General features: G+C 43.9%; 3 protein-coding genes across 4 annotated transcripts; 2 read left to right on the top strand and 1 right to left on the bottom strand.

Annotated features, from left to right (window-relative positions):
• Positions 1–672: 672 nt before the first annotated feature.
• Positions 673–6,622, bottom strand: psenen (presenilin enhancer, gamma-secretase subunit). Its single transcript, XM_084336187.1, has 4 exons — positions 6,509–6,622; positions 5,646–5,740; positions 3,153–3,257; positions 673–1,452 (listed from the first exon to the last, which is right to left on the bottom strand). Exons 2-4 carry the CDS (start codon positions 5,704–5,706, stop codon positions 1,313–1,315), a joined length of 306 nt encoding a protein of 101 aa, XP_084192313.1. The 5' UTR covers positions 5,707–5,740; positions 6,509–6,622; the 3' UTR covers positions 673–1,312.
• Positions 6,623–9,714: 3,092 nt separating this feature from the next.
• Positions 9,715–14,087, top strand: LOC311246568 (uncharacterized protein; the record flags this gene model as incomplete). Its single annotated transcript, XM_084336718.1, has 4 exons — positions 9,715–10,095; positions 11,692–11,770; positions 11,922–13,288; positions 13,548–14,087. The coding sequence occupies exons 1-4, from the start codon at positions 9,784–9,786 to the stop codon at positions 14,085–14,087; spliced, it is 2,298 nt and encodes a 765-aa protein (XP_084192844.1). The 5' UTR covers positions 9,715–9,783.
• A 738-nt stretch (positions 14,088–14,825) lies between these two features.
• kmt2bb (lysine (K)-specific methyltransferase 2Bb) lies at positions 14,826–117,581 on the top strand. 2 transcript variants are annotated; one of them, XM_084336983.1, is made up of 35 exons: positions 14,826–15,932; positions 16,053–16,246; positions 16,416–16,529; positions 16,792–16,951; positions 18,046–18,271; positions 22,088–22,155; positions 23,379–23,648; positions 24,193–24,299; positions 28,947–29,057; positions 32,280–32,393; positions 39,043–39,189; positions 39,283–39,375; positions 39,474–39,591; positions 42,723–42,836; positions 45,365–45,549; positions 46,949–47,050; positions 49,997–50,107; positions 52,026–52,102; positions 54,205–54,446; positions 59,940–60,043; positions 60,135–60,272; positions 60,626–60,784; positions 60,891–61,008; positions 64,779–64,857; positions 65,456–65,616; positions 69,999–70,169; positions 70,862–73,892; positions 93,937–94,125; positions 97,528–97,631; positions 101,427–101,564; positions 101,686–101,938; positions 104,359–104,466; positions 105,225–105,308; positions 107,543–107,672; positions 115,603–117,581. In XM_084336983.1, the coding sequence occupies exons 1-35, from the start codon at positions 14,951–14,953 to the stop codon at positions 115,876–115,878; spliced, it is 8,778 nt and encodes a 2,925-aa protein (XP_084193109.1). In that variant the 5' UTR covers positions 14,826–14,950; the 3' UTR covers positions 115,879–117,581. The 2 variants fall into 2 exon arrangements, with proteins under 2 accessions (XP_084193109.1, XP_084193108.1); XM_084336982.1 differs by having other exon boundaries at positions 16,765–16,951.
• The last annotated feature ends 90,739 nt before the right edge of the window (positions 117,582–208,320 follow it).

Below are 208,320 nucleotides of genomic sequence, written 5' to 3'. Positions count from 1 at the left end.
CAGGTCTCTGACATCAAGGCCACCTAATCATCCCTTCCCCTTAATTGGCTGATCCCTGTCTCCTGAGCTGTTCAGCCATTGTGTAGTGTGATGTGTGCCGGGTGCCGGTGTATGGCAGCCATTGAGCCTGCATAGGTTGGGTGCTACCAGTGGTGGTGAAGGAGGCAATTTCCACCCTACATTGTAAAGCGCTTTGAGTGTCTAGAAAAGCGCTATATAAATGCAAGTAATTATTATTTAATAGTAACATGTACATCACAACTTTGTAAGAATTTACATTTTAACTAAGTTTGAACTCACACACAACTGGTGCAACATGTTGAGGACATGTGTCCGTTAGGTCATTTGGAGCCTGTCAGTCAAACTCGTGACCGACTAAAAATGGCACTATGACCCCCAGGGTGGGTGGCATTTAGATTGAGTTTCACAATAGGCGCCCAAGAGATTGGCCTGAAGCTTTTAGAAGTCTGTTGTTGCTATGGCAAGTATTATGAATAAATATGGATACAATGGCGTGTTATCTTGCTCTGAAAAAAGCTCTCACCCAACAAAAATCCACATTAGAGACAAATCCAATTGGGAGAGTGTTGTCATTCTGAAAACAAGTACACCTGCATGATGCACTTTTCAGTGATTTGTAAGCACACCTTGCATAAGCTCTAAATTACCATAGCAAATAAAGACATTGACGATATTATTCAGAAAGTGAATCAATGTTCCATTTATTTATCATTCATACACAAGTAAAAAATATTTTAAAGTGTACAACCGCGCAAACATATGAACTGTCACACTAAACAATATATTGAGGAGAAAGGTGCAGCGTTTCTAACCCATTTAAGCCAAGAAAAAAAACTAGAATTATTATTCATGTTATCTATTACTGATCTGTCCTGGAAAACCCTTAGGTTGTATTGTATATAGTGGTCAATATAATGCATTTAATTTTCTCATTGGTAAACATTTCCTGCCTGTCAGTCTTTAAAACAATTCAGGGATAACAATAGAAATGATGTTGTGATTTGTTGTCCTATTCTGATGGTTATAATGCTGTATAATTGGCATTTTATCACATTTTGAGTTTGATAAGTACCCGGTACTAAACAGTGTACTTTGAGGATCCAAGGATTTTCAGGACACAACCCTACGTCAAATCTGCCAATTCATTTTGCCATGGTTAGATCAATTTCCAAAGCCAGACACAGCCATCACAATTTATCATCTATAGTCCCAGTCGGGACTCGGGACATGCTCTGGTTTTATAGTGGACCACTGGTGATTCAGAGTAGAATTGCGTCGAGCTGTGAATGTCTTAGGGAATGCCAAGTGGAATAGTGAAGGAAAGATAGTCTGCCACCTCCCCCCACTCTGCTCTGAAGTGCTGGAATATGGTTATCCATGTGGTGAGCACTGCTACCCACAACAGCAGCCCCAGCGCCGATCGCTTTACATCTGAAAAAGAGATGTCATATAATTAGCCACGCCATTATCGTCACATTACACATATTTACAACCGCTTGTCTTGATTATGTAAATGAGGGCCAGCTAAAAGGACACAGATATGATTGCCTTAATTTTTTTTCTAAAGATAGCCAGTATTAATATTTTATTTGGTAAAAAAAAAAAAAAAAAGGCAACATTTTGGACAGGTAAATCTAAATGTATTAATATGAATAACTCTTTCCCCTAGACTAGGCGTAAGAGTGATGATTGATATGTGGTGTTATCACAAGACAAAACTCCACTTTACTGACAAGGAGACTGAATTTATGGACTGATAGAATATTTTCTTGAGCCGGTTACATACGTAGCTTTATTTCATAGTTGTGCAACTAACAGCTCTGAACCAGAACATATGCCCATATACACAGAAAACCACCAGGGATACATTCACACTTCACAGTATGTTTACATGCACAGAGAATAGGATAACCTCCTATTCGAATATTCGAAAAACCAATGCCCTGGGAGGTGAATATTAATAATTACCACATGTCTTTCCTATGCATTAGAAGTGACGTACTATTGCTCCGTCAAAAGGTCGAAGATAGCTTGCACCCTTGTTACCGGCGCAACTGTCACAACCTTGTTAGCGGCACAACTGTCACACCCTTGGTACGTGCACTATAGTCATCTGTGCATGAGCGGAATATTACAGGTGGACAGGAATATCATGTTGATTGGTTGGCGGTTGGTTTATTCATAGCGGGGCTATATGCAGGGGGCTGAGGATGCATGTAAACAGTCTCACCCAAATAAAACCTGAACTGGAATATGGCCAATCGTCGGATTACTCTGCTTGTAAACAACGCCACTGACTGCAAAAATAGCCTCCCATTCACTCACTGAAATAGCTCTAGAACATGCGGCGTCAGGATGTGACAGAGTCTTGTCTCTCTTATTTATGGCTCAGGGAGAGCTATCGGCATGTTCCAAGAACGATAGTTACGTAGTATAACTCTAGTTATATGAATGCAGGCAATGCATCTTGCAGACATCGGGTCTGCTCCCACATTGTCCACGCCTGCAGTGTGGAGAGTTCCGAGACAGCGCAGGTGGACTGAGGAGCATATCCACTGCTGTTCGATGCAGGAGGGGGGAGCGTACACCGCCCTATCTGTTTATATAGGCTGCAGAGGTTCGGCCGTCTGTCCTGACCAAGACGTGATGGCCCCTCAGTAGGCTGTGAAAAGTGTTTCAGCACTAGCAACACTGCTCTGAGCTCCGGCACATTGATGTGAGGGGCAGGGGTCTCTATCCACTTGCCCCCTATTGCATGAGACTGGGAGCTCAGGTAGGCGTCACGTGGGACGGGATGCTGCCCATGGGGACAGGAGGGTTTCATTCAAGTAGATTGGTCAAATTATTTCAGCTGGAGTGCAGGGAGAAGTCCAATAAGAAAAGCAAGATGCAAAGCCTGCATGAAATATAACTGTCAAAGATCATAGGAGTAACATGAGACATCCGTTTCAGGATCCACCAATCAGCCTATTGATAGTTAGACTACTTAGTAAAAGATAGAAAAGGCAATTGCTCCTAACAAAGACATGCTTTGGCTAACAAATGATTAAGGTACGTTCAGAGGGGGTGTGGGGGGCAACATGCAATTCAATATAATGTGTTTCACAATTTCACAACAAATTCTTACTCACATGTTTTAATCTGGAGTTGTTCAGTAAAGGCTGGCTTTACAAAACCCTCTCGGAAAAACCATACAACATTCACCAGCCAAAGGAAGGGAAGGAATGCAAAGCCCCCTGAGAGAAAAAAAGAGAACCATGATCAAAATGTATTTACAGTGGAAGAGAAGTAGTAGTGTGCACATTAGGGCTGCGGCAATAATTGAATAATTGCGATTATGAGATGATTGCAGTTATTTTGTATGATCGTGATCACTGCATTATTTTCCCCTTAAGAACTTTCAAGTTGATTGCAAATTGGTAAAAACTCAATCTAAAGCTATAATATGTTAGATGCTAATCTTCCCTCGCTCCAACGTTTTCATTGCAAAGTGACACTCATCATCTGATCATCACTGATCAGGGCACAATTTGGATTTAAGCAGAACGAGACAAATCAATAACCACAATTAGCCTATTTGTTTGCCATTAATACAAAATGTTGTGATTGCAGAAGCCCTAGTAATGCAACCTTTGCTACGCCATATGCTGGATAGAATATTTTAAGTAACAGTATAATCTAGTACAGGGGTGGGCAATTATTTTTCCCAGGGGGCCGAATGAGCAACTGAAAATATGTTGGGGGGCCGGGCCAAAATTCCAAACTCAATTATGCATAATATACATTTTATTTCTATATAAAAAGCAGTAAATGGCATTGTTTTGACCCCTGGTAAGAGTGTATGTTATTATTTGGCAATTAAAAGGTGAGGTTAGCTTTCAAAAATATCATTTATTCAAATAGAATTTATTTCCAAAATGATAAACAAAATGTGAAACATTAGTAACAAAGGGCATTTTGAGTTTCATATACTATTGAAACAATGATTTTCTTAGCTTTCTAAAGACATCACATCATCTTATAGCAAAAATAAACAAGACATGTCACTGAACTGTGTAAAGAAAAGTGTCCCAGTTTTGTAGCCTTTTTTACTTTACATGCCTATATTAAACATTTAATGTTTTCAGAACTGTGCAAAAAAAAGAAAAAAAATATCAAGTGTCCCATTTCACTTGTTATATTTCCACATTTTAGTGTTCTTCAGTTATTTTTTTTTCATTCAGTGTGATAAATCCAGTCTCTGTTGAGCTTTAACAAGTCCATCAAAGTCAGGTTGCATGTCTGAGGTGGAGATGCAAAGCACAGCTGCCAGATGTTCATCAGTGAGAGAGGATCTGTACCTGGACTTGGTAAACGTCATGACTGAGAATGTCTGTTCACATATGTAGGTGGATCCAAAGAGAACCAACATCTTCTGAGCATGTCTCCTAAGCGTATATTGTGCGTGTGAACGTTGACATGAAAAGAAACTACAGCAAACTGTAGTTGATCACCAGGTATGTTTTATTAACGTAGAATAATTCATATAAGAAAAACGATAGGGAAATCTCTTACCTTTCTCCACTGGTTAAAAATGCCAGGAACTGAAATTGAAACTTGCTGTGCGCCGTGGTGATATGTGTTTATTATGAAATGACAATTGCGTGTCGACACGCCCACTGCGCGAAGCCTCCTAAATAACTTTTTCCAGTTTGCACATATCTATTATCTATGACTAATTCTATCTATTTTTAGGGGCAAATGCGAGTGAAATAGTCGCGCTGTGGTTACATGACGTCATTGCTATTTTAAAAGGTAAGAGAAAGGTAAGAGATTTCCCTATCGTTTTTCTTATATGAATTATTCTACGTTAATAAAACATACCTGGTGATCAACTACAGTTTGCTGTGAACATTATGATATGTGTGTAGTGTTCTGATAACGACGGCTGGGCAGCGGGAGGTGGATGCTGGATTTTGCGAGAAGCATGCAGCTGCAAAGCCGCAGAGCTGGACAGCTGTGCCTGCACAGTGCAATACTCCAATTCAGCCATTGGCAATTCAGCCGTTGGGTGGGGGGCGCTGTTGAGCGGGCCTGTGACCGGACCTGAAAGCGCCCCTGCTCTGCGGCTCTGCAGTTGCATACTATTGGGATTCGTTGGGAGCAGCACGGAGTCTTGACTCTGGACTTATTTTATTTGGAATATAATGACTGTATACGCAAAAGTAGCCTAGTTTTAAGTTAAAATATTATAAATCTACATGCCTTGAGGATGTCATTCTTTACATTTTGCCTATCAGGCAAAAAAAAAACTGATACCGTGGTATATACCGTTACCGTCTATGCTTCAAATTATACTGTGATATAAATTTTAGACCATACCGTCCACCCCTAATGTAAACCTCCTCAAATTAAAGCTGACAGTCTGCACTTTAACCTCAGTCATTGTTCCATTTCAAATCCAAAGTTCTGGAGTACAGAGCCAACAAAAAAAACTGGACTCAAGACTTACTGACTGCAATGTATATGCAGTGTACTGCAGTGTAATATGGTATTTGTTGTGATTTCTTAAAGGGAGGTGGGAAAGTTTTAATTGTACATTTTATCCAAACTGACACTATTTGCTGCTGATTGAACCAACCTACCAAAATAATATTTTCTGCATAGGCCGAGTTTCTCCTCGTTGGGGAGTCGCTCCAGATTCATGGTGATTGGTCCTTTGTAATCTTCTCCAAAAGACCTGTTGGTGGTAAACAAAAAGAAAATGTCTTGATTGTTCTCTAGGCATAGAACTGACGTTACGATTCTAAACTTTGCCTGCGTAGGACGTTGGAAAAGCCAAATTACGTGCGATCAAACTACAAAGTCAGACACATTTATTTGATTTGTCGACCCACAAAGACAGTTTACAACCACATATAGCCAATATATACTTACACATGTTCTCTCAAAACAGCCAATAACAACAGTTTGCGACAAGGAACTTTATTTAAATTGCCATAGTAGGAAGTCGGAATTTCCAGCCTCTGGGTTTATAATCGAATGTAGAAAATTTACTTTACTGCCAATGTTCAGTTTAGAAGAAAACATTAAAATTTACACAACATGTTGTTAATAATTTCCGGTGAAAGGGGGCAGTGTCGCACCGTTAAATGGCTCCGGGCTGGTGCGACAATGCCCCGAAATGTTTAAACAAAATTAAATATTTTCTTCTAAACTGAAACATTGGCTGTAAAGTAGCAAAGACAACGACGTCGATGTTTCTAGCCGTTAAAATAACGGCAACATTAGTCTAATAACGCAACACAACATTTCGTGGCTGGCCAACAAAAACCGTGTCATATGATTCATCATATGAGTGCATTGGCTAAGTTAGCTAGCCAGCTAACAATTTGCTTGCACCGACTAGAATGCGTTCGACAGTAGGAGGGGTCGTTCTTAGTCATCTTTGTAACGAATTGTCTCATCAACAAGAGGGTTCAACTCATTTGACATAATATTATTTTACCTGGTAACCTCGAAGCTTTGGTTAACCGTCTAATATCGACGACAATAAACGCACAGATAGCTCAAGTCAAAACGTCAACACAAGAGACGCGAGTGTGTTTTCCCTGCTTCCGTGTTGGAAGTGAAGGGACGTGACGTCACGTTCGGGAGCAATAGGGGATATCTGCAGAGCCGCAAACCCAACGTCAAACCGAGTACAAGCCACGAAGCCCCGCCCAGACGTTGGGATTGCGGCTCTGCAGATATACCCTACTCTTCGGGAGCTTGCTTCTCCCACTTTACATAATTAGTCATTTTAGCCCTTGTCTAGATTTCTTGGACAAAGTTAACACTCTCCTAAACCGGTGCACAACATGTCACATTCTTAAATCAATCAGAAATAAATAACGCACGCACATCCTCCGTTCCTTTGGTGCCACTGCTGAGCCAAACTGTAGAAACAGTAGTACAAATAATGCTGCTATTATTTGTCACAATTAAAACACCTTGGAGCATCAAAAGTGAGTTGCGAGCCCCGCTTTTTTTTGTACATTCCTTAATTAAATCAACACATTTAGCAGAACATTTTGTGATCCGAAGAAAGATTACCTATGTTTTTTTACGAGTAAACTGGTGATGGATATGTTATCCTATATTATCCTACACTTTGCATTATGGCTCATTTGTTTGTGTGATATATTGTAATTTATAACCTCGCTTGATGTTTCCAAGATTCCAAATGCGTGTTTCACTAGTGGTGGGGTTTATTGCTACCATTCAACACCAGCCATTCAATGTGGGGTCATAATTCAAGGGGGATCAGTGTTCATTGTTTGCTCTGAGCATGTTAGATTATAATTGGATTTAGTTAATCATTTAATCCTCCCGAGTACCTGTAGTACCTGTTTGCATGGCTGAATTATTTGGGATCCAGCCAAGTATTATTTATTAAAGGTAAAGTTGCACATTTTACAATCTATCTGGGGGCCTCATAGACCAGCCAGATGCACTTAATAGTGACATAATCCTGTTTAAATGCAACAGAGGTATCTTGGATTCTTATGAGCATAAAATATTTTGAGCATTTCCTCCTATGTGACGCGCCCCTGAGTGTTGAGTGTTTCTCAACTGGTGGGTCGCGAGTCTCATTGTGTTTTTTTTTAGCCCTAGTTGCACTTTTGTTGCAACCCCAGTTATCCCATTAGTTCCCCCCAAACTTAGGTCTGTTATGTTAAGCTAAGAAATCTGCTAAGAAGCATATATTATTTATTATAATTTTATTTCATTGGGTTTTTAGCCCTAGTTGCACTTTTGTTGCACTTTGAGTTTATTTCATGTTTTTAACAATGCATGAAAGATTGTGTATTACTGCAAAAAATAAATAAAAAAAATCATAGTGGTTAAGAAATTTGGGTCGCGACTTAATGACTAAGGAAAATGTTGGGTCCCGAGGCTAGACCAGTTGAGAACCACTGTACAGTGATCAGCTTTCCCGTTTTACATCTGGCTTGTGAAAACATGTCTTGCAGTTCATACCCATTTGATGCACAGCAAGTTATTTTTCTGTATAGTATGTTCACTCATTCAGAAAGCATTGTGCCCACTGCACATTTTACAATCTATCTGGGGGCCTCATAGACCAGCCAGATGCACTTAATAGTGACATAATCCTGTTTAAATGCAACAGAGGTATCTTGGATTCTTATGAGCATAAAATATTTTGAGCATTTCCTCCTATGTGACGCGCCCCTGAGTGTTGAGTGTTTCTCAACTGGTGGGTCGCGAGTCTCATTGTGTTTTTTTTTAGCCCTAGTTGCACTTTTGTTGCAACCCCAGTTATCCCATTAGTTCCCCCCAAACTTAGGTCTGTTATGTTAAGCTAAGAAATCTGCTAAGAAGCATATATTATTTATAATAATTTTATTTCATTGGGTTTTTAGCCCTAGTTGCACTTTTGTTGCACTTTGAGTTTATTTCATGTTTTTAACAATGCATGAAAGATTGTGTATTACTGCAAAAAATAAATAAAAAAAATCATAGTGGTTAAGAAATTTGGGTCGCGACTTAATGACTAAGGAAAATGTTGGGTCCCGAGGCTAGACCAGTTGAGAACCACTGTACAGTGATCAGCTTTCCCGTTTTACATCTGGCTTGTGAAAACATGTCTTGCAGTTCATACCCATTTGATGCACAGCAAGTTATTTTTCTGTATAGTATGTTCACTCATTCAGAAAGCATTGTGCCCACTGCTCCGGAGTTGTACCAATGTGTGCAATGGTAGAGTCACGAGTGGGCTTGTTTGCACATTATATCAAAACCAGTTTGTTTTTGCTCAATACCACCATTGTGGTCAGCCATATGGAGATGCAGAGCTTTTTTTGCAACCTTTACAGTTGTGCAAGTACACAGTTACTTTACTTAAGTAAAAGTAGAAATACCCAGATAAATGAGTACTCTGGTAAAAGTAAAAGTCCTCCATTCAAATTCTACTTAAGTAAAAGTAGAGAAGTATTTGCTATTCAACGTACTTAATTATTTAAAGTAAAAGTATGGAATGCATTCTACATGATGTCTGTGTATTCTGGTGCGTGGGAGCATTCAACCCTTGATCCATTGACCTCTACAGGTTACGTTAAAGTGATGTGGTCCAGTTATGCTGCTCTGATTACGTCCTCTTGAAGTTGGCAGGGCTTCAAATGTGAAAGTATATAATCTTCATAAAAATGTTTGCCATGTTTTCTATGCAAACTATTAAATATTTTCCTTCAAAGTAACTAGTAACTGATGGGTTCAGAGATGAATGTAGTGGGAGTAAAAGTTCCCTAAAATGAACATACTCACGTAAAGTACAATTCGCTCGAAAATGTACTTAAGTTAAAAATACTTAGTTACTTTCAAGTACTATGGGTAACAGTACTGTATATTTGCATATCATATGTCACAAATGTAACAGTACTATATCCCTGTATGTCATGTAGGCTATGTCCCTATGCCATAAATGTCATGATGTCATATTGTGTATGTCATAAATGTCACTATGAATTGAAAATGGGGGACCCTGATGTAAACAAGACAAACGTCTTTCTCTGGTCTGCATCCTCTTGCCGTACTGTATTGTACCCATTCTGCAATCTGTTAAATAAAGTTTCCATTCATTCATTCTGCTTTCAAGTTTACCCTGGGGAAAAAACTCACTTTCCCAAGCGGCACCGCGGTCTCCCCTCCCATCTCGCGCCTTCCCTCTTGTCTCTCCTCAAGCTGCTGCCGCTACTAGCTATCGGTGTTGTTGTTGAAGCAATGATGGCGGCGGCGGGATGCGGATCACCAGCAACCGCGGCTGCCATGGGAGGCCAAGGTGGTACTGCTGCGGCCAGGGGTCGCTTCCCCGGTCGGCCGTGGTCGTCTCGCAGTCGTTTGCGCTCCGAGAAGCGATGGCAACTCGGTCGATCGGGGACAGAAGCGGACGACGTGAGCAACGGAGGCCCGAGGCCCACAAGCCTGGTGCTTTCGTTGAACGAAGACCCGTCTCATTTGCGCCTCCTCGGGATGGAGGCGAACCACAAGAGCCTCGGCCAGGTAGGATACAGCAGCTCGAGTGGGAGTGAAGAGGTGAGGTCCCAAACCAACCCAGGAGTTAGTATCTTTATATTCATCTTTACATGTTGCGTGTCTTGAGTTGTGTGTGTGTGTGTGTGTAGGTGTGTAGGTGTGATGGCTGTGAAATGATCGTTAGCACCCGTATAGAAATGTCAACAAGCTAACGTGCTAAGCTAACGTGTTTTAATGCAAAGCGTTAGCTAGCACGGGGGGGGGGGAGCGGAGGCTCGACTGTTACTGTTTAAAACCATGGCGTTTAATAATAAAACGTATAGCTAGCTATACGGGGGGAAACTAGTTCAGATAAAGTTGAGTAACAACAGTGCTTTTCTTGATTACTACTAGTCTGAAACGCAGTTGTGTTAAAAAACAATGGAATTAATCCGAGATCATACAAATAAGCCAGGCAAGTGGGGACGTCAGTTTGTAAACATGGTGATTCCATCCAGGCCCTTCGTTATCATTATTACTAGCTAACGTTAGTAGCAGCTGGCTAACACAAAGAAGGGAACAAGCTAACGTTAGCCAGCTGCTTTTGCTGCCCCGCCGTCCAGACGCGCAGATTGCACCGTAAAATATAACCGAGCTAACATAACCAGTGGCATTGGAAAACTGAATAGCGCAATAAACAACACTACCTAGTCTAAAGTGACCGGTGTAACGTTATAGCTAACGTTAGCCCGTCTCCGAATAGAAGTGGGGTTTGTTGAATCGATGCAGGAGGAGGAGGAGGGGGGGAAGGGCTCTAGCTCCTCCAGCTACCTTGCACCGCCAGGTTATTCAGACTGGTGCTGCACAAGTGTTCCCCCGATTCATTCGCATTTATTCTTGTTCTTGTTGTTCAAAATGAAAATGACACACGTGTTTGGTCGTTTTAAACGACCATGTTACATTATGCATCGCAGTTGTTAGTCTAGTTGTCATGTGCATTTCAGGCCGCATCATCTGCAGGCTAAAGTAACAACCAGGGTGTTCTTCTTGGAGGGAATCGCCCAGATGTGAGCAGTCTCTCTGAGTGCGACCTGCCTACCTTTCCTCGCTGCAGCACAAACGGGCACATGGCAGTTACATGGTAGTTAGTACCATATAGGCACTCAGCCTCCATCAACTAGCCAAGGACATACAATTTCCCTCCTTTTTATAGTGGAATAATGAATCATTATTATGATGATTTCCCTCTTTTGCCTATCGGATGGTAATAATGATCACATCTAATATGTATGATGATGAGAGAATGGAAACAATTGTGCATGTCTTGTTTGTGATGTTGTTTTTAATATCTGGGGTTGTATATATGCCACTTTTCTGTTTGATTGATCAGACCAATGCTTTGATAAAGTAGCTGATTCGACGAATGTGTTAAATGCTTATGTTTATGCTGTGTGCATTAAGACTGTCTCACATGCTTAATATTGTGATTAATTAATTTAATGTTTAGCGTTAATGGTTGGTCACTTTTGATTTATCCATTTGATCACAAATGGATGCCAGTGACTAAATGCTTTTTATTAAAAAAAAAGATATAAATCTTTGCTAAAAGAGTAGCCTCCACCACAGAAGGATGCAAAGTTGTGCTTCATGTTTTAATCACCTGCTCTTGTATTTTAGGGAGACAACTTCAGCGGATTCGAAGCTGAGCGAAAAGGCTACAAGGGGCCTTTGCGGTCCAGACAAAATCCTTCCAAAGGTAAAATGTTCCCGCACAACACATCCACATTAGTTGTGATTGTAGAACACGCAAGTTATGACTCAATGCCAGGAAGAGCACAGTCTCAATTCTGCATTCAGATGTTTTCTGAAATGTTGTATTCATTCATTTGTTGATTTGTGCTCTCTAGGTAATCCCGTCAATACAAAACCCAAACGACAACGGGAGAAGCCACTGATGGATACTACTCCAACAGCGGAGGCGGGCACCACCTCTCCGGGTCTGGAAAAGGAGGAAAAAGCCACGCAGGAGGTTCACAGCTCTTCCCCCGACGTGGAACCCGCAAAGGGCGGCAGGAAGTGTTCGAAAGGAAAGAGCGCTACCGTGAATAAGGAGAGGTGTTCTGCTAAAAGTGGAGCGTCTTCAACGACACCAAGGATTACTATTAAGTTGGTGGCCAAAAAGAAAGTAAAAAAGGAGAAGGAAGCTCAAAATAAATCTGTGAAGAAGCTAAAGATAAAAGGATTTCAGTATGAGCCGAAAGCCGAGGAGATCCAAGGCGACCAGATCACGAGTGCTCATGTGAAATTAAAGACTGAAACTAATGAGGATAAAGAGTGTCTAAACGGTACAGGGGATGACGGAGGGGGAGCTCCACCCTCGAGGAGGCGCGGAAGATCTGCCTCAAAGACAGCTGAACCTAGTCTCCAGACTAGCGGAAAAGTTGAGGTCGACGACCAAAAACCGGAGGAGCAATCGGAAAGCCAACCCGACATTGTGCCGGAGAGCGGAGACACGGAGCCAAAAACGAACGCAAAGAAATCAAAGCGGAAAGAAATCATCACAGAGAGTAACACTGAGGGGAATAAGCTGGTGATCCGTAGGAGAAGTAGAGCCACTAATCCACTCTCTGAAACGGTCAAAGACTGTGTAACACAACCAGAAAAAAAGAAAGTCAGTTTCTCAGAGTCAACGTTGGCGGTTTCAAGTTTGGAGGAGGCTACACCAGTGTCCAAGAAGGAGAGACGGAGGCAAAGCAAGAGGTTAAATAAGGACAATAAAGTGCTAGAAATCAATGTCCCGTCATCCACAGAACCCGACAAACCAGCTGCCGAATCCGTCGACAGTCTCCCCGTGAAAAACGAGGACACGAAGGTTCCTGGTTTAAAGTTGACTAGAATCAGAAACCCCAAATTTGATGAATCTAAAGCTGGCGGCAAAAGAAATTCTCGAAAGAAAAAACGGAGCAGGTTTTTGTGGACCCCCATGTTAGTGAAGGGAGAAAGCAAAGTGCAGGATACTGAAACCACTGTCAGAGTAACAGAGGCCCGGGAGAGCACCAGTGAAGTGGATCAGTCGTCTCTGTTGGACACCAGTGTCATTAAGTGCTTGGAAGGGATTGGGAAAACCACAGCAATTCATAATGCTGCCCCAAGACAGAACAAGGATGATAATGAGAAGTGTTCAAAAACCAAGACTGAGATGTCATCGTTTGAGGACAAGTCCACTTTACAGGTGGAAGTTGAAGTGGAAGAGGACACCGCTAAAACAGATGTTGTAAAAGTTGTTCCACCACTTCAGATTAAAAAGGTCTCCTCACCTGGTAAACATAAAAGCTCAAAGCCATCATTTTTAATTCAGCAAGTTAGCCCTTTGCCTGAAGAGAAAGAGGATATCATTAAAGATTTGAGTGAAGTTGATGATGATAAAACATCCAGTCTGGACACGCAAGCCTTGCCAGCCCCCAGGCTAAGGAGAAAAACGCCAGCCCCTGTTACACCACGAAAAAAACGCAGTGGTCATAAACCTTGGACAGCTCAAAAGCGGAAGCTTAGGTCAAGTGCAGATGCTGAAGATTCTCCAGAGGTGCCTGCTGAAGATTCTGCTCACGCTTCAACTGAGGATTCTCCCTCACGGGTTCTCCCTGAAGATTCCTCCTCACAGGTTCCTCCTGAAGATTCCTCCTCACCGGTTCCTCTCAAAGATTCTCCCTCACAGGTTCCTGTCGAAGATTCCTCCTCACAGGTTCCTCTCGAAGATTCCTCCTCACAGGTTCCTCTCGAAGATTCCTCCTCACGGGTTCCTCTCGAAGATTCCTCCTCACGGGTTCCTCTCGAAGATTCCTCCTCACGGGTTCCTCTCGAAGATTCCTCCCCACCGGTTCCTCTCGAAGATTCCTCCCCACCGGTTCCTCTCGAAGATTCCTTCTCACGGGTTCCTCTCGAAGATTCCTCCTCACAGGTTCCTCTCGAAGATTCCTCCCCACCGGTTCCTCTCGAAGATTCCTCTTTACAGGTTCCTCTTGAAGACCCCTCCTCTCAGGATCCTGAGGGTTCCTCCTCAGAGGTTCCTCTAGAAGATTCCTCCCCTCTGGTTCTCCCTGAAGATTCTCCTGCGCAGATTCTTCCTGAAGATTCTTCACTGGTTTCCCCTAAAACTTCATGTCAGGGTCTGACTGAAGATTCCTCACAGATTTCTGAAGATCCCCCGCTGGTGCCTGCAGAACCTCCCCAACAGATGTTGGACAATGAGGTGAAACCACAGATGAATGAGGCCAAACAATTGCCTGTGGCTTCCAAAACTAGGAGGCGGAAAAGTAGCTTTACAACACGAAAGAGATCTGTTAAAAGGAGGAAGTCATTGATCGTTCCTGACCTTACTCTGAAAACAGAGGTTGTTACATTGGAACCTACTGACACTGAGCCTGTAGTAAAAGAAGACACTCAACCAGCAGTGGAAGAGAGCAGCCAGCCAGAGGCGAACGAGGACACCGAATCAGCAGAAGAAGAAGAAGATGATGTAGTAGTAACTCAACCAGTTGTAAAAGAGGAAACTGACATTCAGTTAATAGATAGTCACGAGCCTTGTTTGGTGTCAGAACCCACAGCAACTGATCAGATAAAAACATGTCTGCGAAGGAGAGCATTAAAGCCATCAAAAAGAAGACGGAAAAATAATTGTATAGGACAGAGACCAAAACAAAGGACCAGACAAAGGAAAATTGTTCAGACTGAGTTGCCTGAAAGTGAGTTGACTGAAAGTATTGAGAAGGAGGAGGAAATTCCCATCCCAGTGGCTGCATCCACACCTGCCATAGAAGCTAAACTTATTGGAGTACATAAAAAGTACAAAAGAAAAAAGATTCCCAAATCAAATCTTAAGTTCCTTGGATCAAAAAGGCCAAGAGAATCATCCAAGTCCCTATCTAAGCAGGTAGAAATGAAACTTGCCAATGAGATTTTGAAGGAGGAAGTAACAGACACGTTAGTTGATGAATCCCACGCTGATGTGCTAGATGCTCAGCCCGGTAAATCAAAGTTCCTCAAAAACATCAAGCACTTCATCATGCCCGTTGTAAGTGCCAGGTCTTCACGGGTGATCAAGACTCCACAGAGGTTCATGGATGACGCTGGCATGTCAGTTTTGCCCAGGAGAAACTCTCCTAAAAAGGGTCTGCAACTTGGCCTGCACCTGCGTCCAGGAAAAAGGGGCGACGATGACACTGGCAGAGAAATGTCCCCAGATCTTCCAGCCGACGATGAGGACTTACTGAGTGAAGCCCAGTTGGATGTTAATCTATTTTCAGCCGAGGAACTGGAGGACACCGCCGATGTGACCGAAAGCTTATTCACAGAGAAGAAATCTGGAAAATCTGAAAAGAGGAGGTCTCTCCTGAGGAATCCCAGCTTCAAGTGGCACGAAGAGTCTGGCGAGGAGGTCTATACACTGGACAAAACTCTAGGGAACCAGTATGAGAATATACTTTTGTCTAATCCATTTGAACTGCCCGCCTTACCACCTCCCGAACCCCAGGTTGTCCAGAAGAAGAAAAGGCTCCCCAAGTTTAACAAACAAGCCGCTCAACTCAAAATTTACAAAAGATTGAAGAATATCAACCCAGGACTTCCCAGAAAGAGGAAGAATGTGGAGGTGGATAGTTTTAGTAAAACTCCAGAAGCTCCTATTGATTTAGCGGAAGGGCTCGACGACGAGGTCAAGAGCATAAGTCTTAGGCAGCGGAACACGAATACGGAGAAAGGCAAATCCAAGCTCAAGATCGAAGACCTCGACAGTCCTGGAGTGGTGAGGAAAGTCTCTGTGTGTGTCAGGACTACGAATTCCAAGTTCTTAACATTTCAATACGGCGAACAGGAAGACTTCACAGGGAAAGATGAGACAAAAGCAGACACATTTCTCTCAGGTAAGCAATATCCCCCCCCCCCACCACACACACAATTAAGCCATTTAATGTACTCTGTATAGTCTGCACGGCGTATAATGCTCAGCATCAGCAAAAGATTAAATTCATTACTTTTCTCAGCAAAAGGAGAGAAGCTGGAGCCCGAGCAGGAGTTTGGAGCAGACGGGGAAGGTGACGCTGCTGATTCTGAAGACAAGGGTGCTTCACAGAGAAGGCGCCTCACTGGTGCAAATAAGAGAATGTTCAATCTCCTCAAGAAAGCCAAGGTCCAGCTCATCAAAATTGACCAACAGAAACAACTCAAGACATCCGGGGTAAGGTCACACTCGATAGTTTCCAAGATTATTTTGTCTGTTGTAATTGCATGATAAGTATGTAATGTATGACCCGTATGTGATCGATCAGGACTAGGTTCTTAAAAATGTACAGCACGTTGCTCCTGAAGCACATAGTGATGGTACCTCTTGTCTGTGTTTCCTGTAGCGTTTAGCTGTCCCGCCGCCAAGTACAAGAGAAGCGACCTCTAAGAGGAGAAGGAAACCGAAGGAGCAGATTGAGCCTGATGTCACAGTTAAGACGGAACCTCCCCAAGGACAAGTAAGAGCCCCCCCCCCCCCCCAAAAAAGAAACAATAGTAGTAACTTTCACAATAGCAGTAGCTGTTACAGAAGTGTAAATAGTCTAGGCATTCAGCAAAAACTGATCACACAATAATCAAATTTAATTGTGAGCCCACTGTATTCCATATCTCAATCATTCCTTTATGGGTTTAATAATCGTTCTATTCGCACTGCCGGTAATAAATGTCAGTTTCCCGAATCCTCTCTTTCAGCCACAGCACCTCTCTCCCCTGTGTCAGGAGTTCCGGAGAGCAGGGGGCCCGCGTATCAAGCACGTGTGCCGCGCTGCAGCCGTGGTCCTCGGACAGCCTCGCGCCTTGGTACCCGACGACATCCCCCGACTCAGTGCCCTGCCTCTGCACGAAAGAACTGGCATTTCCCCCTCGGGTGTTTCGAAAGGTAGATGGTCCGGTGGTGATCTGTATTTCCTGTGTGACCTGGATGTCTTTCTTCAGGGTATCTGCGTGGTATTAAAAAGTCTAAATTCATAAAAAAAAATTAAGGACTTAAAGGGTGTTAAAAAGTCTTCCATTTAATCTGCACAGGTATTACATTTTTTGGGGGGCAGCCCGGCTGTCGGGGGTGGGGGGATGAAATTATATGATATTAAACATGAAATGTTTTTGTCGATATTTTTCGGGTATCTGCGTGGTATTAAAAAGTCTAAATTCATAATTTTTTTTAAGGGCTTAAAGGTTTTTATTTTTATTTTTTTATTATTATCTTTCTTCCTCCTTTTTCCCGATTTTCCCCCCTCCCACCCTTCCTGGTTGTTGCGTACTTTCCCCTACTGTTGGTCCGGGAGACCGGAGACTGTCACATGCTTTCCTCCGACGCATGTGCAGCCTGGGGCAGGCCAACCTGGCCGCGCAGGTTCTCACCGGGGAGAGTGTAGCGTGTGGGAGGCCACACTATCTCTCCTCAGATCCAACCCTCGCTGAGCAGGCGCCCCGACCGAACTGTAAGGGATCGCTGTACACAACGCCCAGGACCCACCCTTCAGCTTCCCACCCCCTGATACAGCCAATTGTATCAGCGTGAGAGGACAGCCAAGCTGATAGCAACGCCGGGAGCTGGATTCGAACAGGCGAATCCTAGTCCCTCCCGGTGTTGGTGACGAACGTAATCTCCGTTCGCCACCTGCCCCCCCTGCTTAAAGGGTGTTTTAGTCTTCCATTTAATCTGCACAGGTATTAAATTTTTTGGGGGGCAGCCCGGCTGTCGGGGGAGGGGGGGGTGGGGATGAAATGATATGATATTAAACATGAAATGTTTTTGTCGATATTTTTCGCGGGGCTACCACGAGCTTGGTGGGTCTGACGAGAGCTTGTATGGAATGTGCAAGAATTAAAATTGGCATGCCAGTTCAGTGTCGCTGTGTGTTCTTTTTTCTCTCTCGCTAATGCAGTCGTAAAGTTTGCTCCAAGTGTTATTAAATGTTTTTCTTAAAAGTCGTTGAAACCTGCTTGATACCCTGTTCTTTGTCTTTGCAGATGTCGGGTCTCTCTCTGAGCCAGATAGTCCCGTGCGGTCGGATCATAAGAGCAAGGCCAGAAAGACGGGTGGATTTGCTAAGAAGGGACTCGGGGCGTTCGGGTACCGTTCCAGGAGGTGTGGAGTATGCAAAGGCTGCAACCACGAGACTGACTGCGGCGAGTGCATGAACTGCCGTGACAAACCCAAGTTCGGGGGGCGCAATACCAAACGGCAGTGCTGTGTGTAAGTTCACTTTTGGATTTTCTGGCTCACTTATGCCTCATCTCCACTGGCCAGGGTTTTAGCCGTGCTGTGGCCTGTCTGGCAGACGGTGAGCGTCTCCATTGTCTTTAGAACCTGGCCACACCTGGCTGGACCCCCAGCTGAGACAGTCACCTTTCACAACCTGTCCAAAGCCGACTGGGACGCGTTATTTTTTTCGTAGCCGCAGTTTGCGGAGACGCTCTCTGATTGGCCACTGATGTTTCTGGTCATGTGACATGTGCGCCCAATCGTGTGACGCCTGTTTCTTTCACCGGTTAAGCTTAGGCACTCTTTCGAAGTTGGTTAGAGTTTGTCTTAGAGCAGGGCGATAGAACACCAGCCCTGATTCCAAACTCTAACCTTAACCAACTTCGAAAGAGTCGCCTAAGCTTAACCAGTGATAATCTAGGCGTTAGGTAGTTTGCATGCTGTTCGAGGCGGAAATGGGCAAAGACACAGCTCGTCACGCGATTGGGCGCACATGTCACATGACCAGAAACGTCAGTGGCCAATCAGAGAGCGTCTCCGCAAACTGCGGCTACGGAAAAAAATAACGCGACTGGGACGCGTGAATATTTTAGGCAACCAACTTGTGTTTAGCGTTTCTCTGATTGGCCAATATGCCCATGTGACCACGGCAGCGCGAGAGAGCTGCAGCGCGGAAATAGGCTGTCTATTGCCTCGCGCTGCAGCGCGGAAATAGGCTGTCTATTGCCATTCTCTAAGACAAACTCTAACCTTAACCAGCTCCTTAACAGCGCCTAAACTTAACCCTTCTAACCTTAAGCAACTCCGAAACAATGCCTAACCTTAACCAACTCCGAAACAATGCCTAAACTTAACCGGCGAAAGAATGCACGTTAAAAAATATTGCCATTCTCTAAGACAAACTCTAACCTTAACCAGCTCCTTAACAGCGCCTAAACTTAACCCTTCTAACTAGGGATGTCCGATATTATCGGCCGACCGATATTATCGGCCGATATCGGCAGTAAAATGTGATATCGGAAAATATCTGTATCGGTTTAAAAAAAATAAATAACAATATTTGTTATATATATATCCAGTGAAATTATTAGTTACCTGAAATTATTCAGTTTTTTGGACGGGGAAACCCTGCATATATCGGTATCGGTTGATATCGGTTGATATCGGTATCGGAAATTAAGAGTTGGACAATATCGGAATATCGGTATCGGTAAAAAAGCCAATATCGAGCATCCCTACTTCTAACCTTAAGCAACTCCGAAACAATGCCTAACCTTAACCAACTCCGAAACAATGCTTAAAGTTATGCCTAAACTTAACGGCGAAAGAATGCGAATGCACGTTTAAAAAAAAAAAATTGAAGGGAATCGAACTTGCCAGCAACGGGCCGTAGGATCCACAGCAATGCAGCGCTGCCAATTGAGCTAGTTCTGGATAGTAAAAAAGGGCGGATTACTGCTACATAATGCTGCCGCGACGGAGCTCTGCTGCTGCGTCGCCGCGGGGGCGTGGCTAGACGCAAGTTGGGCGTGGTTAGACACAAGTTGGTTGCCTTTAATATTCACGCGACTGGGACTGTTGTATCATCATGCTTTAGCTTGTGTGCCCCAGTTGTTGGTGTGAAATTTGAAAGGTTGAACAAATGTGTTTTATTCCCTTTTTTAACATAAAACGTTGAAATTTTAAAGGTTGCCTAGCAACTGCAGAGTTTACAAGAAACGCAATGGAGACTAGTGTTGTCACGATACTGGAATTTCGAACTTTGATACGATACCTTGAAAAGTATCGATATTCAATACCATTTTCGATACCACAGGGAAAAAGGTTCTATCTTAAAGGAAAACTCCAACATTTTGGGAAATTAGCTTATTTAACATCTTCCCTGGAGTTAGACAAGAAGATACATACCTTTATTGTCTCTGTGCGTGCATTTAGCTTAGGGAACAGTCGCTCTGTTAGCATAGCTTAGCTTCATCACTGGAAGTGAGGCAGATCCGGAGCCTTACAGTGTATAGTTTGATTGATTGATTGAAAAGTTTATTAACAGATTGCAGAATACACTCCAAATACAACTCCAAAACGTTCATGTAAACATGTTGTGGCCTGTGTATTCACCACGTGGAGAAATAAAAAATAATTGAATTAGACAATTACGTTTTATAAGCAAATATACTCGGAACTATTTTTTGGCCCAACCACTCCTCTCTGATCGCAGCCAGTGATCTCAACGTGACGCTGTGTTTGTTTACATTCTCATTCATTCAAAAGATCCGAACCGATTGAAGTTTATGGATACCATGACTTGAAATCCTCTTACCTTGACGATTAAAAGTCTCCCCAATTTAGAAAACAGTAATCCAATGGCTGGTATTGTTATATACATTATCTAACGTTAACACGAACCTAAACTAACTTTAGGTTAGTTGTAACGTTAGTTTAGGTTCGTGTTAACATTAGATAATGTACAAAATAAACGTTTTCCGCTGCTATAAACGTCGCACTTTTGACAACCCCAGAAAGGAAGTCATTATATATGCTTTACGATCCTGATCTGTGTTAGCTCCGGTTAGCTCAGAGCGTCCGGTATATAACAATACCAGCCATTGGATTACTGTTTTCTAAATTGGGGAGGCTTTTAATCGTCAAGGTAAGAGGATTTCAAGTCATGGTATCCATAAACTCGGTTCGGATCTTTTGAATGAATGAGAATGTAAACAAACACAGCGTCACGTTGAAATCACTGGCTGCGCTCAGAGAGGAGTGGTTGGGCCAAAAAATAGTTCAGAGTATATTTGCTTATAAAACATAATTGTCTAATTAAATTATTTTTTATTTCTCCACGTGGTGAATACACAGGTCACAACATGTTTACATGAACGTTTTGGAGTTGTATTTGGAGTGTATTCTGCAATCTGTTAATAAACTTTTCAATCAATCAATCAAACTATACACTGTAAGGCTCTGGATCTGCCTCACTTCCAGTGATTAAGCTAAGCTATGCTAACGGAGCGACTGTTCCCTAAGCTAAATGCACGCACAGAGACAAAAAGGGTATGTATCTTCTTGTCTAACTCCAGGGAAGATGTTAAATAAGCTAATTTCCCAAAATGTTGGAGTTTTCCTTTAAAATGTATACATTTATTATTATTTTTTTTTAAATTTTGCTTTTGTTGCTGGTTGATTCTCCTCAGCTTCTCTCTGGTACTATAAGAGAAGATAAATATAACACTTTTAAAACCATTTGTTTATCTTTAGATCACACATTTAAAAATAACTGTTCATCTCACTTCAATAATTTTTATTGCAGAACATGGTCATGGTATTTTCTCAAGCAGACCGATGTAAACACTGTAATCTGTGTTGCATGTACCTGACAAACTGAACTGTTTGTATTACAGTCATATTCCGACTTAACTGAATGCACATGTGTGTGTGTGTGTGTGGACTACTGTACTATTACAGGTATTGAAATGAACAATGCAACTTCCTTACACTTTATTTTTATTTTTTTTATGAATAATTAAATATCGATATTTCGGGAAATGAGTATTGAAACCGTTTGAAATATTCAGAATCGATATGTATCGATTTTTCGATATTTTTGACAACACTATTGGAGACGCACGCAAACCCAACCATACCATACCAAACCAAACCTGGCCATGGCAGTTTGAACATAGCTAATGCTCACCATAAGAATTCATGTTGATTTGATTAATTGTATATTTCACCATTGTAGTATATATTGGATTCAGATATGTTTTGTGGATTGTTGCATAATGAAATGATTTCTTCTTCTACCTGAAGGTATAAGAGATGTGATCAGATTGAAGAGAGGAAAGCTCGTCGTCTCAGTGTCAGGACAGTCCCCAAAGGTGATGATTCAGTTTACTGTATAACCTTGACATTACTGTTACTGTATAACTGTGACATTATTGTAACATTTGCTTAATATTAGGGATGGGCACGAGTAATGTTTTCCCAGATCGAGTACTCTCAAATCAGTTTTTAGAGTATTTAAGTGTTTAAAATCAAATCTGGTATTTCATATTTGATCTTTGATCTGAGTGCAAATACTTAGGAGCCAGGACAGTAGGGCTGCTCGATTATGGCAATAATCATAATCATGATTATTTTGATTGATATTGAAATCATTAAACACGATTACCTGTTGATTTGAGAACGTCATAAGTGTTTATTGATCTTTTGACACTGGTGTTTCTTGTGACTTTGAACTATAAATATAATTGAACTGAACAAATATAAATAAATAAAAATAATAATATATAAAAATAATAAATACAAATAAATATCACTAACTATGTTGTAGTGCACTCACTGCCACAACCTACTGCAGACTACTAAATAATAATTTAATCTCGATTGTCTTGTTTTTGTGATTGTGGCAAGCCAAGATCTTAATTTAAATTGAAAGTCGATTAACACATTGGACGCCAAAAACAGGTACACTCGTTATTGCCCGTCATGCGTTGTGCGCCAGAAACGAGTGGGATAAATATTAAATTTTTTCGCCATGGCATTCATAATTCATCCAGCCTCCCTCCGGGACTGCAGCTGGACCCTGTCTGATATTGCAACACCTCAATACCGCCGCCTGGTGGATGATCGGGCGAGTTACACTCCAAGCCAAACCGGAAGTGGCGCTGGTGCATCGAGGTTTTAACTTACCTTCTAAAGACGGTATTAACACGACAATGTATGAATGAAAAAATATAACATTCTCACAACCCGAACGATAGATACCCGATGTTGAATGGGCCATAGTAATGTCGATATAGCTATAATATTTAAAAAGTTATAGCCCTGCAAAGAAGGCAAACATCTTCATAGGGTTACATCACTGGCAGACTGGGCCCAAGGATGGGTACAATGCATAGCGGACAATGTGTTAAGAACTTTTCCTGTTCCATATGAACTTTCAAGTTGATTGCAAATTGGTAAAAACTCAATCTAAACTTAAATCTGCGTGGCAATCAAAGTGTTAATCGGCCAGCCCTACGGGATGGCGCCGGTCCCGGTACCACAGACGCTATCGGGGCACCTCTTATAAGCTGCATTCCCGCTCTCGTCTTCCCAGGTTCTTCTAAACGCAGACGATCATCCATCAGCGTGGGTCACTCGAGTAACGAAGAGGGGGACGAGGGCGGCGACGGGTCCCCGTCTGGTTGGAGACCAGAGGTTGGAGGTGACAGCCACAGCCCGTCTGTGAGAAAGCAGCCAAAGCGCGTCGTGAAGCCCCGCACCTACTTCGACCTGCTGGACTACGACTCCGACCTGGACGTCAAAGCCGTCGCCAGCTCGACCTCCCCGGCCAGGAGGAGGGGCCACGGATCCCGCTTCAGTGAAGGTGCGTTGAAACCCCCAGCTAAAGGGTCCATAAGGAGGCCCTCGCTCCTCGGTGGAAACCCCCGGCTAAAGGGTCCATAAGGAGGCCCTCATCGGCTTGTTTGTATTTTGCCGGTAGTTAGAACTGGCCAACGGGTTGGTACTGTATTTATCCTCGGGGGGAATTGAGGAAATGTGAATCTGAGATCAGCGCTGTCTGTATAAGTAAGTGCCGATGCAGATGTAAAAAGTTTCCCCTCCACCATTATTTTGGACTAAAGGAGAATTCTTTTTTTATGTCCACTGTTTCCTTGATAATGAAAGGAGTTCATTAACACGCATTGATCAAACTGTTGTAAAATAATAATAATAATAAGCTATTATTATAATCGCTGCACGCATATTTCCCCCGAAGCCTTTGTTACCCGTTTTCTGAGTGACTTCAGAATTCATTTGTTAATATATTTCTTGATTTTGAAGAGGGAAAAGAAACGCCATGCAAAATGCTTAATTGTGTGTTGCGCGTCTGGAAATCAAATAAATGACCCCTGCGTTTCCCCCTCAAGACTTTGTGTCCCTGGATGGATTCTTGGGAGAATCCGATGATGACGGCGTCCGGCACCGCAGGTCCAGTTCACACCGCGCGCCGTCCAGCCGGCGGAAAGCTGAGAAGGTGAGTGACTTTTCGCGACCACCGGGGCAACGTTTGTACTGCACGTCACGAACGTGTCGTTATCGGGACAGTTTCATTTGTCGGTGCAATACTCTGCTCAAGAGGGAGCCATTATTCTCGTATAGGCATGGAATCCCCTGGCCTTGACAAGAAAATAAACTTAATTCACTAAAGTTATTTTTATGTAATTGGGTGGTACATCTACCGGAGGTGGACAGGCCACATTGATTTCTTAATTATACCCCTTAGGCCTAAAACATTTATTCCCATGACTTAACATCTACAATGCTGAATTTGAATTGAAAATAGAGATAAGGTACCTAATGATGTGTCAAATATGACGTACTATCTCATGTCTCCATTTCTAATGGTGATGTAATGGGGCTGTCAAAACAATAGTATTTCAGAACATATATTTAGGGCTGTCTTAAATACTTCGAAGCTTCGTTCGATGGCACAAGCTTCGAACATTAAAAAAAAAAAACGAAATGAAACGAAAGTAAGCGGCGCCTCGACTCCACCTCTCTACAACAAGCATGTGGAGATTATCTGTGTTGAAAACAACAAGGACATGTGCAGCAGACATGTCGACGAAGAAGTCATCAGACGTGTGGTTCAGAGCATGTGAGCGGAGCGGAGCGGTGGATTTTGACGTGAGCGTGGAGTGGGTTTTAAAATGGGTCCGAGCGACTCCGGAGCGAGAGCTCTCCGAATCAAGCTAATTTACATCATGCTCCAAAAAAAAATTCTGCTGAGCGAGCTGTGGAGCAGGGAGCGCTTGATTCGTAAATGAAGGTGAGCGAGCGGCGAGCGACTTGGGGGGGCGGGCCAACATGAGCGAATGAGAGCGGAACCAGACGTCTAGAGCGGATTTCTCGAGCACTCCGCTCACATGCTCTGGTGTGGTTACACTTTAAAATATGCAAACACAATGCCCAAAAAGCCGAGTGCCAGATATGCCAGAAGAAAATGGCATATCACAACTCTACAACAAATTTGTCAAATCACCTAAAAAAACGTAGTATCGTTGTACACGACGGCGACACCACACAAAACATTAATAAGGCTATGCCTATGCTGCTATGACTAATGTGTTACCAAGTTGGCTAATTTAATTGTAATTAGGGCTGCAACTAATGACTATTTTGGTAGTCGACTAATCTGTCGATAATTTTTTCGATTAGTCGACTAATCGAAAAATAATTATATAAAAAATAATTATTTTTTATTTTTATTTTTTTGCACTACCTATCTTTGTGAAAGTGGCTTCTCAGCTCTGGTCCAGCTGAAGACAGAGCAGAGGAACAGATTGGACATTGAGCATGACCTCAGAGTTGCTTTGCATCCCCAGTTATCCCATTAGTTCCCCCAAACTTACTGTCGGTCTGTTATGTTAAGCTAAGAAGTCTTCAGCTGGCTGGACCACGTAATTATGTAAGGCAACCAACTTGCGTCGGGCGTGGCGGCGACGTGGCAGGGCGGCTAGCTCAACTGGTTCACCGCCTTGCTATGGATCCTGCGGTGCGTTGCTGGCAAGTTCGAATCCCTTCAATTTTTTTTTTTTTTTTTTAACTTGCTTTCTTTCGCCGGTTAAGTTTAGGCATTGTTTCAGAGTTGGTTAAGTTTAGGCATTGTTTCGGAGTTGGTTAAGGTTAGAACTTAAGGGTTAAGTTTAGGCGCTGTTTCGGAGTTGGTTAAGGTTAGAGTTAGTCTTAGAGCATGGCAATATTCTTTCGGAGTTGGTTAAGGTTATGGTTAAGTTTAGGCATTGTTTCGGAGTTGGTTATGGTTAGGGTTAAGTTTAGGCATTGTTTCGGAGTTGGTTATGGTTAGAAGGGTTAAGTTTAGGCACTGTTTCGGAGTTGGTTAAGGTTAGAGTTTGTCGCAGAGAATGGCAATAGAATGCAGCCTATTTCCGCACTGCCGCTCTCTCGCGCTGCCGTGGTCACATGGGCGTAGTGGCCAATCAGAGAAACGCAAAACACAAGTTGGTTGCCTAAAATATTCACGTGGCTGGACCAGAGCTGAGAAGCCACTTTCACAAAGATAGCTAGTGCTAAAAATAAAAATGTTTAATGACTAATCTACGCAACAATTCCTCGTCGTCTATTTTTTATAATCGACATCGTCGATTATGTCGACTAATCGTTGCAGCCCTAATTTTGTAATCATCTGCTTTTGTAGGTGCATTGTCTGATATAATTATAAATTAAATATAATATAATTGTTTGCTTGATAGACGAAGGTTGCAACATAATTATGTAATGTCATGTCGTTGGCTGTGAGAGCAGCCCCACTGCACCAAGGCAGCGCAGCCGAGTGAAACCTTGTTGGCTGCGTCGCAGTCACGAAAGGGGCTACTTAATTAATTAATCCAATCCACTTTATTTATAGAGCTTCGATTGCCAAAAAAAGCTTCGAAGGTCAGCCCTACATATATTGTTCTATATTGTTTGAGATAATATGCATGATGTTGACCAATGATTCAAATTTAAATAGTTTATCTTGATGTAAAAGCTAATTAGGGGAACGTAGGTAATTCAGTTAAGCGGAGTTTAAACAGATAAGACGTCTTGTGTTAATGGTAGAGTTTCATGAAGCTATGAGAACAGGTTAGAGGAGCTGAGATGAGGATAGGTTAGAGGAGATGAGGACAGGTTAGAGGAGATGAGATGAGGATAGGTTAGAGGAGATGAGGACAGGTTAGATGAGATGAGGACAGGTTAGAGGAGATGAGGACAGGTTAGAGGAGATGAGGACAGGTTAGAGGAGATGAGGACAGGTTAGAGGAGATGAGGACAGGTTAGAGGAGATGAGGACAGGTTAGAGGAGATGAGGACAGGTTAGAGGAGATGAGGACAGGTTAGAGGAGATGAGACGAGGACAGGTTAGAGGAGATGAGGACAGGTTAGAGGAGATGAGACGAGGACAGGTTAGAGGAGATGAGATGAGGACAGGTTAGAGGAGATGAGGACAGGTTAGAGGAGATGAGGACAGGTTAGAGGAGATGAGGACAGGTTAGAGGAGATGAGGACAGGTTAGAGGAGATGAGGACAGGTTAGAGGAGATGAGACGAGGACAGGTTAGAGGAGATGAGGACAGGTTAGAGGAGATGAGACAAGGACAGGTTAGAGGAGATGAGGACAGGTTAGAGGAGATGAGATGAGGACAGGTTAGAGGAGATGAGATGAGGACAGGTTAGAGGAGATGAGGACAGGTTAGAGGAGATGAGATGAGGACAGGTTAGAGGAGATGAGGACAGGTTAGAGGAGACGAGGACAGGTTAGAGGAGATGAGGACAGGTTAGAGGAGATGAGGACAGGTTAGAGGAGATGAGGACAGGTTAGAGGAGATGAGGACAGGTTAGAGGAGATGAGGACAGGTTAGAGGAGATGAGACGAGGACAGGTTAGAGGAGATGAGATGAGGACAGGTTAGAGGAGATGAGGACAGGTTAGAGGAGATGAGGACAGGTTAGAGGAGATGAGGACAGGTTAGAGGAGATGAGGACAGGTTAGAGGAGATGAGGACAGGTTAGAGGAGATGAGGACAGGTTAGAGGAGATGAGATGAGGACAGGTTAGAGGAGATGAGGACAGGTTAGAGGAGATGAGACGAGGACAGGTTAGAGGAGATGAGGACAGGTTAGAGGAGATGAGGACATGTTAGAGGAGCTGAGGACAGGTTAGAGGAGATGAGACCAGGTTAGAGGAGATGAGATGAGACCAGGTTAGAGGAGATGAGATGAGACCAGGTTAGAGGAGATGAGATGAGACCAGGTTAGATGAGACGAGATGAGACCAGGTTAGATGAGATGAGATGAGACCAGGTTAGAGGAGATGAGATGAGATGAACAGGTTAGAGGAGATGAGGACAGGTTAGAGAAGATGAGATGAGACGAGGTTAGAGGAGATGAGACCAGGTTAGAGGAGCTGAGATGAGACCAGGTTAGAGGAGCTGAGATGAGACCAGGCTAGAGGAGATGAGATGAGACCAGGTTAGAGGAGCTGAGATGAGACCAGGTTAGAGGAGATGAGATGAGACCAGTTTAGAGGAGCTGAGATGAGACCAGGTTAGAGGAGCTGAGATGAGACCAGGTTAGAGGAGATGAGATGAGACCAGGTTAGAGGAGATGAGATGAGACCAGGTTAGAGGAGATGAGATGAGACCAGGTTAGAGGAGATGAGATGAGACCAGGTTAGAGGAGATGAGATGAGACCAGTTTAGAGGAGCTGAGATGAGACCAGTTTAGAGGAGATGAGATGAGACCAGTTTAGAGGAGCTGAGATGAGACCAGTTTAGAGGAGATGAGATGAGACCAGGTTAGAGGAGATGAGATGAGACCAGGTTAGAGGAGATGAGATGAGACCAGGTTAGAGGAGATGAGATGAGACCAGGTTAGAGGAGATGAGATGAGACCAGGTTAGAGGAGATGAGATGAGACCAGGTTAGAGGAGATAAGATGAGACCAGTTTAGAGGAGCTGAGATGAGACCAGTTTAGAGGAGATGAGATGAGACCAGGTTAGAGGAGATGAGATGAGACCAGGTTAGAGGAGCTGAGATGAGACCAGGTTAGAGGAGCTGAGATGAGAACAAGCTAGAGAAGCTGAGAGATGCTCATTATCAGAATATTCTCTCCTTCTCTTAGGGTCCATTGGAAGAGACTCCTCCCAGTGTCCTGGCTGCATTGGCCCATGGCTTTGAGCAGAGAGATGTGGAGTCCTCTGAACCTACACACAAGATCAGAGTGGACTTCAAGGTAGTGTACCATAGTATTCCATTATTAATGTATAGTAGTAGTGTTGACACAACACCGGAATTGGTGCAAGCCTAGGTATAACCTTTTAAATTCGTAACTGTTTATTTATGTTCGTGTATTATTTTATTGAAACAAAGTAATGAACCAAAGTCATAATATAATACTTGAAATTATATGAAATTCTATCATCAAAACTATGTCATAGATATAGATTGAATACAATTTTAATTTAATTTTAAATATATATATACAGTATATTCTTTTCTTTTCTCTTCATATATATATATAATACATACACACAAAGAAAAATATGACCTATTCCAAAACAGTCGGGTTCTTATCATGGCGAACTTGGTGGAAGGCGACGCCTCTCCTGTTCCATGGCGTGGTTTCCTTCTTTGACCGGCACCTGTCCACTTCCCCTTCTTTCCCACGCAATTCCGCGGCACAGACCCATAGGAACGCAGTTAACCCTTTCAGTTCATCCAAATCACACCTTTCACACCCAGATATATTGCGCGTTTTAACAAACGGTGCAAAGTCCCTGATGCGCCTGGACATTACCAAGTCACATAGACAAATTATTTACCATCCAGTCTGCTAGTGATTTTTTTTTGCATATGGAGTTGGGCCTGCTGTCTGTCAGAGGGCATAGATAATCTAGGCCTTGATGAAGTTCCACCTGAGCTGACGTCATCGGGCTGTTTTCTACATAGAAAATAGTTATGTTCAATCAAAACATTTATAAATGTTGCTCCCCCCCCCCATTGATAAACTTTGGGTCAATCTGTAATATATGAAAAATCTCTTAGATTTACTTCTAAGATTTATTGTTTGTTGTTTGTATAGTTTTTTTTATTTAATTTGTATGGCCACTAGAGGTCAGTGTGTAGTTAGTTTACCTAAATTGTATAAAATAGTAATGCCTGGGCTTTGTGCCCTGCATTTATCCTGTAGATTCCATACACAAGATCCTAACTTGAGGGGGACAAAGTCAAATGTAAGCAAATATGGGCTGGGAGGTCTGGATTCACTCATGGTATTCTTACAAGCTATGCATTTTTACAACTCTTTCTTTAATATATATATATATATTAGTGCTGTCAATCGATTAAAATATTTAACTCTATTAATCGCATGATTGTCCATAGTTAACTCGTGATTAATCGCAAATTAATCTAATTTTTTTTCTTTTTTCTACCTTAAACAGATCTTTTTCAAGTTCCAAGTTTTAATACTCTTATCAACATGCGAGTCAACAAATGATTGCTTTATGCAGCCATTTAACACAAAAGGATGACCCTCATGCATTGCAAATTTGCATCAAATTCAAAATGGAGTGATGCTCAAAATAACGAAAATAATAATTTAAACAATGAATAAAGTGTGCATGGAATAATAGGGGAAAGAAAACGTTAGGAACTTGTTACATTCACCCACACAAGGGCTGATTAATCACACACCCCCCCTCTCTCTCACACACACACACTCTCCCAGCTCTCTTTCTCTCTTGCCCCTTCCTCATCTCTCTCACCCCCCTCTCTCTCTATATATCTCTCACACACACACACACACACTTCAGAAACAAACATAGTATCAATGAGAGCATCAATAATACACCTGAGTGACGTCTAGTAAAAATAAAAAGAATTTCTTAAAAGTTAATCGTGAGTTAAAAAAAATAGTGGCGTTAATAGAATCGGGCGATAACGCGTCAATACCGCGTTAACTTTGACAGCCTTAATATATATATATATAAATTATATGTTGCAGCAGTATTACAAAGAATGTCAGTCAAAGGCATACCACAAAAAAGTCAATGCACACGACAATATAATTTGTACTAGGAAATCCAATATTTTAGCCATATAATGGTAAATACGTGGACTGTTTATGTCTCACATTCACCTATTCATTCACACATTCACACACAAGATGCCAGAGGCAACCATGCAACCCGCTCGTCGGGAGCAGTTGGGGGGGTGTAAGGCCCTGTCCACACGAGCGTTTGGATTTAATATAACCGAAGTTTGAAAAAAATAAACTCCGTCCACACAGGTGAACACAGGTGAACAACCGTGTATAACTGCGTACCCACGGCACCAGCAACCGTTACATGTAGTACAATGCCAAAACAGTAGGCGGCGATGTTGTTCAGACATGAAGGCCATTTCAACCAATCAGAAAAGGCTGAACGCTCACTAAACTTCCTGTTTAGAAACACAGCTGGACCCTATTGATCATTTTGCCAACGGAACATATATTTTCAGCAAAGAAAGAAACTGCAATAAACAAACGGATACATTCACTGTGTGTTCTGCCTCTAATTTTGTTGATGAAACAAAACCATCAGCAACACAATTTACCACCAAGAGCGGATAGTTTAGTCTCACAAAAGACCGCCGGTGTTGTTAGCTATATGCTAATGTGAATGGCTATATCCATGTATAGTATATAGCTTAAATGCTAACGTAATGTGGTAACGTTACCGATATGAAATGGATGCAAACGTTATTTAACACATTGCAGAATGGGTACAATACGGCTCAATACAAACAATTGTTAAGGGGATGCAGTCTGGACTGGGTTCCTTATAACAATAACTTGACAACACATGAGTTTAGTTTAGCTGCAGCTACATGTTTTCTCTGAGCGTCAACAGACATCAGTCGATCACAACACTCTTCAACACAGACGGTACGTTTTGAACAAAAGTTTGTTACAATCATTTTCATATAACGCTACTTGGGACAGCTCTGCTGTAAACATTGGTGTAGCTGGCTCTGCTCTAATCTCTCTACCCCGCGGTCTGCCGTGAACATGGGAAATAATTGCGACAGCTCTGCTGTAAACACTGGGAATAACCTCGGTTGCTATGCCCACACGCAACTGCAAAACCGCAAAACTTCACCCTGGGCACCGGTTTCAAAGACCGCGGTTGCAGTGTAGCAAATCCCCGGTTGTGTGTGGCCGAACAGTGCAACTGCGCACATACAATCATGGTTATATTAAAACCAGCGCTCGTGTGGATGGGGCCTAAGTGTCTTTGCTCCAAGGACAGTTCGACATGCCTGGAATCGAACCAGGAACCTTCTCGTTAAACAGACGACCGCTCTACCTCCTGAGCCACTGTCGCTCCTCACAGTAAAGACTGGGCGATATGTCTTTTTTCCTGCAAGAAGCCCTTTCTAAGCCGCTGACCTGTGCTTCTGTCTGTCGCAGGAGGACTGTGCCTTGGAGAACGTGTGGATGATGGGTGGTCTGAGTATACTGACCTCGGTGCCCCTCATGCCCCCCTGTGTCTGCCTTCTCTGCGCCAGCAAAGGCCAGCAAGAGGTAAGTGGCAACATACGAATGGGACGAGTAAGCACTTAAAAGGCGCTGTGGTGTACTTTTTGTTTGTTAAAATAAGTGGTCTTAATGTGTTGTTTAATTTGAAACTCAACAGTTGGTAGGATTATAGCAGCACCAGGCCAAGTTTGACCCACACTCTCTTTTGTTTTGGTCCACCATGGCATTTGACAAGCACAGGCTTATTCTCCTTATTTTTAAAGTGCTGTAAGATCCTAACCGTAATAACTACAAAACGTACATTTTGCGACAGGTGTAGTCACCTGTAATGAACGTGAGACACTTCATCATGAACCCTGCATCGTTAAAAATTGGGGAATAAAACTGGGGTTAAATGTGTCGATACTAGTCCTACCAGTAAATCATATGAGCAAGAGTGTGAACCCTGTGAGTGTGTCATTATGACATCTGGCTCTACCTGTGGCTGCTGATGTTTCTGGGGAGAGATCGCTTTGGCGATCAGCCACACGGAGAGAATGAATCGGGTATGCCTCAATTGGGTAAATGGGTGTAATGTTGCTTTGCTGGCGAATTTCCCTTTTAACTAAGACTTGGCTGCTTGAGACAACTGCTGACTCATGTTTCAGAACCGAGGGATGGAACAGATGGAGCTATCCGGGGCATGAATCGGCAATCCCACCATTGGGGTTGCCGCTGTGATGTGGAATTTCCCATGACCAATGAACTCATGACAACACCGGCGTTATCAGTGACGCAGAACGTTTTACAAAATGGCGCTCAATATCTGTAGAGCGCTTACTTTGATCTTTAACATTATGTGGCTACATTGATCCACTGTGTCTGTCCGTCTACGTCTGTTTTTAATACATTTTCAATGAGGTCAGGTTCTGATTTAAAAACAAATCGACGGACGGTAATACCGTCCAAAAGTGAAACCTGCAAATAGCTGCTGTCCGCGCAGACGCATTCGGTTTATAATGTTGACTGATGTGTCGATATTTGTTCACTTGACCGAAAACCATAAATTCAAGGTCCACAACCAGAGAATCGAATGTTTTATTTTTGTTTGTGCGAAGGAAGGGGTTAATGCGCACAGCAAAACAGATCATGCACAGCAGGGTCCTCCTTCCAAAATGGATCATACACAGCAGGGTCCTGAGAAGTTAAGGGGTTAAGTGCCTTGCTCAAGGGCACTTCAACAGTGGGTATTGACATTCTGGGGGACTTGAAACAGCGACCCTTCCAGTCAAAGGTCTCTAACCTTTAACTGGACCAACTCCAGGAAGAGACACTTGATGACCTCACAGATTTGAGTCTCGATGCTCTGATTTCCAGTTCAGGGATTTCTTTTATGACTCAGATCTAAAACGACAATGGACACATTTCTGAGGCGCCTTGAAAAGACGAGAGCCTCAACCAACGCAGGAAGCTTGGCCCCGGAAACCGTTTATTGGAAGGTCGATACGTCACGAGTCACGACTTAACAACCGGATATAATACTCTCGGGTATAGTAAGGCCCACCTCCAGGAAGAGGATATAAACAATCTCTGTGCCTGTGGGAATAGTTTGAGAGACATGGGGTACACTCTTACAGAAATTAAACCTATCAAGATGGATCATTGGATCGTCCAAATGCTGTTTGTTTCACAGATACTGTATACGTTTCCTTGCGTATTCCCGTTAAATGTATATTTGCTGTAACATTACTGTTATACTCTCGTGAAGTCACAGGACTGTTTCTCTTCGGCAAGTGATAATCCTGAATCCGTGATCAACATTGCTTGCTTGTTGTCATCTAACCTACCTCTCCTCCTAGGTGTACTAACTAAGGAACGCTTCAGGCATCACATGTTTCTTTTTGTGCCAATAGCCATTTGCTATTGTAATGGATCCACCTGTGTTGATGACCACTCTCTCAGCCAACTGGGGGGCTGCTAGTTGCTTCTTCACTGCTGACTGCTGTCCGTGCATTGTCTGTTTCACATTATTCATTACATTTCTTTTTGCATATACCATAAAACTTCAATTAAAATCTGAGTTCCATATAGACGCCTGTCCCTTTTACTGGTTGGGTGTGGCTACACTTGTTTTCTATTTTTTTTTACTTATTAAAACGCCAGTAAAGTGTAATGCAGCACAGAGGGGGGGGGGGGGGGGGATGACCGGAAATTCTGGGTACTGTCCAGAGCTGACAGACCTGCCTCAGAGCATGCAAGGAGCAGCTGTGTGTTTGTGGCCTGGGCAGGGTTAAAAATTAACAGGGGCTTGGGGCAAAATGCCCTCGAAAATTGACCAAATGCCCTCAAATCAGTTTACTAATTATATATATCCTCTACAGTGCGAGCATTTCACTCGTATTTGCCCCTAATAATATGTGTGCGAACCGGAAAAATAATTTACTTGCAGTGTGCGAGTGAAGATTACAAACTTCAAAGTCATGCTTTATTCGCTCCGCTGTTAATAGTTCAGAAACTACAAGTCCCACATTCCACAAGGCGCATAAACGTCCAATCACAGTAGAGTTTCCTGCGGTGACATGGCTGGTTTCATGCGAGTGAAAAGAAATGAGAACACAGTACGCGCTGGAAAAGAAAGTCACGGTACAGGCATAGGCAAGTTATACATTCAGAATCAGACAACGCTAAAAATTCAGCCAGCCATGAAGCCCATTTTTATTTTGAGCAAAAGAGACGAGAAAGAGGAATCCGGCGAGGCAGCTAATGTTACTGAGGCGGATAACGTTAGCGAAGTTGGCACACGCACATACACACACACTGGGCCAGGCAGTGACTTTGGTGGTGTGTGCTATTGCACAGATGTGTGTCCCGTTCCCGTTTGCACACGCACATAGTAAGCCATCATTGGGAACACTCAGAGGAAAGGGGGGCTGAGAATATCTGTGTGGCTCGCTCTCTCTCCCTCTCCCTCTCTACATCTCTCTCTCCTGAACCTATTTCATTCAAAAGGAAGACATTGATGGACAGTAGCTATACGTATAAATTATAGCTCAGTTGTAGCTGTAAGGGCTGTCGCCATAACCGCATCACCGCAATGCTGCGGTGTGTCAAGTCACCCGCGGGATGAAGAACAGACAACCGCGGGTAAAATAAAAGGGGCATCATCAGGGCGGTTAGGTGGCCGAGCGGAGATTGCGTTCGTCACCAGCCCCGGAGCTGTGAGCTGGATTCGCCTGTTCGAATCCAGCTCACAGCTCCGGGGTTGTCACCAGCTTGGCTGGCCGTCTGCACTAATACAATTGGCTGTATTAGAGGGTGGGAGAAGCTGGCGGGGTGGGTCCGGGTCGTTGTAAACAGCGACTCCTACAGTTCGGTCGGGGCGCCTGCTAAGCGTGGATAGGACTCGAGGGGGATAGTGTGGTCCTCCCACACGCTACGCCCTCTCGATGAGAATCCGCGCTGCCAGGTGAAAAGAAGCGGTGATTGGCTGGACGTGTGTCGGAGGAAGCACGTGGTAGCCTCCACTCTCCCAGATGATCTGACTGTGGGGGGTAAGTGCGCAGCGACCAGGAAGGGACTGGGAATTGGCATACGACTAACATTGGGATGGGAGAAAATCGGAGGAAAATGGAGGGGGAAAAAGACAAAAAAAAAAAAAAAAAAAGGGCATCATCATTTTTAACTTCATTTAATGACGAGGCGTCCGTTTTCCAGTAGGATGAGCTAACTTCACGTTTTCATACAGTTTACAACTCACAGATGAAATCAGGATTTATTTTCATATCCCGGACTCGAGACCCCAATGTATACCTTTTCCTGTATTAATCTGAACCGCAGTAGAGTACACTCTAGGGGCGAAGTGCCGGTCATGTAACTTGCTTATTATAACTAGCCGGACTTCGGGGTAATTCCCTCTGTAAAGTGGTGACAGTAAACCAGGAAACCGTTCTCTCAAGGACTGGGTGTTTATTTCCGTTTGCAGCTCTATTCTTCATGTTAGTGACTAACGTTACATGCAGATTGGGTGCTGCCTCTCTGCCGTGGTCCTCGTTAGCTATGGGCTAGCTAGTTGGCGTGGTCCACGTTAGCTATGGGCTAGCTAGTTGGCGTGGTCCACGTTAGCTATGGGCTGGCTAGTTGGCGTGGTTCACGTTAGCTATGGGCTAGCTAGTTGGCGTGGTCCACGTTAGCTATGGGCTAGCTAGTTGGCGTGGTCCACGTTAGCTATGGGCTAGCTAGTTGGTGTGGTCCACGTTAGCTATGGGCTGGCTAGTTGGTGTGGTCCACGTTAGCTATGGGCTAGCTAGTTGGCGTGGTCCATGTTAGCTATGGGCTAGCTAGTTGGCGTGGTCCACGTTAGCTATGGGCTAGCTAGTTGGTGTGGTCCATGTTAGCTATGGGCTAGCTAGTTGGTGTGGTCCACGTTAGCTATGGGCTAGCTAGTTGGTGTGGTCCACGTTAGCTATGGGCTAGCTAGTTGGCGTGGTCCACGTTAGCTATGGGCTAGCTAGTTGGTGTGGTCCATGTTAGCTATTGGCTAGCTAGTTGGCGTGGTCCACGTTAGCTATGGGCTAGCTAGTTGGCGTGGTCCACGTTAGCTATGGGCTAGCTAGTTGGTGTGGTCCACGTTAGCTATGGGCTGGCTAGTTGGCGTGGTCCCGAGTGTAGCGGAGAGGCAGCACTTAGTTTCCCCCAATGATGAACAATGATGACACAAGTTGTGATTTAACTAGCTATGTATGTGCATTCAAATTCACTAACGTTAAAATAGTGTTATAATAACGTTAAATGTTCGCTCAAATAACATTAGTTTTAAGTTGGAGAAGGGCATATATCCCACAATGCATCACTCTTAAAGGAGCAGGCAACACCCTATTACTGTTATCACATTTCAGAACGTTGAGGGACAAATTGATAGATTATCAAACATGTTTAAAATAGTTTCGAGACTCCTACGACCTTAAAAAATGTTCTAATCACGATCGCTGGGTGCGCTGTTCAGTGCTGACAGACCTGCCTCAGAGAATGCAAGATGTTGCTTAGTGTGTGTGGGCTGGGTGCGCTGTCCAGTGCTGACAGACCTACCTCAGAGAATGCAAGATGCTGCTTAGTGTGTGTGTGGGCTGGGCGTGGACTGGGTACGCTGTCCAGTCTGAACTGGACAGGCAGCTGAAAACAAAGTCTCAATTCACTAGCTCTGTCTCTCGGAGCGAGATCAAATGAATGATTCGTAATTGATATGTTATCCGATTATCCTAAATTTAAAGTCATAAATAAACAATTTCATAGTATTTCCCCTAGGGCTGTCTTAAATACTTCGAAGCTTCGTTCGATGGCACAAGCTTCGAACATTAAAAAAAAATCGAAGTTTAAAAAAGAATTAAATAAAAATATTAATTTTTTCAAATCTTTTTTTACTTCGCTTTTTGTGTGTGTGTGGGTGCGCGCGAGTGTGTGTGTGCACCCATGGGGCCATTGGGTGGGGCCGGGGGACAAATACACTGGAGGAAAGTAACCCAGCTCAGCACTGCCCAAATTATATCATCACTATTGCCTGTTTGAAGGATATCATCCTCAAACACATATACACCTACATGCCTTGTAGAATTCCACACATAAGAAAGAAAGATACTGGGATGAATAAACAAAATAGGAAATAAAATGTAGAAATGCATGCACACATAAATAAATATGAATCTCCATATATGAAATAGAACATTTAGATAAGGTGCTACTGAGATGTTTTGGTGAGTTCTTTGTTTTTTTGTGGAAGTAGCCCTTCTTAAAAATGCATGAACATTCACTGATAATTGGTCTAGACTCTGTAGTGGAGTCTACATTGCCGGACCATGTAGAATCCGGACCTTGTAGACTTCTTACTTCATTGTAGACCTTGTAGAAAATCTTACTTCATTCATCTTAAACATTCTTGATTTGGGGGATTGGTAGTTCCCATGAAATCTGAAGTTGTTCAAACGACAACAGCGATCCACCTTGAATTAAATCACACAGCCGAGTGAAACCTTGTTGGCTGCGTCACAATCACGAAAGGGGCTACTTAATTCATTAATCCAATCCACTTTATTTATAGAGCACATTTAAAAACAACAAAGTTTACCAAGTGCTGTACAAGTCCCACAACATAAGATTAAAAAAGAAAAAAATAATAATAATAAAAAAATATATATATATATTTTTTTTCCCGAAGCTTCGAATTAAAATCGAAGCTCGGCCCGAAGCTTTGATTGCCAAAAAAGCTTTGAAGGTCAGCCCTAATTTCCCCATCTTTGCTGAGCAAGAGTTTTGGGCAAAAGGAATTCAAGGCCTGTCCCAAATATAGCCCGGTTAAGTTCAGTGATTGAAGCTAATAAAAGCCCAGCCTATTAATTGAAGATTTATGGTATTATCGGTTTTCCGTATATGTTATTAATAGGGTGTAACCTTTTGTATTGTGTTATTACTTACTGCTTTTCATATTTTATGCTGTGGGGTGAGCGCAGAGTTAGCATTCCGTTGTTACTTATAGCGGGGAAAATAGACCACCTTGATTTTGGCACACCCTTCTTTTAACGGTCCATTCTTAATGTGATGTGCACTAGGAACCTGCAACTAGTAGCCGTCTGTCTATTCGTTACTTGGGCAGGTGATGCTTGTGTACTACAGGGTTAGATAAAGGTCTGTTTTTAAAGGTGGATTTTGTGGTCCTCTTGTGCAGATGCTGTATTGCCAGGTGTGCTGTGAGCCCTTCCACCGGTTTTGCCTGGAGCCCGCGGAGCGCCCCTCTGAGGACAACAAGGAGAACTGGTGCTGTCGCCGCTGCAAGTTCTGCCACGTGTGTGGCAGGAAAAACAAGAACTCAAAGGTACCGCCCCGCCATTTCCGCGCTCCCTCAGATAACACCCTGCGGTGATGTAATTTCGGTCGATAAGCTGTATCTCTCTCGTTTTTTCCTTAGCCATTGTTGGAGTGCGAGCGTTGTCAGAACTGCTATCACACTTCCTGTCTGGGACCAAACTACCCCAAACATAACAAGAGGAGGAAGGCCTGGGTGAGTTGAGCTCGTCGAGATAGGTGAGGCGAGCGCCGAGCGTCTCTCTGGACATGTTGAGGTTGATTGCTGATGCTCTCATGTTGGTCTCCATGCAGGTGTGCATGACGTGCATCCGGTGTAAAAGCTGTGGGGTCACGCCGGGGAAGAGCTGGGACTCTGACTGGGACCACGAGAAGGGGCTCTGTCCTGACTGCACAGCCCTCTCTGACCAGGGTGAGACGAGTACTTATCCAGGTTGTCTGCGGGGTATTCACCTGTTAAGCCTTTCACTGCCACACGACAGCCGGTTAACCCTTTCACTGCCACACGGCAGAAGGTTAACCCTTTACTATCACGACAGAATGTTAGCCCTTTACTATCACACAACCGACGGCGATGCTCCATCATTAGCATCATTAGCTCTGCATCCGCGGAGCTAATGATGCTAATGATGGAGCATCGCCGTCGGTTGTGTGATAGTAAAGGGTTAACCGGCTGTCGTGTGGCAGTGAAAGGGTTAAGCCCTAGCCATATTTTCAGAAGATTCGCCTCAAAATACATACAAGTAAATGGAAGATTGCTCCACTTCTACAAGGTCCACATGCATGTTCTTGGTATCTAGGGACATCTATATGGACCTCAGGGAATGTATTCCCAGTGTCAAAAATATTGTGTCTGTTACTACAGTTGAGTAAATTGTAATGAACCAAAGGAGAATATAAATGATATAATTTTGTTCCCATCTTTGACTGTGAATAACACCATGCTAACATTGACCAAAGGTGAAAAAGGTATTAAAATGCTTTGATTTTCATTTGCACAGGTATAAAAATGGGGGGGGGGGCATGGCGTGCTTGTATGGCTGTGAAATTAGTATTCAATTTAGCTTTAAGTGCAGGGATGTGATTTTTCCGTTTTTAACCGGTTTTTCGGACCTAAAATCACAATAAAAAAATATTCTTAACATTTTTTTTGTTTCTTTTAATATGTTTTGATTATTTTCCCACCTGGTCTAAGTGAAACGCGAAAGCAACATTTATCAGACCTGCTATTATTGCATAACAGATTTTCATTGGCTATCGATAATGTTAGCAGTTTTGTTGAGTGGCGCAAGATGCTGTAAACACGTCAACACACTAGGAAACACACTAACACTGGATTGCTTTTGTAAAACTGACCAACCAGGAAAGGTTACTTGCAAGCAGTGCCGCAGTCTGCCACTCAACACTACTCAAGGGAGAGCAAGCATTGTCCAGTTAATGTGAAGCTCTGTAGAAACATCAAACTCTCAAGCATGAGGTACAGAAGCCAACCTAGACATAACCAAGAAGCTGAGATGGAGAAATGTCACCACCTTGAAGGTGGCACCTTCATTCTCAAAATCGACCTGAGAGCCAAAGAAAAGCAAAAGAGTCCATTAGTCCAACTGCAGCCCTTCGCAGTAGGCAAGACTTCGAGAGGAGGCAGTTACAGGTGTTGCACAATCTGGTTGCAAAGAAGAAAAGATAAGGTCCTAACGTTAGTGTTTGAGCCAGGATGACTTGGGAGGGGTCAAGATGACCCCCTTCAAATTTTTTAGGGGGGACACTGATATATTTTATTCATTTTATTTGACCCTTTCCTCTCCCACCTTCCTCTTCCCTGTGAACAGTTCAATATATACAAATAAAATGTGTTCATTCATTCAAATGGAGTGTTTATAAAAAAAAAAATTGTTTAGAAATGTTTCAACTGCCACGCAGTTTGCTCGTCTCATACCACTCTCTGCCACCACTCTAAGCCTATGGAGATGTTCACCTTCTTTGCAGGGCTATAACTTTTTAAATTGTATTGCTAAATTGACATTACTATGGCCCATTCAACATCGATTATCTATCGTTCAGGATGTAGGAACGTTATACTTTTTCATTCATAGATTCATACGAAAATACAGTCTAGAATATAAATGTTTTTATCGTTTTCTGCAGTAATTCCTAGAACGTGAGTTATAGGCATAAACGCATATATAGATTATCAACTGCCGTTTGTTGCCGATACACGTTATATAAAAAATGTCAACTGTACATGACCCTAAACGTTATGACTGATCATGCGCAGATGAACGGGGGGGGGGGGGGGGGTCGTTTATAATTCTGTGATCGTCAGTAAATGCTTTATGTAGTATGGGTGATATATTGATCAGAGCAGTTTGCATTATTAATAATAAACACGCTGAAAATGATGTCGGCGTCCTCTTACCGTTCGCCGATGAGACTGGAGGAAAAATATCCCACTTATTTGACGCTGATCTACTCGATCCATTTCCAGTTTGTATAATAATAATAAACGCCCAAATCATATCGATTATTGAGTTATGGCAGCGATCCATATACACGATGTGTGTCTAGAGTCCCGCAACAATATGTGAGTGCCGGACGCATTTGCCCGGTGCACCGAGATCACCAGAGATCCATTTCCGATTGTAACTCGCCGATCATCCACCAGGCGGCAGTATTGAAGCGTTGCAGAGTTGTGCAGGCTCCCACTGCATCAGACCAGGCTCCGTGAGGGCATTCTGAATACCATGGCGAAAAAATGAAATATGATCTCAATAACGTCATACGCAGTGGAATGGCAGAATTAGCATGACCTTGAAACACGTTGTACGACGTTTTTGGCGCAGGATGTGTTAAGGCGCAATCACATCCCTTTAAGTGGTATTAAATTGAACTTGATTTATTTCTGTAATCTCTGACCGTACCCTCGACTAGGGGCTGTCCTCAACTAAAGACATTCTGGGTTGACTGCTATTGTCACTATTGTCGAGTAATCGCATAGTCTTCAAGTCCCTAAGAAACGGCTAGCATAATGCTATTTGATTCCACATATTTATGCGTTTCCTGTAAAAACGGGAAGCTAGGGGAGGGACTTGTCGTGGATATTGATTGGCGTTTACAGTAGCCAATAGCGCTTCTATGTGCATTACGGTCAACCCATTTTCTAGCAAGCTAATGTTGGCAACGTTTTATCAATTTAGTTAAAGAGGCCGAGTGCTAGCTTAGTTACAATGTGCTGTAAATGTCATTCTAGAAAGCATTTCATTGGATGTTAAATTAGTATATGCCCCCGTGTGCGAGATGACTCAACATTTGTTTGAACATTCTCCAGGGAATAAGAAACTCTAAAATACCATTTAAGAATACCTACAAAACAACCTTTTTGTGATTGTTGGGACCGATACTGGCGTGTAAGTATATAATCAGTGCAAGACATATGTGATAAAAGAACATAAACATCTATTTAGATTTCATGGGGCTTTTAATTTAACATGAAAATTGGTCAAAGTTAAATGCTGAATTGTCTCTCTCTTCCTCCCTTCTCACAAGGCAACTACTGTCCAATCTGCTTCAAGTGTTACGAGGACAATGACTATGACAGTCAGATGATGCAGTGTGGAACGTGCAACCATTGGGTGCATGCAAAGTGCGAGGACCTAACAGGTAATTGTTTCTGATGACAATGCTTCCCCAAACAAGTAAAACCGGTGCAGAGGGGCATCTGGGAACGTTGAGGTAGAAGCACTCGCCTACCACCGCAGAGACACGGGTTCAATTCCCGTCAGCGGTACTTCCGCCTTGGTCAGGCGTTACAACGAGCGCAATTGTCAGTGTTGGCGGGTGGGAAGCCGGTGGGGTACGAGTCCTGGTCGTTGCATTAGCGACTCGTACTGACCTGTTCAGCAGGTAGGCGTCGGCGATAAGATATTCCTTTATTGATCCCCTTGGGGGAATTCGGTCATCATAGCAGCATGAGGGAGGGAGGGAGGGCGGAGGGGAGGTACATATATGGGCTGGGTAATAGTAGAAAGACATAAATACGAACAATACAATTTGATCTGAATATAAAAATATGAGGGGGGGGATAGTGACCCTCCGTGTGCATTTCGCTCTCCCAGTGAAACTCTTTGCGGTCGGGTGAAAAGAAGCGGATAAGGCCTAACAAAAATAATAGTTGGTTTCAGGTTGGTTGTCAGTTTGGCCATGGGTAGGTAGGGAATTTATTTTATTTTTTATTTTTTTTTATTCTTTCCCACGGCGACTATGGATAGGGAATTTCTTTATTTAATTAACCCTTTCACTGCCACACGACAGAAGGTTAGCCCTTTACTATCACACAACCGACGGCGATGCTCCATCATTAGCATCATTAGCTCCGCGGATGCGGAGCTAATGATGCTAATGATGGAGCATCGCCGTCGGTTGTGTGATAGTAAAGGGCTAACCTTCTGTATTGTCACAGTGAAAGGGTTAACCGGCTGTCGTGTGGCAGTGAAAGGGTTAAAATGTTCACAACAACATGGATGCATGTACTCTGCCAGCATGTTTAATATCCATAATACTAAATGTTTGACTAAGATTTCTATGAAACTTTATTCTAAAAAAAAAAAAAAAAAAATGATTTTTTTTTTTTTTTAATATATAATTTTTTTTTTAAACTCATAAAATATATTGGGTCGCACCTAAATCGGCAGGGTCGGTCGGCAACCTGAAACCAACCATTATTTTTGTTAGGCCTAGGCTTCAATAGAACTGGCACCAAGCACAGCATAGAACTGACGTGGTGACCCTTCCTTCTTTTTTAGTTTCCATGTCTGGACTAAGGAAGTAGCATCATTTATAACGAGAGGCATTCTTGAGTTCATAACAATGTATTGATTTTAAGAATTTACAGAAAAAGCAACAAACGAGTAACTTTAAAATAGATTAAAGACCAGTCACATCTCTGTAGGATAGCCAGACTGCAAGAGATGGGCAACAGACAACCAGTCATGAATGAAGAGAGAGAGAGTGTACAGCTTTTCCATTTCAAAGTGAACTCTCTAATCACACGCAGCCCTAAACATTCATGGCTTTAAGTTTGCAGAATAAGAATTTTTGATTTTCAGTTTCGGGACATGCGTCATCAGGCTATATTGGAAATTGGGATAGAATTAGTGGACTGGAAAAATATATTTCTATTAGTTGCCTAATTTTTTATTGTCACAGTGTGAGTCAGTGACTGTGAGTCAGCTTAATCTGCGGTTGTATACCCACGGCTGTGCTGCTTTCCCATGGGGAGGGAGAGGAGAAATAACTTATTGCCAGAGTATATAGTTTCCATTCCATAAACCATTTTAAAGGGGTTGTGATATGTGTAATTGGCATAAGTGATATTTAATTGACCCCTGGAATATGCATTTTTCTTGTGTTTGGCCACTCTTTTGGTGACATTTACGACACATTTTCAGATACAATGGAAGCCTCTGGCACTGGTGAATGCAACAAATAACTGTTTCAGTAACGGTAAATGAGTGTGAAAAAAGAGTACTGCCTTAATCTTTTTGTATCGAGGCAAGAATAACTTGTGACTCACATGTCAAAAAAGACTGATTAACGATGATGCACTAGATAGGGTGTCCTGCGGACTCACATTTCTGGCACGCCAAACCAGCCGGTTTAAATGGCGTTAATGGCATATTTTTGCATTCTTATCTACTTCTGTTTCCTGTCTGTGTCAAGATCTCTGGTATCTGCTTTTGAAATGCTAAAATACGCTGCAATTCCTACTCCTTGAAAAATGTGACGTATAATATGGAACTGTAGATATGCGAGACCCGGGCACACGCAATCTACTGAACGTCCTTTGTGCCGCCTGTCCTGGTGGATCACCAAGCTAACGGGTGCTTTCCCACCACGTGGTACCGGCTCGACGCACCTTTTTTGCTTTTCCATCGGGGCAAAAGTTGTGTATAGTTTTTTTTTGTAAACTGATGCTTAGAATCCCTGCCTTCTCCGAGAGAGAAATGTATATTAGAAGGCCTTGTCCACAGGAGCATGAGCCATAGATGAAGCTCGGAGCGATCTATTAATAGTCTATTCATTTTCCCATAGCTGCAGGAGACTCTGGAGCAGCCAGAAAGTACCCAGAACCCCCCCCCCCCCCCCCCCTCTTGGCTTTGTTCTGAGGCTCCTCTCTTGTCACCTTCCAGATGACCTTTATGAGATTCTGTCCAGCTTGCCCGAGAGTGTGGTGTACTCGTGTCGGCCGTGTAGTCTGACCCAGCCCAGCGCCTGGAGAGAGCTTCTCTACATAGAGCTCAGGGCTGGCGTGGAGAAAGTGTTGGCCTGCCTGCTCTCCTCCACCCTCACCCAGCACCTCGTCACCTGTTCACAGGTAGGAGACTCCATTCTTTAACGGCAGATGTTCATCATTCAGCTATATATATACGTACGTGGAATCATCAAATGAAGGAGTTTGTAGTTGAGTTGTAGAATCTGCCCATGGAATGATACAGACATGTTTTTAGGTTTTAATGACACATTCATTAACCTATTGAGCCCTAGCCATATTTTCTGAAAATCCGCCTAAAAATACATACCTAAGTAAATGGAAGATTCCTCTACTTCTACAAGGTCCATTAGCATGTTCTTGGTATCTAGGGACATCTTTGGATCTCAGGGAATGTATTCCCAGTGTCAGAAATATTGTTACTAGGCTTGAGTAAATTGTAATGAAACAAAGGAGAATATAAATAATGATTTTTCTTTGCATCTTTGTCGGTAATATCATGCTAAAAATGACCAGACATGAAAAACTGCCACTGCGCTCATTCAGCACCTTCTTGAAATCACATGTACAAAAAATCTAAGCAAATGAATAAAGGGAAGATGATTAAACAGCAGGTTTTATAGTACTGAATTCTGCCTTCCGGACACATGCAACTTGAAATATGATTATAGAATATAGAATATCAGGCCTATAAATTACCTTATTATAGCCAAGTCACACATCTATGGATCGGGCCAAATCTCCCCTTTCCAATGGCAGAGTTCAATCTGGATTTAGTATCACTAGGCGTGATTCACAAACCGTGAATGAAATATACTGTAAGTACAGTTACTTTTTTATTATGTACATTTCTCCGCCATTATTCATCAGATTGCAATGCCGTTTTTTTGCTAGACGTTCACAGAAAGGTAGAGAAACTAACTGCGTTATAATTTATGCCAATAACGTTCAGGTTTGTGGCAGATAATCCCGAAAAATAAGATAAATAAAAAAGGAAATCCACAAGTCATATGATTGACAGGAGCTGGCTTGAGCTGGGTAGTGTCGTTTTTTCGAAGTTCCAACGGCCATCGAAAGCCCTGGGTCTCCTCTCCTCATATGACTACAAACTAAATGGCGGCGCGCATCTTCTAACGTTGATATTCGCTACTTTCTGAATAGATTTCCAAAACTCATATTTCACTAATAATACATTAACCTATTGGTAAACAAACGTATTGCTGAAAATATACATGTTGACTGCTGTTTTGACAGGGTTAGGGTCTTTACTCTTGGCTACATTTGAAGAAGAAAAAACGCAACATTAATTCATACAGTCTGTAGAGATGGATTTATGGCGTGATGTCATCTACCGGACCCATCGGGCTTAAGAGGTTAATTGGTATTGTTTTAATTGCCCTATTCCATTAGATCTAGACCTTGGGCCCAGTTACTTGAAGAAAAAAAAGAAGAAAAAATAATGCTAATGCAAACTCATCAAATATGTTTCCTTTCTGTATTACAGTGTGAAAACCGGGTTGACCCCGACAGTGGAATCGAGGGCCAACCAGCCTGTGACCTCAGAGCTGTAGGCAAGAAGTTCGACAAAGGCCTTTACACCACTCTGGTCAGTCTAGAACCTCTGTTTTACACCACTCTGGTCTGTCTAGATAGAACCTCTGTTTTACACCACTCTGGTCAGTCTAGAACCTCTGTTTTACACCACTCTGGTCTGTCTAGATAGAACCTCTGTTTTACACCACTCTGGTCAGTCTAGAACCTCTGTTTTACACCACTCTGGTCAGTCCTAGAACCTCTGTTTTACACCACTCTGGTCAGTCTAGAACCTCTGTTTTACACCACTCTGGTCAGTCTACAACCTCTGTTTTACACCACTGGTCAGTCTACAACCTCTGTTTTACACCACTCTGGTCAGTCTAGATATAACCTCTGTTTTACACCACTCTGGTCAGTCTACAACCTCTGTTTTACACCACTCTGGTCAGTCTAGATAGAACCTCTGTTTTACACCACTCTGGTCAGTCTAGAACCTCTGTTTTACACCACTCTGGTCAGTCTAGAACCTCTGTTTTACACCACTCTGGTCAGTCCTAGAACCTCTGTTTTACACCACTCTGGTCAGTCTAGAACCTCTGTTTTACACCACTCTAGTCAGTCTAGAACAGGGGTGGGCAATTATTTTTCCCGGGGGGCCGAATGAGCAACTGAAAATATGTTGGAGGGCCGGGCCAAAATTCCAAACTCAATTATGCATAATATACATTTTATTTCTATATAAAAAGCAGTAAATGGCATTGTTTTGACCCCTGGTAAGAGTGTATGTTATTATTTGGCAATTAAAAGGTGAGGTTAGCTTTCAAAAATATCATTTATTCAAATAGAATTTATTTCCAAAATGATGTGAACAAAATGTGAAACATTAATAACAAAGGGCATGTATGAAAAAGTGCTATACAAATAAAGTTATTATTTTGAGTTTCATATACTATTGAAACAAGGATTTTCTTAGCTTTCTAAAGACATCACATCATCTTATAGCCAAAATAAACATGGATGTCACTGAACTGTGTAAAGAAAAGTGTCCCAGTAGCCTTTTTTACTTTACATGCCTATATTAAACATTTAATGTATTCAGAACTGTGCAAAAAAAGAGATCAAGTGTCCCATTTCACTTGTTATATTTCCACATTTTAGTGTTCTTCAGCTTTTTTTTTTTTTTATACAGTGTGATAAATCCAGTCTCTGTTGAGCTTTAACAAGTCCATCAAAGTCAGGTTGCATGTCTGAGGTGGAGATGCGAAGCACAGCTGCCAGATGTTCATCAGTGAGAGAGGATCTGTACCTGGACTTGGTAAACGTCATGACTGAGAATGTCTGTTCACATATAGGTGGATCCAAAGTGAACCAACATCTTCTGAGCATGTCTCCTCATGTTTGGAAAGTTCTCCTCCTTGAGAGCAGAGTAGAACTCTAGCAGTGATGCTGACTTAAAGTGCTCTTTCAGTAGTGAATCAGACTGCAGGTCAATGAGTTCAAGCTGAACATCAGTGGGTGCACTATCAACACTGCAGGTAAAGGGAGAGGAAACCAGCTGCATTTCATCCTCAACCTTTTTGAAATCTTGAAAACGCCTTGAAAATTCATCATGCAGTGCTCCCAACATGGATGAGTACCTGTGCCGGTGATCAGCTGATGGTTTGACTTCTTTCAGGGTTTTCATGTGTTTGAGATTGTTGCTGCCTAGTTGCCTTGAAATTAATTGCAACTTTGTCATGAAGGCTTTCACATGGCTATGCATTTCATGAGCAAAAATGCCCTTGCCCTGCAGTTGTGTGTTCAGTAGGATGGGTACCGTTCACATTTGAACCGATACGGTACCGGTACCTGTGAATCGATACCTTTTTTCTGTACTTTAGTCTCTAAAGATTTAATCTACCTACCTCAGTTGTGAAAAAAGAAATCCAAACTTCAAATAACCACACTTTCGACCGTTTTCGGCTTGCCCCGACTGCTTTGTTGTTGAATCAAGTCAAATCCTAGGTAAGCGTATATTGTGCGTGTGAACGTTGACATGAAAAAAAAATGTAAAAAATAATAATAATAATAATAATAACATTAAAATAAAATACATTTTAACTTTTTTTTAATTATCATGTAATCTTTTGCGGGCCGGTCAGAATCATCCCACGGGCCGTATTTGGCCCGCGGGCCGTACAATGCCCAGGTCTGGCGTAAAGGAACCCTTATTAATGATTTTCATGTGGATGTATGAAAATGGAAGAAGTATTTGGCTAAGAAATTAGACAAACTGTAAATCTTTATAAATAAACAAATATTGTGCCATTCAAATGGCATTCTGGATTGGATGCTGTAAAACGTGTAGGGCTGTCCCAGACCAAACTTACTTAGTTGACTAATGGCCATAGAATTTTATAAATTCATCAATTAGTTGATTTCATCGACAGATCTTGTTAAATTTGACTTTCTCACAGACAATAATGCAGAGGGAACTCTTTAAATCGAGTGCTTACCAGAGATGTGCTCAAGCATAAAAATCTTGGTTGACTTAAGATCAAACAGACCAGTTAACTGCCTATAAGGAGACAGTCCTAAAAACATAAAACCCCAGTAAGATATTCCTTTATTGATCCCCTTGGGGAAATTCAGGTATCATAGCAGCATGGGGGAGGGGCAGTACAGGTAGTAGAAGACCTACAGGTCACAGAATTATAGTACAGTGGAGAAGTACAAATTTAAATAGAATAAAAAGGCAGTGTAAACAATATAATTAACTCTGGACATGCGCATATCGGTAACAAGGTGCGAGATGAGGGTATTTATGCCCTCTCAGTTATTTTGCCCTACAATAAATATAGTTATAATATATAATCTAAATCTAATCTAATATATAATCTAAAAAAACGAAATTCTAAATATATGCAACATATAATCTAATAATCCAATAGTCTAAATCTAATCTAATATATAATCTAAAAAGGCTAAATGCTAAAATGCATCAAGAAATGACCGCCGTGGTTCTGTGTCTTTCTAGAAAACGTTCCATGAAGACGTGGTCCAGGTGGTCCGGAAGAGGCTGGAGCAAGAGGAGGTTCTCCCAGAGGAGGAGAGGCCCACTGCCCTGGCTCGCTCCTACTACTTAAAGGTATGACCCCTAAACAGTTTCATGTAAAGGACCCCCACGATAGATGCACTGGTGGCCACACCATCATTTGATATTATTCTGTCCCCGGAACACCTGTCCGAGATTATTTTACATGTTGGATACGATTCAGTACAGAACCGAGATGAGATCCATACATTCTTTCATTGTATTAAGTTCTAGTGAATGAAGGACTTTCTTTTTACTGTAATTTGTTCTGCTTCATGTCAGTTTTATTTGGTTGTTTCTAGGGATGCTCGATATTGGCTTTTTTACCTATACCGATATTGTCCAACTCTTAATTTCCGATACCGATATCAACCGATACCGATATATGCAGGGTTTCCCCCCCAAAAAACAGAATAATTTCAGGTAATTAACATTACATATCTCTTGTCGTGTAATTAACACAACATTATGCATACTTTGACAATAAATAAAATAATAATTTGTTCTTACTTGCTTGCCTGGGTAAATAAAGGTTAAATAAATGTAAAAAAAAAAAAAAAAAAATGTAACCGATATTTTCCGATATCACATTTTTATACCAATATCGGCCGATAATATCGGACATCCCTAGTTGTTTCTTTTGATGTCTGTTTTAATTATCTCCCTTGTGTCTGTGATGTATGTATTGTCTGTCTCTTTTCTATTTAATTAAATTGAATTAATTAAATGAATGTCCCCTCGTCGTTGCAAATAAGAATCTGTTCTTAATTTACCTGCCTGGTTAAATAAAACATTTCATCATGTTGCTGAGGACCCCCTGGAACTTCCCAGGACCCCTGGGGGCCTCCGGAGCCTACTCTGGGAATCCATAGAGAAACCATTACCGGGGCCTCCGGAGCCCACTCTGGGAATCCATAGAGAAACAGTTACCGGGGCCTCCGGAGCCCACTCTGGGAATCCTTAGAGAAACCGTTACCGGGGCCTCCGGAGCCCACTCTGGGAATCCTTAGAGAAACCGTTACCGGGGCCTCCGGAGCCCACTCTGGGAATCCTTAGAGAAACCGTTACCGGGGCCTCCGGAGCCCACTCTGGGAATATTTAGAGAAACCGTTACCGGGGCTTCCGGAGCCCACTCTGAGAATATTTAGAGAAACCGTTACCGGGGCCTAAGGAGCCCACTCTGAGAATCCTTAGAGAAACCGTTACCGGGGCCTCCGGAGCCCACTCTGGGAATCCTTAGAGAAACCGTTACCGGGGCCTCCGGAGCCCACTCTGGGAATCCTTAGAGAAACCGTTACCGGGGCCTCCGGAGCCCACTCTGGGAATCCTTAGAGAAACCGTTACCGGGGCCTCCGGAGCCCACTCTGGGAATCCTTAGAGAAACCGTTACCGGGGCCTCCGGAGCCCACTCTGGGAATCCTTAGAGAAACCGTTACCAAGGCCTCCGGAGCCCACTCTGGGAATCCTTAGAGAAACCGTTACCGCCGCTCAAACATCTGAGGAAACATGACCGTAGCAGTCACTGTTAGAGATAGTTTATCTAACAAGACAGAACCTGTAGGCCCGCCAGTTCAACCTGCAGGGGGCGCTGTGGCTATGTGCTCTGGAGTTAAAGGTGCTGTAAGTGCTGTGTTCTTTGTCAAAACAAGTGGTCTACATGTTAGAATAATAACTCTACAGCCATCACTGATATAATAGAATAACACGTTTAGTAGAATAACAGTTGCTCATTTTATAAAATGTTTGCCGTTTTAATGGCTTCAAACTGTTTGTAGTAAAGACCATGGGGAACTGCAAGGAGACGGTACCTAACATGAATAGAGTGCAGCTGACTAAAATGAGTCTTATAATAGAAAGCAGATGACTAAATATGAGTCGTATATTAGAATGCAGATGACTAAATATGAATTGTATATCAGAATGCAGATTACTTGAACATGAATCGTGTTTTCACGGCCATCTCTTCCTGTAGCTTCTGGAGGAGGTATTCAACTGGTTCCACAGCCAGGATCCAAAAGTGTGGGATCCTCGCACCAAAGACTTACCCATGTGAGTAATGGCGTCTCATCACCAAGTTTGGAAGATGTCTCTTAACCCCTCGCAATGAGCCCACTGTAGGGAGCGTTGACTCACTGTTCATGGAATGTGATGAAAACTTGAGCATGAACAGGTGGCGCTACATTAATGAGCATTAAAAACACTATTTTCAGGTCAGTGCTGTATGTAAACACTTAACAAGCACACGTAACTCACATTTAGTAGAATAACAGTTGCTCATTTTATTAATTTAATTCAATTTGTTCCGTTTTTTTTTGCACAATGATTCACCTGTGACACCTCTAGCATATACCAGATGCAGGAAACATTGGTCATTTAATTTTTATGGTCATCACGAAGATCTGATCAGAGAAAATTGTCCTTTGTGTTCTTAGTATAGTTAACTATTATTGACGCTGGAATGCCTGATTGAGAAATTTTTCATACGTATTTAATTGAGTTCATTTTGATTCAATTAATTTGCCTGACCGTTACAGATCTTTAGACCACGGTGGAAACACAGACAACAATGGGCTGAACGCACCTTTTAGTTCCATGAAAAGTAGTTCATGGGACTAAAAGTTCCAGTACTTTGGATCAAAACGCGGCTTATGACAACAGACAAGATGGTATTTACCTATTTATTTAAAAGCTATGTATAAACTGAAACCGAGAACCACCATAATAATACAGCAGAGGTCTAAATTACTTTCAGCATAGTCTTTAGTCTTACAAGTAGCCCAATACACTATTATGAAAAGTAGGCTTACAGGAGCCTTTGGCAAATTAACATCACTCTTAATTATAATGAATGATGTTTTGAGGCATCATTGTCTTCAAGGTCCCGAAGGGAGGGATCGTCAGCCCCCCTCCCGTTGGAACATGGTGTAAAGGAATCCCAACCTGAGCATGACACAGGAGCAAAATGGCCATATGGCTGGGCGATATGGCCAAAAATGATATCGCTATAACGATATCGATAACAGGCGGCTAGGTGGTGTAGTGGGCAAGGCGCTCGCCACCAATGCGGGAGATGCTGGGTTCGAGCCCAGCTCTCGGCATTGCTACCAGCTTGGCTGGTCGTTCATACTAACACAATTGGCAGTGTTAGGGGTGGGAAGCTGGTGGGTGGGGATCGGACGTTGTGGACAGCGACTCCTACAGGTCGGTTGGTGCGCCTGCGCAGCAGAATCAGGAAGCGACGGGGGCGGCGTGTCCCTCCCACGCAGACCCTCGCCGCTGAGAGATCGCGCTGTGCAGGTGAAAAGATGCGACGGCTGCCTCCTCGAGTACCGGAGGGGACACGTGATGCAAGGCTTCGTCCACATTGCAGCCGGCTTGTGGGAGGCATGGTCTAGCAACGTTCGAGACAGGGGAGGGTAGAATTGGACGATACGAAATTGGGATGGGAGAAAAATAGAAAATGGGAGAAAAAAGTAGATAAAAAAAAACGATATCGATAACAATATCATCACTCGATATTCAATATTATCTGTATTGTTATACGTATAATATATATTTGTTTCTTTTTTAAACAACAGATGCATGTTTATTTTGCAGCAATTCTTTGTCGTTGCCGCCATCTTTAGTGTTACAGCCCCTCACACGCCAGTTCTCAGGCTGCAGCTGGTTTGAAAGCGAAAGTAAACCGGCTTCTCTTCTGGCTGTGGCTCCAGGGGAGTTGAACAGTTCTGGCTCTGCTAGTTTCTTTTCTATCTTTTGGTGCTTTTTTGGTGGACAAACCACCACACATGAGTGAGTCGTGACTGGAGTCTAGCTCTGCTAGCACACATAGCCTACTGTGTACAGACGGTTTCAAACTGTATTTTAAATTAGAAAGCAAACAAAATAAATGGACAAGCGAAAAATAAATCTATTTGGTCAGTATTGGCAATTGGACAAGCAAAGCCATTCCAAGTCTGTCCACTGTCCCTGGTTTTAAAACGGCCCTGTTGCAGGTAAAAAATAAGAAGAAAAAAATCAATTATTTTTTTCCGATATCGATTATTCAAATATATAGCGATAATTATCGTTAACGTTATATCGCCCAGCCCTAAATGGCCATGGTGTGAATACGGTCCATTAAAGTAAACGGTACTAACTTTTGTTCACAGCAGTGGGATGCTATCTAACGCCGTCCAGCCCCCTACGAGCGAGCATGTCTACGCTCAGTGGCGGGAGAGGGACGAGCTACGGACCCGGGTACCGCTGGGGGTCCTGCAGGGGGTCCTGCAGGCGTACGGTGCACAGTCGCTGGAGGTAAAGCAGGAAGAGGTGGCCTCTCCGCTCTCCACCAGCGAGCCAACTAGCAGGAACAACTTCAAGAGCACCAGGGCCACAAGGCTCAAACTCAAAGGTAATGTAACCACGGTTTCTCTCAAGTGAAGCCATCTTGATATAACTGCAACTAACAGAACTAACCAGACCTGACACTCGAGACCTCACTCACTGCAAATATCGAGATATATTATAAAAAATATATATATAAAAATTGTTTTGTTGTTTGTTTTGTATTTTGTTTTTTTGTTATTTTTTAAACAAACATATATCCAATGGGGGGTCCGGGAGGGGGGGGTACGAGCTAGAGCATATGTGTGTAGGGTATTAGATAGCAGGTATTAGGGGTATATCCTGTATAATACATTTAACTAAATTGTGATTTCATTGGATGTGCACTGTTAACACTTTGGCTGCCAGGAAACGTGTTTAGACGTCATTGCCGGCCATGCTCAAGTTGCCGGGGGACGCTTTACAGCGTCCTTATATCAATATTTCAAAAATCTGCGATCGGATTCATATGTCCCCTCCGCTGGCCTGAGATCCACCAGGAGGACCCACTGAGCTCTCTGGCGGTTCAGGAGCGCCATCTGGTGGCCGATCGGCGCAATCGCTTACCAGGAAGCGGCATAGAGGTTGTGCTGGAAGTCCGTATTACTTCCGGGCACTCGCTATAGGTCCCGGCATTCTAGCTCGTCACAATACACTGATCGATTGCCAATAACTCGATAAACAACATGATTTGGACGTATATACCATTATACAAGCTGGAGATGGACCGGGTAAATCTACATCCCATAATGATAAGATTTCTACTCTACGATGATCGCCCAACGGCGCGCGGAGACTGGGGTGAGTTTTAGCGTGTAACGTTACCGTCTTCGATACTAACTGCTATTATCAACATTTGACCCACATTAGATGATTGGTATAACGCTGCCCACGGAATTATAAACGCCCCCTAGCCCATCCGGTCAACATCAGATGACGTGTAGTAACTTCTAGAAGTACGTCTAGTTGGAATTTTTTATATCGCGCTGATTGCCATAAAACTGTATTGCATCATCAATATAATGCATTTGGGGCTATAGATCACGTTCTGGAGAAAGCTGCAGAAAGAGATGAAAACATACTTATACATTAGACCATACTTTACTATGAATATGTGAATGAAAAAGTTTAACGTTGCTACACAATGAACAATACATATAGGACTTTGAATGGGCCCTAATAATGGCAATGTAGCAATAGAATTTAAAAAGTTATAGCCATGCAAAGAAGGGGTACTTCTCCATAGACAAATAGAGCCGGCAACCTATGGTATATCATGAATTTAACCCAAGGCAACCAAAGTGTTAATAATGCTTGTATATCTTATCGTGTGTTGTCATGTTTGTTTATATGTTTGTTTAAAAAAAATAATACAAAAAAAATACAAAAAAAATGGTTGTTGTAAAACTTGCATTTCACCTCAAAATGCAGTAGATTACCGGTAGCATTTTACTCAACATAAAATAGCATCACATTTATTTATTTTCTGTGAATGTTTGCTTTATAGCAAGTCGTTTCGTAGTTGCCACCATCATAGTAGAGGATTCTTATTGTATAAAAGTTGGAATTTCCTCGAACAAAATTCTCTTTTAGTTTGGATTCGTTCTAACCTGGTTCAGCGACAGCTCTGGTATAGACATAGTAGCAGTGTTAATTTTGTTGACTAAATTGATGACGAAAGATGTTCGTCAACGAAGGTGTTTTTCATGACGACAACGAGACGTCACATTATTGAAGACTAAATAGTTTATTAAATATCGTTGACCACAACTGAGGACACAAAAATGTAATTTACAAAAACCAGGACGAAATTTCTCTTCATGTATGTTGATATTATTGACTAAAACAAGACGAGACAAAATAATTATAACTTTTCTTAATGCCATCGTCCCGAGTGACAGGGAGCTCTGTTATTAGCATTAGCTGAAGAGCTATTTGTAAAGCTAGTTTTACCTTAACGTTACCTTGGCTAAAGTTGGGACTATTCATAATCCAGCTGCAGACCTGCAAGCAAAGTACAGCAAGTTGGCAAAGGAGTATTCCAAGGTAAATCACTTTTTCACCAGTAACGTTACATTGTTTGTATTTCCATCTAGCTCGCGTTAGCTAGTGGCTAAGCTAGCTCACGCTAATGTGGCTAACTGATCGACCTCTCGCACACAATTAATGACATGTTGCGGACAGCCATACCGGTGACAATGTTTAGCTTTTAGTGCCAAATGATAAGATTCTGAGGCGGAGTCTCAAAAGAGAATGTTGAATATTTATTTTGCATACAAAAATCACAACAGAGCCTCTGCTACTACAGTAGCTAACCTAAATGGAGCCTTCTGGATAGGAAGGAAGTGCGCAACAACGTGTAACGTCCGTGCGGAACCAATGTACCAACAACCATTCTGTGGGTGAACTCATTGAGCATAGTTGTCAATTAATGATACTAATACTAATCTATACAATCACCTGTTGTTGAATAAATACCATTACTTTCTAGTTATTACAAAAAAACAGTATATATAAAACAGTAGCTGTAAAAAAGAAAAGAAAAAAACGTTTTATAATTTATATAATATAATTTTTTTTTTTTTTTTAATGAATGCACTGGTATCGGATCAGTATAACCAGACCTAGACCACCTCTAACTCTAACCCCTAACCAGACCTAGACCACCTCTAACTTTAACCCCTAAGTTAGGGTTGTGACTTAGAGGTGGTCTAGGTCCGGATAGGGGTTAAGAGTTGGTCTAGCCCTTTACATCCATCTAAATAATAATAATAAATTATAATGATTGCTTAACTACCCCTAAGTTACCCTAACCAGACCTAGACCACCTCTAACCACTAACCAGACCTCTTCCATGTGGCACTTTAACACTGACCTCAGAATGTGATCTTATATAATGTTTTTATGCAAGCAGATTGCAATCAGTGTGTACTACTACTAGTACTACTGTGTGTTCTGTTTACTTAGTTTACAGTATCCTGTTATAGAATAAACCGCTGCCAGACACAGCAGAGAGAGAGAGGACAGACATGACAGAGAGGACAGACACAGCAGAGAGAGGACAGACATGGCAGAGAGAAAGGAAAGACACAGCAAACAGAAGACAGACAGAGTTCAGCGTCGTCTCTCTGGTCAGAAACAACGTCACCACATCCGTAATGCTCTCTTTGATGCATACATTGGACCATGTCTACACCAACATACTGTAGGAGCAACAATACATTGGACCATGTCTACACCAACATATACTGTAGGAGCAACAATACATTGGACCAGGTCTACACCAACATATACTGTAGGAGCAACAATACATTGGACCATGTCTACACCAACATATACTGTAGGAGCAACAATACATTGGACCATGTCTACACCAACATATATACTTCCTGTGTATCACTTGTTCCGCCAACTCAGATTCCCCTAGGTTAAAAAATAAATACGCAATTTAAATCAGAAAATGTTCCATGTTGACTATTTCTGACTTCTGACAAAAAGACAAAATTGAGACAAAAACTGACTAAGACTAAAATGCTCAGACTTTTAGTTGACTAAAACTGACTAAACGAAAAATAAATGAAGATGACTAAATATGATTAAAACGAAAAAGGAGCACTTGACACATGACTAAGACTAAAACTAAAATGAAAATAGCTGCCAAAATTAACACTAGTAGTAAGCATTTATTTTTTATTTTATTTTTATTTTTACTGATATTGATTGGTAAAGTTTTTAGTCAGTGGCAGAAGATCGAGCGGGTTTCAGCTGTCCTGATTGTGGTGGGAAGTTTGTTCCACCACGTCACAACCAGGCCAGACCACCAAACGTCACAAACGTGACATATTTTTGTCCTATAATAGCAAGGGGGCCTGTGAGGTCAACGTTTTGAGTCATTTGACCTTATGGTGCTGCTGTTCTCACAAAACTAAATGCATGAAGTACTCCTCAGCAGCTTGTGGGGCCATGATTATATTTGAAACTTGTTGTTACTTTGTGATATCCTAGCCAGGGTTTCCGTTGGAAAAAATTGTTGCCGGTCTCCGTGACCTGCAAGATTTCAATCTACCGGACAAATGAGATTAATTCCGGTCATACCGTAATTCCTCTAATAGTAACCCCGGCTTGTATTTGTTTCAACTGTAGCGGGTACCAGGCTTGTATTAGGAGGAGGCCTGTATAAGAGGGAGGCCTATATTTCAAATTTTCAAACGGATCATAATGAATAAATCAACATTTTGTGTCAGTTTGAACCCAGTAAAATGTACTGGGTTCATTTATTGAAACCAAGTACTGTATGAAATAGTAAACAGTGCAATTACAGGTGGTCACTGGTCATTTCAACGTTTTCAAAGTGAAATCAAGTAACTACGGTAGCTCAGTATGCAGCTCAGTATATTAGTAACCCGGCTTGTATTAGGAGGCCGGCTTATAATTGCTTAGCTCAAGAGAGCACCCGGCCATTAATAGAGACCCGGCTTGTATTTGAGACCCGGTTACTATTAGAGGAATTACGGTAGTTTATTGAGCTTTAAAACAATTGATAGGCAGGCTATATAAAGAATGTCATCCTCAAGGCATGTAGATTTATAATAGTATTACTTAAAACTAGGCTACTTTTGCGTATACAGTCATTAATATATTCCAAATAAAATAAGTCCCTCGATACTCCGTGCTGCTGCTGACTTGAAATAAAATAGACCGCGTATGTGGGCAGTCGGTCCGACACTAAACAGCAGTCTGTTATAATCACATTTTTATGAGCTAACGAATTCCGTTATATTGGACATTTGTATTAATTATATCAAGCGAAGAACTGAGAAAGCAGAGAGACGGCAACATTATCGTGGTTTGCGTGACGACTCTCTCCACCTCGCAACGACTTATTTGCAAAGAGTATGGCGCTGCAGAGCAGCTGATTCAGCTGTTATTGGCTCTTTTCTGGGAACCGCACAGCAGCGCCCCCCACCCAACATTGGCTGAAAATGGCTGAATTGGAGTACTGCTGGAATACTGCATTGTGCTGTTGTTGCTATGGCTCTGCAGCTTCACAAAAGTTCGCACACCCAGCACTAAGCTCTCGCTGACAACGTCGTTGTCATTATTAGAAGCAACGAGGAAACAAATGTAATGATCGTTTCGTTCATCGCATAGGCTATTTAATTTTAGCCTATTTTAATACAATTCAAATAATCAAATTGTGCTTAGACTCAGGGAATTATTTTCACCGGACATTAAGACCGGAGAGATTAAATATGTCGGACTTCAACAGATTTTGCCGGTCAAATACCGGTAATTACCGGCTAACGGAAACGCTGATCCTAGCGTTGTTGTTACCTATATGAAAGTGACACGTATTACACGCCATTTAGATATCTAAAAAATGTGATTTACACTAAAACTCCGGGGCATAATCAAAAACGTAGAAAATGTAGGATTCAGACCGTTTCAGGGATATACCCGGTGTCTGCCTCCGACGGTTGCCTAGTTTGTGTCCTTTTCTAAAATGTTTTTGTCTGTGCAGGGAAAAGAGGCAAGTTATCCGAGGCTGATTTAGACACTGGGTGGTCCAAGGAGGATGAGAGGCAGTGTTCTTTGTGCCAAAAGTATGGAGACGCCAAACCCAATGTAAGTCGCAGGACCGAGCCATTTCTCTTGGTTCCATTTCCCAGTTTTTTTAAAGGTGGCCACTCATGATATTATCTCTGTCTCTCCACAGGAAGCAGGCAGGTTGCTATACCTAGGACAGAACGAATGGGCCCACGTCAACTGCAGTATGTGGTCAGCAGAGGTCTTCCAAGAGGATAATGGCTCTCTGCTGCATGTGCATAGCGCTGTTGCAAGGGGCCGCTTCATGGTCAGTAGTTTTCTCAGCTCAGCTATAAGTTTAAACCTGAAGTAATCATATAATCAAGCTGTCGTCTGTTGGTTTAGAATCTTCTGTCAAATTCTTTATTTGTCAAATACACAACAATACAGGGGCATTGCAGGTAATGACATCTTTGTGTTTCGAGCTCAGACTCAACAGTGCACAATTAAGAAACAACAATTAATACAAGAATAGTAACAATAAGTAGTAGTAGTAAAATATAAAATGAACTCTTGAACTCCTGAACTTTTGTGTATGCGTTATTTCATTTTCATAAGGTATAATTGTCTACCCCCAAACCCCTCTGTTCTGGACTTGATGGTTTGTTTGTTTCCTCTCAGCGATGTGAACGTTGCAACCAGACAGGCGCCACGGTGGGTTGCTGCCTCACTTCCTGCCAGAGCAACTACCACTTCATGTGTGCCCGCTCTCGCCACTGCGTGTTCCAGGACGACAAGAAGGTTTATTGCCAAAAACACAGAGACCTCATCAGTGGCAAGGTAACTTACAGATGAAACGTGAAAACGAAACGTTTTAAATAAATGAAAATGTTCTTCTTATATCCCGATGGGTTGTTTCACTCGTGTTTGTTCTGCTCCACTCCAGACTGTATCTGGTCAGGGGTTCGAGGTGAACCGCAGGGTGTATGTCGACTTTGAGGGGATCAGTCTCCGCAGGAAGTTCTTGACTGGACTGGAACCAGAATCCATCAACTTGATGATCGGTGAGTATGTTGGCTAGTATATATTAAGGCTGTCAAAGTTAACGTGTTATTAACGCACAATTCTTTTAACGCCACTATTTTTTTACCGCAAGATCTTAAAAAAAAAAAAAAAAACAATAATAATAATAAAAAAAAAAGAAGAAACTAGACTTCACTCTGGTGTATTATTGATTTTTTTGCTCCCGATCCGATCCTGATCATGTGATTTTGAGTATCTACCGATACCGATCTTTCCCGATCCGATTTTTTCTTCTCACATTACATTCACCCTGAATGTTGACGTTATCCAGGTGAAAAGTTAACTTCATTCAAGCGAGGCATTGCAATCCTTGACATAAATCATTTGATGTATAATTAAATCAAAGGAAATGCATTTGGGTCTGAGAGTGTGGCTATTGTTAGGTTTTAGTGAGTTTTTCCTTACCTTCGCGTGGGGTACGTCTGGGAGTGCTTGCATTCTTTCATTTATTTGCATTTATTTTAAATTAGTTGGACCTTCTTCTTGACTTGTTTAAAGAAGATGTGTACGGCCCATGGGGACATTAACGGGCCTTACAAATAAATGTGATTTGATTTGGTCTGCCGTTCTGCAGCTGGATACTATTCGTTTGTTTTGGCAAATTTCTTCTGCTCTGTGTGACAATAAATTAATTAATGATGATATGCAATTTAAAACCAAAACTAAGGCCTCAGTATGAGTTTAAGATGTGAACATGGTCATGTTTGTTGAATAAAAAATTAAAAAGTTAAAAAAAAAAAAATAAAAGCCAGATTTTTTTTTTGATTTTTTTTTTGTCAATCCCGATCTTCGGAAAATCACGTGATTGGCCCCGATCACGTGATCGGATTGGGACATCCCTAATTGATACTCATTGATACTATGTTTGTTTCTGACTCGGTGTGTGTGTGTGTGTGTGAGAGAAAGGGGGGGGGGGGGGGTGAGAGATGAGGAAGGGGCAAGAGAGAAAGAGCTGGGAGAGTGTGCGAGAGCGGGGGTGTGAGTCCTCAGCCCTTGTGTGGGTGAATGTAACAAGTTCCTAATGTATTCTTACCCCTATTATTTCATGCACACTTTATTCATTGTTTTAAATTATTATTTTCTTTTAAGTAATTTTGTTGACTCATGTTGATAACTTGAAAAAGATCCGTTTAAGGTAGATTTAGAACAGATACAAAATATGCGATTAATCACAATTAACTATTTTAATAGATTGACAGCCTTAATATATATGTCTGAATATACCTGCATATAATCCTTCTATAATACCTACTTATACACCTTCATATAACCATATAACTGTATGATAGCATGTACAATAATGTTACCATATATATATATATGTGTGTATATTCATTCTTACCATATATGTATATACGTATATATATCCACATCCAGGGACCGAAACTAAAGCCCGCCGCCCGCCAGGGGCGGTCTGTTTTTACCTTTGGCGCATGACACTTAGAGGGCTGCCCGCCGTGTGGCGTGTAGACGTGTAGTTCATAACGATACTCTTGTGCGAGTACAGATTATAGCCGCTCGTCTTTTTTTTCTCCGCCGCGAGATCGTTAAAAAACTACAAGTCCCACATTGCACTCAAGTCAACGGTCCAATCACAGTAGAGTGATGTGACTGGTTTCACGAGAAAGAAAGCAAATGACTAATCGGAAGCTCTCATTTGGCTTGTTTACTTCCGTCTGCTCTAGTCTATATCGGACCTCCATGAGCTAACGTTACTGTTTAAACAATGACCCAGTCAACTATTCACTTTTAGTTTAATACATGACGAGGCATTGTCTAACGGTATCTAGCTGGCTAGCTACTGATAGCTGCTGATATCAACAAATGCTCCAGCAATAGTCGACTCGAGTGCTCCGTTCCCTCGTTAGCTAGCTTAGCTAGCTCACGTTAAATCCATCTGTCCCAGTAAACTAAATTGTCTTAACGTTATCTACCGGGCTAGCAGTAGCTACAGATAGCTCCTGATATCAATGTCTTATAACATTGATTGAATGCGTATTCTAGCTGAGGGCATGTTGAATGTGATTTGACAAAATAACCGTAACGTTAAATAGGGTCCAGCTGCATCGCCGGAGAATCCTTGCATGCTGAATGTAGGGTCTAGCTGAATATAGGGTCTAGCTGCAGGGCCGGAGAATCCTTGCTGGAGCTGGAGGCTACTCAAGTATACACACAGACAGTGGAGCTGTTTGCAGATAGCAAGCATTTTGACTTATTGTGTGGTGGCGATGTCTCGCAGATAATACAACTACAAGTATGATTATATAATATATATTTTATTAAAAAAATCTTTTTTTATATAAAATATATATATATATTTTTTTTTAATCAAAAAAATGTTGGCAGGTAAGAAATATGCTTGGCGGGTAGACTCTTCCCATCTACCCGCCACTGGCCGGTGAGTCAAAAAGTAAATTTCGCTCCCTGTCCACATCTGTCTGTACTAGGGGTGGAACGGTACCCATTCGAACCGTACACTGTTAAATTAGCCGCGAGCTAACCGTGTAAAACACAGCGAAGTGACTCCACGACACCAGTTCCATTGGTGGGGAAGGGGGGGTATATTGATGAGGCTTGACAACAGAGGTTCAAAGATCCTCAACTTCACATTTATTGGCTGTGCCTGTTGGTTTATATTATATCATCAGGGCTTCTCCTTCCAATGCAGTGTTACTGTTGACTATTTACTTCCTTGTGTGACGTCACTTCAAATACGGCATCCAAGACACTCAAAAAGCAAAAGCGAGTTGAGTCGATTAGGTACAATGCAGTGAAAAGCGGCATAAAAGAATACGTCATAATGTTTCATGCTATTAAAAAGTAAATATATATTTAGTACACATGATTTATTTATTTTAAATAACACAGTGGCTTTTCCTTTTTGATAAAGTCTAGTGCTGGTTGAGCATATGCATACAACTTTGTGTTGATGGGCTTTGTCTATAATGTGGCCACAAAAATAGAAAGGTTTAATTAAATTGTGTTTGCATTAAGTTAATACTTTGACAAATGTTGCCTATATTTTTCAGTCAGTTTGGTCTTTGTGTGCCAAACATTATTAAAGGTAAACCTTTTTTTACCAAATAAATGAGAAGCATGTTTAAATCAGCAATGCCTCCCCTCTCTCCTAGCTCTAACCGTCACTGTCAAAATAATGTGCCTGATGTCAAACTGCCTCATTCTTAAAATTTTTGCATGACTACGTCCTTGAGAATAACTGAAAAGTTGGATTATTTTTAGGCTATATATCTTATGCTGGTAATGGAGTGTTACATTAAAAAAAAAAAAACGTATAGCGAACCAAACCGAAAACCGTGACACCAAAACCGTGATACGAACTGAATCGTAGATTTTGTCAACCGTTCCACCCCTAGTCTGTACATACCTGCTATAATCCTATAATTCTCTGCTCTGATTAAAGGAAAATACCAATGTGATCAATACCATTTGCCCTTTCTCATCATGCTAGCCCCATTAGCTTCCTTAAATGGATCATGATGGATGTCAAAAATATACACTATAACTTATACAGACAAAATTGTACGTCTCTGGAGAGTCTTTTAGATGCAGTCTAGAGTACTTAGAGCTTCGAAGTATTACTTTTACATTTTAAATCTCTGCTAAGGCAAGGGAGCAATGGGAAGTAATTGTTAGCTATTGGAAATGGACAAAGTAATTCAGTTAATGTGGTATTTTCTTTTTAAACTGATTATTTGGTTAACACTAATGTTAATTTGTCTCCCTGTTCCAGGCTCCTTACAGATGGAGAAGCTAGGTGTGCTCACAGAGCTTTCAGCTAGCAAAGGGACACTGTTTCCTGTGGGGTTTCAGTAAGTTGAAATTTCACATTCACTTTGTCATCATTACAAACTCTTGAAATATTTGTTGGGCGTGTGGCGGCTGGGTAGCGCAGCGGACTAAGCGCCTGCCTACCACCGCAGAGACACTGGTATCGAATCCAGCTGTCAGCGGTACCTCCGGCTTGATCGGTCGTCCATACTAACACAATTGGCAGTTTTAGCGCGTGGGAAGCCGGTGGGGCATGTATCCTGGTCGTTGTAAACAGCGACTCCTACAGGTCGGTCGGGGCGCCTGCTCAGCGAGGAAGGGAACTGGGGGAAGTGTGATCCTCCCACACGTTACGCTCCTCCGGTGAGAGTCCTCGCTGTCGGGTGAAAAGAAGCGACTGGCTGACTCCACATGTATCGGAGGAGACATGTGATAGTATCTATCAACCCTCCCTAGACCGGCAAGTGGGGGTAAAATGCGTGCAACGACCAGGAAGGGAATTGGCATAACGACAAAAAATTGAGATGGGAGAAAAATACAGAAAAAAGGGGGAGAAAAAGTCGATGATAAATATATATATTTGTCGGGCGTGTTGAACGGGGAGCGCTGCTAAAACAACCCCTCCGTTTCCCCGCTCAGGTGTTCACGCTTGTACTGGAGCACTGTTAACCCGCTGCGTCGGTGCAAATACACATGCACGGTCCGGGAGGTACGACCCATTGTCCCTGAGAAACCCATCGAGGAGATGCCGGACCATGGAGAGAATCACACCATCGCTCACAGCCCCTGTCCGCCATCTGGTGAGTATTCCTTGGCTAGAGAAATACAGTATGTTAGTGTGATGGCAGTATATAAACTAGAATGTTACTCAAGTCATGTGTTCCTTTATTAATCCCCTTGGGGAAATTCAAGTGTCATAGCAGCATGGGGGGGGGGGGGGGGCTACTACAGGTAGGATAGGTAGTAATAATAATAAAACAAAGTGCAAAGTAATAATGATAACCGTAGTAGTGAGTTGCTGGATTCAATCAGACAGTAGTAATAGTGATGATGGTACACATGGTCCAAACCGCCGTGTGCCAGAGTCTGTGTTTATCATTAACTCATTGGACGCCAGACCCGATGATAGTCGGGTTAACTCGCCATCGCTTGAGTGCCAGACCAGAGTATAGGTGGGTTTTAATCGTTATTTCTTTTATTGGCGATATCCATTCATTTTCATCCATCCAACATCCATCCAACCTGATGTTATCGTTGGGAATGGGTCTGAGCTCGCAAAAGGGCAAATATCGTCTCCCGGATGGTATTGCACATCATTGGAATCCCTCTGGCTGGGGCTGTGCATCTAAAAAAAAAAAGTCCGGACCAGGTTTTCCTTCTCGGGCATGCAGTATCGCTATAACACATTGACTGGGGACACTCTGAGCAGCGTGGATTATGTGTTTTGGATATATAACGTTGGATCAATAAACACGATCAATATTTGGAATTGCGATCAGGAATTGGATTAATCTTTTTGCAGGACATCAGATGTGAGGTAAGGACTCTGTTACCACTCTTGGGTTAATCAGATGTTTCTTTCACAGCGATCACAACGTGTCTGTGTGTGTGCGTGCCGTTGGCGCCGACCAAGGCACGGATAAGCAATTTTTCAGCCCGCTTCTGTAACGTGCATGAGGACACATATAATATAGATAATCTAGCGTTTATTTGAAAACTATTCATAAATCAAGCGACAAATGGCACGATTTCTAACGAAATACATTGAAGCTCGATTTGCTGGAGTTTATTGAGATGAACCAGAACGCTCTAGGAATATATTGATATTCATCACGGTATAAAACGGAAATGTACAGATGAAAAAACAATCCGTTTTGTACATGGTGACTGCAAGCAACTCATTGATAAGCGACTGGTGTATTAGACCCATAGCCATAATTTAAGATATATTTTAAGCACTCGCAAATCTCCCCGTCCTCATTGATTAAAGCGGTGGCCATCTAAACCTATATCGGGCATATAGCTCCGGCGCTGAATGAGTTAACACTTTGAGTGCCAACGACGACAAATCTCGTTATTTCATGCCATGAGTTGTGTGCCAAAAACGAGAAATCTTGATATTTAATCTTTTTTTTTTTTTTTTGTCGATTTCCATAAATCTTTCATCAATCTAGCCTCACGTTACCAGTGGGAATCTGTCTGAGCTCGAACAGGGAAAATACCGCCCCCTATCGTCTCTCCGGATGGTACTGCACCCATTGGATTGGACTGAATGAAATGGATGGGGGAAAAAAGAGTCCGGATTTCACATTTTACTTGTCAGGCATGTAACCGGAGACGATCCCACTCATTGCCGACCATCAGAACAGCGTGGAATATGTGTTACCAGTACCCAGCGTTGGATCAATAAACGCGATCGATATTTGGAATGGCGATCAGGAATTGGAATAATCTTTTTGGAGAACATCTGATCTGAGGTAAGGAATCTATTTTACCAGTCTTGGGATAATCAGAGCTCTTTTCACCTATATCTCAGCGTGTACCATATGTGTGTGTGTGGCTGAGTGTGTGTGTGCTGATCAGGAAATAAGATAATCGATTTTTCAGCCCGCTTCTCTAGCGTGCATAAGTACACATATATATATATATTATATTTGAAAACGATTCATAAATAGGCAGAAAAATGACAACGTGTTTTGTGTATTCCAGTAAAGCGCGATTCCTGCAGAATAATTTTTTATTTTTATTTTTTTTGGAAGTTACAAAAAACAAGCGTTTTTCAAAATGGTATAAAACGGAAATGAACTGATTAAAAAAATATATATATCCGTTTCGACAATGTTGACTGGAAACAAGTCATTGATAAGTGACGGGCGTATTAGACACATAGCCATAATTTAAGATATAGTTTATGCGTTTGCAAATATGATCGCCCTCCATTGACTACAGCGCTGGCATTCAAGCGCCTATTTCTGGCTCCCCCTGCTGGCACTCAAAGTGTTAACACTTTGGATGCCACGCCTCCCCGTCTCAAAACCTTGTTGCGTGCCACCACCCACTTCAATGATGGCGCGCTCATATTTGCGAACGCATAAACTACATCTTAAATTATGGCTGTGTCTAATCTGGCCGTCGCTTATCAATGACTTGTTTGCAGTCAACATTGTCGAAACGGATTGTTTTTTAATCGGTTCATTTCCGTTTTATACCATTTTGAAAAACGCTCGTTTCTTGAAACTTGCAGAAGATTTCAGAAGATTCTGTGATAAACGCCCTTTACTGTAATACACAAAACACGTTTTTTTGGCCTATTTATGAATCATTTTCAAATAAACGCTAGATTATCGATAGTATATGTGTACTTATGCACACTATAGAAGTGGGCTGAAAAATCGAATCTCTTATTTCCTGATCGCACACACACACATAGGGCCCACGTTGATATCTCTGTGAAAAAAGCTCTGATTATCCTAAGACTGGTCAAATAGATTCCTTACCTCAGATCAGATGTTATCCAAAAAGATTATTCCGATTCCTGATCGCCATTCCAAATATCGATCGCGTTCAGGGACCGAAACTAGAGAGCGCCGCCCGCCATTTGCGGGCAGTTTTTACGTTTGGCGCCTCCCACTTAGAGGACTGACCGCCGTGTGGCGGCCAATCAAATGGTCATGTGAAAACCGAAAATCATGATCCAATTCTGAGCGGAGTTCTCACTCGCTGTCTGAGCACAGACACGCAGCGGCGGCGCATTGCTGCTCCTAAACCTCCCCTACCTGTTTCTGTATGCTGCATGTAAACACACAGTCACCGTGACTGATGTTAGTCTAGTCAGAGAGACCTCCGTGAGCTGATGTTAGCTACTGTTACAAATGACCCAGTCAACTATTCACTTTTAGTTTAATACATGAGGCATTGTGTAACGTTATCCAGCTGGCTAGCTTCTGATAGCTCCCGACATAAACAACTGCAAGTGTCCAGTTACATCGCATGAGGGCTGCAGCGCTGCTGACTAGGGTCCAGGTGCAGGGCAGGAGAATCCTTTCATGCTGAATGTAAGAGTTTAGGGTCCAGCTGTAGCGCCGGAGAATCCTTGCTGGAGCTGGAGGCCACTAGAGTATACACACAGACAGTGGAGCTGTTTGCAGACAGCGAGGTGGCGATGTCTCGCAGATAATACAACTACAAGTATGATTATATAATATATATATTTTATTAAAAGTAAATTATATAAAATAATTATTATTATTTTTTTATCAAAAAAAAGTTGGCATGTAAGAAATCTGCTTGGCGGGTAGATTCTTCCCATCTACCCGCCACTGGCCGGTGAGTCAAAAAGTTAATTTCGCTCCCTGATCGCGTTTATTGATCCAACGCTGGGTGGTCGAAACACCGATTCCACGCTGTTCTGATGGTCCAGAATGAATCCGATCGTCTCGGGTGACTTGTCTGAGAAGTAAAATGAGGAAGCAGGATTTTTTTCCCCCATGCTTTTCATTCAGTCTAATCCAATGGGGTGCAGTACCACAGGGAGAGACGATAGGGGGCGGTATTTTCCCAATGGAGCTCAGAGAGTTCCAGTGGTAACGGGAGGCTAGATTGATGAAATATGAATAGAAATCGCTAATAATAAAAAAAAATAAAAAAAACAAGATTTCTCGCTCCGTGGCACTCAACAGTCGGCATGAAATAACGAGAATTCTTGTCCATGGCACTCAAAGTGTTAAGAGTCAGTCAACATTTCTCAAGTTCACCCGCATGTTAGCTCTCCAGCAATTGGCAGCAATCCATGCCCACAGTTGTGGAGCCTGATGGCTACTGGCATAAAAGACTGGCCGTGGCGGTTTGTGGTGTGTCGTGGGGGGCGGGGGGGGGGGGTTACCTACCTTGTGTCCCCATTCAGCGTCTTTCAGTTGGAAATATTGTTGATTGCCATCTTGGTCCTTTACTATACAGGCTACATCAATAGCGAAATATTTTACCTTGATCAGTGACATCAATATTTGACAGATTTGAAATTGCAATAGTGCAGGCTATCAACATATCAACCAGGTTGGAGCCAAATGGTATGAGAAATATGGGAGTTGTCACACGCACACACACACACACACACAGGTATAATAAAGAAAAATGAATGTCATTGAAACTCATAGTTTCCTAAACTGTTACATTTCTTTGCTAGAATCTGAAGCCCAGGAAATTGACATGGCCCAGTCCCAACCTCCAACTGAGGTAACACCCAACAACCCAGCTCCACCCACCAAAGCTGAACCTGGGGCAAGGCCAAAGATTCCCAGTTATCCCCAAACCAGGAGACCGGCTGGAGGAATGTTCCGGCCATTGCCATCGCCAGGTAAATATCGGATGAATGCGATTCCAATTTTTTCAGTCAAGAAATGATTACAGTTCCTCAGGGTGATTTCACGCGGTTTTGTTTCTTTTGATTTAGTTAGTGTAGTTATGAAACCAAACCAAACTTCAGATTCGGACCACTTCAAACAAACGTGTGAAAGTGGTCGGCTGGGTGGCGTAGCGGAGATTGCGCTCGTCACCAATGCAAGAGACTCCGGTCTCGACTCCCCGAGTCAGCATTGCCTGTGGCTTGGACCAGTCGTCATACTATCTTAATTGGCAGAGGTAGCAGGTGGAAAGTCGATGGGTGGGGATTGGACGTTGTGGACAGCGACTCCTACAGGTCGGTTGGGTGACGCCTGTACAGCAGAGACAGGAAGTATCGGGCGCAGCGTGAGACTCCCATGCGTTACTCCTCGCCACTGAGAGTCCGCGCTGTCTGGTGAAAAGATGCGACAGGCTGCCTCCACGTGTACCAGAGGGGACACGTGATGCAAGGCTTCTATCCTCACTACAGCCGACCAGTGAGAGGCATAGTCTAGCAACGTTCAAGACAGGGGAGGGGAGAATTGGCGATACGAAATTGGGATGGGAGAAAAATAGAAAAACGAGGAGAAAAAGTGGATAAAAAAAAAAGATTGAGTGCAAAATTAACTCTGCTTCCTTTGTGTATGTTTTTTGTTTTGTTTTTAGGAGCCACTCAGTCCAAACCGCACCACATATTGACTATATCTGACTTGGAGGAAACTCGTAGGCCTCGTCGCCACAGCCCACACTCCCAGACACCAGGCCTCCGCACCCACATGCCCCCCCCTCCCTTGGGCCCTCTCACCGGACCAATGACCCTGCGTGCGGGAAAGTCCTCCCTGCCCGCCTCCCCGCTCTTCCCGCTCGGTGCTACTGAAAACATGCTAACCTCTCCCTCGCCCCGCCCTGTCAGAGGTCGAAGTGCTTCCTCCGCTCGATGCCCCGGAAATATAATGACCCACTCTACCTCAGGACTGTTTCCCCTTCATACCACGTGGCAAGACGGCGTGGGAAACTTTCCCTCTCCAAACCTGGCTTTCTCTCCAACCACACAACACTCCCCCAGACCACGACTGTCGTTTGACCTGAACCAGTCGGACTCCGTGGAGGTGCCACATAACTTCCTGGCATCGCCGGAGCCCGAGGACGTCTCCGCCGCAAACGGTACGTCACCCCTCAGGGACTCTGGCCAACAGAAGAACCAAGAGTTCCCCTTCCCGTTCAACAAAGATCCCGATGTGGCTATGGGCTCTGAGCCCAAGACCGAGTTGGAGATCGAAGAGACTCTCCTGAATGAGGGCGTGGCAATGAACTGCGGCGGACAGATAGTGGTGGAAGGTGACGACAACCAGGAGGAGTTTTGGGGCAGAGCACGAGAGGTACACCGGAGGAAGTCTCGCGTTGCGACCCTGCCCCGATCTGCAGGCTCTGCCAGAGACGACGTGGTGAGCACCTCCTCTGACGAGGACATGGAGCACTATTTTGACTTCTCCCGGACAATTGTCAGTTGTGCTGGCTCGAGAGATCAGCCCCAGTCTCCCTCCTCCCCTTCTTCCAGGCCCATTCCTCAGCTGGACGGTGTAGATGATGGTACAGAGAGCGATGCCAGTGTAGCAACCAATGATGGTACTCAGAAAGCTAAGGGTTCTAGTCAAGCTCAGGACCCTGCCCAAAAGGTTGAATCGCTGCCTGAATCGGACACCTCGAAGAATGGCCTTGTCGCTGACTCGGGGAGTCCTGCCTCTAAATCGTCATCCCTTGACAAGAAGACAGATTCTTCATCTATCGCTGCCTCTTCCGCCAGTCACGCTAATCTGGATGCTGATCTATTAAATGAGGCAGATGGCAGCTTTGGTCCTCCGCCCTTTCCCACCGTCTCTCCACTTGAACAGCCAAGCGCCATCACTCCTTTAGAGGTACAAATGTACCCCCAGGCGCCTGTGCTCCCTGCTCCCCTTCGAGAAGCTCTGCCAAACTTGACCAGTACAAAGGTGCCTGAAACCACATACCCAGAAGAGTTATTCCAGGGTTCCAGTTTAGAGTTCGCTTCTGGAAGACCCCTTGTCCTTGAAAGGTGTGAGCCTGCCTCTCCCAGTGCACGTTTCACTGAGATCGTTCCTCTGCTAGAAGGAGCACCCATGGAGACCCAGCAGTCTGAAGTCCCCAAAGCCCTCCTCTTGGAGCCTAACAGCAGCCACTTTGTGTCACCCACTGATGGGTCTACTATGTACATGAACAACTTAAGTGGCAATACAGAAGACTCCTCATTAGCAGATTCTGCTGACAATAGCCGGGGCTTCCTGTTGGATCTTCTTCAGCCCTCCTCTCTCATGTCCACGGACCCTACTCAAGTCCTCGTGGACCCTTTGCAGATGAATCCCTCCTTGCCTGGCTTTGACCAGCCTCCTCTGGCAAGTATTACCCTTCAGCCAGTAACAGCCTCACAAGACGCAACAACCTTGCCATCCATGGATTCCTTCTGTACTAAATTAACCATCAGTCCAGTCGGAGGCATAACGCAAATGCCGCTGAATGTAGCTCCTCAAAATGACCCTATGTTGTCCGCTACGTCGAGCACCAGTCATCCGGTTGGAGCTTTTGGAACCGTCTCTCTGCCTATGTTCTCCACACAAACACAGCCCTTAGGTTCCACGGCAATAACCATCGTCTCCTCCTCGTCCTCTATAACATCCCTGCCTGCCGGGTTGTCCGCCCAGTGCCCGTCTTTTCTCTCTTCGCTTCAGACCACATCGGCCCCGGTGATGATAAATGGCTACAGTTCCTCGGCGTTGCAGAAGGAAGCGTCGTCGGGTCACACAATCTCCATCAACTTTGCCACGCCCCGGCCGGCATTGGAGCCCCAACAGCCAATGGTATCCCAGGCTCTACCCGGCCACGCCATCCTCACTGTGAAGGAGGTGGGGGGTCCAAACGTGGATCCCACACCACATGTCCTGCTGGTCAACCGCCTTGGCCAGATCTTTGTGAAGAACCCGGAAAGCAACACGTTCCAGCTGCCCACTCCTAACTCTCCTTCCTACAACTGCGTCACTCAGATAGCCAGCCTCCTGCAGAGCAATGCCCTGTCGGCCACACTTGCAGCAGCTGGTAACATGACAACCCCGGCTCCAGGGGCTAATGTGACGACACCAATCCCTCGAATGGTAACTCCTGTTGTTCAGAATCAAGCCACAATTACTCAGCTGCTGACCCACAACAGCAATGGAACAATTGCATCGGTCAAGGACAAGAAGCCAAGGAAGAATGTAAAAGCATCAGCAGATGGGGCTATACCTGAGATGAAGAAACCAAGGAAGAAAAAGGAACCTTCCACATCCAGGAAAGCCAAGTCGACCAAAGCCTTTGAGCTTCCTAATTTGTGGAGTGAGAATCCCTCCATGACTACCGCTGAAAGTGCCCAGGCTATTATCAACCAAGCGATGGCCAGCAATTACACCCCCAAATGGAGTGGGCCTCGAGCGCTTAGTCCCTCCTCGCTCGTCCTGCCCCCAGGCCTACTCATTGAACCCGAGCTTCCGGCTACTCCGCCCACACCGACTCCAGCCTCCCGTTCTCGCAGCCATGTCCGCATGAAGAGGGTGTCCTCGCTTTCGGACCGCATCGTCCCCAAAAGGTCCAAGGTGGAGTTCCTGGAACCAGATCCTCCCTGTGATCCTGAGGACCGTCACAAACCAAGGTAATTAACCCTTTCACTACCACACTACCAAAGGGTTAACCTTTCACTGCGAAATACAGAAGGTTAACCCTTTCACTGCCACACGACATGGTTAACCCTTTCACAACCACACTACAAGTTCAAGTTCAAGTTCTTTAATAGTTGTCATACAGAAGTACAGAATACTTTCATACAAAATGCTTCTTACTGTTACGCTCCAGAGACTGTGCTAGACAAGATAGTATCTAATAACATAATATAGCATGAATTTAGAAGAAGAAAAATGAGGTCACAGTGTTCGGTATAGACATATGTACAATGTTCTGAGTTACCATATAATATACAATACACAATACTATGCAGTGTACTAATGTACAGTACTATCTAGTGCAAAGCAGAAATGGGATGAGGTACAATTTTAGGTACAATTTACAGTAAGGTGTACGAGTTGTAGTGCAATCCTTCATCCATAAATATAAAGTGTGGGGAGTGGGTGCTACAGTGTGTTTGTTTAAAGTGGGTGTGTGCTATAAAGTGTGTGGAGTGGGTGCTACAGTGTGTTTGTTTAAAGTGAGTGTGTGCGTGTGGATGTGTGTGCTATGTGCGTTTGGTGGTTGTTGTTGTGTAGTGTTCATTCATTGTTCGTTTAGCAGCCTGATGGCCTGGGGATAGAAGCTTCTTCTGAGTCTTTCTGTGCTCGCCTTGAGACTCCGGTATCGCTTGCCTGACCGCAGCAGTTCAAAGAGGCAGTTGTTCGGGTGACTGGAGTCTTTAATGATTCTCTTAGCCTTGCCCTTGCAACGCTTGTAGTAAATGTTCTGGAGGGTGGGGAGCCCCCCTCCAATTGTGCGTTCGGCTGAACGTGTCACTCTTTGTAGTCTGCTTCGGTCTTGTGCAGTGCTATTCCCAAACCAGGAGGTGATGTTGCCGGTCAAGATGCTCTCTATTGTACATGAGTAGAAGTTCTTAAGGATCTTCTGGCTGACTTGGAACTTCCTTAGGCGCCTGAGGAAGTAGAGGCGTTGTCATGCCTTCTTCACAACACTGTCAATGTGTGTGGTCCATGTCAAGTCCTCGGATATGTAGGCTCCGAGGTACTTAAAGCTGTTGACTCTCTCAACCGGTGCCCCGTCGATGCTGAGGGGGCTGTAGTCCTTGACCCCCGACCTCCTGAAGTCCACAATCATCTCCTTTGTTTTGCTGACGTTCAGGGAGAGGCTGTTTTCCTGGCACCATCCCGCCAGGCAGCGTTTCCGTTAGCCGGTAATTACCGGTATTTGACTGGCAAAATCTGTTGAAGTCCGACAAATTTAATCTCTCCGGTCATAGTGTCCGGTGAAAATAGTTCCCTCTGGGCACAGTTTGATTATTTGAATTGTATTTGGATGGGCTGGAGTTGGGTGGCCTATGCGATGAACGAAACAATCATTGCGTTTGTTGTCGTTGCATCGCCAAGCAGCCGGTCTGGTAATGACGACGCTGTGTCAGTGAGAGCTTGCTGCTGGATTTGCGGAAGGCATGCAGCTGCAGACCCACAGAACCCACCAGCTTTGCTGGCACAGTGCGGTCCCCAGACCTGGAAAGCTGCTCTGCGGGTCTGCAGCTGGATGCTTCTTGCAAACTAACTGCGGCCGGCTCGCGCTGATATTGTTGGACCGGCTGCTTGGTGGAGCAACGATGAAACGAATGTAATTAATCGTTCGTCGCATGGGCTATTTAATTTTGGCCTGTTTTGGTACGGTTCGGGTGGTCAAGTTGTGCTTGGAGGGAGTTGTTTTCACCGGACATTATGACCAGCACCAAGTCGTTGGGAGGTGGAGATATACATCACGCAAACCCACGATAATGTTGCCGTCTCTCTGCCAAATTTCTCAGTTCTTCGCTTGATATAATTAATACAAATGTCCAATATAACGGAATTTGTTAGCTCATAAAAATGTGATTATAACAGACTGCTGTTTAGTGTCGGACCGACTGCCCACATACACGGTCTATTTTATTTCAAGTCAGCAGCAGCACGGAGTATCGAGGGACTTATTTTATTTGGAATATATTAATGACTGTATACGCAAAAGTAGTCTAGTTTTAAGTAATAATATTATAAATCTACATGACATTCTTTATATAGCCTGCCTATCAATTGTTTTAAAGCTCAATAAACTATGACCGGAATTAATCTCATTTGTCCGGTAGATTGAAATCTTGCAGGTCACGGAGACCGGCAACAATTTTTTCTAACGGAAACCCTGCCGCCAGGACCTTGACCTCTTCCAGGTAGGCCCTCTCGTCGTTGGCAGAGATCAGGCCCACCACCACTGTGTCGTCAGCAAATTTGATGATTGTATTGCTACTCCGCTGAGCCACACAGTCGTGTGTGTACAGGGAGTAGAGGAGGGGACTCAGAACACAGCCCTGGGGGGCCCCTATGTTGAGGGTGATGGATGAGGAGGTGCAGAAGGTTAACCTTTCACTACCACACTACAGACCCTGTAGTGTGGTAGTGAAAGGTTAACCTGTAGTGTGGTAGTGAAAGGGTTAAAGGAAAAAAAAGAGGGCAGGGCTTGTTCTTTGCATTTATGGGAAAGATATCCTCTATGGGATGATAATCATGGTTGGAATTAATGGAAGTCGTATAATACACCCATATTTATCATCTTATCAATGTTATCGTACCATGGGATTTTTTGATATTGTGATTTTGTTAATCATGATACACAATGTTAAAGATACACTTCAATTCTGTGGAATAAGTATTTTGTCTCCACCAGGCAATGCCTGGGGGCAGGGTTATCTATTTATTTATTTTTACCCAGGGACAGTGCACATTAATCAACAACATCTTCAGTTTCCACATCAATGTAAATGTGCCAGAGTTAGCTAATGAGCTAGTTTCCATCTGTAGTCCCTGCCTAACATGCATGTCTTTATGGTGTGGGAGGAAACCAGAGTACCTGGAGGAAACCCACGGGAACACAGGAAGAACATGCAAACTCCACACAGAAAGGCCCCCTGCTGGGTTTAGAACCCAGGACCTTCTTGCTGTGAAGCTGCAGTGCTAACCACTGTGCCACCGTGCCGCCCTTATGCTTTTGGTTGCGCACCCGCGCGTGTGTGTGAAGGTGTGCATGTGTGGGTGGGGCTGGGTGGCGCAGCGGAGATAGCGCTCGTCACCAATGCAAGAGACTCCGGTCTCGAATCCGGGTGTCAGCATTGCCTCCGGCTTGGGCCGCCCGTCATACTAACTCATTGGCAGAGTTAGAGGGTGGAAGTCGATGGGTGGTAATCTGGACGTTGTGGACAGCGACTCCTACAGGTCGGTTGGGGGACGCCTGCACAGCAGAGACAGGAAATGACCAGGGTAGTGTGAGCCTCCCACACGTTATACCTCGCCAATGAGAGTCCGCGCTGGCACGTGAAAAGATGCGACAGGCTCCCTCCTCGTGTACCGGAGAGGACACGTGATTCAAGGCTTCTATCCTCCCTACAGCCGACCAATGGGAGGCATATGCGAGCAACGTTCAAGACAGCAGAGGGGAGAATTGGAAACACGAAATTGGGATGGGAGAAAAATAGAAAATAAGGAGAACTAGACAATTCCACGCAGGGGAAATTGTGAAAGTGTGGGTGATGCCTGTGCACCACCGGCCAACGGGAGAGGGTCTGTATTGTCTCTATGACAAACGGTTCAAAAGATACAAAACAGGTGGTTGCTAGGGTGTTATAGCTGGTTGCTAGGGTGTTTCGAGGTGGTTGCTAGGGTGTTATATCTGGTTGCTAGGTTGTTATAGGTGGTTGCTAGGGTGTTATAGCTGGTTGCTAGGGTGTTTCTAGGTGGTTGCTAGGGTGTTTCTGGGCGGTTGCTAGGGTGTTATAGGTGGTTGCTAGCGTGTTATAGCTGGTTGCTAGGGTGTTTCTAGGTGGTTGCTAGGGTGTTATAGGTGGTTGCTAGGGTGTTTCTAGGTGGTTGCTAGGGTGTTATAGGTGGTTGCTAGGTTGTTATAGGTGGTTGCTAGGGTGTTATAGCTGATTTTTCTGCGAGAGGGAGAGGAAAGCATTTAGCACTGCGCTTGTAAGTCATCTCAGCCGTGGCGGCCTCTAACGCGAGGGCAAACGTCACGATATCCACGATACGTTAAAAAAGTGTATCGTTAATGAACTGTACCCAATATTTAGGGTGTTATAGGTGGTTGCTAGGGTGTTATAGCTGGTTGCTAGGGTGTTTCTAGGTGGTTGCTAGGGTGTTATAGGTGGTTGCTAGGTTGTTATAGGTGGTTGCTAGGGTGTTTCTAGGTGGTTGCTAGGGTGTCATAGGTGGTTGCTAGCGTGTTATAGCTGGTTGCTAGGGTGTTTCTAGGTGGTTGCTAGGGTGTTATAGGTGGTTGCTAGGGTGTTATAGGTGGTTGCTAGGGTGTTATAGGTGGTTGCTAGGTTGTTATAGGTGGTTGCTAGGGTGTTATAGCTGATTGCTATGGTGTTTCTAGGTGGTTGCTAGGGTGTTATAGGTGGTTGCTAGGGTGTTATAGCTGGTTGCTAGGGTGTTTCTAGATAGTTGCTAGGGTGTTATAGGTGGTTTCTAGGTGGTTGCTAGGGTATTTCTAGGTGGTTGCTAGGGGGTGTGGTCTAAGGATTGGGGGAGTGGTCAACATCGACCAATGAAAGAGGATATCCCTACTGAGTACAATGGCACAACCCACAAGTCTCTACGACAAACTGTTCAAGAGATACACTAAGGGGGTGTGGCCTAAGGGGGTGTGGTCTAATGATAGGGGGAGTGGTCAACATCGACCAATGAAAGAGGATATCCCTACTGAGTACAATGGCACAACCCGCAAGTCTCTACGACAAACTGTTCAAGAGATACATAAAGGGGGTGTGGCCTAAGGGTGTGTGGTCTAATGATAGGGGGAGTGGTCAACATCGACCAATGTTAGGATTCGCCTGTTCGAATCCAGCTCCCGGCGTTGCTATCAGCTTGGCTGGCCTCTCACACTGATACAATTGGCTGTATCGGGGTGGGAAAGCTGAAGGGTGGGTCCTGGGCGTTGTGGACAGCGACCCCTACAGTTCGGTCGGGGTGCCTGCTCAGCGAGGGTTGGAACTGAGGAGAGATAGTGTGGCCTCCCACACGCTACACTCTCCCCGGTGAGAACCTGCGCGGCCAGGTTGGCCTGCCCCAGGCTGCACATGCGTCGGAGGAAAGCATGTGACAGTCTCCGGTCTCCCGGACCAACAGTAGGGGAAAGTACGCAACAACCAGGAAGGGTGGGATGGGAGAAAAATCGGGAAAAAGGATGGGAAGAAAGATAATAAAAAAAAACACCGACCAATGAAAGAGGATATCCCTACTGAGTACAATGGCACAACCCGCAAGTCTCTACGACAAACGGTTCAAGAGATACATAAAGGGGGTGTGGCCTAAGGGTGTGTGGTCTAAGGATCGGGGGAGTGGTCAACATCGACCAATGAAAGAGGACATCCCTACTGAGTACAATGACACAACCCACACAGGGCTGTACGTTAACTTTTTTTGCACATAGCACTGGTGCTACAGAGGTTGATAGTTTTGTAGCACAGGCCAAAATCTTGTAGCACAAGTATAAAACGTGTTATATTTGTAACAGTCACAAATGTGCCTATTGTATTTGTGTTATTTAGTTGCAGTGCCATGTTTGGCTGTCATTTAGTATATCGCCATGTGTTATTATTACTATGATACTCTCATATGCTATTTTAAATTAATATCATAAACAACATAAGGAATATTAGCATAATTTTGAGTGGACTGAAGGAATGAGTCAGTGTTAATAGTTTTAAATGCAAATAATTTATTGAAACATAGAAGTGGGGTCGGTTGGGACACACACACACACACACAATGGGGGACCCTGATGTAAACAAGACAAACGTCTTTCTCTGGTCTGCATCCCCTTAACAATTGTGTGTATTGAGCCGTACTGTACCCATTCTGCAATCTGTTAAATAAAGTTTTCATTCATTCACACACACTGTTTCAACTCACCACCCCCGCATCATATTGTAGTCTAGTCTGTCTTCAAACTTCCACTCCTCTCGAAACTTGTATTTGAATATCATCATTATCTGTCCATCCTCAGTTTACTATAATATACTCCTGTCCTGAGTCTTGACTAGTGACTTCATCGTCTTTCCAAACGCACGCACGCACACACACACAGGGAAGGGGAGAGAGTGCCCCCCCATTTCCCTTTCCACACTGTGTCTGCTGGCTCTGCCTGTGATCAGGATTAGCTTGTTAGCTTGCTAACGTTGTAGTGATTGTAATGGTACATAAACGTTAATTTCGGACGATGTGCGCATAAAGGAATGGCGACGGTGCAAAGCATGTAGATGCATTTGACCCGTTGCGAGAAAGAAAAAACACCACGGACTTATTTCGGGACGTGTAGGCGCACTGCTGTGTTAACGTGCACCAACCGACCAACGCGCTGCTCTGCTTGCAGAAGCAGTGGCACGGATAGGGCGGATACGACTCGTCGAGTTGTCACAAGAGTTTTTTCAAAATAAGAGTATCATATGCACCTGAACGTTGCTAGCTTTCGGAGCCTAGCTGGAGCTGCGCGTGGGCAGAAATGAGACCCGCTACAGGATTTTCAAAATAAGAGTATCTATATGAACCGAATCCCTATCGCACCAGTGCTACTGAAGTAAATCCATCCATCGCACAGACAGCTGTTGCTGTAGCACGTGCGAGATATATGTCGCACTGTACACCCCTGCCACAAGTCTCTACTACTCGGAGGGAGCTTGAAGGGTTAACGGCCAACTCGGTACTGCTAGCGTCTATGCTTTCTACAACGCAGTTGGGTTTCTGGGTTCCCGTGATTGGCCACTGACGCACACGCGTTGCACGCGTACGCCCCTCTCGCTATGAGTGACGCCCCTTGCTATGAGTGAACAGCGGAACGACTGCCGTCTTGTTGACTGAGTTCTCATATTTGCGAATGCATAAACTATATCTTAAATTATGGCTGTGTCTAATATGGCCGTTGCTTATCAATGACTTGTTTGCAGTCAACATTGTCGAAACGGATTGTTCATTTTTACGGATTGTTTTTTATGAATCACAGGACAATAACAGAAATAATAATAACAATAATGACAGTCCAGTAATTAAATCAGAATGAAAGTAGACTAAATGACATAAAAATAATAAATACAATACATGGGCTCGCGCTCGCTCTTCCCCCCCAACCCCATGTCAGAGACGAAGCCTCTTGACGTCTCCATTGTCATAAAATAATTTGTGAAACCTGTGGTGCTCAAGTGGAACATCTAATGGGACTCTGTGAGCCTTCAAAGCTGCTCTTATTTGTAAATAGAAGAAAAAAGTGGAACTGGTGAGGTCAAATTTGTTGGATATATCTCGAAGACTGCGGAGACCATAGTCATTGAAGATATCCCCCAATGTGTGTATGTCTTTCAAATGTTAAATGTTAAATGATAAATGATTAAATGATACACACTGAAATCTACGCTCGCTCATCCTGCTTTCCGCAACTCCTATACTTCCTGAGTAACTTGCCCAACACGGCTTAATGGTTGTTGACTGCAAACAAGTCATTGATAAGCGACGGCCATATTAGACACATAGCCATAATTTAAGATATAGTTTATGCATTCGCAAATATGAGAGCTCTGTCAACAAGACGGCAGTCGTTCCGCTGTTCACTCATAGCGAGGGGCGTCACTCATAGCGAGGGGCGGCGTACGCGTGCGACGCGTGTGCGTCACTCAGTGGCCAATCACAGGAACCCGGAAACCCAACTGCGTTGTAGAAAGCATAGACGCGTACTGCTACACAGAGGGGCCATGAAGGGTTAACAGCTCCCTCTGAGGCCCCGTCCACACGAGCGCTAGATTTAATGTAACCATGATTGTATGTGCGCAGTTGCACTGTTCAGGCACACACAACCGGGGTTTTGCTACACTGCAACCGCGGTCTTTGAAAACCGGTGTCCAGGGTGAAGTTTTGCGCACATCCCGGTTGCAGTGGGTGTGTGTGGGCATAGCAACCGAGGTTATTCCCAATGTTTACAGCAGAGCTGTCGCAATTATTTCCCATGTTCACGGCAGACTGTCGCAAACAATAGCAAGTTAGCAACAAACAATTGTTTGTATTGAGCCGTATTGTATTGTACCCATTCTGCAATGTGTTAAATAACGTTTGCATCCATTCATTATACTAGCGGTAACGTTACCACATTATTACGTTAGCATGTAAGCTATATACTATACTATACATAGAGAATGCCATTCACATTAGCATGTAGCTAACAACACCGGAGATCTTTTTGTGAGACTAAACTATCCGCTCTTGGTGGTAAATTGTGTTGCTGTTGGTTTTGTTTCATCAACAAATGAGAGGCAGAACACACAGTGAATGTATCCGTTTGTTTATTGCACTCTTTCTTTGCTGAAAAATATATGCTCCTGGCTAACGCAAGGTATTTAAAGATGGCGGCTTTGTTTTGTTTTTAAGCAGGAAGTGTAGTGAGCGTTCAACCTTTTCTGATTGGTTGAAATGGCCTTCATGTCTGAACAACATTGCCGCCTACTGCTTTGGCATTGTACTACATGTATCGGTTGCGCCGTGAGTATGCGGTTATACGTGGTTATTCACCTGTGTGGACAGGTTTATTTTTTTCAAAACTTCGGTGTCATTAATACCCGTGATCGTGTGGACATAGCCTGAGTCACGCACACCTGCCTACCACTAATTAGGCTGATGCAATCAGCAATGACTCTGCGCTTTGGACCCAATGTATTTCAATGAGGGCTGACGCATTCCTTCAGTCTCACGATGATTAAAAGAAAAGTATAAGAGATTAAGCTTATTCCTCTTAATGTGAGCGCTTGAAGGGTTATGTGAAGGGTTGTGTGCGATATTGTGTCATTCCGTCGACAATTGTGGCCTGGGTGGCGATCGGCAAACAAAGGGGGAAACTGTAAAAAATCAGCTTTTTGCTAGAGTGAAGAATGCATTGGTGTCTATGTGGAGCATAACTTTCAAACAAATGGTCATAAGTTGAGATAGAAATGTCCAATTCCATTTATTTTTCTTTTGTGAGCGAGGGGACAGCCGTGTCATCGTTTTGATGTGTTGTTTTTATATCTACGTCCAAAATTGAGATCATTACCCAAGGTGATGGTAAAAAAAATTATCCAGTACATTTTCCAGTTTAAAGTCGATTTGTAGCCAAACGGTGCGGTAAAACTTAATAGCAACTCAAGTTGGAGCAAGCCGGTCGTTTTGATACCTTTCACGTAGGGCTGGGCGATATAACGATAACGATAAATATCGCGATATATTTTAATAATCGATATCGAATCTCGAAATTAAAAAAAAATCGAAAAATCGAGACAGTGGACAGACTTGTCTTTCTTGCCTGCAACTTAAAGTAATGGCTTTGCTTGTCCAAATGACAATACTGACCAAATTGAGATTTATTTTTCTCTTGTCCATTTATTTTGTTTGCTTTCTAATTTAAAATACAGTTTGAAACCGTCTGTACACAGTAGGCTATGTGTGCTAGCAGAACTAGACTCCAGTCACGAGTCACGGTGCACATGTGCGGTGGTTTGTCCACCAAAAAAGCACCAAAAGATCGAAAATAAACTAGCAGAGCCAGAACTGTTCAACTCCCCTGGAGCCACAGCCAGCAGAGAAGCCGGTTTACTTTTGCTTTTAAACCAGCTGCAGCCTGAGAACTGGAGTGTGAGGGGATGTAACACTAAAAATGGCGGCAATGACAAAGAATTGCTGCAAAATAAACATAAATCTGTTGTTTAAAAAAAAAGAAAAAAAATTAATACTTATAACAATTTCGATAATTATCGATATCGAGAAATATGATAACATTATCATATCGTTATCGCGATATGATTTTTTTCCATATCGCCCAGCCCTACTTTAATGTGTATGTGGTGCGAACACTCTGGGAATAAATAAAGAATAATAAAAATTAGTGCTGTCAGGCGATTAAAAAAAGTAATCTAATTAATTACAGGATTTGTAATTAATTAATCTAATTAATCGCATTTTAATCGCATAACCATTTTATGCCTGATATTCTATATTCTATAATCATATTTCAAATGGCATGTGTCCGGATGGCAGAATTCAGTACTGTATCTACAAAACCTTCTGTTTAATCATCTTCCATCTATTAATTTGCTTAGATTTTTCAGGTCTGGTCAATTTGAGCATGGTGTTATTCACAGTCAAAGATAAAAAAAAATTTATTGATATTCTCATTTGGTTCATTACAATTTACTCAAAATAACATTTTCATTCAATCAATCACCGCACAGATTGATTGATTGAATGAAAATGTTATCAACAGATTGCAGAATGGGTACAATACAGTACGACTCAAGAAATATCTACAGCAAGAATTTTGGGTCTCAATGAATCCAAAATGACAATGTGGTTAGAAGTGGTGGAGAGACAGGCGGTTAGGTGGCCGAGCGGAGATTGCGTTCGTCACCAACCCCGGAGCTGTGAGCTGGATTCGCCTGTTCGAATCCAGCTCACAGCTCCGGGGTTGTCACCAGCTTGGCTGGCCGTCTGCACTAATACAATTGGCTGTATTAGAGGGTGGGAGAAGCTGGTGGGGTGGGTCCGGGTCGTTGTAAACAGCGACTCCTACAGTTCGGTCGGGGCGCCTGCTAAGCGCGGATAGGACGTGAGGGGGATAGTGTGGTCCTCCCACACGCTACGCCCTCTCGATGAGAATCCGCGCTGCCAGGTGAAAAGAAGCAGTGATTGGCTGGACGTGTGTCGGAGGAAGCGCGTGGTAGCCTCCACTCTCCCAGATGATCTGACTGTGGGGGGTAAGTGCGCAGCGACCAGGAAGGGACTGGGAATTGGCATACGACTAACATTGGGATGGGAGAAAATCGGAGGAAAATGGAGGGGGGAAAAGATAAAAAAAAAAAAAAAGTGGCGGAGAGAATAAAAGCTAGCATATAATGGTAGTGTATGGTTAGGAACAAGTTATAATGGTTGGATTATCCAATGGGGGGTCCGGGAGGGGGGGGTACGAGCTAGAGCATAATGTATAGGTTTTTAGATAACAGGTATTAGGGGTATATCCTGTATAAGACAATTAACTAAATGGTGATTTCATTGGATGTGCACTGTCAACTAATGCTTGTATATCTTATCGTGTGTTGTCATGTTTGTTTAAAAAATAATAAAAAAATTAAATACAAAAAAAATAAAATTATTTATAATTATTATTATAATTGCTTTTCTATCTCGAAGCTTCGAATTAAAATCGAATCTCGGCCCCGAAGCTTCGAATGCCAAAAAGAAATTCGAAGGTCAGCCCTAGTCACTACGCACGCACAAGGAGAACACCTGCTCTCATCTCAGACCTGCTGTTTGAGTGCTTTCACGTTTTAACCAACAGATGTCACTGGAGACTAGGGCTGGACGGTATGGTCTAAAATATATATCACGGTATAATTTGAACATAGACGGTAACGGTATATATCACGGTATATTAACTTATCTTAAAATGTCTATATAAATGCTTCTGAAGGGGTAAAACACTGGTATGGCAGCTATTACTGTACTCTTGTATTACTAGGACATATTTCACATAGTACAGAGGTATTTTAAGAACATTTATTGTGCAAAACTGCAATAGAAAAATGTTAAACCTTTTCTCAAGTGTCTGCAGGCAGGTAACGTAACACGTATCTTGGATCCAGTGCTTTGACCATGTCTTTAAAGCCCTTTCTATCGACAGTTTGAAAAGGAACCATGTCATTACACAAGTAAACAATGACAGCGTTTGTTATGTCGGTCCACCGCTGGCTTTTTTTGTCGTTTAACTTAACTTAAAACGTAAATCAAAAATAATAAAATGATTCTGTTACAGCTGCTGAGCTATAGCCTACTATAGCTAATGTCCATCAATATCTTCCTTTTTAATGAAATAGGTTTAAGAATCGAATCAGGATTGTTAGCAGAGAGAGAGAGAGAGGGATGGGGGAGACAGAGTGAGAGACAGAGAGAGAGAAGGAGGGAGGGAGGGAGGGAGGGAGGGAGGGAGGGAGGGAGGGAGAGATAGAGAGAGGGAGGGAGGGAGGGAGGGAGGGAGGGAGGGAGAGAGAGAGAGAGAGAGGGAGGGAGGGAGAGAGAGACTGCTGCTAGAGTGGAGCTAACGTTGGCTTGCTGAATCTACATCAACAGGCTGCTAGGAGTGGAGCTAACGTTAGTTTTCTGAGGCTACATCAACAGTTAACATTACATAAGGTTTTAGTGCGACGTGGGCATTCCAGAATGGCGAGGATGCAAAGCATGTTAGACGCTTGGACCTGTCGCAGAATTTACATTACACATAGAAACTGCGCGACTCGCGAGAGAAGACTTTGTCACACAGCTGTGTGCAGCGCAGGGCTGAAGAGCTAGTTCGCTTCTAGAATTGAAGGTCCGCTCTGTTCCGTGTCTATTATGAAAGGACAATTGCGCGTTGACACGCCCACTACGCAAAGCCTCTGTGCTCCTAAATAATTTTTCCAGTTTGCACATATCTATTTTGAGAGTGAAATAATCACACTGTAGAGCCCTGCTTCAGCAAGCTAACGTTAGCTACACTTAGCAGCCCCCTCCCTCCACACTGTGGTTACGTCATTGCCACTTTAGAGTTGCTCTACCGGTCACAAGGTATAGTCAAAATCCATACCGTAGCGCAAATTCATACCGTTTATACCGTATACCATTTATACCGTCCACCCCTACTGGAGACTATGAGATTTCCAACCGAGCTGTAACTGTAATTATATATTTAAAAAAAAAAGATAATAATAATGTCCCTGATGTTTAGGTCAGGCAGGGGTTCAACCTTTGCAATATACTGGGGGAAACCCTGACCCGCCAATCTGTCAATGACCGATGTTATTTGAATTCATCATCGAATCTGCTCTGACCCCTGTTTACAACATGGAAATGCTGTAGTGAATCTGTTGCTATACCTATGCTTCCTAACACCCTTCCTATGCTTCCTATCACCCTCAATATGCTTCCTAACATCCTTTCTAGGCTTTCTATCACATTTCCTATGCTTCCTAATATGCTTCCTATCACCCTTCCTATGCTTCATAATAGGGATGCACCGAATGGGAAATTCTTGGCCGAAACCGATACCGAAAATAGGAAACAGTTGGCCGAAAACCGAATGCCGAAAGGCCGAAAATGATTCATAGAAATATATATATAATGTCTTTATTTAATTTTTTTCAGCTACCTGATTATGACAAAACTTAACTTAAATAATATTAATAATCACTATTATGGAAAAGTGCTGAATCCCCCCCCATGTCTATGTGGCTTAGTGAAATCTCTTCGTACATGGCATCAGAGAAAATAATGGTCAATCTTAAGAAAAAACCACATCTCTTTGATAAATGCTGGGCTGGGTTTAGGCAATACTTAGAACAGATTACATAGTAGGTTGATGATGTAGGCTATTGTTGAAGCTCCCTTTTGTCTTTCTGATGGGTATATATTGCAATGAATGATACTGTAAATGTTATTAGTTGCTCTTTGAAGAGAAAAGATGTAACGTTAGATATTTATTTGTTTGGTATAGAAGTATGGGCACCTGTTAGACGGGTGTAACTGGGTTTACTAAATTCTCAAAATGTGTAAAAAAAAAAAAATGAATTTGTTGAGGTCCTAGTCTGGGGGAGGGGAGGGGGGGTCTGGCCTAGAGGTTTTCTTTTTGTTTATAATGATTTTTTCTTTTTCTTTTAGGGGGGGGGGTTATTTTGTATCTATTTTTCTGTAACTCGGGGAGGGGGGGCAGTTGGCAGCATTTCCTTTTGTATGGTTGTTGAACTGATGCTGTAAAACTTAAAAAAACTAAGAAAATACCAATAAACATATTGTTTAAAAAAAAATCACTATTATGGGTCCATAAAACATTTATTCAGCACTTTTGAATGCATACATTAATTCCAGACTGACTGCTGAAAGATTGTACAATTTAAACATTTTCTCTTTGCATACAACAAAATGTGCATTAAAGTCAAGTGCATTTTCTTTTCTCTGTAGGATAACTACCGTACAACAAAGAATTTCAGTCAGGATTCAGAAAATATCATAGCACTGAAACTGCCCTCACCAAAATAATCAGTGACCTCAGACTAAACTCTGACGAGAATAAGATCTCCATCCTTATCCTGTTAGATCTCAGTGCAGCATTTGATACAATCGATCACGATATTCTAATCGATCGTCTTGAAAACCATGTCGGTTTCTCAGACCATGTGCTGGGCTGGTTTAAAACATACATCAGAGGGAGGAAATTCTATGTTAAACTAGGAGATCACATGTCTGATATATACGACAACAACTATGGAGTTGCACAAGGGAGTTGCTTAGGTCCTTTACTCTTCTCCCTTTACATGTTACCGCTGGGTGATATCATCAGAGAACATAATGTAGATTTCCATAGCTATGCGGATGATACACAACTGTACATATCTGCTGAACCAAATGATACAGCGATTAGCTCCATTACAGACTGCTTACTGGCAATAAATAAATGGATGAGTAAGAACTTCCTGAAACTAAACGAGAACAAAACTGAAATTCTAATTATCGGCTCCAAAACTAAAAAAGAAACATTAATAAAGAACCTGGGGGGACTAACCCCTTGGATCAAATCTGAGGTCACTAGTCTTGGGGTTATCATAGATTCAGAACTGAACTTCAATTCTCATATTAGCAAAGTGACGAAAACATCGTTCTTCCATCTCAGAAATATAGCAAAAGTACGACCATTTATTAATCAGAACGATGCTGAGAAGCTAATTCATGCATTCATATCTAGCCGGTTAGACTACTGTAATGCACTTTTCACAGGTCTCCCTAAGAAAACCACAGAGAGGCTTCAGCTAATCCAAAACTCTGCAGCCCGACTGCTAACTAGAACCAAAAGGAGAGAGCACATTAGTCCAGTCCTAGCCGCTTTACACTGGCTTCCTGTAACATTTAGAATTGACTTTAAGGTCCTTCTCCTTACATACAAAGCTCTAAATGGACAGGGACCTAGCTACATCGCCAACACTCTAATAAATTACACACCAGCAAGAACACTGCGATCATCAGCTGCTGGACTACTAGAGGCTCCCAGAAGCAGTCAAAAGAGGATCGGTAATGCAGCCTTTATCAACAATGCCGCAAAACTATGGAACAAACTACCCCAAAACATCAGGGAAGCCAACTCGCTAGACATCTTTAAAAGACAGCTTAAAACCTATCTCTTTGCTCAGGCATTTCACTGATAGATATCTGCTACCACCTAGTGGCAAGAGGAAACATCAGGGATATCCTGACACAACTTGTATTTATTCTTACCCTGCCTACTCTTTTACACTGCCTATCAAATTCATGTGTCGGTTATTGCACTTTTTACTTCTTACTGATGACTATTTTTAAACTGAATCATTTTAAACTATTCTTATTATTTGCTAGATCCAAATGTGAAACACTGATTATTTATGACTATTTTTAAACTGAATCATTTTATTCTTATTATTTGCTAGATCCAAATGTGAAACACTGATTATTTGTTCATGAATTACAGGAGTATTACTGAATAGAGAGCCTATTAGGATGCTAGATCCTAATGTGAAACACTGTGATTTGCCATATCTTGCTATGCTCGCTCATGCCTGTATTTTTTATGTCCGTTCTATTTTATAATTTTTTGACTATTTTTAAACTGAATCATTTTAAACTATTTTTACTATTTGTGTTACTGAAAACTGTAAGCGGAGAGCCTATTGGGATGCTAGATCCTAATGTGAAACACTGTGATTCTACCTGTCTATCTTTTTATGCTCGCTTATGCCTGTATTTTTTGCTGTTGTGAAGCACTTTGAACTGCAACCTCTGTATGAAAAGTGCTATACAAATAAAGTTATTATTATTCAGAACAAAGCCAAGGTGCTTTAAAACTGCATAAAGAGCTGCACACACGAGAGGGAGAATAGCTTATAGCAGACTTAATTATGTTACTGTAGTGGCTACAGTAAGCATTTTATATAAAAGTACTCTGTATTTTTGTATGACAACTAATAAAGAAACTTGAACTACTGTCGTAATTCACGGCGTTCTAGCCTACATGGAAGGACTGTTGTATTTACTACATCGCCCGTGACTCTTAGCAGGGGATGACGTAGCTTAAGAGAGACTCGTGAGACTGGTTAGCTTAACACTAACGTTAATTAAACGTTTTTAACCGCGATGGGCATATAGTAATGGCGAGGATATAAAGCATGTTTTTTTTCATCCACTTTTTCTCCCATTTTCTATATTTTCTCCCATCCCAATTTCGTATCATCCAATTCAACCCTCCCCTGTCACGAACGCTGTTTCTTGCCTCCCACAAGCCGGCTGCAATGTGGACTTAGGTCGCTTTCACACAGGGGCTGTTTGGTCCGGACTTTCGGACCAGAATTCGATAGTCCGGTTTTTCGGGTTTGTGTGAATGCGCGGCGAACTCGGTTCGCGGACCAAACAGGCGAACTCTGGTCCGCCTGAAAACGTAGGTCTCGGTTCGGCTTCAGCGGACCAAACGCGAACCAAATATAGGAAGTGATTATTATTACCACTGCTCGCAGCACTCACTGCAAAACAAGCACACTGCATCTATCTCTCTATCTATCTATCTATCTATCTAGTATATATCTGTGCATCTTGGGAAGAAGGAAGAAAAAAACGCGGCTTATTATATTATTAATAAAACAGCTAAAAACACTGTGGTCTACAAGTTGTTTAGCGAGAGGATGGTGGTAATGTGCTTCAATAGAACAATGGATCAATGCCATGTCAAAATTCGCCTCCGCTGATCTGGAGGGCTCGCAGACAGTCCACACACAGACACACACACGCGCGCGCGCACACACGGGCTCGCAGCCACACACACATTTCCACTGTCCAATAGACAAGCGCCCTTTTCGACCGCGTGACATTGTTCAGAAGGTCTCGGTCTGCCTCACAGATTTCTATGTGAACGCAGGCGAACCAAATGAAGAATGCAACAATGTTGCAACTTCACCCCCAGAACCGCACAGAGTCCACCAAAACTATATGTGAAAGCTACCTAAGTCATACATAGCACAAGTCCCCTCCGGTACTTGAGGTAACAGCAGTCGCATCTTTTCACCTGCGCAGCTCGATCTCTCAGTGGCGAGGAGTAACGCGTGGGAGGCTCACGCTGCCCCCGTCGCTTCCTGATTCCACTGCGCAGGCGCACCAACCGACCTGTAGGAGTCGCTGTCCACAACGCCCGATCCCCACCCATCAGTTTCCCACCCCCTAATACGGCCAATGTGTATTAGTATGAACGACCAGTTAAACTGAAAGCAAATGTGGAGCGCTGGGCTCGAACAGCCGAGCCCAGCGTCTCCAGATTTCGTGGCGAGCGCCTTGCCCACTACGCCACGTAGCCGCCCGGATATAAAGCATGTTAAAGACTCATTTATTGTACGCATTGCCCGCGGAGTTTACCGTACTTTTCGCACTATAAGCCGCACCTGACTATAAGCCGCAGCAGCTAAATTGAATGATGTGTACATATATAAGCCGCACTGGACTATAAGCCGCATGTGTTTTAATGTTTAATTACCATATGTAAGGAGTGGAGCCTGCGGCTTAATTTGACTCAACACGGGAAACCTCACCCGGCCCGGACACGGAAAGGATTGACAGATTGATTGCTCTTTCTCGATTCTGTGAGTGGTGGTGCATGGCCGTTCTTATATTGAGCTTTAAGTTCCCACCTCTACAGAGAATGACTCCCATTGGGACACAATACTGTTGGACAAATAACATTAACTCATTTACAAGTTGTATTAAGTTTAGCAAATAAGGGAACAGATAAATAACATTTCAATGCAGTAAAAAAAGCAATATTTCGATTTTCGGGTTTTGTCCACATATAAGCCGCACCGTTATATAAGCCGCAGGGTCGAAAAATGGGGAAAAAAGCTGCGGCTTATAGTCCGAAAAGTACGGTACATTGAAACAGCGCGACTCCCGAGTCTTATCACAGGCTGCAGGACTGAAGAGCTCACGTTGCGCATGTAATGACTGAAGCCGCGTTTTGATTACGTCATCACAACAACATGTTAGGTAGGATACGAACGTAACCCTGTTCTTTGACATTCTGTGATATTTTTTTCTGTGCTAAAAGCCGAAAGTGCCTTTTTTAACAATTTCCGGCCAATAATTTTCGGTGGCCGAATATTCGGTGCATCTCTACTTCATAACATGCTTCATTATTACCCTTCCTATGCTTCATAACATGCTTCATTATCACCCTTCCTATGCTTCATAACATGCTTCATTATCACCCTTCCTATGCTTCATAACATGCTTCATTATCACCCTTCCTATGCTTCATAACATGCTTCATTATCACCCTTCCTATGCTTCCTAACATGCTTCCTATCACCCTCCCTATGCTTCCTAACATGCTTCCTATCACCCTCCCTATGCTTCCTAACATGCTTCCTATCACCCTCCCTATGCTTCCTAACATCCTTGCTATGCTTCCTAATATGCTTCCTATCACCCTTCCTATGCTTCCTAATATGCTTCTTATCACCCTTCCTATGCTTCCTAATCACCCTTCCTATGCTTCCTAAGCTTCCCCTCACCCTTGCTAAGCTTCCTAACATCCTTCCCATGCTTCCTATCACCCTTCGTATGCTTTCTGCTTGTTAGCTTTAGCATGCTAAAGCTAATAACTATAAGAAGAGCGGTCGGTCTTTTTGTGTGTGTGTGTGTCCGGCGTACCACCTGGTGGAGATCTGAGCTCTACTGAGCGCACCTTTTTAGGGGGCTTTCACACTAGTTCAGTGGTTGAGTCTACAAGGTCTGCATCGCTGGACGCTGTTGATGGAGGACCGTGTCGGCTCAACCTCTACATCGGGTCCTTATTCCACAAACTTGTTTGCGTTTGAGTCTAGTCTACTACACACAGTCTTCACTTCAGATAATCAAATTCTTAGTGCTTTCTCAAATATTTGCGTGCCACTGATGATTTATGAAATGTTTGAGAATGGATTATGTAAGTTTCAGTTTGATACTGCATTTCACTTCCCATGACCATGCAGTCCAATATGACAATCAATTGGATTATCTAACATGTGATTTTCCATACCTCCTTGTGATATATATATATTAGAGCTGGGCCGTTAACGGCGTTAACGTGCTGCGTTAACGCTATACTAGTATCGCGCGATAATATAATTAACGCATTAATCGAATTTTTTTATTTTTTATTTTTTTTTAACCTTTATTTACCCAGGGTAGGTTCACTAGTGAGCACAGATGCTCTTTTTCAGGAACGCCCTGCTTCACATTCACACAGTTCCATTCACACCTGGGAGCTGCCCAGTACAACCACAGTTGACACCATTGGCCACTGAGCAACTCCACTGGAGCAGTTGATTCAAGCCATGTCACATAGTTCAAGTTTGAAATGATTCGTTCTGTTTTGCTCCTGAGAGTGTGCTAGATACTGTACTGTACTGGTAATATTATTTATTTGTGTTAACTTCTGAATAAAACAACTTATTAAACACAAGTACATCTTATTGAACATTATTTTGATATTTCATTACCAATTATCATAGCAAAACAGCTTTTTCAAACAGTCTGTAATGCATTTTGGAAACGGGAGATGGGCTCATGGTGTAATGGGCCACCTGGCCTGAGAAACATAAGGAGGAAAGAAAAAGTAAGGACTTACTTCTGGTCATTATTTGGGTAGAACACACATATTTTGAATGCCTTCAGCAGGTTTTTTTTTTTTTTTTTTTAGTCATTTTAATCTAGATTAATCTAGATTAAATCCAGGATTGCAGATAGATTAATCTAGATTAAAAGAATTAATCTATGCCCACCTCTAATATATATATATAAGTGCTTCTAAATGGTTAGAATGGCAGCATCCATAATGAACATCAGTTGGCTAAATGACTTGTCCTCTGCTCCCAGTCACAGGCCCAGCTTCCCCAGTGTCTCCAGCAGGGCTGCAGGCTTCCCCAGTGTCTCCAGCAGGGCTGCAGGCTTCCCCAGTGTCTCCAGCAGGGCTGCAGGCGTTCGTATCAAGACTCCAACAGTGAAAGGGGTGTTGGACCTGGACAAGCTGAAGGAGGAGCCGCTCAGTGACACTGACAGTTCCGGGTGAGCTTTTCATCCTGCCTGTTTGATTTAACAATTTTATGGTATGACAGAGGATTTGGTTGTATTCCTTATAGCTTATATTATTATTAAAAATAAAAGAATCTTCTGTAAGACTATTTATATAAAAACTCTTGGGTGCCTAAGAAGACTTTTGCATAGTACTGTGTTTTCTATCCACTTTAGCTAAAAACACACACACACAATGTATACACACTACACTACTGTGAGACAATAATAATCACACACAAAGGGATAGCAGACTTAATGATTTTATATTTCAAATAATGAAATTAAATGTTTATCATCAACTATCCAATTAGTATTTATATTGTAACGTTTGGCCACTTTAAAATTGCCAATAAATGTGAAGTTTGAACCTGTTGTCAAGCGTCTTCAATATACCCCCCCCCCCCCCCCCTCCTCACTAATGGAACTGGTGTTGCAGAGTCACGTTAGTTAGACACTGTAGTTTAGCGTTAGCCATGTTGATAAATTCTATTCATGTCTCCTCCTCGACTTCCACTGTTTGTTGATAACTGTGACGCGGCTCTCGCCTTCTGTAGTAGCGAAGCAATAGTATCTGCTGTGTGCAGTCACAGTGCACTGCTGACAGAAGTGGATGAGAGGAAATTATATGAATGCATCAGTTTTGACCGATGCAAAGACGCTACAACAAGATGCATCGCGAGTTCAGCCTGAATTGTAGCCGGCGTGGACTTATTCCACCGGTGCACTCGCATCGTGAACGTTTATGTCGGTGCACCGATGCAAATCGATGAATCGTCACATCACTAGTCTCCATTAGCTATGTTCAGCCTGGCTGGGGCTAGCCATGGTTTAGCATGGTATGGTTGGGTTTGTGTCTCCGTTGCATGTCTTGTAAACTTTCCGGTTGCTAGGCAACTGATAAATTCAACTGTGGTATACACAGCCAGGTTTGGCCAGGTTCTAAAGACAATTGAGATGCTCACTGTGTGCTAGACAGCATGGCTAAACCCTGGCTAGTGGAGAGAGAAAAGAAGCTTCCTGTAGACTAGGGGGGGGGGGGGGGGGGGGGGGGCACATTTAACCGATATGGTACCGGTACCTGTGAATCGATACCGGTACCCAACGGTACCTTTTTTCGGTACTTTAGTACTTTTGTTGTTGAATCAAGTCAAATCCTAGGTAAGCGTATATTGTGCGTGTGAACGTTGACATGAAAAGAAAAAAGGTTTATTAAATCTTTTATTTATTTTTTGTACGGTATCTCACGTGAATCGATACTCTGTAGTATCTGTGTTTCGGTAAGTACCTTTTTAAAAGTACCGAATTAGGTACCCATCCCTAGCCACATTGTTTGACTTGTAGGGCCAATGCCAAAATATAACATAGATGGTGGGCTGTGGGGTCAAACCAGTCCGACTGGTCAGTTGTCACTAATTATGTAGAAATGTAACAAGTATGGTATATTACCTGGAATAAGTTGTCTCAAAATCACAAAATCTATATCTTATAACTCTCTGGAGTCCATTGAGGGTCAAAAAGAATATTGTGGAGAGCCCAGCCTGGCCCATGGACACAGACTTGCTGTACAGTTATTTGCAATTGTGCGTTTTCTCCATTAGACATTCACATTTAACATCCTCTTTCAGTGGCTGTAAATGGAATTTCCCTGTATTTAAGCTATGCTATTCAAACATCAATGTTTCCATTGTGGGCTTTTTCAGAGATAACCCAGACGATCAGACGAACTTCTGCAATCTGTGTTCTATTTAGCGAAGTGTACACGACTGGCCTACTATTCAGTGTTCGCCAATAGCCGCAGACCTTTTATACCTGCACGACGATGTATTACTCTAGTGTAGTGAACTCGTATTTTGTACCACATTTTGAGCCATAGAATCATCATTTAAGTTCAGTTCACTACTTGGCCCTTCTGATGGAAGCATTCAGATGGAGACAATAAATGCAAAAAGGGAATTGTCAACTGAAATAATTGTAAAGACTTTGGGCTGTGGTGTCGGCTATTCCTGTTTCACTAACTGCCTACTTTGTAAAAGCACAAGCGTTTTAATCTGAGGACTTTTCCATAGTAGTCTAGAAAAAGTGTCTGTACAGAACATGTTATGTTATTGTAAGTATTGCTTGTTAAATATGTGTAATTGACGGACCATCTATTTCTATTGTTTGTTTATTGTAGGGATGCACCGAATATTCTGCCACCGAAAATTATCGGACGAAAATGGTTAAAAAAGGCACTTTCGGCTTTCGGCAGAAAGGGTTTTAGCACCGAAAATATATCACTGAATGTCAAAGAACAGGATTACGTTCGTAACCTGCCTAACGTGTTGTTGTGATGACGTAATCAAAACGCGGCTTCAGTCATTACATGCGCAACGTGAGCTCTTCAGTCCTGCGTTCTGCAGCCTGTGATAACTCCTCTTGGGACTTGCGCTGTTTCTATGTAAACTCCGCGAGCAACTTGTCCAATAAATGCGTCTTTAACATGCTTTATATCCTCGCCATTACTATGTGTCCGTCGCGGTTAAAACCTTTTTAACTAACGTTAGCGTTAAGCTAGCTAACAAGCTTCCATTCCTCACCCTCACCAGTCTCTCTTAAGCTACATCATCCCCCGCTAAGAGTCACGGGAGATGTAGTAAATACAACAGTCCTTCCATGTAGGCTAGAACGCCGTGAATTATGACAGTAGTTCAAGTTTCTTTATTAGTTGTCATACAAAAATACAGAGTACCGGTACTTTTATATAAAATGCTTACTGTAGCCACTACAGTAACATAATTAAGTCTGCTATAAGCTATTCTCCCTCTCTCGTGTGTGCAGATCTTTATGCAGTTTTAAAGCACCTTGGCTTTGTTCTGAATGCACTTTGTTGTAGTTATCCTACAGAGAAAAGAAAATGCACTTGACTTCAATGCACATTTTGTTGTATGCAAAGAGAAAATGTTTAAATTGTACAATCTTTCAGCAGTCAGTCTGGAATTAATGTATGCATTCAAAAGTGCTGAATAAATGTTTTATGGACCCATAATGGTGATTATTAATATTATTTAAGTTATGTTTTGCCAGAATCATGTCTTTTGTCATAATCAGGTAGCTGAACAAAAAAAATACATTATATATATATTTCTATTAATAATTTTCGGTTTTCGGCCAACTGTTTCCTATTTTCGGTATCGGTTTCGGCCAAGAATTTCCCATTCGGTGCATCCCTAATTTATTGTTTTGAGTAAGGGGCGAGTAAGGGGCAGGCTAAATGAGATTTTCTTCTCCCTGCTCTTTTTTGCTCATGGAACGTGCAAATTGGGAGGTGCTTTTATTATGAAATTATGCTGTTGTGCTTTTGTGGAGTTGTACATTGCCGTGTCATTCCAGTATAATCACAGTTGGCTCTTGCAGGTCTGGGTATTTGGATCGTCTGGCGTTGTCTCGGGGAGACACAGGAAAACAAGCGTGGGACGCAGTGGGACACAGCACCTTGACGGACTGGAGGAAGTACTCAGGTATTTTCAATGTTAATTACTTTATTCCAAGTATTCAAGTGTTCCTTTTATTAATCCCCTTGGGGAAGTTCAAGTGTCATAGCAGCATGGTGGGGGTACAGGTAGGATAGGTAGTAATAGGGGTGTAACGATGCGACCTCACAACGATTAATTTCGATTACAATTATTCAAGCAACGATTCAATGCATCATGAAATCTCTTCATTTGACCACGATTCGATTCGATACATTTTCTATCAGTTAATTCCCCAAAAAAGATTTAATACACAAATGTGGTTGAGGGAACTGATTCACTCAGCATGAATGGACTTGTCTATAGGTCAATAAAAACAATACACACAAAAAAAAACATATTTTTATTTAATTTTTTTTAATTAATTTAATTCTAATAGATTCTAACATATTCAAATCGATGCATCAATTCTAACACATTAGAATCGATGCATTTCGATTCATCGATTCATCGTTACACCCCTAGGTAGTAATAATAATATAGAACAAAGTGCAAGTAACAGGGTTTGTACGGGTGCTGGAAATCCTTGAAAATGCTTGTATTTCAATGTGCTGTTTTCAAGGTTTTAAATGTGCTTGAATTGTGTATAAAGTGCTGGAAAGTTATTGAAATTGTAATTGCACTTTATACTTTCATAATAAATTGCTATTCTGACTGAATGGTTTGGTTTTTAGATAAAGAAATAAAATAAGTCGGAGCGACTCGAGCGAGCCTAATAATGTGGCAGGGCTTGACCCGTAGTTTTTTTTTTTTTACCTGTGCCATCTGAGAACAGCACGTGTGTGTGGCCAACATGCCGGGAGGCTGCCGTTTTAATGAGCTCTGGCTTGGATATATAAAATATAATTCATGGTTAAAAAGAGGAGAACATCCCAGAGTAGTCGTGTGCAAAATATGCAGAAAGGGCTTGCAGATTTTTACCATGGGCGAGTCTGCACTTTCGAGCCACATGAAAGGTGAACCAACGTGTCTCGGCCTGGCTCGCCAGGTACTACTAAGTTCGAGACTACAAGTGCTCCACACCTGTCTCCGTAAATGTTCGTTATAAAAATACCACTTCAATAAGCGAAATAGTCAAGTAACAGGCAGAATACGCTATTGGAATTACAAACTTGTGTTTACCGGACTCTGTTTTTCACTGCAGTGTTTTGAAATAGGCAGCATGTAGCCTAGCCTAACGTTAGCTAATTCCCTTCCATGTATTTCAAAACACGAAAACGTGTTGTGTATTGAAATGGTATTTAATTTTTATAACCAAACATTTACGGAGACTGGTGTGGAACTGGTGTGGGGCAGTTGTAGTCTGGAACGCAGTAACGTACTGTATGTGTGTCATGTATGTCATAAATGTTATGATGAATTGAAAATGGGGGACCCTGATGTAAACAAGACAAAGGTATTTCTCTGGTCTGCATCCCCTTAACACTATGATCGCCGAGAACGTGTTAAGACGTCATTCCTAGCCATGCTCATTCTGCCGAAGACGCCGTAACTCGTCTTTGATATCAATATTTCAAAAATCTGTGATCGAAATCATATTTCCCCTCCGCAGCCTTGAGACACACTGCAAAGCTCCACTCAACTCTAGCGGTTCAAGAGCGCCATCTGGTGGCCGATCGGCAGATCGCCAACCGGAAATCACCCTTTGAACCGGAAGGGCTCACTCCGGTCCGGGCACTCGCTATCGTTAGAGAGACTCCGTCTTCACACAGTGAACATCGATCGGTGCAAATAACTCGAAAACACAACATGATTTGGACGTATATACTATTATACAACCTGGAAATAGATCGGGCATTTCTACATCCCATAATAGAAAAAATTCTGTTCCACGCTCATCTGCCAGCGGCGCGAGGAAGCCACGGTGAGTTTCAACGTTATTTTCTAACGTCTTCTATACTAACTGATCTGATGAACATATGACCCACACTAGATGAATGCTATAATGTTGCCCACGGAATTATAAACGCCCCCTCGCCCATCCGGTCAACATCAGATGACGTGTAGTAACTTCTAGAACCACGTCCAGTTGAAATTTTTTATCTCGCGCCGATTGCTATCAAACTGTATTTCATCATCAATATAATGCATTTGGAGCTATAAATCAAGTTCTGGAGAAAGCTGCAGAAAAAACGATAAAAACATACTTATACTTTAGACCATATTTTAGTATGAATATGTGAATGAAAAAGTTTAACGTTGCTACACCCTGAACAATACATATAGGACATTGAATGGGCCATAATAATGGCAATTTAGCAATAGAATTTAAAAAGTTATAGCCCTGCAAAGAAGGGGAACTTCTCCATAGACAAATAGAGCTGGCAAGGGATGGTAAATCATGAATTTTAACGATGGCGATCAAAGTGTTAACAATTGTGTGTATTGAGCTGTACTGTACCATTCTGCAATCTGTTAATAATGTTTTCAATCAATCAAACGTGACGAGCCAGGCCAAATTTAGCATGTTAATTTATGGAATATGCAATCTAACAGCTAACGTGAACTTTACAGTAAATTACATGGATAATAATGTTAAGTTAGTTCATTCCTGTAGGTATACTAGGTAGGCCATCATTAGGCTCTCAAATGCATAGGCAGTAGCCTATAAATGAAAATGAAATATAAATGTTGTATACATACATACATAAGGCTCAAGGAGCTGATTGACTGCCTACCTCAAAGTCTGTTCTCTTATTTAGCAAATTTTCAGTAAATATTTGATTGAAATTGAAGTTTTATCTGGTGATTATTTGAGTGATTGTTTACCTACAGGAATGAACTAACTACCTTAACATTATTATCCATGTAATTTACTGTAAAGTTCACGTTAGCTGTTGTTAGTCCTAACAGTCCTAACAGTTCTCCAGTTCACCTGCCGTTAGCTCTCCAGCAATTGGCAGCAGTCCGGTCCATTACACCCTTGGGTGGCCTGGTGGTTAGAGACTTGTTTTGTAACCCATCCCTGTCACTCTGACCCTCCTGGTGTTCATGAACCACACTGAACCACTCTGACCCTCCTGGTGTTCATGAACCACACTGAACCACTCTGACCCTCCTGGTGTTCATGAACCACACTGAACCACTCTGACCCTCCTGGTGTTCATGAACCACACTGAACCACTCTGACCCTCCTGGTGTTCATGAACCACTCTGACCCTCCTGGTGTTCATGAACCACACTGAACCACTTTGACCCTCCTGGTGTTCATGAACCACACTGAACCACCCTGACCCTCCTGGTGTTCATGAACCACTCTGACCCTCCTGGTGTTCATGAACCACACTGAACCACTTTGACCCTCGTGGTGTTCATGAACCACACTGAACCACCCTTACCCTCCTGGTGTTCATGAACCACACTGAACCACTTTGACCCTCCTGGTGTTCATGAACCACACTGAACCACCCTTACCCTCCTGGTGTTCATGAACCACACTGAACCACCCTTACCCTCCTGGTGTTCATGAACCACACTGAATCCCTACCACTCTGACCTTCCTGGTTGCCATGCATATCTATGTGCCGCTCAGAGGGACATGCAAAGGTCGCACAAATTACACTGTAAAACATGACGATAGGAGTGTTCGGAAAATCCAAATCCATATCCAAAAAATGTTGACTATTAAAATATTTGAAAGGTCTGCTGCTGCTAAAAGTCGTGTACAACATTCATAGCTTTTCACTTAGTTCAGCATTTAATAGCATAACGAAAAATGCTACAAATAGTTGTTGTTTTAAATGACTGCGTATTAACCATATTATATAACTGTATGCTCGCTAGGCGGTGCTTCTAGCTCAGACGATGAACCACTGCCATCTGACGAGGATGAGGAGTGTCCCGCTAACCGAGATCAGCCTCACCTAATATTCCAGATAACGAGCGACGATGGTTTCAACGTGGAGGCGGACAGCATAGACGGTAAGGCTTTTTTACAGAATCCGGTCCGTCCGAGGTCCTCAATCGTCGATGCATTACTACACTCGCAAAAGGAATTCTGAAGTGTTCATTTTGCACTTCCTGTTTTCTCGACCCCCGCCAGTGGCCTGGAGAGCGGTGATAGATGGGGTGCAGGAGGCACGGGCGGTAGCCAGGCTGAGGCAGCTGAACTTCCTAGGGACCACCGGCGCTCGCATGCTGGGCCTGGTCCACGACGCTGTGGTGTTCCTGGTGGAGCAGCTCCAGGGGGCCGGCCGCTGCCAGCGCCACAGCTTCCGCTTCTTCAAACAGTTCACCCAGGAGGAGGACCTGCCTGTCAACCCCAGCGGCTGTGCCCGCTCCGAGGTCTACCTGAGGTAGGTGGTAGTACTAGGGATTAGTGTTGTCACGATACTGGAATTTCGACTTCGATACGATACCTTGAAAAGTATCGATACTTCGATACCATTTCGATACCACTTATTTTTTTTTATTTTTTTTTTAAACAAATTTAGCTTTGGTTGCTGGTTGATTCTCCTCAGCTTCTCTCTGGTACTATAAGAGAAGATAAATATAACACTTTTAAAACCCTTTGTTTATCTTTAGATCACACATTTAAAAATAACTGTTCATCTCACTTCAATCATTTTTATTGCAGATGCAGAACATGGTATTTTCTCAAGCAGACAGATGTAAACACTGTAATCTGTGTTGCATGTACCTGACAAACTGAACTGTTTGTATTACAGTTAGTAACAGTTTCGATTTTTATTTAGAGAGAGAGAGAGAGAGAGAGAGAGAGAGAGAGAGAGAGAGAGAGAGAGAGAGAGTATGCTCGGAGCATTTAGTAACGTTACATTTTCAACAAGATTGCTGCTATTTAAACACTTCATGGAAATGGGGTAACGTTAACCTTATGTCGACTGTAGTATTGTATGACCTCGACATAACGTTTAAACGTTAACGTTACTCCGTTTCCATGCAGTAATTATAAAAGTGGCCAGCTAAGCTAATGGAGGAACGACTAGCGGTAGCTAACGTTAGCTAATAGCTGTAACGTTACTAACAACGAATCAGCTGTTGATATTATGCGCCATCAGTAGACAACGTATCATGTATTAAACTAGAGTTAATGGTTTAATGCTTCAGTCACAGTGACGTTGAAAGAGCAGCTGTCACGAACCTCTTTCATATCTTTATGGAGATCCGCGTTGGCACTGCTCTGTAACACCGCTTGCAAATGGGCATCGTGGCATCTTTAGCTTGTCCTTCGTTGTTTACTTCAAACCCGAAGTACCTCCAAACAGCACTTCTGCTGTTTTCTTTATCCACAAGCACAAGTTGCGGAGGCTCTGCATTTGCCATCTTCAGCTAAAATGTTTGTTTATAAACTGAAGACGGCTCTGTGAGGGGGAGGGCTGGAGGAGGCGGAGGGGCAAGCGTGCTCTGAACAGCGTGTCAACAACTTGCGGTAGATCAGCTGGTACCGTTACTGCAGAAAGAATCGGTATTTCGGGAAATGAGTATCGAAACCGTTTTAAATATTCAGTATCGATATGTATCGATACTTCGATATTTTTGACAACACTACTAGGGATGGGGTTGTGACTTGTGAGTAATCGATTACTCGCTGTTTTCAACTGAACAGAGTAGTTTTTGAGGGTGCTCGGTTTTTCTTTTATTTTTTCTTTTTTATATATTTGGTTAATATGTCCTCCGAAAGTGCCTGTACAGAAATCTCGCTTTGAAATCTCGCCCCCGAAATCCTGCAAGCGTTATCTAAAAGATAAAAACAGCGGTTTGTGTTTACTGCATTTCCAAATTGTGCCAACAACATGTCGCCTTACTAACGAAGGGAACCGAGTCATAAAACAGGGGGCGGGCATCACAAACACCGCCCTGGCTTGGTTCAAGTCCTACCTGGAAAACGGAACCTTCTCAGTGAGCTTAACGAACTGTTCCTCCCAGAAAGCAAACCTCACCCACGGAGTCCCACAGGGTTCGATCCTTGGGACTCCGTGGGGGATCCGGTATTGAAGAACTGATACTGATTTGTTTGGAAATTAAAATGGGTATTTCCCCTTGTGGGTTGCGTTCAGCTTCAGTGGTAGTGTTGTTGTGTCTGTTCTATGTATGTTTAACCACAACGGCAGATCGAGCATGTAGATCACTGGTTTCCTCTCTTTCTCATCTCCACCCACTGTGAAATGTTTGCAATCTTCCTTCCAAGCAAGTTTCATAGCACATTTAGTCACTTTTGACGGAGCTAGGCTAGCTGCTCCCTACCGCTTCCAGTCGATTTGCTAAGCTAGGCTAGTGTGCACCCGGACCTCTCTCTCTGGGGCTATTGGACACACAGATGAAAATTATATAAATGTTCTTGTCTTGACTCTAGGGACGTAAGTGTAAATTGGCAAATAAGTCTGTTTCCCAAAGTGTTCCTTATAGAAGATGATGAGGATGGAGCCGTTAATCCCTGCATCACTTTCTAAATGACATTTCTAGGACTCTGCACAACATGATCCTGCCGTGTTTCTTTTTTTCCCCGCAATAGTAGAGAAATCGGGAGTAAGACCAAAGGAAGTATTGGAATTGTGGTCAAAATATGACCGGAAGAGAACTGCTAGAAGTAGATAAATAATTAAACAAAACGATTGCACAATAACCTGTTAAAACGAACAAGAACTCAAGCTTCTATTGACGGTATTCACACAGTGGCAGTCTTGCTCTTATGTCATGCTCAGGTTGGGATTCCTACAGCGCACATTTCATCCCTTTTCTCTTTTTCTCATTTCAGGAAATCCACCTTTGACATGTTCAACTTCCTGGCTTCGCAGCACAGGCAGCTGCCTGACATCGGGTCATATGATGATGAGGAAGATGAGGTCCTTCTCAAGTCCACCAGGTCAGACCTCATTCTTAGCTGTGTCACGGATTAAATCAAACATGGGTGTTTTTAAAGGACAATACCGGGGACACGTGTCAATGTGTCCTCAATGCATCTTGGCTGCAGTCACACCTGTACTGTCCACTTGTGATTGGATCACTCAGAAGTTCAGAACGCATGTTAACGCTAAACGTGAACAGGGCCTTTGACTGACGCTGTGTAGACCTTTGTAAAGCAAATAATTGGAGAATGTGCAGTGGTTTACAACCTCTTAAAAACGGGCCTAAAATGTATCTTATCATATCAAACTTGAGTGTATTACGCACCCACCAACATTTAATTTTCAGCCCGGCTGTCGAAATAATATTAAATACATCAAATGTTTTTGTATTCAAGTTGGTGTTTTTTGCGAGGCTACTGGGAGCTTGGTGTATCTGGCGAGAGCTTGTACGGAACGTGCAGGAATTTAAATTGGCACGCAAGTGTCGCAAATGCAGCCGCCAGTTCAGTGTTGTTATGTTTTTTTTTCTTTTGGTATGGTTGTGAAATCTGTATTAAATGTGGCTCTTAAGTGGTATTAAAAAGTCTTAAATGTAACTTAAGTAAACCTGCAGAAAGTCTGCAGATACCCTGTTTGTAGTAAAGCAACTCTTATATAAACACAAGCGAGAAACAGATTGGAATTCCCCTTTAAACAACCACACGAGAGAGGAACCAAACAGTAGTCATGGTTGGATGTTTTTATTTAATTTTATCTTCTGCTCCACTTCCTCCAGGCGTGCCACCAGCTTGGAGCTACCCATGGCCATGCGCTTCAGACATCTAGAGAGGTCCTCCAAGGAAGCTGTAGGCGTGTACAGGTCAGTATGCAACAACATTCACATGTAATGTCTGTAACTGTGAAAGTGAAACCTCCCAATGCCCTTGAACTGGGTGAACCGTGTTGGGATAGTCCCAGCTGTGAAAGCAACACAGGGTCCAAGTTGGAAGTAGACCATTTCCTGTTTTACAGACTGTTCTTGTTGGCAGTGTTTGTAACTGAGAGAGTGAAACCTCATGGGCCCTTTTTGAAATTGGAGATCATGTTGTCCCAAATGAACGTAAACAAGGTCCATTTGCTGTTTTCTTCTTGAGAATTCAGGGTGCAATGACTCATTGAGTTTGGGAATAGAGACCTTGCATGGAATGTGTAGAATGACCATTTGCCCTCCATGTTGGAAGAAACATTGGTTTCTATTTGTTGATAATGATATGAGAAATATATCAACAAACATTTTATAATTTTGTATTACTGGATCTTGTAAACGCATCACAGTGGAACAGTAAAATCAAGCGTTTACTATGTTTTAAAAACTCTACAACTGGAGTTAACTGGCCTCACACCAGGATTTACAGTCACTGTAGAACGCTGTCTGCCAATCAGCTTCCATGCAAACAACCTGCAAAGTTAATGCTAATTGTTACATGTATGAAAAAGGATTTGCGCCATACACCGGGAGGTCTAGTTAAATGAAAACACAGATTTGGGTGGTCTAGCCTAGTTTGCTACGTTACTTAGTCTACTAAACAAGTAGGGTCCATTTGACCGTACCGACATGCCACTCTGCCCCTAGTGGTCGCACACATGCATCACACTGTCTTCAATCAAAGAGCCTGGATGTCATGATGAATGAATCTATGACACTTTGTGTCCTTGTTGAATTAATCAGAAACCCTCCTTGGTCTGACCCCTCCTTATTGATACACCTGTTAAAATTGTCATCTACTCCCTATAACACCAGAGCTACTCACCATATCTCGCTAGATGTTCCCCTTGTTAACACTTCCTTTGGTCAAACCTCCTTCCAAGTTGCTGCTCCCAGCAGTTGGAACCAGATGCAAAATTGATCCCCCTCGCTACTTTTAACACATTCTGTGCCATGCAGTTTGCCCATCTTATACCACTCTCTGCCAGTGCTGTAAGCCTATGGAGTCGCTCACCTTCTTTGCAGGACTATAACTTTTTAAATATTATAGCTATATCGACATTACTATGGCCCATTCAACATCGGGTATCCATCGTTCCGGATGTGGGAACGTTATATTTTTCCATTCATACATTGTCGTGTTAGTACCGTCGTGAATATAAGTATGTTTTTAGAGTGTAGAGCAGTAATTCCTAGAACGCGAGTTATAGGCCCCGACGCATATTATACATAATCGATTGGCGTTTCGTTCCTATACACGCTATATTCAAAAATTCAAATGCATATGATCGCTATACATTATGCTCCATCATGCGTGAAGGAAAGGGGGGTGGGTCGTTTATGATTCCTTGATTGTCAGTAACGGCTTTCTTTAGTACGACATCATACGTTGTTCAGATGGATTGCAATGAAATAAATGCACAATCGAGCTGGAATTAACGTTAGATTCCTCTTACCTGTGACCGATGAGTCTGGAGAAAAAAAAATCCAATAATTTGATTTCGATCTGCTAGATCCATTTTCTGTTTGTACGATGCAATAAACGACGAAAGCATATTGATTATTGCGTCTCGAAAGCGATCCAATGCACTCGAGGTGTTTGTCTGGATCCACGTAACAAGATAGCTCTGCCGGAGCATTTTCCCCGATGCACAGAGCGCCACAACCGGTTTAGAGTGGAGTGAAACTCGCCCGAAATCCACCAGGCGGCGGTATTGAGGCGTTGAAATATCAGACAGAGTCCAGCTGGCTCCCGGAGCCTTCCTGGATGAATTATGAATGCCAATAGCGAATAAAGGAAATAACGATCATAAAAACGCGTTAACTCGTTGTTGGCACTCAACGATTGGCGGGCAATAACGAGTAAACTTGTTTTTGGCGCAGAATGTGTTATTAAGGACTCTTATCGCAGAGTTGTTTACACACACCTGCAACTTTTAGCCACCAGCCTTTTAACCATTATTTCACTGTTCCGCTTCATGTATGTAATTATTATTATTTTATATATATTTTTTTCCTTTTTGTTTCCTTTTTTCCTGTCGCCGGGCCATCATTGTAAATAATAATTTGTTCTTAATTGACCTGGTTAAATAAAGATTAAACAAAAAAGAACGTTGCCTCTGTCACAGGTCCGCTATCCACGGGCGCGGTCTGTTCTGCAAGAGGAACATCGAGGCCGGGGAGATGGTGATTGAGTACGCAGGCATCGTCATCCGCTCAGTGCTCACTGACAAGAGGGAGAAATACTACGACGGCAAGGTGGGATTTCTGTTGTTTGTCTGTTTACTTTGTTTTCCTTCCTTGCCATACCTTGCTATTAGCGATGCCCCCGATCACGTTTTTTGTCACAGATCGTCTATGAGCCATATCGGCCGATACACTGCCGATAACGATCGTTTTTGGTTTTGTTATAGCAGCTGGCAGTATTATACTGTAGGTCTAACACGGGCATTCTCAAAGTCCGGACTAAATTATCCAATCTAATCTTAGAAATTAAGTAAAGTAAATAGTACTGGGTGTTAACACATTGATTGCAATTGATGCATTATATAAAAAAAAAAGTTAATTCTTTTTAATTCGAAGCTTCGAATTAAAATCGAAGCTCGGCCCCGAAGCTTCGATTGCCAAAAAAAAATTCTAAGGTCAGCCCTAAATAACACCGTCGGGTCTCAGTGAGTTGCTTCTAGTCAACATGCCCGAGACAGATTGTTTTTTCATCCATACATTTCCTTTTTATACCGTTTTGAATAGAGTATGGTTTGGGTGTTTTTTCAGTAATTCCAGGAAAAAGGCGAGAAAAATGCATTTTACTGTAATCCAGTCATCACGTTGTAATTTTTCGGCTGATTATCTAATCATCCTGAAATCAACGCTAGATTATCACTATTATGTCTCCTCGTCCATACATGAAATGACCATCGTAGCGGGGAGCTCGCCCCCCCCCCCCCCCCCCTCCTACCCAACGGTAAACAGCCATACACGGTCCACACAGATAGCTGTGATCGGGGTAGAAATAAATGTCAGATCAACGATCAAATTCATATGTGATGTTCTTACCCTTGTATCTGATGTAATGCAAAAGAGATAATCCAAATATCTGATCGCAATTCCAAATAATGCTTGTGGAGGTCCGCAACACACTAGCGACCGTTTCACAATGACGGGCGGGCGGAGTTACTGTTCGATGCCATCGTTGTATAGAAGTGGCTCGCCTGAATATTTAAACCCCACCCGCCCGGCTCAGATCGCCTCCTAAAACACCATCCCATTTTGAATGAGATCCAATAGCTCCGCCTGGCAGTAGAGGGCGGTGTTGACCGTCTGCCAGCTCAGACAGGCTCTGAAGGGGATACCAGAGGCTGCAGCTATGAATTATGAATAGATATAGCGAATAAACGAAATAACGATCCCAAAAACGAGTTAACTAGTTTCTGGCGCTCAATGCATGGCGGCCAATAACGAGTTAACTTGTTTATGGCGCACATTGTGTTAAGCATAAGAGCATCTAAGTAAATTTACTTCTGACCATTATAGTCAAAGTATTTTCCTATGAACGTGGAGTCCGCTTTGAGCGTTTCCAGGGTTAGCGGCTAATGCTAGTTAGCTTAGCCTAGTTATGGGATAACTTAGTTAGCAGCTAACGTTAGCCCATTGCTAATTTATTGACAATTTTTACGGTGTTTGCAGACCCATCGTATATTATAACTATGGAGCCAATAGTATGGCTCATTTGACAGGTACTATTTATTGTCAAACACTGACGAACCAGTTAATTTCTACATACTTTCGTTTGTGCGCTATTCCACGCTAAACATCGGCCAGTTTCAAAATAATCCAGTCTCGTTTTCTAGATCATTTCAAACCTTTATTTATACTTGTGAAAGCACTGAGGATTCCCTCGTTTTCTAGATCATTTCAAACCTTTATTTATACTCGTGAAAGCACTGAGTTTTCTCTCATTTACAGATTGCGAGATATGACGTGCTATATGCATATGCGCAAATCGTTGGGGTTGCTCACCTAAAACCTATATTATTTCCAAATCAAAGGTATTAACATATAGTAGGGCTGAGCCCAAACGTTCGGACCTTCGTTCGTTACGTTTTTCTTGTTTTTTTTATTTGTTTGCGTCTATTCATTCTGTTTAAACCAATGGGGTTTTTCTTCACAGTTGCAGATAAAAATTAGGCTACACTGATATTATAGTATAAAAAAAACTGATGAGGTATATTCAGGCATTAAAGCGTTCCGTCTTGGGACGGATATCCGTCCATTTGATTTGGAGATTCCATCATTTGATTCGGAGTCGTGACGGATTTTAACCTGAGCCAATCAGAGGCGTCAAATATCATTTTTTTTCCCCCTACCGCGGCCGCACCAAGCAGTCATTTGCGAGCAATCGACAAATTCTCAGGCAAATGCAACCAACCAGAAGGCGAGATTGTTCTGAGTTTACAGCCCTTTCACCCGCCTCCGCTGTGCTCAGCACCAATGGGAAGCGCCCATTTTCTTTTGAGTTTCTGAAACTCCGCCATTGTTCTCTAGCGTCTAGCTCTACTCGCGTGTAAACTTGACTCATCAACAACATGCGGCAACTTTTACGAGACCGTAAGTTAATTTGACTTATTCTAGTCTAAAGAAACATATATATTACTATTGCTATTGATAAATCTAGGTAACGTGAATGCCACAAAACGAATGCCTTTTGTTAATCAGAACGTTATTTATGCGACAAGCAGTGTGTTGTTGTTGTTGTTGTTGGTGGTGTTGTTTTGTGTGTGCTTGCGCCGCTCGCTTTCTGATAAATGTATGAATGTTGATCAATCTAGGTAACGTTAATGCCACAAAACTAATGACTTTGTTAACACTTTGGCTGCCGGAGGTTAAATTCATGATATACCATCTGTTGCCAGCTCTATTTGTCTATGGATAAGTTCCCCTTCTTTGCAGGGCTATAACCTTTTAAATCATATTGCTAGATTGCCATTATTAGGGCCCATTCAAAGTCCTATATGTATTGTTCATTGTGTAGCAACGTTAAACTTTTTCATTCACATATTCATAGTAAAATATGGTCTAAAGTATAAGTATGTTTTTATCGTTTTCTGCAGCTTTCTTCAGAACGTGATTTATAGCTCCAAATGCATTATATTGATGATGAAATACAGTTTGATAGCAATCGGCGCGATATAAAAAAAAATCCAACTGGACGGACTTCTGGAAGTTACTACACGTAATCTGATGTTGACCGGATGGCCGAGTGGGCGTTTATAATTCCGTGGGCAGCGTTATACCATTCATCTAATGTGGGTCAAATGTTCATCATAGCAGTTAGTATCGTACACATTGAAAAATAACGCTGAATCTTACCGTATCTTCCTCGCGCCGTTGGGCGATGAGCGTGGAACAGACATTTTCCTATTATGGGATATAGAAATATCCGGTCCATTTCCAGGTTGTATAATAATATATACGTCCAAATCATGTTGTTTTTTCGAGTTATTTGCAGCGATCGATGTTCACTGTGTGAAGACTGAGTCTCTCTAACACTAGCGAGTGCCCGGACCCCATATGGAGTGAGTCCTACCGGGTTAAAGGTAACATCCGTTTTTTCGATCTGCCGATCGGCCACCAGATGGCGGTCTTGAACCGCTAGAGGATTGAGAGGAGATCACACTTGTGTCTCAGGGCCCCGGAAAGGAAATATGATTCCGATCACAGATTTTTGAAATATTGATATCAAAGACGAGTTACGGCGTCTTCGGCAACTTGAGCATGGCGGGGAAGGACGCCTAAAAGCGTCTTCCGGCAGTTAAAGTGTTAATCAGAACGTTATTTGCGTTATCAATTGTTTTTAAGCTCAATAAACGTCTTTCTCCCATTTGTCCGGGAGATCTCTGGGTAACAGTACTGTATATTTGCATATCATATGTCACAAATGTAACATTACTATGTAGTATGTCATGTACCGTATGTCACTATGAATTGAAAACGGGGGACCCTGATGTAAACAAGACTAACGTCTTTCTCTGGTCTGCATCCTTTTAACAATTGTGTGTATTGAGCTGTACTTTCAATTCATCATAACATATATGACACACATGACATACAGATAGACAATACTGCTACATCTATACATTTATGACATACCAGATTTACAAATACAGTAGCCTATTGTTTGTGATACAAAAATAGTCTAAAAAGAGTACCGGTATATACATTTGACGAAGAAACTGTACATTGGAGGTGGGTGGGATGGGGGGGGTTGTAACTGTACATTGGATTATCGACAAAACCGTACTTGGTCCCAAGGAGAGGGTCTCGTGTATTAAATAAAGTTTTCATTCATTCATTCACTCTGGATCTTGTAAATCCAGTAGCAATACACACAATTGTTAAGGGGATGCAGACTAGAGAAAGGCGTTTGTCTTGTTTACATCATCAGGGTCCCCCATTTTCAATTCATAGTGACATTTATGACATACACAACATGCATGACATCATGACATTTGACATAGGGACATACATACCTTACAGGTATATAGTAATAGTACTGTTACATTTGTCACATATACGATATGCAAATATACAGTACTGATCCTAACAGTAAATATATACATATGATGAGGAGGAGACTGTACATTAGGAGGGGGTGAGTGGGTGGTATACAAATATATACAAACGGTGGGGAGGAGACTGTCCATTGTTGTTGTGGCATAATTGCGAAACGTGTTTAGTCCCTTGTTTGTATGATAACAAGCCGTTTAGTTCATTGTTCAAAGTAATGGGAAAAGGGTGCTAGCTCGCCATCAATCAGAAGCTAGCCACAAGACTTGCATTCACGCTCTCCAGCACACAGCCTCCCTGCCTGGCACAACAACCACAACAGTAGGGTCTATAGTCAGTCAGGACAGTAGGCTCTACAAGTAGGCTCCCTTAAAACGCTAACGCTATTAAAAAAAAATACAGTGGAGGTTAAATTAAGAATATGACTTGGTCAGAAAAAAAGTTCAGTCAGGAGATTTTTTTTTGCTTTAATCCCTGGGTATATTCATTAACACATTGTCCGCCATGCATTGTACCCATCCTTGGGCCCAGTCTGCCAGTGCTGTAACCCTGGGCCTAAAAGAAAAAATGGTTTGGTTCCGGTTGCCGACCGACCCTGCTGATTTAGGTGTGACCCAATTTATTTTATGAGTTTATAAAAAAAAAAAATAATAATAATAATAATACTTTTTATTTTTTTCTCAGTAAAGTTTCATAAAAATCTTAGTCAAACCTTTAGTATTATGGATATTAAACATGCTGGCAGAGTACATGCATCCATGTTGTCGTGAACATTTTAATTAAATAAAGAAATTCCCTATCCATAGTCGCCGTGGGAAAAAATTAAATAAATTCCCTACCTACCCATGGCCTTAACTGACAACCAACAGGAACCAAACAATATTTGCTTTTATGCCCTATGGAGATGTTTACCTTCTTTGCAGGGCTATAACTTTTTAAATATTATAGCTATATCGACATTACTATGGCCCATTCAACATCGGGTATCTATCGTTCCGGATGTGGGAACGTTATATTTTTTTTATTCATACATTGTCGTGTTAATACCGTCGTGAATATAAGTATGTTTTTAAGGTTTTCTGCAGTAATTCCTAAAACGCGAGTTATAGGCCCTGACGCATATGATGGATTATCGATTGGCGTTTCTTTCCTATACACGCTATATTAAAAAATTCAAATGTATGTGATCGGTATACATTATGCTTCATCATGCGTGAAGGAAAGAGGGGTGGGGGGTTTATAATTCCTTGATCGTTAGTAGCGTCTTTTTTTTACTATGGGTTGATACGTTGATCAGATGGATTGCCGTGAAATGAATAAACAATCGGGCTGAAAATAACATTAGATTACTCTTACCGTTCGCCGATGAGACTGGAGGAAAAATATTCCAATTATTTGACGTCGATCTGCTAGATCCATTTCCCATTTGTATGACGCAATAAACGGCAAAATCATATTGATTATTGCATTTCGAAAGCGATCCCAATGCACTTAAGTGATGCCTACAGGTCAGGTCTGGTCGCTTGCTCAGCGAAAGGCAGGAAGTGGTGAAGGCAGCGTGACCTCCCACGCGTTACACTTCACCAATGAGAGTCCTCGCTGCCAGGTGAAAAGAGAGCCGCTGGCTGTCTCTGCATGTGTCGGAGGAAGCATGTGGTAGACTTCAGGGTTCCCTTGTACCGACCAGTAGGGGGAACATGCGCACAACGACCAGGTAGGCGAGGGGGGGAATTGGCATAACGACTAAATTGGGATGGGGAGAAAAGCATAGAAAATCAGGCGGAGAAAAAGAGGGGGGAAAAAAATCGAACGTCAGTTAGAAAAACCCTGACGAAGTTCGAATCCCAAAAACAGGCTTCGGGGACAGCCTTATCATATAGATGTGTCTTCACATAGTCATAAAGGGGGGGGGGTCGTTTTACAAAGCTGCGATCTTTACCAAAAGCATGTTTTAGGTTCGGTAAAATACGACGCTGTGATCAATACAAAAGCATGTTTTAGGTTCGGTAAAAATAGACCGTACCTTTGTAAGAACGTACTCCAAAATGAATAATCCCAGTAGTTCCATCGCGATCGCCATTACCGGTGTACATCGGGCCTGGCTAGAATACGGAAAACAATAGGTTCCAGGCGAGCAAAACGGCAACAGAAGGCTGTGTACTGCTTCACTTTGCGGGGGAGGGGATTCATGCAGCCGGAGGTACTGAGGCACTCGGAGACAACTGAGAGACCCAGTTCAAAAGGTAGGCGATACTGCCACCTGTCGGGATTCGATCGTCATTGCAATTTTAACATAGGCAGCGTTGCCAGGGAGACACAGGCAGGTCCGCGCGAGTGTTTCGAATGGGGAAAATCGAAAAGAAATTATCTAAACCCGAACTATCTCGGGTTTAGATAGTATTAAGAGTAATATCTAATTGGGGCGTAGTTCTCCTTAAGAGTAATATTAAATTGCGGGTCGCGCACCACGTATACGCTCAGCGTAATCGCAACGTCATGGGTTCGAATCCGGCCCAGGACATGTGTTGCATGTCCTCCCCATCTCTCTCTCTCCCAATTTCCAAAATGTCTTGTCTAATAAAAATGCACTTAAAAAATGCCCTACAAAAAATAAAAAGTAATATTAAATTGGGTGTAGTTCCCCTTTAACACTTCCAGTGCCGTTCACGTAGAACTACGTTTCTGTCGTCCGATCGTTGAGTGCCGGAGACGTAGATCTGCGTCTTTTATTATCTATTGCCATTCATAATTCAGCGGGGCACCTTGTGCATACTGTTCTGAGTGTGTCTGAGCTGGCAGACGGTATTATACCGCCCTCTAATGCCTTCGGCCAGTAATGCACCTGTTAGAAATGGGTTGGTTTCTTTTTTCTACCGAGCTGCGGCATGGGGCGGGTCCTAAACACTCCGGCAAAACACACGCTTCTAGGGATGGTTTGGACTACTGACCCCGCCCGCCCGGTGAAGTGCAATGCCCAATAACGTCGGAGACAGGATCGCTGTGGATAACTGGAATGGCGATGAGATTATTGGATTCTTTTTTTTGCATTACTTCAGAGACCAGGTAAGGACACCATATATGAAAGCTTGCGTGAAGCTATCTGTGTTATAGCTGTTTGGCTGTATGCCGTTGGGTTGGAGGGGGGGGGGGGGGGCGCCGGTCTAAGCCACATTGCATGCGTGCACGATAAAGGATAATAGTGATGATCTAGCATTGATTTCAGGAAGATCCGATAATCAGGCGAAAAATGACGACATGTTTATTGAATTACACAAAAACGCTGTTTTCGTGTCTTTTCCCTGGAATTGCTCAGAAGCGGCCGGACTATGTTCATATTCAAAACTGTATAAAACGGAAATGTACGGATGAAAACATAATCTGTTTTTTGCACGTTGACCAGAAGCAGCTCAAGGAGACTCGACGGCGTTATTAGACCCATAGCTATACTATAAAATATAGGTTTAGGTCTACAAAGTACAACTACGTTTACATGGGGTTAATGGACGGCACTCGATGTGTTAAGAGTAATATTAAATTGGGCGTAGTTCTCCTTTAAGAGTAATAATAAAGGCGAAACCCAGCCTATGTGTTCATGGAACAATTTGCTTTACTCCTTCTGCAGGGCATTGGCTGTTACATGTTCCGCATCGATGACTTTGACGTGGTGGACGCCACCATGCACGGCAACGCGGCGCGGTTCATCAACCATTCCTGTGAGCCCAACTGCTACTCGCGGGTCATCAATGTGGAAGGCCAGAAGCACATCGTCATCTTCGCCCTGAGGAAGCTCTACAGGGGGGAGGAACTCACCTACGACTACAAGTTCCCCATCGAAGACGCCAGCAACAAGCTCGGCTGTAACTGCGGGGCCCGGAGGTGCCGGCGCTTTCTCAACTGAGCGCCGGGCGCGCGGACGAGGAGGATCCCGTTTACTGGTTGAGCCTTAAATTAAGGTTCCACCGGATGTAAGGCCCGGGGTGCGATCGGCGGTCGGCACAGCAGGGAAATAAGCCACTATGAGACTAGGAGAGGAGCGGGGTCGGAGGAAGAGGAGGCGGCGGCATGGACTGGGGAATATAGCTGCAAAGCAAACAAACTGTCGATGCGTGTCTTGCCTGCTTAATGTTCACGTTGGCCTATAGCCTAGATACACTTGCTAGTGGACAGTCTTACAACATACAGCTGGCTGAGCGAGATCACCACAGGTCTAGGGGCGTGGAGGAAGTGGCTACCATCAAAGTGTGGGGGCGAGATGTTGAACCATTGGGGGTTTTCCTGTTTCTACATTTATAGCACCAACGAATTTCATTGTGATACACACGTCAAGCCTTATCTTTCTGAATCATTGCCGATGACCTAAAGATAGAGTTGGAGAGTCCTTATCTATGATTGATTTCTTTGGGGGGGGAGACATGTCTATTCATAATCACGCTGGCTCCATCCCTCAGTGATGAGGGATCATGTAGCTTCTTCCTGTATGGTGGTGAAGTCAATTCTTGAGCCATATGCCTCCCCCACGACCACATCCGTTGTGTCTTTATTTTGAACGATATTTAACATTTCTCATCTTTGTAGATATTTTCCCCTTGAATAACCAGACAACCACGGTGCTAAGATTTTTTTTTTTTTTTGAAAGAGTCTTTCCGCGTCTTGGGCTTGGTTAGCAAGATGTCCTGCAAATCATGAAACGTATGCTCTCACACTGTATGTCACTTGGATACAAGTGTCCCCCTAAGTGGTATATATTTCCATGATGGTCTATTTCATCTGATCTCCTTCCCTCTCGCACACTGAAAGGGAAAGTTATCTGTTTAACGGTTTGAATCAATAACCATTAGTGTCATATTTAAAGACAGGAAATCAAGAACGTTTTGTTTGATGTACAGTGTATGTAGCAAACACTACCCAAGCCAAGAGTGAAAAGTTGAGATGGAAATCTGTGTCTTTTTATTTTTAAGTATATATTTTATTACTGTCGAGGCAAATGCTGATTACCTATTGCAATAATATTAAAGTCTTTGCTGTGCTACAGTCGCACACGCGTAGTCGACTAACAAGTTGACCGATCTCGAGCTCCGCTCCTCCCATCTCGAGCTCCGCCCCCTCTTCTTGGTCCTCCAATCGCTTCCGTAGAGACGAGCGGGGGCGATCGAGATGGGAAGAGCGGGGGTGGGGAAAGGGGGCGGAGCTCGAGGCAGGTCAATATCCATCTTTCTGAAACTACCCCCCTGCATTTCAAGTCGTACCGGGGGAGAAGCACTGTTGAAAAGAAAAGAGAGAAAAACTAAATAAAAAAGCATCGCCACTGAGTGTGTGCATTCACTTCCACCGGGCCGAAGCCTCCTCGGGGGGGGCCTCTGAGAAACTACCTGGCGTCACTACCGAGCGTCCGAGACGACCGCGCCGCGGTGCCGCCGCCACTCGATAGGATGACGTTCTCAGTTCAGAGTCTAGTTGGAAAAACGAATGCACTCGGCACCTTAATATGTTTAACATTGTAATTGGTTCGACGTTTCATCAACGCCGTCTCGTCATTCGTGAGAATAATCAAATCCACACTGTTATCCAAATCAATGGAGAGAGGAGAGAGAGAGAGAGAGAGAGAGAAAAAAAAGAGATTGCTGGAGCTCTAGAATAGTTATATTTATTCATGATTCTATTCAGATTTTGGAGTTCTGTGCTTTGTATAAATGGTGGCGGTCTAGTTTATTGGGAGCTCCTCCCCTTTCTGTTTTTGTTTACACTTGATTTCCCTTTTTATTTTTATTTGTTTTCACTCTTTTACTTGAATCTTGTTTTGGGACAGTTGTGTATTGCATTTACGCCTTTATAAGAGACATTATTCTAAAGCAGGTCTTTTTTTTAAAAAGTATTTTGTATTTTATTATTTCATTGTTATAAACGTTTTCGTGGACAGAGTACTGAAGGCCTTAGTATCACCCCCCCCCCCCCCCCCCCCCCACACACGGAGAAGAGCATCATCTGCCCTTCCAAGCCCCATGCTCTTCTTTCCATTTGATTTGTTTCTGTGTCCCCCCCTTCGTCTCATTCAAATACGCAACTCTTTCTAAGTAGGAGCCAAGTGTTGTCCGTAGGAAATGTAATGCTTATTCTTCCCCTCCCTGCACGGTCGACCGCCAGGCACGGAGCCCCGGGTAAATCATGCGTCAATCATCCAGCTGAAAAACAAGAGCAGAGTCACTCCCAACTACTTGCAAGGATTCTACCTCAGTTGTTTAAAACCGATGTTCGGGAATACTAATGCAAAAAAGAGGACGACAATTTAAAGAGTAGCTTGGTTTAATGTCCTACAGAGCTGGCCTGTGTGTGTGTGTGTGCGATGAAGGATGCAAAGCACTAGTCAAAACCTGAAGTTACCACGACCATCTCTCCCAGAACCTGTTCAGAAAGCTGTATGTTCTATATAGTAGGGTTATTTTAAAGTATAAAAAGTGTAAAAGACATAAAAATGAGAATATGTGTGAACTTTAAATATGCGTCTTTGTTACCTTGTACAAATAAACCCTGAGTTTGTAAATACTTGTATACATATTTCTAAACCTGTTTAATTTTTCTATGCACTTTTTTTATTTATAATGTTATTTGCTTAATAAAGATGTTAAGATGTTTGAACAAATCAAAACCATCTCTTGTATGAAGTCAAAGTGAGTTGGAATAATACTGGAAGAAATGCTGAACACGCAGACTGATGGGGATTATTACCAGAATGACCTACTGTAGGGTAAACCATCCAGGGAGGGGCAACTGGCGGCCCTCACCGACGCTCCATGCGGCTCCAGGCCAAACATTTTTTTTTTTTTTTTTTTTTTTTTTTTTTGCATTCAACTTAGAGGTTGGCAGTCAACTACGGCTCCTTCCGATCGGGTCAGCCCTAGTGTGGACATATTCAACGCTGTTGAATGTGCCGTGCAGCAATATGGGGGGTTTGATAAACTGTCCGCTGTTGTTACCGATGGTCTGGAGCACCCGCAATGAAAGGAAAACACAGGATTCGCCGGGCTTCTAAAAGGCAGAGTGGCGTTGAGTGTCCAATGCTGCACTGCATTATACATCAGGTAAGTTTGCTAACATAATTTCCATCTATTGTGGGTCACTAATAATCAGGGGTGCAGTGGTCATGCCACGCGGTACCAGCACTTTTCTGAGCAGAAGTACGCGCACGGATGTGCACGTGCGCGCACACAAAAATTAAACGTTATTTCATCTGATGCAGATCGCATGCACAAACATTGAAGTTGACATTCCTTCTATTGTGCGCCAACAGGAGATACCACAAGTGTCTCATTAAAGACGGAACCATTATTGACCCACTGTGGGGGAGGGTGAATGTCATGCCAGTTTGATAAAGGGTCAATGGGAGGCATGTAGAATTGCACAAAAAGGAATTCATTATTCTGATGAGTATTGCACTTGGCTACTTGTTTACTTTGATAGTGTTCAGATAACACTGAAATGCATGTTATGGATATGAAGCACTCCGGAATGTTTTGTTTAGTAGCAGGATAAAGGTTTATACATTTAACAATCATTTATTATTGCACTTTTGATTTACTGTTGTAGTGAAATGCAGCAGGAATGCTGCTTTGTGTTTGTTGAGCAGTGGGCTTTAAGTTCATACATTTATTTTAATAGAAGCCTTAATTATAATTTGTCATTTTTGTATATATTTGGGTTACACAGCAATACTTTCAAATTCAGCTGTATTTATAAATTCATAAAGTTGAAATTAAGCATTACTAAATGCGTTCGAAATGGAATAAAAACGAAGTTACAACAAATTATAATTGTTTATATGCCTTATTTATCACATCTGTGACTATTATGGGCTATTTGAGTGATGGGGTACTACTGGTGGGACTGCCGATAAACAATGCGGCCCCCCAGATTGAGTGTGGAAATGTAGTGGCTCTCACCATATACAAAGTTGCCCACCCCTGTATAAAGGTTATATATGGGGTAAACCATGTCATATTTGAAAAACTATACCAGGCAGGAAACGGGAAGGTGCTTGTTCGTGTGGGATATGGACAGTAGATATTCAAGATTCGAGAGATTTATTCGTCACATACATACACAAGGCATGTAGTGAAATGAAGGTGGCCATTGTGATTGTGCAAAAAATACAAATGATAAAAAGTACTAAGATAAAATACAATACAATGCTAAGCTTGTTGTCGACGCTCAACCATGTACAATTATTGTGTTGAATGAGCATGGAATTCTGTGTTCCTCAATTACATCCTCATTTAAAAGAACACGCCAACATTTTGGGAAATTAGCTTACCGTCTTCTCCAGAGAGCGAAGAAGATAGATGCCCGTTTCCTCTGTGTGTTCAGTGAATGGAAGCTGACATGGAAACAGGCATCTATCTTCTTGTCTCTCTGGAGAAGACGGTAAGCTAATTTCCCCAAATGTTGGTGTGTTCTTTTAAATGAGGATGTGGTTTAGTCTACGAACTACATAAGATAGGTCTTTATTGTCTGTTGATACAGAAATTTGTTTTGTGTCGGAACACACAATATTGCGTTACAAAAAAAAAGAACATAGGACAACCATGTTACAGTAAAGACACAGGGACAAGACATCAGAGAAACAACCCCTTCTTTCCCTCCCAACTAACATTCTTTTGATTCACAGTCCCATAAGTCCAAGGTTATTTTGAATTTGCACAACCTGTGTTATGTTGCACTGTCCCGTGTAGGTTGGACCACATTTCTCTCCTGCTTGTCCCGTAGCGTGGCCTCTGAGCTCTCGGACCACTGCTTCACCTGAGGCTCTGGCGACACGACAGCCTCTCGGGCTCGTTGTTTGTAGCTTGGTAAAAGAAATATGGCGTCGTGATCTGATTTACCTAGCGGAGGGGCTGGCACTGCCTTATAGCCCTGTTTGAAAGGGGTGTAGCAGTGATCCAACGTGTTTCCCCCCTAGTTGTGCATTTGATGTGTTGGAAAAAGTTTGGCATAACTTTTTTCAAGTTAGCCTTGTTGAAGTCACCGGCTACGATCATAGCCGCGTCCGGATGTTTGTTTTGGTGTTGATTCAAATAGTCCTGTAGGTCGGCCAGAGCTCTGGCGGTGTCGGCTTGCGGTGGAATGTAAACTGCAGTTGTTATGATGGCTGTGAATTACCGGGGGAGATAGAACGGGCGACAAAGGATGGACAAATGTTCAAGGTCCGGCGAGCAGGAGCGGGAAAGAATCTTCACCTCCTTGGGACTGCACCAGCCGTTGTTAGTGAGGAAGCAAACCCCTCCGCCAACAGACTTCCCTGACTCTTCAGTTCGGTCAGCTCGGAAGACGGAGAAGGAATCCGATGGGATGATGTTTTGATCCGGAGTTGCTGGCTTCAACCATGTCTCTGTGAAACATAGTATGTTGCAGTCCCTCACATCGCGTTGGAATCGAATCCTTGCACGGAGTCTATCTTATTCTCCAGCGATCGTACATTTGCCAACAGAATCGATGGGATCGCCGGCCGGTAAGCAGAACTTTTTAGCCTTATTCTGATTCCACTTCACCGTCCCCTGTGCTTCCTCTTGATCCTGCCGCCTTTTTTTTGTATCCTCTTTTTCTCCGCCTGATTTTCTATGCTTTTTCCTCCCATCCCAATTTAGTCGTTATGCCAATTCCCCCCCTCCCCTACCTGGTCGTTGTGCGCATGTTCCCCCTACTGGTCGGTACAAGGGAACCCTGAAGTCTACCACATGCTTCCTCCGACACATGCAGAGACAGCCAGCGGCTCTCTTTTCACCTGGCAGCGAGGACTCTCATTGGTGAAGTGTAACCCGTGGGAGGTCACGCTGCCTTCACCACTTCCTGCCTTTCGCTGAGCAGGCGCCCAGACCTGACCTGTAGGTGTCGCTGTCCACAACGCCAGATTACCACCCACGACTTCCCTCCCGCTAACTCAGCCAAACAAGTTAGTATGACGATCGGCCCAAGCCGCAGGCAATGCTGACTCCGGGAGTCGAGACCGCACCCTCTTGCATTGGTGACGAGCGCAATCTCCGCTACGCCTCAATCCTGCCGCCTTTTCTATTTCTCTTTGTCTTTGTCCCGTCTGATCTCTGATGGCCAATCTTGGCAAAAAGTGTCGTTAAATTCTTCTTCCAGTCCGGAGTTTAATTCCATGAGTGCCTGGCGGTCGTACGACGTCCATGCCAGCGTGGTTTTTATAAGAAAAGTATCAACAATAAACATAATAACAAAGTGTGTACAATCTTTGCAGAGCAAAACCAACAGCGACTGACCTCGGTCGCGCCATCCTCTCGCGAATTGTAAGAAAATCCAATGTCAGAAGTGCTGCTATGATGCCCAGATTTCACCAAGGGGATCAATAAAGGAATATCTTATTTTATCTTATGATACAGACACTATGCTTTTCCATTGACAAATAACAATAAATGAACAAATAATGATGTATTTGTTAATTCACAACAATTTGTGAAATACAGTTTTCACTCACTTAAGGGTGGGTGATGCACCAGAATGGATGGTAAGTCGACTGCATTTATATAGTGCTTTTATCCAAAGTGCTCTACAACTTATGCCTCACTTAACACTAGCACAGCCATGGAGAAAATGACACTAATTCCCGCCGGGAATGGGTCAGATGACCCGACAGCCTTTAGAATGGAGATGGATTCAGATTCAGATTCAGACAACTTTATTGGTCCCGCGTGGGGCAATTCATATTTGCAGCTTACAAGCAACAAAGACAAACAAACAACAAAACATCTCAACGACAGCACGGCAAATAAAAAGAGAAACACTCATGTGATACAATCCAGCAATAAAAGTAAAAGTAAAAAAAAAAACTGGGAGGGAGAGAAGGGAGGGAGGGTCAATGAGGGAGGGAGGCAGGGAGAAGGAGAAAGAGAGGGAGGGAGAGAGAAAGGGAGGGAGGGAGAGGAAGTGAGAAGGAGGGAGAGGGAGGTATAGAGGGAGGGAGAGAAAGGGAGGGGGGAGTGAAAGGGAGAGAGTGAAAGGGAGGGAGGGTCAAGGAGGGAGGGAGGTGGCCGCTCAGCAGAAATAGCTGAAATAACGTTCTAATTCAATTTTCCTGAAGTCATTTTGAAATTTCAGAAACCGTGCCAGATAAAACGGGTACTTTTAAGAAAAGTCATTGAGTGACAGAGCTGGAGCTCGACGAGTGACGAGGATACATTTATTGAAAATGCCTAGGGGTCATGTGACCCCTTGTCGGCTGTGCTAGTGTTAAGTTGTAAGTTGTGTAAAGAATAATATCCACAATATAAAAAAATAATGAATTAAGAGGTCCTTAATTCAACATGTCACAACATATCATTCACTCACCATGAACTGACCATGCAACTGCGACTTCTCATCAGGATTAGGTGTCTTGCTCAAGGACACTTGACTCCATGAGCTGGAATCGAACCACAACCTTCTGATTACTTATCTTATCACTCTACCTCCTGAGCCACTGTCGCCACCCAACCAGAATAAATTATACACTGGTAGAAATGTCCTCATATAAATTCTTCTGGCAGGGAACACAGAGAACTGCTGACCATTAGCTTTTTACTTGACGCCAAGCACGTCTCTTATTGACTGCTGTTACATTCACTGCCAAGTTACAGCGACAGCACACGTCCAGTCGATAAAGCACGGCATCTGTAATATGCAGGAGATTGGGATTGTTTGTGTCCTTGGTATGACATCACAAAGGGTAATACTTGTGATTGGCTTGTTTAATCTGAAGAGCCCTTGTCGGGTTACAAAACAGCCAGGCGGTTTTTTCCCCACACCTAGAAAGAACAGAGTTATCCACACCAAGAGGTACTGTGTCTGATACTAGTAAGTAACATTTTATACATGTTAATCTTAACAAGAACATGCAGAAATCTACAGTAGTTTATTAAAGTGATCTAACTGTGTTCTTTTGATGTGATGTATATGATATGATGAATCAAGGACCATCACCCTCTCATACAGTATGTGTTTTAATCATCATTTTGTGTTTTCTTGAATTCATATTACTGTGGTTATTATTCTTTACACACCAGCAGATTTCTGATGGAAGACCTAAATGTATGTTTTTGAATCTGACAGAGATGGCAGCTCGCTGGGCAGTTCTTGCACTAGTGGTGGTCAGCTGTGTGTTGGGGGTCCATTCATGGCGCTCCGATGAAGTAGAAGCAGCCAACTTTGGCATTGAAACCCACAACCTCCAGAGCAAGAGTGCCTATGCTTATAAAGTCGTCAGCATTGTGTCAGATTATATCCAGGTTTGTAGTGAAATGCTCTTCAAAGCAAAAGCTAAAAGTCCAGTATGTCCTGGGACTGTCACTCAGCTGTTACTTAAATATATGTTTCCTAATTATTTCAGTTATTTCATTCATGGCTGAGCAGCAAACATTTTGTATATTATATCTTCTTCTTCTATTGTATCTGGTGTCTCCGTTGAGTTGTTCTCCCGCTATCTTAACTGGTTGATACAGAAGTTGTACATGCAGTATATATATGCCATTGCCTCCTACTATACTTACTTACTTACTTACGCCTATCGCTCCTTTTGGGGGAGCATAGGCTGTCGACAACAGTTCGCCAGGGTCCTCTGTCCTGTGCTTTGCTTTCCAGCTGTTTCCATGTCAGTCCGCTCTGTGTGATGTCTGTCTCCAAGTCCCTGCGCCAGGTGTTCTTGGGCCGGCCTCTCTTCCTTTTGCCTTGGGGGTTCCATCTAAGGGCCTGTCTGGTGGTGCTGGTGTTTGGTTTGCGTAGTGTGTGGCCGATCCATCCCCACTTTCTTCTCTTGATTTGTTCTTCCACTGGTTGTTCGCCCGTTCTCTGCCAGAGATCATTGTTACTGATGGTATCTGGCCAGTGGATGTTCAGGATCCGCCTCAGGCATCTGTTGATGAATGACTGCACTCTAGTCATTGTGATCTTGGTTGTCCTCCACGTCTCTGATCCGTATAAGAGTACTGGCTTGATGTTGGATTTGAATAGTCTGATCTTTGTCTGCTGACTGATCACCTTGGAGCTCCAGATGTTCTTTAGTTGGATGTATGAGGCCCTTGCCTTGCTGATTCTTGCTCTGACATCTGCCTCTGTGCCACCCTTCCTATCTATGATGCTACCTAGGTAGGTGAAGGATTCTACTTCCTCAAGTGCTGTTCCCTCCAGGTTTACTGGGTCTTTGTTGTTTGTGTTGATCTTGAGTATTTTGGTCTTTCCTTGGTGGATGTTGAGGCCTAGTTGTGTTGAGGTGTCTGCCAGTATGTTAGTCTTCTCCTGCATCTGTTGTCGACTGTGGGATAGTAGGGCAAGGTCGTCTGCGAAGTCTAGGTCGTCCAGTTGTGTTGTGAGTGTCCACTGGATCCCGTTTCTCCTCTGTGCTGTTGTGGTCTTCAATATCCAGTCGATGGCCAGGAGGAAGAGGAAAGGGGACAGGATACCACCTTGCCTTACTCCGGTCTTCACTTGGAAGCTTTGTGTGAGCTGTCCGCTGTGTATGACTCTGCAGGTCATTCCTTCATAGGAGTTCCTCATGATGTTGACAAGCTTTTCTGGTATGCCGTAGTGTCGAAGCAGTTTCCAGAGGGTGTTTCTGTGGAGGCTGTCAAATGCCTTCTCATAGTCTACGAAGTTGATGTATAGTGGAGAGTTCCATTCCAATGATTGCTCGACTATGATTCGGAGGGTTGCAATCTGGTCCACACATGATCTATTGGGCCGGAAGCCTGCCTGCTGGTCTCTTAGCTGCGGATCCACCGCTTTCTTTATTCGTTCGAGGAGGATTCTGTTGAAGATTTTTCCTGGCACTGATAAAAGCATGATTCCTCTATAGTTGTGGCATTGGCTGAGGTCTCCTTTCTTAGGTATTTGGACCAAGTAGCCTTCTTTCCAATCTGTTGGCCCTTCCTCTTTCTCCCAGATCTTCTCAAACAGAGGGTGTAGCATCTCTACCGAGGTGTCTATGTCTGCCTTCAGTGCCTCTGCAGGGATGTTGTCTGGTCCTGCTGCCTTACTATTCTTTAGTTGTGCAATGGCCTGTTGGATTTCCTGCTTGCTGGGCTTTCCACAGTTGATGACTGTCAGTCTCCGCAGGTTGAATGTCTGGGGGGTTAGGTGGTGTCGGTCTATTCAGGAGTTCTTCAAAATACTCTGCCCCTCTTGCTGTTGGTCCAGTCTTGTGATGATCTTTCCTTCCTTGTTTTTGATTGGTCTTTCTGGTCTGCTCCTTCATGTTTCCTTTTGCTGCTGCCTCTTCTGCTTCTTTAGCCAGGTTGTCAATGTAGTTTCGCTTGTCCTTCTTGGCATTTCTTTTGACCTTTCTGTTTGCCTGAGTGTACTCTCTTTGGGCTTTTGCCTTGGTTGCCCTTGTTCTGCTGTTGTTAACTTCTGCCTTTTTCTGTCTCCTTTCTTCTATGTTGCGTAGTGTTTCTGCTGATATCCACTCTTTATGGTGTCTCTTCTTTATTCCTATCACTTCCTTACATGTTGTTGTGCGAGTTTCCCTTATCCTTTCCCATTGGTCTTGCTGGTCTCCTTCGTCACTGCTTAGATCTTGCAAGGCTTGATATCTATTCTTCAGCTTCAGTGTGAACACTTCTCTTATCTGTGTGTCTTTTAAGAGGTGGACATTGAATATCTGTTTTGATGTTGTTTCCATCCAGTGTTTCTTCAGTTTCAACTTGAGCGTAGCGCTTAGTAGGTGGTGGTCTGATGCTATGTCTGCTCCTCGCCTTACTCGTATGTCTTGTAGTGATCTCCTGAACTTGCTGGTTATGCAGAAGTGGTCTATCTGGTTCTCGGTCACTCCATCCGGTGATACCCAGGTTGCCTTGTGGATCCTCTTATGTGGGAAGAGGCTTCCTCCGACAACCAGGTTGTTCAGGGCACAGGTGTCCACGAATCTCTCTCCATTCTCATTCATTTATCCTAGGCCATGCTTTCCCATAACTTTTTCGAAGCCTGTGTTGAATGCTGATGTCTTTTCCTTTTTGTTGTTCCAGGATGCTCTGTAGTCTGTTGTAGAAATAATCATTTTTTCCATCATCGCTGTCATTGGTTGGTGCATAGCATTGTATCACGTTCAACTTGATTTTCCTCTTCTTGGTTCTGAAGGTGGCTGTTATAATTCTTGATCCATGTGCCTCCCATCCAATCGGTGCTTTCTTTGCTGTTGTCGGTGTGAGGGGCTTTGTCTTCTTCGTGCACAGAGTAGAGTAGCAGCTCTCCTGTCTGCAGTCTTTGTTGTCCAGATTGCGTCCATCGTGACTCACTAATTCCTAAAAAGTCTAGTTTGTATCTCTTCATTTCTGCTGCTACTTGTATGGTTTTTCCGGTCTCATACAAGGTCCTGACGTTCCATGTTCCAATTCGTATGTCTCTGGTTGACAGAAGGGGTTTCGACTCTGTGACTTCTGTGACTTGACAGCTTTCATCACACAGCGTCATATTTCCTCTCATTGAGGATCCTTCTTCTTCCAGGGCTGAGGTCTGTTCTGTTGTCGTCGTTTTTGTAACGGTTTGTTTTTCTACGGGATGGGGTTGTTGGCCCCACGCCCAACCCCCATCTCTGGGGGAGGGTTTTGGAGTTGGCTTGTTAGTCCTCTTCCCACGCCTATTGTCTTCCAGGTGATGGATTGCAGCCTCATACCACATGAGGCCAGACAGGCTGAGGGTTGTGTACAAGCTGTCTCGGCACGTCAAGCCCAACCAACTCCTGCTACTGTGTATTGAAAGCTGCACTAGGCGAGCTAACCCTACCAGCAACGCAAGACAGGCCTCCTACTATAGTCTACCCATATAACTCATGTATGATAGCATGTACAATAGTGCTGTATATACCGGACATATACATTTATATATTTATATTTACTGCATAGTATATATCCATCCATATCTGTCTGAATATGCCTGCAAATAATAATTCTATATACCTACTTATACACCTGCATATAATCCATACAACTCTGCATGATAGCATGTACAATAATGCTGTATATACCGTATAAATATATATTTATTCTTACATGTATATATACCTACTGTAGGAATGTAATAATGAAATATTTACTCATGAATGTAATAACCTTGTAAGGGTCCACCTGTCCCAGGACCTTTCTCCCCTGTCTGTACTCCTCAAGAGCCCCCACATTTTCACATTCTCTCCCATGGTCTCCCTCCACTCATGAACAATATTCCTCCGCCTATTCTAGGACCCTTCTCTCCTCTCTGTACTCCTCAACAACCCCCACCTTTACCCCCACCTTTGCACAGACATTTCCCATCTGTACCTCCCCCTGCTGGACATTCATCTGAACTTCATCTGAGTCACAAATGTAACAGTACTGTGTATACCTGTATGTCATGTACCCCCCTGAAATATATTAATCCGTTATCACGAGAAAACGGACTTCATTATGTTGAGATAACGAAATAATAAGTCGTTATCACGAGAAAACGGACTTTGTTTTCTCGTGATAACGAGAAAATTATCCCGTTATCACGAGAAAACAAATTAAATTAACTCGTTATCACGGGAAAACGGAGTAAATAAAATGTATGAATGTACGGCCGCTTAGGGCTTCCGTACTTAGGGCTTCCGTAGAAAACAAATAGATTTATAAATAAATATATAGTATAAATGGCTCCAACGGGGGGGAGACAGAGGACAAAGACGAGCTTCACCGTTCATAAATTAACACCCTAGAGGAGCGGGATTCCCAAGTGACTGTTAATGTGATCCAGTAGCAAACGCCCCTGTGACATCAGCTGTTCTTGGGCTGCTATGCGAACTGTGGAAGAAAATTCTGAATGTTTCCTTTCAAAAGAGACCAGACTTTCATGCAGGAATAAATCTCAAATTACTTTGGGTATAGGGAGGCTAGGTGGCGCAGTGGGCAAGGCGCTCGCCACCAACGCAGGAGATGCTGGGTTAGAGCCCAGCTCTCGTCGTTGCTACCAGCTTGGCTGGTCGTTCATACTAATACAATTGGCAGTATTAGGGGGTGGGAAGCTGGTAGGTGGGGATCGGACGTTGTGGACAGCGACTCCTACAGGTTGGTTGGTGCGCCTGCGCAGTAGAATCAGGAAGCGACGGGGGCGGCGTGTCCCTCCCACGCAGACCCTCGCCGCTGAGAGATCGCGCTGTGCAGGTGAAAAGATGCAACGGCTGCCTCCTTGAGTACCGGAGGGGACACGTGATGCAAGGCTTCATCCACATTGCAGCCGGCTTGTGGGAGGCATGGCCAACAGCGTTCGAGACAGGGGAGGGTAGAATTGGATAATACGAAATTGGGGAAGGGAGAAAAATAGAAAATGGGGAGAAAAAGTAGATACAAAAAAAAATGATTACTTTGGGTATGCAATCGACAGGCATTTTATGCAAAACTAGCCCCATGCTTGCCCGATGCATAAGAGGTTAAAGGAGCAATCCAAAAAAGAAAAAGAACAAATATGAATCTCACAAATGTCCCAAAACTACCAACTGTGTCGTACAAATTCATTTGGCTTGAGAGTTATTGAGTTAATGTGTTATAGAGTGTGTGATATATTCCAGATAGTATTCAATAGTTATTGTGAAAATGAAAGAAAATCAAGACTTTAATGAGTTATTAATAGTTCCTGGAAAGTCATATTCAAGTTTCACTGAGCTGTATTTAATGCTTCCAGGAATATGTGACATCATAATCACACATTCCAACTCTTTAACTCAATAACTCTCAAACAAAGTGAATTTGTACAAGATAGTTTGTAGTTTTGACAGTGGGTCAGGAGGTAGAGCGGTCGTCTGGTAATCAGAAGATTCCTGGTTCGATTCTGGATCCTCCCAGCAGCGCGTCATAGTGTCCTTGAGCAAGATACTTAACCCCTAACTGCTCCCAATGAGCAGGTCGACACCTTGCATGGTCGCCTCCGCTGTTGGTGTGTGAATGTGTGAGTGAATGTGAGGCGTAAGTTGTAAAGCGCTTTGGATAAAAGCACTATATAAATGCAGTCCATTTAATTTTGGGACGTGTGACATTATGGGCATAATAAATCAGCTTTATTGTTTTCGTGAGTGTTCCTTTAACATGTGACATATCAACTGTGTGGTTATGGAAATGATGATCAGCTAAATGTAATTAATTGACGTGGGAGTTGTGGTTTTCATTATCAAAAGTGCTCCCTCAGTGCAATAAAAGAATATAAGTACTGATACATTGGACTCGGGTAGATTCGATTATGAATATGTATAGTACATGTCTGCAGTGCACTGAAGTTATAGAAGGATAACATGAGAACAATTGTCAAAGGTTATTCTTTTAGGTTATGAGTAATAGCATTTATCCTAAGTCATTTAATTGATTTATATAAATGATTTCCATGCACTGAAATTATGAAATTAGGCAAATTTCACCATGAGGAAGACCAGGTAGGGCGACAACACGTTGGTGATTTTGTGACATTTAATAATTTCTGTCAGGAATCACTCACGTCATTAGTTTAAAGGAACACGCCAACATTTTGGGAAATTAGCTTATCGTCTTCTCCAAAGAGAGACAAGAAGATAGATACCAGTTTCCTCTCTGTGCGTTCAGTGGAAAGCTATCTGGCTGCATGTTAACCTAGCAGGGACGTGCACAGGACTTTAGAGGGGCAGGTGCTCAAAGGCTGAAAAGGGCACTACACTTGTGTGTATATATTAAAATATATTATTTTAAGGGCCCTTTTCGGGCGGGGGGCCCCCTTTTTATGCTTTTTGGGGGGTTTTGGTGATCAAATATTGAATATTGAACTATAATAATCAGTGCAGGAGCTCACTTATCCTTGAAATACACTTTTATCACTGACTTAAAAGGCCCATACATCTAATAAGTGCTTACCCTACAGACCCCAAGAAGTGCTGTATATTCTGTATTGTTTAATATAAATGCATTTTTTATTCCAATCCCGATTTGTATTTGAGATTCCCAAATCCCATCGGACTTGAATTCTTCGTGTCCCTCAATGAGTGTAATACCAGCATTCAACTGTATGCGCCACAGCGGTTTCTATCATCATCATCATCACCACCCACGCTATGCATAAAATATATAGGTCCGTGGAGAGGCACGCTGAGGAGGCCGTGCAAACTGCAATGGAATATGGGGCATCTCTCTCTCTTTACCTAATATTTTGATTCTATCCTGAAATTTTTCAGTTGGAAGGGCAGTCTATATGCGTAACGGTAAAAAAAATTCAATAATTTTTATTTATTTATTTTTTCAAAAAGGGCACTTTTTTGATGAGGCTCAAAAAGGCAGGTGCTCAAGCACCCCTTGGCCTCTATGTGTGCACGTGCCTGTAACCTAGCTTAGCACAATGAATGGAAGCGGACAGTGACGGTTAGCCTTCGGGAGAAGTGTTAGTTGGACAATGCTTAGGCTAACCGGCACTGTCCGCTTCCATTTATTGTGCTAAGCTAGGCTAACGTGCCGCCAGATAGCTTTCTACTGAATATCTGTATATCTATAGTGACTTTGAGAATACCATAATCTAAAAAACAATATTGTTTGTTATCATTGAACAACAGTCATAGGGCCTACTTAAAGGGGAACGCCACCTGAATTAAGAATTACATATGTTGTGTAGACACCTGAATATGTCTAACAATAATTCAATGTGTCTAACTCTAATTCCTTGTACTCTACTGTGTTCATGATAACGTTGTGTAACTCGCTGACCCGTCTTGATTCTCCATATCCTAATATTGACATTTAGTAGTGTGGCGCTGGACTGCCGCCAGGGGGAGCTGGTGCGACGTTGGGCTGGGGACAACAGGTGAAGAAGAGGCTGGCTGAAGAAGGAGCTCATACAACGAGACGACCTCTTCGTCGTTTTTCCATTGAAGCAAGCAGACGTGTGGACCAAGAGCTCCTTTCTCACTCACCCTATTCGTTTCTATTTCGTTCCGTTCTGGCCCGTTCCGAGATCTGATGCGAACTCCCCCCCCCCCCTCTCCCCCCTCTAGTTTGCGTACACACTGCAGTCTTGTTTCGTTCCGGGTTCTGTTTACGGTTTGCCTTTTGAGCGTTTACGCTTGCCGTAGGTGATGATGTCACGTTCGAAAATGTAAACACAGGAAGTGTTAACATGGCGCTGGAGACTGAATGCTGATATAAAATGAATAAATAAGCAATAAATATGAAGTTATATTTGAACATCTGTTGTCAAGCCTTGTCAATATAACCCACCCCATTTTATCACGAATGGATGGTGTTGTAGAGTTAGCTTTTGAGCGTTTCCCAGGGCTAACGCTAAGCTAACGGTTAACGCTAGTTAGCTTAGCCTAGTCTAGTATAGCCTGTAGCACTTTCTTTTCAGCAAAGACCGTGCAATAAACAAAACAGATACATTCACTGTGTTCTGCCTGTCATTTGTTGATGAAACAAAACTAACATCAACACAAGTGACCACCAAGAGCGGATAGTTTAGTCTCAAAAAAGATCGGTGACTTTTGTTACTAGTAGGCACAATCTATAGACCACCAGAACAGAGTGGGTTTTATGACACACTTGATGGGTGTTTAGCTGGGGTGGAGGGGGTAGAAAAAATTCTTATTGGGGACTGGAACACGGATATGCTGCGTAAATCAGCACCCGTCTTCAAGGCCTTCAGTAGATTTTCTGACCTGCACGGTTTCAGCCAGCTAATCACACAACCCACAAGGGTATGCGATTCGACACAAACCACCATTGACCTCATTTTGACCTCTGACAAGTCCATGATCTCCAGTAAAGGGGTGATAGCATGCGGGTTAAGTGATCATTATATGATTTTCTGTACCCGCAAAAAGCTAAAACAGAAGGCCGGCTGTCACAAAACAGTCACATCTAGAGACCTCAAAACTTACTCTAGAGAGGCCTTTAACCTAGAACTGGGGAGCTTGGACTGGTCAGATGAGCTCAGTGGTACACAGGTTGAAGAAACATGGCTTGGATTCAAAACCAAATTCACAGCAATACTCAACAACATGGCACCGATAAGAACCACCAGGGTTAAAAATCGCGCTGAGGCATGGATGCACACTGAAATACTGGCCGCTATGAAAACCAGAGACAAAAAATGCTCTGAACTTCATAAAAGTCAGACAAAGCTTTCCAAAAGCTCAAACAGTGAACTCCAAGCCCACGTGGTTGAACTAAAAATCCAAAGAAACAGACTAAGAAATGACGTAAACACCATGATCAGAACCGCAAAAAGAAATTTCATCAACGACAAAACTGAGGAAAACAAAAACAAACCCTGCGAACTTTGGAAATTACTCAATAATCAACTAGGCTGCAGTAAAAAACTTAAAACCAGATTCTCAAACATAAACATAAAGACGGACAACACGCTCATCACAGACAAGCTGGATGTAGCCAATTACTTAAACATCTTCTTCACAAACATAGCCACAACACTGGTAAACAAACTACCCTCCCACTCAGGGCATTATGGGGTAGAACACATAGTAGCATACTACAAAAACCTAGGGGTCCACAAAGACGACTTCAAACTTGAAATGGTAACAACCGATGAGGTACTCAAAAAATTGAGCGCCCTCCAACCTAACAAGGCCACTGGCCATGACAACATCCCCTCCAAATTCCTCAGAGACGCAGCAGCCGCCATCACCCCAGTCATCACACACATAATAAACCTCTCTATAAAACAGGGGCACGTCCCCAAGGACTTCAAAATTGCGAGAGTGACCCCTCTACACAAAAAGGGCAGCAAATTAGACCCAGGCAACTACCGCCCTGTTTCTATTCTTACCTCCATCTCGAAAGTCATGGAGAAAATAGTCTACGAACAGGTCGAAAAGTACCTGGCGGAAAAAAACCTAATCTACGAATTCCAATCTGGCTTCAGAACGTCCCACTCCACTGACACATGCCTCCTCTATTTGAACGACCACATCAAACAAGAGGTGGACGCTGGCAAATACTGCGGCATGGTCATGCTGGACCTACAAAAGGCCTTCGACACTGTCAATCACTCCATTCTAATGGACAAGCTAAAAGCAATTGGTTTTGATAGCCTATCAGTGAGCTGGATGCAATCCTACCTGGAGGGGAGAGAACAGATGGTAGAGGTAAACGGTACTCTATCCCCCCCCCTCACAGTGAGCTGTGGTGTTCCACAAGGAAGCATACTAGGACCGCTACTCTTCCTAATTTATGCAAATGACATGTCGTCAGCCTGTGACTGCAACTTGTTCCTGTTTGCGGACGACTCAGCCCTGCTGGTCTCTGACAAGAACAAATTGCAGGTTGAAAAAACCCTCAGCACGGAACTAGGCAAAATCTGCATATGGCTCGCTGATAACAAACTATCATTACACATGGGCAAAACAGAGTCCATTCTCTTCGGTTCAAATAACAAACTCAGCAAGACCGACGGCTTCTCAGTCACAGTGGGTGACAATATTGTCACAAGGAAAGACGAAATTACCTACCTGGGTTCCATCCTAGAGGCAAATCTTTCCTGTGACAAAATGGCATCCAATGTAATAAAAAAAGTCAACCAACGAACTAGATTCTTGTACCGGATCTCCTCTCTGGTAAACAAGAATACCCTGAGGACTCTGGCAGGAGCACTCATTCAAGGGTACTATGACTATGCGTGCACCTCATGGTACCAAAGCACCTCAAAGGCGCTTAAAACAAAATTACAAACATCACAAAACAAACTGGTCAGACTACTACTTGACCTGAACCCCAGAACCCACCTCACCCCTGCCCACTTTGCCAACCTAGGATGGCTTAGAGTAGACGACAGAGTACAGCAACTTGCAATGGGCCTGGTCTACAAGATACACTATACGACCGGGGTGCCCATGTACATGTCAAAATACTTCCCAAAGGTCAGTGAATACCACAACCACTACACCAGAGGAAGCTCAACAAATCATGTTAAACCCAGATTCGGCTCAAACAAGGGACTAAACACGTTTCGCAATTATGCCACAACAATGTGGAACGCCCTACCCAAAGCTGTAAAGGAATGTGAATCCCTGCCCACATTCAAAACCGCCCTTAAAGAGCACCTACGGGAGGCTGCAATTCGAAAATGCCCAAAACCCCCACCACCTCCTAATAGACAGTCTCCTCCCCACCGCATGTATATATTCCCTCCCCGCCGTATGTATATTCCCCTCCCACCCACCCACCCCCTCCTAATGTACAGTCCCCTCCCCATCATATGTATATACTCTGTCAGGATCTAGGGGTAACAGTACTGTATATTTGAATACCGCCTATGTCACAAATGTATCAGTACTAAATACCTATATGTCCCTATGCCATAAATGTCATGTATGTTATGTATGTCATAAATGTCTATATGAATTGAAAATGGGGGACCCTGATGGAAACAAGACAAACGTCTTTCTCAGGTCTGCATCCCCTTAACAATTGTATGTATTGAGCCGTACTGTATTGTACCCATTCTGCAATCTGTTAAATAAAGTTTTCATTCATTCATTCATTCATTCATCATTCATTCATTCATTGTTAGCTACATTGTTAGCTGCATGCTAACGTGAATGAAAGATGCCATTATAACAGTATAGCATTGTGGCTAGAAGCTAACGTTAGCTCACGCTAGTTAGCCAGCACCAAACTGATGATATCGGGAGCCATCAGTAGCTAGATAACATTAGAGACAACACCGTGTGTATTAAACAACGGTGAATAGATGACTGGGCCATTTGTTTAATGCTTGTTAAGATTGAAAGAGGAGCTCTGAGCTAACAGGGTCTGATAGCTAACGTTAGCCAGCTGCTCATACAATCGCCGAATCGGTAATGCTAGCAGAATGAATGGATGTAAACTTTATTTAACATATTGCATATGGGTACAATACAATACGGCTCAATACAAACAATTGTTAAGGGAATGCAGACTGTTGTAGCTTGGACTGGGGTCCTTATAACAATAACTTCATTGTTTTTGGTTGAGGTCTGAACTCTCAAATTGTTTTTGTGGGTATTCTCCAGTTGTTGCTGTGTGTGGTGTTATCTGCCCAAAATTCAAGCAAGCATGACAGTAACAACGTTGTGTGTGTCACGCCCCCCGCACCCGCACGGCGCGATTCCTAGACCACCTAATCCAACTGATCCCGTTCAGCGGGGGGTGAAACGAATCAGCGCCGTTTCGCATCGCAAAAGGGGTGAGTGAGAACACTCCCCCCCCGTTCTCGGGAGCAGTGATTCGATCTCCAAACGTGAGTGAGAAAGGGCCCTAAAGACACACGAAATACGACTCCTGCCACGGTGTGGGATAGTAACGTCGTATGCGAAAGTTTAGCTTCCCATTATAGTGCTTAGGGTACGTTTGAACCAAGAAGAAGACGTTCTACTGCCGGACTGTGCTGTGGATATTCCACGCGCTGTGTTTAGGAATGTATAGGCGAAAGGCTAGGGGGTCGCACTGACCCAAAGCTTAGCTTCAAGTGTAGGCCTGTTAGCACAGTTAGCTCACGCGTCGCTCCACCGTCTCCCAGCCCCGCAGCGGACACCGCAACAGACGTCGCTGGACCGCACCCGCCTCCTGCATTCTCCTAGGCGGAAGCCAGTCCAGCTTCCGCCTGCCTAACGTCAGCCCAGCCAGCCCCCCTTGCTATCACAGGTGACAACCACGACGGCCATCTCGCGTCACAGACATTCGTTGCGGGAGCAGGCCAGCACTCGGTTGGTACACTCAAACCAGGTACTGTTAGCGCTCCCAACGCTCTGGAACATTATCGGCGAACATTCTCCTTTTCGAGAGCATGCCCTCTAAGGGCGAAGAGAATAAATACATTGAACTGGCACGTGCACCAGTGACTAGGGGCGCCCTGACGTTTGTTGTTTTGGGTAATGCCGGCTTAGATAGGCTTTTTGTTTCAACCGTGGGCCCACTTAATTTTCTGGTTACATGTGTTGTGTGATTAAGTTGTGCAGACCGCACATGCGTATAATAATAATCATTCCCATTGAGTAGCTCGCGGAGCTCGCCATTACCCTCTCTCTCTCCCTACGGGTGAATGAAAAGTATATTAACCCTTACAGGGACCTGTTTCATTACCGTAGAGTGTAAGATCTAAGTGCCATGCATTGTGCCGTGTATTGAATGCATGCCCAACTTATATAAAAGGAGAGGCGTACAAATGGGATCACTGTGTGTGTGTCAATCAATGTGCATTACTGCTTAACCCCTTCTTATCCACGGCCTATGTATCATTGGGGCAGGTGTTCTGGACAGGTCTCCGCTTGTCAACAAGGAAAGGTACTGCTTTGGGGAGAAATTATATCATCTATCACTACTGCCACCGGGTGTGAGAGGGTGTGGGAAGTATTAGGGGAAGTGTGGGTGTTTGGGGAATTACTGTAAGTTGCCCTGGAGGGCAAGAAGGACCAGCGCAGAACCCCTAGGTTAGTAAACCCTAGGCCCCATCCGCTCCCTCTGCTAAATCCCAATTCTAATACCCCTACACTACAGTCTGCTGTGCTCCCACTACCTGGTGACAGTTCATCTACTCTCATAAAGTAGGGATAATCCACCCTTCTACAGTTGCAAAGAAGAAAGACTCGAACTTGTAATGTCATCAAGTATAATAATAATAATAATAACTTTATTTGTATAGCACTTTTCATACAGAGGTTGCAGTTCAAAGTGCTTCACAACAGTAAAAAATACAGGCATAAGCGAGCATAAAAAAGATAGACAGGTAGCAAGGTATGGTAAATCACAGTGTTTCACATTAGGATCTAGCATCCCAATAGGCTCTCTGTTTACAATTTCATTCAGTAATACAAATAATAAAAATTGTTTAAAATGATTCAGTTTAAAAATAGTCTAAAAATTATAAAATAGAACGGACATACAACAGGGTATTTAACATACAACAGAGCAGTGCATCAGTAAGAAGTAAAAAGTGTGATAAGATAGTTCTCTTAAAATTACAGTGCATATAAAATTAGCATAGAACCGACACATGAATTTGATAGGCAGTGTATAAAAGTAAGCAGGGTAAGAATAGTGCAGGTAAGTACAATTTGTGTCAGGATATCCCTGATGTTTCATTGAAATGCCTGAGCAAAGAGATAGGTTTTAAGCTGTCTTTTGAAGATGTCTAGCGAGTTGGCTTCCCTGATGTTTTGGGGTAGTTTGTTCCACAGTTTTGGGGCATAGTTGATAAAGGCTGCATTACCGATAAAGACTGGAGCTGAATGGGAGACTGATTTTGTGGACACACAGAATGTTGCTGTGAGTTTTTATACTCAAATAACCTTTATTCTCTGGTATTTTTATTTTTTTATTATACTAACAAATTTCATTTATAAAATGGTTTTACCATGTGCATGTTTGTTACATATCTTAGCTGCCAGATTAATAGAAGTCACAAACAAATAAAGATAATACAGTTTACGTTCTGCTCTGAGGTTCCCTCTAGTGGCGGTAATATATATAACCCATGTGTTCTACACGTGTTCCATACATGGCGTGTGCTGCTCAAGATGATAATCCGTACGATCACATTTCTAGGACGTGAAAAGCTCATGATAAGGCCTCGACAAACTAAGTCACTTTGAATTTATGTCACTGCTTTATACATTGCTTCACCCCCCTAGTATATGTTGATGACCACAAGGAAATTATCTATACTCAGCTGCAGGGGTGTAGCTCCAGATTCTGGGCCCCATGAACGAATGTATTTGTAGGCCCCCAGTGAATGTGAGCGCGCGACCGGATTTTTTTTGGGCAATTTTTTTATTGATTAAAACGCATAATATGGTTTTTACCTATACATTCGGATCAGCAGTTCAGCACCTGCACTGTTGGTGGGTGAGCCTAGTAAAGGATGTCGCATTGCGTTCATCTTCAATGCAATGCAATAGTCTACCAAAGCCCCCCCTCTCTCTCTATATATCTCACACACACACACACACACACACACACACACACACACACACACTTAACAAACATAGTATCAATGAGAGCATCAATAATACACCTGAGTGCTGTCTAGTAAAAATTTATGTCAGATCTGTCAGATACAGGACTGTGTGTATACATGCATTGTGGGGGGCAAGGGCTCAATCAACAAAAGGGCTCTCCTGCACCTAAAATATTTATTGTCCTTTTTAAAATACTGTACCTCTTTTTTTATTTTTATTTTTTTTTAGTGGAGATGTGAGGGTTTACTAAAATCAATTTGCAAAAAAACATTAATTTACTAGTTTACTAATCTATCTATCCACATATCTGGTCGTCTGAGACAATAAAAACGACACGCGGCCCGCCGAGCTCCCGCAAGACTACCGGCGACACCCACGTGCAGCTGGCTAAAAATGTAACCGCGTGTCAAATCGACACGAGCTCGCAGAGCTGTGACTGGCGGGTGACCAGGTGTCCCCCTTTTGGTTGTACTGTCCCACCATTTGACCAAATGTCCCGCGTCCCTCATATTGAGAGGATGTCCCTCTTTTCGAAGCCAAAAAAAACATGCGTCTAAAAGCCCCTCCCTACAGACAGTAAACGTAGCAACCCACCTCTTGTCCACACACATTGCTCTGATTGGTTATATACTTTAGCGTGCTGCTTGCCTGCTTGTGACGTGACTGAGACTGAGTCGTGACGCTACCTCATATCGCAAATCTGATTGGTAAAAAAAAACACAACAACATTACAAGCGAACTAGTTCAAGATGGAAAGCAGTAAAAAGAAACGGACCTGCAGTTACAACCAAGACTGGCAAACGACACATGACTGGGTGAGGCAGATGGCAGGCAATCTGCAGCAGGCTTTCTGTGTTTTGTGTCATAGTTCGTTTTCAATTGCGCATGGAGGAGAATACAACTTGAAGCGCCACAGTGGACGTGAGTCTCACTTGAAAGTGGCTCACCAAAAAGAAACATCCAGATCTATGGATACGTTTCTTTTTAAACCAAACAATGATAGCCAGACGGACAAGGTCACTGCAGCTGAGATAACAAGTGTCTATCACACAGTACAACACTCCCATTCATACAGGTCAGCCGACTGTGGTAACCTTTAACCTCTGATTTAAATCTATTCGGTGAAGACCATGGCAGTTATTCTAATATAGAAACACAATTTATTTGTATTATTATTTTTGTATTATACTACACTGTTTTCCCTAGTTCTGTGTTAACAGGGAATATCAAACACAAGACATTCCTGTCAAGTGATGACGTTTGAATATTTAAAACAGATGTTAGGTGGTATTTAATTTGTATTTATTTTGATTGAACCTTTAACCTTTGATTTAAATCTATTCAGTGAAGACCATGGCAGTTATTCTAATACATTTTTTTACATTATCTATCTGTCCCACTTTGTCCCACCAAAATCGTACTGTTGTCCCACTTTGTCCCACCAAAATCTTACTGTTGTCCCACTTTTGGACTTTTTGCATCTGGTCACCCTACCTGCTGCCCTGGACTGGGCCTGAGCCTGAGGTTCTTCCGTATTTAACATGTATCATCTCTGGTGCTCGGTCGGAGCGTTCCATTATCAACCGTGATTAATGTTACAATACATGGACCAAATTGAAGAAAGACTGGCTGAGGAAGTCTGAAAATATCACCATTTGTACAACACAACGCAGCACAGCCACCTAGCGGTTCGGCTGTGTACTGCAACCAACGCGTTGAACTGATGTGGAAGTATGTCGGTCTAGCTCCCACACACAAACCTTCGGCTACAGCGGACTGTGAAGCACATCGCGGCCTCTACTGGAAAGAGCGACGGGGATCAGTCACAGAATAAATCAGGAGCCTCTAGGTGGTAGTATATAGTATAGAAGTACACACACAAAGGACACGCGTCAATCCCCCCCCCCTACATATGTGGCAGCTTCAGGTGTGCGGTGTACAGGTAAGTGTGGCTGATGGTCCAATCAGAGGGGAAGTCCTGGAGCGGGTGGCTCTTCACGTGCTTCTGCATGGCCGCCAGGCTGCTGCAGAACTCCAGGCAGACGGTGCACTGGTAGGGCGTGGCCCCGCCGTGAGTACGCAGGTGTTTGATCATGGCGGAGTAGTCTCGCGAACGCCGGCCACACAGGCGACACTCAAAAGGCTTTTCTCCTTTGGGAGAGAAACAGGGAAGGGAGAGCAAGGGGTTAACCGTTAAGGGGAGGAGGAGGGGGGGAGGAGGCGGGCGGCATTGTGTGTGTGTGTGTGTGTGTGAAGGGGGGGGGGGGGGGGGGGGGCGGGGGGTCGATTGACCCGTCTCAAGCCCCACCCCTCTTTTCTTGATCCTCCAATCACAACTGTTGCTTCATTGGAGGATCGAGAAAAGACGGTGGTGCTTGTGATAGGTCAATTCAGAAATCTGATAAGCTGCTATCACACGGAGACAGGGCCGGACTGGGGAAATCATTCAAGCCGGGAAGCGTCTAGTTTTTTACCAACAAACTTGCATTTTTCCGCGATCTGATTGGCCACTGACGTTTCTGGTCATGTGACATCTGCGGCAATCGCGTGACGCCTGTTTCCGCCTCTAACCGCCTGCAAACTACCTAACGCCTAGTTCTATCACTGGTTAAGCTTAGGCGACTCTTTCGAAGTTGGTTAAGATTAGAATTTGGAATCAGGGCTGGTGTTCTATCGCCCTGCTCTAAGACAAACTCTAACCTTAACAAACTTCGAAAGAGTGCCTAAGCTTAACCAGTGATAGAAACAGGCGTCACGCGATTGGCGCAGATGTCACATGACCAGAAACGTCAGTGGCCAATCAGATCGCAGAAAAATTCAAGTTTGTTGGTAAAAGACTACACGCGGCCGGGAAATATTACAGGCTAGCATGTGTCAATGATTAGCAACAACACTGATTTTGATGGATTTTTAGTTTTTTTTGTAATGGTCCAACAATCACATGCGGCTCCCTTTGTGTGTGTGAGCGAGAGAGAGAGATAGTTCTCCAACTTGTGTGAGTTGAGACTGTGTTACCCTCTGTCGCAGTGATCTCCTGGTTGTTCCCCACCTAGGTTATCCAACTATCGCGCCGCCACAACTAGAAACACTGGCCTGGCCTGCTTCTAAGTTCAGTGGCCTGACTGCGGGCAAAATTGTAATTTATTTATTTCCTTTTTTTTTGCAGTGCTCCCGATGGCCAGTCCGGGCCTGCATGGAGATTATACTTGAATGCCCATCAAGGGTCTTGTGGAGGATAAGCCTACCTAAACTCAGTTTACCCACCTTTTCCATGTGGATATAAATCTGTATGATTGAAATTCATAGCACAGATTTTAGACCTTAGATTTCAAGTATCAGATTGATGCAAGTTTACATGAAAGTCTTTTATGGGGGGGAGGTGAAACTAAATAATTCAAAATGATTATTTATGTATAATGGTGATCATTGACTATAGTTCGTATTATCACTGATGCCAAGGGCGTAGGTTTGGTTTCAACTAGGGATGTTCGATATTGGCTTTTTATCGATATCCGATATACCGATATTGTCCAACTCTTAATTTCCGATACCGATATATGCGGGGTTCCCCCCCCCCAAAAACACAACATTATGTATACTTTTCACAATAAATAAAATAAGAATTTGTTCTTACTTGCTTGCCTGGGTAAATAAATGTTAAATACATGTAAAAAAAAAAAAAGAAAAAAAAAAAAAAATTGAAAACCGATATAGATAATTTCCGATATTACATTTTAATGCCAATATCGGCCAATAATATCGGACATCCATAGTTTCAACATGGGGGGATGCTTTAAGCGGGGGGGTCTGGGTGTCATTCCCCTGGACATCTTGAGCGTTTTGAGGCACGTCTGTATGGTACTCTCAAGAATATGTGCATATCTTGTGTAATTTTTGCAATTGTTTATATCTAATTATTATTATTAGATGGATTGTGGTAATATAATTAACTAATTTCACATTTACTGTGTGAGGAGAAGCCATAGGTTATGCAGGAAGTGGAGGGCAGAACCTATTAGTTCAGGTGATGCGCCAGGTCCTCCGCCTAAGCCAAGGTGACGGTTTCCGCCCTCTCCCCAGAGGAGATTTGGACCGGAACGTGAACAGGTCATGTCTTCATTCCATGTGACCATTACTATGTGTTTCAGGTTAGTACACTGTGAAAAGTATAGAAAACTCTACCTTTAGAAGTTATAACGTTAGGTGATATGAATGTAATGAGGATTGTGAAATAAGTTGAATGGTTAATAATGTCAATAATATTTGATATATGTTATGTGAGCACACATTGCGACACACCACGAGAATTGGGGGGAAATGGCGCTTGTCACGTTATCAGTTACAGACGGCGCGCGCGTGCCACTGGGTCATAGAAGACGTTATGGTCATAATGTACATTGTAAAATGTTTATTCAATGGTGGGCCCTAAACACTTGACAATAATGTGGAATAAGGTTAATTGTTATCTGTGAATTGAGTTCTAATGTTGAAGGAAGCACATGTCACAAATGCACCAGTCAGAGCTTAAAGCTAATGAGACGCCATTTTGTAAAGTTTGGGTTGAGCTAATATTTCGGGTAAAGGAATATTCCCTATGAAGTTTAAGAACAGTCTTAAACTACTACAAGTAAGTTTAACGGTAAAAGTATGTTTATCTATGGTGTTCATTGAACTAGTGGGATTTGTGAAGTGTGACTTCTAGTTGTATACAATGTGATAGTACAGGCACTACTAGTACTGTATACAGGTGGCAAAGACACCCCAAAGGAGAAATATGGTTATCTCGCCTCCATCCCTCTCTACTCCTCTCTCTCTCCCTCCCTCATCTCTCTCTATCATCTCTCCATCCCTCTCTACTCCTCTCTCTCTCCCTCATCTCTCTCTATCACCTCTCCATCCCTCTCTACTCCTCTCTCTCCCTCATCTCTCTATATCACCTCTCCATCCCTCTCTACTCCTCTCTCACTCCCCCATCTCTCTCTATCACCTCTCCATCCCTCTCTACTCCTCTCTCTCTCTCTCATCTCTCTCTATCACCTCTCCACTCCTCTCTCTCCCTCATCTCTCTCTATCATCTCTCCATCCCTCTACTCCTCTCTCTCTCCCTCATCTCTCTATCACCTCTCCATCTCTCTCTACTCCTCTCTCTCTCTCATCTCTCTCTATCATCTCTCCATCCCTCTCTACTTCTTTATGTCTCCCTCATCTCTATCACCTCTCCATCCCTCTCTACTCCCATCTCTCCCCCTCATCTCTCTATCATCTCTCCATTCCACTCTACTCCTCTCTCTCTCCCTCATCGCTCTCTATCATCTCTCCCTCTCTACCACTCTCTCCCTCGCTCCTTCCCACAAAGGTGTGATCTTACACTGTCATTTATAAGGAGAACCCACACATGCACGTGTAGAATGAATGTTATCGGTATTGCAGCAAAGAGGCTGAAACCAAGGAGAAATGTGTATATGATTTAAGTGAATGTTTTGATAACCCTTGATATTGAAATAAAGGAGAAATGTAAATGAAAGTATATGATTTAAGTGAATATTTTGGTAACCATTGACAGTGATAACCAGAGGCACTGAAGCCGACTAACCGATGTAAATATGATGTTTTTGATAAATAGTGTTTAATTGAGAGTTATTGTGGAAAATAAAGTGGAGATTTGGACCGTAACGTGACCAGGTCATGTCTTCATTCCATGTGACCATTACTATGTGTTTCAGGAGGGAATGATGGCATCGACCGCACATGATTTGTGAAGGTACCCGACAGCTTTGGGACCCGTAACATCTGCAAGGTTGAGGTGGTATGGTCCTGTAGGGGTGTCTGAAATGGTTGGTTTATATATTTACATGTAAGAAGGATATATAAATGTTTTGGCCCCCTTGTTGTTTTCTTTTACCTCTTTTTGGGGAGGGGGTTGTATTTCATATTAGCTATATTTTTTGAGGTGCACATATTTAGCTCTTATCAATATGTTTAGTTCATTGATCTAGTAATATTTGATGTTGAATATCTTAAGTTGATAGGTTCTTCAGTTCGTTAATGTCTGATATCTTAGATTTGTGCTCGTGCAGGCTGCACCCTGTAGGGGGGCCTGGGCATCTCTCTGTCTGTGTCTCTCTCTGGCTTGAGTGGCCTGACGACCCCGTTGCTGCACCCATCTTGATTTGTTGGTTGTTGGGGCTGTAGCTACATCTGGAGGTCATTACCCTCCTAGCCCCCTTCTTCTGACACAGGCACACACACACACCCACACACACCACACACACACACACACACACACACACACACACACACACACACACACACACACACGTACACCCCTCCCTCTCTCTTTGTCCATGAGGGTATATAAATCATGTGTGTCTTCATTCTGAGAGAGGCTGAGCCCGTGGGCTGCAGGAGAGTTCTCTTCTCTGTGTTCTTGTGATCGACAATAAAGTCTCCGTGAATACAACTTTGTCGCTTGTGAATCTGTCAGCTGGTCCATACTAATATCAATTAAAGAACTTGGGTGGATTGAATTCCTAACAAGGGGACCTATGATTGATGCTCATATACACAGTACCACAGTACCACTCATCTAACCACACCCTCCACCCCCCACCCCACATTACACAAGACGCTCACTTACATTTACATTTAGTCATTTAGCTGACGCTTTTATCCAAAGCGACTTACAAGTTCAGTACAACAAGAACAACTGTACAACAAGGAAGGGTACAACTCTTTCAGGTGAGTAACAATGTTCATCAAACAGTGCTGAAACTTGGGTGCTGCAGTGTTGAGTGCATAGTACTAGTAGAGACATATTAGTATATTAGGAAGAGTGCATGATAGTAGAAGACAGTAAGAAGGTTAGTGTTTCCCCCCCCCAATTCAGATATTGATTGAAGAAGTGTCTTTAGTCGACGGTGAAATATAGGTCGGGTTTCGGGTAGTAATATAGACAAGGAAGATTAATTAGTGGAAGAGTGCATGATAGTTTAAGACAGTAAGAAGGTTAGTGTTTTTTTATTATAGTTTTTTTCCCCTTCCTTCATTTCAGGTCTGACTGACCTTCTCCTTTACCGCCCCAACGAATCCCTTCGGTCCTCTTCCACTCTTCCATAAATGTATAGATGTAGCAGTACTGTCTATCTGTATGTCATGTGTGTCATATGATGAATTCAAAATGGGGGACCCTGATGGAAACAAGACGAAAGTCTTTCTCAGGTCTGCATCCTCTTAACAATTGTATGTATTGAGCTGTACTGTACTGTACCCATTCTGCAATCTGTTAATAAACTTTTCAATCAATCAATCAATCACTGCTTCCCTCATCGTCCCGTCATCCAAACTAAAACATTTTGGAGACCAGGCTTTCTCACAAGCTGCACCCCGACACTGGAACAACCTCCCTCAGACCATCAGAGACTCTCCCTCACTCTCCACCTTTAAATCCCGACTCAAAACCTACCTGTTCTCCCAAGCATTCAACCTTCCCTACCCATAACCACCCTCCTCCAACCTACCACCTCCCTTTCCCCTTCCCTACTTTCTCTCTGATTCCTGCCCACCCCCCTCCCCTCGGTTTCCCTTACTTACTTCCCTGATTGTCTCCCCTACTGGCTTCTGTATTTGTTGTTTGTTACTCGTGGTTTTATGTTCTTGTGTATTCATACTGTTCTTTGTTTTGCCTATTGTCAGCGTCTTTGGGTCATTGAAAAGCGCTATACAAATAAAATGAATTATGATTATTATTATTATTATTTCAGATATTGACTGAAGCATGTGAATAGTGTGCCTACCTGTGTGAACTCGAAGGTGTGTGTCCAGCTGGTGTTTCAGATTAAACCGCTTGGGACAGTGTTTGCATTCATAGGGCTTTTCTGCACCGTGGCCTTGTCGATGGGACCGCAGGGTGTGCCCCTCCACCCCGTACCCTCTTCCACAAAGTCTGTGTCCCGCGCAGGCCTCCCCCAAGCCTGGGGAAGAGGGAGAGAGAAGAGAGGTGGGTGGACGTTAAAATGCAGGTGTGCAGCTACAGTATCCAACATTCAGGGCCGGCCCTGGCATTTCAGCAGCTCTAGGCGGGATTCATAAAAGCGCCCCCTTCCGAAAAGCGCCCCTTGCGCATGGCCGCGGCCGTTGAAACAGTTTTAAGCATGGGCGCACAGCAATAAGTACAGTATTGTATATTTAGTTCAGCGTAAAGCAGGGTTTTTGTGGTCTTTCATTACAGGATCGTACATTGCCATCAGCTGCACCTGTTTAAGGAAGTTGTCATTGTCTGGTTTGTTGAGCATTTCAGATGTTTCAGAGGCTCAAGTTTCTCTCAGCTAATGACTGAATGATGGTGACCAACCTGGTTAACACCTCACGCCATCTCTTCCTTTCTGTGTCGATCAGTCTCATCTCAATCCTATCGATAGTTTGACCCTTTTCTAAGCGAGACCAACTCTTTCCATGATTTCATGTGTTTAGTATGTTCTGTATTCTTCTCGTGTGCTCTCAGTAATTGGCGGCAATTTTTCCAATAATTTAGTCCTACATTGAATCTTGAATTGAATTGATCTTTTGAAAGATGACATTCTGAAGTTTCTGATACAATAAAGAAAATTCACTTTTAGTGCTAATGGATTAGAGTAACATAGGTCTGAACTTGAGTTGTAGAAAAACATGTTACTCACGTTTTTCTGTAGTAGTTAGTAGTCCAGAAGTAGTATTTCCAAAAACATTGGATAGGCTGATCAAACACCCTGGGTCCATAGCCTGAAGTCTTGTGTAGTAGATGTCCAAAATCATAAAAATCCGTTCAGAAATGAGTGACTAGGAGCGGTTTTGGTAAAAAGTGAGAAAAAAAGAGCTCAAAACCATTTTCTCATTGACTCCAATGCATTCGACGGAGAATTCTCTTCCTGTTTTCGCTCGTGACTTTTCACCTGGATCCCTGATTCACTCATTCCCACCAAATGATTGACGGAGGTAGAGGCTCGGGAGTTGGGAGTGGTATTTGAAAAAAGAAAAGGTCTGCCGTCTACCTCGGCGCATACCTCACATATCGGCATGTAACTCATCATAGTTTAAAATGACAATGCTGGTGGGGTGTGTGTGTTGAAATAGCCACTCAGAGGCACCATAACCCTTTCACTACCACACTACCAAAGGGTTAACCCTTTCACTACCACACTACCAAAGGGTTAACCCTTTCACTACCACACTGCAGAATGTTAACCCTTTCACTACCACACAACAGAAGGTTAACCCTTTCACTGCGACAATACAGAAGGTTAACCCTTTCACTACCACACGACAAAGGGTTAACCCTTTCACAACCACACTACAGACGGTTAACCCTTTCACTACCACACTGCATAAGGTTAACCCTTTCACTAGAACACTACAGAAGGTTAACCCTTTCACTACCACACTACAGACGGTTGGGTTAACCTTATGTAGTGTGGTAGTGAAAGGGTTAAATACTATTTTTAGTTGTGCATCCTGTTGTAACGTTCTAAAGGCAGCGCGCACTGGTCCTGTGTTTCCTCTCGCTAGATCTGAGCAGATACAGGTCCTCCTCTTCCTCCTCCTCCTCCTCCTCCTCCTCCTCCTCCTCCTCCTCCTCCTCCTCCTCCTCCTCCTCCTCCTCAGTGCATGTCTTAGTGATTGTTTTTCAACATTTCAGAAGGTGTGATCTTTGAGGTTTTGCACCATTGGGTTCTTTCAAGAGCGCCCAGGGCCCCACAGCACATACAGGATGCTGAAGTATACTGCATATATACATTATATATTTATATTTATCGCATGTATATTTATTTATTTGATTTAACCTTTATTAATTATTATAGGCAAGCAAGTAAGAACAAATCCTTATATACAAAAGCAGCCTGACCATAAAGCAAAGGCCTTTTGAGGGAAGGGGGGGGGGGGGGGGGGGGGCTGCAACAAAAACAAGGTTATGTACATGCATACAAGTAAATACAATACAAAATTACAGTAATAATAATAATAATAATAATAATAATAATAATAATAATAATAATAATAATAATAATAATAATAATAATAATAATAATAATAATAATAATAATAAACTTTATTTGTATAGCACCTTTCATACAGAAACTGCAGCTCAAAGTGCTTCACAACAGAAAAAAGACAGGCATAAAATGAGCACATAAAGTGCAGACATATAAAATCACAGTTTTTCACATTAGGATCTAACATCCCAGCAGGCAACCTTGTTTATGGTTTGATTCAGTTTTAAATAGACAATAATAAAAAGAGTAAGATAAAATAGAGAGAGTAAGATAAAATAGAGAGAGTAAAATAGTGCAATAGTGCAGTGCAATAAAATAGTAGAATAGAATAGATAAAATATATATATATATATATATTTTTTTTTACAGTGCAATACAATAGTTCTGGATTACAGTTCAAAGTCGTCTTTTCTTTTTTTTTTACTTACGTTTTTCAACAACATACATAGACAATAAATTTCAGCATACAAAACTATAAAGACTTATCAACAAGAAATAAAAATAAAACAGATAGCCAAAAATGCGAAAAGAAAAAGTGTGGCATGGGTCCTTCGGTCCATTCTATATTTGCATCCTTTATTTACATTTTCAATCATTTCCTTGTATCCTTTTCAATCCCCTGTGATGTCGTTCCTTCCCCTCCTATATTCTTCAAACTTTTCCCATTTTGATTCAAACTTCTCCTCTTGCAGCCTCAGCAGATGCGTGATTCTCTCCATTTCCTGTATCCCTTCTACTATCTCTATCCATTGTCCCTTCGTCTGCGCTTCTACCCTGTACCACAGTTTAGTTAAAGCTTTTTTGGCTGCCACTATTAGTATCTAAGGGTGGTTTCACACTCACTGCTCTGTGTCGAATCAGAGCCGGCTCGCATCAGAAAATGGTGTGTCTGTCTGAGTGAGAACGCTGTCCCCCGTCCCCGCCCCCCGCTGATTCGTCCCCGGGGGCGCTGAACCTGGACCGCTGAAATAGGTGGTCTCAGGTGCGCGCTGAGTGGGGGCGGTTAGGCCTGGCAATTTTGTTTGCCATTGCTATGTCTATACATTGTTCAATGCATTTATTTCTATAGACCAGTGGTGCCCAACCAGTCGGCCGTGGTCGACCAGTAGATCAATGACATGCAATATAATTGCCACAAGCGATGGGATAATGTTAGCTTCTGAACAGGCTAGCTAACTAGCGTTTAGCCGTTAGCCATTGCTGTATACTATACTTTCTTGTTCGAATGCATTTATTTCTGTTAGACCAGTGGTGCCCAACCAGTCGGCCGTGGTCGACCAGTAGATCGCTCAAAACGCTCAAAAGCGGACTCTACAACACCATCCATTCGTGATAAAATGGGGTGGGTTATATTGACAAGGCTTGACAACAGAGGTTCAAATATAACTTCATATTTATTGGCAATTTGTTTATTTTATATCAACATCCAGAGTCTGCAGTCGTGTTAAGACATTCCCGTTTACATTTTCGGTCGACCAGTAGATCAATGACATTCAATATAAGTTCGGATCAGATCTCGGAACGGGCAGAACGGAACGAAATAGAAACGAATAGAGTGAGTGAGAAAGGGCCCTTAATCAAGTATTTGTCTTCCCCTTGAATTCCTTCCTGTGATAGGTTCCCCAGATACAACACTTGGCCTTCCTGGGGTATTTCGTATCCTATTATTTCATTTATTATCTCTCCTATCTCTTTCCAGTAGTTCCTTATTTTCGGACATCTCCAGAATATGTGTGTGTGGTTCGCTATTTCTTGTCCACACTCCCTCCAACATGGTTTCTTTGCTGGTGTGTAATTGCCCTGTATTTCTGGCGTTATAAAGAATCTAATTATGTTTTTCCACCCAAACGCCCTCCATATCCTTGATCCTGTGGTTGATTGTTGTGTCTTACATGTGTTATACCATTCCTCCTCTGTTATCTCTATTTCTAACTCTTTCTCCCACTTTTCTTTTATATACAATGTTGTATTTCCCTTACTGTCCATTATTGCCTGATATAGTGCTGATATCACCCTCCCCTTCCTTCATTCGTATGATTTTACCATCATCTTAATGACCCCATTCTGTTCTTTGTCTCTGTCTTGCTTTATTTCCTTGTTATAGTAATCTCTAACCTGTAAATATCTAAAGTGGTCCCTATTCTCTAGTCCGAATCTTTCTTTCAATTTTTGTAGAGTACATCTCCCCTCCCCCCATTCCCATCTTTTGAACCCATGGTCTTCTATCCCTGGTTTGAATTTGTTGTGGTGTGTTATCCATCTCAGTATATTGGATTCTTTTTCTAGCTTGTATTTCTTTACTATCGTGTTCCATATGTTTATAGTGAATTTGGTAATTGGGTCTAGTAGTTGTTCCTGTCTTCTGAACAGCTCCCTATTTCCTATCAGTGCCTGCACTTTGAATCCCTCTCTTTTCTTTCTATATCTTTCCATTTGGCCTCATAGTTCACATTGCACCAGCATGCCCCCAAGTGACACTGGCACAATGACACTGACTGCATTGCACTAGTCCTTACTGGAACTCTGCACTCTACACTTTATATATATATATGTATTTAATTGATTAATCCTCCACTGCACTGTTTTTTGTCCTGTGTCTGTGTTGGTGTTTGTCGTTTACTGTCAAAAAAGAAAGGGAAAAAAATGCATACACTGTAATGCTGCAACAATTACCAATGTGTTTTACACAAATGGCTTAATAAAGGAATCTGAATCTGAATCTGAATCTGAATGCTACTGTTCTAAGCTGTGCTGCATAGTAATAGCTTTCTAAACTGGGTACTGCCATTCCTCCTTTTTCCTTTGGTAGTTGTAGAGTCACATATCTGATCCTTGGCCCCCCCCCCCCCCCAAATGAATCTTGATATCTGTCTGTCCCATTCCCTGAATTGTTTTTGTGGTATTAATATAGGTAGAGACTGAAATAGGTATAATAACCTTGGTAATATGTTCATCTTAATGATTTCGATCCTTGAGCTGAAATCTAGGGGCATTACTGTCCATCTTTCTATGTCTCTCTTGATTTTCTGATTGATCTGTGTATAGTTTGCATCGTATAACCCCTCCACCCCTCTTGTAATGTTCACCCCTAGCTACTTGATCCTGTCCATGTCCCATTTAATTTAGTATTTTTCTTTGATCTCTATCGTTGGCGTGTAGTTCACTGCTAAAGTCTGTGTCTTCGTCACGTTGAGTCTATATCCTGAGTAGTATCCATATTCTGTCAGTAAATCCATCAGTGTCGGAAAGCTTGTGTCTGGTTGTCTCATATACACTATCACGTCGTCTGCGAACAGTCCCAATTTATGTTCTGTTCCCCTTATCTCCACCCCTTTGATGTCTTTGGTCTGTCTAATTAGTTGAGCCAGTGGTTCGATGAATACATCGAAGAGCGTCGGCGAAAGACAACAACCCTGTCTGGTAGCTCTCTCTAGTTGAATCCGGTCCGTCAAACTACCATTTACCTTAATCCTAGCCATCGGTTCTTGATATAATGCCCTAATTGTTTTCATAGCGTTTTTGTCTAATCCAAATTTCTCCAATACTTTATATAGAAATATCCAGCTTACACTGTCGAAGGCTTTTTCTGCATCTATAGGCTAACTAATACTGCACTTCCTCCTTCCTTTTATATCTCCTCTACCACCTGCACTGTCTTCCTTATGTTATCCTGTGTCTGTCTTCCTTTAATTAATCCGGTCTGGTCTTCGTCTATAATATCTGTCATAAATGTCTCAAATCTTTTGGATATTATTGATGTATACATCTTGTAATCTAGATTAAGTATGGACACAGGTCTGAAACTGCTACATAGTTCTCTATCTTTCCCTTCTTTTGGGATTGTAGTAATTATGGCCTCTTTCCATGAAGGTGGCATTGTGCCTTTTTCCATTGTGTGTCTGAATGCTGCTTCTAATATGGGGCTCAGTTCCTGTCTAAATGTTTTGTAGAATTCCGAGGGGAATCCGTCGCTACCCGGTGACTTACTACTCTTTGCTTTACTGATCGCATTCCATACTTCCTGTTCTGTGATCTCTGCATTTAATATTTCGTTCTGTTCCTTCCCTATCGATGGTAGATCTAATTTTTCTAAAGATTTCTCTATCTCCTCTTCTCCTTCTGCTATCGGTTGTATGTATAGCTTCTTATAATATTCTTCAAATGTCTTCTCTATTTCAGCTGGTTCTCTCAGTATTATGTTTGTATTCGTGTCCCTTATTGTGTGTATTGTGTTCAGTTTTTGTTGTGTCCTGATTCGTCTAGCTAAAAGTCTGGCCGCTCTCGGTCCCCCTTCATAGTATGTCTGCTTCATGTATTTAGCTTTCTTCTCTATTTCTGTCAGCAGCTCTTTGTTTATCTTTCCTCTAACTTCCTTTACCTCTCTAAGTGTCTTTTGGTTCTTTGAGCTTTGGTGTTCTTTCTCTAATTCTTTCAGTTTCTTTATCAAGTTCTGGTATGTCTCTATTCTAGCCCTCTTGAGTAATGCCATCTTTGCTATAAACTTTAGTGCATCCCATAACATTTTTGGGTCTACCTCTCGATTATCATTTTCTTCTTTGTATCTAATTATGTCTTCCTTTACTTCATTAACCAAACCTTTGTTATTTAATAGTCCTACATTCAGTCTCCAAACTGTATTTCTCCGTCTACTTTTAAGATTCACTGTCAGATATATTGCGCTATGATCTGATATGTCCGTTACCCCTATCCTGCATTATTCTACCCTGTATCTGTCCCCTGTTGTCATGAGAAAATAGTCTATCCTTGAATATGTTGTGTGTGGATGCGAATAATGTGTGTATTCTCTATCTAGTGTGTGCATTGCTCTCCATATGTCCATGATTCCTAATTCTGCCATTTGTATATTCATATATTTGCTAATGTTTGTCCTCCATTTCTTTGTGCTTGTCGTGTCTATGTCATAGTTCAGTACTACATTGAAATCACCTGTACATCTATCTAGTTCCGGCTTCGACATGGGTGGTCGCATTTTACACAGCTCCTGGCTTAACCAATGCAACAGAACAACAACAGTATTTTGCGCATTTTCTACTTTCCCTCCTGTGGATTATGGACTTGTACCTGAATTCACCACTCAAACAACAACTCCAGACAGAAGTGGAGGGTAGCGAAAACGTAAAACAGCAGTCTCATTGTGACTTGAGACAATTCTTTCAAGTATCTTGCTGATGAATGGAAGGTTGGATATCGGCCTATAGTTGGTTAGTACATTATTGTCTGTTTGGGTTTCTTTAGTAAGGGTCTTACGACAGCTGTTTTGAATGAGTCTGGGAAAATACCTGTCCGAAGTGATGTATTTATAATATTTAGGACATTGATTGATTGATTGATTGAAAAGTTTATTAACAGATTGCAGAATGGGTACAGTACAGTACAGTTCAATACATACAATTGTTAAGGGGATGCAGACCAGAGAAAGACTTTCGTCTTGTTTACATCAGGGTCCCCCATTTTCAATTCATCATAACATATATGACATACAGATAGACAGTACTGCTACATCTATACATTTATGACATATCAGATTTGCAAATACAGTACTGTTTGTGATACAAAAGTGTCCAGAAAAAGAGTGTATATACATTTGACGTAGAAACTGTACATTGGAGGAGGTTGGGTGGGTGGGGTGGGGTTGGGTGGGTGGGTGGGGGCTGTACATTGGAGGTGGGGGGGGGGGGGGGTTGGGTAGGGGGGACACACACATTTTACACTGTACATTGGAATACTCACAAAGCCTTACTTGGTCATTTACTGTACAACTAGGTTAGAACATTTGTAGGGGACAGTTTCGAATTGCTGTCTCACGTAGGTGTTTTTTGAGAGTGTTTTTTAAAGTGGGTAGTGATTCACATTCCTTTACAGCTTTGGGTAGGGCGTTCCACATTGATGTGGCATAATTGCTAAATGTGTTTAGTCCCTTGTTTGAGCCGAATCTGGGTTTAACATGATTTGTGGAGCTCCCTCTGGTGTTGTGATCGTGGTATTCACTGACCTTTGGGAAGTATTTTGACATGTACATGGGTACCTTGGTCGCGTAGTGTATCTTGTAGACCAGGCCCATTGCAAGTTGCTGTACTCTGTCGTCTACTCTAAGCCATCCTAGGTTGTCAAAGTGGGCAGGGGTGAGGAGGAGTCAGGTCAAGCAGTAGTCTGACTAGCTTGTTTTGAGATGTTTGTAATTTGTTTTTTAGTGCCTTTGAGGTGCTTTGGTACCATGAGGTGCAAGCATAGTCGTAGTACCCTTGAATGAGTGCTCCTGCTAGAGTCTTCAGGGTATTCTTGTTTACCAGAGAGGAGATCCGGTACAAGAATCGAGTTCGTTGGTTGACTTTTTTTATTACATTGGATGCCATTTTGTCACAGGAAAGATTAGCCTCTAGGATGGAACCCAGGTAGGTAATTTCATCTTTCCTTGTGACAATATTGTCACCCACTGTAACCGAGAAGCCGTCGGTCTTGCTGAGTCTGTTATTTGAACCGAAGAGAATGGACTCTGTTTTACCCATGTGTAATGATAGTTTGTTGTCGGCGAGCCATATGCAGATTTTGCCTAGTTCCGAGCTGAGGGCTTTTTCAACCTGTAACTTGTTCTTGTCAGAGACCAGCAGGGCTGAGTCGTCCGCAAACAGGAACAAGTTGCAGTCACAAGCTGACGACATGTCATTTGCATAAATTAGGAATAGTAGCGGTCCTAGTATGCTTCCTTGTGGAACACCGCAGCTCACTGTGAGGGGGGGGGGATAGGGTACCGTTTACCTCCACCATCTGTTCCCTCCCCTCCAGGTAGGATTGTATCCAGCTCACTGATAAACTATCAAAACCAATTGCTTTTAGCTTGTCAATCAGAATGGTGTGATTGACAGTGTCGAAGGCCTTTTGTAGGTCCAGCATGACCATGCCGCAGTATTTGCCCGCGTCCACCTCTTGTTTGATGTGGTCGTTCAAGTAGAGAAGGCATGTGTCAGTGGAGTGGGATGTTCTGAAGCCAGATTGGAATTCGTAGATTAGATTTTTTTCCGCAAGGTACTTTTCGATCTGTTCGTATACTATTTTTTCCATGACTTTCGAGATGGATGTAAGGATAGAAACAGGGCTGTAGTTGCCCGGGTCTAATTTGCTGCCCTTTTTGTGCAGGGGTGTTACTCTCGCAATTTTGAAGTCCTTGGGGACGTGTCCCTGTTTTATGGAGAGGTTTATTATGTGTGTGATGACTGGGGTGATGGCTGCTGCTGAGTCTCTGAGGAATTTGGAGGGGATGTTGTCATGGCCAGTGGCCTTGTTTGGTTGGAGGGCGTTCAGTTTTTTGAGTACCTCATCTGTAGTTACCATTTCCAGTTTGAAGTCGTCTTTGTGGACGCCTAGGTTCTTGTAGTATGCTACTATGTGTTCTACCCCATACTGTACATACATAGTGGGAGGGTAGTTTGTTTACCAGTGTTGTGGCTATGCAATACTTGCAATACTCTCGAATATTCGCTTAAAAATGCTGTGGGTATAGGGTCAATACAGGAAGTGGAGGAGTTACATTCCATGACAGTTTTGTAAAGCTCAGTTGATGTAATGCAAGCAAATTTTCCTATGTTTACTTTTTCGCAGGGTTTGCTGATGGTGTCCATGTTTGTATCAGGACTAATGCTGGCTCTAATTGAAGTTATTTTGTTATTGAAGAATAATGCTAGTTCTTCACATTTAGATGCAGATTACTATGGAGGGGTGGGGGCAGTGTTGAGTAGCTGGTCGATGGCTGAGAATAATATTCTATAGTTTCCAACATTCTCTGTGATAATCTTAGAAAAATAGTCCTTTCTTGCCACTCGTATTTCTTTGTTATACGCAGTCATGGCTTCCTTATATCACAGTGGACTGTGAGCTTGGTTTTCCTCCATTTTCGTTCAGCAGCTCTACAGATTCTCTTTGTCGCAATAGTATACAAGGACAATTACAATAAATAAGGGAGAGAGAAGGAAAGAGAGAGAGGGAAAAAGAGAAAGGGAGAGTGACAACCAGAGGGAGAGAGAGAAGGAGGGAGGTAGGTGAGGGGGCTTAGGGGGAGGAGAGAAGAGTCTGATGTAATGTTGTATACAAAATAACTCTGTATGATAGCATGTACAATAATGCTGTATATACCGATACAGTATATATTTATTCTTATCGTATATATCTATCCACCATACCTGCATATAATCCTTTTTACATATCTGTAGATACTATATCTATATCTGTACATATCCCTTACCTATACTCTTACTAGTTACGCTGCTGGCCAGTATGACTACTACCATAGTGTAGTGTAGAAATTCGGGGGAATAACTTACTATCATAGTGTCTTTATACCTGTATCACTGTACATATTAATACTACAACTCTGTATATACAGTACATCTGATTCACACTACACCCAGTAGTACTCATTTATATATTTTATACCCAGTTTAATCGCCTGTACATTGTATATTACTATTGCACTTTACTGTTATATTTGCACTCTGGTTGGATGCCAAACTTATGTTTGTTGTACTGTACTTGTGCTGCATAATGGCAATACATTTGAATCTAATCTAATCTAATCTAATCTAATCTAATCTAATCTAATCTAGAAGAAGAAGGGGTGGATCCAGTACAGGTAAAATGGTAAGATGGTGTGAAGAGAACCACAGCAGTAGTTTTACACTCGCCACTCTAGCAAAGTCTTGACTACGGCCTGCTGTCATTGGCCTGTTTCCTGTCCAGCATTCCTATCCATGCCTCGCTTCATCAGAACATTTAATCACCACAAACCTGCGGTGTACTGAGCATATAATGTTCATTTCAGTCCAGATAATCATCCATCAGATAGGAAATATGTCTTTACTGTAAACTGTTAATCTCATCGCATGCACACATGCACATTGCACATACACACTCATATATATAGTGTGTGTGTATATACTGTGTATAATATAGTGTGTGTATGTATGTATATATATATGTAGCACCCTGAATATTCGACTATTATTCAGAAGTGCTGACTTGCCTTTTATCTCCCCTTTGTGCACAAAGACATGTTAATCAGTTTCCCTTGATATTCTCCTTGAACAATGACGCGAGTTTCTCCTTCTCTCACCATCTGGAATATGGATTATAAACACTAAACTGAATCATATTCAATTCACCCAGTTCTTCCTGTGGGGCTAGTTGGCGGTGCCAGCAGGGGGCGGTGGTGGCAAGGCGGAGCGCATGAGGGAGGCGCCCAGGAGAAGCAAGTCAACTGAAATGGAAGTGGAGAGAACCAGCCTCTTCGACGGTGGACGTGAACCTGAATGGTCGTGCCGTTGTAGAGCCCCATAGTGGAACACGCGGGTGAACGTATTGGACTTGAGTATATTTCGGGTTATAGTAGAAATATAAGCGTAGTAGCGTGTTGAATATCCCAACGGAATATCCCTAGTGATACAGCGAGTTATCCTAGAAGAAAGCTGTATATCAAAGTGGCTAATGTTAACGTTATACATCTCCAGCGAGGTGCCCCCGGCAAGCGTTGCCTGAAGAAAACCTGGTGGTTAGAGGCACCGTGCGTTGTTGCATGTTCGGCTAGCAGGAGGGCTGTCTAGGACCCACAGAGTAGCTTCAGTTAAGGTAGCCTCCAGATTATAAAGCGCGTCAACTCAGCACCGGCCGTCAGCAGCCTGTCAGCGCCGGCAGTCAGCATCTTCTCAGCACCGGCAGACAGCAGCCTAGCACGGGAGTTCGTCCCGTCCAGCAGAGGTCGCCATCACCCAGCACGCGCCTCCAGCCCGCTACTGCCCCTCTGCCTAACACAGCTTGCTAGCTCCTGAGCCGAGAGCGTTCGACGCCATCTTGCCATCCGGACTAGTGGTGGTGCGGCGAGGCCGCCATCTTGGTTGAGTACACTGGCACTTCGGTGACCAAGATCCTATCGCACGGGCGAAGCTAATGGTTGCTAACTACAGTTCATAGGGTTACCCCATAAACATTACATGCCGGCATTAGTTTAGGACTTTTGTTTGGTAAAGTGGGCCCACCTTTTTCATTTTCTTTGAGTGTGATAACGTGTATGTTCTTTAATATTACTTTCCCATCTACTTAACCATTTCCCTCTTGGAGGTAACCGAAATGTTACTATATAAGTAAAGCCTTAGAGAGGTATTATCACTACTATATAAGTAAAGCCTTAGAGAGGTATTATCACTGGTACTAACCCAGACGTGGGTGACGAGTTAAGCACATTGAAGTCTATTATATTCGGGTTGGCAATACCTGGTTCTATACGGTGTGGGTGTATTATATAAGTGTTGCAAGATATTGAATTACGACTGAAGTAAACATAGAACCACCCATTGCTATTAACTATTTGTAGCTGAACAGTACAAATAACAGTAAAGAATGTAGATGGGAGTCCTGTGTGCGTGTCCATTCCTGAGCCTATTATTAACCCTTTTGGTGCGGGTAACGTTAACACATTTAACCCCTTCCTACCCAACTTCTCCCTTTCAACTATTAAGGTTTCTAATGTCACGAGGGAGGGTACTGCTTGCGGGAGGAACTAAGTTATTTATTTACAATTCAGTCACTAGGTGTGGGAGGGTTAACGGAGGTATTGGGGGAAGTGAGAGCGAGTTGGGGAGTACTGCTGACCGCCCCGGAAAGGCGAGGAAGACCAGAGTACCAGACCAGGTTGGTAAATCCCGGGCCCCATCCACTCCCACTGCCGGCCTCCAGTTTGACGCTCCAGGCCCAAAGACGAAGGTGCAGTCAGACGGAGCTCTACTGTGTCTCGCTACCCAGTGACTGTGCACACCCGTTCCCACGAAGCAGGGATAATCCACCCTGCTATATATATATATATATATATATGTATATATACTGTATGTATATATGCATACACACATACATACACAGCAAGTCCTTGTAAAATACAATGGAAATACAGGTTGCACTTTACAAACTACCAGTACACTGCAGAACATACTGTACCAAGCAGTCTAGTAATAACCACACTACTGTTGCACTGCACCATGTTCTCAAAACCACAACTCTCTCTATCACTTTTCCATTACGCAGCCGGAGACGAAAAAGAGGTTAAGGGTCATGCTTCACAAGAATCTTTACTCACTATCGCTCTAAATTAATCGCTCAAAACCCTCCCAAAAATAGGGCATGATTAGGCTTATCACCGGTGCTCTGTTTCATCATGATCATGGATGTAAACATGGAGGACACTGAAGTCAACTGCTTATGGTTTAATTTACAAGTTGAACGAAGTGGGTGCCAGCTAATTGAAACAAGTCAGACCTGTATCCGATTTAGGACCACATTATGAAAGAATCAGAATTGAAAAGGTCAGATTCCATGTGATTTGTGCTGTTCACACTGTTCTGATCTGAGTCACATATGAGCAAAATAAAATTTGGGCCACTTTTACCTGCAGTCTGAAAATAGCCTATGTATCTCCCAGTGCTTGGGAGCATTAACCTCAACCCATTGACTAAAGGTTGTTAAAGTGGTTTTTAATTTGCTTAGCTTTTTTTTATTTAAATGTTTTACTATACTTGTTCTCAAGAAGTAGCTGCATGAGCTCAGTGGCATCCTTTTGCTTTTAAACTTTGTTAGCATGGTGTTATTCACCGTCAAAGATGGGGGGAAAAAACGAATAATACTACTAAGAGGTGTATTCAAGCTACAGAGAGGTGTTGTATTCAAGCTACAGAGACGTGTATTCAAGCTACAGAGAGGTGTTGTATTCAAGCTACAGAGAGATGTATTCAAGCTACAGAGAGGTGTTGTATTCAAGCTACAGAGAGATGTATTCAAGCTACATAGAGGTGTAATCGAGCTAGGTGTTGTATTCAAGCTACAAAGAGGTGTTGTAATCAAGCTACAGAGAGGTGTTGTATTCAAGCTACTAATAATAATTTACATTCTCCTTTGGTTCATTACAATTTACTCAAGCAACAGACATAATATTTCTGAAAACTTGGAATACATTCCCTGAGGTCCATAGATGTCCAAGAACATGCAAATGAGCCTTGTAGAAGTGGAGCAATCTTCCACTTACTTGGGTATGTACTTTTAGGCACATTTTCTGAAAATGTGGCTAGGGCATAACAAGTTAAAGTGTTTGTTAAATTGGTTGGTAAAGTGGTTGTTAAAGTGGTTGCTTGAGTGGTTGTTAAAGGGATTGTTCGAATGCTTTCGAAGCTTCAATCGCTGCCATGTTAGTCAAGGTCAAAATCACTATTCCAGTGCTTCCGTTTTGCTCCAAAAATTTGCCTCCATCAGCATAATAAACAGCTTATAGAAATAATATTGTTGACATGGCTGCTGTTACCTGAGGGTGGGGATGTTGATTCCTGCAGCCATGGGCTTCCAAGGAGTCTGGTACTGCAGTGATGACAGTCCTTAACCCTCTGTGTCCTGGGCCCCTGTTCCTCAGGATATCTGTGTGAAGGGAGATGTTCAGAGGCTCTTCTTTTCCCCCTCTACTTATATAAATATGTATTGTGTAATTTATTCTTTCTTTTTTTTCTTTTTAGTTTTCATAAAAGTTGTATTTTATTTTTTCTATATAATATTGCTGTATTAAATAAACATATTTAATCACAAAAACATTGTTGTATTCAAGCTACAGAGAGATGTATTCAAGCTACAGAGAGGTGTTGTATTCAAGCTACAGAGAGGTATTGTATTCAAGCTACAGAGAGGTATTGTATTCAAGCTACAGAGAGGTGTTGTAATCAAGCTACAGAGAGGTGTTGTAATCAAGCTACAGAGAGGTGTTGTAATCAAGCTACAGAGAGGTGTTGTAATCAAGCTACAGAGAGGTGTTGTAATCAAGCTACAGAGAGATGTATTCAAGCTACAGAGAGGTGTTGTAATCAAGCTACAGAGAGGTATTGTAATCAAGCTACAGAGAGGTGTTGTAATCAAGCTACAGAGAGGTGTTGTAATCAAGCTACAGAGAGATGTATTCAAGCTACAGAGAGGTTGTTATGGTTTGAAACCGACCCCAACAGCACGGCACAGACAGGTAGTTCAGAGTTAGCCAAACACTAGGGCGTATTTATTACAGAATCAAAAATGAGCCAAATAACAAATCAGAATTAACAAAAAGGAGAATGCTTTCGGCAGAGTTGTCTGCGGCTCTGCAGATCCTCCCGGTTTAGAGGTGGGGAATCGGCGTAGGCGCCACTACCTCTGCAGCTCTGCAGATACTCCCGGATCCAACTCGGGGAGGAAACGGAGAGAGAGAGAGAGAGTGGTCAATAATCAATCCAACTGAACACAGAGGCAGTGCAGTTCAGTCCTCCTTAGTTGAGTCCAGTCTAAATCACAAGTGACTTGATCTTCGGTGTACTAATAAACAAGTTAGCCGAGTCCAGTACAAAACAAAAACGGTACTTCTTCAGTGTTATTCCTAACACACAAATTAGCTGAGTCCAGTACAAAACAAAAACGGTATTTCTTCAGTGTTATCCAAACACACAAAAAACAGATAATCCAAAAGGTTTGTTTCCAAAAACTCACCAAAGCGCAAACGCGTAAAGCGGGCAACGAGGCACAGCTCCAACGGATGATCGAGATATACACCAGCGGCGACTTCCAAAGATGTCCTGGAGAAGAAGTAGACGAGGCACAACAACGGGGGGGAACAGGCAATAGCAGTAGTATCCAAAACGACCCGACAACGAATGATAGAAGGCGAGTATATGAAGCCTCTGGAGCGCTAATTACCAACTACAACAGGTGCGTGATGGAAATTGGTAATCGCTCCTGAAGCGTGTGGCGGGGAATGGACCAATCATCACAGTACCTTGAAGAAGCGTGTGGCGGGGAATGGGCCAATCCTCACAGAATCCTCACAGTACCCCCCCCTCCACGGGAGCCACCCGGCGACCCACTCGGCCCCGGCCTGCCCGGATGGGACCGAAGGAAGCCGGTGATCAGGGGCACTGGAGAGGGGGACAGAGACAGAGGCCCGGAGAGGGGGACCGGAGACGGGGACAGAGGACCGGTGAGAGGGGCTGGAGACGGGGACAGGGACCCGGTGAGGGGGGCCGGAGACAGGGACAGGGAACCGGCGAGGGAGGCCGGAGACGGAGACAGGGGCCCGGTGAGGGGGCTGGAGACAGGGACACAAGGGGAACCCCGGGGCGAAGGACTGGACGGCACCTGAAGACACTGGGCATGACAGGAGGGGCTCCACCCCCTGATGGCGTTGGAGGACCAGGCGATGTGGGGCTCATGCAGCGCGAGCCAGGGCCGACCCAGGACTACGGGGACAAGAGGGGATCTGGTAATAAAAAACTGGAGTCTCTCAACGTGGTTACCAGCAACGGTGAGGAGGACAGGACAGGTGCGTTGAGTGATGTCAGCCAGGCGGCGATGATCCAGCGCGAAAACCTCCAAGGGCCTCTCGAGGTCCTCTAGTGGAATGTTGGCCCGGGTGGCAAACTCAACGTCCAGGAAACTCCCATCAGCACCAGAGTCAATGAGTGCACCCACCGTCGCCCGCTGGTCCGCCCAGGCTAGGGTGACGCTCGTCAGATGGTTAGGTGGTGCACGGGTGTGGGAACAGGAAAAACGGCTCACCAGGATCTCCCGGGGTCCCGGCGAGCCTGGTCTTCTTGGCCGGGTAGGGCAATTGGAGACACGGTGTCCATCCCGGCCGCAGTAGAGGCAAAGGCCGGACCTGAGCCTGGACTCCCGTTCGGCCGGGCTAAGGCGGGTGCGTCCCAGCTGCATGGGTTCCTCCTCGGTCACAGCTCGGGAGGGAAAAAACCCACCAGTCACGGAGGGGGCAGGACGGTCAGCAGAACGGTCACGAGGACGGGGGGTCTGGGGAACGTCTGGGGGTCCCAGTCGTGCTCGCTCACGCCTTCTCTCCCGGAGGCGTCCATCGATGCGGATAGCGAGGCTGATTAGGCCCTCGAGAGAATCGGGCTCCTCTTGGGTCGCGAGCTGGTCCCTTACTGCGTCGTTGAGCCCCCTCAGGAAGGTGAGACGAAGCGCTTGATCGTTCCAACCGCTCTCCGTTGCGGCCAGTCTGAACTCCAGCGCGTAGTCTCTGACACTGCCACTGCCCTGCCGGAAGGTGCCCAACCGAGCTCCTGGGTCCTGGCCACGAGCTGGGTGGTGGAAAACCCTTCGGAGCTCTGCCACGAAGGTAGGAGAAACAAAAATCAGCCCTCATAGACCAGGAAGCAGTGACCCACTGTGCTGCTCGGCCCGTGAGCAGGTTAGTCATGTAGGCTACTCGGGCTCCCTCTGACGAAAATCGGCTGGGTTGATGAAGGAAAACCCACTCACACTGCATGATGAATGTGGCACAATCCTCGAAGTTACCCTCGAACAGACGTGGTTCGGAGAGACGGGGCTCCCGAGGTGCGAGGTCTGCCGCGGCTGCGGGTGGTGATCTGGCTGAGACTCCTGGGACAGGTGGGTTTAAAAGCAGAGTGTTTAATGCTGTACTGAGAGCCTGTAGCTGGTGCAGAATAACAGCCTGCTGATTACCCTGGGTAGTCTGCTGGGTGGCCAGAGAGTGTCAAGGGCATCCAGAATGAGCTGGACCTGGGCCCGGAGGTCCTGTATAGCAGCCGCAGCCGCACTCAACTGTTGGGTGTGGTCCTTGACCAACTCGATCTGGACCGCCAACGCTGCCCTGACTCTGTCTGTGTCGGCTGGGGTCGTCATGGTCGGGTCGTAATGTTATGGTTTGAAACCGACCCCAACAGCACGGCACAGACAGGTAGTTCAGAGTTAGCCAAACACTAGGGCGTATTTATTACAGAATCAAAAATGAGCCAAATAACAAATCAGAATTAACAAAAAGGAGAATGCTTTCGGCAGAGTTGTCTGCGGCTCTGCAGATCCTCCCGGTTTAGAGGTGGGGAATCGGCGTAGGCGGAGGAAACGGAGAGAGAGAGAGAGTGGTCAATAATCAATCCAACTGAACACAGAGGCAGTGCAGTTCAGTCCTCCTTAGTTGAGTCCAGTCTAAATCACAAGTGACTTGATCTTCGGTGTACCAATACACAAGTTAGCCGAGTCCAGTACAAAACAAAAACGGTACTTCTTCAGTGTTATTCTTTTTTTTTTTCTTTTTTTTTTTTTTCATCCCAATTTCGTATCATCCAATTCAACCCTCCCCTGTCATGAACGCTGTTTCTTGCCTCCCACAAGCCGGCTGCAATGTGGACTAAGTCATACATAGCACAAGTCCCCTCCGGTACTTGAGGTAACAGCAGTCGCATCTTTTCACCTGCGCAGCTCGATCTCTCAGTGGTGAGGAGTAACGCGTGGGAGGCTCACGCTGCCCCGGACACTTCCTGATTCCACTGCGCAGGCGCACCAACCGACCTGTAGGAGTCGCTGTCCACAATGCCCGATCCCCACCCATCAGTTTCCCACCCCCTAATACGGCCAATGTGTATTAGTACGGACGACCAGCTAAACTGAAAGCAAATGTGGAGCGCTGGGCTCGAACAGGCGAGCCCAGCGTCTCCAGATTTCGTGGCAAGCGCCTTGCCCACTACGCCACATAGCCGCCCTCTTCAGTGTTATTCCTAACACACAAATTAGCTGAGTCCAGTACAAAACAAAAACGGTATTTCTTCAGTGTTATCCAAACACACAAAAAACAGATAATCCAAAAGGTTTGTTTCCAAAAACTCACCAAAGCGCAAACGCGTAAAGCGGGCAACGAGGCACAGCTCCAACGGATGATCGAGATATACACCAGCGGCGACTTCCAAAGATGTCCTGGAGAAGAAGTAGACGAGGCACAACAACGGGGGGGAACAGGCAATAGCAGTAGTATCCAAAACGACCCGACAACGAATGATAGAAGGCCCGAGTATATGAAGCCTCTGGAGCGCTAATTACCAACTACAACAGGTGCGTGATGGAAATTGGCTCCTGAAGTGTGTGGCGGGGAATGGACCAATCATCACAGTACCTTGAAGAAGCGTGTGGCGAGGAATGGGCCAATCCTCACAGAATCCTCACAGAGGTGTTGTATTCAAGCTACAGAGGTGTTGTATTCAAGCTACAGAGAGGTATTGTATTCAAGCTACAGAGAGGTATTGTATTCAAGCTACAGAGAGGTATTATATTCAAGATACAGAGAGGTGTTGTAATCAAGCTACAGAGAGATGTTGTACGTACATGTGTTTGCGTTCCAGAGACAGGGCCAGACAGTGTCTATGACTTGGACTGAAACAGCCTATTAGTGGGTGGGGAGATATTTGGGGGACTCTCCTACAGTACTATGATGAGTTCTACTGTACTGTACACTGCTATATACCCTTACAAGTATATATCTATAATACATGCAGTATAACCACAAGTATAGTCATGGGTGCAGTGGCAGCATGGAGGCTAGAGAAAAGAACGTCCAGGTGATTGAATACATTTGCATTTAGTCATTTAGCTGACGCTTTCAGCCAAAGTGACTTTCAAGTTCTGTACAACAAGTCAGCAGGAAGGGTACAACTCTGGCAGCTAACAGCTAAGGATAAGTAACATTGTTCGTCAAACAGTGTTGAACTTGAGTGCTACAGTCTTGAGTGTATAGTAGTATAGACATATTAGCATAGTAGGTAGTAATATAGGCAAGGTAGATTTCCTTAGTAGCAAAGTGCATAACAGCAGAAGACGGTATGTTTCCTTTTACATTTAAGAAGTGTATTTTTAGTCGACAGCGAAACATTTTGGCGAGTTTTCGGCTGTCTTGATTGTGGTAGGAAGTTCATTCCACCATTGTGGAGCGAGGACCGAATAGCCGACTTCTCTTTGATGACAGGAGTTGGTCTCTGGCGGCCAGAAGATGTAGCATTTTCCCCTCCAAAACGACTACCGCTGAAGTATCCTTGAGCAAGCCACTTAATTGCCAGCTGTTCAAATCAGTCAACAGTAGAGGACTGTGGGTGTACTGGGCAGTGGGCATCTTGTAGGTGTGAATGTATCGGGTAGATTTTTGAAAGGATGTAAAGTGTAACATGGGCGACACACCCTCTCTGGTTACGCCAACATCCAGATTTTACGCTCTGCTGCGCTTGGCACAAAAGGTTACCACGCACCCTTCGGTTTGGCTTGTGGCCTACAGCAGGGGGTAGACCTATGTCAACTCAACCAGACATGTTATTTCATTTGGTGAGATCGTCATTACAACTGGATATAGACGGTTTCATTGGAGAACTAACGGCTGCAGAACTCGAGAACTAATAGGAATGTCGGACCAAGTGTGTCAACCTTAATGTACGGACTACAACGTATGGCGTATATCATGCCAGTTAGGGTACCTTGTGTATACTGCACCTTGTGTATACTGTTTACTTTTACACTTTCCTGCAGTCTGAACGTAGCCTATGTGTATCCCAGTGCTTGGGAACATTCAAACCTCGATCCATTGACCCCTAAAGTCTGTTAAAGTGGTATGCGGTCCATAGGGCTGATCCGAATGCTTTCGAAGCTTCAATCGCTGCCATGTTAGTCAAGGTCAACATCACTATTCCAGTACTTCGTTTTCTCTCCAAAAATGTGCCTCCGTCAGCATAATAAACAGTTTATAGAAATAATAATCCAACAGTCATTGTTAGAATCAGTTCTTCTCAGACAACGACATCATATGAACTGTCAGAAAACCTGTCTAGCCCACAGCACTCATTTACCCTCGGCATTGAAACCTTCATGTGAGAAGAATGAAGAATGTTTATTCGATAACAAGCACTACTGAAGCCTCAAAGTTCAAATGGTAATTGGGAGGATGGCCGTAGTGGTCCAGTCATACCGGCTAGTAATACCTCAAAATTGTACATGCAGTATTTGAGGAAAAATACTTTCCAAAAAAAATTTAATCTAAAATCTAATCCCAGAATGTAGGCGTAGATTTGGTGCAGTTTTATTCTACTCATTGCAATCTTTTGAAAATAATCTATGTGAGTGCTCGGAATATCTTCTCTGGATAAATAAAGGTTAAAATAAAGGTAACATAGCAGAATCAACTAAACTCAGCTTTGGTTTAGGTATAAAACGGGGCTATATGGTAACGCATAAGCTACTTTTTAATCCATGTAATCACTACGCCAATGTATTGATTATCATTCATGTACCCCAAAATATTAAACAGTGATCGAATGTTCATTGAGAAATATTGGAAATTGGAACTAGATCATATTCTTGTGCTGTGTCTACTTAAACTGTCAACCCTATACACATGACGATGGTGTTGATCTGTTAAATAGCGTACTTGACTGACTAGGAGTGAGAGGGAAGGGTTAACTGGAGACGGGGGAAACTCTTGCAGCAGGAAAGTGCAGTACGGCAGGTTGCTCACATCTACCGCGAGTCAGGTACTGTAACTGTAACCACAGGCACGCAGAGAACAACTAGACAAATGAGGGGATTCCGAACCACTCAGTAAGTGGAAAATAGGAAGATATGAAATTAATATATAATAATTAATTAATATAAATTAAGATTAATATTTAATCTCCAGAATGATGTCAGAATGATGATTTACCTTTGCCCATTGGTTTGAATGGTCCCAGCGAATGCCGTATGGCTGGGGTCCTTTTTGTCCGACAGGCCTTGCTTGAGTATGTCCCCCAGCTCTGGAGATCTAGTGAAAAAGTGTTGTTTATAAGGGTGAAGAATGCCTGGGTAGCCGATGACAGCGCCGTGGACCTGGGACGGAATGGAGCAGGGGGTCAGCAGGGGGTACATGTGGGGGGCAGAAATGGGGAACGGGTACACCACCACCGACTGAGAGGGTCGGAGGGACTGAGTGGCCAGCAGGCTGGAATAGTTCTGCGCTATCCGTCTCAGTGCGTTCACAGGGTGCCACTTGTTCCTGGCGGAGACCCAGGAAGGAGAGGGCGGAGAGGGAGAGGAATGGCTGGTGGCAGGGCTGGCGATGACACTGTCTCTGGCGTGGGGTGTTGCTGACATGGGGGGCGTCGTCAGCTTCTTCCTGGGGGGCGGTGGACGGGTGCACCCCCCAGCGGTGTCGGGCCGGGGTAGGGTCTCCGCGGCGGGGTCACCGTCGGCTTCCTGGTCCTCCTCCGGAACCGGACTTCCTCTTCGCCTCTCGCCTCTCTCCTCCGCGGCCCCACAATGCAGGCCGTCCAGCTGCATCCGACACTGTTCCTCCAGGGACCGCATCTCCAGAAGCCGGGCGGCCCTCAGCAGCGGGCGCAGGTGGTCGACGGGCACCTCCAGGGCCTGCGTGTAGGTGAAGTCCAAGACCTGCTGGAAGGTGCACGGGGAGAAGAGCTCCAGGGTGCAGTGGAGAGGGCCGGCCGCGTTCCCCTGGGCGAGCCGCTGTGCCAGGGTCTTACTGACGCAGGCCAGCACTAGCCGATGGGCCCGGAACGTCTGACTCTCCACTGAGATGACGGCGTCGCAGAGTGACCCCGAGCGGCGCAGAATATCCGCCTGCCGCAGGAAGTGGGAGTACTCTGGGTTGTTGATTCTGATCATTTCTGGAGTCTGTGACCGATACTGAAGAACTGCTGGAAATGAGATCGGGACAAAAGATGAAAATGTTCATGTTAAACCGTAAACAGGAAAATTTTGTTGCAAATTGACTGCAGTGACTGGCTTTGTGATTGACTGATAATTGTGTCCTTCTGATTTTAAGGTTGTCCTTCTGGTTCTTACTGGTTTTTTTTTCCATCCTTGCCAGACTGTTAGTTTTGAACCAGAATCCAACGTGGGGGCTGAGGTGAGAAGGCGATGAGAAGGCGTCTCCACCCACCCCCTCCTAATGTACAGTCTCCTCCCCATCATATGTATATATTCTCTGTTAGGATCTATGGATAACAGTACTGTATATTTGCATATCGTATATGTCACAAATGTAACAGTACTATATACCTGTATGTCATGTATGTCCCTATGTCATAAATGTCATGATGTCATGTATGTTGTGTATGTCATAAATGTCACTATGAATTGAAAATGGGGGACCCTGATGTAAACAAGACAAACGTCTTTCTCTGGTCTGCATCCCCTTAACAATTGTGTGTATTGAGCCGTACTGTATTGTACCCATTCTGCAATCTGTTAAATAAAGTTTTCATTCATTCATTCTGGTTAGAATTAATATCCCTAATGTCTAACGTTTTAGATTAGATTTCCCTGTGTGTCCTATATTATGCCTGTTGGGCCAAAAAAATAAACAGATAATAGTGAATCTGAATCCGCTGTGAGAGTTGAGGGGGCTGAGGTGAGAAGGCGATAATATCACTTGCTGACGTTTCTCAACTCTGTAGAAAAACGGTCACCGACTACGCCTGGCCCAGATGTCTAGCTGATGGAAATGTACCCTCTTTTCTGTCAGCTTTGCCACAAAGCACTACTGTATGTGAAACCATGTCTAATGACACACTGCAATACACATGGGTGCCCCAGACATTTTGTTTGATCATCATCAACAACAACAACAACAACAACAACAACAACAACAACAACAACAACAACAACAACAACAACAACAACAACAACAACAACAACAACAACAACAACAACAACAACAACAACAACAACAACAACAACAACAACAACAACAACAACAACAACAACAACAACAACAACAACAACAACAACAACAACAACACTGTAGTTTGGTTTAGTTAACGTGGAATTCATAGTGCTGATCAGAGAAGTATTTGGAATCAACATGATTGAAAACGAGAATAAAAGACTGAGGAGTTGTAGCTGGATATTGAATTGTTAGAAAGCATGAGCATTCTGTTTGATGTCTAATGCTTATTTTAAAGGAGCACTTCACCCAAAAGCATTTGTATATCAAATACTCACCCTGTGATGGACAATAAACACCAGGATTTATTCTGGCGCACAAATCTGGTAACCAAGGCTCATTACTTCATCTGCTTTGGCAGTGTCTAGCTGTTAGAACACTCTGGCCACCGTAAATGTCCAAATCCCCCCTCCCATCCACCCACCCCCTCCTAATGGACAGTCTCCTCCCCACTGTATGTATATATTTTCTCCCACCTACCCACCCCCTCCTAATGTACAGTCTCCTCCCCATCATATGTATATATTATCTGTTAGGATTCTGGGTAACAGTACTGTATATTTGCATATCGTATATGTCACAAATGTAACAGTACTATATACCTGTATGTCATGTATGTCCCTATGTCATAAATGTCATGATGTCATGTATGTCGTGTATGTCATAAATGTCACTATGAATTGAAAATGGGGGACCCTGATGTAAACAAGACAAATGTCTTTCTCTGGTCTGCATCCCCTTAACAATTGTGTGTATTGAGCCGTACTGTATTGTACCCATTCTGCAATCTGTTAAATAAAGTTTTCATTAATTTTTTATTTTATTTATCCTTTATTTATCCAGGAATGTCCCATTGCATTTACAGTAGGAAGTGCCTCTAGACAAAGTTTTACTTGCAGCGTATTCCATAAAAGGGGAGCATAGTGGGAGAATGTAGCTTTACCAAGCTCTGACTGCATCAAAGGAACATTTAAAAGCATCCCATTTGCTGCTCGTCTGGTATTAAAAAAGCAAGTATAAAAGGACAGAAGTCTGGAGATATATAAGGGCAGCTTACCTAGCAATGACTTAAGGATACAAATCAACATGTGTGATTGTCTTCTTTGGTACAGAGAGGACCATCCTAAGGACTGATACAGAGTGCAGTGGTGGGTGCGAGAGCCTGCACCCGTTACAAAACGTATGGCAGTATGGTACGCAGAATCTAGCTTTTTAAGCAGGGAGGAAGGAGCATGCATATAGATTACATCGCCATAGTCTAATACAGGCAGAAAGGAACTCTGCACAATTCTCTTCCTGGCTTCAGACGGGAAACATTTCTTTAGACGGAAGAAAAAGCCCAGTTTAGGTCTACGTTTTCTCAGTAGGTTCCCAATATGAACATCAAAGGCCATCTTGTCATCAATCCATATGCCCAGATATTTGTAGGATGTTACTTTGTCAAGGCATGTCCCTTCCAGTGTCAGAATCGGAGGGACAGCTGTATTAGCTTGAGAGCGAGAGAAGGTCATGTACTTGGTCTTTTTTGCATTAAGGACCAGTCTTAGCCTTAGCAAGGAGTGTTGCAGTGTATTAAAAGCATCCTGTAGAAGCTCTATGGCCTGAGTTAAAGACTGTGTAAACAACTGTATCATCTGCGTATAAATGAAAACGTGCTGGGTTTATCCCATTTCCTAGTTCATTTATAAAGATGGAGAATAAGACAGGGGCCAAAATAGAACCTTGTGGAACACCTTTGTTTACAGTAAGAGCAGCTGAGGTATAATCTTCTACTGATACACACTGAGTTCTTTCAGATAGATAGTTTTTAAACCAGCTCAAAGCCATTTTACCAAGACCTATGCAGCCAAGCCTCTGCAGTAGCAATGCATGATCCACAGAATCAAAAGCTTTAGACAGATCAACAAACAATGCTGCACAGCGTTTTTTCTTGTCTAGTGCTTCAATTATGTCATTTGAGACTAGCATAGTGGCTGAAGTAGTACTGTACTATGGCCTGATCTGAAGCCTGACTGAGACTCGTTAAGAATATTATGGTCAGTTAGAAACTTTTTCAGTTGTTTGTTTACAAGAGATTCAAATACTTTGGCCATTACAGACAGTCTGGAAATAGGGCGATAATTATTTAGGTCAGAGGGGTCTCCGCCCTTTAACAAGGGGAGAACCATGGCCGACTTCCATGAGCTAGGTAATTCACCAGCACAAAGACTGAGATTCAAAATAGAGGTTATGGGTTCTGCAATCAGACCTGCAGCAACTTTGAAGAAGAACGGCTCTATCTTGTCTGGGCCTGAAGATTTCTTTACATCTAGGCTCATTAAAGCTTTGTGAACCTGAGAGGTCAAGATGGGGGCAAAGGTGAACAGTTGATCAGGGTCAAGTGGCGGAGGACCTGGCTCTCCTTCTGCAGCGATCATCCCTGAGTTGCTAGAATCAAAGATTGAGCCAGCAGAAATAAAATGATTATTAAAGCTGTCTGCAATATAATATTCTAATTGTAACTGAGGGGTACAATTCCCTGACTGTATTACTAGATATGATACTTACTACCACTACCTTTGTACTTAATATTCGGCCACCCAGTACACGGCATAAATATATTATCATGAACACTCTCACGTAGATGAAACGGATCCAACACAAATGTACGAATTAGAAACAGGTCTTTATTTCTACACAGCGATGGTGTGTAGAATAAGCACTTAATCACTTAATTACATTTATGAATTGAAATAGTATGCACTTTTATGGCAAGGAGTATTCGTCGGTATATCAATAGAGAATGTCCAATCTCTGAAGGCGCAGGTGGTAAATATACGACCTGGAATAGTTAAGGAATAACAGCAATGATACTTTAATGATTATACTAGATACACTAGAGGGGGTTAATCCGGTCGCTTGTAAGCCGACAGGAGTAGGAGGGGGGGGGGGGGTAGAATCCGGCTGCCTCGTCCGGCCAAGGGTATCCCAGGTGAACCCACTGTCTGCGCAGAGCTCTAGACGTGGGATAGATTGTTGCTTGCGTGGGGCTATTCTCGAGCGGGCGAGGACAAATGCTGTGTAGATCTCTCCCCCCTGGTCTTGGGCCCGCAAGTAGGCTACTGATCCGTATGCGACCTCTGAGGCGTCACTGAAGACGTGTAAGTCCATTTTACATGTCTCTGGCCTCACCGTGGGTGGGAAGTAGCTTCGGCGCATATTAACGCCTGGGAGTGAGTGGAGCTCCATCTCCCACTCTCTCCAGGTGGATGCAAGGTGTGCGGGAATGGGGTCGTCCCAGCCCTGGTCCTTGTCCCACAATGCTCGTACAATCATTTTTGCCCTGGTGGTGTACGGTAGAATACATCCTAGCGGGTCATATTGTCGGGCGAGTGTTGTGTACACACTCCGTCTTTCCCTGCTCCGTAGTCAGGGGCTTGTGTCTGTAGTGAAGCGAATCTGTTTCGAATCGCCACACCAATCCCAGGGTCATCTCCTGGGTTTCTCCCGGGATTGTAGCCATCCAGGTCTCGCTGCTGGCTGCCTTGTCCTCGGAGGAGAGGCTGCGCAGTACTTGCGGATCGCTGCTGGCCCACTGCCTGAGATCAAAGCCGCCTTTGATCAATGAGGCGCGGAGTTTAATCAGGAGAGCCTCGGCTTCTTCCTGGGTTGAAAGGCTTTGTAGACAGTTGTCTACGTAGAAGCTGTTCTTTACGCTGTGTCGGACCTCTTCGTCCGCTGCTGGGTCCTCTGCTACATGTTTCTGTAGTGCAAATGTCGCACAGCAGGGGCTGCACGTCGTTCCGAAGGGGAGGACTTCCCATTGGTAGATGGCTGGGTGCTCATCTCCTGGCTTCTCTCTCCATAGGAACCGTAACAGGGGCTTGTCCGCCTCTACTAATCTCACCTGCAGGAACATTCCTTTAATGTCCCCGCTGATGGCCACCTTTTCCTGGCGGAAGCGGAGTAGAACGCCGAGTAGGGAGGGGCCGAGTGTGGGACCGGGCAGTAACTCTTTATTCAGATTTTGGGATCCGATCTGGTAGCTGCAGTTAAATACTATGCGGTCTTTACCGTTGTGATGGACCTTGTGGTGGGGCACGTACCACGATTCAGTGGTCTGGTCAGCCTCTTTAATGTCCATCTTTGTGACGTGTCCCGCTGTGATGAGCTTCTCAATCTCGGCGCGGTATACACCCTCTTGGGCGGGGTTCTTGGCTAAGCGCCGCTCCGTGTTCAGCAGGTACCGTTCTGTGGCGTCTGTCTTGGCGTGGAAAGTAGGCATTCCTTCTCGCCGCAGGAGTGGCGTGGCGTATCTCAACACGCCGTTGACCGGGACTCTCTTGGTCCCTGTCTCGAGGAGGTGAATTGCGTAAATTTCATCTTTAGAGCGAATGTCTTTCTTTCCGTTCTTAAAGGGCATTTGTTCCAAGGTCCATAGCCGCTCTACGTGTTGCAGGAGTGCGGTTTCTCCCTCTGTGACTCGGGAGTGGAGACATCTAGTGGCTGTACTTCGGTTGAGAGATTTGGCGAGCGGGCCTTGGAGAGTCCATCCCAAACGGGTCTCGACTGCTGCAGGGCAGCCTCGGGGTCCGGTATGAACCCGGTCTATCGGGACAATGAGGTCTGCATGGTCGGAGCCTATCAACAGGGTCGGCATAGCATTGTCTATGAGCGGGATCGGTAACTTGCGCAGATGTGCATATTTCTCCATCAGCTTGGCGACGGGGTATGTGTACCGCGACAGTCCTATTTCTTGGCTGGTGAAAGCGTCTGCAATCTGGTACCGTCGCTCAGGCTGGCCGCTTGCTGCGATAGAGAATGAGACATTCTCGCCCTTTATCGTCTTCAAATCTCGTCTTATTGTCCGAATTGTCATTTGGGTTTCGCTTCCCCGCAGCCCTAGCTGGGCCGCAGCGGAGGCGAGCAGCAGGGTCTTCTCTGACCCGTCATCGAGGACGGCGTAAGTGTCCAGGACTTTATTCTGGTAGCTTAGTGTCACACGCACTACTTTTAGGAGTACTCGGGCTCCACTGCTGCTGGCGGGATCGATGTACATGACGCTCGCTTTGCGGCTGGATGGTGCAGGTGAAGGGCGCCGTCTGTTACTGTCGTGAAGTATGTCCAGATGGGCTCCATCGCACTTGGTGCACCTTTTCTTTAAGCGGCATTCGGCTGCCATGTGTGAGCGCGCACAGCGAAAACAGCGCTTGTTGGACTTTATCCATTGACCTGCTTCCTCCGCGTTCCGCTTGGGGAAGGAGTCACATTGCGCTAGCCAGTGTTCTTTCTCACAGTAGGGGCACACTATCTTCCACTTCTCCATTCTGGAGGGGGTACTGTGGCTCCTGCTGCTCGGTACTGACTCCGATTGGTGCATCACAGTCACCGATCTTCTTCCATCATTTAGTCGTCTGGTTCCTTCTCTGGAGCCAGGGGTGCTCCGTCCGAATGTATCTAGCCGTAGGCTGCTGACTTCTCTCGCCAGGAAGTCTGCTAGATCGAGGAGGTTCGGTTCGGGGCCATTCGGGTCTCTGTGGTCCCTCTGCCGCCTAAAGCGCTCCTGACGAGCGGGCGGCAGCTTCTCCAGGATCCTTTCCACATTTGAGTTGGCGTAAAGTTCATGCCTCCCCTTCTCTCTTTGCGCTCCCAACATCCCTACCAGGGACTGCACTCTGATGGACAGGTCGTCCAGTGCTCGATTGTCTATTGCTGGGGGTAAGCGGTCGATGTGTCGGATCTCCTGGATCACGTAATCCCATATGCGCCCATACCTCTGGTCCAATGCTACCAGCGCTGCTGTGTATGGGGTGGTGGAAGTCGCGTAGGCGAGCGCTATATTATGTGCGCGGGGTACCTTTAAGTGCTTCAGTAGGATGGCGTATTTGTGGCGTTCATCCAATACATCCACCAACATGGTCTCCAGACACATGCGGAGTTCTGTATACTGGGCCCGGTTCTCTTGGGTGAAGTCGGGTACCATAGGCGTGCCAATGTATGACGCTGACTGTGGATACATCGGCGAGCGTTGGGGGAGAGGCCTCCTAGGCGAGTCTCCTCCCGCTCCTTGGAATGGGCTGGTACCGGCAGTGTACCATGGCCCGCTTGTCCAGGTGCTGTTCCTCGGTGCGGGTCGTGCGTCGTGCTCACCCGTGTATAGAGTCGGGGGTCTGTAGCGCAGCTCCGCGGGAGTATAGCCTGGGCTGTACCGGACCTCCTGGTCCGGTAGAGTACTGTGCTGTCTTCGGGCGTGGTTCTCCTCCTCTTCCTCTTCGTCTTCAGTTAGGTCATCCAGTGCTTGTAGTCTCTGGTTTAGCCTCTCCACAGGATATGCTGCTCCTTCCCGGTTGCTAGGTCTCGCTTGGACCGGTGGGGGGAGGTGGTCTGTGGGGGGTATAGACCTCGTCTGTTGGTCAAGTTCAGGGTTGTTTACTCGGCTAGGGGATGCCGCCCTGGAGGTGTGTCTAGACGAGTTCCTGGAGCCTCTGGCGGAGGGAGAGGGTGTTGTCCGTCTGATCAGCTGTTCTATTAGTTGCGACTGCTGTCTGTCGCGCGCTGCGTCCCGTTGAGCACCGGCTCGTTCTCGGGCCACATTCTCTTCCATCTGAATGCGTCTTATTTCTAGACGTATCTGCTCGTGTTCGCTTCGCTGCTGGATCTGCAGTCGGTCGCGTTCAGCAGCGGCGTTCAGGCCTGCTGTAGGGTCCTCTCTGCCTCGCTGGGAGAAGGCAGTTGTATAGGGGAGCCTTCCCTCGGGGTACTCCTTGCGGAGCCTTGGAGCTCTATCTCCACGGTGCTCTCCCCGTCTTCTTCCGTGCCGAGTTCTCTCTCGGTAGCGTTGTATTCCTCCCGGGACTCATCGGGGACTACTTCTTCAGTACTGGCGGGGTGTGAAGTCATGTCTGGTTCCCACTGGTCCCCACCGTGAACTTGGTCAGTTACATTAGAGCCCGTAGGGGCCTCTATGGTCGGGGTAGTCTGGGCGTTGGGGTTAGACATACTTTTACTTTCTAGTTTTACCGCGTTTACTGTTAGTAGAAGACTAGGTTGTTGACTGACAGCGTAAGCCTCTAAGTACTGAGGGAGCCGTCGTTCGCGCTGCGGGCGTTGGTTAGGAGGATCGTTTCGTGGAGTGTTCATCATAGGCCATTTCAATATTAATAACACTATATTAATATTACACTAATTACCATCCGGCTCGAAGGACCAATTGTAACTGAGGGGTACAATTCCCTGACTGTATTACTAGATATGATACTTACTACCACTACCTTTGTACTTAATATTCGGCCACCCAGTACACGGCATAAATATATTATCATGAACACTCTCACGTAGATGAAACGGATCCAACACAAATGTACGAATTAGAAACAGGTCTTTATTTCTACACAGCGATGGTGTGTAGAATAAGCACTTAATCACTTAATTACATTTATGAATTGAAATAGTATGCACTTTTATGGCAAGGAGTATTCGTTGGTATATCAATAGAGAATGTCCAATCTCTGAAGGCGCAGGTGGTAAATATACGACCTGGAATAGTTAAGGAATAACAGCAATGATACTTTAATGATTATACTAGATACACTAGAGGGGGTTAATCCGGTCGCTTGTAAGCCGACAGGAGTAGGAGGGGGGGGGGGGTAGAATCCGGCTGCCTCGTCCGGCCAAGGGTATCCCAGGTGAACCCACTGTAGTGCCGTTCAATGCGCCGGCGATCCTTGGACCACAGATGAAAGCAGGTGGACTCTTTGTGGGCCGGCTCTCTCCGGTCCACGGGGGAGAGACGTGAAGCGACCTCGTCTTGCAGAGCGTCTCCTCACCTTGCGTCCTCTCCAGGGGGGGGGGTTCCAACACACGGCAGTGTCGGGGGTCTTTATCCATGGAATAATCAAAGTATCCAAAGCATAATCCGTGCCTGGGAAGGCGGGCTGTCGTCGGTAGAATAATCCGGTATACAGGTCCACTCGCTCGTCGGCTCTGGGGCTCCTCGGGTGCAGCTTCACATAGGGTCAACCACCCTGGGTAAGCAGCCAGTTCTCTGCCCGAAACGATGGGGTACTGACTACGGTAGTATTCTCACCGCACGAAGCACTATATATTAACAGACTATTATTAGCTTAATAGACTACGTCCAACTCGACGATATAGTGCCAAATATGACTATTCAAATATTAATATACACGATGTCTCAATACCGATGGTAGGCGAACTTGGCCTTACTCCCACACGTGGCGTCGCGGGGAGGCTTTACGTCTGTGACTCTATTGGAGAGTAAGAAACTGGACTGAAAAGAAAGTCCTACTTTAGTAGCGCAGTATATATACGCACTATGAACAAATAGTCCCATTAGTGGTGCGGTAGCCAAATTCCTACGCGGAACTAGGACTTGTTCGTACATGTCGAGCGGTACGTTTGAACTGGGTCTGAGGGGTATGGCAGCCTGGCACCAAGGTCTCGACCAATAGTAGAATGGAGACTATTATGGGATGTTCAGTAGGCTAGAATGGATATTCAATGCATATTGTACAAGGAATATACAAGGGATATCAGGGAATATTAGAGAATATACAAATACAATTAAATATATATATATAAATAAATATATATATTCGGTTTAATCTGGCCCTTCACAACACTAATCATTCTGGTTAGAATTAATATCCCTAATGTCTAACGTTTTAGATTAGATTTCCGTGTGTGTCCTATATTATGCCTGTTGGGCGAAAAACCAGATAATAGCGGAATTAATAATAGTACACGGTTCCTTTACTTAAGTAAAAGTATTAAAAAAAAATACCCAGATAAATCAGTACTCTGGTCAAAGTAAAAGTCCCCATTCAAATTAAGTAAAAGTAGTATTTGCAATTGAATGTACTTAAGTATCTAAAGTTAAAGTATGCATTCACATGACATTTGTGTATTCCAGTGCTTGAGAGCATTCCAGCCTCCATCCATTGACCTCTACAGGTTATGTTAAAGTGGTATGTGGTCTAGTTATGCTGCTCTGATTAAAGGTTATGTTAAAGTGGTATGTGGTCCAGCTATGCTGCACTTATTACGTCTTCTTGAAGTTGCCAGGCTTCAAATGTGAAAGTAATAAGGCTGTCAATCGATTAAAATATTGAATCTGATTAATCGCATGATTGTCCATAGTTAACTCGCGATTAATCACAAATTAATCACATATTTTGTATCTGTTCTAAATCTACCTTAAACAGATCTTTTTCAAGTTTTAATACTCTTAGAGAGTCAACAAATGCTTGCTTTATGCAGCCATTTAACACAAAAGGATGACCCTCATGCATTGCAAATTTGCATCAAATTCAAAACAGAGTGATGCACAAAATAACTTAAAAGAAAATAATAATTTAAAACAATTAATAAAGTGTGCATGAAATAATAGGGGGAAGAAAACGTTAGGAACTTATTACATTCACCCACATAAGGGCTGAGGACTCACCCCCCCCCCCCCCGCACCCCCCCTCTCTCTCTCACACACGCACTCTCCCAGCCCTCTTTCTCTCTTGCCCCTTCCTCATCTCCCCCCCCCCCCCTCTCTCTCTCTCTCTCTCTCTCTCTCTCTCTCTCTCTCTCTCTCTCTCTCTCTCTCTCTCTCTCTCTCTCTCTCTCTCTCTCTCTCTCTCTCTCTCTCTCTCTCTCTCTCTCTCTCTCTCTCTCTCTCTCTCTCACACACTTTGAGTCACAAACAAACATAGTATCAACGAGAGTATCAATAACACACCTGAGTGAAGTCTAGAAAAAAATTATTATATATATATTTAAAAAAAATAAATACTGGCGTTAAAAGAATTGTGTGTTAACATGTTAATAACGTGTTAACTTTGACAGCCTTAGAAAGTATATAATCTTTATACATTCTTGCCTAGTTTTCTATGCAAAATATTTTTCTTCAAAGTAACTAGTAACTGATGGGTTCAGATAAATGTAGTGGAGTAAAAGTATAAGGTTCCCTAAAATGAAAATACTCACGTAAAGTACAAGTAGCTCGAAATTGTACAGTACTTAAGTAAAAATACTTAGTTACTTTCCACCACTGCTGGACTGGTACAGGACACGACTACGTCAACACAGGCGCCAAATAGAGAGCAATCCCGTCATACATAGGTGATTGAGCAATCAATCAATCAATCAATCAATCAATCAATCAATCAATCAATCAATCAATCAATCAATTCTAGAAAATCAATCAATAAAATCACAACATGACATTGATTGACACAGATTTATAACTGGTATGATACTCACCATTGTGTCCTGTATGATAGGGTGGGTTGGCCGTCTCTTGCAAAAAGGCGCAACAAACACTGGTATTTATCTATTTTTAAAGCCCTTATTGGTAAACAACCTGTTTATATCTCCTCACTGTTAGATTGGAATATTGGAACCTATTCAACTTGATCGAATGACTGGATGGTTCTTAGGGTTCCTCAAATTTGTTCTGAGCTAGGGAAGTCAGCCTTTCCTTTGATGCCTCTAACTCATGGAATGTCCTTCAACTCTCGCTGAAATTGGAGATTCTCCCTTCCCTTGGAATGTTTAAACGTATGATTTCAGACCATTGTGTGACTACCTGTAACTGTTTTAGTTGATCTTTTTAAATGATTTTTAAATGTTTTTTTATTTATTTTTTACTCTGGTGTTTAAATTTCTGTGAATATTGTTTTTATTATGTACTGTACAATCGTTGTTTCTGTAAATGAGGGAAACCTCAGATGCTTACGATTTTAAATAAAGGTTGAAATGAAATGAAATACCAAACAAAAACTAAAACCAAGTGTATATCACAAGAAGCTATTTATACAGGAGTATTGTTTTTCACATAGAATTAGCAATTGGTACATTCTATAAAATGTTTGTTGGCATTTGTCAAATGTCGCAGGTTTTTGGGGCGTTGCCCTTGCACCCTCATTCTAGTTTTACTGTTCCACATTTTTGTTGTGTTGTTGATGTTGTTATAATTGTTGTTGTATGTTGAAAGGCATAACTATTGTAGAAAGAACGAGAGGTAGGCAGGTGGGCGTAGATGGGTATTTAATACAAGTATCTTACAGGGACGATACGTTACAGTCTAGTGCTATATGCTGCCAACCTGACCGGTGTTTACTTCCTGAGTGACGTCAGAGTAGTACGGGGGCCGTCACGTCTCAAGCTTGTGTATCAGACTAGCACAATGCTCTACATCCTTCCTCTTAAGTTGTGCTCTAATGTAAATACTAACAATGCTCTACAGGCTAGTAGGCTATAACAAATTACGCCATGAAGTGATTACTATTAATATCTAGCATGTGGCTATTTGAACAAACCACAGGTTAACTGTACTTCAAGTGGTAATACACAACAGGTGTATAGTATGAACATCATTACTCCTTTTTTTTTCTTTTTTTTTCTTAACAGTCCTTGTGACAAACACTACATATATCTGCTGTTTGGCCTGCAGACGCGGCCCGCCCGTGAGATGTACGGAGACTGAGTGTGCGGGTTAGTCTTTTGAACAGTCTCTTGTATCTGGGCGTGTTGTTGAGCGTCTGCCTTCTCGGTGACAGGGTGACTGTTGCCTTCGGGTTGGCCAGTCGGAGGTTGGAGAGTGATATCGGGGTCGCAGGGGTCGCTGAGGTCACCCTGTGGCGGTTCCGGTTCCGAGACGGGAAGAAGGTGTCTCCGATTCCTTCTGTACTCTCCTCCTTCTGACTCCACAACGTAGGACCTTGGTTCCTTACAGATGCTCTTGATTGTGCCCATCCGGTCGAATCCACGTGGAGTCTGTAACCTCACTACATGTCCCTGGGCCAGTGGCTGGAGGGGCCTGCTTGATCTGTCATAGCACGACTTCTGAATGCTTCGTTTCTTCTCGAGCTGTGCTTTGATCATCTTGTTGTCCTTCGCCTTAGGAACCAGTAGTGTCTTGCAGATGGGTAGGGTGGTACGTGTCTGTCTTGACATGAGCCGCTCAGCCGGTGACCCAAGTGACTGGTCACGTGGAACGTTACGGAGGTTGAGCAGATTTAGGAAGACGTCTGTTCCGTCCCGTCTGGACCTCTCCATGAGTTGCTTTGCGCTGCGCACAGCTCTCTCTGCTAGTCCATTCGCCTGCGGGAACTCCGGGCTACTGGTCACATGGTCGAAGTCCCAGGCCGAGGCGAACTCCTTGAAGCGCTGGCTTGTGTACTGGGCCCCGTTGTCCAATATTACTTTGTGTGGGGCTCCATGCACAGCGAAGTGTCTTTTCAGTTTTGTTATCACTGTGTTGGATGTGATGTCACGCAGCAGGTCCACCTCGAACCAACCTGAGTATGAGTCGACCAGCACAAGGTGGTGACGTCCATTCCACTCGAAGATGTCGGTCGCCACGGTTGACCACGGTAAGTCTGGAATGGGATGCAGCTTGAGTGGCTCCCTTTGTTGGTGTTGTTTTGTGCTGTTGCAGACGTGGCATGATGCCGTTTTCTCCTCGATATCCTTCGCCATGGCAGGCCAAAACACAATGTCCCTCGCCCTGCGCTTGGTCGACTCTGTGCCAGGGTGGCCTCTGTGCAGGATCGTGATGTAGTCCATTTGCAGTGATTTGGGAATGACGGCTCTTGAGCCCTTCATGATGACGCCATCGTCGATTGTGAGCTCATCTCTGAATGCAAAGTATTGGCGAGCCCCTGCCGGCAGCGTCGACTCCCTCGCAGGCCATCCGTGGTTGATGATGTTGCATATTTTCTGCAGGGTTGGGTCCCTTTCTGTGTGTTCCTTGAGCTCGTTCAGACGTGATGAGGAAATGTGTCTCACTGCCATGACCTCAAAGTCTGTCTTTTCACCACTAAGCCGGTCTGTGGTTTGTCTGGGAGCACGTGACAACGTGTCCGCGAGATACATGTCCTTCCCCTTCTTGTACCTCAGCTCAAAATCGTACCTTTGGAGTCTAAGCATCATACGCTGCAGTCTGGCTGGAGCCGTGTGTAGGGGCTTTGACAGGATGGTGACCAGCGGTTGATGATCTGTTTCGATTAGGATGTGCTTTCCGTATACGTAGTCATTAAACTTGGAGCATGCGAACACTACTGCGAGAAGCTCCTTCTCGATCTGTGCGTATCGCCTCTCCGTCTCCGTCAAGGTGCGGGATGCATAAGCGACTGGGACACCGTCCTGTAGACACGCCGCGCCTAGGCCATACTGGGAAGCGTCGCACGTGAGTGTGACAGGCTTGCGGACGTCGTAGTACATCAGCGTGGGTGGGTTTGAGAGACATTGTTTCAGCGCATCAAATGCGTCTTGGTGCTGCTTGTACCAACACCATTCCGTGTCATGGTGCGTTAGGTGTCGCAAGGGGGCTGAGATTTCACTGAAGTTTGGGACAAACCTGGCCAAGTAGTTTACCATGCCGAGGAATCGCTGCAGAGCCGTTACATCTTCTGGTGCAGGCAGCTCGCTGATCGCTTGCGTCTTTGATGGGTCTGGCTTAAGACCCTGACTTGTGAACAGGTGTCCAACGTAGCCAACTTCTTTCAGTCTGAACCTGCATTTCTTGGAGTTGAGCCGTAAGTTGACTTCACATGCTCTGTCGAGGACTTTCTTGAGATTTTCATCATGCTCTTTCTCGCTGCTTCCTCCAACGATAATGTCATCGACTATCACTGCACAGGGGTATCCTGCGAAAATTTGCTCCATTGTGTGTTGGAAGACTTCACTGGCGCTGCTTATGCCAAAGGGCATTCTGAGGAAACGGAATCGTCCGAATGGCGAGCTGAATGTAGTCAGTAGCGATGATTTGTGATCCAGCGGTATTTGCCAAAAAGAGTTCTTGGCGTCCAGTGTTGAGAACACGGTTGAGTTTGGCATGTGCGCTGCTACTTCCTCCACAGTGCGCATTGGGTGATGTGGGCGTTTGAGCGCCTTGTTTAGGTCTCGTGGATCAATGCAGAGGCGTATGTCGTCTGAGTTCTTCTTGTGGGTTGCTACCATTGAAGATACCCACTCAGTGGGTTCTGAGACTGGTGTTATGGTGCCTGTGCTTGCCATTCTGTCCAGTTCCATCTTAACCTTCTCTCGCATAGCGACTGGGATCCGGCGTGCTGGCCTGACGACAGGCGTGGCCTCTCGGTCGATTTTCATGGAGTAGGTGTAGGGGAGCCTACCCACCTCATCCTTGAAGAGGTCTGAATATTCCAAGAACATCTTGTGTGAAAAGTTTTCCTCGTCTGTCAGATGTCGCTGGTGTATCTCCTTACTGAGTGTGACCAGTCCCATGCTAAGGCTGTCTTGTAAACCCAGCAGCGTCTGGACGTCTTGTTGCACCACGTGGAACTGTAGGGAGTGGGACTTATCTGTTATGTAGCATGCTAGGGTTGCTGTCCCCAATGTGTGTATTTCATTTCCTCCGTAGGCAACCAGCCTCGCTGTCCTGGAGCGATCCACTCTCTCTTTGTATTTCACTTGGTTGAACGTTTTGCGAGATATCACGTTGCACTTGGCTCCGGTGTCCACTTTGAGCTCGACGGGGATTCCGTGGACCTGGACTCTGCAGAATATTTCACTCTTTTGTGTCGCTGGTGATCCCACAGTATTGACTGTGTTTGTCACTACTGTGACTCCATCACAGTAGAACGAATCGTCGCTGTCGCCTGACAATATTGTTCTGTCAACCTGGTTCACAGCGTGCTTTTTTCTGTATTGGTGCTGTGGATTGTCTCTGTGACTCCCTGGAGTGGATTTGCAGTACTGCTTGAAATGATTCATTTTCTCACATCCGTGACACTGTTTACCGAATGCAGGGCACCTTTCTCGTCTGGGCTCATGGCTGCCTCCACAGTTGCTGCAGCTGGCTATGGACCGAGTTGAGTGTTCTGTATTTGGCTTCTTCTTGTAAACACGTTATTTTATTCTGTGCCGTAGGCTATCTACATTGGTTGTGCTTTGCTTTTCACTTTCGGACGCGGGTTGACTACTGTGTCCACAACGTCTGACACCATGTAGAAAGAACGAGAGGTAGGCAGGTGGGCGTAGATGGGTATTTAATACAAGTATCTTACAGGGACGATACGTTACAGTCTAGTGCTATATGCTGCCAACCTGACCGGTGTTTACTTCCTGAGTGACGTCAGAGTAGTACGGGGGCCGTCACGTCTCAAGCTTGTGTATCAGACTAGCACAATGCTCTACAACTATCATTTGGTATTTGTTTATTTTTTATTTTATTTTTTTTATTATCTTTTTCCCCCTCCTTCTTTTTCCGATTTTTCTCCCATCCCACTGTTAGTCGTTATGCCAATTCCCAACCCCCTTCCTGGTTGTCGCGCACTCCCCCCTACTGTTGGTCCGAGAGGCCGGAGACTGTCACATGCTTTCCTCCGACACATGCGCAGCCAGCCTGGCAGCGCAGATTCTCACTGGGAGAGTGTAACGTGTGGAAGGTCGCACTACCTCTCTCCAGATCCTACCCTCGCTGAGCAGGCGCCCCGACCGAACTGTAGGGGTCGCTGTCCACAACGCCCAGGACCCACCCACGGCTCCCCTTCCCCTAACTCAGCCAAACGAGTTAGTATAGCGATCAGCCCGAGCCAAGGCAATGCTGACTCTCCGGGAGTCGAGACCGCAGCCTGTTGCATTGGTGACGAGCACAATCTCCGCTACGCCACCTGACCGCCATTTGTTTATTTTTTAAGCCCGTATTGGTAAACTCTCACATCGCAACACTGTTGCAATGGAATCTTGGAACCTATTCTACACGTTCAAATGACTGCTTGGTTCTTAGGGTTCTGTTTGATCTGAACTAGCAAAAACGAAGGTTAACCTATAACCCTAGTTATATGAGTAATAGCGAGCGCTTTACTCTATTGGAACTATCCCTTTAATCATATTCTAAAATGAACATTTTCACCACATGTACACACCTGCCCACCTGCCTGACCACTCCCACATCCGCTCTCTCTCTCCGCCACACCACAGCTCCTTCCCCAGTCTTTCACCGCCGAAGCGGATGACCGTGGGGTCCTCAGTGAGTCAGAGCAAATCGCTTGCTATTACTCATATAACTAGGGTTATAGGATAACCTTCGTTATATTTCGTTAATAGCTTACGCTTTGCTCTATGTGCCGCGCTACGAGTGCCATTTCATGTATGCACGAGGAAGGACAATAATGATGATCTAGCATTGATTTCAGGAAGATTCGATAATCAGCCGAAAAATTACAACGTGTTTTGTGTATTCCACTAAAGGGCTATTATCGCGTTTTTCTCTGGAATTACTAGAAATCACCAAAACTATACTCGTATTCAAAACGGTATAAAACGGAAAAGTACCAATGAAAAAACAATCCGTTTTGTACATGTTGACTGCAAGCAACTCACTGATAATCGACGGGTGTATTAGACCCATAGCCATAATTTAAGATATATTTTAAGCACTCGCAAATCTCCCAGTCCTCCCATTGATTAAAGCAGTGGTGCTCTAGCGCCCTCTCGCGCACTTAAGCGTGGCGGTCAATGAGTTAAATGCACTTAACGAGAAGACCTGGTTTACTATCAACAGCACCATGCGTTGGAAAGAGTTTCTTACCTATTCCCTCACTGGCATCTTTTTGTTGTTCGGTTGCCCTTATAGTTATGTTTCTAAGTTTTCTTGGTGGGTTAAGGGAACAACCGCCTCCTGTTAAACTAAACATAGGGAGGTGGTTGGTTCTCCGGTGTGTTGGTAGCAGAGTCGACTCTCGGGTTGAGGCCGGGCTTGACCCCGTCTGCCCGAGAGTATGCCCCCGTATCTTTCATGACGTCTGCCAATTGTGTCAGCCTCTCCTTTGAACCTCGACCCCGCTGGATGGGGGGTCGGGTTTGTGGAGGTCATGACATGGTGCACAGCATACCGAACACCCCTTCCGCCGGGTACTGTTCTCACAGTAGACCCCTTAGGCGCCTGTCTAGTCCGCAGTGCTCCAGGCACAGGTTGAGTTCTGTCCTGGTGCCTGGATTGAGGGATCAACCCCCTTGGGGGTTGTCTCCCCGGCGCGCCATCTGGCCCCACAGTATTGTGGGGGGGTAGCCTCTTGGGGCTTACAGCCATGCCAACCTGGACACGCCCGATCTCGTCAGATCTCGGAAACTAAGCAGGTTCGGCCCTGGTTAGTTCTTGGATGGGAGACCCCCTGAGAATACCAGGTGCAGTAAGCTAGAGTGCTTCAGAGCAGCGTGCCAGGGGGGAAGGGTCTGCTCTTGTTTAGGCCCTGTCTGATACGCTGGCGATGTGGGGGGTGATGTCACCAGTGACCGTCTGGTGGGGCCCCGATGCTGCGGCCTTGTTGGCCTCACCAGGCCCCTTTTCTTGGGGGGTCCTGGGCCTCAGGTTGTCCTAGGGCTGGGACCTCCTCCGCGCTCCGCTGCTACGGCCTTGCCACGGGTTGGGTTCTTCGACCCTGTGATGTTGGGGGCTGTGACGGAGGTGTTTTTGCTTCCCGTCCGTTCCCTGGTGGCGTGTGGGATGCGCGCCTGGGTGGTCGCGGGTCCTTCTGAGTGAAGGTAAGTCCCACGGTCTGCTCACCCTGTGCATTTTGAGGTGCTAAACCCTCTTCGCACAGTCGGATCCGATTCCCTCCCGTCCTCCACTAGGGGGGTCCAGGGGGCTCGGGTCCTCCCCGGTTCTGATGGTTGTGGGGGGCCTCAGCGGGTACATCTGTCGAGCTTCTGCTCTGCTCAGCTCCTGTGTTCCAAAAAGAGCAGAGCGTAAGCTATACGATCTATAACGTAAGGTTATTCTATAACCCTAGTTATATGAGTATAGCGAGCGATCTGCTCTGACTCACTGAGGACCCCACGGTCTTCTCCTTTGGTGGTGAAAGACTTGGGAAGGAGCTGATTGTGTGGCCACGACCCCGCTTATGTAGGAGCGGATGTGGGTGTGGCCAGGCGGAGGTGAATAGGGGTGTGTACATGTGAAAGTTATTTTCAATATTAGATTGGATAGTTCCACTAAGAGCAGAGCGCTCGCTATACTCATATAACTAGGGTTATAGAATAACCTTACGTTCCTAATTGCCTCATAATATAATATTTCTAGAACTCACTAAAATTGGACATCTCCCTGAGAGAGAATAGTATGTTAAGCAAGTTTCCCTTGCTTATAATCAACAAAAGACAAAGTTTCAATTTACACAGAACCTGATGTGTGGGTCACTGAGAATCACTCAATACTATCTTGTGGGTCCACGGGTGTGAACAGTCCATCTAGTTATTCCTTGTAATTTTATCATGACCAAAAAGTTATTTTCTCATAATTTTCTCAAGAAAACCAGACATCTAAAAACCTGTGAATGTGTTACCTGGTCAAATTTAGATGCATGTGCCGCCATATCCAGAAACATACTGGACAGAAGTAATCTCAAAATAACTTCTTAACCCTTTCACTGCCGCACTACCAAACGGTTAACCCTTTCACTGCGACAACAATACACAGAAGGTTAACCGTTTTTTCACTGCCACACAACAGCAGGTTAACCCTTTCACTGCGACAACAATACACAGAAGGTTAACCGTTTTTTCACTGCCACACAACAGCAGGTTAACCCTTTCACTGACACACTACCGTGCACTACCGTAACCGTCGGTGTGAGTAAAGGGTTAACCTTCTGTAGTGTGGCAGTGAAAGGGTTAAACTAACAAGGTAAGCTCCTTGTCAACCCCAGAAAACAAGATCCCAAGCAAAAGGGTAAATACAAACGTTGTCATATTTGCAGAATTTACAACATTCATCGGAGAAACCACAATTTGAGAATTCAGAATGTCAGAATGACCACTTTGTTTTCTGCAGAGGGGGATGTTGCCCCTGTGACCCCCGCTCCTGTACCGTTAGCAGTGGTGATGATGGTTCAATAGCTACTGGAGAACCCAGCCCTATAATATCCCAGTTCACTCTCGTCACTCTCACAACTAAACATCTAAATATCACACAAAAAAGCAATTATCCGTGCTTTGGCTATATTTAATGTTCGCTGACACCTCTTTGGAATGCAATGAATGCATTCTTTGTGTATGTCTCTTTAAGATAAAGAAATATATTTTAATAAATATTAAAATACATTTAATAAAATACATTTATTTATTATTATTATCCATTTTTTGTCCCCTTCCCCTGTTACCCTTCGAGGGGACCTTTTGTCCTCTCGCCAGGCCGTCATTGAAAATAATAATTTGTTCTTAACTGACCTGCCTGGGTAAATAAAGGTTCAATAAATACAATTCTTAAATGGGTGAGCAGTGGGGCAGTCGCACTATTCTATTTTATTTCACACTCTTTCAGGAAACCACTTTTTGCTTCGCACAATCCAATTCCATCTGTTTTCTCAACATCGCCTCGAAAAAACACATCGGCAGTGCAATCTGCAAATTTCTTATGAGGACGTGATTAGCAGAGGCTTGCAGTCACAGCGCTTATCTGCAACCCCCCTGAACAGCTGACAAGCGAAAAGGGGAAAACCTCGCATGCGATGTCAGATGTTAGACATCCTCTGACAAGCACATGAGCTCAACTAGAGGGCCTCACCACAGCTCCACATACGAACGTCTGGAGTTGCGGATAAGGAGGGGGGTCTAAAAACCACAGGCACACAAGCGACATTAGAAGATCAATAACAGAAAAAGCTAGTGTTTGTGACAGAAAATAGTGCAGCTGCTTGTTGTGGCAAACTATAGTCTAGAAGTCGGGCTGAGCGATTAAGAGACTCACCGGTTTGATTGGTGACACAACTATCCTCCCCGGAGAGTGACGATATCACACACACATCGTGGCTGTGAAATGACATCTCTGGCGGGGCCTTGGTGTAGGTAAGGCGGTCGCCTCCTCTTCTCCACTTCTCAGTCCCTCCTCTTCTCCTCTACTCAGTCCCTCCTCTTCGACTTGTATCTTTTTCGGCATGGTGGGGTTAACACTGCTCACAGCTAGAAGGTCCAGGGTTCGATTACAGCTTGGGGACCAGGTTTCCGCGTTGCCAGGTACCCAGGCGGGGTATCTCCCAGGCCTTTCTGTGTGGTGTTTACATGTTCTCCCCGTGCTTGCAAGGGTCCCCCCCCCCCCCCTCCCGATAAGAGAAACCCAAAGGAAAAACATGCTCAACTCTCAACAGATCGCTAACGCTGTCCCTGACGAAGATGGACAGGAGCACTTGGATTGGTCCCCCATCTGCTCCTGGCTGCCCTTGGGGGGGAAGGACGACGGGATGGGTCAAGTGCAGAGACTCAATCGCATCGTTGACCCACCTAATTGCATGTGTGTGTGTGTGTTCCTGTGTGTGTGCCGCCCATCGCATGTGTGTGTCTGCCTGCATGCCGAATAAAGACTTCTCCAAAGTCCAGTTATTATTATTATTTCCCCCATTGGTTCGTCAACAGGGCAGTGTTGTAGTAGCATTGACTGCAGACGAGGACTCAGACTTGTTAATTGATAAATACAGTTATCTTTTTTTTTGTAATAGGCCCTAATCATTTGGCATAAGATATTGATGGCTAGTGCATTTTTTTTGGCTATTATTGTGTCACAAAGTAAATAAACACCAACTGAAATGGTGACCGCTGTGTCATTTATGTTTAATGTAGACCTTTTTTTATTTGTATTTCAGCTCTTTAACTGCCAGAGTGGAGTGGACTCAACCTTGATGACTTGGACTCGGACTAGGATAATGGGGACTCGACTCGGACTCTTCTTTGGTGACTCGGACATGGATTTGGACTCGAACACTGGGGACTCGAGACTCGACTCGGACTTGAGATTTAGTGACTCGACTACAACACTGGGTGTCTCAATGACCTCTGTGCGTTTGACTCTGGGTGAAGTCACTGTTCAACGCAGAGCAGTATGTTTGTTTATTTGTTTATTATATGGATCCCCATTAGTCCACACCCATGGGTGAAAGACTACTCTTCCTGGGGTCCAAACACATAACTTAAAACATTGGAGTAATAACAAAACAATAGAAACATTCTCATACATACATACAATACATACATTCTCAATATCTGCAAAATCACAACACAAATAGGCTCCAACCACAAATACAATACTAACTAAATAAATCAATAACCCAACTGTATTTCATTATTCATAACAGTGTTTTATTTAAACTTTTTCTTGAAAGTAAATTTGTTGCTGATAATAGTTATATTCACAGGTATACAATTCCAGTATAATTCATTGTGTATGGGATGAACAGTGAATAGCAATGTCAATATTTGAATGACAAAGGGATGATGTAGACATTGTAGGAATACGATACGTTAGCCTCATGCATCTTACAGATTTCAAAATCAAAGTGTGCATTATTTGACTGACGTTTGTGTGTATAATAATAATAATAATAATAACTTTATTTGTATAGCACTTTTCATACAGAGGTTGCAGTTCAAAGTGCTTCACAACAGTAAAAATACAGGCATGGGTGAGCATAGCAGGGTATGGTAAATCACAGTGTTTCACATTAGGATCTAGCATCCTAATAGGCTCTCTATTCAGTAATACAAATAATAAAGTAGTTTAAAATTATTACGTTTAAAAATAGTCTAAAAATTATAAAATAGAACGGACATACAACAACAGTAAAAAATGTAAATAGCAAGGTTACAGTAAAAAGTGTGAAAAATTGTTTAAAATGATTCAGTTTAAAAATAGTCATATAACCGACACATGAATTTGATAGGCAGTGTAAAATAAGATAAAATTAGCATAGAAAAGTAGGCAGGGTAAGAATAGTGCAGGTAAGTCATTGAAATGCCTGAGCAAAGAGATAGGTTTTAAGCTGTCTTTTGAAGATGTCTAGCGAGTTGGCTTCCCTGATGTTTTGGGGTAGTTTGTTCCACAGTTTTGGGGCATAGTTGATAAAGGCTGCATTACCGATCCTCTTTTGACTGTTTCTGGGAGCCTCTAGTAGTCCAGCAGCTGACGATCGCAGTGTTCTTGCTGGCGTGTAATTTATTAGAGTGTTGGTGATGTAGCTAGGTCCCTGTCCATTTAGAGCTTTGTATGTAAGGAGAAGGACCTTAAAGTCAATTCTAAATGTTACAGGAAGCCAGTGTAAAGCAGCTAAGACTGGACTAATGTGCTCTCTCCTTTTGGTTCTAGTTAGCAGTCAGGCTGCAGAGTTTTGGATTAGCTGAAGCCTCTCTGTGGTTTTCTTAGGGAGACCTGTGAAAAGTGCATTACAGTAGTCTAACCGGCTAGATATGAATGCATGAATTAGCTTCTCAGCATCATTCTGATTAATAAATGGTCGTACTTGCTATATTTCTGAGATGGAAGAACGATGTTTTCGTTACTTTGCTAATATGAGAATTGAAGTTCAGTTCTGAATCTATGATAACCCTGAGACTTGTGACCTCAGATTTTATCCAAGGGGTTAGTCCTCCTAGGTTCTTTATTAACGTTTCTTTTTTAGTTTTGGGGCCGATAATTTTTTTGTTCTCATTTAGTTTCAGGAAGTTCTTACTCATCCATTTATTTATTGCCAGTAAGCAGTCTGTAATGGAGCTAATCGCTGTATCATTTGGTTAAGCAGATATGTACAGTTGTGTATCATCCGCATAGCTATGGAAATCTACATTATGTTCTCTGATGATATCACCCAGCGGTAACATTTAAAGGGAGAAGAGTAAAGGACCTAAGCAACTCCCTTGTGCAACTCCATAGTTGTTGTCGTATATATCAGACATGTGCTCTCCTAGTCTAACATAGAATTTCCTCCCTCTGATGTATGTTTTGAACCAGCTTAGCACATGTTCTGAGAAACCGACAAGGTTTTCAAGACGATCGATTAGAATATCGTGATAGATTGTATCAAATGCTGCACTGAGATCTAGCAGGATAGTGCACACACACACACACACACACACACACACACACACACACACACACACACACACACACACACACACACACACACACACACTCATGCACACACACACACACACACACACTCTCTCTGTGTCTGTATGTGTGTGTGTGTGTGTGTGTGTGTGTGTGTGTGTGTGTGTGTGTGTGTGTGTGTGTGTGTGTGTGTGTGCACTGCCACTAACCAGTAAACACCTACACCATTTCCTCCTCTACAATGTCACTCGCTGGTCACTCTCTATTTGAAATGGGCTGAGGTTTAGAGCTGAGAGCAAAGCCACCTGAAACTAATTGATCTGCAACAGGAAGCGAGACGAGGGGACAGTGATGTCAACATGTAGGGGCTTCTGCTGCGACCTGGCTCTGCCTCAGAACCTACAGTAGAGGGACATGTTAATGTAAAAACTATGCTTTACTTTACTTTATTTGTTTATTTGGACGGGACAATGCAAAATCTATGAACACAGTGGAGTGTAAAAATTGCCGGATTTAGCACAAGGCTAATTTCCATCCGTTGTCCCCAAACATAAAAACAGTAAGAAACGTACAAATACATAGCAGCAATACACAAAAATACTAGTGGCTAGAGATATGTCACATGTGGTCACATGACTGGTTGGTTGGTCTTCAGAATTTCTTTTGTTGCCCTCTAAAAGAAGCAAGGATGGGGCTTTCCCTTAGGGAAATGGGGAGACTGTTCCACGTTTGGTTGTCTTTTATAGACAGGACGTTTTGGCCAAATAGCAATATTTCCTCTTGGTTAGACAACTTTTTGACTAATGTAATGGCAGGATTTCTTTAGACTTTTGTTTACCATTTCATTTTCAGTGCAGGCAGCAAAAAGGTTTCAGACTTGTGTCCAATGGCTAATACAAATCTGTATCCACAATTATGATGTACACACTCACGGACTCCAGAATACGTTTTGAAGGTTCTTTAGTTTCTTTGGGCAGTCACAAAGTAAAACATCATTCTTCATAGGATATATAGACTGAACTAGGATCATGAACTACGGTCAAAAAGTTATGTGCTTCCAAACTGCATGGGCACTGTCTCACTACTAACTAGACAATACAAGTTCACGGCATATAAAGACTCTCACACATGCGCAGTAACACATCTAAAGTACATGTAACGTTAATTCTTAGAATAATTCGCAACTAAACTATAAATATGGCTTATAGCATACCACAGCATTACAAATTAAACTACTGCTTGTTTTCTATGCAATAACTAAATGGCCATGAGACTCACGTAGCGCTTGCCTGAACGCAACAGTTCAAAGAGGCAGTTGTTTGGGTGACTAGAGTCTTTGGTTATTCTCTTAGCCTTGGCCCTGCAACACTTGTTGTAAATGTCCTGGAGAGTGGGAAGCCCACCTCCAATTGTGCGTTCGGCTGAACGTGTCACTCTCTGTAGTCTGCTGCGGTCGTGTGCTGTGCTATTCCCAAACCAGGAGGTGATGTTACCAGTCAGGATGCTCTCTATTGTGCATGAGTAGAAGTTCTTAAGGATCTTCTGACTCACTTTGAACTTCCTTAGGCGCCTGTAGTCCCTGCCTAACATGCATGTCTTTATGGTGTGGGAGGACACCGGAGTACCCAGAGGAAACCCACGCGAACACAGGGAGAACATGCAAACTCCACACAGAAAGGCCCCCTGCTGGGGTTGGAACCCAGGACCTTCTTGCTGTGAGGCAGCAGTGCTAACCACTGTGCCACCGTGCCGCCCCTATATCACTACACTAAGGTTAGCTCTTCTCTGTCATTCATCCACCCTTTGCATTGCTGTCAAATTAAATAATTTTTATTACGAAGGAAGCTAACTGTAGCTAGCTTGCTAACATTAGCATAGCTAATAGCTAGCTCATTCAGGCAACATTCATTAGCTGGCGATCTAGCTAACGTTAGCTAGCTGTACTTTCACACAGTAGAAATAACCCAATCATCAGTAACGTTAATCTAATTGATCAAATCTGTAGCTGTAACATTATTATTACAGGTGTGTGTGTGTGTGTGTTTTCAATACAAAAACTCACTCACCCAGTGATGTGGTTCTTTGACTTCCCATGTCTTCCCATGACCTGGACAGATTGGTTAGATCCGAATAATTGTCCCCTGTTAGCCAAACCAGTTAGCCATTCAGTCCTCTTGTAGTTGTCGACATTAAAAGTACGTCCACCCTTATTCCCGGCTCTTGCCTGAACAATGCACAGTTGTGGTGTCGGCCATCCTTTTGCTTTGATTAGTAATTGTTGTTCAAATTAAAATTTTGTGAAATCATTTACTAAGAGATATGCTATACTAAGAGATATAGCGGCACAGTGGTGTAGTGGTTAACACTGTCGCCTCACAGCAAGAAGGTCCAGGGTTCGATTCTGCGATGCCAGGTATCCAGGTGGGGTATCTCCCAGGCCTTTCTGTGTGGAGTTTGCATGTTCTCCCCGTGCTCGCAAGAAAATTATTATAACACAGAGATGAAAAATTATGATTTTCTTATTATTGTAAACTATAAATATATATATCATCATCATTAGGTGGCTTCTTCGTTCCGAAGGTTGCCTATCACTCTCCAACCCATTCTGTCCCCACTTCTTCTCTCCAACTCACAGATGTCGTCTACCCAGCCTCTTCTTGGTCTTCCACTTCCTCTCTTTCCATCCACCTTCCCCATCACCACCTTCTTGAACATCTCCCCGCTGGATCCTCTCAGAACATGCCCGCACAACTCCATCTTTCTCTTTTTCAACCTCTCCAGCAGCTGTCCTCCTTGCATATCCGCTCTTCTCAGTACCTCCTCATTCTTGATCTTATCCTTCCATGTTATATTCAGCATCTTCCTCAGCGTCCACATTTCAAAAGAGTCTATCATCCTCTTTGCCTCTTCATTCAGCGTCCATGCTTCTGCTCCGTATGAAAAGACTGACATAACATAAGTTTCTAAAATCCTGCAGGCCCTCATTCATCAACGTGTCTTACGCACAGATTTGTGCTTAACCTGTGCGTACGACCATTTCTAAGCAAAGAGTGGGATTCATCAATTTCAACTTGAACTTGACTCCGTGCTTATATTTACGCACAGCTCGGAGCACACTTAGCTGACGCCCAGTGGTAGAATATATTATTACAACAAGGAAATGAGCTTCTGTGCATTAGTTTCAACACTGGCATGTTCTGTATGAACCGTAATTCATTATAGTTCATTGTAAAATAGCAACAGTAGTGTAATTATCGTCAAAACCCTATAAATAGCATTTGGAATAATAGATCTTTCTCTCAGAATGAATGCAGCATGGTTTATATAGCGTTATCGGAATATACGGGGTGTACTGACTGACTGCGCTCCGCGTAGCTCAACTCGTTATTATTTTGCGCACAGACCGCAGAAACACGGGAACGTTTTGATTATATTTAAAAGGCTTTACGTTAAACGAAACAAGTGGAATTTCGAAGCTGTAAGCAGAATACAAGTCATATGAACACCCACGATATAGTGTTCTTCCCCCTTTTTACTGTATAAGAAAGAATAAAAAAACGCATTGCAATGACACCAGGGTGTATGTGTATTACAAAACCCTTGCAATAATGTGTCTTAAATGAATGAAAAGCATACATGCTCTGGACACAGAGCATATCGTGTGGGTGATATGACTTGTATTATGCTTACAGAATTCCACGTATTTAGTTTTACAATGTCAAAGCCTTTTAATGTAAATCAAAACGTTCCCGTATTTCTGCAATCTATGTGCAAAATAATAACGAGTTGAGTTCTAACAAAGAACATATTACATGCTGGTATGCTGATAGAGTAAACTATTATATGAATATGATATGATATAAGGTATACACTGGTCCGTCGCATACACTGGTATGCGCAAGTTACTGTTGCATAATGTAGGCTATGGCTGCTATTATATGTAATCCATATAGGCTACCTAATAGTATATGATTTTTAGAGGCATCTATTTTGTTGTCGGTAATACCGACAACAAAATAGATGCCTCTAAAAATCATATAGCCAATCGAACACAACTAATAAAGGCATTCATATTACAGCACGGTTATAATGACACACAACCAACGCCAAACAGTGGTCAACGAACGGTCTTTATTAGTATTTTGAGCTGTCCAGGCAGAATTGCAGCAATGGTCTTAGGGAGCCGTTGATATCTGACATCACCGTTTACAAGTCCGCCTTTTATTTATCCCATAACACGCGTTGTGTCTTCTTGGTTCGACAGCAGTGAACAATCTCCGTGAAGTTTCTCAGAGTTCCGCTCGGGTCAGTCCATTATTTCACATCCCATGGGGGGTGTTTCATCACTTTCATGACCATATATGGATAATCATGCACGAGCATTGACGGTAGAACAAAGTGGTATTCATCAACACGGAGGAGCATAGGACCTGTGTACGCACGGTTGATGAATCCCAATATTTCTGTGCGTGCACTGATTCTAAATTCTGTGCTTACGTGTGGAAATAGAACATTTTCCACGCCACGTTGATGAATGAGGGCCCGGTCTTCGTTTTCCAACTTATGTTTCCAGAATGCGCCCTTTGCAATTCCGGTTCTTCTCTTAATGTTAGCTCTTCCACCTTCACTGATCCAGCTTCCAAGGTACATGTACTCCTTCACTTGTTCAAGTTTTTCGCCATCCACCTGTATTTTACAAACAGTTCCTGGTGTTTTTTCAATGATCATTACTTTAGTTTTCTTTGTGTTTAGCGACATTCCATAGTTTTTGCATTCGACATTCAGCTTATTCATCATGTCCTGTAGATCTTCTTGACAGTTACAGACTATAGCAGTGTCATGCGCGTATCTTATATTGGTGATGTTCTCTTCGCCAAGTTTTACTCCTTTCCCTCCTCTCAGACCTTTTTTCATCAGTGATTCACTGTACATATTAAAGAGTACAGGGGACAAGATGCATCCTTGTCTTACACCCTTCTCCTCCGGGTAGTCTCTTGATTTCTCCTTTCCTATTTTTTTTTTTTTTTTATTGGTCTTTTCCCCCCTCCATTTTTCCTCCGATTTTCTCCCATCCCAATGTTAGTCGTATGCCAATTCCCAGTCCCTTCCTGGTCGCTGCGCTTTACCCCCCACAGTCAGATCATTTGGGAGAGTGGAGGCTACCACGTGCTTCCTCCGACACACGTCCAGCCAATCACCGCTTCTTTTCACCTGGCAGCGCGGATTCTCATTGAGAGGGCGTAGCGTGTGGGAGGACCACACTATCCCCCTCACGTCCAATCCGCGCTTAGCAGGCGCCCCGACCGAACTGTAGGAGTCGCTGTTTACAACGACCCGGACCCACCCCGCCAGCTTCTCCCACCCTCTGATACAGCCAATTGTATCAGTGCAGACGGCCAGCCAAGCTGGTGACAACCCCGGAGCTGTGAGCTGGATTCGAACAGGCGAACCAAGCTCACAGCTCCGGGGCTGGTGACGAACGCAATCTCCGCTCGACCACCTAACCGCCTTCTCCTTTCCTATTCTAACATTAGTGTAACTGAGGGGTTACAAAACCCTGACTGTATTAAAGATTGTTTAGATTAAACCACTACTAAATATTATTATTACTTGCCAGACAGTACAGTTAAATATGGCAGACACTCAATAGACGGCACGGGGACAAAGAGATAACGTTTACAGTATTTTAATAGCAATATCAAATATACAACTGAAAATTAGTACGTTGCTCTTTTATGGCGAATGATAGTAGAATGTCAGAGTATCAAAGTCAGTGGGAATGAATAATTCCTAGGTTAATAATACTCGACCAGAACGCTGCATGGAGTGAGATGGCGATACAGGGCAAACGAGGGGTATAGCTGGAGACTGGTGATTTCCCCCACGGAGTGGTAAGCTCCAGAGGAATTGAAGAATAGTCGGATACTCCTGCTGGTCACTGAAGAAAAGGGGTCTCGTACGGATCCAATCTTTGTAATCCAAGTGCTCGATAGCAGGGTAATAGCTCTTAATCCAAAGCCCGACGGCAGTGATGATAGCTAGCTAGCTTCGTCCTCGAAGCTAGCCCGATGCAGGTCTTCAGGTGTAGTTAAATCCAAACGCCAATGGTATTAACTATGCTCTTCTCCACGGTACTTCGCTTACACAATTCACTATAATACACCAACAATGGTTCTACAATATCCGGGTCGTATCTAAGGAGCTACTAGCTATCCGTAACGATACACCGCGGGTAGGTTTCCACTGCTCACATGTCCAATCGTTCTGCTGTTAGGTTACTTCACACTTCACCTCGTGTTCTGATACTAGTTATGTTAAGTTCACACACACTTGCTTGCTAGGTTAGGTTCGCACTTCACTTCACTAAGTTTCACGCGCTTCTCGTTACTGCTGCACACTACATTAGGTTCACACAACGGCTGCTGCGCCTTCCACAATATATACTCAGAGTGATTTCTAGAGCGCAACCGAATCACTTGTCCAGAATCAATGCGCTGGCCAAGGGCATGTCTCAACTTGCCCGGACACGTCTTTGAACTTGTCTGGGGGGCGCGACTGCTGGCGCCGTCAATGCCAAGGGCGGTGTCCAATGAGGAAAGCGAATAATGCTATGATTCAAACGGAGGCTTAATGGTATATAGCTTATATATATAAATAATATACAAGTTATATAAAATAATAAACGTAGATTCTCAGTGTTAATCTGGCCCTTCAGAACAATTAGCCTTCTGCCTCCAGTATAAGTTGGCAATTATTCTATTATTATATTTATATATTTTTTTCTTTTTTTTTACTGGTCATATTTTTGGGGAAGCTTGGCTGCCATGAATATTCGCCACTGATTGAAATAGAATATCAGTTGAATATTTACTGTGAACATGTGTTGTTTGATTTTTTATACTATAATCCAGATTTGGAGATCATATTGCAAAAAATAGAGTGCTTGATGTTATGTATTTCGGCCTCTGGGGAACTCTATTTGGAAAGGAGGGAACTTGTGGGTAAAATATAATACCTCTATATAATAATATAGAACGGCTCAAGGTTGAAAGATTAATAAATAAGTAAAAGGTGATAAACTGCTCATTTAATTTTGGCTTCAGCCTCCAGCTATGGTTTTATGAAAGGTGATATTTGCAGAGCTTTTCACATCTCTCAGATCCCAAAACTCACGACTCCAGCATTAAATGTACATTCATTAACTTTCATGGGAAATACGTAAGCAACTCACAGGGTTAGTGTGGGGGGCACTTTAAGGCTGCGGTTACACCTTTCGTATCATCTTCGTATTGTTTTCATATGCGTATCGCCGCGTATCGCCGCGACGTTGTGCGCCTCGAGTCACACTTTCGTTTTTTTTTCGTTTTGTCACCCGAGCACACTGATGTAGTACACTGCCAAAGCAGTAGGTGGCAGTAGGTGGCAAACATGAAGGCAATTTCAACCAATCAGAACGAATGTGCCAATACACTTCCTGGAAGCTCCAGCAAAGAAAATGTCAATAAGGCAGCAGGCGCCTATGCCGCGCCACCATCTTGCCTATTTACTCAATGCAGCAATAATTTTTCAGCAAAGCCTAATAAAAGTGCAATAAACAAAACGGATACATTCACTGTGTTCTGCCTGTCATTTGTTGATGAAACAAAACTAACATCAACACAAGTGACCACCAAGAGCGGATAGTTTAGTCTAAAAAACGATCGGTAGCATTGTTAGCTGCATGCTAACGTCAATGGAGTATGCCATTATAACAATATAGCATTGTGGCTAGAAGCTAACGTTAGCTCACGCTACTTAGCCAGCACCAAAACTGATGATATCGCGAGCTATCAGTAGTTAGATAACATTAGAGACAACGCTGTGTGTATTAAACAAAGGTGAATAGATGACTGGGCCATTTTGTTTAATGCTTGTTAAGTTGAAAGGAGCTCTGAGCTAACAGGGTCTGAATCCTGATAGCTCACGTTAGCCAGCTGCTCATGCAATCGGTAATGCTAGCAGAATGAATGGATGTAAACTTTATTTAACATATTGCATATGGGTACAATACAATACGGCTCAATACAAACAATTGTTAAGGGAATGCAGACTGTTGTAGCTTGGACTGGGGTCCTTATAACAATAACTTGACAACACATGGTAGCTGAAGCTATTTGGGACACGGAGCAGCTATGTCCCAAACACACACACTGTTGTCACCGGAAGGACACGCGATGGTATCTACTGCGCATGGGCGTTTTCGCAACAACGGCTAGCGTGCTGACTACACGCTGTTGTCGATTCGTTTTTTTTGCGTATCTCCAAACGCAAACACAATTTTGCGTTTCAGCCGTATCCACAAAAAAACGCCAAAAAACGCATTTCTGTGTAGATAGGACATCAAACGTCGTCAAAAACGTATAAAAAAACGCCAGGAATACACTAGTCTAACCATAGCCTAAGAGGGGGGTCTGGTGGCCCTGCATTCTGGTGTACTTTTATGAGAGGCACGCAGGGGTGTAAAGTACTTGAGTAATTGTACTTCGATACAATACTTAAGTACTGTTTTGGGGGATTTGTACTTTACTCAAGTATTATTAGGTTTGTATAGTTGTACTTTTACTCAATTACATTTCAGAGAAAAAAAACATACTTTTTACTCCTTACATTTAAGATGCAGACCTACAAAGTACAAATCTCGCAAGTCCAACCATTTAAATTAGTATATTTGTTTCTCTGGCCGAACTAACGTTAACGTTATTAATCCTGCGGCCGCACTTTATTTAAAAACAGCCAATCAAATCCCCATCAATGGAAAATGTACCCGCCCATGCTGATTGGTCCTTGTGCAAGACTAGAAAGCGGGATCTTTGATTAAACACCTGCTATCAGAAGAATAGACAGTCAGAGTGACAAGCTACAGACGATGGCCACAAACGATAGTAGGTCTACACTTGACTCAACTTAATCAGGTCAAATAGTTGAAAACCATTTTAAATTCTGCACTACGCTTACTGAGAAATGTCCACTGTAAGCTTGTTAACATTTTGTAGAAATGCTAGTGGAAGCGAATGGGGTCAGCTAGCCAGTATCTGGTTCGGTAAACTGGCAAGCTGAACCCATTTGTGTTATGGTTTGTAACCGACCCCAATCGCACAACACAAGACAGGTATGATGGTTTGCCAAGAAACAGATATTTATTGAGAGACAGGGAAAAAAGGGCACTGTCCCTTTAAGGGAGAACACAAATACAGGAAGATAACAAGAGGGGAAAAACTAGGTGCCTTTAAGAGGCGGGCAGGAAAAGGGTACACTAAGGGAAGGTTAATGAACGCTAGGGGAAACATTAAAGGAACGCTAGGGGAAGGTTAAGGAAACAGAGGAACTAGAGACTAGGAGATGTCGGGACAAGGAGAGCTAGGGAACAGGAGAACTGGGGACTAGGAGAACTAGGGACAAGGAACTAGGTGGAACTAGAAGGGGAGAACTTGGGACCAGGAACTAGGTGGAACTAGAAGGGGAGAACTAGGGACAGAGGGGACTGAGGCCCGCGGAGGCGGGCTGGGGACAGGGAGGAACTGGGGACTGGTGGGAAAACATCTGGGCCGCTCTGCAGAACAGAGGAGAGGGTTAATATTCAAAAGGGAACAAACAGAGCAGATGCAGAACAGTCCAAATAAACAAAGTAACAAAGTAATAATATCTTCGTGTGACAAACACACAGGGGGAGATGTAATGTCCAAAAATACTATCTAAGTGAGAACAAAAACAGAGTGGGAGATGAAATGTCCAAACTACTAACTAAGTGAGAACAAAAACAGAGTGGGAGATGAAATGTCCAAACTACTAACTAAGTGAGAACAAGAAAAGGAGGCATTACGCTGGGTGAGTGACATCACAATCAAAACTCACCCAAGCGTATGCGGAATGGTACAGGAACGCAGCGGGACGGGGGCAAGAGGCATTACGCTGGGTGAGTGACATCACAATCAAAACTCACCCAAGCGTATGCGGAATGGTACAGGAACGCAGTGGGACGGGGGCAAGAGGCATTACGCTGGGTGAGTGACATCACAATCAAAACTCACCCAGGCGTATGCGTAATGGTACAGGGACAGCAGCGGGACGAGGGCAAGAGGCATTACGCTGGGTGAGTGACATCACAATCAAAACTCACCCAGGCGTATGCGTAATGGTACAGGAAACGCAGCGGGACGGGGGCAAGAGGCATTACGCTGGGTGAGTGACATCACAATCAAAACTCACCCGGGCGTATGCGTAATGGTGCAGGAACAGCAGCGGCGGCGAGGGTGTCGCCACCGGGTAGCTGGCTGTCCGAGCCGAGGAACAGAGTGCTGGAACAGCGGCGGTGGCGAGGGTGTCGTCCACCGGGTAGCCGCTGTCGGAGCCGAGGAACAGGGTGCTGGAACAGCGGCGATGGCGAGGGTGTCGTCCACCGGGTAGCCGCTGTCGGAGCCGAGGAACAGAGTGCTGGAACAGCGGCGGTGGCGAGGGTGTCGTCCACCGGGTAGCCGCTGTCGGAGCCGAGGAACAGGGTGCTGGAACAGCGGCGGTGGCGAGGGTGTCGTCCACCGGGTAGCCGCTGTCGGAGCCGAGGAACAGAGTGCTGGAACAGCGGCGGTGGCGAGGGTGTCGTCCACCGGGTAGCCGCTGTCGGAGCCGAGGAACAGGGTGCTGGAACAGCGGCCGTGGCGAGGGTGTCGTCCACCGGGTAGCCGCTGTCGGAGCCGAGGAACAGAGTGGCGCGCCACACCTTGGTGTGCACGTCGGAACCGAGAGACGCCTCGGGGTGCGTCTGCGAGGAGGAGTGTGCCAAGCACGAGGATCCTTGGAAGATGCGCGTTGCGTGCTGGAGACTGGAGAGCGTGCCAAGCCCTTGAAGATGCGCGTTGCGCGCTGGTGACTGGAGAGCGTGCCAAGCCCTTGCAGATGCGCGTTGCGCGCTGGTGACTGGAGAGCGTGCCAAGCACGAGGATCCTTGGAAGATGCGCGTTGCGCGCTGGAGACTGGAGAGCGTGCCAAGCCCTTGAAGATGCGCGTTGCGCGCTGGTGACTGGAGAGCGTGCCAAGCCCTTGCAGATGCGCGTTGCGCGCTGGTGACTGGAGAGCGTGCCAAGCCCGAGGGTCCGGGAGATGCGCGTTGGTCTAGATGTGCGTCAGGACGAACAGCTGCGCTGGGGTCTGCAGTGGAGCGCTGGGGTGCCTCCCGTGGAAGTACAGGGAGCGCAGAACAGTCTCCTCCACAGGCTACGGCGACAGCAGACGAAGGCTGGAGCAAAACATCTCAAGGCTGGAGAAATCCATATACAGCATTGGTAGACCAGAGGATCTCCCGAAAGAGTCTAGATGTTAGAGAATATGACTCAGCATGAATACAACACGACCCCACGCCGAAACGAGGGGAAGAGCCCTGGTATTTAAAGCCCACAGGGGAACTAATTAGCCTGCCACCACAGGTGCGAGAGGTAATTGATAATAGTCCAGGTGTGGCCACTGAGAGTAAACGAGAGTAAAGAACGAGAGGGTGGGGGCTAGAGAGAGTGAGTGAGAAGAGAATTTCTAACAGTAGGCTTAAAGAAAACAGAGAAAGTTGGTGAGCAGCGGACAAAACCTCACAGTACCCCCCCCTCAACGGGAGCCACCTGGCGACCCAAAACAAATACAGACAGAGTGGCAGGGGGCAAAACAAGACAAAAACAAAAGGTACTGGCCAAGCCAGCAGGGGAAGCCACCACAAGAGTGGGGCTAGCAAAAGAAACAGGGTCGCCGAGGGGTAACTAGGGTAGCAGAGGGGCAACAGGAGGAACTGGCCTAGAGGAAACCGGGCCTAGAGGAACCGGGTCAGGAGGAACTGGGTCCAGAGAACTAGCCTAGAGAACTGGCCAAGAGAACTGGCCTAGAGAACCGGTCTAGAGAACTGGTTTAGAGAACTGGCCTAGAGAACTGGTCTAGAGAACTGGTCTAGAGGAACTGGTCTAGAGGAACTGAGGGGCAAGCAGGGTAGCTAAGGGGTAACCATGGTAGCACCGGGAAAGGGCTAGCAGAGGGAAAGGGTAGCTGCCAAGGCACTGATAGCTACAGGGCCTATGCTAGCTGTACTGCTACATCAACATAGAGGCTGCGCTAGCTGCCGAGCTAGGCTAGCAGGGGGAAAGGGTAGCTGCCAAGGCACTGATAGCTACAGGGCCTATGCCAGCTGTACTGCTACATTAACATAGAGGCTGCGCTAGCTGCCGGAGCTAGGCTGGCAGACAGGGCTGGACCAGCATGAGAGAACAAGCTAGCTGGAAGGACAGTCCTAGCTGTGTGAGATAAACTGACCTTGCTAGCTGAAGGGCAGTCCTAGCAGTGTGAGATAAACTGACCTTGCTAGCTGAAAAGGCAGTCCTAGCAGTGGGAGAAAAACTGACCTTGCTAGCTGAAAAGGCAGTCCTAGCAGTGAGAGATAAACTGACCTTGCTAGCTGAAAAGGCAGTCCTAGCAGTGGGATAAACTACACAAAAAAGTGGAGGCCATGCAGAGGGACCGGGTTAGCTGCTTGGGCCTGGCTAGCTACAGGGCCTATGCCAGCTGCAAGGCTGCATTAACATAGAGGCTGTGCTAGCAGCCGGGGCCAAGCTAGCAGACTGGGGCTCTGCTGAGGGACAGGGTTAGCTGCCAGGGCATGGCTAGCTACAGGGCCCATGCCAGCAGCAAGGGCTGCATAAACATAGAGGCTGTGCTAGCAGCCGGGGCTAAGCTAGCAGACTGGGGCTCTGCTGAGGGACTGGGTTAGCTGCCAGGGCATGGCTAGCTACAGGGCCTATGCCAGCAGTAAGGGCTGCATTAACATAGAGGCTGTGCTAGCCGCCGAGGCAAAGCTAGCAGACAGGGCCATGCTGGTAGTAGAGGCCTAACAAGCTGCAGGGGGGTCAAACAGGGCTAAGAGGGGAGCTAAACAGGGCTAACAGGGAAGCAAATGGGGGAGTCAACAGGCTAACAGGGGAGCTAACCGGGGAGACCAACAAGCTAACAGGGGAGCTAACAGGCTAACAAGGAAGCTAGAGGGGAGCTAGAGGGAACAAGAAAAAAAAAGGCAAACTCAACATACACCGTCTGTGCTGGCTGGGGTCGTCGATTTGGTGGGGTCGTACTGTTATGGTTTGTAACCGACCCCAATCGCACAACACAAGACAGGTATGATGGTTTGCCAAGAAACAGATATTTATTGAGAGACAGGGAAAAAAGGGCACTGTCCCTTTAAGGGAGAACACAAATACAGGAAGATAACAAGAGGGGAAAAACTAGGTGCCTTTAAGAGGCGGGCAGGAAAAGGGTACACTAAGGGAAGGTTAATGAACGCTAGGGGAAACATTAAAGGAACGCTAGGGGAAGGTTAAGGAAACAGAGGAACTAGAGACTAGGAGATGTCGGGACAAGGAGAGCTAGGGAACAGGAGAACTGGGGACTAGGAGAACTAGGGACAAGGAACTAGGTGGAACTAGAAGGGGAGAACTTGGGACCAGGAACTAGGTGGAACTAGAAGGGGAGAACTAGGGACAGAGGGGACTGAGGCCCGCGGAGGCGGGCTGGGGACAGGGAGGAACTGGGGACTGGTGGGAAAACATCTGGGCCGCTCTGCAGAACAGAGGAGAGGGTTAATATTCAAAAGGGAACAAACAGAGCAGATGCAGAACAGTCCAAATAAACAAAGTAACAAAGTAATAATATCTTCGTGTGACAAACACACAGGGGGAGATGTAATGTCCAAAAATACTATCTAAGTGAGAACAAAAACAGAGTGGGAGATGAAATGTCCAAACTACTAACTAAGTGAGAACAAAAACAGAGTGGGAGATGAAATGTCCAAACTACTAACTAAGTGAGAACAAGAAAAGGAGGCATTACGCTGGGTGAGTGACATCACAATCAAAACTCACCCAAGCGTATGCGGAATGGTACAGGAACGCAGCGGGACGGGGGCAAGAGGCATTACGCTGGGTGAGTGACATCACAATCAAAACTCACCCAAGCGTATGCGGAATGGTACAGGAACGCAGTGGGACGGGGGCAAGAGGCATTACGCTGGGTGAGTGACATCACAATCAAAACTCACCCAGGCGTATGCGTAATGGTACAGGGACAGCAGCGGGACGAGGGCAAGAGGCATTACGCTGGGTGAGTGACATCACAATCAAAACTCACCCAGGCGTATGCGTAATGGTACAGGAAACGCAGCGGGACGGGGGCAAGAGGCATTACGCTGGGTGAGTGACATCACAATCAAAACTCACCCGGGCGTATGCGTAATGGTGCAGGAACAGCAGCGGCGGCGAGGGTGTCGCCACCGGGTAGCTGGCTGTCCGAGCCGAGGAACAGAGTGCTGGAACAGCGGCGGTGGCGAGGGTGTCGTCCACCGGGTAGCCGCTGTCGGAGCCGAGGAACAGGGTGCTGGAACAGCGGCGATGGCGAGGGTGTCGTCCACCGGGTAGCCGCTGTCGGAGCCGAGGAACAGAGTGCTGGAACAGCGGCGGTGGCGAGGGTGTCGTCCACCGGGTAGCCGCTGTCGGAGCCGAGGAACAGGGTGCTGGAACAGCGGCGGTGGCGAGGGTGTCGTCCACCGGGTAGCCGCTGTCGGAGCCGAGGAACAGAGTGCTGGAACAGCGGCGGTGGCGAGGGTGTCGTCCACCGGGTAGCCGCTGTCGGAGCCGAGGAACAGGGTGCTGGAACAGCGGCCGTGGCGAGGGTGTCGTCCACCGGGTAGCCGCTGTCGGAGCCGAGGAACAGAGTGGCGCGCCACACCTTGGTGTGCACGTCGGAACCGAGAGACGCCTCGGGGTGCGTCTGCGAGGAGGAGTGTGCCAAGCACGAGGATCCTTGGAAGATGCGCGTTGCGTGCTGGAGACTGGAGAGCGTGCCAAGCCCTTGAAGATGCGCGTTGCGCGCTGGTGACTGGAGAGCGTGCCAAGCCCTTGCAGATGCGCGTTGCGCGCTGGTGACTG

The sequence above is a fragment of the Notolepis coatsorum genome (genome assembly GCF_963971535.1).
Source record: "Notolepis coatsorum genome assembly, chromosome: 19".
Lineage (NCBI taxonomy): Eukaryota > Metazoa > Chordata > Actinopteri > Aulopiformes > Paralepididae > Notolepis > Notolepis coatsorum.
The sequence above is the reverse complement of the archived record's forward strand: the minus strand, read 5'-3'. Positions and strand labels throughout refer to the sequence as shown.

Excerpts from the sequence above, each read along its gene's own strand:
- psenen (XM_084336187.1), bottom strand. The coding sequence starts at position 5,706 with ATGAATCTGGAGCGACTCCCCAACGAGGAGAAACTCGGCCTATGCAGA. Across the intron at positions 3,258-5,645 it reads ATGCAGAAAATATTATTTTG|GGGGCTTTGCATTCCTTCCC; the intron begins GTAGGTTGGTTC and ends TTTTTCTCTCAG. Across the intron at positions 1,453-3,152 it reads ACAACTCCAGATTAAAACAT|ATGTAAAGCGATCGGCGCTG; the intron begins GTGAGTAAGAAT and ends TCTCTTTTTCAG.
- kmt2bb (XM_084336982.1), top strand. The coding sequence starts at position 14,951 with ATGAAACTTGCCAATGAGATTTTGAAGGAGGAAGTAACAGACACGTTA. Across the intron at positions 16,530-16,764 it reads CGGAACCTCCCCAAGGACAA|CCACAGCACCTCTCTCCCCT; the intron begins GTAAGAGCCCCC and ends CCTCTCTTTCAG. Across the intron at positions 52,103-54,204 it reads CGCACCAAAGACTTACCCAT|CAGTGGGATGCTATCTAACG; the intron begins GTGAGTAATGGC and ends TTTTGTTCACAG.